This window comes from Colletotrichum spaethianum, assembly GCF_022836535.1.
Source record: "Colletotrichum spaethianum MAFF 239500 DNA, contig21, whole genome shotgun sequence".
Classification (NCBI taxonomy): Eukaryota; Fungi; Ascomycota; class Sordariomycetes; order Glomerellales; family Glomerellaceae; genus Colletotrichum; species Colletotrichum spaethianum.
Genome location: NW_026054791.1, coordinates 430,615 through 693,866, shown reverse-complemented (window position 1 = coordinate 693,866; position 263,252 = coordinate 430,615). Strand labels below are relative to the sequence as shown.

General features: G+C 55.8%; 69 protein-coding genes and 3 non-coding genes across 72 annotated transcripts; 36 read left to right on the top strand and 36 right to left on the bottom strand.

Annotated features, from left to right (window-relative positions):
• Positions 1–1,096: 1,096 nt before the first annotated feature.
• Positions 1,097–3,032, top strand: ColSpa_08149 (cryptochrome-1; the record flags this gene model as incomplete). Its single annotated transcript, XM_049274361.1, has 2 exons — positions 1,097–1,269; positions 1,319–3,032. The coding sequence occupies 2 exons, from the start codon at positions 1,097–1,099 to the stop codon at positions 3,030–3,032; spliced, it is 1,887 nt and encodes a 628-aa protein (XP_049130318.1).
• A 742-nt stretch (positions 3,033–3,774) lies between these two features.
• ColSpa_08148 (uncharacterized protein) lies at positions 3,775–4,020 on the top strand (the record flags this gene model as incomplete). The annotated part of the gene is made up of 1 exon (XM_049274360.1): positions 3,775–4,020. One exon carries the CDS (start codon positions 3,775–3,777, stop codon positions 4,018–4,020), a length of 246 nt encoding a protein of 81 aa, XP_049130317.1.
• An 847-nt stretch (positions 4,021–4,867) lies between these two features.
• ColSpa_08147 (uncharacterized protein) lies at positions 4,868–6,466 on the top strand (the record flags this gene model as incomplete). The annotated part of the gene is made up of 1 exon (XM_049274359.1): positions 4,868–6,466. The coding sequence occupies one exon, from the start codon at positions 4,868–4,870 to the stop codon at positions 6,464–6,466; it is 1,599 nt and encodes a 532-aa protein (XP_049130316.1).
• An 835-nt stretch (positions 6,467–7,301) lies between these two features.
• Positions 7,302–8,281, top strand: ColSpa_08146 (uncharacterized protein; the record flags this gene model as incomplete). The annotated part of the gene is made up of 2 exons (XM_049274358.1): positions 7,302–7,744; positions 7,846–8,281. The coding sequence occupies 2 exons, from the start codon at positions 7,302–7,304 to the stop codon at positions 8,279–8,281; spliced, it is 879 nt and encodes a 292-aa protein (XP_049130315.1).
• A 609-nt stretch (positions 8,282–8,890) lies between these two features.
• Positions 8,891–10,006, bottom strand: ColSpa_08145 (uncharacterized protein; the record flags this gene model as incomplete). The annotated part of the gene is made up of 2 exons (XM_049274357.1): positions 8,891–9,478; positions 9,527–10,006. 2 exons carry the CDS (start codon positions 10,004–10,006, stop codon positions 8,891–8,893), a joined length of 1,068 nt encoding a protein of 355 aa, XP_049130314.1.
• A 10,427-nt stretch (positions 10,007–20,433) lies between these two features.
• ColSpa_08144 (leptomycin B resistance protein pmd1) lies at positions 20,434–24,589 on the bottom strand (the record flags this gene model as incomplete). Its single annotated transcript, XM_049274356.1, has 3 exons — positions 20,434–22,670; positions 22,718–23,983; positions 24,043–24,589. The coding sequence occupies 3 exons, from the start codon at positions 24,587–24,589 to the stop codon at positions 20,434–20,436; spliced, it is 4,050 nt and encodes a 1,349-aa protein (XP_049130313.1).
• A 3,417-nt stretch (positions 24,590–28,006) lies between these two features.
• Positions 28,007–29,116, bottom strand: ColSpa_08143 (adenosine monophosphate-protein transferase Fic; the record flags this gene model as incomplete). The annotated part of the gene is made up of 1 exon (XM_049274355.1): positions 28,007–29,116. One exon carries the CDS (start codon positions 29,114–29,116, stop codon positions 28,007–28,009), a length of 1,110 nt encoding a protein of 369 aa, XP_049130312.1.
• A 1,661-nt stretch (positions 29,117–30,777) lies between these two features.
• ColSpa_08142 (streptogrisin-C) lies at positions 30,778–31,728 on the top strand (the record flags this gene model as incomplete). Its single annotated transcript, XM_049274354.1, has 1 exon — positions 30,778–31,728. One exon carries the CDS (start codon positions 30,778–30,780, stop codon positions 31,726–31,728), a length of 951 nt encoding a protein of 316 aa, XP_049130311.1.
• A 392-nt stretch (positions 31,729–32,120) lies between these two features.
• On the bottom strand, positions 32,121–34,758 carry ColSpa_08141 (E3 ubiquitin-protein ligase BRE1; the record flags this gene model as incomplete). Its single annotated transcript, XM_049274353.1, has 4 exons — positions 32,121–32,294; positions 32,347–34,068; positions 34,117–34,260; positions 34,570–34,758. 4 exons carry the CDS (start codon positions 34,756–34,758, stop codon positions 32,121–32,123), a joined length of 2,229 nt encoding a protein of 742 aa, XP_049130310.1.
• A 523-nt stretch (positions 34,759–35,281) lies between these two features.
• On the top strand, positions 35,282–37,195 carry ColSpa_08140 (transcription factor vib-1; the record flags this gene model as incomplete). Its single annotated transcript, XM_049274352.1, has 1 exon — positions 35,282–37,195. The coding sequence occupies one exon, from the start codon at positions 35,282–35,284 to the stop codon at positions 37,193–37,195; it is 1,914 nt and encodes a 637-aa protein (XP_049130309.1).
• A 1,245-nt stretch (positions 37,196–38,440) lies between these two features.
• Positions 38,441–40,022, bottom strand: ColSpa_08139 (UV radiation resistance associated protein; the record flags this gene model as incomplete). Its single annotated transcript, XM_049274351.1, has 7 exons — positions 38,441–38,566; positions 38,619–39,113; positions 39,164–39,493; positions 39,548–39,627; positions 39,679–39,751; positions 39,841–39,888; positions 40,005–40,022. The coding sequence occupies 7 exons, from the start codon at positions 40,020–40,022 to the stop codon at positions 38,441–38,443; spliced, it is 1,170 nt and encodes a 389-aa protein (XP_049130308.1).
• Positions 40,023–41,522: 1,500 nt separating this feature from the next.
• ColSpa_08138 (uncharacterized protein) lies at positions 41,523–43,007 on the bottom strand (the record flags this gene model as incomplete). Its single annotated transcript, XM_049274350.1, has 1 exon — positions 41,523–43,007. One exon carries the CDS (start codon positions 43,005–43,007, stop codon positions 41,523–41,525), a length of 1,485 nt encoding a protein of 494 aa, XP_049130307.1.
• A 6,870-nt stretch (positions 43,008–49,877) lies between these two features.
• Positions 49,878–50,099, bottom strand: ColSpa_08137 (uncharacterized protein; the record flags this gene model as incomplete). The annotated part of the gene is made up of 1 exon (XM_049274349.1): positions 49,878–50,099. One exon carries the CDS (start codon positions 50,097–50,099, stop codon positions 49,878–49,880), a length of 222 nt encoding a protein of 73 aa, XP_049130306.1.
• Positions 50,100–52,991: 2,892 nt separating this feature from the next.
• ColSpa_08136 (putative beta-glucosidase A) lies at positions 52,992–56,355 on the top strand (the record flags this gene model as incomplete). Its single annotated transcript, XM_049274348.1, has 9 exons — positions 52,992–53,128; positions 53,178–53,226; positions 53,276–53,319; positions 53,375–53,516; positions 53,570–53,722; positions 53,773–54,150; positions 54,206–54,382; positions 54,406–54,531; positions 54,577–56,355. 9 exons carry the CDS (start codon positions 52,992–52,994, stop codon positions 56,353–56,355), a joined length of 2,985 nt encoding a protein of 994 aa, XP_049130305.1.
• A 75-nt stretch (positions 56,356–56,430) lies between these two features.
• ColSpa_08135 (uncharacterized protein) lies at positions 56,431–57,573 on the bottom strand (the record flags this gene model as incomplete). Its single annotated transcript, XM_049274347.1, has 2 exons — positions 56,431–57,173; positions 57,225–57,573. 2 exons carry the CDS (start codon positions 57,571–57,573, stop codon positions 56,431–56,433), a joined length of 1,092 nt encoding a protein of 363 aa, XP_049130304.1.
• Positions 57,574–58,121: 548 nt separating this feature from the next.
• On the top strand, positions 58,122–59,135 carry ColSpa_08134 (uncharacterized protein; the record flags this gene model as incomplete). The annotated part of the gene is made up of 2 exons (XM_049274346.1): positions 58,122–58,603; positions 58,655–59,135. 2 exons carry the CDS (start codon positions 58,122–58,124, stop codon positions 59,133–59,135), a joined length of 963 nt encoding a protein of 320 aa, XP_049130303.1.
• Positions 59,136–59,819: 684 nt separating this feature from the next.
• On the top strand, positions 59,820–61,366 carry ColSpa_08133 (pantothenate transporter liz1; the record flags this gene model as incomplete). The annotated part of the gene is made up of 2 exons (XM_049274345.1): positions 59,820–60,070; positions 60,118–61,366. The coding sequence occupies 2 exons, from the start codon at positions 59,820–59,822 to the stop codon at positions 61,364–61,366; spliced, it is 1,500 nt and encodes a 499-aa protein (XP_049130302.1).
• Positions 61,367–61,997: 631 nt separating this feature from the next.
• On the bottom strand, positions 61,998–62,333 carry ColSpa_08132 (uncharacterized protein; the record flags this gene model as incomplete). Its single annotated transcript, XM_049274344.1, has 1 exon — positions 61,998–62,333. The coding sequence occupies one exon, from the start codon at positions 62,331–62,333 to the stop codon at positions 61,998–62,000; it is 336 nt and encodes a 111-aa protein (XP_049130301.1).
• A 2,854-nt stretch (positions 62,334–65,187) lies between these two features.
• Positions 65,188–65,278, bottom strand: ColSpa_tRNA_216. Its single transcript is given in 2 exon segments — positions 65,188–65,223; positions 65,243–65,278. It is a non-coding gene; the product is annotated as a tRNA-Trp (tRNA).
• An 11,260-nt stretch (positions 65,279–76,538) lies between these two features.
• ColSpa_08131 (cyclin-dependent kinase inhibitor FAR1) lies at positions 76,539–79,829 on the top strand (the record flags this gene model as incomplete). The annotated part of the gene is made up of 4 exons (XM_049274343.1): positions 76,539–76,782; positions 76,837–77,530; positions 77,586–77,818; positions 77,884–79,829. 4 exons carry the CDS (start codon positions 76,539–76,541, stop codon positions 79,827–79,829), a joined length of 3,117 nt encoding a protein of 1,038 aa, XP_049130300.1.
• Positions 79,830–81,798: 1,969 nt separating this feature from the next.
• ColSpa_rRNA_029 lies at positions 81,799–81,914 on the top strand. The gene has a single exon (XR_007414260.1). It is a non-coding gene; the product is annotated as a 5S ribosomal RNA (ribosomal RNA).
• A 1,953-nt stretch (positions 81,915–83,867) lies between these two features.
• On the bottom strand, positions 83,868–85,641 carry ColSpa_08130 (putative tartrate dehydrogenase/decarboxylase TtuC'; the record flags this gene model as incomplete). The annotated part of the gene is made up of 3 exons (XM_049274342.1): positions 83,868–84,059; positions 84,110–85,502; positions 85,583–85,641. The coding sequence occupies 3 exons, from the start codon at positions 85,639–85,641 to the stop codon at positions 83,868–83,870; spliced, it is 1,644 nt and encodes a 547-aa protein (XP_049130299.1).
• Positions 85,642–86,382: 741 nt separating this feature from the next.
• On the top strand, positions 86,383–87,306 carry ColSpa_08129 (uncharacterized protein; the record flags this gene model as incomplete). The annotated part of the gene is made up of 2 exons (XM_049274341.1): positions 86,383–86,673; positions 86,731–87,306. 2 exons carry the CDS (start codon positions 86,383–86,385, stop codon positions 87,304–87,306), a joined length of 867 nt encoding a protein of 288 aa, XP_049130298.1.
• A 320-nt stretch (positions 87,307–87,626) lies between these two features.
• On the bottom strand, positions 87,627–89,263 carry ColSpa_08128 (Sad1-interacting factor 3; the record flags this gene model as incomplete). Its single annotated transcript, XM_049274340.1, has 3 exons — positions 87,627–87,700; positions 87,753–88,110; positions 88,157–89,263. The coding sequence occupies 3 exons, from the start codon at positions 89,261–89,263 to the stop codon at positions 87,627–87,629; spliced, it is 1,539 nt and encodes a 512-aa protein (XP_049130297.1).
• A 768-nt stretch (positions 89,264–90,031) lies between these two features.
• On the bottom strand, positions 90,032–91,754 carry ColSpa_08127 (putative trans-sulfuration enzyme; the record flags this gene model as incomplete). The annotated part of the gene is made up of 5 exons (XM_049274339.1): positions 90,032–90,189; positions 90,243–90,808; positions 90,887–91,232; positions 91,492–91,635; positions 91,700–91,754. The coding sequence occupies 5 exons, from the start codon at positions 91,752–91,754 to the stop codon at positions 90,032–90,034; spliced, it is 1,269 nt and encodes a 422-aa protein (XP_049130296.1).
• Positions 91,755–93,177: 1,423 nt separating this feature from the next.
• On the top strand, positions 93,178–93,433 carry ColSpa_08126 (60S ribosomal protein L43; the record flags this gene model as incomplete). Its single annotated transcript, XM_049274338.1, has 2 exons — positions 93,178–93,308; positions 93,370–93,433. The coding sequence occupies 2 exons, from the start codon at positions 93,178–93,180 to the stop codon at positions 93,431–93,433; spliced, it is 195 nt and encodes a 64-aa protein (XP_049130295.1).
• Positions 93,434–96,574: 3,141 nt separating this feature from the next.
• On the top strand, positions 96,575–98,685 carry ColSpa_08125 (PHD and RING finger domain-containing protein; the record flags this gene model as incomplete). The annotated part of the gene is made up of 2 exons (XM_049274337.1): positions 96,575–96,872; positions 96,950–98,685. The coding sequence occupies 2 exons, from the start codon at positions 96,575–96,577 to the stop codon at positions 98,683–98,685; spliced, it is 2,034 nt and encodes a 677-aa protein (XP_049130294.1).
• A 936-nt stretch (positions 98,686–99,621) lies between these two features.
• ColSpa_08124 (54S ribosomal protein L17, mitochondrial) lies at positions 99,622–100,833 on the top strand (the record flags this gene model as incomplete). Its single annotated transcript, XM_049274336.1, has 3 exons — positions 99,622–99,670; positions 99,777–100,459; positions 100,549–100,833. The coding sequence occupies 3 exons, from the start codon at positions 99,622–99,624 to the stop codon at positions 100,831–100,833; spliced, it is 1,017 nt and encodes a 338-aa protein (XP_049130293.1).
• Positions 100,834–104,956: 4,123 nt separating this feature from the next.
• On the top strand, positions 104,957–106,436 carry ColSpa_08123 (uncharacterized protein; the record flags this gene model as incomplete). Its single annotated transcript, XM_049274335.1, has 2 exons — positions 104,957–105,477; positions 105,533–106,436. The coding sequence occupies 2 exons, from the start codon at positions 104,957–104,959 to the stop codon at positions 106,434–106,436; spliced, it is 1,425 nt and encodes a 474-aa protein (XP_049130292.1).
• Positions 106,437–106,725: 289 nt separating this feature from the next.
• ColSpa_08122 (PHD finger-like domain-containing protein 5B) lies at positions 106,726–107,113 on the bottom strand (the record flags this gene model as incomplete). Its single annotated transcript, XM_049274334.1, has 2 exons — positions 106,726–107,041; positions 107,097–107,113. 2 exons carry the CDS (start codon positions 107,111–107,113, stop codon positions 106,726–106,728), a joined length of 333 nt encoding a protein of 110 aa, XP_049130291.1.
• A 408-nt stretch (positions 107,114–107,521) lies between these two features.
• ColSpa_08121 (uncharacterized protein) lies at positions 107,522–108,545 on the top strand (the record flags this gene model as incomplete). Its single annotated transcript, XM_049274333.1, has 2 exons — positions 107,522–108,067; positions 108,219–108,545. The coding sequence occupies 2 exons, from the start codon at positions 107,522–107,524 to the stop codon at positions 108,543–108,545; spliced, it is 873 nt and encodes a 290-aa protein (XP_049130290.1).
• A 1,141-nt stretch (positions 108,546–109,686) lies between these two features.
• ColSpa_08120 (bifunctional epoxide hydrolase 2) lies at positions 109,687–110,715 on the top strand (the record flags this gene model as incomplete). The annotated part of the gene is made up of 1 exon (XM_049274332.1): positions 109,687–110,715. The coding sequence occupies one exon, from the start codon at positions 109,687–109,689 to the stop codon at positions 110,713–110,715; it is 1,029 nt and encodes a 342-aa protein (XP_049130289.1).
• Positions 110,716–111,271: 556 nt separating this feature from the next.
• Positions 111,272–111,628, bottom strand: ColSpa_08119 (cysteine-rich PDZ-binding protein; the record flags this gene model as incomplete). Its single annotated transcript, XM_049274331.1, has 1 exon — positions 111,272–111,628. One exon carries the CDS (start codon positions 111,626–111,628, stop codon positions 111,272–111,274), a length of 357 nt encoding a protein of 118 aa, XP_049130288.1.
• Positions 111,629–113,805: 2,177 nt separating this feature from the next.
• ColSpa_08118 (putative phospholipid-transporting ATPase NEO1) lies at positions 113,806–118,000 on the top strand (the record flags this gene model as incomplete). Its single annotated transcript, XM_049274330.1, has 4 exons — positions 113,806–116,308; positions 116,609–117,045; positions 117,096–117,763; positions 117,820–118,000. The coding sequence occupies 4 exons, from the start codon at positions 113,806–113,808 to the stop codon at positions 117,998–118,000; spliced, it is 3,789 nt and encodes a 1,262-aa protein (XP_049130287.1).
• Positions 118,001–125,820: 7,820 nt separating this feature from the next.
• Positions 125,821–126,443, bottom strand: ColSpa_08117 (40S ribosomal protein S22; the record flags this gene model as incomplete). Its single annotated transcript, XM_049274329.1, has 2 exons — positions 125,821–126,080; positions 126,311–126,443. 2 exons carry the CDS (start codon positions 126,441–126,443, stop codon positions 125,821–125,823), a joined length of 393 nt encoding a protein of 130 aa, XP_049130286.1.
• Positions 126,444–127,461: 1,018 nt separating this feature from the next.
• Positions 127,462–127,883, top strand: ColSpa_08116 (40S ribosomal protein S12; the record flags this gene model as incomplete). The annotated part of the gene is made up of 2 exons (XM_049274328.1): positions 127,462–127,702; positions 127,759–127,883. The coding sequence occupies 2 exons, from the start codon at positions 127,462–127,464 to the stop codon at positions 127,881–127,883; spliced, it is 366 nt and encodes a 121-aa protein (XP_049130285.1).
• Positions 127,884–128,198: 315 nt separating this feature from the next.
• Positions 128,199–128,720, bottom strand: ColSpa_08115 (peptidyl-prolyl cis-trans isomerase PIN4; the record flags this gene model as incomplete). Its single annotated transcript, XM_049274327.1, has 3 exons — positions 128,199–128,365; positions 128,437–128,539; positions 128,595–128,720. The coding sequence occupies 3 exons, from the start codon at positions 128,718–128,720 to the stop codon at positions 128,199–128,201; spliced, it is 396 nt and encodes a 131-aa protein (XP_049130284.1).
• Positions 128,721–129,975: 1,255 nt separating this feature from the next.
• Positions 129,976–130,899, bottom strand: ColSpa_08114 (uncharacterized protein; the record flags this gene model as incomplete). Its single annotated transcript, XM_049274326.1, has 1 exon — positions 129,976–130,899. One exon carries the CDS (start codon positions 130,897–130,899, stop codon positions 129,976–129,978), a length of 924 nt encoding a protein of 307 aa, XP_049130283.1.
• Positions 130,900–131,538: 639 nt separating this feature from the next.
• ColSpa_08113 (bifunctional pinoresinol-lariciresinol reductase 1) lies at positions 131,539–132,444 on the top strand (the record flags this gene model as incomplete). The annotated part of the gene is made up of 1 exon (XM_049274325.1): positions 131,539–132,444. The coding sequence occupies one exon, from the start codon at positions 131,539–131,541 to the stop codon at positions 132,442–132,444; it is 906 nt and encodes a 301-aa protein (XP_049130282.1).
• Positions 132,445–134,231: 1,787 nt separating this feature from the next.
• ColSpa_08112 (putative efflux pump mfs2) lies at positions 134,232–136,047 on the top strand (the record flags this gene model as incomplete). The annotated part of the gene is made up of 2 exons (XM_049274324.1): positions 134,232–134,784; positions 134,840–136,047. 2 exons carry the CDS (start codon positions 134,232–134,234, stop codon positions 136,045–136,047), a joined length of 1,761 nt encoding a protein of 586 aa, XP_049130281.1.
• Positions 136,048–143,779: 7,732 nt separating this feature from the next.
• Positions 143,780–144,583, top strand: ColSpa_08111 (uncharacterized protein; the record flags this gene model as incomplete). Its single annotated transcript, XM_049274323.1, has 1 exon — positions 143,780–144,583. The coding sequence occupies one exon, from the start codon at positions 143,780–143,782 to the stop codon at positions 144,581–144,583; it is 804 nt and encodes a 267-aa protein (XP_049130280.1).
• An 8,079-nt stretch (positions 144,584–152,662) lies between these two features.
• On the bottom strand, positions 152,663–154,558 carry ColSpa_08110 (Kelch repeat-containing protein; the record flags this gene model as incomplete). The annotated part of the gene is given in 5 exon segments (XM_049274322.1): positions 152,663–153,116; positions 153,168–153,509; positions 153,569–154,089; positions 154,107–154,366; positions 154,426–154,558. 5 exon segments carry the CDS (start codon positions 154,556–154,558, stop codon positions 152,663–152,665), a joined length of 1,710 nt encoding a protein of 569 aa, XP_049130279.1.
• A 1,807-nt stretch (positions 154,559–156,365) lies between these two features.
• ColSpa_08109 (putative translation initiation factor eIF-2B subunit 2-like) lies at positions 156,366–157,580 on the top strand (the record flags this gene model as incomplete). The annotated part of the gene is made up of 1 exon (XM_049274321.1): positions 156,366–157,580. One exon carries the CDS (start codon positions 156,366–156,368, stop codon positions 157,578–157,580), a length of 1,215 nt encoding a protein of 404 aa, XP_049130278.1.
• Positions 157,581–157,755: 175 nt separating this feature from the next.
• ColSpa_08108 (pre-mRNA-splicing factor CWF23) lies at positions 157,756–158,580 on the bottom strand (the record flags this gene model as incomplete). The annotated part of the gene is made up of 1 exon (XM_049274320.1): positions 157,756–158,580. One exon carries the CDS (start codon positions 158,578–158,580, stop codon positions 157,756–157,758), a length of 825 nt encoding a protein of 274 aa, XP_049130277.1.
• Positions 158,581–161,706: 3,126 nt separating this feature from the next.
• On the top strand, positions 161,707–163,062 carry ColSpa_08107 (uncharacterized protein; the record flags this gene model as incomplete). Its single annotated transcript, XM_049274319.1, has 4 exons — positions 161,707–161,800; positions 161,854–162,355; positions 162,409–162,684; positions 162,738–163,062. 4 exons carry the CDS (start codon positions 161,707–161,709, stop codon positions 163,060–163,062), a joined length of 1,197 nt encoding a protein of 398 aa, XP_049130276.1.
• A 425-nt stretch (positions 163,063–163,487) lies between these two features.
• ColSpa_08106 (uncharacterized protein) lies at positions 163,488–163,685 on the bottom strand (the record flags this gene model as incomplete). The annotated part of the gene is made up of 1 exon (XM_049274318.1): positions 163,488–163,685. One exon carries the CDS (start codon positions 163,683–163,685, stop codon positions 163,488–163,490), a length of 198 nt encoding a protein of 65 aa, XP_049130275.1.
• A 483-nt stretch (positions 163,686–164,168) lies between these two features.
• Positions 164,169–165,797, bottom strand: ColSpa_08105 (ATP-dependent RNA helicase DBP8; the record flags this gene model as incomplete). Its single annotated transcript, XM_049274317.1, has 1 exon — positions 164,169–165,797. The coding sequence occupies one exon, from the start codon at positions 165,795–165,797 to the stop codon at positions 164,169–164,171; it is 1,629 nt and encodes a 542-aa protein (XP_049130274.1).
• Positions 165,798–170,020: 4,223 nt separating this feature from the next.
• ColSpa_08104 (MAP kinase kinase MKK1/SSP32) lies at positions 170,021–171,774 on the top strand (the record flags this gene model as incomplete). Its single annotated transcript, XM_049274316.1, has 4 exons — positions 170,021–170,071; positions 170,150–170,878; positions 170,928–171,589; positions 171,642–171,774. 4 exons carry the CDS (start codon positions 170,021–170,023, stop codon positions 171,772–171,774), a joined length of 1,575 nt encoding a protein of 524 aa, XP_049130273.1.
• A 663-nt stretch (positions 171,775–172,437) lies between these two features.
• On the bottom strand, positions 172,438–174,708 carry ColSpa_08103 (multisubstrate pseudouridine synthase 7; the record flags this gene model as incomplete). Its single annotated transcript, XM_049274315.1, has 2 exons — positions 172,438–174,544; positions 174,599–174,708. 2 exons carry the CDS (start codon positions 174,706–174,708, stop codon positions 172,438–172,440), a joined length of 2,217 nt encoding a protein of 738 aa, XP_049130272.1.
• Positions 174,709–175,054: 346 nt separating this feature from the next.
• ColSpa_08102 (2-amino-3-carboxymuconate-6-semialdehyde decarboxylase) lies at positions 175,055–176,191 on the bottom strand (the record flags this gene model as incomplete). The annotated part of the gene is made up of 1 exon (XM_049274314.1): positions 175,055–176,191. The coding sequence occupies one exon, from the start codon at positions 176,189–176,191 to the stop codon at positions 175,055–175,057; it is 1,137 nt and encodes a 378-aa protein (XP_049130271.1).
• Positions 176,192–177,173: 982 nt separating this feature from the next.
• On the top strand, positions 177,174–178,292 carry ColSpa_08101 (2-oxoglutarate-dependent dioxygenase htyE; the record flags this gene model as incomplete). Its single annotated transcript, XM_049274313.1, has 3 exons — positions 177,174–177,215; positions 177,269–178,110; positions 178,160–178,292. The coding sequence occupies 3 exons, from the start codon at positions 177,174–177,176 to the stop codon at positions 178,290–178,292; spliced, it is 1,017 nt and encodes a 338-aa protein (XP_049130270.1).
• A 1,013-nt stretch (positions 178,293–179,305) lies between these two features.
• ColSpa_08100 (uncharacterized protein) lies at positions 179,306–180,692 on the top strand (the record flags this gene model as incomplete). The annotated part of the gene is made up of 4 exons (XM_049274312.1): positions 179,306–179,353; positions 179,403–179,560; positions 179,630–180,489; positions 180,541–180,692. The coding sequence occupies 4 exons, from the start codon at positions 179,306–179,308 to the stop codon at positions 180,690–180,692; spliced, it is 1,218 nt and encodes a 405-aa protein (XP_049130269.1).
• A 187-nt stretch (positions 180,693–180,879) lies between these two features.
• ColSpa_08099 (putative very-long-chain (3R)-3-hydroxyacyl-CoA dehydratase) lies at positions 180,880–181,699 on the bottom strand (the record flags this gene model as incomplete). Its single annotated transcript, XM_049274311.1, has 3 exons — positions 180,880–180,974; positions 181,036–181,386; positions 181,468–181,699. 3 exons carry the CDS (start codon positions 181,697–181,699, stop codon positions 180,880–180,882), a joined length of 678 nt encoding a protein of 225 aa, XP_049130268.1.
• A 566-nt stretch (positions 181,700–182,265) lies between these two features.
• Positions 182,266–183,450, bottom strand: ColSpa_08098 (uncharacterized protein; the record flags this gene model as incomplete). The annotated part of the gene is made up of 1 exon (XM_049274310.1): positions 182,266–183,450. The coding sequence occupies one exon, from the start codon at positions 183,448–183,450 to the stop codon at positions 182,266–182,268; it is 1,185 nt and encodes a 394-aa protein (XP_049130267.1).
• Positions 183,451–188,842: 5,392 nt separating this feature from the next.
• ColSpa_08097 (xanthine dehydrogenase) lies at positions 188,843–189,718 on the top strand (the record flags this gene model as incomplete). The annotated part of the gene is made up of 1 exon (XM_049274309.1): positions 188,843–189,718. One exon carries the CDS (start codon positions 188,843–188,845, stop codon positions 189,716–189,718), a length of 876 nt encoding a protein of 291 aa, XP_049130266.1.
• A 483-nt stretch (positions 189,719–190,201) lies between these two features.
• ColSpa_08096 (pre-rRNA-processing protein rix1) lies at positions 190,202–192,542 on the bottom strand (the record flags this gene model as incomplete). Its single annotated transcript, XM_049274308.1, has 2 exons — positions 190,202–192,154; positions 192,207–192,542. 2 exons carry the CDS (start codon positions 192,540–192,542, stop codon positions 190,202–190,204), a joined length of 2,289 nt encoding a protein of 762 aa, XP_049130265.1.
• Positions 192,543–193,293: 751 nt separating this feature from the next.
• Positions 193,294–194,962, top strand: ColSpa_08095 (uncharacterized protein; the record flags this gene model as incomplete). The annotated part of the gene is made up of 3 exons (XM_049274307.1): positions 193,294–193,299; positions 193,422–193,542; positions 193,611–194,962. 3 exons carry the CDS (start codon positions 193,294–193,296, stop codon positions 194,960–194,962), a joined length of 1,479 nt encoding a protein of 492 aa, XP_049130264.1.
• A 353-nt stretch (positions 194,963–195,315) lies between these two features.
• Positions 195,316–197,160, top strand: ColSpa_08094 (uncharacterized protein; the record flags this gene model as incomplete). Its single annotated transcript, XM_049274306.1, has 2 exons — positions 195,316–196,461; positions 196,516–197,160. 2 exons carry the CDS (start codon positions 195,316–195,318, stop codon positions 197,158–197,160), a joined length of 1,791 nt encoding a protein of 596 aa, XP_049130263.1.
• A 1,053-nt stretch (positions 197,161–198,213) lies between these two features.
• ColSpa_08093 (uncharacterized protein) lies at positions 198,214–199,516 on the bottom strand (the record flags this gene model as incomplete). Its single annotated transcript, XM_049274305.1, has 2 exons — positions 198,214–199,303; positions 199,377–199,516. 2 exons carry the CDS (start codon positions 199,514–199,516, stop codon positions 198,214–198,216), a joined length of 1,230 nt encoding a protein of 409 aa, XP_049130262.1.
• Positions 199,517–203,434: 3,918 nt separating this feature from the next.
• ColSpa_08092 (uncharacterized protein) lies at positions 203,435–204,947 on the top strand (the record flags this gene model as incomplete). Its single annotated transcript, XM_049274304.1, has 3 exons — positions 203,435–203,514; positions 203,580–204,101; positions 204,152–204,947. The coding sequence occupies 3 exons, from the start codon at positions 203,435–203,437 to the stop codon at positions 204,945–204,947; spliced, it is 1,398 nt and encodes a 465-aa protein (XP_049130261.1).
• Positions 204,948–207,302: 2,355 nt separating this feature from the next.
• On the top strand, positions 207,303–209,808 carry ColSpa_08091 (chitin deacetylase ARB_04768; the record flags this gene model as incomplete). The annotated part of the gene is made up of 3 exons (XM_049274303.1): positions 207,303–207,595; positions 207,647–207,974; positions 208,018–209,808. The coding sequence occupies 3 exons, from the start codon at positions 207,303–207,305 to the stop codon at positions 209,806–209,808; spliced, it is 2,412 nt and encodes an 803-aa protein (XP_049130260.1).
• Positions 209,809–210,913: 1,105 nt separating this feature from the next.
• On the bottom strand, positions 210,914–212,419 carry ColSpa_08090 (uncharacterized protein; the record flags this gene model as incomplete). Its single annotated transcript, XM_049274302.1, has 1 exon — positions 210,914–212,419. One exon carries the CDS (start codon positions 212,417–212,419, stop codon positions 210,914–210,916), a length of 1,506 nt encoding a protein of 501 aa, XP_049130259.1.
• A 1,540-nt stretch (positions 212,420–213,959) lies between these two features.
• Positions 213,960–215,662, bottom strand: ColSpa_08089 (aldehyde dehydrogenase; the record flags this gene model as incomplete). The annotated part of the gene is made up of 2 exons (XM_049274301.1): positions 213,960–215,334; positions 215,391–215,662. The coding sequence occupies 2 exons, from the start codon at positions 215,660–215,662 to the stop codon at positions 213,960–213,962; spliced, it is 1,647 nt and encodes a 548-aa protein (XP_049130258.1).
• Positions 215,663–219,735: 4,073 nt separating this feature from the next.
• ColSpa_08088 (uncharacterized protein) lies at positions 219,736–221,433 on the bottom strand (the record flags this gene model as incomplete). The annotated part of the gene is made up of 1 exon (XM_049274300.1): positions 219,736–221,433. The coding sequence occupies one exon, from the start codon at positions 221,431–221,433 to the stop codon at positions 219,736–219,738; it is 1,698 nt and encodes a 565-aa protein (XP_049130257.1).
• Positions 221,434–233,309: 11,876 nt separating this feature from the next.
• ColSpa_08087 (regulator of cytoskeleton and endocytosis RVS167) lies at positions 233,310–234,394 on the top strand (the record flags this gene model as incomplete). The annotated part of the gene is made up of 2 exons (XM_049274299.1): positions 233,310–233,730; positions 233,907–234,394. 2 exons carry the CDS (start codon positions 233,310–233,312, stop codon positions 234,392–234,394), a joined length of 909 nt encoding a protein of 302 aa, XP_049130256.1.
• A 1,352-nt stretch (positions 234,395–235,746) lies between these two features.
• ColSpa_08086 (alpha N-terminal protein methyltransferase 1) lies at positions 235,747–236,924 on the bottom strand (the record flags this gene model as incomplete). Its single annotated transcript, XM_049274298.1, has 3 exons — positions 235,747–235,864; positions 236,043–236,528; positions 236,797–236,924. The coding sequence occupies 3 exons, from the start codon at positions 236,922–236,924 to the stop codon at positions 235,747–235,749; spliced, it is 732 nt and encodes a 243-aa protein (XP_049130255.1).
• A 3,144-nt stretch (positions 236,925–240,068) lies between these two features.
• On the top strand, positions 240,069–240,963 carry ColSpa_08085 (uncharacterized protein; the record flags this gene model as incomplete). Its single annotated transcript, XM_049274297.1, has 3 exons — positions 240,069–240,157; positions 240,208–240,512; positions 240,950–240,963. The coding sequence occupies 3 exons, from the start codon at positions 240,069–240,071 to the stop codon at positions 240,961–240,963; spliced, it is 408 nt and encodes a 135-aa protein (XP_049130254.1).
• Positions 240,964–242,129: 1,166 nt separating this feature from the next.
• ColSpa_tRNA_219 lies at positions 242,130–242,221 on the top strand. The gene is made up of 2 exons: positions 242,130–242,165; positions 242,186–242,221. It is a non-coding gene; the product is annotated as a tRNA-Arg (tRNA).
• A 402-nt stretch (positions 242,222–242,623) lies between these two features.
• On the bottom strand, positions 242,624–242,914 carry ColSpa_08084 (uncharacterized protein; the record flags this gene model as incomplete). Its single annotated transcript, XM_049274296.1, has 1 exon — positions 242,624–242,914. One exon carries the CDS (start codon positions 242,912–242,914, stop codon positions 242,624–242,626), a length of 291 nt encoding a protein of 96 aa, XP_049130253.1.
• A 4,934-nt stretch (positions 242,915–247,848) lies between these two features.
• Positions 247,849–249,680, bottom strand: ColSpa_08083 (uncharacterized protein; the record flags this gene model as incomplete). Its single annotated transcript, XM_049274295.1, has 2 exons — positions 247,849–249,483; positions 249,543–249,680. The coding sequence occupies 2 exons, from the start codon at positions 249,678–249,680 to the stop codon at positions 247,849–247,851; spliced, it is 1,773 nt and encodes a 590-aa protein (XP_049130252.1).
• An 851-nt stretch (positions 249,681–250,531) lies between these two features.
• On the bottom strand, positions 250,532–251,050 carry ColSpa_08082 (uncharacterized protein; the record flags this gene model as incomplete). The annotated part of the gene is made up of 1 exon (XM_049274294.1): positions 250,532–251,050. One exon carries the CDS (start codon positions 251,048–251,050, stop codon positions 250,532–250,534), a length of 519 nt encoding a protein of 172 aa, XP_049130251.1.
• Positions 251,051–253,534: 2,484 nt separating this feature from the next.
• ColSpa_08081 (aspartyl aminopeptidase) lies at positions 253,535–255,069 on the bottom strand (the record flags this gene model as incomplete). The annotated part of the gene is made up of 2 exons (XM_049274293.1): positions 253,535–254,952; positions 255,012–255,069. 2 exons carry the CDS (start codon positions 255,067–255,069, stop codon positions 253,535–253,537), a joined length of 1,476 nt encoding a protein of 491 aa, XP_049130250.1.
• Positions 255,070–263,252: the final 8,183 nt, after the last annotated feature.

The window sequence follows — 263,252 nt, the reverse complement described above, 5'->3', positions numbered from 1 at the left end:
CTTTTCTTATTTCTTACAGTTTGCTCAACATTTCCTCGTATCTATATATACCCTTAGTGGAACTCTTTATGGGTTATGATCATGGAGAAAAACAAGAGTCTGGGAGATGGTCGGCTCTTGAGGGCCTGGCTGCATCATTGGCGGAAAGAGGCACAATATTTAGTTACAAGCGATTTGCCCTCCCCCGTACGTGTACAGAGTTTAGGTACTGCCACCTTGCTGGGCATACACATGAAGACAATCAAAGTCGGGGCGCCGCCTTATCTCTGGCATTCTTACACATGCTTGGTGCTGAGGCGAAGCTTGATGACACCGCTAACCCTAGCGAGCGGGCAAGGGATGCCTTGGTTCGCTTTGGGGTGTTGACTTAGACATGGCCCCATTAACACGCCTCGGGCGTCGTTGGCGCCGACGATCTCTATCCAGCTTCCGGGCCATTGTTACACAGCACGCATTCTTCGGCACGTGAGCGTACGCTCCTGGTCCACGGCCCGAGGTGTGGAAGTTGCCGGTCGGGGTTGGCGAGGGAGCCTCCGAAGGTACGCGCATGTCTTTGCAGACTGACTGCACGCATGCTCCATCACGTCACGCAAAGGGTTTTCCTGGAGGCTCCCTGGCCAGTCGGACGATCTGCAGCATGGCGAGTCAGGCGAGGGTGCATGGGGGTTTGCACCGTGGACCACCAAGCTTGGGGCGTATGGTGCGTCGCGATTCCGCAGCCACCCATCCGCTAAACTTTCGGGTAGGGCGGGTGGGCGGATCGTAAATCTCTCAATCTCGTTTTCATGATTTACGTCGCGGGACGACTCGCCGTTTGACGGCGGCGCGCGGGCCCGACCCCGGAGTGCTAAATTAAACCCGGCCTGGCGGCTCCCCGTGTCCCAATCGCGTGCGCCGAGTCATTGACATCATCGACTCGTACACATTGTTTTTCGCAGCCAAACTTCGTCCCCGGTTACGTGCGCCGCGTTGCACTCCCTGCCAAATCGTAGAATTCGCTCTGGCTGCCACATTGACGATCTTCAAGGCTCGTCAACTTGTCGTGGTTTGTGATCCTTGCGTTACACACCAGCCGCATCCCTCACATCTCATCACGATGACCGCCGGCCCGCGCGTCATTTACTGGTTCCGGACCGACCTCCGCTTGCACGACTCGCCCGCCCTTGCGGCCGCCCTCGCCCTCGATCCGGCCGTCCTCTGGCCCATCTTCACATGGGATCCGCACTATGTCTACCGCGCCCGTGGGGGCCTGAACCGGTGGCAGTTTCTGTACGTCCCCCGGCGGGCCCATGCCTCACAAGCTTACCAGAGCACGCAGACTAGATTGCCAGAACGACCTGTCAGAGAGCATCACCAAGCTGAACCCCCGGTCTAAGCTGTTCGTGCTGCGCGAGGGCCCGCAGACACTTTTCCCCAAGCTCTTCAGGGCGTGGAAGGTGACGCACCTAGTCTTTGAAAAGGACACGGACGTGTACGCGCGCGAGAGGGATGAGGTCGTTATGAAGGCCGCCAGGGAGGCGGATGTCGAGGTCATCGTCAGGAGCGGGCGGACGCTGTGGGATAGCGACGCCGTCGTCGCGAAGCATGGCGGCAAGCCGACCGTGTCTATATCGCAGCTGCAGGCGGCCGGCGCCAAGGTCGGGCCCATCACGAAGCCGATCCCCGCGCCGGAGAGGCTGCCGGATCCCGGCGAGGTGCCGGTGGACTTTGAGCAGACGCCGCCCGAGACGAGGCCCGACTTCAACGCGGGGCAGCGGACGGAAGGGGACGCGGCCTACAAGAAGATTGCGGGCCCGAACGGGGATTTTGCGGTTGAGACCATGGAAGAGCTGGGTTTCCCGTCAGCCACTACGCCGCACAGGGGCGGGGAGACGCGAGCACTCAGGTTGCTCGAGGGGATCTTGGCAGACAAGAAGTACACCGCCACGTTCGAGAAGCCAAAGACGAGCCCCGCGGCGTTCGAGCCGCAGTCGACGACCTTCATGTCACCCTTCTTGCACTTTGGGGCGCTGTCGGTGCGCGAGTTCTACTGGAGGGTGCAGGACGTCGTGTCCAAGTACGGGAAGGGGGCGTCAAAGGTACCGGAGAGCTTGATAGGGCAGCTGCTGTTCCGCGACATGTACTTCGCGGCGCACGCTGCGCTGGGCTACAATTTCACGCAGACAGCCAACAACCCCTACTGCCGCTTCATCCCGTGGCACCTACCGTCCAAGGTCAATGCGAAGACGGGTCTTGTCACCGGAGAGTACCACATCGACTCGGAGCAGGCGGACGAGTGGTTCCGGCGGTGGAAGTACGGGATGACGGGGTTTCCGTGGATCGACGCGCTGATGCGGCAGCTGCGAGAGGAAGGCTGGATTCACCACTTGGGCCGCCACGCGGTCGCCTGCTTCCTGACGCGAGGAGGGTGCTACATCGACTGGGAGCGTGGCTGCGAGGTGTTTGAGGAGTGGCTGCTCGACCACGAGCCTGCGTGCAACGCAGGAAACTGGCAGTGGCTCAGCTGCACGGCCTTCTTCTCGCAGTACTTCCGCTGCTACAGCCCCGTTTCGTTTGGCCAGAAGTGGGACAAGCATGGAGCCTTTGTGCGACGCTGGGTGCCGGAGCTCAAGAACCTGGATGCAAAGTACATCTACGAGCCGTGGAAGGCTCCGCTACCCGATCAGAAAAAGGCCGGGGTCAGGGTGACCGGCCGCGGGGAGAAGCAAGAAAAGGGGATCTACCCGAAGCCCATGTTCGACTTCAACGAAAGAAGGACGGCGTGTTTGGCGGCGATGAAGAAGGCGTACGAGGTCGGTCTGCACGGCAACGACGACAGGGTCCGGGACGGTAGCTGGCGCGAGCTGTTCGCGGGCCAGGATACCGAGATGATGGACGAGTTTGAGAGCGACGACGGCGAGCGCGCAGATCACACCGGGGACGACCGTCCGGGCGTCAAGGCGGAGCCCAAGGGAGACGAGATTACGCCGGCCAAGCGAAGCGCCGACGAGGGCAGCGCCGAGCAGCATGCCGACAAAAGGCAAAGGTCCTAGCCAGGCGTCGTGCCAAGCTAGGTCTCATGCATTGATCTGGCCCGCAGGGCGGAGATGCGGTCGGAGATGCGGCCGGAAACATTACAGGATGGTCTTGGCGACAGGCTGGCGGGCCCTATGAGAGGTGTTGAGTGACTGTAACCGATATTGAAGACTTCAGGTTGAAGTCAGTGGTCTCGTCAGAGTTTTAATTGGCCTGACGGGCGGCGGAGAACCGGCGTCGCAATACGGAATCTTGTCCGCGTTCACCGCCAATCAGAGCATGATGTGACAAGCTGGCCAAACCGGGGTCATTTGTTCTTGGAGAACATCTCTAAACGTCCGCGGCACGGTGATGACACCACCAAGCCCAGGCATGATGATCAGCCTCTTGGTCAGGTAGGCCGCAGAGGCGACAGGGTTGTGGAGGGCGGTCTCCGGGATGCTTCGTGCGGCAATAGGGTGCCCTTGACCGAAATATATTCCGTGACGGTGTTTCCTATCAGAAAATCTTGCGATCGGATGTGCTATTTATCAGGCCGCTCAAGGTGAAGTCGCGGAAACATGAAAGAGTACGTATCCCGAATGATGATGGGAACTGTCCTTGGGTATTCGTTTGTTGTTACGTTGCTGAGACAAGCTGTCGGCCTTTGGCGTTGGATGTCGCGCTGTCCAGCCGGCCGTCAACCCGGCAGCCCCAGCCAGACAACCCAGCCTCGGTCAAGAACCCTTCCAGCTTACGGGCATCATCGAATCTCCCGATATGGGCAGCCTCTTCATCTCACACTCGATGCAAAACTTAGGCCTAGACCAACACCTCGCGTCCGACACCTCCCACACCTTTGATATCTCGCCCGATGACGCTGGGCGCCAGACCAGCACCCTCTCGCAAGACGTCAAGATGGAAATGGAGCCTGTTCTATACCAGCTGCATAACACTGTTAGGGCAGCTGCATTGCCGCCCGTCTCCGTCATAATGGACGACTCAACCAGGGCTCTCCTCCGGTAGAAATGCTTAGAGGTCACCGCTATAGCATTGGCAGCTGGCCTTGGAGATTTATACACGAGCGTCTGGGACCAGTACCTCGTTGACGTTGTCAGAGCTGCCTCGTATGCGTTGGGTGTGGGATAAGACCTTTGATACTAAAACTACCGGCGTGCTGTGGAGGAGCTGCGGAGGAGGATAGTGCAGTTGTCGGTTGGGGCGCGCAGGAAGGTATGTATACCTAGTACCCGCCACGAGAGAGCCAACCAATGGTTGTCCGTGGGCTGCTGAGGCACAGGAGCTTGGACGACGTGGCGGGTCTCGAGAACCGCAAAGAGGAAGTCAAACGCAGAGTGCACTGGCTTCGTTGAATTGTTTACCTACTCAGTAGAGATTTACCTTGAAACTGCTGAAGAGTGATTTAGTCGCAATGTTCGCAATACTCTACCGAGCAATGCGCTGCTGCGTAAAACTCGCTGCATCTACCTGTCTGTACCGGTTCACTGACCTCGAAAAGCGGGGCATTGGGTTCCTAATCGGGAACGGCCGTCCAATCAGGATGTCCGGTCTGTGCAGGCAGTAAGCGTCCAGACGGAAGCCACTAATTGCGTCTCCTTCTCGCCTTACCGCCTCAAAGTCTCTGGTGTCACACGTTCCAGTTACGTTCCGTGGTGAGGCTGGATCAAAGCAAGAACTCAACCATAGCATTGATGCCTGCTTGGCATTGGCACGAACGGAAGGTAGAGAGCCATGACACAAGCTAACTATGAGGTTCCCTCCCGAGATATAAGGAGCTGCGAGCTCCAGTCCAGACGAGAGATCTCACCATCACGCACCACTAAACGACACACACCGGGATACAGAGTCCAACATGTCACAGGCAGTCGACCATGAGGCCGTGGAGGTCATGCCTGAAATCCGCGCCGAGCAGAAGCCCATTGCCAGCAACCGAAAGGTGAAGGTTCGCCTCGGTAACGACGGGCCATCCTTCTCAAACACAGACATATGCGTCTCCCATGGCGGCAAGGAGAACGCTCTGTCTATCCAGCTGAACCGCACAATCCGCGTACCCGATAACAGAGACACCAACGATCTTCCGCCTGGCATGGGAATCTTCCCCCTCTTCAAGGTCCGCGACTACGCAAACAAGATGCCCAAAGACATGGCCAAAAAGGGCGGTGTCTTCTTCCCCATGTACCAGCGCGAGGCCATGTGGATCAGCTTTAGTGCCAATGCACCGTTCGCCATCAAGATCTACATCGGCGGTGTCAACGCCGTCTCCGGATTTCCCATGACGGAGAACGACAAGACTAAGGAGAAGAGGCTGAAGATGCTCAACAGTGGCAAGCAGATCCAGGACTATGTCGTGGTACCCGAACAAAACTGGCTGGACGGCATCGTATCAGAGGATGGCAAGATACGGCAGTTCGTCGCACAGCCCAAGGGATCCGGCTTCTCTGTTGAAGCCCAGGTCACTGGGGACGAGAAGGTTGGCGGCATCCAGATCGAGCTCATCCCCGTCAAGAAGAACTTGCCCTCCGAGTTCGATGTTCGATATCAAAACAAAGATTTCGAGATCGTCACCCGCACCTTCAATCTCTCTAAAAAGAGCCTAACCGCCGAGAGCACATGGGGAGACGTCAAGAAGCTTATTCGCGACGAGTTCGACGTTGCCGTCCAGGAGCAGGTTCTCCGTCACTACGGAAGCTATGTAATCAATGGCCACAATGGGTCCGACTTCTTGGATTTCTCGGATCATTCCAAGCTTGGTGACACTTACTTCCCGCCTGGATTTTCCACAATCAGTGTTGTTGATCGGCTTTGGCAGCCTCGAGGTGGTGCCAAAAGGCGTAGGATCGTCAGTGGCAGCGACGGCGGGTATGAGCCCACTTCTCCGGTGGCTGCTGCAAGGGTGGGACTGGTGGCCAGTTCTGCTCTACAGGGGAACACTAAGACTAGCACGGAGAAGGCCATGGTGCTTGAAAACGCTGACGGAAAACACACCGAGAGCAAGTCCTCGAGTGCGGCACCGCCGCCGGAGGTCAAGGAGATGGGTCTCGCAGCTGGCGGCCTCATCAAGCAGTCGATAGAAGCCGATACACACCCTGCGGATATTTGGGACGTCGAGGCTTCGGTGATGATGAATCTCCAGATCCTAGACGTTGAGTCGTTCTGCGCCGTCACCGGCCAGCCGGCCCCTAACACGCCCGTCGATGCTCAGTCGTACGCTAATAGCGGGTATCCCTTTTCCGAGATCTGGGGAGAGGAGAAGAGCGGCATCAAGGGCGACTTCTCCGGGGTCAAGAGTGTGGCGCAGATCGAGGCCGAGCGAGCCAAGGCCAAGAGCAAGGACTTTAAGGAGGAAGAGAGCGTGCCGGTGCGGGTGGTGCAGCTGGGTCACTTCAGGAGCACTTTCCGCCCCGTGGATCTGCTTAGGATGGAACTTGAGGGACTGGGTCTGAATACATGAAGCTGGGTCATGATATCCGGACTGTCAAACGGCGGAAACAGCCTCCAAACACTGCACGTACTGCACGTTCTGGATTAAGAATATTCCTGGGCTAGGCCAATATGTCTCCAAGTCTCTTTGAAGCATTTCCGTGTGAACTGTCAGCTAGAATCCCTGCATTCAGACGTCTTGCTACGATGTCACCTAGATGTCCACGAAAGTCATTAGTGAAGCTTGGGTCATCCTTCAACCTCTACAATTGCTACGAAGGCCGGTCTTCAATGAGTTGTGCACGTGAAGCTTATATGCACTCAATCGTCATGCCATCACCTTGCGATTTCACATACTTTCTAACAGTCGTCAGGGAAGCGGGCGGACACCGTCTTGTCGCTCCAGAACTGCCGGACGACGGACATTTGTCATGTCCGGTCCATCACGCGGCCCAGGTCTCATCCAAGAGGACGACGTACGAACTGAAACTGCAAGCTGCCCTGTCAGCATCCCGTCCGTTCTAGACGTCAAGTCTCCGGATGCCACTGCGATGCGCATGCGGAGCCAAGCTGGACCTCGGCCCCCCCGCATCGCCATCCATGCCATCCCAACATTTATCCCACCAGGAGAAGCCCGTTCCCCATCGTCTCAACCTTTAGACTTACATGCCTTGATCGGACGGTGTCGAACTCGTACCTCGGCTGCACCACCGTCAGGGACGCCTATATCAAAGACGTCGATGGCCTGGGTGGCTTCGTTGACACGACATACCGTGCTTTCTTCCCGAGCTCCGAGAGTGACCCGACCACGCGCAACCCACATACAGCACCGAAGCCGAAGTCGAGACCGCCCCCGATTAACCACAATGACAGGCCGTTCGCACGACGTCATCGTGAAGCAGACCGGCGCCGGGACCCGCCTCGGCCGGTCCGCCACGGCATCCCCATCGGCCCCCAACATCGCTGCCCTTATCGCCCACGTCGAGGCTTACGGCTACGTCGTGATCCCCAACGCCTTCACAGCGGCCGAGGCGGACGAAGCCCACGACGAGGTCCTCCGTCTCGCGTCCTCGCCGACCACAGCCGGGCCCGCCGGAGCCTCCGGTGGCCGCAATGCGTTCGAGGGCCACAGGACCCGGCGCGTCTACGCGCTCCTCAACAAGTCGCCTGCCTTCTACAAGTTCCCTCTGCACCCGGCCCTGCTCGCTCTGAACGACCACTTCCTGGACCCCGGATTCCTGCTGAACGCGTTCCACAGCGTGTACATACAGCCGGGGGAGGCGCCGCAGCCGTTGCACCACGATGACGGGTACGTCGGTGTCCCACGACCACATCGCCCTTTCGGAACGGTAGAATTACCCCCCACCTTCCCCCCTTGGCGCATCGCTGAGCACGGCGGTTGACGAAAAGCCAGGGCGTCATGATCGCGCTCAACCGCTTTACTGCCACAAATAGCGCCACCGTCGTGATCCCTGCCTCCCACACCTGGGGTCCGGATACCGACCTCGCACAGGCCCGCCGCGAGAATACGACCCCCGTGGTCATGTCCAAGGGCAGCGCCGTCTTCTTCCTGGGGACCCTGTGGCACGGCGGCAGGGAGAACACGTCGGCCCACGAGAGGAGGGCGCTGACGGTACAGTACTGCCAGCCTTGGATGCGGCCGCCCGAGAACCAGGTCCTCGCCGTCGAGTGGGAGAAGCTGAGCGGGATGCCACGGCGGTTGGTGGATCTGCTGGGGTACGAGGTCGGGGCGCCGTTTGTCGGATACGCTCATGGGCTTCACCCGTGGAAAGTTGTGCAGAGGCGACTGAGGGAGCGGGAGGGAGGTGGAAACCAAAAGTTATAAACGAAAGCTGGGTTCGAGACTAATCTCTCACCCAAGAATGTCCAGGGAGACCACATGGATACACGTCACTCCAACTCGCTCATGAAAATCTGGCTAACTATTGTATTGAGATGACCGTGACAGGCCGTCGTCTTTCTTTACCCCAAAATAAAACCGCCTTCCCCGCAAACAGGATACATGTATCTACAAGAATAGGATTAATAGTCGCACCATACGAAGATTAAATGTGTGTCGCATCTCATCGGATGCCAATAGCTGTCGTTGATGTGACGGCGTGTCCCCAGCGAGTGCGCCATGTCTCATTCCTGCCTCGATGGCCATGTAAATGTCCCAAAATGACTAAACCGCCAACCGATGCCGTCCCTTGGGACCTGGCTCTTTTTTCTTCCCATCATATCCGATCGCGAACCGAAACAATAAGACTAATAAATAATATAATGACCGAGAGAGACTCGGACCATGTGACGAATAAAATTATAGGGTGTAAATGCTGGAGAAAGTTGAGGGTATCATGGCGCTTGCTACAAAATCAAATAACTCAAAACATGACTCGTAACCGTGGGCGCCGGCTGCTGCGCTGCCGTGCCGTCGACGGACGCCGACAACAGTCTACACAAAGTTATAGGCCACAGCCAGCGCTAGTGTCGTTGTCGTGAGAACCCACGAAGGCGCTGACAGCACCGCCGTGCTGACGGCGGCCAGGAGTGTGTCGTTGACGTACTCGGGGCCACATAATGTATTGACTTGCTTGGCGGCGTCCTCGTATGTTGACGCGATGGCGAGTTTGCGGTTCGTAGTGAAGGTCTGGTAGATCTCCATGGTCTGGCGGATACACGAACCGCAGGTGGGGTTCGCGCTGGCGGGCAGAGTCATGTTGAGCGGGAGGTAGTAAAAGTAGACGTTGGAGGGCGTGGTAAGGTTGGTGACGGCGTTGGCGAAGCAGTACATTGACGTGTCAGGGTCGGTAAGACAGGTAGCCTTATACAACATCTCATAAGCCTTCAAGCCGAGGTAGGTCTGCATCACGATAGGGTTGCCGCTCTCGTAGTCGGAGCCGCAGTTGGCGTCCAAAGTGAGGTTGCCGGCCACGCCGTTGAGGAACTCGGTGCAGTAGTCGATGTCGGCGCTGCAGGTGGCGTCCAGCACACGCACGATGCTCACAAGCTGCTTTTCCGCTTCAAAAAAGGAGTTCGAGCCCTGCGCAAGTTAGTCCACGTCGTACATCGCCCAGCGATTTCTACATACTTGAAGCAGCATCGAGAGCGGGTAGCATTTCTTGAAGTTCTGGTTGGTGAGGAGCGAGTTGATGAAGCGGGGGCATGAGGCGCCGTCGTTGCTGGTGAAGTTGAAGGCGAGACTGGTGTCGAAGGGCGAGGGCAGCGGCGATGAAACGTCCACCGTGGCAGCGGGAACCGTCACAGAGACGGTCAGCGTTGTGGGCTGGACGGTTGCCGTTCCGGTGGTGCTCGGCGTAAGTGTGATACCCTCCTCTTCTCGCTTCTTCAGCTCGTTGTACTCGGGCGGGACCATGGTCCAGCGGCCCTTGATCATGGTGGGTGTGCGGTCGTCCATGACGAGGGCATCCATAGGGGGCATGACTGCAGGAGCAGTGATTTGAGCCGGGAGCGCATCTATCAAGGGTGCCGAAGCCAGCACCGTGGAGGCGATGGCAAGGAAAAGAAAGAGCCATAGTGACCGTGGCGGGCGGGTGGATGGTCTAGACATGGTGAGATGTGTGGATGCCATCATGATGAAGCTGCGATGCGCAGGTGTAAGAGACAGAACATAATACTGTCCTCTGGTAGCCGAAAAGTCGAGTGAGATGTCCCTCGACAGGTGCGGGCAGAAGCCGACAGGTTGTTGATTTCTTGGAGGACCCCACGTTGATCGGCGTTGAACTGTCTCTGGGCGATGATCGACCAGATCACGCACGCGATGGTGGATAATAAAATGGCACCAAGGAGAAACAAGACCACCACTCCACTGGCTGCCGGCGGGTTGCGAGGTTGCTGTCTACCAACGAAGGCGACGGATAAACGAATGGACTCGGCCAAGATGACCGGAGAATATGAAGGCTCGTCTCGTGGTCGGCGGGTTCGGGTGGCTGGGATCGAGGGAATGCTTCAAAGCTCTTATGTGTTCGACGCGCTGGGTTGAAAAAGCATCGATTCAGGAAGCCGTACGAGTCGACAGCTGCTTGATAGTCCTTCGCCACGGTCGGTTCGACGGTCGACTTTTGGTGAGTTGACGAAGTAAGCAAGCTGAGGCTCTTGGAAAGCGGCGACGATCCCTGGCTCTCGCTGGGGGGGGGAAGGGAGGTGAAGAGGTTATGAAAGAGCGACAAGTGGACAAGTGGGTGAGATGAGATGATGGGATGGGAGGGTGGGGGAAGCTGGCAGCAATATCGGCTTGGCTTGGCTCGCCCGCGTGGTGAGAGGCGTGGTAGGCCAGCAGGGGAACAGGGGACCAGGGTGGTGAGCAGCTTCGCAGCTTGGTCCGGATCTGACTGGAAGCCCTTGGGAGCGCGAAAAGTAGGAACAAAACAGAGTAAACTGGACAACAGGTCCCGAATAGGGTAGCGTCGAGACCCGTCAGAGGACCGTGAACGGGCTTCTTCAGTGGAGCGCGAGCGATGATGCATGGACTGTGGCCGGGGTGAGTCGTATTTACAACCGACAGCTACATAGACACCGGAGCACCTTCCTTGCTTCCCTTCCTTCCCTTCTTTTGCGCTGTTTCTAGTGTACGTACTACATGGTAGGTACACTTGGACTGGTTCATGGCCGGTGGTTCTGGGTCCAGGTCTAGTGCTGGACCGGCCACCCTTGGCAAGGGACAGGGGAAGAAGGAGGGCGACAGGGGTAAGGCGGCCGGGAAGGGGAAGGAGGAGATTTGGCGTCAAGCCACTCAGCCAGCATGAGCCAATATTTGTACCTGCTACGGTGGTACATTAGGACAAACCCGCCAACTCGCGGCCTAAAGTTACGCCGACTACCCTACCCCCCAACATTCACATGCTTCTGCGATTTCAGCAATTATCACTACTTTAACTTAATAATAACCTCCTTTCTAATTGACTTTATATTATTGTTGGAGCTTAATAACTACCTGAAGATGCCTTGTGGCTAAAGAGTTGACCTTTTGTAGTATTGGCAGTTAATTACTAATGCCTATTGTGATAGTGTCAATTACGCTAATATCATACATATCCTTCTTTAAGAGACTGGCCTTGAGGTATCCCTTTGTACTCTTGAGAGGTAGCTCTAGGCTTAGGGCTTATTAAAGCGTATTTAGGTACAGTAAGTAAACAAATCTAGGATTATTTAGGCTATTAGCTTCTACTTTTATACTTATGGTTATAGCGATTAATTAATTGCTTATGACCTTTAATAGGATGGGTATACTATATTTATAAGGGCTATAAAAGCTTTATGCTTACAGTCTGGCATGAAACAACGATATAGAAATGATGATAAGCGAAATACTGTTATTGAGGTAGTAAAGTCCTTTATAGAGAATAACCTTAAATCTTTAAGTGTTATCAGAGGATTTGGTAAAGGATACCTTTACTAGTATATCTGCTATAAGGCTAGTATTATAGTTAGTAAATATTGTATATATGCTTATTATAAAGAAAGATTTCCTGGTTTTATATATTAATGGTAAATTAGTTATTGGCGGTATTGAATAGACTTTAAAGTACCAGGCCTTAACTTCCTTTAGTTACTTGATAGATATAAGAAGTTAAAGAAGTTTGGCTTTTAGATATACGCCTATATTAATGCTTATTTACGTAAGATTATCTGGGTCTATGTTGGGAGGTTAGTAACAGTAAGAATAACAAGGGGTTATTCATAAATAGTCACAAGGAAAAGTAGAGAAGAATAAGATAGACAGAAAAGGTATATATATATATTAACCGTTAAGGTATCGTTATATCTTCCGTTGTTTATATAAAACTGTCTAAGTAGAGGGGATATCTCTTAGTTATATAGAAAGTCCCTTAGATACGTATAGTATCTAAGTGTATATCTAAGCGTATATCTAAGCGCCGAGAGGTACTTATAGTTTCTCGTATATGTATATATATGCCCGTATATGCCCGTAGATAAGCATAAGCGCCGGCATATGTAATGCTTAGAAGTATATGCGTTTATATGCAGTAGACTGCATTAGTTTGCAGTAGTTTGCATTAGTATAGTTATATATAGTAATATATACTTTTATAGGTTATTTTTCAAGAAGAGTCTAGAAAAAATAACTATATATTTATAGGACTTTTAGTTATAGAGTTATAAAGAGATTTATATATAAGAATTATAAGAATTTTATTTCTTAATTCTTAGTGTAACTACTGTAATTAGTACGCTGAAGTAGTTTCTTTGTATAGTGTTAATAGCTGAGATAAGGCTATATTTAATAAGGTTAGACTATAGGGTAGAGACTCCTTTATAGGTAGGAGCCTAAGGAGTAATGGCAAAAGATGCCTAGATAACAGTTAGCTATACTAACTCAGAGGGTATTGTAACTACCTTTTGCTAAGGGGATAATATCTAGTCATGTTATATATGGGCCTTATTTATTGGCAATATGAGGATTGAGAGCTAGTGGAAGCTTCTTCGTATGGGCTAAAGTGATTGCTGGATTGTAGGTATACCTCTTATATTAGTATCATATTAGTATTTCTAATACGTCTAGTCCTACACTAATAAGCTGATTATAACAAGGCACTTTATACTAAAGGATATTATATGCCTTATTATTGTATATATAATATATAGTAATATGATTTAAGAAGAGATTATTGACTTTGTTAACCTTTGGAATGGTTATAAGATTTGCCTATAGAAGAATTGTCCTTATGTAGTCTATAGTATATTAACTGATTTTTATAAGTATGAACCTAACTGGGGGATTCCCTTGGAGTCGTTAACTATCTAGCTAGTTAAAGATATGTTTATGTTACTTGAGGAGGTTAAGATTAATGAATTTGTGATGAGGGAGATAGAGTAGTGGTGTATAGAGTAATTAGCTGATATAGGTATTTTGCTTAAGAATCTGAAGCTTTGTATAGAAGAGGATTATAAGTGACTTTATATGAAGGTATATTTGTAATTAAAGGTAAAGATAATAGTGTACTTTGAGGCTGGTAACTAGTAGCCTACTCTTATACTTATTCTATAGCTAAAAGGAGGTTAATAGAGATATGTAAGTGATCTAGATGTAATAGTGATAATAACTAATAGACTGATTAAATAATGTATAGCTAGACCTTTTTATAAAGAACTACCTTGCTGACCCTTGATATAATGACCTTATTGGAGAGTAGATACCTGAGGATGAGTTAGCTAGGATAAATACTGTATATGCTGAGATGGTATTACCTGATTAGGCTAAGACTGACGAGTCTGACTAAGGGGTAGTCTAGCGAGTAGCTTTGTGAGTATAATAAGTAGGGCTAGACTTACTGCTACTTTGAATATCTTTACTTTGTTGCTGTTAGTCTTCAAGTATATCTAAGTTATTATTTATATTGCTATTTTTATTGCTAACAATAATCTCTTTACTAACCTTTTTCTCTTTTTGTGTAATTGTCTCTGTAATTATATTAAGACGCTTACGCTTTTGTGGGCGCTAATCTTTATTATTAGAATAGTTAAATAAACTTAACTTTATGTTAGTCTTTTGCTTTTTTTTAATAGGTATAAATAAAGATATTAATAATGATCTCTTAATGTGTGATGTAGTAGATTCTTGTTAGCTATAAATAGAGCTTACTTTTTTGTTAATATTAAAAGAAAAGAAGTAGAGGTGTATAGTAATGCTTTTCTTGCTTTTCTTTACTCTTTATATTCTGAGATCTTGAAAGAGGTCCTTTATAGTCTTACCCTTATAAGGCAAAGGCAGACTAAAGCTACTATTGTAAGTAGTATAATTAGAGTATAATTTAAAGTCCTATTATTGATTAAATAGGAGCTGTGTAGCTGGTGTAATAATTAGGCGGATGTGTTGATTAACTTAGTCTAACTTAGTAGTATTAGTAATATTAGTTTAGATAAATAGAGTAATACTTAGCTTCTTTATTATATATAAGTAATAGGAAATAGAAAATATAATCTAATAATATAAGAGACTTATAGAATAACTTAGTAGTCTTATGGATATAAAGACCCTTATATAATTTGTGGCTGACTATTTAAATATTCACAGATATATTAATGAAACCTATATTGTTAGAATCATTAATTTGCTTCTTCTTCTTGCTTAGTGCTTCTTGTGATATCTTTAACCCTCTCTTAATCCTATCTTTATTACTGCTATTATTCTTAAGGTTAATCGTCTTATCTTGGACTTGAGTATGAGAGATGGCTTGGGTAGGGGTTGTATAGCTTGTATTGCTAAAAGCCTTATTATATAAGTAGGATGGTTGATAAGCAGAGATATTGACTAATTAGGCTGGTACTTTATGAGGTAAATCGTTGCTAGAGGAATCGTTAAGAGTAATTGATATAGGCTATAGCTTGTTACAAAGGGGACAGTGATCCCTTTTGAATTTGCCTTTAAGCTACTTGTGTTTGTAACCCTTGGTGTTTTTTACTGATAGGTAGATTAGCTGGTCTATAAAGTAAGCTATAATAGTAATAAGAAGGGTAAAAAAGAAAGAAATTAAAGTAATAACAAGGAGGTATTAAAGGGGATATTATTCTTTTTTTTATATATCTAAGCGTATATACTCTTTAATCTTTACTTTAGTTTGCTTAGCTATTATATATTTAATCTTTTATAAAGTAAAGGCTTATTTATTTATACTAAAAATATAAAAAACAAAATATATTTAGAAATAAAGCTTAATAAGCTAAATTTAATGTAGTTAACTATTTTTGAGAAATTAGTGTGGATTATATTGTGGTAGTTAATAACAAAAAATAATAAATATGGTAATAGTTTTTGGTGATGTTATTGTAGTTGCTTAATTAGTGTTGCTGTGAATTTCGTATTATTGCCTAGTATATAATACGCTAATAGCTGACAAATACTGGATTTTTTTTTTTTAGCTGCATTTGACGTTTATGCTAAGTCCTTTAAAATGCTTTAGTTCTTTGCGATAAGGGTATAAGCTAGCCTTATAAGGGCATTTATAACTCTATTAACCTGGATAGTGTATATTTATTGTTACTGTAACTGTCCTTCTCTGGCTACGTATACAGATATCTTTGGATGAAAGCATGGAGATGATGGACGTTGGTGGCCAGGGCCGCAGTATCCGTACTCCCATTCTCCTGGGCTGGCCCATATCTAGCCTGCCCATATCCAGCCTGCCCATATCCAGCCTGCCTATATCTAGCCTAGTTATACGTGACCCCAAGGGATTTGAGACATGGCAGCACTTGGCTGAAGAAAAAAACCCTACGATAGCAGATTTGTTGGCGTTATATAGGGGGGGGGCCTGAGCGAAAGAGAGTCGGCGCAACTTTAGGCCGCGGGTTGGCGGGTTTGTCCTAATGGTGCACCGTACCTGCCGCCTCTGCCAAACCAATGGAGGCATCCCCTCGGCCACCACCAGCGCCTGCACCTGCGTTGGGCGCACGTTGGATTGCTGGATTTTTCGCACCTGCCTTGCCATTAGACTTTGCACCTGCATCTCTGCGTCTGCACCCCACTTGTTTGCTTGATATAGTACCTTACTTAGTACCTAGTGGGTTTACCTGGCGTACGATGTACGGATAGACACATGGGAGCACGATATGTGCCCCGCAGAAGGGACCTGTTGCCCAGTTCGAAGCTTGAAAACCTTGGACCGTGGAAGCTTGACAGATGCGATGTCCATGGGCTGCGGGTTGACGTCGTACCGTCTCGTGGGGTCCGCTATGAAAAGCAACGGCATAATATGAATGCCGGGAACCACATCCGGCGTTGCACTCCCGAGGCGCTCGAGCAAGAAAACACGGACCTATGATACATGCACTGCATATAGGCAGGCATGCAGGCAGGCCGATTGCGTGGAAGATCAACAACCTGATCATCAAACAATTCCCAAGGTCGGCCAGCCGGGCGGCCTCGATAGCAGTGGCAGTGATGAACCAACCTGCCACGGCTGCTGTAGCACAAGCAAAGTACAGACGCAACGCGATGCATGGGTGAGCAGACAAGACAAGGCGAGGTGGTCGTGAGCATTCGTGTGGGCGGCTGACTGAACATGCCAGTGGACGGTCTAGAACGGCATCGGCATTGCAGGGTTGCAACGAGGGATGAGCGGCCATGGCCGTTGATTGGCACCGGCTTGGAATTGCCAGCCAGCACGCCAGGTTGGGATTATTGTCTCTGATGGAGGCCGATTTTGTGGTACGCTAGAATCACGACCCAAGAGCCTAAGGAAACAAACCCAAGACCCGACCACGAACGGGAGATGGCCACCATGGTATTCCGCATTGGGAGCCCCCGGGTCGTTGCCGTCGTTGTCGTCGTGGGTCGTGGCCGCTGGTGGCCCGGCCACTCTGGTAGTGCATTGCGTTCCAATGTCCGACTCACAGCTGCTGCGCCTGAAGTTGTGGGGGCGGGATTCCGGTCGTCTGTCTTCAGGTGAGAGTCCACAACGTTGGCCTCTTCGCCCACCTGGCACAACTGCCAACTTTCTCAGTCGTCACCCAACCTTGAAGCATCCGTGTTACTATTTCCAGTCAGCATCGTACGCGGAGATCGACCACCGCACTTTCTGCACCGGCATTGCGTCAGCTGCGTGACCCCGTCAGCAGTACCACAGCACTCGCATCGCGCCCTCGCGCGACCAGCGAATGACGGAACGCCTGTGGGCCCACAGGCTGGTACAATCCAGATGAGTGCATGCGCAGAGCGAGGCCGCTTGTGCGCGTGCATCTACACATCCCGCCAATGTGCACCGCCCTGGAGAGGGATTTTGCGAAATCAAGGCAAGAACACTTTAATTGACTTGGAAAGTGCCAGATGGACCAGGCCAATCATGGCTAGGTAAGATCGGGGGAAGTGTGGGCTCTTCAGATTGGCCCGGGTGCCCACCCGCCCCCACTTAACGGCTGCAACAGTGTCACTGATGAGGGATGGCAAGAGTCAGCAACGTCCAGGATGAACTCTGCGTAGTATCGCGTCTTTCTTTAGGTGGTTCGTCTCGACCGCAGCCTCTTCAGTGGTTCCTGACATGCCGGGAGACGGCGTGTCCAGTGATATCCTGGCGTGAATGTTGGCCGGCGCATATTGGATATGGGGGCCCCTTCCCAGTAAAGATTGTGAACTCCGGCTAGGTCATCCATGGTGCCGTGTCTTCATCCCTCGCAAGAGTCCATGATTCAGCGTCCGTCCCCTATTCGAACTTCCGTGCGTGATTCTCATCAATCTAGTACAAGGCTTGACACCCCAAATTAACGCCCGTCGCCCGAGTCGTTATCAGCCAACTTTTACGTGGCCGTAGCCGGGGCAGGAATATTTTCGACTCTGTCTGGGCTCAATGGAACCTTCAATAAACCGCCGATGGGGCCGTCGCTTCCATGCAGCTAACCGCGTCATTAACCCTCGCATACAATAAGACGGAATTGGGCGGCGGCATCCCGATCGCGAGCTACAAGCTGTCTCTCCTCTGGCTGTCGTCATATCCCCCCTCTCAGTCCAATTCACACCCAAAAACACTGGGCTGTCAATGAGACGTCGCCGTTACCATCAATCGACTTAAAAGGCCCACGAGAGTCGAGAGTGCCCAGAATCAGCCGGGCCTGCGAGGTATAGTTCTAGCTAGTGGGACATTGACTGCGTCTACCACGCGTAACCGGTTGCCTTCTACCGCGCCTCCCACAAGATTTTCTTGCCGCCATCCAATCTGCCCTGGACACCGCATCTAGACCTCAGTCGTGTGCAACGAAGAACCCTCCCCCACGCCAGCCCCGGTCGGGTACACACTTCCACAAGGGCCAGCCCAGCATACTGTAAACTCCATCTGCTATCAAAAAGTCAAATACATCAGAGGAAAACCTATTGGTTTTTCTTCTCGCTGCAACCGGATGCAGCGGCCCGGCAGGCGACCTTCATCGGTTTTAACTCAAATGATTACCGTCTTCGGCTCCTTGCAGGAAGGATGCTCCCTTCAGCCTTCGAGAAGTCTCGGTCGGTGCCCTCTTGGCTGCCAAGCATCGTTCATGAAAGTTTATCAATTCACCCAAAGTGGTGTCATTCGACGATGTGTCTCATTTCCCCCGAGCCCATACTCCGGTCAGCTTGTCAGGAGTGACATCTCACACCTTCGCGTCTCTGACCACCACACGGCCGTGAGAGAAACGGCCCATCTTGACATTGGATTGCAGCAATTTTGGCGGTCTCTGGCTCGCATTCCCAACCCGACTCTCTTTGAGTTTCCCGACGTGGTGGACTAGTGCCCCGACGGTACAAGGTCTATCGATTTGGCTTTCGCGGTGCCTCTCTTAGTCGGCGGGTACCTGCGCCTCCTTGCATGCCGTCACTGGAAACCGCTCCTAGTCCTCGCCGGTGTGGCAGTCTTGTACAACAGCGCCACCGATCGCACGCGACCGAGGCGTGAATTTGTGCAACCGGCGGGCTTTCTCGACTTGACTGGCCAACGGTTGAGTTGTGCCCCTATTCCAACTAGTGTGCGTCGAGGAGTCCCAGGGCTAGCTCTTCCTGACACCATGACCGATATGGCACTCAGCTACGCTCTCACACATGCGCTAGTGTCTGGCAGAACCCTCCCAGAGTCGCGTCTCCGTGCCGACATTTCCGCATGGGCACCTTTTGAGACCATTTGTTGCCTCGCCCGTCTATGCGACGACTAAAGGCGGCTTACGCGTCTGGACGAGCAAAGCGGCTTCCAGAGGCGATTCGTCGGCTCGCGCGCATCCGGGAGCCACTCGCAACTGTCCGCCAACCCGCATAGATGTTGCACGAACACGACATGATTTGACCAACGTTGCTCAGCGACCGCCCTCTTCGCCCGGCCTAGAAACATACTGGGCTTCTGTAGAACGTAGCTCAACTTTGTTCAGACTGGTTTCAAGGGCGACGGCATCGTGGGAGCGAACGTCTCGAAACAAATGCCACCGGTTCAGAACACGAAGTTGCTGAAACAATCGGTGCCTGGAAATCCCCGTCACATGCCGGCGGCGGACCGCAGACCCGAGTTGGCCGCTTCTACAGACGACCAAATTGCACAAGGTCAGTTTTCGTTCCGAGGACCCCAAGACAAGTCTCACTACCACACCCTGCTGCGAGGCATGTCTGACACCAGTTGGGGCAAGTGAGCCGAGGCGGTAATAATTATACGACATCGCCATTGACGTACGCCTCATCTCGTTTCCATCGCAGCTAAGCGAGCAAGGGCGAAAAAGCCCCAGAGTCAACAGCTTGGCTTCGGCTTGCTGCGTGGAACACGGCCGCCGCCCGCCGAGATACATAATCCTTCGTAAAGCGCCCTTGCCCTGGGACGGAGACTAGACTTCCAGCCAGGGAGGTCACAAAGCTCAGGGGCTCGTCTGTCGGCCCTTGAGGACGGAAAACCGAGCAAAACCTGACCGCGGTCCGTGAGGCGCCGAGATGGTACCCGCGCAGATCTCGGGCGTGGCCCCGATGAGATGCAAGCAGCCCCGCTCGGCTCCGTGTCACCATCAACGCGCCCGGTCCCGAGCGGGTCGTCCAGACAATGCTGCGGCAAGTCATTGGAAAAAGACCTTGGCACTTGCATATACGGATGCCTTGTTATCGCGTCTAACGGCATCTCCAGTTTTGGGTCTCGGCTATTCATGGCGGCTGATCTGATCACGTCACTGGGAAAGTAAAGTGGCCTTGAAAGTTGAATTACTTCTAAGTGAGTGGGTACGGCGAACTCGTACCGGTGGAGGGGAGTGCAAACTCTTAACCCTGCCCATTAAACCAAGGGCTACGGCAACCCAACATGCCTTCGTCTTGAAGACACCCTTTTTTTATAGTAGCCAGTCTAAGTCACGTGTCTACGCACCCATCCTTCGTGATGAATAAGAAAAAAAGAAAAAAAAACGCCCAACAATGCAAAATAGACATGGATCAGTGTGATGATCCGGATATCTCTGGAGACATTATAACAGAACCTCCACATGCAGATGCAGTTTCGCAGCAAATCTAACCTCCCTCCTTACACATACTCAGCCGCTCTTCTCCAGCGACTGCAGGTTGACCAGCTCGGCGTAGCGGCCATTCTTCTTCATCAACTCGGCGTGCGTGCCCTGCTCGACGATGCGTCCCTGGTCGAAGACGTAGATAATGTCGGCTTTCTGGATGGTGCTGAGACGATGCGCAACAGCAATGGTCGTGCGGCCCTTGGCGGCCTTGTCGAGGGCGGCCTGGACGACGTGCTCCGACTCGGAGTCCAGGGCTGACGTGGCCTCGTCCAGCAGCAAGATCTTGGGGTCGCGGATGAGGGCACGGGCGATGGCAATACGCTGCTTCTGTCCACCAGACAGCAGGGCGCCCTTGCTACCCACAATCGTGTTGAAGCCCTCGGGCATTGAGACGATAAAGTCGTAAATGTTGGCCTCGCGGCAGGCGAACTCAATGGCCTCGTCTGTGACCTCGCTGTTGGCGCCGAGGATGATGTTCTCCCTGATGGTACCCTGGTAGAGCGTGGGCTCCTGACTGACGAGGGCAATGAAGGAACGGTAATCGTTAACGTTAAGCGTGCTGATCTCCTTGCCGTCGACAAAGATGGCGCCGGAGAGGGGGTCGTAGAAGCGCTCGAGAAGGGCAATTGTCGTGGACTTGCCGCAGCCAGAGGCACCGACAAGGGCGACGTACTGTCCCGGGCGGATGACGAGGTCCAGTCCACGGAGGACGGGCTGCTCGGGTCTGGTCGGGTACCGGAAATGAACATCGCGGAACTCGAGGGTGCCGTCCACGGCGTCAAGCCTGGCTCCCTGTTCGGACCAGGTGTCGATGGTCGGCTTGCGGTCGAACAGCACCTTGAGCTCGTGGGCAGCCTGGTGAGCCTTGCCCATGTCCGGGGCGAACGAGAAGATGGATCCGGCGGACTGAGCACCGAAGATAACGGCCGAGAAGCACACGAAAAACTGGAACATGTTGTACTCGCCATTGGCAATGAGCGTACCACCGTACCAGAAGCCAAGAGCAAAAGCCAGGAACATGAAAGACTGGGACGCGGCGAACAGCAAGCTGGACTTGAGGATGGAGATCAAACTTGCGCGTTGTTGGATGGCCAGAGAGTTCTGGTACTGGAGGATAACGTCGTCCTCGCGTGTGAGCGAGGCGACGGTGCGGATCGCAGAGATGGCCTCGGACGCGTAACTCGCCGAGTTGGAGTAGGCCGTCTTGGACCGACGCTGGAAGTGCGCAAGCATCCAGAAACGGAAGAAACCGCAGCCGATGAGGATCGGGATGGTCGCGGTGCAGACGAGCGCGAGCTTCCAGCCGATGGCGATGGCGAGAGCGAGGGCCGCGATCAAGGTCGTCGACACCATGAGCAGGGTGCCGAGGGTGACACCGCTGAGTCCAGCCAAATGGGTCGTCTCAGTGGATAGGAACGACGTGAGCGCTCCGGCCGTGTTCTCGTCCTTGTCGAAAAAGGCGACGTCCTGGCGCAGCATGGTGCGGAAGGCCTGGTCACGGACACGGTGGATGAGCCTCTCAGAGCACTTGGCGAAGACGACTCCCTGGACGACAAAGGCAATGAACTGCACGCCGGCGAGCATGAGGTACATGGCGCTCCAGAAGTCGGAGTCCTTCTTCATCTGGTGGCGGAGGGCATCAGAGGCATTGTCAAGGGGGATCGATAGGGTCATGATCTGCTTGGCAAAGAAGACGGCCTGGGTCGGGTTGCCGCCACCACAGATGATGGAGAAGAAGAGACCGATGAGCATGAGCTTCCACTCCTTCTTGTTGAACGAGGCGATGAGCTTGATCAATGTCCACAGGCTGTACTTGACCTCGCCCTCTTCCGTCCGGTTCTGAAGGGCGATGCTCGACTGTGACTTGGTGGTAGTCGTGCGCTGCATCTTGGCCGCGATGTCGTCTTCGGGGTCAGCGACGAAGCCCTTCTCGGAGACGCGGGACTTTTTGCGGATAAGCTCGTCGTCCTCGGCATCGATGGCTTCCTCCTCCTCGGGGTCCATTTCATTGACGCGGGCGATATTCTGGGCGGTGACGAGGTTGTAGTAGGCGCCGTTCTTCGCGAGGAGCTCGTTGTGGGTGCCCTGCTCAACGATGCGGCCGTTGGACATGACTACGATGTTGTGGGCGTCCTTGATGGTGGAGAGGCGGTGGGCAATGGTGATGGTGGTGCGGCCTTCGGCGGCGACTTCGAGGGCTGCCTGCACGACTCCCTCTGACTTCGTGTCCAATGCGGAAGTGGCTTCGTCGAGAAGGAGAACTGGGAAGTTAGCCAGGATTCGTCGTCTTTTGACTGGACGGACTTACTCTTGGGGTCGGACACGACGGCCCGGGCGATGGCGATACGTTGCTTCTGACCACCGGAGAGGAGGAAACCACGCTCGCCGACATTCGTCATGTAGCCCTCGGGGAGACCGCTGATGAAGTCATGGGCGTTGGCCATCCTCGCGGCGTTCTCGATCAATTTCTTCTGCTCTTCCTCGGTCGCGTTCTCGTGCTGGGTGCCAATGAGGCCGTACCTGATGTTCTGGTAAATGGTAGTGGCGAAGAGCGTGGGCTCCTGACTGACGAGAGCCATCTGCTGGCGAAGCCAACGCAGGTTCAGGGTGCTGATGTCGTGGCCGTCGAGGTACACAGATCCGCGGACGGGGTCGTAGAAGCGCTCGACGAGACCCACGATCGTACTCTTGCCGGAGCCGGACGCACCGACCAAGGCCGTGGTCTTGCCGGCAGGGATGTTCAGGCTCACATCCTCCATGACCGTGACCTCGGGGCGGGACGGGTAGATGTGCTTGATGTTCTCAAGACGGATCGCGCCCTCGACCTTGTCAAGCTTGATGCCGTCCTCGGTGGACGGATCAAGGGGAGAAACGCGATCGATAGTGTTGTAGATCTTGGCGGCGGCGGCAATGGCGGTCGTAAAGGCCTGCACGTTGGGGGCGACGTTTCCCAGGTTGAAAGCACCGATCATGATGGACATCATAATGATGAGAATGTTGGATAGGGCAATGCCATCCTCGATGAGGAACTTGCTTCCCTGCCAGAAGGCGAGGCCATAGTTCAGGTACAGGATAGTCATCATGAGGGCGACCATGACGCCGATGGCCGACTTAACCTTATAGCCGTACAGTTCAGCCTTGGTCAGGTGCACGTCGTACTGCTTGGCCAGGCGGTCCTGGGTTCCGAAGGCGATGGCATTGCGGATAGAGCTGATGACCTCATCGGCGAGACTGCCTCCGTGGGCGTACGACTCGATCGACTGCTTGCTGTACTTGACAATGAAGGTCGAGCCGCCACCCATGCTCAGGAGCAGCGCAACGACGGTGGATAGCAGGATGAGGGTGAGCTTCCAGTAGTGGATGAAGCCAATGACAAAGGCCGAGATGAAGGTCGCGAGGGCGGCGAGCGTGAGGCCGACCTTTTCGGAAATGCCGTCTTGAATCAGATTGGTGTCGGCCGTGATCCGGGTTGTCACCTCGCCGGCGCCCAGCTTGTCAAAGAAGCCAATGTTTTGGCGCATGCAACTCTGAAGGTAGTGCTCACGGATCTTTGCGCTAATGTGCTCTCCCGTGTCTGGTTTCGTGTCAGATTTATGCTTAGGCTCGCAGGGTTCCGCCAGGGCGCAAACTTACAGATAAAGCCGACGGTGCTCAGGTATTGACAGACGAAGACGCCGATTGCGAGATAGACAAAATACAAAACCAAACTTGCCATCTCGTTGTTGAAGTCCTGTTTGGATATAACCCCGTTGAAGTAGTTCTGGAAAGTGCCCTGCAGGTTGCCGAAGATGACGGTCATGAGCGGCAGAGCGGCGCCAACGACGATGGACGTGAAGGCAGCCACTGCGAGGATGAGGATATCGTTGGTCGAGGAGTAGCGGTACAGGGTCGCCATGCCCGCTTTGACCTCAGGGGTGAAGACCTGACGCTTGAGGATGGCGGCCTCATCTTCGGGGAGGTGTTCGTAGGGGTCGTCGCTGGGGTCCTTGGGTGCAATGGCCTTGGAGTCGGCCTTTTCGAGGTTGCTGATCTCGGCGTTCTGGGTCTTGGGATGGCTCGAAGCGTCCACCTCGGTCGAGTCGCCATGCGACGACGCCCTGTCCGAGTGGCCGTTGCCAGGCTTCTCGGCCATCTCTGCCTTTTGGGTAGCCGCAGAGGGCTTTTCGTTTTCAAGCGTCATGTTGGTGGTCTCCCAGCAGAGCTGCGCTTCACAAGGGGGTGGCTAAAGTGGCGAGCTTGTTGCGCAGGTATGCGCAACGCGCAAGCTGGGTCGGAAGTGGAAATCTTCAAGCGCAAGCGACTCGATAACGAGGATGCGGGATGTCGTTGCTGGCGGTTGAAGTTGGTATGCCGAGCTCGAAAGTGGCGGTTTTTATCGCATGGAATGTTGCTGCACAGACGGTGTTCCTCGAGCTGCCAAGTCCTCGAGAGGGCAATGGAAAAGAAAGGCAGTGAAGAAGCAAAGCCGAAGACAGCGAAAGCCAAGAAATCTTTTTTGCAGGCGATCGGAGGGAGATCGTCCACGGGCGCAAACGAAAGAAAGGATCAGGGTAGGCAAAAGGTGGGAAGCAACAAGCGTAGCGGTAATCGATATCGACTGGCGTCCCTCGCTCGAGACTTTTAATGAAAGAGGACGGATCGAGAAGAAGAGGCGTTCCCACTCGGGTTGCAGGCCAGGATAGGGATTAGTGGTATCCGTCGTTGCGAGGATGAGAGGGGTGGAAAAAAAAAGTCCCTTGGCCTCGGCGACCTACGAACGGACTGGGGTGGGCACTTTTGATATAGATGGGGCCTAGGACCCGGACCTGGGGCGAACCAGGAGGGGCGGAGATGGAGCGAGCATTGGAAACGACACGACGACTGGGAACAGGAGCGGGAGAGGGATGATGGATGGCCAACCGGGACGAGAAGCCAACGGAATGCAACCGACCCGATGTGAGTCCTGACCTCGCTCTTCTCAACTTCCCGAACAGTCACTAGCCCGGTTCTTTTCTAGGCTCCTGCCCGACCCGCGCCGCAGACGTACGTACACATCTCGACACAAGAAGACGCGGCAGGATAGGGTGGTCCGTAGGTACTTCTGCCCATCCTACGGGCGTCGATCGTGGGGCGGGGCGCTCGCTGTGGCAGCTTGTCGCAGTTGGGGACGCCGCGAAGAGTCATCCAGGAGCGATGTACAAGGAGCTGGACTATGTATAACCTCCACCGTGGTTGTCACTGTTGTATGGAAAGGGGACTGTTAAAACTCGCAGAAGCCCAAAGTGCGAGGTGCGAGCTTGTGGGACTAGGTATGGTCGGAAACGCAACCAACGACGCACTAATGATTGCAGCTTCAGCCAGGGTGGGTTGCTGCTGTGCATAGTAGTAGTGTACATGCATTGTCCGTATTCTTTCTGCCTGATAAGCCATCGCAGAAAACGCCTGCAGGACCGGGGTTCGCCAGCGACGACTGCCCGGGATTCAACGGAATGGCAGGTCGCTGCCGCGCTCTCTTTATTGCCTGTATTGGCACTTTTATGCCCCAGATCCGATTCTGGGGAAGGAAAGCTCTGCGATGCGCAGGTGCTACCCTGTACATTTGCGTGTACCCTGACCACCTGACTAAGGCATACACGGTATAGTGTGCATATGCTAGCACTGCGGGCCATTTCTTTCTCGTAGCCGACGCTGACTGCGATCCATTCCTCGTGTACTATTTATCTCGCTTGCGCGAGCGCTGTACGACGAAACTCGGACCGTAACTGCGTCCCCTCTTAATATCCTTTAATGTTTGCTTTCGTTTGTTGGACGGCAGGAAACTCAAAAGCTTGCACCGTGGCTCGGGTGTTTGCTGTTGTTTGGTCTTGTCATTGTCGCATCAACCAGTACATAACAGAACACAGCGTGCACCAGTCTTGGAGAGCCCGTACTCAGGATGCCCTCTGCACGTCATGCTCGGGTCATCCGATAGCCAGCCCGACGCGGTTCTTGGATCAGACACGAATAAGTTCCCGTACCGCTCTTTCCCTGTCCTGTCTCGCCGACTGTAAGGGGGGGGCCCGTCATCCCAAAGGTCCCTAGGTCGGGTCCGTCCCCCGGGTCGAGTCAGCCGGCGACTGCTGAGCACTAGCGCCGCCGTGCCTCGCTTGACCACGCCCCCAGCGTCCTTTGCCCCTCCCTCGGGGTTCACTAGCAACCCGAATTCCGGTCCGTTCATTTCCTCGCCAAAGTTCCAGGGTGTTGGTTTCCAGAACATTTCAGCGCGCTTCAGGGCAGGGGCCAGCATCAGAGATTTGACAGCAAGCGAGATGTGCTAAGTGGCTCTCCTACTGCGGCGTGATTGCCCCCTCTGCGTATACCTGATAATGATGTTGGCGATGCCCATCTTGATCGACTTCACGCAGTGCAGTGTTCGGGCGAGATCCGCCGTGCCGGAGCCTGCCCTGCTTATGTCCGGCGGGCCACTCAGCCCCGGCGATACCCTCTCAGGCCCGGTCCTAAGAGCAAGATTGGCCGGGCGGATAAATCTCGAAGTGAGGCCCTACCGTGCGTGTTTCGTGCCGGAGCCTGCCCTGCTTATGTCCGGGTCATTCAGCCCCGGTGATAACCTCTTGGGGCTGATCCCAAGAGCAAGATTTGCTGGGCGGGTAAACCCCGACATTAGGCGCCGGCGTGGGTGTTTCGTGCCGGCTTGCTCGTTTCCGCCAAACGACTGATTACGACGTCTCGCTCAAGATGTGATTCGCCGGTGCGTTGCGATAGAGCTACTTGCAAGTGCTTACTACATAGTACGTACAATACTATCCAAAAGGTAAACAGTTTGGACTGTGATGCCTCCTAGTGATGGGCAGGAGCAACTCCACATCAATGCCTTGCGTTCTGCTTCTGTGGACGGGACGATCTAGGCCCCATCCGAGGGGCACTGATGCTGGGAAGCGGTGTGCCTACTGCCGTTCCAACAGCCAATGCGTCGTCTCAAAACTCAAACGGCAGTTGGTTTGGATGAGTTGCTTCAACTCAGAATTCTACGAGGGCTGCTGCATAGGTAAGCCTCCCTCAGCGCCCGAAGCAGGGATGAGCCTTGGGCGAGTTGGATACTGTCATCGATTGGAGCATCTTGCACCGCAGAGGAGGCAAATGACTAGGCAGGTCGGATATGGCGTTCTGAAAACCCCAGGCAGTATGGCAGCCAAGCCTGCTAAAGCATGCTGCGCGGTCAGACGTCAGGCCAGCGGTTCCCTGTCGGTCGCATCCTTCATGTTGACATGATAGGAGTAACTAGGACCCAACCGAGCAGGCGTAACACAAGTACTTTGTACGACGAGGGTCACTTTAACGGCGGAGCCTGTCGTCTGACCTGCCCGGAACCTAATCGGAATCGCTCGCATTCGCTTACCACATACGGATCATCCCTTGGCCTACCTAACCCTTCTCGTCCCAAGCGGTCAGCAAAGCTCGGTCTCCCGGGACGCCATGAGATGCCGTAGCCCGTAAAAATCCCTCCAAGTCACCAACCGGAGGCGGAGGTTAACTTACCACCCGCTACCGCACCGCTGGGACGAATCAATGGGTGACGACGGTGGTGAGGGTGGCATACGTACCCTGGCTCCAGATCGTACTACAAGTCGTCCGTCAGGAGGTAACGCCTGTATAATATCTGCAGCGCCGATAGCTGAGCCTCTAGGGCTGCCGTTACAAACTCGCCTGGTTTGCCTTCGCTGGCGTTGTCGATCATCCGCAAATAGTCCTTCCGCTGCAACCCCCGGATAACCACCGGTAAGTAGCCTTGACGAGCAAGGTAATCCTGCTCGATCATGCGGCTGGTACGCCCATTACCGTCGGGAAACGGATGAACGTGGACAAAGTAAGCCGTCATCTGACAGGCCAGAACCAGCGGATGGAGTGCCTTCTCGCGATGCTGCGTATCGCGCCACTCGAAGAATCTCTTGACGCAGGCGGGGAATTCCTGTGGGTAGGGAAAGATTCGGAGACGGTTGCTGCGAACCGTGATGGGCAGATTTCGGTACCCTCCGAGCGGAACGCCTGCCCCCCATACCAGGTTGCTGCTGGCTTCAGAGTCTTTGGTCTGGTCTTTTCCTCCCCATATGTCGTAAGCCGCCTCAGACTTTGTGTTTCTGACAGACACGACGGCGAGGTCTCGTACCTCGTCTTCGCAGAGCCCCGCGGTGCAAACCTTGCCTGCTGCGTTCTCGGCGATCCACTGCGATGCTATGATGTGAATCTTCAGCTCGTTGATTGAAGAGTCGTCGCCAGTTTCGCCCTCGGCCTCAGATGTGACAATTCTGACGAGCTCGCTGCTGGAAGTCGAAGCCAGGTCAACGCGTCTGAAAACATTCTTCTGCATCGATTCGAAGATGCGGTTCGCATCTCCGACTGTCAGGGGGTTGTTCTCGATCATGACGGACTGTTGCGCGTATTCGAAAACCATGGGTTTGCCCAGCTCCACCGTCGGAAGTTTTGCTTTCAGAACGTCGATATCGTCCAGCAAACGCTTATGCTTCTTCTGGAGCCCTACATATCCCTTTTCGAGACTGTTGCCGGGCTGGAAATATTCCTCCCATATCCGCCCCGAGGATGCAAGTTTGTTGTACTCGGGAGACCCTTTCCGCAGCCGTGAAGCCGGTTCGTAGATTTTGGTAAGCAAGGCTCGGCGTGCCTTACCCTGTTTGCTCCAGAGCGCCTTGCCAGACATCTCAAGGTTGTTCATGGCGCAATCAGCGATGAAAAGAACCCTTTAGGCTGTGGCTCCCAGCCTAGTCATGTCATTTATATGCCGAAAAGTCGATACCCCGCTTGCCAGACGAGAAACCTGGAAAGCTTAAATGAACTCTTCGATTCAAAGGTTGCAAGATTGTGCACTGGCTTGGAACCGATATCGCGTGGAGCCAACCAGTGGCAGACAAGCCGCTGTCTCGTTGCCGACATCAGTTCCAGCGCCATCCAAAGATTGTATCGCCAGAGTCGGATCTGGCTCACTATGAGTTACACGAGCCAAATAATAAGTTTCAGACTCCCGATTAGGCAAGAGAGCTCAGTGCACGATCTCCCCCGCATGCAGCTGCAGTGCATGAGCAAAGAGATACCTGATAAAAGCAAGGTTTGCATTATCCGATTCTTCCGATTCTTCCTCGAGGCAACATTTCGCAATAGACACCCCACCCCTCAATCGAATGCCTAAATCGTTGTCATGGAGATTGTGTAGATGCATCGCACTATCGAGAATTGCTGACGGCGATCGCCGTGGCTGACGTGAATGCACCCACATTGAAGAGAGGGAACAACAAAAGACGGGTTGAACCGTTGCGATCCCTACGAAAGCAAACCGAAAGCGAGTCGGGTCAGTACACCTGTTTCATGACATGCCAGCTTGTGGGGATTGTGGGTAGCGCAATTAAAACAGTCTCCAAGAGCAGATTCTGTGAACTACAACCCTTAGTGCTCATCGTCGGTGTCGACCAAATTAGAGAAAAGCAAATTGAAGCAGGGGCTTATCCTATACTTTGGGCCTCGCCTGATAGACTTCGTATTGATCGACTAGGCAGTTGCTGCTGCTTCACGGAGAAAGCAGACACCACCCGAACGCTGCGGTGCGAAGTCAGGGACATATAAGGCGTGTCTTACCGGCTGGATTTTGCCAATGACCGCTTAGACCTACTTGTGTAGGTATTTGAAACAGCTTTTGAATTCAAACAAGAATCTGGCGGTTGTTATGCAAGCTTTGGTTGTTGAAGGTCGTGCAGCGGACAGCACCAGGACATCGCTGTTGTTTGAGGAGTATTGACCTTCATAAGAACGGAACACTACTGCCAAACCCCGGACACAATGACGCACGCTTTGCCTGAAAACAGGCAAGTGCGACTGACCGCAGATAAAGTGCACCCGCCTTGGCGACCCGCCATATGGGCACCTGCCAAGCCTTCCTTGCCTTCTATTCTATTCAGGATGGAAGCTTCAACGTTGGTCTTGCTTAGATAAGCAGCAATGGTGAGCGCCACAGAGAACAGGTGGCTCGTTCCACTCGCCACGCTGCGCCACCTCTTAACCAAGAACCAATCCCGCATCACCAGCACGACTCCAGCCTCCCCCCTCCTCGACACGTATAATTCACTCGATCAGGCAACCAAGTAACCTTTTAATCTGTCCTCTGACCTTTCTGCCTTATTTTTGAAAGACACGTTACGTTTTCCTCGGCATAAATTTTTTCTTCGCCCCTAAAACAGGGTGCTAGGCTTGAAACTCTCATGCTCTGACGCGGAACACCTTCCTTACGTCTCCAGGCAAGCCTGGCCCCGCGGGACTTATCATATCCCGAAAGCGACACAGCGTCGCAGGAGGAAACACATCGGAAAACAACTAAACGCCGGCACCATGCACCTCTCGCTCACCATGAGCCTGGGAATAGCCCCCTTCTTGACAGGCCTGGCATCGGCCGCGAAGGCGCCCAAGAACGCAATCCTCCTCTCGGACGTCCAGTCCCTCACCCTTCGCGGCGGGGGTGCAAAGACGACCCACCGTCGCGTGGCAGCCGCGCCGCAGCTCAAATGTGTCTCCTCCAAGGCCATATGTAACTTGCACGAAATCGACGTCATGCGGTGTACGAACCAGGGCGCCGGCTACTCCTCCGAGGACATTCAGTGGTCCTGTGTTGCGTCGCTGCCCGAGGAGCTCAAGCTCGGGTCCACAGACGTCATTTGCGAGGGCTACGCCAACTCCGACGACCCGTACATTCTCCGCGGGAGCTGCGGCGTCGAGTATCGACTCGCTCTGACCGACAAGGGCGAGCGGCGCTACCCGAACCTGGGCAAGGGTCACGACCGCGGGAGCAAGGGGGATGGCGAGTCAGATTGGGGCGCGTATCTCTTTGGGATTATCTTCTTTGCCGTTCTAGCTTGGATTGTGTACTCGGCGTGTGTGGCCGGGACGCAGAATCGGAGACCTGGCGGGAATGGGCGCCGCCGCGGAGGAGGTGGCGGTGGTGGTCCTGGAGGAGGTGGCGGAGGCGGATGGGACCCCGGCTTCGGCCAAGACGACGACCCTCCCCCGCCGTACCCGGGCACGAAGCCCTCCAACCAAGGCGGGCAGCAAGGATGGCGCCCCGGGTTTTGGACCGGCGCAGGAGCTGGCGGCGCTGCAGGTTACGGGGCCGGCTACTTCCAAGGCAGGAACAGCGCGAGGAACCAGCAAGGGTATGGCACCGGCGGCTGGGGCAACGACAGCAGCTCAAGCTCATGGGGGGCCGGTCCGTCGAGGTCGACCAGTTCATCGTCAAGCTCGGCGCGTCACGAAAGCACCGGTTTCGGATCCACCAATCGGAGATAGGGAGGCATTTGTCTTGAAGTAGGCATATAGTAATCTGAACGTGTTGAGCCAGCTCGACTCTGGGTCTATCCTGTACTCCCCGCTCTCGTACACCGCTCTCGCCGCCATCCTCCAGCTATGGTGTGGTCAGCCCCCTTTATCGGGCGACATGACATTATGTACATTCCCGAAGTCCAAGCCGTCTTCCATACCAGTAAAAGTACAACAATCCATCATTTCCAATTGCGAGCGTCTTCTGGGCAAACCCCCAAGGTATCATACCATGAAATCCCCTGCTGCGAAAGCAAACTCCAAACTGCGCAAACATCTGTGATGCATATCAAAACAGCGGTTCTTTGTGACCCTTAAAACGGGCCGAGTAATTTAAGCGAAGCAAAACCTCATGCCAGAGGCTAGTGGTGAACAGACATAACGTCCAACCGGTCAAACGCCCTCGAGCAGTTGGGGCACTTGCGCATGCGATTGCTGATACGGTCGTCCACGCACTGGTGACAAAACAGGTGGCCGCACGTCTTCAGGGCCGTATCCTTGAAGTTGTTGCGGCATACCGTGCAAAGTGCAAAGGTCTAGGATTGCTGTTAGCCATCTGCTCAACCAGTGCGGGGCACATTGACTTACTCTGAGCATTTCCTCTTCTTCGGACGAGTTGCTCAACGCCTTGCGCTTCCACTCATCCTTGTCCTTCTGCATCATGTCCGCTCGCACCTTGAGACGCTCGACCTCGGCCTCTTGGGTGGTGGTGCGTTCTCGTGCCGCAGCAACGGCCGCGTCGCGCGACTTGACCAGGTTGGTGAGCTCACCGATCTGGTTCTTGTATGAATCGACACGGCGCGCCGCATCGGAGCTGGTGGACTCCATCTTCTTGTGTTCCGCCGCCATGGCCGCGTTGGCCTGCTTCAGATCCGACAGCTGCTTCTCGAGGTTGCTGATCAGAACTCGGTTTTGGGCCTCGACCTCCTTGAGCTGGGTCACGATCTCGGAGCTCTTGCGGTTCTGGCTCCGGAGCACACTGAGCTCGCGGTCTCTCATGTCCGCATCCTTCTTCACTGCGAAGTACTTCTGGTCGACCTTTTGCTTTTCGGCGAGGGCGGCCGAGGCGCGGTCCTCAAGCACCGCGTACTCCATGACCTTCTTCTGCGCCAGACCCATAGATCGCTTGTACGCTTGCTGCAGGGCAGGCAGCTCCTTGTTAATGGACTCAAAATCTTGCTGAAGTTTCTTGTACTTCGAGACCAGCTCGTCCACGGGCAAGCTCTCCAATTCGGGGTCCGGATCGGGCATTTGCTGGTCCTCGGCGGGCTTGAGCCGCTGCAGCTCCAGCTCCAAGGAAGCGATTCGGTCCTCCTGGGCGCCCGTTAGCTCCTTGAGATGCTGCAGCGCCTGCTTCTCCTCCTTCTCCCGCGTTTCTAGCATGTTGGCCTTGGCATACCACTCGTCCCGGGCTGCGCGGATCCGAGTCAGGTCGGCGTCGCGCTCCTCGACCTGGCGCTCCAAGTCCGAAGTAATCATTTGCGCCTCATCGTTGAGCTTGCTTCGAAACGCCGTCCGCTCAGACTGTAGCCTCTCGGCTTCCTCTCTCAACTGCTTGTTCGTAGCCTCCAAGTGGTTGACCCGCTTGATCAGGTCCTCGTTCTGGTTCTTGAACTGCTTGAACACGTCCGTCCGGATGAAATCTTCGTCGGTTAGACCCTCCCGTCGCGCCTTGAGCGCCGAGTTCTCCTCCTGCAGGGTCTTGATGTCTGCCTGCGCAGACTCCAATTGCTCCTTTTGCTTCTTGACGACCGCCGATGCCTCCTCGAACTTGATCAGCGCCTCGGCGGCGTTTCCGTTTGCTTCTGCTGCATCGCTTCCGTTCTCTCCGCCGGCAATTGTCGGCTTGGCACTGGCGATGAATTGTTGCTCGAGCTTTTGTACTTGTGCGCTCTTTAGTCTGTCCATGCGCTTTTCGGCTTTGAAGAATCTGAGGCTAGCCTTGTTCAGGTCTTCCGACAACTGCTCATTCTCTTGATGTGCACGGTCCAGCTTGACCAGATAGTCTTTTTGTTGAGCGAGTAAGGTGTTGACCCGGGTCTCCAGGTCGGCAATGTTTGGGGTTATCTCTCCCCTGGCACTTGCAATGCGATTGAGCACGGCCTCAGCCCGCTTCTTGATGTCAGAGGCGGTGTCATCCAGATGCCGTTGGAATTCGTCGTTGTCTTTAAAGTGGGTGCTAGTGATATACGGAGGATCTGGGTGCGTCAGTTTCGATCCGGATTCAATCGGACGGGGGGGGCATTTACTTGATGGACCCGAAGGAGGCGGTAGAGCCGGATCCACGAGCTGCTCCATCTCCTCCAGAACCTAGTGAGAGTCAGCCAAGCACCGAGACAAGGGAGCAGTCAAACTGACCTGTTTCCACCAGGCTTCGATGATGCGGATATGGTCTTCGCGGTATACGAGGTTTTTCTGCAGTTGTTCGACGCGCGACTCAAAGTCGGCCTTTTCCCTTTTTGTTTCTTGCAATTGCCGGTAAATGGCGCCCTTTTGATAATTCTGAACTCATCATCAGCTCGCGTCCCTTCCATATATTTCGCGCCAGGCGATCGTGTTCAAGGATGAAAGCGTGGAGGAAGATCGGATGCGTGGAGGGCAGGGAGACGCAGTGCCGTTAGGCAGCCTCGTCGGCGGATCGAAAGGCCATTCCAGGCCAGTCGACCGCGACCCGCCAGTGTTGGACGTGGCTTTGGGCATTCGATGGTCGTGATGTCGCGTCGCCATTGATGGCAGATGGGAATCGCGTGGGGGTCCATTGATTGTTGAGAAAACTTGACGTGTTGGGAAACCGTGTCTCGTGACACTTACCTCGATCCAGTGCTCCTCGGCGGTGTCGCCACCGTCGCCCTTGGACTTGCTTCCATTGACGGTTTGATGTCGCTTGCTGGGAGGAGCGAGATCCTCAGCGGTGCTGATGGGAGGTCTCTTCCTGTCCTCCATCTTGGATAAGGTGGACGGACGGGGGGAGGCAGTCGGGGCTGAAGTCGCTACAGGCATGAGAAAGGTAGGGATGCCGGGACAGCGTATGCATCCGGGTCGGCGAGGCGATGAAAGCGGCTGGATGGGATAGCTGAGGGTATTCAGAGGTTGATCCGAGCCATGCGTGTGTTGGGAGTGTCGGGCTAGTCTGATTCGGCGCGGAGAATGGGGAAGGAAGCCTTGGGCAAAGGAGGTTGAATTTTCGAGGTTGAACGCCGACGCTTCACGTTCAAATCAAGCCAGGCCGGTCCACCCCTCAAAAGGGACTAGCGGGACGCTAGTCCAAATGGGGCTTCGTCGCCTTATCGACCAGTCAGGCGCCCCGCGCAAAGTGCACGGTCCGGTTAATCGTCGGGGTCCCTCAATTACTTATCACTTTTTCTCTGCATCCCACCCAGTTCACCATCCCGCCGCGATTGACAAAAGTCTGGTTCGCAAGTAACAAGCCATCTCCGACTACTCGACCACCCCGTACGCCTCTACTCCGGCCATGAGGCTCTGTCAACGACGGTACTAGAACACACTCGATACCACCGTCATCATGAGCTCCATGTTCAAGAAAAAGGGCGGCATGGCTTTCAAGCCAAAAATGCCCCAGGCTCGTCCTCGAGCGCCTGGGGCTGCCGCACCTCACCCATCGAAGGCGCCGTCGTCGGTTGCGCCCGAACCCGCGGCCGCGACAGAGACTCCCGCCGTCTCCAAGGATAAAACAGTGCAGGAGACCGTCGGGACCAACGTTGGAGCGAAGGAGCCTCATGGAGATCAGCCTACCAATACCCCGCCATCGACCGAGCCGAACATAACACGGGCTGGTGTGCCCCAAATACAACCGCCAGCGGACGGGCATGTTGGCCCTGCTCCGACATTAGACAAGACCAACGAAAAGAGAGCCTTCGATTTTCCCACCAGCCAGCCAACAGCACAGGTGCCGACTACCTCTACGCAGAGTGCCCAACAGCCGGCAATTACAGCTGGTTCGGCAGTTGACCCAGCCAATGTGCTCGAGACGTCGACGCCTGTTCAGCTACAAACACCGCCCGCCACTGCCCCCTCCACAACCGACGTGGTGCCTACGACAGAAACCCAGGCCGACATTGGGCCCGAGCCGGTGAGCGCAGCGAGTGATGCACCGAACGCAATTACAAAAGCATCCGCCAAGCGACCCCGAAAACGAGCCCCTCAGACGGCTGAGAATGCTGAAACAGCCGAGGACGGCACCGCGACCCCGAAGCCCAAACGGCCGCGGAAACAGAAGGAGGTTACTACGGATGGCGAGGCAGCCCCAAAACGTCCGCCTCGACCGAGGAAGAAGAAGACGCCAGAGGACGGCGCCGCGACTGAGACAGACACCACAAAGACGTCGACGAGACCCCGACGAGCCCGGTCGGTGACCCCGGAGGACGCTGAGAACCAGGAGGCCGACCTCAGCACCCTCACGATGGGAGATCTGACGAGGGACCTCCGTATCGGCAAGAAGTTCAGCCGACACGATGAGCTCCTGCAGCGCCACCGCGAGAAGCAAGCGAAGGCTAGGGAAAGGCTCAAGGCCAAGAGGAATGGCTCGGAGGACGTTGCTTCTGAGAGCGGGACGCCAGCGCCCACGTCGAGCGGGCAGGCGACACCTGCGCCTCTTGCCCCACCGAAGCCGACCAGTATGGCCTCGACAGGGCCCCAGTTCCAGATCATCGACGGCCAGATCGTGGTGGACCAGAACTCCTTGAGCCTCGACAGGCACGCCATCGCCGCCGCGGCCGCCGAGGGCGAGGACATGCTCGAGATCGAGGAGAACGACTTTACCACGCTCACGACGCAGAACAGCTACCGCACGGGCTCGAAGCTCAAGGGGCCCAACGTGTGGACTGAGGAGGAGACGGAGCTCTTCTACCGTGGGCTGCGCATGTTCGGCACCGACTTCCAGATGATCAGCGGCATGTTCCCCGGCAAGAACCGGCGGCACGTCAAGATGAAGTTCAACCGCGAGGAGCGCCACGCGCCGGCGCGCATCGACGCCATCCTCGTCGGCAAGAAGGAGCTCCAGATCGACCTCGAGGAGTACAAGACGTGGACTAAGGCCGAGTACGAGCCCGTCGAGGCCATTATGGCGGCGCAGCGCGCGCAGCAGGCCGAGTTCGACGCCGAGCAGGCCAAGATCAAGGCGGCCAAGGACGCCATCAACGCCAGGAACTACGCCTCTCTGCAGGACAAGGGCGAAGGCGGGCCGACAGAGGAGTCGTCGGCGGCGGGTGGTGGTGGTGGGGCCGGCAGCAGCGGCAAATCCAAGCCGAAGCAGCAGGCCAACGTCGGTCCTCAAATAACGGTCGACGCCGACGGCATGATCACCATTGACGAGACCGACATGGACCCGGACGCCGGGCGGGGCAAGAAGAGGGGCGCGGGCAAGGCCAAGAAGAAGGCCGTCGAGTACAACATGCGCGGCGAGATTATCAACCGATGAAAGGGGGTGTTGCGTCGGGCCGATGAGAGCCGGCCGGGACAGACGGACTACGGAGGCAAGGCAGCGGGAAACGGGGACGGGGCTACCAGAGACAGATACCCTTTGCTTTTTCACGAGGAGAAAAAACACGGTCTTGGCGGGGCACCTATTTTTGCATCCAGGCGGCGTTTGGTATTGCTATTTGGCAGCGAGGGTTTAGGGAATCAGACCAGACACGGCGGGGGACGCCTGGGCTCACGGGCGCGGAACCCCCCCCCCCCCCAAATCGTTTTTGAGACAATCTTCAGGCTGCGTGTCTATTGGTACATGTTTGTGTGATGTTCTACCAGCGTCCCTCCCCCTCCCTCCCCACCTGCGCTCTACCTGATGCTCTCTACAAAGCGCCCCCCCCCCCCCCCCACAAACACCAAAAGTGTCGGGTCACAGATCCTCCAAACAAATACCTACGCGCTCCTTCTTCCTCGTACCACCGCACCAGGCGACAAGCACAACGAAAAAAGACTTTGCAAGAAAGACGACATCAAAAATTAGACCTTGTACGGTTCCCAACAGGGCACCCATACGGCGAGGGGCACGGCCGCGGAGTGTGCAATGCAGGTCCCCCTCCTCCACGGCCCCGGGGCTCTTGATCTCCGGGCCGTCAAGCAGGTAAGTATGAAGAGGAGAAGGAAAAACGACCAAGGGAACAGGAGGAAGCGTTCGAACCATATACCTGTTTGAAGTGAGGCCAAATCGTAGGCAGCAACGCCACTGAGGCCAAACGATCGAGGCCAAATCAATTTTGCCTCGGCCGTGGCTTGTAAGGACTGCTAAGCTGCCACTCATCCATGGAACACTGCAACGGGGAATGGCACTGAAAAGTTGAATTACCCGGTACTACCTGGCCTGGCTACCTAGGGTTGACGCCGCGCTCTTTTCCAAGCCAGAACAGGAGCACTCCTGGCCAACAGACAAGCATGTGCATTGCAACTGCGCGTGACATGCGACCTCCATATGTGTGCAAGTCAAACCCCGCATATCGTCCTCAGCCTACCTTCCTCCACGCCAGCTCTTTGGAAAAGAATCTACCTCCACGAATAACGAGGACGACGGCCTCGTGCCCCTGTTGATGCGGACCCTGTCGTCTGGACTAGGTATCCTAAAGTCTCCCTTGAGTCATTGTTACCAAGCCAACACCGTTCGGTAATCCCTGAGCCTTGCGTATCTGTCGTAGAATGTGTAATCATGCGGTCGTAGTGGGTCGGCTTAGTTCTGGGGCGCGTCGTCGTCGTCGGGCTGGTCGAACAAGAAGTTTGCCGCAAGCTCCTCGTTCTTGTCGCAGGCAAAGTAGGCCTGGATGGCAGCGTCTCGGTCGAAGCCAAGACGGCATAACTGAGTAGCTGTTAGTACTCCTGCATCAAGTCAAGGCCGCGGAATAACTCACCCGCTCAATGGCGTCGCGCTCCTCCTCGGTAACCTGGATGGCCTGGGCGCCGGGGGGCAGAGGAACGTCATCGTCAACCTCCTCGCCAAGGAGCTGCAGGAACTGGTCGGGGTTGTTGGCGATCAGCTGAGCGAGCTGGGGGTTACCAGCGCCGAGTTGCTGAAGAATGGGTTCCAGCATCTGGGGCTGTTGCTGGACGACCTGGCGCAGCTGCTGGAACTGAGCGTTATTTCTGAGGAAGTCCAGGTTGCCGAAACCGCCCTGAGCAGCAGCCGCGGCGGCGGCGGCGGCGGCGGCAGCCTGAGTGTTGCCACCGGCCGCGGCGCCACGTCCACCGCCGCTACCACCACGAGCCTGGGCAGCAAGGTCGAAGAGGTTGACGTTTCCGTCGTCGTCGGTGCCGGCGGCGGGCGCACCAGCGGGGGGCTGGGCAGGCTGGGCGGCGGCGGCAGCCTGTCGCTGCTGCTGCTCTTCCTGGACGTTGTCGGGGATGCCCTGCAAGGATGTCAGTCACGGACGTCCACTACTAGACCGTGGCAGCTTACGTTAAGCAGGTACTCGACGGCTCTGTCGGGGTTATAGAAGGCGGCACGCATAGCGGCGTCAATCTGAGCGCGCTCGAAACCCATGGCCTCCATGTTCGCAATCACCTCCTGGCGCTGGGCGCCCATGGCCATCGACGGGTCAGTGTTTCCGGCATCGCCGCCCGCGGTCCTGGCAGCGGGGGTAGGCGTGGCGGGAGCAGCGGCGGGGGCGGCAGCATGGGCGGCCGGAGCGGGAGGGGCGGCCGGGGTCGCGGCGACCGGCTGAGCGGGCGTCGCGGGGACGGCGGGCGCGGAGGACTCAGCGGCGGGGGCGGGCTTGGGTGCCTTGGGCTGTCAAGTCATCAGTACTCAAGCAAGTCGGGATGGAGTCGTCGTGCTACGGACCTTGTTGACCATGCATACGACGAAGCCCTTCTCTTCGATCTTGTAGGACTCGACAGTGTCGTCGTCCTTCAGGATCTTGCCTGGTTTCTGTCAGCTTGAGCCATCGCGATCCCCCAGTTAAAAGGACCTACCAGAGTAGATAAGCTTTTGATCCTTGGGATCCCATCCCTTCTCTCCGGCAATCTTCTGCTTGACGGCAGAGACCTATGTATCTCGTTAGCTTCGAGGCCGGGTTATCGCAAGGCAGCCGTGGACGAGCTCGGAGGCGGAGGCGGATGTGGGTGGGGACGCACAAGGTCGGTGGGCTCAACATCGAGCGTGAACTTTTGTTGCTTCAAGTCCTAAGGAAGAGGGAAAATATCATCAGCGGGAGCTCAGGTTTAGCGGCGTGGACGGAGAGAGGCGCAATACGAAACGGCCGTCGCCTTTGGGTGAGAGGGAGCTGAGCTGAGCATACCTTGAATGTGACCTTCATCTTGGCTAGCTTTGGTGCAGCGGAGGGCTGCGATCACAAGGGAAGAGGTTGAGGTATTGGTGAGGTTGGACAAAAGGATGGGGATGACTGTGATGGCGGAGTAGAGCGCTGGAAGGTAATGCGCAGGGAGCTGTGGGTGAAAGATGAGAAATCCGTCACCCAGTGGTTTTGTTGTGCGCGGGAAAGACTGGTACAGAATTAATGGAGATGACGAAGGTAAGTGGTGACCTGAAGTCAGTGTTTGGTTGCCGCGCAGTGGGGGAAGGCGGCGACGCAGGCGGTTCCAGTTGGTTGGCTGAGGTACCTCCTTCCACTTCCTTTCTTAAGGTGGTGCTGGTTCACCTCTTTCCGCCCGCTTCTCCACTAAAAATGAGAGGTCAAGTCACAACAACCAAGCAAGAAAGAGCACCGGTAACTGGCTAGCGCAGCGGTCGGGTGGCGCTTTCCTAGCCAAACTCTCTTTTCCTTGAGGAAAGTGGCGGTGCAAGAGGTCCTTCCCAGTCGCTCAGACGAGGTGAGGCGAGGCAGCGAGTCTGGACAACAGTGCTGCAATCGCTGGGCCAAGTGGAGGAAACCATAGGTAGTTCAGGGCTCTTTGCCATGACTTATGCTCGTTTCGTTCGTCCATCCAGCCACGTGCAGGGCATCATGCAAAAATTTTGTGGCGGCCACAGAAAGCGGGGTGTTGTACCTGCCAGCTTTGTAAACGCACGCCTGATGAACGCTGCCGTTGAAGGGTTGTAGGTACAAAGACACTGTTAGGCTTCCACGACAACGCATACAATTTGCATGATATCACAAGCCACACCCTGGCCAGCCCTGCTTCCCAGACAGGCCACTAGAGACCTCGCTGGACACTTGCAGGAACGCCTAAGCTGCAGCTGGAACCAGACCTGTCGCTGAGGTAAGAATGTGCCCGTGCCCGACCCGACCGGGTTGCCTAGAGATCCGCAACGGCAACACCATACGGGAACGAACGCTACGGAGAAGGATCATCCAAAACCCGAAGCTCGGATGCCGCCTAAGGCTGCTCATCCCACCGGTCGATCCGGCATCGACGCAACGGGGCCGAATTCCACCATTCTTTCTTGCCTCCAGGGGACGGCTCGAATTAAGCATTCGGGCCCCGGACTGCTACTTCATCCACTCTGGTGTTACTGCTCATATCGCACAGGCATTATTCTCTCAGAACAGATTCATGTGACTCGTTAATTTGTAGCTACTGGAGCTATTCTAAGTTTCCGGCGACCTCTCGGCCGCCAGGCTTGGGATCTTTGCCCTCTCTCTGCCTTCAAGACAACGCCACGCTTTACAAAGAAAATGAATCCCTCAAATATGGTATCTCCGCCCGAGTATATACTACCTTGTTGTCGTCCGAGAAAAATAGCAATTAGACATTCATGAGGACCTCGCCCGGTCAGTTTTTCTCGTCTTCCTTTTTGGTTTCCAAGGCGTAAGCATGCCTTCTTTAGCTGTTGGCAATGCTGTTCGCCGTCATCATCATGATTGCCCCTGCTCAACGTCCCCATCGACGCGAAGCTTCCGACTTTGATATCCAGTCAGGCTCGTCCGGGACCCGGCGGTCAGAATCCACTCGGGGATGGGAGGCGTCATCTGTCTTTCGCCAGGAGCCTCATCTTCCTCTTGAGGCGTCGGGAGCTCGTCCTTCTCCTTGACAGACGGCTGATTGTTGGGGAAGAAGTTGTCGTAACTACTGGAGTGGTTGAGAGGGCTAGGGCCCGAAGGCAGGCTGCCGCTTCTCATGCGGCGGACGCTCTGCCGGTCCGAAATGACGCGACCGGCGTCGGGAGCCGCCGTAACGACCGTGCCGGGCGTCACCATAGGAGGCGGGTCCGGGGAGTCGGACCGGAACAAGGGGTGAATGTGCGACTCACTCGCGGAGCCCTGCATGGTGAATGCGGGCTCGGGGCGTCGGAGAGAACACTCGCTGGCAGAAGCCTGCAACGTAAAGGTAGGCTCGGGGTTTCGGAGACTACCCTTGGGGCCGGGACTGTAGCTACGGCTACGCCGACGAGTGCGCGGAGCCTCCAAGTCCATGTCCAGCGGCATGCCGGGACTGGGACTGCGGCTAGTGGTGGGACTGGCAGGAATCGTCTCGAGGAACCTGCCGGGGACAGGAGACGACGTGCCGAGGACCGTCATGCGGCTTTGCAAGTCGACCGACGAGGTGTCCCAGGAATCGAACGAAGAGTCCTCATTGACACTGCTGGACCGTGACCGGTAGTGGTTCGAGTCGATCGACGGCGCCCGCATCTTCTCCCTCAGCGGAAGCAGGCGGGTTCTCGAGGAGATGGGTCGGACGACGTTGGACAGCGAGGAGCGGATGGAGCTCAGCGTCTCGGTCGCAGAGCGGCCACTGCTCGACTGCGGCGGGGTTTGCGAGCCCAAGGAGGTGGATCGACTCCTGGTGTCGAACGTCGGGGAAGTACGGTGGTAAGGAACCGACTTGATGTGGACGTTGGGAGACCTGCGGGACTCCTCGTCCGTGTGGAGGGAGCCCGTCTCTTCGCGGGCGAAAAGACGAGCCAGAACGAAGTGAATGACGATGAAGATAAGCTGACACGCAAAGCAGAGGCCGAGGGCGATAGACGAAGCGATGAGAAAGCTCATCTGCTTTGCACCCAGGACGGAATCCGCCAGATCCCTCGTGGCGTTGCTGAGGCAGATCATGGTGGCTACCGACGCAGCAGTGGCCAGGGTGCACGTCAGCACGCTGGCGCCGAACATGACGCTGATGAAGCGCTTTGAACAGTTCCGGAACTTGGGAACCAGATTCGACGACAGCATCCATCCCATAACAACCAAAAGGATGCTCTCCAAAATCGAGGACAGCATCGACGATGTCCGAACAGGTGAAACTTGGGCGATGTGAGCGGCGAGCACAACGTGGATGACGACAATGGTGATGGTGGCGATCAGCGCCAGTGCGCCGGACGCAACGGGAAGAGCTCGAGGCAAACCCATGGTGAGGTGGCTGTCAAAGCCTAGGAACCGAAGACGATCGAAGTGGATGCGGGAGCCGGGTCTGCCTCGTGGCAAACGCAGCTATTCGGGCGGAAAGGCAGAGACGGTGTCGTTTATTGGTCTGCCGGAGACCGGTGGGTCGGGGATCTGAGTGCTTCGCAACGATGGATGAACCCAAACACTACAAGACCCGTCCGAACCGTGACCGTCGAGGAGATCACAGACCGGCCGGCGACTTGATACGTACGCGAGTTGCCTTTTTGGAGAGGCAGACTGCGTCGGCTACTTGAATTGATGAGGACTGGGCCCCAGGCAGGCGAGACGGCCACGAGATGACAGCGGGTGTAAGTGGCGAGCCGACGAGGCGGTCCTAGCAAGGCGTTTATGGGAAGAACGGATGTATTCGAGACGCGGTTGACCAGCCGTGTACATGAGCACTGTCGAAGGTTCGATCCGCAAGAGAGCTCCGCGCAGAAACTCTCAACAGGACGAGTAAAGACCGGGGGATTGTCGTTGAATGAGACGAATGGGACGCCGAGCAATAGACGGCGAGGCTCTGAACTGGAACGGGGAGCTGGGATACTTGGAGTCTAGGCCGCGAGAATGGGCCGTTGGCGAGCCAGGTTGTCGGGAGCGAATGTTGGAAGGTGATGTTGAACGAGAGAATAATAGTTGGTGAAAACGAACAAAAGGGGGTTGAGGGAAGAGGTGTAGGTGTAAGTGGAGGAGGGGACGAAGAACAAAACATGGGAGCCAAACGGATAAAGTATGGCAGGCGGTCGTGGACGCGTTTTTGTGTGTGCGGTGCGGTGCGATGCCTGGGTTGGGGGGTTTGATGGCATTCCCTGTCGGGGTGGAGGGGAAGGACTAGGACTAGAGGTTCAGCATCGCGTGGGCAAACGGCAGACCGAGCGAGTTTATTCGTACCTTACGCACACGCCTCAGCCAGCCGGTGGACTCTCCTCTTTTTTTTTTTTTCCCTCTGTCTCTCGTCCTTCCCAGGTGCCAGCCCAAAAGATCAAGGGGCAGTGAGAAGCGAGTGGAGGAGCGACGGCGACGACAAGGATACTTGGGGGAAGCCGTGGTGGGGCGTTCGGAACGAAACACTGGCAGATACCCTTGTCCGTGTCGGGGGGCGTGTGCTCCTGGGACGCTGGACAAAAGCCCGGGCCTGGTGTGTGTGGTCTGGGATCCTGGCCAGGACTGGAGCCCGCGGCGGCAGGGGACTAAGGCCCGGTGACGAGATGGTTCGGGATCTGTGATGGGTCGCTGACGCTCTGCCGTGTGCTCTGCGCGTGCATCCAATGTACCGGAGCGCATAGTTTGGGTGGCATGTGTACGCGAACGAGACGGGGACGAGACGACACGACAAGAGAACGAGGATGCAGGGCTCTGTCGTCCCATTCAGTGATGCAGCTGCCGCTGCCTCTGTACGTGATGCTTCTGCCAGTGTGCACAGAGCCACTCAGAGAATTGGACGACGGGCGGACGATGCGACGGCTATGTGCTCTCTGACCTCGTCATTCCTTGTGTGCCTGCGGGACCCGGCAGGGGGAGCGCATGAGAGGCCGGATGATGTCGTACAGCCTGCGGTATTCAAGTCCGACTCTCCAATTGACCCATGCTGGTTCGAGGTCGCCTCGATGCCGTGCCCGGATCCGCCTTCATCGTGGCTCTCGAGTCCCTGTTGGGAAGGACAGTCTGTGTAGACGCAATTGCGTGACAATGGCATGGTCTCTGTTTGTGGCATGAGATGGCGACAAGATGGCGAGAGCTGACAGCAGGGCTGTGAGGGATGATTGGCCGCGCCGCCTAGGTTGGATGAGGACGAAGCCACAAGCGCGAGGTAAAACATGGGAAAAATGAAGGCCAAAGACATAGTGTGTGGGAAGGGAGGGGGATCACCCATCATCCCGCCCGGGGGCTTCGGGAAGAAGAAACGAGGGGTATCGCCAGCCACAATTGGGATTCGACAAAAAAAGCAACAGGCACGCACGCATTGGCCTAGCTGCTTAGATGGCTGACTGGCACACGGCATATGTTGTGCCAGGCACCGATGTGCGCTGTTGTTTTTTATTACGCATCATGTCCTCCGCCAAGCGCTCGTCTCTCATCTCTCTTCTGATATAGGTCGCTGTCGCTATTAAGTCTGGAACCTATCCTTTGCGTGGTTGTCCCTGCTCCGCCGCTTTTGTTTACTGGCACCGACAACGTTCTTTCTGGCTGCGTCGGTCATGTTTACTTTGGCCCGTCGCGACGCAGACCACCCCCCAGGAGCACCCAAGAACAGACAGAGTGGCGTTTCCACTAGCAGAAGCATCCGCCATGGCTGGCGGCGCGGATGTGAAATGACGGCGTCGAGCAGAAGAGCCCCGAGGTCCGGTAGCTTCGATCGCAGTGAGGCTCTGGGCCATTCTAGCTTTGTTTACATTGTATCGCTTTTGGCATGGTTGCAGCGTCGTGTCGCTGGAGAGGCACTACTCGCTCGGCGGCGCAGGGTAAGGCTGGACTCGAGAGCTGCAGTCGGCATCTCATGCGAGGGGGAGGTGCAGGCACAATCTCCGAGCCTCGCAGGAGTTGCTCGTCAAGCTGCCAATTGCGAGCGCTCCCTTACATCCGCGAATCAGACTGGCAGTCCATCAATCGTCTGCCAGCCTATTTTGATCTTGCTAGGTATGCCGCACCCCCTCGCCCAAAGCAGAGGCACCATGATCGACGGAGCTAGCGATGAGATGCGTGGCGTCTCTACTTTGATGCACGTTGTTTGTTTTTCTAGGTGAGACAGGACGTGAATCCTTGTCGGTTGGTCGCGAACAGAGGGAGAGAGATCGACTCACTCAAGACCATTGACGGCGGGAACCGTTCTCTCCGAGCCTGTGGCCGCCACACACAGCACACGATGACTTCGAGACAGGTGGAAGAGGTAAGAGGCTTCAGACGAGTCAACTGCTGAATCGCCCGGTAGTAAACAGAAGGAGAAGTGGTTTTTGGTTGGTGATGCCAAACCATCCACCCGTTGGCATGGCAATTGGCCAATGCAAAAGGCAAAAGCCAGTGCTCTCCTGTTTCGAGAGGGGTGTTCCCTCCTCCCGCCTCGGTGCCTTTCTCCACGAAGCGGCTTCCGGGGGTTCTTCCAGGTGGCCCGGTGGAGAGCGGACGGCGTACCTGAGGGGCCCTCTCTCCTGAGGGGACTCAGGGAGAGACAGGGCAGAGAGGGGGGCGACGGAATGACTCTGCGCATGGGTGGTCCATGTTCTGCAGAGGGTATGTTTGCATAACAAGAGCGCGCCCCTTTTGTGCCGTCCCCCCGGGGCACGCACGCTATGGGCTCCAGCTTATGCTGTGAGAAGCGGGCGGTCAGATAAATACTGGATAGGGTAGAGCAAAGCCGCCATGTGGTTGCGCGCGCGCGCACACAACGGCTGGTCGACGAAGACAGTCAGCTGCGGTCCTGCGGAGGCTGTCGCCAACATTGATGACGCAGCTTCTTGGTCTTGGTTCGCAGCAACGGAGGGGAGCGCATGCGAATTCCAAACTGGGCCCAAATAGCTCGGCCTCCCCCAACAAGCAAAAAAAACATACGAACAAAAAAACAAGAAAAAAAATTTAGTCCGGATTTGGCTGAGTTGGCTGGAGTTTCTTGGGGCAAGTGTAGTGAGATGTAACGTTCTAACCTTTCCTTGAGAGGGGGGGGGGACTAGGCAAGGTACTCGCGAAAGAAAAGACCATGCCTGGGACTGCCAGAGACAGGGAGCCCGATCTATCGGTGAAAATTTTCATGGGTGCCAAAGTGCGAAATGATGTAAAAGTCTAGGTACATGAAGATGCGCAGTGATGCGCAGTGATGCGCAGTGAGCAGAGGCGGGAAGTCGGTACCCTCGCCCAGAGGTACATTTGGTCCGTCTTAATTCCCGATGGACCCAATTGACTGGTTTGCCGTGAACCATGGATTTTGCAGAGTCCAGGACCATATTCAGGGAACTGTCTCATGTGCGAACGCTTCTGTTCTCGGTTGCTGGGAACGACTCGTGGCGGGTTGGGTTCCCTCTACGGTACCCATTCGTATTTTGTCGCAAAGGCTCCCTCCACGGTTGTTGCCAGGTCAGATGCTGATACCTACTGCTAAGCCGAAGCCAGTGCGAACCGACAGCCAGGCGTATACCAATGCTCAGGACCCGCGGCGCAACAAAGGCCCGTTTAATGGGACACGGAAGCTCTGATGAAAGGACGACCAGAGGGCTCGATACGATGGCAGATGTGACAATGCCATGCCGGGGTACGTCCCTCGCTTCTGTGTAGGTAGCGTACACTACCGGTACCTGGCCGCCCAGCGAATGAAAGCCCCCTTAGTCGCCGGGAAAGGCCTTCCATCCCAAGCCCAAGTACCTTCCGGCGTTCTTGTTTGTCGGCCTCCCGCACACGCCCACGGCCAAGCATCCGCCAGCCGTGGGCCCAGGCTCCCAGCTCCCTTCACGCTGTTACCATCCCGCTGCCTTGATTCGATGACTTTTCTCATTTCCCTCTTCCCCACTGCAAATCTCGCGGCCTTGATCAGTAACAAGGCCTACCACCGACCTCTCCACCACAGCTCCGACACAAGCTTGTCTCCTTGTCTCTCCACAGCACAACCACTTTTCCACGACACAGCCCTGGCCGAGAATGGGCCATTCTCTCACAGCCGGGCTGCAGCAGGCTTGCGATTCGCCAGTCCCCCGTCAAGCGAACGGCAGGGCTAACACCAGGGCAGGGCAGGGCAACAGACAGTCAGTCAGACAGACGACGACAGACAACATTGACAAGGCACGACAAGGCACGACAAGGCCCGACACGAGAGGGGGGGACCGGAGCGCCACCAGGATCCAACGTGCCTGACGGGGCTTGCGGGAATTAGATCCACGGCCAGAAGCCTGGAACTCCTGGGCCTTGGAAGAAGCGGCGCTGATGACGAAAGACTGCATCTAAGATTCATCTGGCCCTGACTTGGCTTTCTCTTCCGCCGGGAAGCAGGGCACTCGACAACCTTGTTGTCGCCTGCCCTCTCCTCATGATCGGCTTACCAGCAGCCCGGTCATCCACGGCGCGCCAGGAGTCCAGCTAGCCCAGCCGCAGCCATTCCTGTTGGGCGCACGCCAGCGCGGAGTTGGGGAGGCTTGCGGCGCATTTCCACATCTTCTATTGCTGCTTCCTTTTTCTCCGACGTTCCCCAATCAGAGACGCTGGTCCACGCCTCCCCCGCTGCTCGTCATCTCTCGAATCGATGGGCTCTCGATTAGACATGAGACAGGCCATGGGGTTGGCATGCCGGTGGCTTGTCATTGGGCTGACTGCCATGCGGGAGTCTCTCTTTTTACACATGTCTTGCACAGATGGAGGGACCCGTTGCAAAGGAGGGTCGGAAAACGATCAATTTGCTGACACAGGACGTAGGTAGTACCTACGGTGTTGTGTTTCTCCGAAGCACCAAATAGGCCTAGGTAGTCCACCTCGACGCACCCAACAGTACATACTACGTACCGCGGGTACCTGACCAAGCACCCTTGTCTGATGCGCTGCGATGCGATGCTGAGGCGACCGCTCGCCGTTCCGCGGCCCCATGGGTGGGAGCAAATCCGTCGCATATCATTCGTCACATCCCCCATCGGACGAAGAATGCCAGGTCCAGATGTGCCTGTTCCTGCGTTTAGGGCTCACGCTGATGCATCTCGCTGTGGGGAGTGGCCCACGACCATCTGCAAGCTGCTTTGTCATTTTTCAGTTTTGTATTTGAGTCTTTTTCTGCTCAGACCGAACTTTTCACCATGCGGCATCAAGAGGGAAATTCGGGAAGCAAAAGAGTCATAAACGCGCACGCCCTGTGGGGTCCGACCCGGTGTTCAACCTTTTCTGCAGCAATCAGCAGCGAGAGAAGCAACTTGGCAAGAACTACTGTTCCTCACCACCAAGCTGGGCCCCCTTCCCGTCGCATCCCATTCGCAGCCCACTCTAGGATCTTGCTTGGAATGGCGGTTGTCAAAAGAGGGGAGTTCATCTGTACAAACCAACAAACGCTGCCGTCACCGCCGAAGAGAAACGGCTATTTGCTACAACGATAATAATGACTCGGCGTTATTCTGGGGGTTCGAGGGAACATCCCCGCCATGACTGCCGCACCGACGAACATTAAACCCTCAGTGCAGATAGCTTCAAGGCGTCTGCAGTCTGCGAACCGCTCCTCCCCAGGTCCACCCGCAACGTGTCAGCCCGCACACATGTTTGACAGAGTTGAAACACACAATTTCTGCCTCTCTGTCGGTTTTCTTGTTTTTCTGTTGTTGTTTTTCTCTTATCGTCAAGCAACAGTTGTCATTGCTTAGCTCCTTGATGCTGCCATATTTGGAAAGCACGGACGGCGCAGTCAGCACCAGAGTTTCGCCTTAGTCGGCAAGCAAAGAGGGTCAAAGTCGGATTAGCCCGCCGGCCTCTTGCGCTCAGAACGGGCGAGCGTCACAACCTCGCGTCGCCCGCCGAACCATCACTGTCACCGTCATCTTCTCTGTCCAGGAACAGCTGAAACCGCGCGATGGCAGGCTGCGATGCGCTCGACACGTGTAGGCCTGTCACTGTCGTTGAGTATCGGGTCACTGTCTTGTTCCGTTTGTAACACATTCTCATCTCCCTAAACTATCTGTCTCTCTCTCTCTCTCCCTCGTCCACTTTAGCCAGTCAAACATTGCTTGGTACGTGGGCGAAGATGTCTCGGCGGCAGCGCACGCGGACTGCAATGCTGGCCATCTGATACATACATACCACTATAGGAACAACGGCCCTTGTTCAGTCAGGACGGCAGGTTGGGATTGACTTCATGACCACATCGCTGTTTTGCATTACGTATTAATAGGTGTCCATGCCGGTGTCAGTCGTGCAGCCGTCGTCAAGTGAAGTCGGGGCTGCACGTCGCGGATTGTAAGAGGCAGTCAAACGACGCGTCGTCTCGCCCTCGCTCGCGGCAACCTGCAGAACCGTCGGGTAGACCCACGATGGGCCTGAAGAAGCGGCAGATGCCATCCGCGCTGAGACGTTGTCAAAGTCTGTGCCGCTGCTCAGCCACGGCATGCTTATTCATGGCTGATGTCGGCGAGCCGGCAGCGGTGGTCATCACCAACACCCACGCGCCGGTGTGTATTGGTTCGGGTGCTCTCCGCCTTGGCCTCCCTCCTTGTAATTAGCCCGGCTCGTTGAGTTGAAGCCTCGCCGGTAGTCGCCGCACTCGGCCAACGACTTTAAGGTCGACGCACAACGATATCAATCATCTTCGAGGCCGGTTACGCACTGGCGCATCAATACATTAGCTACCGACTTCTCCCGCCACCTGACTTTGTTCCCCCTTCCGAATGTAGTGTAGAACTGGGCAGCTCCCGCATGGATGCGCAAGGGTAATTCTCCGGCACCCTCGCGGCATCCAGGGGCCTACGTGAGTGGTTGGGAATCCGGGGCGAAGCAAACCGCAAATTGACCACATGCAGCAAAATGACAACGGTTTCGGGGAGTTGATGTTAAATTTGATGAGAGGACCGCCCTGCCAAGGTGTCATCATTGTTCGAAAGGGGTCATTGCATTTCGCTTTCCCTTTCAATCTCGGCTACCCTGGTCGGTGGCCAGCGGCACGATTGCCCCCTGCTCCCCGAAGAAGAAAAGTATATCGTATCAAGTCTCTGCTTGGCTGCCTGCAAATCTTGGTAAGGAGGTCAATACCCTGGTGCAACCCGTTCTCAGGGGGCGCCGAAGCTTCGACGCTATCGATTCACCAGCAAAGTCAACCAGGGGGGGTTACAAGCAGGGCTGCGGTCGTCGAGATCTAAACAGGTGGTCGTATAGTAGCCTCGCGGACTCTATGTGGTCTTGCTATAGCATGAGGCCTTCTCAACAGTTATGAGCCGTCCGTGCTCCAGCAGAAGGCATCGCTCGGCTGCCGTGAGAATGGGGTTGAAAGTTCATCCCAAGTCCGGAAAGGGACGTCAAACGGCCCAGAAAGGGTATACCGCCGTTGGTGTAGTCTAGGGGAGGGGGAGGGGAGGATGCACGAGCACTGATTTATAGAGCGTCATGCATTGGAAGCAAGGCTGTTGATTCCCAAAGTTTTGATCATGATCTCGACGGCAGACGTCCTTGCACGGAAGGTTAAGGAAGAGTCCAACATCGCAAGGCCGGACAGTGTTGCAGCAGACGATCCACTTACAGCCCAGCTCTTGTCTCATGGGCCTCCTGTCGTGATCATGGGAGCGTCGGTCGTGCCGTTCTTCTGGACTGACTGGATGTCTAGGTATTGAACCTAGATATTTGGCGCAGCCGGTTCAGGACCATGGAGTAGTTGATGACCGGCAATCACTTGTCGAAGCTTCTCCTCGGGCCTGAACCTAACAGCACATGCTTGTTGAAGTCGGTAGAGCGCAAACGCCAGTGGTTGCGACATCCTTGACTCACAAACCTCGCCCTATAATCTACTGCACAAACATGTTCGCTGAATCGCCCGGTGCCTCGCAGTCAATGTTGGGGTTTGCAGAAAGTAATGATTGTAGCGCCCTCATATCGTTGGCCGTTGCTGTGTCAAACGCGGTAGAGTTCTCAAGGCGATTGTCACAACGTCGCTGGGTCGAAAGGTTGCTTGTGGACGTGGGCGCACAGTTTCGCGACTTTGCTTTTGGTGGGATCATCGTCGCTACCGTTATTACATGCGCCGTTTGTTCTCAGTAGACACCCTCTGGCAAAAGACGGGGTAAATGATGACTCGGCTCTTAGTCTTGCAGGGCTCTCAAGCGCTGATTTGACTCCCGTTGGAAACCTGTTGGCAACGCAAAGGCGGCCCCATGGTCACATCCGAGGTGAACGACATAGGAGTGTCAGTGGAGTTTGGCCTCTATGTGGGCGTACATCTCGAGAGATATTGGAACCATTTGGAAGCGAGAATAGGCATCCTCAATCGTCGATAAAGCAGACGGCTTAGACTAATTGGAATCAGCAGAAGCTTCGAAGGGCAGGCGTTTGATGATGGAACTCATCGTGCGAGAGGGCAGCTACGCTGGCGTCACAGTCGCGATGTCATCGTCGGCAATGGAGGTCAGGAATCGTTGTCACACTGCTGTCCTCGAATGTGGGTGAATGGCCGCCGAGACTAGCTTGTCATGATGCAGGAGGCCTATCTCATGGTGTGCTTGAAAACTACCCGACGGTCGAGACGTCAGAATGGTTGATATCGTCTCTTTGATGGCCGCGCGACCAAGACTCGTTCCAGAGTGGTTCTGCATCTTCGCTGGCAACCCGCCCAGTCTCTGTCGCTGTTTGTTGAAGGAAAGAAGTCAGGCTTGATCGAACGTGGCTCGCACTCGCCCGGAAACAACGGCAAACGGGCATCGGCACATTGCACCAAAAGCTTGTCTCCTTCCATCCCGGCGTTCCGACAGGTACGCTTCCACCAGTATCTGGGGAGAAGCTCGGTTCGCCCCTCCGATCTCCAGATGATCATGGGGCCCGACCCCGCATCTCAGCACCACTGCGTCCTTTCGGCCAACATAACGCCGAGTTGTCGCCTAATCTTGTGATCCAAACGGGCAACGGTCCTGCATCTGCTTTTTTACCGGTCCTCGTGTTTGATTAACACCGCAAGGCCCTGCGGAAGAATTCCACGGCGAAGCAGTTCAGAGACTGCGGCAAGGTTATGACGACTGGGATACCCCGCTATCAAGCTGTGTTGACCAACCCGGAACCAGCTGATTGCTGGAACGAGGAGCAGTTTGCATTTATTGGGGAACTGTCATGATGTTGCACTCGGCCTGCATTTTCGCGACTGGGAACGAGGAGGAATTGGGCCTCTGAGTGGTCCTTGTTTATGAATCGACTCGTTCCCAGCGTTCCATCCGAGGGTGCTGATCTGGAATGCCACGCATCTTCGCGATCCGCCTACCTGTGACCTGAATCCCGCCAAGGTTGTAATTCGTATCAATCGCCACAATGCGCCTGCTCTGGGCTCTGACATCCTTGATCTGGCTGTTCGTGTCTGGGTCTCTGGCGACTGACAATGGCCTCACTGATGTGGTGTCTTGGGACAAATACAGTGTCGTGATTAACGACAACCGGACTTACATCCTGTGGGTTTTTCCGTGGATTGGAAAACGACTGGAGACTGACGAACGCCAGATCGGCCGAGTTTCACTATCAACGGCTACCATGCCCTGAGTTGTGGCCCGTAGGTTGCACTTTCCCTGTCCTCTCTCGTCCGCTAATCATGAGGATAGGATGTCCTGCAAAAATTCAAGGCTAATGGCTTCAACACATTGAGGTAAGTGATGACGCTACCGCGCTGGCGTACTTCGCTCACCTCATCTACCCCGAAGCATCTACTTCTTCTGGTCCTACCACTCCGCCTCTGAAGGCGTATACGACTTTGAGACTGGAGGGAAAAATATTCAGCGGCTGCTCGACTATTGCAAGGAAGCCGGACTCTATGTCATCGCAAGAGCGGGCCCGTACTGCAACGTACGGCATAAACCCCTTCAACTGACTCCAATGCAAGGCGCTGACGCTCGCAGGCCGAGACCAACGGTGGTGGCCTGGCCCTCTGGGGGTCTAATGGCCGCTTCGGCAAGTTGAGAACCTCGGATGAACGGTACCACACTGGGTGGCTTCCTTTCATCACCCAGGTTGGCAAGATTATCGCTGCGAACCAGATTACCAACGGCGGCGTATGTCCCTCCCCTTCTGTTCCTAAACTCCCCGCTGACGACAGATACAGCCCGTGATCCTCAACCAGGTCGAAAATGAGTACCAGGAGACGGTCTACCAGGCGGACCATACCTCTGTCGTCTACATGGAGCAGCTGAAGAAGGCCTTCCGCGACGCCGGCATCGTTGTCCCTCTCACCCACAACGAGAAGGGCATGCGCTCGATCTCGTGGTCGACGGACTACAACAACGTTGGAGGCGCCGTCAACATGTACGGTCTCGACAGCTACCCTGGTGGCCTTTCCTGCACGAATCCCAAGGTCGGGTTCAATGTGAACCGGGCGTACTATCAGTGGTTCCAGAATGCCGCATTCACGCAGCCGGGATATCTGGCCGAGTTTGAGGGCGGGTGGTTTTCGAACTGGGGCAGCCCGACTTTCTACGATGAGGTACGTTGGGATACGTTGGGGACCGTCACGGCTTGGAGTTTTGCTGATTGAGCAGTGTACGTCCGAGCATGATCCTGCTTTCGCGGACGTCTACTACAAGAACAACATCGGCCAGCGAGTCACCCTGCTTAGCATCTACATGAGCTACGGAGGAACGAATTGGGGTCACTGTGAGTACGATATCCCTCGCTCTTCTGTTATGTCTCTAACCCAAGCAGCCGCCGCTCCTCAGGTCTACACCAGCTACGACTATAGCGCCCCCTCCGAGAGACCCGCGAGCAATCGACGAAGCTCTTCCAGACAAAGCTCATCGGTCTGTTTACCAGAGTCTCGTCCGATCTTCTCAAAACAGACATGGTTGGAAACGGAACCGGCTATAGTGTAAGTCGCTGACGGTCCTATTCAAGCCACGACTAACAACCACAGCTCTCCTCGACTTCGGCCTTCAGCTGGGTCCTTCGAAACCCAGACACCCAGGCCGGCTTCACCATTGTGCAGCAGAACAGCACCAACTCCATGAGCCCCATTCAATTTGATGTCAGACTAGAAACTACCGCCGGCTCTGTCACTGTCACGAACGTTGTGCTTAACGGACGCCAGAGCAAGATCCTTGTCACGGACTACGTCTTCGGCAAGCACACCCTGCTGTACGCCTCTGCCGACATCGCCACCTACGGCATCTTTGACAGAGAAGTACTCGTCTTTTACCTCGAGGAAGGTCAAACGGGGGAATTCGCCTTCAAAGACGAGACGGCCCTCACTTTCGAGGTTTTTGGCAACACCGACTTTAAGGAGATGACGAACGGTGACCACGCTGCATTTACCTGGAAGCAGGCTGCCGGCTCAACAGTGGTTAAGTTTTCCAACGGCGTTTTGGTGTACCTCCTGGAGCAGAAGACGGCATGGCGCTTCTGGGCCCCGTCGACGACGTCCAACCCGGCCGTCAAGCCCAGCGAGCAGCTTTTCGTCCTCGGCCCGTACTTGGTCAGGAGCGCCAGCATATCCCATGGCGTCCTTCATATCTCTGGCGACAGTGACAAGGCGACCACCCTGGAGGCTTACGTCGGCGATAAGCCCATCGAGACTATCGATTGGAACGGCAAGCGCCTGGCTGCCACTAAGACCCCGTACGGCTCTTTCACCGTGCAAATCCCTGGCGCCGAGGATCGCACCGTGATCCTACCCGAGCTGAAGAACTGGCGCGCCGCCGAGGCCCTCCCCGAAGTGGCGCCCGACTACGACGACTCTCGCTGGGCGGTCTGCAATAAGACAACCACGCCAAGCCCGTACGCCCCCGTCACTCTGCCGGTGCTTTACAGTTCCGACTATGGCTTCTACTCTGGCGCCAAGATCTACCGCGGCTACTTTGACGGCACCAACGCCACGTCCGTCAACATCACTGCCTCGGGCGGTCTGGCGTTTGGCTGGTCGGCGTGGATCAATGGGCAGTTTCTTGGTGGCGACGTCGGATCCGCGTCGGCGACCACCACCAATAAGACTCTCATTCTCCCGCGGGGGGCGCTCCGCAAGTCAGACAACGTCGTGACGGTCGTTGTCGACTACCACGGGCACGACCAGGCGAGCACCGCGCAAGGCATCAACAATCCGCGCGGTATCCTCGGCGCCCAGCTGCAACCCGGCAGCACACGCACCGACACGGGCTTCAAACTGTGGAAGCTTACGGGCGCTGCCGGCGGCGAGGCAAACATCGATCCCGTTCGCGGGCCGATGAACGAGGGCGGTTTCTACCCGGAGCGCCTGGGCTGGCATCTCCCTGGCTTCGTGCCCACTGGTAGCTCTTGGGAGTCGGAAACCCCCTTGGACGGTCTCTCTCGCGCGGGCATCCGTTTCTACGTAACCGACTTCACGCTCAACATCGACTCAGACCTCGACGCACCCCTCGGCCTCGAGTTTTCCGCACCCGCAGGCACCACCGCGCGTGTCATGTTCTGGATCAACGGGTATCAGTACGGCAAGTTTGTCCCGCACATCGGCCCGCAGACGCGGTTCCCCGTTCCGCCGGGCGTGCTCAACAACCGCGGACGCAACACCCTAGCCGTCAGCCTGTGGGCGCAGACCGACGCCGGCGCCAAGCTTGACGGGCTGAAGCTGGTACAATATGGCCAGTACCAGACGGATTTTAAGTTCAACCGCGACTGGAGCTACCTTCAGCCCGGGTGGAAAGATCGACAAGAGTATGCTTAAATCGGGTCTGCAAGGCAGTTAGCGCCCACGAGATCGGGTAGTATCTAGTAGTACATATTGTTACAGAAACAACTTTCAGTTTGATTTGGTGACCGCATCGAGCTCCTTGCCCCGCGTTGCCTTCGCCCTCATGATTAATGTCCACTCCGCAGCGTCTCGCTCGTGCCGCCGCGCCTCCTCCTCTCTGCCTTGGCTCATGCAAATGCTGCGCAGCCTCTCGTGCTCATCCACTAGCAACTCGTAAGTTTCGCTGAGCCCCGAAGCGGCGGCCTTGGTGAGCCAATCCAGGGTGGATTCGCTTCTGGGGAACATCTTGGCCAAACGGTAGAATCCCCTTGCACAATCGAGGTCGACGAGTCGTGTGAAGGCCTCCTCCGCCTTTTTCTTGTCTTTCAAGCGTAAGCAGGCCTCGCCCTGGCCCTCAAGGCACGCCGGCTCCCAATCAAATTGGTCTGCATCCTTTCCAAGCTTTTCGGCCTGGACGAAGGCCTCAAGGGCAAGGGAGTCGTCCTTTGAGGTCTTGCGACTCAGGTGGATCAGCCCCTTGAGGACGAGGGCGCTGGCATCGCGGCCCTCCTCGATAAGTACCCGACACCGCTCGCGCGTGTTTCGCCACCGCGGTTGATCCCATTGGAAGTAGTGCTTCGATTCCGTGTGCTGGAGCATGCGTCCGAGGCTGAGAGCGGCGGCGTCGTCGCCAAGGCCCGCGGCAGCATTCAACATGCCGCAGGAGATTTCAAACTCGCTGCTGTGAATTTGGGGGAAGGTCAAAATCAGTGTGGCCGTCTCATGGAGCTTGGCAGCTGAGGCGTTGCTGTCTGCAAACTGTTAGCAGATGGCACAGATAGGGAGGATGAGCGACGTGTCACCTTTGACGAGTCTCTCCTGCCAGTCGGCGGGCTTTTCCTCAACGGCCACGGCCTTCATATATTTCGTGTAGATACCATGTGCCTCTTGTGCCGTGACGTGCTTCATGTCCGACTCTTTGATTCGGATTTGGAAGTCGGACAACAAGCGGCGGGGTTCGACGGTGACTTCCGCAGGCGGCCTATCCGACCTCGAGGTCTTCTTGGCTTGCGGACTGGGTCGAAGTTTCACTTTCTGCTTGAATGTCCTTCGAGTCTCCATGAAATGTGCTGGAGCTTGGAAGGCTGGTGGCAGGAGGCCTGCCAAGAGCTGCCTCCCATGGAAGGCGGGAATTATCGCGAGGCGGAACATTCTTGGTTAGTTGATCCTCAGGGCCCCATAACGAGGCGAGTAGACAACTTGCCGCGGGCCGTGATAGACAACCAATGAGTCGCCGAAGTCTGCAATCTCTTACCAGTCTTCAGATGGAGCTTTCGATGAATTGAGTGGTGCTGGCCAGTAGTTGAGAAATGATTTTAGTGTCTTGATGCTTAATGTTGAGATGAAAGCACCAGCAAGCAGCTGTGAGCTAGCTCGACTGGGGCCCACGCGGTCAAGCGGGTCGATGATTCAGCCAATCAAACACCATTTATTCGACGGCGAGCCTGCCCCACCTCGAAAAAAAAGTGCGACTACACCTTCCCGCGACGACATTCAGTCTTCACTCACCAACTCACCGACAACTTTTTATTAAACAGCACTACCTGGCTTTTGGCCAATTCTTTCCAGGAACTTGTTACTCGAAGAAAGAGAACTCAAAATAACACCAGCTCCCTCATCGCTGCATCCGTTAGTGAAACCGCCACCAACGATTTGACCGTCCGCCCCAGGCAGGCCGTCATCACACATTCACATTCGAAATGGTAACCACACGGAACGGGAAGCGCACAGCCGCCGAGGCGCCCGCAACTGAGACCACCAAGAAGCAGAAGCTCCCTGTCAGATCAAGGGACGGCAAGGCTGCGCCCAGGAAGACCTCTAGCAAGCAGGACGAGAGCAGCCGCCCATCGTCAAAAAAGAGATCGTCCCTCGTCGTAGAGCTGAGATCGGAAGCGAACCCGGCCGATGCACAGGAGGTTCATGAGCAGCAGATCATCACAGGCGCCGAGCAGCCCGCCCTGGAGCCGGAAGCAGGGGAGGGGAAGGTCATCAACGACTCAGATGCGTCCGTGAGCGATGGCCAGGTAGCGGAGGAGGAGCCTGCCGCGGAAAAGACAACGGCGCTAGTCGCCGAAGGGGATGACGGTTCAGACTCAGATGAGGCGCCCGAAGCCGTGTCCACGTCTAAGGCTGCGGTACAGGCGAAGAAGTCCGCACAAGCCGCCAACAAGGCCATCGCAGAGTGAGTCCCGCTGCTTTTGTCACCTTGATGTTCGGAGCTAACAGGGTGCAGACAACAAGCCGCTCAAAAGCGCAAGCGCCAAGAGCGTAACGCCCGCCTCCAGGAACAGGCCGCAGCACGCAAGGTTCAGGAGGACGCGGCTCCGGCGGAGGACTCCAACGAGGAGGAGGCTGAGAAGGCCGACGCAGCCCCGGTACCGGAGACGACCGGTCGCCGGAGACTCAACAAGCTTGACCTCCCCTCTGAGCTCCCGGCCGAATACCTCGACTCCGACTCAGAGGACGAGGGCGGCGACGGTGAGACGGATCGGAAGCCCCGCAAGGCACGCAAGCTGCATACGGCGGAGGCGCAGATCGCGCGCGAGAGCCGTGGGCCCAAGGACGAGGTTGTCGGGTCGACGTTGTTCCGCGTCGTCAAGAAGGAGGATGAGAGGCTGGCGCCCAAGGCACAAAAGTACTCGGTCAACGCGAAGAAGGCGTTGCTGGCGCGCGGCAGGGCGCCCGTGAAGGCGCGCAAGGGGTTCCTGGTCTGAGTCTGTGTATGAAGAATCGGCGCTTAATCGACGGGGCGGCGCTGCAATATCGGTTAGGGAAAAGCAATGAATGATACAAAAGTTTGGGTTTGCGGAATCAAGCGGGGGCCAGTCGTCAAGATTCAATTAAAGTGAGAATTGTGCATTCACTACAGGTCATCGGATCCAGTTCCGAAAAACGGCGTTTCTAAGTAGATTCCGCCGTCCGAGTCTCCACTCCGGCATGCAGTCCCCGTTCAACAATTGCTGGGTCGAGTTCTCGGCCCAAACCATCGGATGGAGGCGCCTCAAAAAAGCTTGACGCTCACCAGCTGGTTCCTGTGCTTGTCAGGGTCCTTGTTGGATAGCTCGTGGCATCTTATCTCGACCCCACCCCGCAGCCCAGGACAGGCCGTCAAAAAAGCTGCGCAACGGCGACGTCCCATAGGAAGACGCAGATGGGGTTGCCATGTGCCATCATTGTGGGTTGGCATTGCGCCATTTGACGACCCAACCACCGTTGCGGATGTTGACCGAATCAGGAAACGAGTCGTTATTTGCCGACTGGCGCAAAGCGATCGGATGCATCGTGCTATAATGCTTTTTTCAACCTCCACGGCGAGTCAGGTTGGTTGATATAAGACGGGCGTCTTGGAAGCTTACGAAGATTCCGAGACGGCTCTTTCGACCGCTGCGACCATCGCGATGGCTTCACTCACAGAAAAGTCGCCTGCAGTGGCTGACAGCCCTGCTGACACCCGGGATGAGGCCCAGAGCACATCCCGTGAGGGCCCGTGGATTCGACTCATGACGGGCCTTCATTGGTACTCCCGCGACACGCCCAGCGAGGAGAAGAGGCTCGTCCTCCGCCTGGACCTGCTGATCCTCACCTTTGGTTGCTTGTGCTTCTTCACCAAGTACCTCGACCAGTCGTCCCTCACAAACGCCTACGTCAGGTAGGTTACAACCCCCCCACTCATCTCTTCGAGGCTGACCAGACCAGCGGCATGAAAGAGGACCTCAACCTCAACGGCAACGAGCTCAACTACATGACCATCGTCTTCTGGTCTTCCTACTGCACGTCCATGATCCCGGCCTGCTACTACCTGACCCGCTACCCCATCAACGTCGTCCTGCCCATCCTCGAGATCGGCTGGGGCCTGTCGACGTTTGGCCTCGCCTGGGCGCAGAACGTCCAGACCATCTACGCCATGCGCTTCTTCACGGGCCTCTTCGAGTCCTCCTCCTTCACCGGCATCATCTACGTCATCGGCTCCTGGTATAAGCCCTCGGAGATTGGCCGCCGTGTCGCCCTCTTCTACATTGCCGCCCCCCTGGGCACCATGTTCGCAGGCTATCTGCAATCCGCCGCGTACACCAACCTGCACCACGCCCACGGGCTCGCCGGTTGGCGCTGGCTCTTCATCGTAGACGCCATCATCACCATCCCCATAGCCTTTATCGGCTTCTTCGTGTTCCCTGACGTGCCCTCGCGCTCGAGGCCGAGGCTGCTGCCCGCGCACCTGCACGCCTTCGCGCAGAAGCGTCTCGAGGGGCTGACGGCGCCGCCGCAGCTCAAGATCTCGCGCGACATCTTCAAGCGCGTCTTCACCCGCTGGCACTGGTATCTCTTCGTCGCGCAGTGGACCATCATGAACGAGAACCTGCAGCCCAGCGGCTCCCCCTTTTCGCTGTACCTCAAGGCGTTCCCCGAGACGTACTCGGTCACGCGGATCAACACGCTGCCGACGGTTGCGACAGCCATCTCTATCGTCTCCGCCTTTGCGGCGGGCGCTCTTGCGGACCACACCGGCTGGTTCGCCGGGCTGTCTGTGGCCGCTACCGTCCCCTCGTTGGTCGGCGTGATCATGCTTGTGGCCTGGAACGTGGGCGAGGGCGGGCGCCTTGCGGCGTTCATGCTCAACGGCTTCGAGGGCGCAATACCCTCGCTGACGATGGCGTGGGCGACGGTGACGATGGCTGGCGATGCCGAGGAGCGCGCGGTCGTGACTGCGTCGATGAATGCCATCGGCCAGGCGATTGTTGCCTGGGCGCAGTTGCTGCAGTTCCCTGCCGTCGAGGCGCCGCGCTTCACTCGCGGGTTCAGGAGCGTCGTGGGGACGATGGTAGTGCAGTTCTTCATCACCGGCGCGATTTGGTTCCTGGTGAGGAGGGACCGGAGGGCGAAGCAGTGGTCGGAGGATGATAGAGGCGAGCAAACTCAGGTGGAGGGAAAACGAGAGAGTGTTTGATGAATGCCAGTCACGGTGCTGCAGTTCTGGATAGCTGAGGGCATGCTTGTAGAGGTTAGCAGTAGATATATGTTATCCCGTCTACTGGTCTCATCGTTGTCATTTGTAACGTTCACCACGTTGACCTTCTAGCTCCTATACTCAATCACACATCTCACTCTGTTCGTCTGAAGTAGAAACCTTGGCAGATGACCACCTAAGGCTCTGAAATTCCGTGAGGAGCACTTGTTGAAGGATGGGACATATCGTTAGGAGTATGGTGACAGAGAATACGAATGTACCTACATGTGAAAGGTATCTATTGGGGGAGATGACGAGGACCAGTCTACCAGACGTCAGGAGTAACCGACAGTGACCCACGTCCCATATAATTACGCCTCGATCATGGAATCGGGGACAGATTTACGAAGCTTTGAGACCCGATGTAGTGTCATAGAACGGAATCTTCCCTCGGCACATCGAGGTTTCGATGGGAGTCGGCATCAACGGAGTCATCCAGTAACGTCTTCGATTCTACAAAGGGTATCTCAGCCGATTGTCGGTCGTTCACCAACACCGCGGACAACGGCGTCAAAAAAGTACTTCAGCTCGGCTCTATACCGCACCAATCTATGAAGACGCAGCGATACCATCACGCTGCACAAAGTCTTGGCCTTTTTGTCGGTCGATCTCCGTCAATGCCATCATCTGTATTCGTATCCTTGATTCCCCGCTTGCTGTTCTTCCATTCCCTGGTCTTGGCTTCCGCCGCTTGCTGGCATGCTTTCTCAAGGACGATTTCATCCAAACATCCCAACTCGTCGTGCTTCTTCTTGCACCACTTGCGAAGTCGTCTATCCCGCTCCTCGGGAGAAGAGATAAGCTTGGCCTTGTGCTGCTCCATCCACTCAGAGATGCTCTCAACAGCGTGGGCAAACTGAGACCTATTAGGCGTGGGTCTTTGTAGCTGCTTCTCCAGCTCTGCCATTTCCCCTCGATGCGGTTTTCGCCGGCCACGATGTCCTCGGCGATTTTGTTGCAGCCGTCAAACGCGCTCTTCAAAGAGATGCTGACCCCATCCCTGTCGACCTTTGATGCCCAGCAGACAACCATGTCGTACGCTTGTAGCAGACCCAGGTGAGAGAATCGCAAGCTATGCGCTTGCTCGTCAAGGCCTAACACCAGCGCGTGAGCCATTCCGCCGTCGGGCAGTTTTTTCCGGATGACTCCAACTCTCACATGAGAATGGATGTAGTTCGCCAAGGTTTCTTCCTTCCGTTGGCGTCTGCGCCGGCTTTTGTTCAAACGGGCGCTCTCCTTGCTCTTTAAGTCATCAACGACGTGTTTCTGAAGCCTAGCGGCCGGAGGTATGGGAACCTCAAAAGGAAAGTCACTGATGTACTTTCTTTTTGGGCACAGCGCCGTCCACATTTCCTTGCGAATCTTCAAAGTTGTAACAGCAGTGGGATCTGAGCTCAATTTATCACGAGGTTCCGAAGCAGCGGCTGGCTTCTCCTCCTGTCTCGACAGAGAAGTCTGTTTCCCCTTTGCTCTACTCGACGCCCGATCTTTCAGTTCAATGAGAGAGGCAAAATCTGCCACTCTGCTGGGTTTGTCGTAAAGAAGGAAGTCCCCAACTGCTTTGGCAAAAGCCTTGCTTTCCTGCGCAAATTCGGGCACAGATATGGCACCTGCACGGTAAACCTTGGCCAGTATCTGCTTCACGGGCGTAGTTGCTTGTCTGAGCCTTTCTTTCTGGGCTTCAGATACGTTGTCTGCCCCAAACAACATCTCGTAGTACCCGTCTTTGAACATCCCTTGAGCTATAAGATTGTGCTTGACGTAATGACGGTCGGCCTTCTTTGGATACTGAAAACTGATATGGCGTTTAATATCAGCGAGAGACTTTGTTGACTGATCAACAATGCTGGTGTTGAATTTGGCATGCTTGTACTCCCGACCTTGGCAGATGATCTAGTTTCCCTTGGAAAGAAGATGCTTGGTAAAGGCTTCTGACCACGGGTAACCGCCATCGTAGTTTGGGAAGACTAGTACCAATGCCCATATGTCGACAGCACTGCTGATCATAGGTAGGTTTCGGCGACGCCAGACAAGCCACTCAAAATGGTGCTGAATCAGCTCAAGGCCACCCAAAGGCAAGAGCTCGCACTGGTCGTAGTCGTGGTCGATTTTGTTGCACATCGGACAGCCCGAAACAAGGAAGGGGTTCCCCAAGCTGAAAGACACACGAGCACAATCGGCAAGCTCATGGCCTCGCTCTTCGCAATTGGCGCAAATCGTTTCCATTTTGTCGCTGGCTTCGCCAACCATTCTGGGTAATACCTGAAGATGATGAGCAGGAGTCTCGGAGAGACAGAGATCGAGTTCAATTCTTCGCTTACTGCCACGGAGCACATTACGTCCTTGATTGCCCACAAGGAGGGCTAAAGGATGTGGGCGATTCGGGAGGAAAACGGTTTATGTCTTCAGGAATCGAAGCCTTGGCCAAACGCTCCTTCGTACACAACTTTCCAGTTGGTAGAGGAGACACATAACAGTCGTTCTCGTGGAGTGGCAAGAAGATGGTGAGGTGGGTTGGTGATAGAGGGCATCTAGGCAGGAAAGGGCAAGAAGGAGAAGGCGCCTTTCCGGCCGGTTTGTTGACGAGAGGGCGTAGGTGAAAATTTTGACCGAACCTCATTCCATATGGTCCAGTGGCCCACGGAGGTCTGTTTTCACCTTTGATCTGAATCTCATAATGGTGCGACATGCTCACTTTGCCTCCCCTTTTCACTGGCTCATCGAGACAAAAGGCTCTTTACTTCGCCTCCGGGTTTCCTTAGAGGAACATAGGTAGTCGAGCAGATTTCGTAAACCTCCCTTATCCAGGCAACTGTTACCCCCTCCGCCCCTCAGCTGCCGAGGATTCTTGTTGGTTTCACAGGTTCGGACCGCCGGTAGCTGCTTTGAGAAGCATTGAAAGCATCGATCAAAACTGAGCATCGAGGGTGAGAAGAGACACGGGCGGGAAGATTCCAGTATACAGGAAGCCTGGAGATTATTACGCGCAGGACTGTATACAGTGATGGGCAGTATCTGTTTGTCTGTCGAAATTCAATAAAAGAGCTCCATGGCCTTTTTTCGGCTGACTGCCAAATCGTCCTATAGGAATGACTTTGGAGTACCATACTACATGCGGAAGGGAGAACACATACATGCCGCGAGTAGTAGAGGACGTCACAATGTCCGGTGCAGTGTCCGGTACCTAAACTCATCATTTACGTTTCCCTGCCCATGTGCTAAATACCGACGAGCTGCTAATCTCGAGCGGGAGATGGCGAGCTAACCCACGTCTAGCAATACTTGAGAAATGGTATCGCCACTGTCAGGATTCAGAAAGAGACCATGGTTACAACAACTCGGCACATGAACGGCGGATCAATTGCCTGCCCATGCCATGGCTGTTTCACTCGTTGGAGATTTTAGGTACTCGATTGGATTGGACTGTCACCCGTTGTCGCCTGTGTCGGACCTCGTTCATACACACCATTGTCGGCAACACACAATCCGGCCAACAAAGGCAGCAATCGACGACAATGAAAATGCAGTTTCGGGTCGTTGTGATGGCAGCAACGTCCCTTCGGATGAAACACCACAAAGGTAATTCACACGTGGCCTGCCCAGCCTTCCTTCCTTCTTTCTTTCACCTTTGCCTTGGACCAGCTCACCCACCCGCCTCACTCACCACTCACTCAACTCACTCACCACCAAAACAACAAAACACACACAAAACTGATCAAAACCATCGCCGAACGCCCGCAAAAAAATCACACGCGAACCTGTGACCCCCACCCGATTTGAACGGATAACCTTTCGATGCCACCGTCAGAGATGGAACTGGAGTCGAACGCGCTACCGTTGCGCCAGAGGGCCTGGGATGTTGTCAGCTGGGCGGATGGCTCCGTTTATGAACGACTCATGGCTGTGCGGAGTTGTGCGCCGAAGCGAACGCTTCTTATTGGCTGCATGGGCAGCAACGCCCGCTCCTGGTTGCTTTAAGCATTACGGCAAGGGCCGATGCATCTTGTCTAAGTTGAGCGCCTTTGTTCCCAAGCCGCGCTCCCCTCCCGCATGGTCGAGTCGGCCGAGTCAGAGTCATGAATGCCGCAAGAAGCAGGAACAGCACCACCGCCAACATGACTTCCGGAGCGGATCAGTGTGGGACCGAAACAACCGGTCTCCAGTTGGGACCAGGGAGCCAGATGCAAACATGTCTCGTCATGCAAGCGAAGCGCGCTTCTCCCCGATGGAGGGCTCCATTGCTGGCGATTCAGCAGAGCGTTTCCCAGTGTCTAAAATCGGGGTGCCGCAACCCGACGGCCTGCGAGCCGCTCACGCGGATCCTAGCCATACGACCTCGCCCTGGTCGCCATGCTGGGTCACGGTGTCAACCCGATGGGGACCCTCGCTGTGGCTGGGCGGGGAGCTGATGCAACAGAGACTTGGGCCGGTGGGACTGCGTCTTACTGGCCCTCCGATAACACCCCATCCAAACGCTTTCGAGGGTCATCGGCCGCTCACCCCCCGTTTTCTCCTCTCTACTGTGATACTCGCATGCATACGGCATGGTGACATTGTCCTTGCAGCTGCCTACTTGGACGTCCAGGGAGCATAGAACTATGTATCAGAACGCGTATTCACCTTCTGTTTCCGTCCCGTGTGGGAAAGGAACTCGGCGCATGGTCACTGGCGATAAGAGGAATCGTCGCAAGTGAGGGTCGTTCACGTCTGTGAGTTCGATTTTGACAAGTTTGACAGAACGACCCAACGATCACACGGCCGTTCAAGAGCGATTGTCTGTGCGGGAAAGTTACCATGTCGTCTGATCCGAGAAGCGCCGACATGACCGATCTGAGACAGCGGATCTCTAATGTGGGCAAGAAGATGTATGCCTTCGTCAACGCGCGCCAATACCCCGCCCTTGGCCAAAAGAAAGATCGCCAAGGGCCAACGGAAGCGCATTGTGGTGGCACTCCGGCGCGGGACTAGACTGAGGACGGGTTTCCCGACACCAGGGTAGGCCGTCTTGGAGATGTTTGAAAATAAGTGTGAAACACTCCAATAGTGTGGGACGCGATCAAGATCCAACGCTGAGCTGCAAAAACCCTGGCATGCCCGTCGATTTGGAATGGCCAACACGCTTCCACAGGAGTTCAACCTTCGGCTCTTTCCTGGCTGGCCAACCTGGAAGCCATGGCAGAGACCGTTGCGCCCGCCTCTGCAGGCTCAAACGACGCTGTATCCCTACTGCCATCGGTTGTCTGACCCTTTGCAATTTCAAGTATGAGACCAACGGTGCCGAGCTGGGCTTGTTCGATCTGACTGAGTGATCTGACTCAAGACCGTTCTTGTTGAATGCTTCGGCGGTTGATTTTCCGCGCGGCTATCATGCTGTGTCCTCATCCGAGACTCAAGGTAGGGCACCCGGACCATTCCTCGCCCAAGGTTCGAAAAGACTGCGTCAGCGCCTTTCTCAAACGCTTATTGACCGTATACTCATCGGACTATTGCACTGCCATCCTTGAGCGGTTCCTGTACCTCGGCCGTTCCGAACGAGCTTGTACGAGGTGCGGAAGGCCGAGTCAGAAGGCATCTATTTTCCCATGGACAATCCTATAGCCTGCGTCACTCCCAACTCTGATTCCCAACTCTGAACGCAAACACCACTAGTAGATTCTACGGGCTGCACCATTTCGGAGCCGACCTGTGGACGGATAGACGCGGCATGATGACGGCCGATTGCCCGTTGGATCGACACCCGCACCGGTATGTGCAAGACTGACTCGACAGCGCGAGAGCACCAAGAGCCACGTGCATACAGAGCCAAATGCTTATCAGTTTGCGAAGGGCTTTTGAGCACGACTGACAAACGACTGCGCGTTGAAAGCACCAGACGGCCGACGACGATCTTGTACAGCCTCATCGGTTGATGCCCAGAGTTTGTTTTTACGGACGTCTTTGATGATGATCGTCACTGCTAACTTACGCCCCGTCGGCAATGGACTGGTTTTGACGGGCCGACGACAGCCTTACGAACCGCCTCGCAGGTGAGACACCACGAGCCTTCTAGCCACGCGAGCCTTGTCGCCTTGGGTCGGTGTTGCAGGTAGGCCCAGATTTGAAACCCCTTTTTTCCGCTTTCCCCCCCATGTCCTTAGTAAGGACAGACGGACAGGTCGCAGGCACAATGGCATCTCACATCTCCGATATGGTTTTGGCTTCTCGAACCCGACGTTGGCGCGTTCTGGATCGTCTGATTAGTCGGAGAAGCCAACTGGCGTTCGCGAAGCATGTTCGGGGCTTGCAGGAATGGTGAGACATTAAGATTCCTTGGCTCGGTCCCCAAAAACATGGCAACCTAAGCTCCAGTTTTCCCATTTCATGTTTTGCACGTCGGTTCGACAGGGCCAGGTGGCAATCCTGGTATATGTATAGCAAAACCTCTCTAGAAAACGTCTTGCGCATTGCCAATGTGCTGCTCGATGGTGATGAACGCAGAGATGCACAGGTTGATCCCATGAAAGGCAGTGTCGCCCATGCGTGGTGTTGTCGCCAGGGATCACTCTTACTTCTCGCAGCAACTTGAAGCTCATCCGCTTCCGACTTGAATTACATTCGTCGGAAGTTGGAGTGGTAGAGGGCGCATCGTCTCAGTCACCCATACACCCATCCAGAGTCTGTGCAGGGCGCACTTCACCCAGCACACCATCAAGGCTTGGGTATCTAAACTCTGCTGCCGTCAAATTAGGGGTCGCTCGTACAGGCACTGTGAAGAAGTAGTCAGTATCCCCCACTTGGGCAATTGCAGAATCTTTGTCCAAGTAAACAGCTTCAAGCGTTAGTAGTCAACGTCCATGCAGCGTCCCGGATGGCGGTGTCTAATGGCAAACACGAGAAAGTGCACTCTGGCCGGCATCTGCACGTGGCGGAAAGGATGAAAATGGAGATGGTCCGGCATCGTCATCAGCGTGTTGCCAATCGTTGCCCTGCTGAGCAAGCATGTCGCGAACCCTTGGGATATCTTCAACCTATCGCGGCACAGGCCGTGTATGGATCCGGCGGGAGGCACCGTCCACACAGGTTAAACCACGAGCGCTTTATCTTGACTCAAATCTTCATCAAGTTGCCTGTCATGCAATCGTACGACGTCGATCTCGTACGGTGGACAGATGGAAGGAAGATTCATGTACGTTTTGACGCAGGAAACCGGTCTTCCTGCCGGTCCTGAAGTAAGCGGCACATCCAGCCCGTACGGGTATATCAGGCTCCGGACTGTTAATTATGGTTATGGAGTCAGGGCACCGAAATTTGTTTGAACAACCGGCTTGGCAGGGATATGGACAGGCCCACCACCCAGTACAGTTGTCCGTTTGTGCGTGTACCTATGTTGAATCGCAGTCAATAGCTTACCAAGAGCCTTCACAGCTTTCCTTCTTACTGATCGGTTGTGCGTGCTGGATTGGGACTGGTGTACCACATCTTGAAGAGCTGAGGCGAACCATAGTCAAACCTTGATATAGATACGTACCCATTTTTTCTTTTTTGGGGGGGGGGGGGGTCGCTGCTCAACACCGCCTAATGATTGACATGATGAGCGCGCATCACGTCAAGCTTTGACCACCCGTCTGCAGGGCCGTCGGAGCTGGCCGTCATCAAACGTCGTTAGTATTGGCAATACACATAGTAAACGAGATATGCTGTGCGGCTGCGCCTAGCTGTGCTCCACTGGTTGTTTGCTCGAGAGGCCCGTACAGACTCGCGATTCAACCATCGAACAGGGTCGTGCCAGCAAGACTGAATGTTCAGAGGGGGCCCCGTCGTGAGCTAGTTCGAGGATCCGGCAGCGGTCGCGAGACTTCTCGTCTTTGGACAATTTCCGATTCGGCCCCCGTTTGTGTATTGGATCGGAGCGCAAGGATCACCCTCCTGTATATGCAAGGAAAACTCTTTCAGCAGAAAGCATCTACACTAGTGGAAGTGGTACAGGTAGTCTCTGTGTGCTGGATACTTTGTGCCCTTGTCCTTTCAATGATGTAACTCTAAAGAGGGACCCCCTGATAACTACCATGGAGAACGGGTCTCGCAGGGGATTAGCCTCCTCCGCTAGAGCCTGGGAGGCAGGCGAAGATGTGAGGCATCGGGAGACTGCGAGAAAAAAAAATTCCGATGGCGCATATATGTCAGTTCTAGCAGATATGACAGTTCAGAATGGCAAGCGTGCTACATGAGCGGTCAACTTTCGTAATAATACATATTTCAATCGACGGCCGAATGGGCATGCCTCGCGATTCGGGTCGGCTATGCTGGGCTCCATGTAGGCCCGCAAGCTGATCACAACAGAAATGCCTGGACAGGGCAGGGCGGTGACCCCTCGTCGACGGGGAATTTGATGCACATATCCGTCCCCACGAGCTAATTAAGCGTCCCCTTTACTGTGCGTCGGCGAACCGTCTCGTCCGACGGTCGCGTAGGGTTTGGTAACCGTATTGATCGTCCATATCCAGGAGTGCGGTTGGAGAACCATGAAACAAACGAGGCTATAATGGTGTTGAGAGAGAGCGCATCACGGCGGACTGGGCGACTCTATGCAAACAGGTCGTGACAATGACAATGTAGCAGCCCTTGCGAGTCGGTCTTTGTCGTGAGCCCGTTTGACGGCTGCCCGTTTCTGTTGGCCGGCACCGGCATGTACGGTCCGCCGATTGAGACGACGCCCGGTCTTGGCTTTGCCCCACTCTCACCAGGTGTGATTGGCGCATTGTCAAGTAGACGACTTGGGTGAAGGGAAGCTTGGAATCCAGAGACGTAACGACGCTGCAGGCCTAGCGCCACTCGTGCAACAACGGCGCCTTAGTTTCGAGTGCTCTGGGTACGCTAGCTTGGCTTCTGGAAACAGCCAGATCCCAGGCGAGGCGTCGTGATTGGGAAGACGGTGAAGCAATTGCCACTTGACCATGGGTATGGCTCACATTCGGCCATCCTATGTCCCATGTACCGGCCTACGAGGCGTTCTTCTTGTCGGCTGGCCCAACGCTTAGAAGTATGGGGCCTCTCAGTCCGAGTCGTCTGCATGGAGGTGATGGCAGGTGGCCTTGGGGGACGGAGAGATGTGCCGGATGGAGATGGTGTAGATAGCTGCTCCCGTCGTAAATAGGCACCTCACAAGCCGCATCGGGTGAGCATTGGCACCAGGTGTCCGGACGAGGTTATTTCGACCAGCACCGCGTCTGTCGCGGGTATCGAGATGGAGATGTTGGGGTAATCAGCGATCCCCCCGACCGAGTTGTCCCTGTGGCCCGCACTGTCTTGCAGGCAAACTCGACGGCAGGGTTTGCTCCGTCTATCCGCAAATAGCCCAGACTTCAAAGTAGGTAGAAAGGGCACTTCGTTCAGCCATTGCCCGCCCCTCCTGAGGCACCAACGGCAGATGAGACAAGGCCCCAGGCGGCACGTTGCGAGCGGACAAAGGTTTGCGCAAGGCCGCTAGGTAGGGTAGCCGTAGGGATCCTCGCTGGGCCATTGCTTTTGGATTCTTCAGTCAGATGTCGCTTCCAAGCCCTTCCTTGCCACGTGTTGTGACTCGTCGCACAAAGCCGGCGGCCAACCCCGGCGTTTTGCTAGTCTCTTGCCTGAAATGCCATCTGGACGGACTGTAAGGAGACCATAACGTGCTAGTCGCATGGGAAACGAGATGAGTCGGTTCGTCGTTATCTCAGGCGTAGACAAAAAGCCCCCTTGGTTGTCATAGGCTTGGGCATCTTGAGCTGCGAATGCGAGGTTGCAAGGGTGAGCAGCATACCTCGCAACGTGGATGCCGATAAGGGCTGGGGGCAAACGCAACAAAACATGTTGGCGCGGCTAATCTCACTACTGTATCATCACGCATGCTCACAGATGCGGCATGGCATCAGAGGCCGCTCAGTACGACCGTGGCAAGTTCGTCGTCGTCACTGTCGTTGCTAGGCTGTTTAGGATTTGACGTAGGCATATGCAAAGGACCTCCAACCGACGGTTATCGTATGCTGTGTGTGCTTGGGGCCGGCGCGGGAACCTTTAGGGATGACACCGAGAGGAGGGACGGGAAGATTCAATGAAATCTGAACCAAGCGATGACGACGGCGGCGGGTGGTGTGGTGGTTTGCACAGGCACAGTGCCGCAGCGGACAAAGTGGCTCCCGATTTGTGGCTGCCGGACTATCCATTGTGTACCTATACGCTGTATGTTGGGCTACACGTCGAGGGCTGTAAATGCAATCATGTCATATCCGCGTGGTCTTGTGGAGAGCAAGTGATAGGACTCATGGCAACCATAACGGGCGGTTACTTGCCGTGGAGCAGCGGGAAGAAGCAAACTTGTCAATAGCCTTTGCTGAGCTCAAGACCGCGAAGGACAAGAATAGCGTCGCACTACAGTGGGAACCCTTGTCTCGTGCAACAGAATAAGAGGAGGCGATCCATAGAGTTGAGGGGGAGGGAGGGGCTTTGGAGAGTCTGGAGAGTAAGACTTTATGAACGGTGTCCCTGCCCCCCCCCCGAGTCGACGTGACGCCCATCGACCCCAATCCAGGACTGGTCCATGGGAGATGGATGGCTAGATGGATGGATTGGGATTGGGAGATGATGGTGATGGGTGTAAAGGCCAGAAATATGCCGGCGTCCAAAAGGGAGAGAGAAAGACAGAGCACCAGGAGGAAACCCAGGCGGCCGTTTCCTTCCATTTGAGAGACCCACCAGGCTAGGTTCAAGGAAGGTCGTTTCGAATGGGGCCAAAGAGGACCGCATTGAGGCCAGAACAGGGGGGGATCAACGGCGGGGCAAAGTCGTCAGGGAGGGGTCGTGCAAGGACACCAGTTCGGGAAGGGGAGGGGGAGACTCCTGGTCCTACCGGAGCTGTGTGACTGGCTGAAAAACGCAGGCCATGGAAATTCGAACCTGCCATCCGGTGGCCCACAGCCCCGGCCAGTGGAGACAAATGAGTCGCAGGTACATAGTACATAATCACACGCAGAGCGAGGCTGGCAGAGGAAGGTACCTAGCGGGGGCCGAAGCGACTCTTGCAGGAACAAGAGGCAAAAAGCTGGTCGGGTCGGCTCATTCAGTCCGTGTGTGGTGTTTGTTCCATGGGAACGAGGAGCCTTGGGAGGCATGGGGGCGGGCACATGCGAGAATACAGTAGGGAGACAGACATGTCAATTCGATAGTCCAAACACAAAGCTGTAAACTTTGGTACGAGCACGAGGAACAAGCCGGGTAGTTCTCGTTGAGCCAAGACGAAAAGAAAGGAAAAATAAAGGTTCTGGAGACCACCGTCTCCCATTGGGTCAGTCAAGATATAAGGTCTGGTCGATATTGTTGCAAACCGCACCCACAAACACTGCCTGTCCGTATCCAGTATCATTGATTGTCCCCTCCCCCTCCCTCCCGGCCAACGCCACAAGTCATTACGGCATAGCCTGATTCGTTTGTAAAGACAGAGGGGCAAATCGATGGTAAGGAAAACTAGAAACAAGGTCTTTGCGTGCTTGTCCACACGGGTAGACGGGTAAGAGCCTGGGGTTTGGACTGAGGCTACGTGAGCTGTGATGATGAGCATCCATCAAGAGATGCAATGCACAAGCACTGATGGACATTGATGGACGGGGCAGCCGTAAAGGGGCGTGTACTTTGGTCTGGCGTCGAGGGGACTAGAGCAGTACCGCAGCTTGCGTGAGAAATGCCGTATCATTCGGGGCACTTGCATGTACACCCACGGTACCGGGGTCTGGTAGTGAAGCGCACGGTCCCCTCGCCGAACTCTCTGGTCCTGCTGCTGGGTTGGCAGGGGTCAAGCAATCAAGAACGATTTGACAGGATGGCAGCGTAGAAGAAAAACGAACAGCATGAGGCGAAGCGAGGCGAGGCGATGGCAAAGGCTGAAAGGCGAGAAATACTACGAGGGAGGCGAAACGAAAAGAGCCGAATAGAACGAAATAAAAAAAAAGAAGAAAAAAGAGGTGAAAAAAGAAAAGAAAAAACATCAATCCCATGCCCATGTAAAAGTGAACTTTTCTTGACATATCACATGGCAAAGTCGATCTGCGCTGTCTTGAGGTTGTCAATTAACTCTGCAATGCACGAGCACGAGCAGCAAGACACACAGGCCACCCGGACCAGGTCACCAAGATGATGATGGTGCAGGAGAGTCGAGCAAGACGAGGTTGGCGATCCGCCCAGGGGAAGACGTAATAAAAAAAAGAGGCATGGGCGAGGCCCGGTTTTCGCTTCAATTGCGTCTGTCTTCATCGAGTCTGTCATTGTTCCTCCTATTCACCTTGCAGGCACATTTGTTTGATTGGCACCAGAAAAGAGGGACACGGCCGGGCTAGCAGATGCTAACGAAATAAGATGCTAGCGTGCCTCGCCCGTTTGTCGTCCAATTCATCCAAGTTCGACCCTTCAGACTTGCGCCGTCCCATCTGCATTCGCTAGCCTCTCGACGCTCCCTACGCTCGGCCAACGCTTCCGTCTTATTCTCCGTGCGGAACACCACCTACTGGATAGTGTGTTGTGCGGGTTCGACTGGATCGATCATCTCCCCCTGGGACCACAAAGGCCGTCTCGGCGGATCTCTGGGCTTCCGTGTCTGATTCGTGGCTCGAGGGATTCGTACGGGCGCGCAGAGGGTCTCGTTGCAACTCGAGGTCCGTCTGAGGTTCATCTCCAAACTCTGGCAACGGCTCCACGACATCTCGGTCCTGCGAGTCTGTTCCGCGCAAAACCACCCAGACTCTCCTCTCGAGAGGCCGCGCACAACCATCCCACGCAGCGCAGCACAGCACAGCACAAGAAAACCAGCCAGACAGCGCCTTCACACGGTCTCAGCTGGCATCGCTCTCGTCTCCTTCTTCTAGGCAACGGCGGTATACCTCCCCACACCACATCTCCCACGCCGTCTGCCGGGGCTGCGTTGAACAAACAAAAACGTGGGCTTGGCCGTTCTGGAAGAGCACGTACCAAGCCGCACCAAAACCCTTCCCGCATCCCCCCATCTCTCTATACCAGTCCCTCACTTTCACGTCGGGGATAAGGAGTCAGAACCTAAGAGAGAAGAAAGGGCAGGGGGGCCTGGCCGAAGCAACCTAGGCCGACTAGCTATCTAGTTCAGGGACCCCAGCTCTCACTCCTTAAGGCGCAAACTATAGCCCTGGCCTTACTACGAGGAGTACGTACACTATTGTACATGACGGACCTTGTACCTGGCCGCCTCCCTTCCGTGGTGCCTACTTAGCAATCCACCAAGAAGCACCAGTGCACCACCAGGGCATGCATCTGCCAGTCCACCCACGCATCCTAGGTACCGTTGCTACATTGCATGGTTCAGTGCACGTCGCTGCGCTGTACCTGTGCTTGTGAGCTGCAACTCAGGGCACCTCTCCCCTCCCATCAGCGATCACACCAGCTCCCACCTCCCTCCGGCCCAGAGGCAGGTACTTACCTAGTCCAGGCCTAGGTCCTGGTCCTCGTCCAGGTCCAGGTTTTAGCCAAACAAAGAAAAGGGAAAACGTGCAGAGGTCCCCACCCACAGCACGCCTCTGCGCTGCTCCTTCTTTCCTTTCTACGTCCGTCCCTCCCTTCCTCCCCGTCACCCCGTCCACGTCTCACACTCTCTCGACTGCGGCAACGACGACGACGACGACTGCTGCGTCTGCGTATATACTTTGCCCATTCCCCGTTTTCCGCCCCTTCCTGCCCTTCGCAGTCTACCGTGCAGGCGGGCGCTCCCGACAAGAACAAAAACGCAATACCCAGTCTGCCGTCTTTTTGTCGACTATAACACTTGAGGACCGAAGCCCACCGATTGAGGCCTTGGATTCAAACGGCGCAGGCCAGATCGACACCGACGAGGAAATTAAAGCTACTTCGCTCTCGTCTTACCTAAGGGTGTTCCAGTTCTCCTACACCAATCGACTAATACCTCGCTACCACCGAGACAAGAAGCTGCATCATCCCATCCGCACACGACGCCATCAGGCGAGGAAAAATAAGAATAGGAGAGACGACAACCCATTTCTCCCGCCATCACCCCCCAAAACTATACCGGGACCTGTCGAACCTTGAACTTGCGACGACGCGCGAACCCTCTGCAAAACACACCCGCATCTGCTCTGACTTGCACACCCGCACCAGCGCAGCAACTCAATTCCTGCTGAACTCCTTGGAACTTTGTTTTTCGCTCTTTCCTCGACGGCCATTATCGTCACGACCACCTCGGTTACAGAGAACCGCCACTACCACCACCACCTTCGACAACACCCTGCAATCATGCATGTTGATCAGCTTGCCTTCCATCCGACCCAGCATTGTTGATACAACCATTTGAAACGTCCTGCCAGGCTTCCCAGGTCCTTGTGTGACAACCTTCCACAGCCACATACCCGGGACCGTCCTCTCTTATTGCTCGCTTTGCGGTTAGCATTACCATTGGTACGGGTGGATCCTAGATCCTCATCGCTTATACCGTCGCCCCTCTGATATCATCTTCCCATTCCCAAAACATACTTCCCGCCCAGTCCTCTCACACAACCAAGAGGTGCTCCGCGATTCGACGATTCGCGCGTTCCGACTCGAACGGACCGCCAACCACCCGCCCTCTCCACGGCAAATAGCCCTGCCTCAACCGCCGACCGTTGCCTGATCGCGCAGTTTCCGACTCGGCAACTTTCTAATGTTTGGTCGGTCTAGGAAGAGCTCGAAAGGGTTCGGCTTTGGATCTTCAAGCACCAAAGACAGCCAGGTTAACCACCTTCTCGATCTTGGTCTTGTAAGCCCCAAGGCTGTGCAGGACCCCTACCGTCCCGCTACTTCCGCCACTACCAGGTCGAACAACACTTGGACGGATGCGCCGTCTTTCCCCGAAAAGAGTATGTGTGGGCCCTTGACTGACGTGCGTTTGTCGTAGGCGCGAGCCGCCGTCCCAAAATAACAAGCTTGGGCGGTCGACGGATATTGGTTGAATGCGCAAGTTGCTGACTATTGCTTTTTTCTTCTTCTCGCAGACGTCTCAATAGCTCGCGGTACAGGCCAGCGCTCCAACTCGTCGGTACGATCCGGAGGCAGCACACATCGAAGGGGCGACAGCTACTCATCCAACAACATGGCGTCCGGCACCGGCCGCAACCGGAGGGAGCGCACTTTTGTAGGAAGTGAATGCGCCGTCTGCGAGGAGCCTTTGGAGCATACGTTGCAGGGAGAGCGCATTCTGCAATTCTCCTGCTCGCACGTCTCGCACGAGGCTTGTTTCTACGAGTTCATCCGCGAATTCGAAGCGCAGTACTGCCCATCATGCGATGCGCCGCTACATCTCGACACTAGCCGAGGCGGCAATGTCTTGGACATCGGTAAGCGCCATCTCATGTCTTTCTTAACTGAGACACTGCTAATCCAGCCCACAGAGAAGATCAGCAGCCTCGTCAAGTCTAGCCACTCTACTGACAATAGATCAAATCACACTCCTACGCCTACCGCCACGCCATGGGAAAACCCGACGCCGCGACCGACAAGCATCGAGTCGAACCAGAGGAACATGCCCAGTACCCACACGCGCGAAAGCGCGCCTCGGAGCACTGGGCGCGATAGGGAAAGCAGTCAACCGCCAACGTCGGATCGATACGGCCCTTCAAGGCATGCTCGCAGCGACAGCGAGGCCACGGGCGTCGCATCGTCTGGAGGCTACCCCGAGACGACACAGAGCGGACCCCCGCGCAGGCACGACTACGACGTCCAGGCGATGGAAACAACGCCGGGGAGCCCGCGCGGCATTACCAGAAATCCGATCCCGGCGCCGACTGTGACTGTTCGATCCGAGTTCCCCACCATCAACAGGTCTCGCCAGCAGCAGACCCTAACCTGTCTTATCACTGTGGAAGTGCCCGATAATAAATGGCGGCCCGACCCCGAAGATCTCGGGTCAGCCCCGCCTGGCCCGTCCGCCGTGAATGCCAGAATCGACGATGCGTTTGCGAGGCCGCCATCACCGGCCCGGAGCGCGCCGCGGTTCTATCCGTACGAGTCTCGGGAGGTGTTGGAGGAAATGACGGAGAACCTCCGAAACCGGGTGGACAACTGGCACGGGCTCGACTTCAGCAGGTGAGATTTGATGACTTGCATGCTGCTGGCCAATGGCAACGCTGACAATCCTCAGGTTTGGCAAATTGCGGCTGTACGGCACGCTCCGCGTCGGCAAGGACAAGCAATCGTGGCAGGAGCTGGAGTGCTTCCTGTTCGCCGAAATGTTGATCTGCGTGAAGGAGAAGAAGGTGCCCCTCGCAGGACAGTGGGATGAGAATGGCATGCCCAAGAAAGCCACACGTTGCACGCTGAAAGGATCGATTCTCATCAAGAAACACCTCAACGAGGTCTCGGAAACGGGCAGCAGTGAGTTTTCTTCCTCTCGTTTCGCGGAAAAATGAAATATTAGTTCGACGCTAACCAATAAACAGTCGATGAGAACGTCCTGACACTGAACCTTTCTGTGGCGGAGCTGCCCCAGTTCCACCTGCGATTTGAGAATCGTAATCAACTCAAGCTTTGGCATCAGGCCCTGCTTGACTTGAACGCCGTTGAAACGTCTCCTTTGCGCAGCCCGGAGTACGACCGGGGCGAGTTTTCGGAGACGGACGAGGAGGACTGGCAGCGGGGATCGCGACAACAGAGAGTGTCGTCGGTTGCCTCATCATGGGGCGGGCCCAAGTCCGTCACCACGGCGCCCACAGAGTACACCAACTTCCAGAGAAGCCCGACCATGCCCGCTTCGGTCCATGTACCGATCGATGTTGTTGTCGTGGTGCCCATATCGTCCTCAATGCAGGGCGTTAAGATCAACCTTGTCCGCGACGCTCTCAAGTTCATGGTCAACACCCTCGGCGAGAGGGACAGGATGGGTCTCGTCACCTTCGGGTCTGGCGGCGGCGGCGTGCCTATTGTAGGCATGACCACCAAAGCCTGGCCCGGCTGGAGCAACGTCCTATCCTCCATCAAGCCGGTCGGTCAGAAGAGCCACCGCGCCGATGTCGTCGAGGGCGCGAATGTCGCCATGGACTTGCTCATGCAGCGCAAGTACAACAACCCAATCGCTACTATTATGCTCATCAGCGACGCCTCGACCTCCGATGCCGACAGCGTCGACTTTGTGGTGTCTCGAGCCGAAGCAGCCAAAATCACCATCCACTCGTTCGGTCTCGGCATGACTCACAAGCCAGACACGATGATTGAGCTGTTCACCCGCACCAAGGCATCCTATACATACGTCAAGGACTGGATGATGCTCCGCGAATGTCTCGCTGGTTGTCTCGGCGCCATGCAGACGCTGTCTCACCAGAACGTCAAGCTCAAGCTAAAGCTGCCCGAAGGATCGCCGGCCAAGTTCCACAAGATTAGCGGTGCCTTGCAGATCACCAAGCGGGCGACCGGTCGCGATGCTGAGGCCTCGCTCGGCGATCTTAGATTCGGCGATAAGCGCGACGTTTTGGTGCAGCTTGTCATCGTGCCGGACAACACATCGCAGGAACAGCTGCCGCAGGATCCCTGGGACAACATCGTCTCCGGTCTGGAGGCGCTGGGCGGCGCCGTGGATGGCGACGACCAGCGAATTACGTCTGTAGAGGAGGTCCCTCTGATCCAGGCGGACCTCACGTGGGGAGACATACTGCGTGACGGCACGCTGTCGCATCTCCCCCGCCCTTCTCTGCTCGCCATTACCATGCTTCCCCCCGCGGCGAAGCAGAAGAACTCGTGGGCCAACTCGCCCCCGATCCCGCCTCACCCACACATTGTTCAGCGGCGCATGGAGCTGTTGACATCCGACATGCTAACCCGCGCCCTGACCCTCGTGTCGCGCGGGCAGCACGACCGAGCGCACACCCTACTCAACGAGACTCGATCTATCTTGAAGGGGCTTGGCAAGGGTGGCCTCCCTCCTATTCCTCCGCCGTCGGCGCCGCCAAACAGGTCTCTCCCATCTACCCCGCACCTAGGGAACGAGGGTTCCCCGTCCATCACACCCGACAGGAAGCAGACACCATCCCCTACCCAGTCCGCCAACTCATCGGCTGTTAATGGATACCCGGTGGCCGCAATCGGGCGCAGCCGGTCCAACGATGGCCTTGGCTTGGGCGCCGGCATCGACGCCAACACCGTTGCTGCTCTTGACGCCGAGCTCGAGAGCAGTCTCGAGTGGATCAGCCATCCTGCTGTTTTTGGCCGCGACAGTCGCAAGGCTGTTCTGCAAGCTATCGGAGTCATCAGCTCCCAGCGCGCCTTCACCTTCCGCACACCCATCGAGTCTCTTTGGGCGGGTCGTGTCGCGGGCGTGAAGAAGCTTACCAGCAAGAGCCGCGAGTGGCGCGACGAGGGCGGCGGGGAGGGCGGCATCATGGAGGAGGCTTAGACAAGCTCCTCCACCACGCCATGTCCGTCATATCACGGCTGGCTTTACTCAACACTTAGAACGCCTGGACAACCAAGCGGCGGCGTATCGGTTCCTTGGGAAAAACACATTCTTACTGTCGCTACTCAGCACGGCTCGACATTGCCAAACCTCATACCCTCAGTCCACAGCTGTTTTGTTTTTTGTTACCCACATAGCTGCTTTTGCTCATGTCTTTACCGCACCGCAGGATGCTTTGCCGGGAAGATACCACATCTGTTTTGCTTTTTGATTACTTTCTTGCCCATATGGCTGACCAAGAGTTCTGGTCTCACGAGACGCTTGCTATATTGTCATATGTCACAAAGCTGTCCCGAGGCGCGATGCCACCGGGGGCTTTTACACACCATGTAATTTTGCTTCTCATGCCACTGATGTCCGGAGAAAGGGAAGGGGTCAAAGTCATATATTGGATGACGAAGGGAGGGGAAATAGGTTGTGAAAAAGCATCCTTGTACATGTTTCGGGGTGAACGATGGAGCAGAGTATTAGCGCAATACTATTTGCCGTTGACATGTCATGTTACGTTTTGCAGTTGATGCGATTATCCGAGAAAGATTTAGCCGTCTCGCCGACATCCGGTCACAGTTGTAAGAGACCGGGCTGTATGCGAGTTTTTGCCTTACTCGCAATGATCTGCTTTCTCTACTCTTCCCTCTCGGATAGACATTCGCCAACCCGGTTGGTCTTTCGGCTATGAACTCGGATACGACGGGCGTCCTGCATCATTAGGAACCGGCCTTGACAGCCTATTCTCCTGCCCCCTTGTTTTACCGGGTGAGAGGGCGGGTCCCCCACATGCACCTTCGTTCGATGGTATTCTTGTGCTGATGGCAACCTTGGTCGGGGATGAATGATCGCTCAGCTCGCATAGACAGCAGGAGGTTGGGCGAACGGCCTGCCTGCCTGGCCTAGGCCCGCGCTGAGTCTGCGCTCAGCAAGGTCCTTGAGCTCCCAAGGGACCTACGGCCATCTTGTACGTCTCCAAACCAACGATGCCCCATTGCTCGGGATGGTTTCTACAGGCCCAAGGCGGCCTTGGGGTCGGGCCCAGGCCCAGCTCGCGGCACGCCGACGTGTCGCGCACCACCTTTGTCGGCGGGTTACGATGTGTTGACAGGCGAATATATTTGGGAACCCGGACGAGGAAAGGGAGACAGAGGCCGCCACTGGTTATACTGCAGTAGCATTGCCGCTTGCTGTCCTGGTGATGGGCCAGTGATCAAGGAAGGGGTCTCTTGTGGTGGACCTCACCGACACGTGTGATATCGTGGTAAAAGGAGGTCGAAAACTTGAGACTGTTCTTTTCGTAGATGTAGTTTGGACCGTAGTCGGGTAGGGTGCTCCGTGGCCTGTGCAAGAAGGAGAAACGGCGGTGCTGTTGACGGGAATTAGCTGCTACCATCCACTCAACATTGCTGGGCATCGATTCTTTGGTGTCGAATGTCAGGTGGTTCTGTTTTTTGCAGCAAACATGTTGAAGTTAGACTAATAATGATCAGACATTATGACAACTTCCGTCGGGGTCATATAGGGAAGCGTGGCAGGGTTCTACTTGCTCCAAGGCACATCAACTACCAGTATCCCCCTGGAAGAATGCGAAGACTTCTTACTCCACCTGGAGTATAGTAAAGCAGAATAACTAATAGTTCTCCCAACCTATGTAATTCAGTTTACATGTGAGGTTCGAAATGGTTTGGTTGGGCTGAACCTAGCTCCCTCCCCGTGATGCATTTGCAACCACAACAACACCGAAACCGACTCACTGTTCGACTCAAAACTACTCTGTAGAAGATTTTTAGCAGTGCTCGTATGGAGAAAGCGTTATTCTGGGAGGGGATCTCTGTAACGACGTGGCTGGTTGCAAGGACACCACACTTTGGGCGGCAATCTTCAGAATATAGGCATCATTGCCACCTCTTTCTATCACATACGACCATACCCATTGGAAAACTCGGGATCCCGTCCGCTCTCCCATAGATAAGCCAATGAGGGCCGGATTAGTAGTTGGGTCGGTGACGACCAGCGAATACCTGGTGTTGTATGTTTTTTTTTAAAGTTTTAGTGATGATGGCGAAGAGTTTTGTTCAGGCGTTATGTACGCGAAGCTCGACTACATCGACGCCGCTGATATAAAACCGAAAACGTCAGGCCAGAGCACTAATACTCATCTCTTCCTCTTTTCGTTTTCTTTCCATTGCCGTGTTCTTTCTTTTAGTTCCGTCCCCGTAGCCCCATAGACCTAACCGCACGTAGTCTCCACCATCGACTCCATGCCCTCATAGTACACTAGGCGTTTTCATAGCTTGGCTCTCTGTGCCTCAGTTGCCGCCGTCTCTCTCCAGAAAGAGGTTCGGCTTGGACATGTGTTCAAAAAAGTGTCGCGTTTTGTAAGAGTTCCAGATTCATCCCCCCCAGTGCGGGCGCTGCGATCAAGGAGCCCACACACTAAGAACAGGCTTCCGTTCGCAGTGGCTTCTACAACAGCAGAATGAGCCATGTTCTCCTGACCAGGACTTGCGGCGAGGCCAGACACTTCCGAGAGTATCTTGACAAATCAAGGGTTTCTGCCACGCAGCACGGCGTACAGGTGAGAGAGATTGGGCCCCTTGCGTTGGGTGTTACCCTTCTCATGGACACTTTCCGGCCAATGGGATGTATCTCATACACCTGCCAGGCTGAAGAGGTATATAGAATTGGGGTTATTGTCACATGCCGCAGCCAGTCTATTATACCGGTAGTGGGAAAAGCTGAGGCAGCTTTCAAGTACCGCAAATTCGCCTTTTGCGGTGCTGGTTCAAAGGACCGGCCGGTGTCGCGCTTTTTTCGACGCTGTTTCCAACCCGATGTCTCCATCATGTATACAGACATACTTACTCGAACATGCAGAATCGGCTCGCCCATGTTGGTCTTCAGCCACTTAATGACAACGAGGAGGCATTGATGCGGGAGAGTATCACGTAGTACGACCCCTTACTCAGACCCAAAGATCGCTTGCTTATACGCAGGTGGTGTGTTGCCAGGGCCCTGATGCCGCAATCCTAGGAGGCCGTTGTGTGGCTGGGAGATATACTGTAGCCATCCTCCATCCTCATCAATTCGCCGTACCGCATAAACGCGATAGCCCACTCGGTGAAGCCGGAAAGTCCATACTGACTGCTCAGCCTAGGTGTGCGTTGTTCTGGTTGCTGCCTGCCCAAGGAACCGAAAACGTCTCAGCCGAGGAAGGGCTGCTGACAACTCCTTTGAGCCTTAGTTGCCTCGGGGACGTTTGATTGTTAATACAGATTCAAATCGGGTTGGGGAAACACGCCGTCAACACGGTCATTGGAAGTCACTCGATCCTGCAACAGGGGCCCAAGAGAGAATGGAAAACTAGAGGATGGGCATTGCTATGCTAGGCCTATGTAGCCGCGAAGAAGCTCACAGGCCAAAACGTCCTCTCTTTAGGAATGGAGACGGTGCAAGCCCACTTGCGGACACTGGTGCCCAGAGTGCTACTTGCTGTTGCCCTTACCACCCTTGCCGCCCTTGCTGCCGCCGGTGCAGCCATTAGTAGAGTTAGGAGCCATTGTAGAACTTGAGGTTTCGTGGAAGTAGTAGTGCTAGGCGAGTGAAGTAAAAGTGTAGCTTGTATCGTGGCGTGTTTGCGTGTTCTGATTTCTGTTGATGCTGTTGGCGCAGAGAAGCCCTTTATATACAAATGCTGGTTAGTTCAGTGACAGCTAGAGTCGAGTGAGCCTCAGAGGTGAATTGACGGTCTCGAGGCTGTAAATCAAAAGAGTGACATCCGTTGTATGGATAAGCTAGGAACCCCACAGCTTCCAGACTCCTATCTTCGGGCCGGCCAAAACTTAGCAGGGTATCACTTCGGACGTGCTTGCGCACTTTGCGTTTGTCTTCAGGGCTCTATTCGGGATATCTCGACGTGACTTTTGGGGTGGTCTATGATCATAAAAACCGACACGAACTCCATTACCAGCCGCCTTATTTTCCCATTTAGTCCTCATCCCAGTTGGGGTTGGGACCAGGAGGCTTGGGGCCACCGGCCCGGCGAGCCACAATAATCTGATCGACTGACAATACAGTTCGGGCCGCCTCGGTAGCGAGCTTGATGGCCCAGGACTTGGAGACCAGCAGGTCCAGAATGCCCTCCTCGCGGGCGTCCAGGGTACCAGAGCCATCGTCGTTCTAACATTGTCAGCGTCGTAGCCTTGAAAATACGGATGCGCAACCCTTACCTCGATATCAACACCGGTGGCCCAGTCGTCTTTCTTGTGGTGGGCCATGTACAATCTGCTCAGAACCTCTGTGGCGTCGAGGCCGGCACTCTCGGCAATGGTTCTGGGGATGACCTCAAAGGCCTCGCCGTACTTTCGGATGGCATATTGCGACAGGCCGGGGGTCTTCTCGCCGAGGGCGTTCAGCCTCTCGACGAGCTGGATCTCAGTGGCACCCGCACCGGGCACAAGGCGAGGGTCTCTGGTGATGGCCTTGACGACGTTAACACCGTCGTCGACGGCGCGCTCGACGTCGTCCAGGTGGTTCTGGGTGGCTCCTCTCAGCACCAGAGTCGCTGTTCTTGTGGCCTCGTTCTCTTGTCTGAATACGGTAACACGGTCTCCGCCGATCTCGAGGGTCTCGACGACATCGATGGATCCCATCTCGTCCGGCATGGGTGCACCTAACCGAGCAAGGGGAGTAGCTCCGACAACTCTGCAGATTCTGCGCAGCTCGAACTTGCTGAGAATCTTGATGACAAGGATGCCGAATCTGTTGAGGTAGTGGAGAGCCAGCTCGCCCACCGTGGAGCCAGCAACAACCACTCTGATACCGACATCGTAGAGCTCCTTGATGGCAGCCTCGAGGTGCGACTCCTCGCCCTTGGTGAAGTCCATCATCTCCTTGGCGTTGTGCAGGAGGACGGTGCCCTTGGTCTCGGTCTGGCTGGTGTCGATGGGGCAGGAGAAGACTCCCACCTTGGCGCGCTGCGCCTTCTTGATCGAACCATCGGGCTCCTTGGGGAAGACCATACCCTTGACCACGCGGCTTTGCTCCAGAGCACCACCCATGATCTTGACTACTCTGATGTTATCGACGTTGAAACCGGCAGGGTTCTTGGGCAGCACCGCCAGGACAGCCTCGGCGACGAGGTCAGCCAGGAAGTCCTCGCTGCCGTTTTGCTTGCTGGCGACAACAGTGCGGATGGCCTTGCTGAGCTCCTCCTGAGAACGAATATCCTCCACCTTGTCGACGGAGAGCTCGTCGAGAGTCTCAAGAGCGAACTTCTGTGCCCGCTCGTAACCAGTAACGATATCTGACGTCTTCAAGCCCATACGCAGCAGGTCCTCAGCCTTCTTCAGCAGCTCACCGGCAAGAACGATGACCAGGTTGGTGGCGTCGCCCATCTCCGCCTCTTGCTGTTGACTGGCCATAACTAGGAGCTTGGCAGCCGGGTGGACGACATCGAGTTCTCTGAGGATGGTAGCAGCGTCTGAGGTAAGAATCATCTTCTGCAGGTGGTTGATGACAATCTTGTTGCGGCCGTAGGGACCCAGCGACGTCTGAACGGTCGAGGAGATGGCCCTGCAGGCGTCGATGTTGCGCAGAACGGCTCCATCTTCGGAATCGTAGCTGGTGCGAGGGGTCAGTCGGTGACCGACAGCAAGGCGGGGGGGGGGGGGGAGCTTCAGATAGGAGGGGGGGGGACTCACTTGTTGTACCCCTGCTTGAACAGGTTTGCGTTCGGCGCGTTGGGGATGTTGAGAGACATGATGAACCGACGACCTGGTATGCTTTGGATATCAGGGCGATTTCAGTCGTGAGGCTCAAAAACAACAGCGTAGAAGTACCCTGTGTGTTGATGATGTGGTTGCAAGAGCTCCTCTTCATCTAGGCCTCAAAAAAAAGTCTGGGTGCAGGTGCGGGAGCGTACTGCTGCAGCCTTGGTGGGTTGGCATCAAAGATGACCAATCACGACGCCGCAGGCGTGCCATTGTTCCGATCCGGCGCATCTGGTGCATTCTAAAAATTTGGGGGTGGTTCCAGCGCCTGTCTCCCAGACGGAACACTGGACCCCCTGCGATTCCAGGTTCCTTGCTGTCCCGGAGTGTGTGAGAGACAGCAGCTGCCAGCCTCGCATTTCCCAGCTGGCGCGGTCCAGGTTGCTTGTTGGTTTCCTGACGACAATCGCCCGTCTCTCTCGTTCTCGGCAGGCTCTCACCACCCAATTCCTTCCTCCAATTACCAGATCCACGTCGCAATCAAACCTCAACTTAATCTGCCTTCCTCGGGCGCGCCCTGCATCATCAGACTCCTCGCGATAGATACGTAATGGCTCCGCAATCCGGTACGTTTGTGACTCCCTTGAAATCAAACCACCTACCACCCTCCCAGAGCTCCGCTTGACATCCGCCGCGAACCCCATCTCGTCGCAACTCGTTCCCCTACCTTTTCCGAAAAAAGCCAATTCTTGTTCCCTCTCCCACACGAACTACCCCAGATCACCCGCACAATGCCTCCCAAGAAGATCATTCGAGCTAATCCCCCCGCGATCGACCTCTCAGCGATCCCGCCCTCCCTACCTCCCTCTGTCGAAGAGGCCTACCGGAGAAAATGCGTCCAGCTCAAGCAGCGCACCGGCGAGGTCGAGGAGGAAAACGACGCGACTCGCATCCGTCTCGCCCGGATCCGACGACAGATTGAGAAGCTGCGGATGGAGAGAGCCTTTTTGCTGGAGCAGCTGGCCAAGAGAACAAGCACCAACGTGGAGGATTCAGACGGCAGCCCGAGCCCGCCACCGACTGTAGGCCCTCCGCCAAGCCCACCTCGACGACAAAGCAGGTTGCTGACACCATCTCAGCCGCAAGAAAAGCCTCTGCGTACGAAGCGCGGTCACCGCAAGCCCTCGGTCCTCGCCGAGATCGACTCCGCCGCCAAGGCCAACTCCAGGCCGCTCAGCCAGACCGCCGCGACCATCTCGCCCAGCTCCGAAACCTTCTCCCATACCCAGGGCGGCGACACTCAGGCGTCGGGGCGCACCAACGGTGTCGCGAAACCGCCCAAGCGCCCCGGCAACGCGTTCGAGCTGTACTGCGCCGACACGCGGCCGGCTCTCGAGGAGAAGAGCAAGGACGACGCCGACGTCAACGTCGACGAAGAGCTCGCCCGCGGCTGGAAAGACCTGCCAGATGGCGAGAAGGCGGAGTTCCAGACGCGCTCCGAGGAGGAGATGGCCAAGTACCAGAAGGACAAGGATGCCTTCGCAGCCAAGAGCAAGAGCGCCGAGCCCAAGGATGAGGAGGAGCGTGAGAAGTCACCAGAGGCGGCGCCTGCGGCATCACAAGACGAAGATGTAGAAATGGCCAATTACGACACCGAGGAGCAACCGGAGGACACTCCGGCTGCCGACGACAAGGACGACAAGGCGGACGACTGATACGGCTCGGCGCATGCCGCGTGTTAGGACAGGTTCAGGCGTTGGGGCGGCTTTGCGATTAGAGACTTCCTTGTTTATTTGTACAATACGAGACACCATAATCGACGCCTGGGAATGGAGGCATTGTAGCCGATTGATTACACCCTTTTCTGCGTGGATACTCTGCGCCGTGAAGCTCGTTCTCTATTGCATCACATGATGGAACTCCCGGGTGTTCTGTGTGCCCTGATTTTGAATTACCTCCGATCGCTAAGCCTTTTCCCGCCCGTGATGAATCGCTGCCAAAAGACTACCCTAATCCATGCATACAGTACATGTTACTAATCCGATGCATACAAATCCACCACAATGTTGATGGCTGCGACGACAATCTCGGCCGCAATGAGTACAATTACTGCGCGTTTCGTTAGTCAAGCCTCGCGGCCATTTGTGAAGGAATAACTCACCAATCCACTCCAGCTTCTCTCCGTGTCCGTGGCTGAGCTGATCCTTGAGTACGGCCAGCAGGTCTGCAATGACGTCCAGACGTTCGTTCAGAAGACCGACACGCTGGTCCATCTCCAGGTAGCTCCGGACCGCCTGATACACCGGCTCCAGCTGAGGCTCGACCCAGAATAGCTCTGGGGTGTCAAGAACCGAACCGTTGAGATGGATATTGATGCGGAGGATGAAGAGCTCGCCGATCTGCATGTTAATTTGCGTCCGACTGAGGGCGATCTTGCCTGTCAGCGCGATCTGCGTAGGGATGTCTTTGCATGTGTCGACCGTTGAAGCAATCAATTCTTCGAATAGAGACGTCTGACACTGTTAGTAACTGTAGCGATGGCGGGCCACGTCCTCTGTTTCTTACCTTGACACTCTGTGCTAATGCATGAGAGATGGCCAGCTTGGTCATGTAGTTTCGCTTGTCTCGCAGCGTGATGAAGTCGTTGTAGATACGCGCTTGGTACTCCCGCGTGTAGTAGAAGTTAAAATGCTCTGTCTCGACATCGTCCGCCGACAACTTTTCCGTCTCGAACTTGGCAATCTCCTTCAGGAACCTCTGCTCCTGAGCCAGGGTCATGCCCCATATCACGACGACTCCGTAGTCGAAGAGGAACACTTCGGGGGTGTGGATCTTGGTGTCAAAGTCTGGATTGGTCTCGATGAGGGCGTGCTCCTCACTACCTCCGTCAAAGCCGTCAACAAAACCAGAATCGTGTCGGCCTTCTGACTGGAGGTCGATGAGGTTGTCCCGAGCGAAGCCGTTGTCTGAGACATCACCCGTCGAGTGCCGCCTCTCGTATGCCTGCACCGGGTCAGGCTGGGCGCCTACTCTACGATCGTGCCTGTTCTCGACGGTCTTGTTGTAGTCGTATGCCGAGTAGATGCACTCGTCGATCAGCTTGGGGCTGGCGCCCCTCGACTTTCCTCGGCCCTTGAGGAAACGCATCAGCCCCTCCATTTGGTACTTGTTCGCGGTGCAATACGCCGTCACCCTCGGCAACCGGTCGCGGTCCGCCTTGCCCAGGCGTGCGGCATCTCTACGCGCCGTGGGGTCCTTGATTCGCGTATACTGCGAGTAGACGTCCCTGCCGCTCTCCTCGTCGGGGCTCTCCTCGTTGAGCTCGGGGTTGGGCAACAGCTTGAGCTTCTGCGCGTTCTTCGTGCTTCGCTGCGGACCGATCTTGGGCACCATCTGGGGCGGTATGTGGCTGGGCACTGCTCCATGGCTGTTTCTCCTACGCAGCTTGTTGTTGATAGAGGCCAGCGCAGAGCTCTGTCCAGGACTGGTCGACAGACTGTTGCCGTGGCCCGTTTTGGGCCGCTGGAAGTCCGGCTCGGGCTCTATCGTCTTGGAGACAGGATTCGGGTTGAAAGTGACGGTGCGCGACGATTTCGGGCGGGCTTCCGTCGTTGGAAGCAGTGGCGTGTTTTCGGTGGCCGAGGCCGAGCCGGCTGTTGTTGTCTGATCCATTATGAAAGGCTTTCTTCTTTTTCTTCTCTTTCGGCTCAGGGGGTATCACAAAATAGGAAAGCAGCTCGGAAACTTCGTATGGCTCGGATGACGGAAGAAAATATCGTCGACCGTGTTATTGCATATCGCAACGGATTAGAATTTTGGTGGTCCTTTCCCTTAGCTTGACGGTGTCCGGAGAAGGGTCATTGCAGCGTGTGTGGACGTGGGAGCGACCGATGTTTGCTGGGTCCGGGACGTGTGCTGGATTTGCACCATGTCTGATGACGTCCTCAGTTTTCACGAATTGGGGGAGCCTCCCAGGGCTTGGCTCGCTGTGGGCTTCTAATTCTGCGGGGAAAGCTGCTTTCGGTGCGCTAATTACCCGGCTATAGCCAAACGCTGCTCGGTTGTGTCGGTCCAGCGCGCCGGCGACACTCCACTGTGGGAACATTGGGATGCATCTCACCTACCAACTGGGAATTATAGCTGCAAGTGCCATGCAATTAAGGACGCGAAAACCCCTGGATTATCGTCAAGCTCCCCCAGCTATATTCATGTTGCATTCTGCGCTCCCTAAGCGTGTTGCATTGACAGCTATGGCTTTTGCTTGTGCGACCTGGCAACTAACTCTGTTCGACTCACAGGAGTTCATGGCCAAAATCAACTCCCGCGTTCAGGTAGAGTTGGTGTCCATCTCTCATGACAAACTACAGAACACGAACTAAATACCGTTGTTTAAACCCAAGACGTTCTCATTACTACTATGCATTAGTCCAGGCCGCGTCGCTAATTCTCAATAATCTTTGACTCAAAATGGAAGCCGGCTCCCTGCAGCCGGTCGATGAAGGGTTGTCCCAGGCACGATGGAGTGAAGACGCCGCCAGGCAGGTCGACGTCCTCTTCCAAAAGCGTCGAAGCAGCTTGGGCCAACAGAACGGCCGTTACTTTCCCCCCAGTCAGCAGTTTGTCATAAAACACATCACGAGGACAAACTCACAGTAGTACATGCTGCCATTGTACCACGCACGGCAGAATGCCTTGGGATACCCGGTCTTGGACTCCTTGTCCGGAATGGCAATGCCACGATACTCAATCTCATCCCTCTTGGATGATTCCTTGTCTGGTCCTTCGCCAGGTTGGTAGACAAATTGCTTGACCAACTTTCGAAACGGCGCAAAAGTTGCAAGCAACAAGCCAAAGAACGCCAGACCCCAGTGAATGGCGATTCCTCGGAGGTACCCCTTGGCTCTCATGTACTCGTGGAACGAGAAGTTGGGTCCGTAGGACTGCTTCTCCCGCGAAGGCAGCGTTGCCAAGAGACCCCAGGTTCTTTGGACGATAGGCGTGTCCGTCATCCCAGCAATGGATGTGGTCATTAGTCCCAGATTCGGGACGTTTCGCAATCCCACCAACTTGGTGAGCAGGGACGTCTGCGGTTGAACCTTGTTGCGGTTCGGAACGGGCGAGAGAGCGTATGGCTTGTGCTGTGCCCTCACTTGTGAGATGGTGAATGACTCAAACAGGCCGAGAACCGTCGCCAGGGTACCGCCAGATGGAGCTGAACTATCGCAAGATTCGGCATTAGAGCGTCGTTCTCTCAATGTTTCACCAGCCAGGTGAACGGCGAATGTGATAACCTACTCCAGTTGATGGATGGAGACCGTCACGGCGCCCGTCTTGGCCGAAAGCTTTTCGCGGACCTGCTTTGCCAGCGCCCAAGTGACAAGGTCAGGCGGTGCCGACTCGATTCCAATCTGCGGAAACATCATCGCACCCGTCTCCTGCGCGACACCCTCGTATTTGTTGATCATCGTGCCGGTCCAGGGGGTCTCGCCGGTGACATCCAGGTAATGCGTGCCATTCTCGGCGCAAGCTCTGAATGCATGTTCGCCATACTGCGCATAAGGGCCGACGGTGGTGATGAGGATGTACGTTTTCTTGGCGAGTGCCTCAAGGTCCTTGTCGTTGACGCTGCATATTTCGATTGCTGCAAGTAGTGGTCAGCATTCTCGACGTTGAACTAGTCGGCCGCCAAGCCCGCATGAAGGATCCGACCCCTCATCCATCCGTCACCACTTCACGATCTGTACACGCAGGCTCTCGACCTTCTTTCGAGGTCCGTGCTGGCAGCTCCCATGAACAGCGGGAGCTGGAGCTGAAAAGCGGGAGGCGGCCATTTGGCCTGGGAACATCTGGTGGGAATCAGACACTTGTCTGGTCTTGATGCGCGAACTCCTGTTACTCACCCGGCTGCAATCTGTCTGGACCCAGCTTCTTGCACTCGGCAACAAGATGGCGAAGTTTCGACTCTGATCGGCCTGCAGCAGCCCATTTCAGGTTGGTCGGCAGGTGTGTCGTGATGTGTTCTGCTACGAACGTCCCCGTGTACCCTAAGAGTATCGTTAGCATTGAGGTCTGCCTCGTTCGACTGCAAACATGTCGACTTATACGCACCAGTAGCACCAAAGACGACCAAGTCGTACTGACGACCATGCTGTTTGAAAGACATGTTTTTCCTCACAGATTAAATAAAACAGAAGTAAAGTCGTTTTTTGAAAACTTAAGACCAGTTTTCAGTTTTTGGAGGATGAGGAGAAGAAACACGCAGGTGCAGTAGTCAAGTTGTAAAAGTCTCAGACAACTGCTTCGCATGCCAAACTCAGGCGCGGCCAGCCACCTTTTACATCTTCCAAGGCGCCGCGAAAAGTGGCACCCGATGTCCGGCCATTCTACAGATTGTTTGCGCGGAAAGGTCCACGTTTCGCGGTCCATTGGTGACACAATCCATGATGCGGCCGTTGAGAGCGCAAACTTTGTGATGCGACAAGCGGCGATATCAACGCTTCAAGGCATCTCGCCCGCGCTGTTTGGCGCCAGAGCGCTTTCGTGACGAGCACCCGGTCGCTGTGCTTTCCAATTACGGCCTAGAAGGGCCGAGCGGGCAGCTGTGACGCCGATCTCCCGGGCCTGACTTGACTCGGAGGCGTTACCTCTGTTTGAGCACTCGCTCCGATGCGACTTTGCTGGCAATGCAATTTTCAGTCAGGTGGAAGGTCACGTGGCGACCGCTCTTTCCTTTCCAAGACCTTCCAGTTGCGTCAGGACTCAGGGCAGGCGCGAACCCCACAAACAGCGGCTTTTTCAGCGAATGGTCCGTGCTTCTTTCCACACGCACACAGAGCCGGCCCTGAAATTCCACCACCATCACAAAAACTTTTATTGAGCAACCGCCCTGGGAGGAAACATCACCACTCGTCGCACTTCAAGTCAACGAACCCGTTCCCCCAACACATCGACAAAATGGCCAAGCGCACGAAGGTTCGTAATACTCTGCACCTGTTCCACGGAGGACTGGCTTCATCAACTTGCCCGTCATGGTTCGAAACTCCCCTACCCCGCGATCGACTCCTCGTCACGACTTCCCTCTCGTTGGCGACAATGGCAGGCGAAGTGTGACTTGCGTTGGGGTTGAGCGGTGAGGCAATGAGATAGGTCGCCCACGCAGTAGAGTCGACCTTCCAACGAGCTGAGAACAAGAGAGACGAGCGAACGAGTTCTGGCGCCGAGTTCAACGACCACATACGATTTCAGGGCACCACGGCCATGCTACCATACCTTCCTCAAGCCATGTAATGCATTAGGATTGTTGAGTTCCTCTGCAGACAAACTCGGCATCGGCAACCTGGTGCTCTTTGTAACTCGACACCGCTAGCCAACACCCGAACGCTCTTCTCTCTTCGCTCTCGGACACGTCGTTAAGACAATGGAGGCTCACCACTGCTGGGCGGTCGCTTGACCGGACTCTTGATGAAGCCAGGACTTATGCTCTTCCGCGTCCAGGCCACAGATGACTAACAACCTTATAGAAGGTCGGAGTGACCGGCAAGTACGGTACCAGATACGGTGCTTCCCTGCGTAAGCAGGTCAAGAAGATGGAAATCTCCCAGCACGCCACCTACACCTGCACGTTCTGCGGAAAGCCTACCGTCAAGCGCCACTCCACCGGTATCTGGAACTGCAAGGGCTGCAAGAAGACCGTTGCTGGCGGTGCCTACACTGTTTCGTACGTGCACACCCGATCATGACTTGAAGGAGCACGAACAACAAGGCTAACCAGAACACAGCACCCCCGCTGCCGCTGCCATGCGCTCTACTCTCCGTCGCCTGAGGGAGATTGCTGAGGTTTAAAGGATGGGTTACGGATTGGTGGACGACTTCTGATTTGCATTTCGGGCGGGTGTATGGGAAAACCGGATATCATGCCTACATCCTGACGACGGCCACAACGGAACGGGTCTTCGGTCAGCTGCCAGAGGGACCATTTGGTCAGCAATGAAAAGAACTTGACGTACAACAACGTCCCCTCCCGATCGCTTCGTTCTGAGATGTGCCACCTACATGCCCAGACAAGTCACTCCGTGAAGTGGTGAACCGAACAGCTTATTGAGGTCATTTGGAGGGACTGTGGAGTTGGCTAGCAGGGACAAGAGTCACCGGTCCCGTTATGTAACCGCGTGGCCGAAGCTCGAAGCAGCCCACCTAACAGAGAATTGCACTACTTGTCACAAGAGGCATCCACAAGGCTACACCCGTGAATTACGAAATCGATGCCGAGTCATCTCCAGTCAGACCAGGCCAGGGGAAGACCCACCGGGTGCCTGAGTTGACTTGCCTTCAATGGCGGATGTCCCAACAAGGTTCTCACGCGAGGCTTCCTATGACCTATCTCCTCGAGGGCTGGTTGAAACCACCGTACCTATAGAGTGTTCGTCGAAACAAGCGAATGTGTGCGCGGCAGGCGATGGGATGCCACGTTGGTTCAGAACTTGAGTCATCCAGGTACTCTAGGCTTGCAAGACGCGGATGCTGCTGGGGTCAGGCGGCCAATGAGGGGTCCCGGCCGTCACGGTGAAAAGGATGACGGATTCGTACCATGTAAGTCGGTGAGTTTTGTATTTCACCTCGTCCCTGTTCTTAATAGAGAGCACGGCGCGTTGAGACACAAAACGACGAACAGCTGAAATCCCCTAGTAAGCACATCTGGTTGGGGACCTTGCTCTGCCTGCGGGATTTCGCCGCCACAAAACGAATTGAAGAATACCGACTTCACATGGGTATAAGACGCTGCATCCGCCGAAATTACCAGCCATTTTTGCACCCTATCCTCCCCTAGTTAATTAACGGGGAAAGTAATTGCAGCCGGGACGAGCGGCCGTCGACCACATCAACTCGCTCGGGCACACCAAGGAAGAGACGGACTCTACCTAGCTTGGGTCGCAACCTGACGCAGGCCAGGCCCGTCAACCAGCCCGCCAACCAATCTTGTCGGCCTCGGAGAAACGAGGGGCGTGAAGGTCTCACGTGTACCTTGCTTTACCGATACAGCAGCCTTAGTCCCTTTTGCCCTTTCCTTTCCCTGGCACTGGCTGCTCGGCCAGACTCCCGTGATGCGAGCAACTCCATTTTTGGAATCGGAGACGGCACTGATTACACCGCCGACCTGACCCCATTCCAGCGGCCGAATCTTCGCACTCTGCGCCCCGGCTTCCCCTCTTCAGCCATCGGATTCCGCCCTCGAATGGGGTTTCCCGCCGTTGTGCATTCTCGTTCTCGTCCTCCTACATTCCCATCGCCCCTTATCGTCCACCGGGTTGACGTTACCGCCTTTGCGTGTCGACCCGGAACACCACCTCGCCTCAAAGCAGTTGTGGGTTCTAGCACCTGACAAGAGTGTCCGACGTAAACAGCTTCTTCCCACTTGGCTCTCAGTCAAAAGACGATTCGACACAAGACGCGCTACCAAATCTCACACGGCAACGACATCTTACGCTCGCTCACCTGGCCTAAAGGTACCTGACTGACTGACGTCGCACGAGCCAACACATTGATTGAGTGTTTGACTCGCCCACTTACCACCTTCCCCCTTCCCACCCTCTCCCCGCGACACGGCTCGCCCATCTCAGTCGCTCCGTACCTACCTACCTTGTTAGAGGGTGGCCGAGGGACAAGAGGGGCGCAAAACAGCTAGGAACCGTGAGGAGAAGGCCGGCAAACGCAAACTCGACGCAACGCAACCACGCAAGCTACCCAGTCGAGGTCTGGGCTCTATCGCCAAGTCAGGTACGTATCCCTTCGATTTCCCTACCACCTACCTTGTCCGAACGAGGAGCCGCCGAGGAGGACCAGCATCAACAGCAACATCCTTTAACGAGTGTATTGTCCCCAAAGAACCTTGGCTCTGTCTACTTGAGGAGGGGGGCGCTGAGATGCTCCTGCTGGGGGGGTTGACCTGCATCGATCCTTAAGGGTTTGTGCTCCTGCAGCGGCCCTAGTGGGCTAGTCTGGTCCGTCTCGGTGCCTCGACTTGCCTCCTCCGATCACAAATATGTGCCAGGCACTTTGGTGTTTGCTGGTTGGACTCTGAGACTGGAGGTGTGGTGCAGGTGTTGAATGTCCATGGGCCAGCAGGTCCCCTGTCACCCTGCCCAGCCCAGTGGGCCACGGTCTGCGAGGTGCAAGGAGCGTGGCGCACCGCTGCATCAGCTGGCCGTTGATTGGCCCCAGTTGAGACCAGCTGCAGGCGTGCGTCAAGCTCGCAAAAACCCGCTTCGGGGCTTGGGTTCCTCCAAACCTTCCCTCTTACAATTCCAGTCCCGTCGAGTTCCCTGACAGCCCTTAGCACTCTCTGCACTCTAGCACTCTAGCACCTGGCAGCAGCACCTAGCAGCCTGCACCCAGCACCCAGCACCCAGCAGCACCGACGAAGCGCTTTTCCCCTCAGGCTCTCTCTCTCTCTCTCGCCTCTCTCCCTCCTTCTCTCGCCTCACACAAGCACCACGAGCGGAAGTGCGAATTTCCTTCAAACCTCTCTCCACACTGGCCGTTTGTTTTGTCTGATTTTCCATTTGATTTTCTGCTCGTCTTGCCTCCGTTTGGCTTCTCTGCTCAGCAAGCGGCGAGATATCCCCGAATCGCCCCGGCTGACATCCGTTTCCCGCCAGAAACGCAGACCATACTGGACTCGCCTACCCACCTTCCACTTTTCTCCCCCTTCCTACTCTTCAGCAACTGCCCAGTTGTAGTGCGTTCGTGCACCCAACTCTCTTGCCGCCTTAGCACCACCACAGAAGGGCCCTCGACTTGACACCCTTTTTTTTACTACCGCCCACGACCAACAACAAGGCAGCAGACGCTGTAAACAAAAGCACGGCAATCACGAGAAGACGATTGTGAACCCTTGTGCACTCCAAGGGCCATCCTTTGGCTATCCTCCACGACCATTTTTTATGAATTCATCACTCCGGAAGCGATATTACCACTGTTGCCACAATGACTGAACCGGATCAGTGCATCATATGCCTGGAGTCGCTGCAGCACCCCTCGTCGCAGCCAGACAGTGCAAACGGGGCGGGACCAGCAGCAACCGCAACAAAACAGGCAGTCTACCGTACCATCGACTCAGACATCGAAATCCTTGAGGAGTCAGAGTCCAACTTCATTGCCACTCTCGTTGGCTGTAACCATGTTGTTCACGATCAGTGCATCAGGAGTTGGGCCAAGAACTCAAACACTTGCCCCATCTGCCGAACGCCTTTCAATGAGGTCAGTCTATCATCTGAGCTCAACGGTACGTATCGAAACATCCCTCCTCCCCCCCCACGACACTACAGCAACAGTAGAAACTAACACCTTTGGAAACACCAGGCCCTCCCGTCGATTCGTACGCTGTTCAGGACAAGAAGCAAGAGCAGGAGTTCGATATTCACAGGTGGCTTGAGGAGAACCCTGAAGACGAAGCCTCAGAGCCAAGTCCCGCCTGCCCCATTTGCGAGTCTTCAGACCACGAAGAGGTGCTGCTCCTCTGTGACGGTTGCAATGCCGCCTACCACACACACTGCATAGGCCTATCTGGCGTGCCACAAACCGAGTATTGGTACTGCTTCGAGTGTGCCGACAACAACAACAACAACAACGACACGGGTCGGTCCAGCTCGAGTGAGACTTCGGATGTCGAAGTGCAGCCGCAGCCTATTACACAGGCTGCTCGCTCAGCAGCCAACCGGCGAAATGTGGTTGCACGACGAGGCTTCTTGCGTACCCAGTTGCAAGCCAGGAACGCCAGGCGCGAGGCGAGATCTCTCGAGTGGCAAGGCGCATGGGACCGGATCGCGAGCCGCATCTACGACGCTACTGACATTGATCTCGACAATCACGAAGACGAAGATCTTTTCCAGGGTTTCCGCCGAGCCCAGGCGCAGAGAGAGCAGATCCGCGAGATCCAAGAGCAGGACGACTGGCAACAGCGCATGAACATCGCCAGCCGCCTAGGCGCCAGAGATATTTTTGCACAAAACATCCGCCCGACCGTGGGTCATCGCCTGGATGGCGCGCCGGTCGAGCCAGTCCCCCAGCCCGCTCCACCTCCTCCAGAAACGAGAGAGGAACAGCAGGCCTGGGGAGCCCTCGAGAGGGCTCGCGAGGCCGAGACAACCCCCAACACCCGCAAGCGAAAGGCGAGATCCGTCACGGCTTCCCCTCAGGAGCCTGCCCAAGAGCCCGAGCGCAAGCTCAAGCGACCTCGTACCCGCCGATTGCCTCTGCAGGGAGAAGCTTCTGGGTCCGCTTCTGCCTCAGCTTCTGGCTCTGCATCGGGCTCTGGGTCAGGAGCCGGCCCTGTCGCTGCGTCCGCCTCAGCTTCCACTTCTGCATCTGCGGTCACATCATCGCCAGCGCCCACAACCGTATTGGCCTCGAGGCCTCAGACGAACGGCGCGACCCAACGTGCCCAGTCTCCGACCAGTACCGAGCCTGGTCCATCGTTCCTGTCGTCGCTACTTAAGGAGGTGGAAATGAGCACTCCGTCGGACGACGAGACGGTGCGGAATTATTTCGGCACTCGTTCTGGTGTCGACCCCTCGTCACCGGTGACATCCCCCTCACCATCATCACGCAACTCTCCACGAGCGCTATCCCTCACACCGCCACCACACCCCCGCCCTAGTTCGCCTACTTTGTCTCTGAGCTCCTATGTGGAACCGAGGTTCCCCAAGGCCAACTACTCGCCCACTCGAAACACAGGAGACAGCAGCGACTCCGACAGTCGTTCGACTGGGGCCGAAATTCGCCAGCCTCGACCACAGCGGCCGAATCGTCAGCGCCCCAACTTTTCTAGGTCGCAGGATTCTTCTCCCACGCGACCGGCGGCCATCCCCTTCGAAACCAAGGAGAGAATCAGCGGCATCGTCCGGGCCGCCCTCAAGCCTCATTGGCGCGCACAAGAGCTCACCTCGGAACAGTACGCAACCATCAACCGAGATGTCTCTCGAAAGCTATACGAAGGCCTTCGCGATCCCCAAACCTTGGACGAAGACGCCAAGAAAGCATGGGAGAAGATCGCTTCCAAGGAGGTGGCCCGTGCAGTGGAGGAACTGAAGGCTTAATCGGCAGCACAAACGGTATGGCGTTTTTTTGGTGTTTGGCAGCGAACCAAGCGGTTTGATACCCGACACTCCAACTAGGGGAGGCTTCTTTGAATTTTTCGGCAATGGATTATCTCTCTGAATAGGGAAGACGCATTTGTAACTATGTGGGCTCGAGCGGCTCGAATAGCGAGTATTCTCTCGGCACCATATCGTGGAGAGGCTCGAAGTACAGCCGAAAACGAACCTTCTTCTGTAGATAGACGACGACACGACGAATGGACATAACGACTCTTCAAATCATACTGCGGAAACCGTGGCATCGAACAGTGACTGTTTCTGCAACGGCAATCAGTAGCATCAAGTTGCGCCCTAGAAAAGAACGCCGGGAGGCCTGGGATTATGATGTCACTGTGGAATGCTGGGCATTCTCTCGATCGTCGTGGCGCAGCAGAAGCCAGTCGACGATCAATCAGCGGTGAAATCGCTGAATGTGTTTGCAGTAACTATCTAACAGTATAACCCAGTAAGAAATGCAGGTGCTGCTAGCGAAAAAAGACTGCTGTTTACTCTGGGCACCGGATAAATGATCAGGACGTTCTGGAGGCGGAACAGGTCTTGACGATAAGGAAATGGTGCCGTAGTGAGAAAAAAGAAGAAGAAAACTAAACCAGGCTGGCCGTCCGAAAGATGATAAAGGCTCTGCTCCGAGTGCCCCGCTGCTTACATGATGTGATTCCACTGGCGCTTCTCAGGCGTCAAGTTGACCCGGCGCCTGTCGGATCCGCTTCGACTCTGTGCTTCTGCACGGTGCACCGCGCCAGCTGTGTTAGGTAAGCAACGCCAGACCATAACGGTACGTACCCCGGCCGAGCTTTGCAGCAAAAAAGTTCAATCCGTCCTGGAGATCTCGACTGAGGTGTCAATGAGGAGACCCAGTACACCTAGCTATTCAACATGACGGCCCCCAGCAGAGGCGCATTCGCCGCTCTCGGGCGCATACGACGTAAGATTCTCGTTTCTGCTGTGTCACCAAGCAATTGACTAACTGATGCGGACAGCTATCCCTAGAATCTGCCGACAATGCGCGAGGGTCCAGATCCGAGCTCCAGCTCCCTCGCGAGCGTACTCGGGCGCCGCCGCCGCCGCCTCGACGACGACTGACCCGACGAAGACGACGACCACGGTCCCTCCCCCGAACGTCAGCATCCCTCCCGAGCCCAAGCCGGCAGGCCAGACGGGTCCCAACTACCACATCAAAGCCGGCGTGATCCTGACGCGGGCGCCGCTCCTCACGCGGCCCCTGACGTCGTTCGAGCAGGCGTACTTCTTCTACCAGAAGCGGCTCAACGAGCGGCTGTCGCTGCCCTTCATCACCTCCGTCTACTTCAAGCCCGACACCCCGGCGCTCATCGACTGGAACATGAAGGTCAAGGACCGCCAGGGCACTGTGGCCAAGGAGCTGGGGGTCTACAACGGCAAGGCGTCGCGGGCGTGGGACGACGAGCTGACGGTCGGCGACGGGCTGAGCAGCCACGAAACGACAGTCGACCTGTTGTTGAAGGACTCTGTTATGCGCGTGAGCGACGACGCCGAGATCATCCCCGAGGAGGACCGGGCGCCGCCCGAAGCCCTCGCTCCGCGGGTGTCGGAGGCGGACCGCAAGCGCGACACGACGAGGCTGGACCGCGCCATGGACCGCACTCTGTACCTGGTCGTCAAGAAGCAGCTCAAGGACGGCGCCAAGTGGGAGTTCCCCTCGGCGGGAATGTCTACGGAGGAGAACCTTCACGAGGTGAGTGTGGTTGTTCCGCCCTGCTACGGCGCGGAGGGATACGGTTTAAACAGAAAAGGCGTACTGACTGGAGGACGTAGGCTGCGCAGAGAATCCTCGACGAGACGGCGGGCGTCAACATGAACACGTGGATGGTCGGCCGTGTGCCGGTTGCGGCCTACGTGAAGAAGCCGGCGACCACCCAGGCCGATGCGGCGGCGGCCAGGGGACAGAAGACGTTCTTCCTCAAGGGCCGCATCATGGCGGGCCAGGCGGATTTGTCGGCCAACAAGCACCAGTACAACGAGTTCAAGTGGCTGACGCGGGAGGAGCTCCAGGAGGTTCTGGAGCCCGATTATTACCGTAGTGTAAGAAACATGATGGCGGACCGGTAAAGGCGGGCGGGGACGGATTTCGTCCTTTGACTGTCCCGGCTACGTCCGATCAAGGGCGGGAGTGCGGGAGGACGAAAGCAAAAAAGGGTGTAACGCTGTTGTATCATAGATAAACTGTACAATCAAATCTTCACTGTATGCCGTTGGCCGGTCTGGGCTCGACGGTCTTGCTTTTGGCTCTGGTTGCTCTTGGTCCCATTGAGTATTGGAGGTGATCAAGGTCGTGGTCATTATGACCAACGTGTGCGGTAAACCAGGCACGCTGGCATCACGGCTCCGCTTGGGGTTCTCTTGTTCATCTGTCTCTGCTATCTGATCAAGCAGGACGGTGTCGGTCCAGCATTCACCCTACATCGGGTTCATGACAGCGGGTCGAGACTATACTACCGCCTATATGGATATAGAGACGAACAGTGACGTCGGAGACTCACATAGCGTCTTCTTCACCCCACTGGATGCTTATTTTCTTCAATTACCGGGCCTACTGGGCTCTCTCAGACACCCACCTAATATTTAACATCGACCTCGGGTTAACCGAAGCAGCGTCTGTAGAAGGTAATTTTTACGTCAATAAGGGAAGTTATCCTCGTCCGCCTCTCATACTACCTCCTCTCGCCTCGAAAACGACCTCACCCACACTTCTATCCCATCCTCTCACGACCACTTGTATGCCAAGGTCGACTCGTTCCTTTCACGACAGTCCGTGAAGCAACACCTGGGTCCGGCAAAAGTGTCCTTGGGTTTTCATTTGGGTGATGGTGGTAGATGCTCGCCCTGTGTTGTTCTGTGGACGTATAGCAAGTGGTTGTGCCCCATCGGTGTGAGCGTGGGCATGCTCCTGTAGGCGAGGTGTCGCAACCGCATTCCTCCCTGACGCGTCAATTGTGTTCTTATTTCTTTATTTTACTCGAGATGGTGTTTTGATAAACCCCTTGAGCTAAGAATGACACTTACGCCTCATATAGAGGCTGTTTGTAGTGTATGGATTCCCTCTACTCCTGTCTTCCTGTCCGTCCTCATTTGTCTCCATTCATCAATGACTGGCTGGAGAAGTCTGACATGATTGCAAGTGCTCCCTAGCCGAGTCTCGCATTGTCTTTGTTACAATGGTACCCGTTTATCGGTCTCCGACCTGAAGTCAGGCAACAACAACAACCGTTTTCAGAAACCCACGGATATTAATATACTCAACCCCCTTCAGGCAGCAAGAAGCGGACCAGTTTCTACCTTCGGGTCGTCTGCAGAAAGGCCCAAGTTCTCGTTCCGCACATGAGGTGACGCATTTGGAACCACAGTGCCACCGTGGTCATCTAACCAGCAGATAACGAAGAAGTGATGAATGTTGGTTTTCTGTCAGTAGGTGACTTAGGTAGAGCTGTAACAGCTAACAACTCTTAGAAACACAAGTCCCCACAGAATCGGCTTGCGACCTCGCTGGTCAAGTGTTCGGTTGAGTAGCCCATGTGAAGAACATTATCAGAGACTGATGACTGCATTGAGGGATCCGACTGGTCATTAAAGCGCTTGCGGTTGGGGACTTTGCGGAACTGATTGATGCGGATTGTGTCGTTGACGCAACGTCCGTCTGCCCAGACGATGCGCGAGAATTCTGCCGGAAAGTACGCCAGGCGCTCCAGTCAACGTCGCCAACACACTCTTGGGGTCATCAGCGGACGACAACTATGATACCGAGAACGAGATTTTAGATAGCGAGGGGCATAATGAAGCTGCTACGTTCCAAATACATGGCAACTGGTGTTCTGATCCTCGCCTCGCATCTAGCCTCACGGGGCAGGCTACTTCTATCGGTGACTGGCCTTTAAATGCACCAGAACCTCCAGGACTCCATAAACCTGGACAGAAGATCGAATTGTCTATTCAGTGGGGCTCTTTGTATAGTCAAAACGAAGACCACGCCAGTGACGGCTGCGAACATGATAAGTCAACTGACTGGGGAAGAGGTGTCTCCAAGCGAGGACAGGCTGTCTGCAGATAGCCTCAGTAAAAATGTGGCAGATGCCTTCAAGATGACCGAGGATCAACTGAAGAAATCACGGCCTGTCATTGTCGGGCATAACCACTTCATGGACTTGTTGTTTCTTCCTGTACAATCCTTTCACAGATAATCTACCTGACACATTGGACGACTTCTTAGCGAAGATTCGCGGGCTGTTTTCCGATATCATGAATATAAAACTGTTGGCAACAAAGAACCAAGCGATCGAAGGTGAAGACCTCTGACCGGGTCTTTACAGCAGATTCAGCGAATGAAATGCAATGCCGCAAATCAGTTGACACACGGCGTATGGCTATGGTCGCAATGGAACAGCTCATCAAGCCGGGGTCGAAGTGAGTTGCCGTTGGACTACAGGCCGGGTGGTCCCGACTAACACGCACAGATTACATGACCGCGACTGGCTTTCTTCGATTGGCCTGCAAGTTAGCCCATGAGAACCTAACCGGCGACAGCGATAAGAAAGCTGGCTGGGGGCTACTGAAGAAACTCTACAATAGAGAGTATTTGTCGGCCACCGGGCGCGATCCCAACCACTCCGGGGGCCCGAGAATCTCCAGCCCGAGTTGGTCGGAGGCGTCGGGTGCCGACGATACGAGAGTTAACCAACCCGAATGGGGCGATATCGCATTTGACTTGATCCGAAATACAATCCGGATTACACCACAAAAGACAATCTGCCTTGAGGATTGAGGCTCGGCGATTTGTGGAGCATGAGCTTTGCAGGACGCGGGAGCGCCCAAAAAAATTTGTGCTAGCATATGGAAAGGGACGCGTTAAGAGAAAGAAGTGTTGTATATGTGATGATGGTTTGTGCAATGTCGTTGAGGACGGATGACCCCTGGTGGATTTCAGGAGACGCCCCGCAAAGCCATGTCTCGATAGATGAACCGAGGATACAATCGAACCACTTGGTCGAAGTGACATATAGCAACTCCCGGTATGGCTGCCTCGCGATGAACCTCGTTCTGGGTTCTGGAACCGCCGATGAAATGTCGGCGACAAAGACATCCCTTCCTGGAAGATCCTTCTCCAGATCTAAAAACAAACGCGGACACTACATGGACATGGAAATAGCGAGGACCAGAACGGGAAAGGGGACGAGGAAGATGCAGGGGTGACGCGAGAAGGCGGCATCGAGAGTGACAAGTCTGCCAGCGATGACAGCCAGTCCCTTCAATGCTTGGTTGGGGTTTCTGTCAGTGACTGGCCACCCACGAGACGCCTCGGGATAATCTGGGGAAGCACAGGGGCGGAAAACTCTAAACGACGGACGCGTTCGCGCAAACTTGCGATTGACAGTCGAGAGGGGCAATTAAAATGGTGTCATAATAAGAGTAATTAGGAAGGCCAGCATTCGGGAGGGAACCCCGACTCGGAGGACGCAGGAAGAAGACAAAAATTTGAAATGACAGGCTGCGAGAGCATGAGACGATCATCTGGAAATGGGTGGTGATTTCCGGGAGGTGAGATGAAAGCTCGGCCGGTCGTCGAGGGCAACCCCTGTTGCTCCGACCAGGCACAGCGTCTTCCCCGAAGGAGAAGCTCCCCCCAATGGGAATGCAGGACGAAGGGAGGAGACCGTTGCTGGTGGAGGCTAAAGGGGTACTTCACATGTGAGGCACCCGACGCGACGTCACTGGTACTCGCTTATCTGGCCCCCCTCGTTTCTGGCGGTCAGCTGGGTAGACCGGCGGTGCAGAACAGAAGCTGGGGGGAGCCCACCAGAGAAACAAACCGAGGCTAAACTTGGGCCATGGCCGAAAGTGTAACCGTGCGGGTGCGTGCTGCGGTAGTCGGCATGTTGTCAGCAGACTCCGACTGGAATTCTCCAGCAGCCCAGCACCCAGCACCCAGCACCCAGCACACACCATCGACAACCACACACACACTCCGCAGCACCCAGGAACCCGAATCTAACCACATGTCGCGGCTCTTAACAATACTACCAGCAGGTGGCATTTGACCAGGAACGCGTATGATGGCCGCCATTCTCCGCACGCCGAATACATAACAATAAACCCCGTTCTTTTTCCCTCTCATTTCCCTCCGCCTGGGGCACTTCAATGCCGACGTATTGACGACCTGCCGCTGCCCGCAACTTCCTAAATGTCCGCCGCCGCAGATATGTCGTCCCTCAATGGCTCCTACACGGCGACCTTGAGTCCCACGGTCGCCTCCTCCGATACCACTGCCACGTTTCCTCCGCACATGCTCGCAAGCTCCATCTCGTCTCTCTCTTCCTCGACCTCATCACGCCACACTTCCCAGATCTCAAAGACCTATCGCCAGGCCTCGACTCTGTTCCTCACGCGTCGTCTACCCGAGGCCCTGTCGACCATCCTGCCATTGATCACCCCGCCGCCGGGACAGTCAGAAGACGGCACAACCGAACCAGCGCCTGTCGCGAGGGCGTCGCGATCCACGAGGATCAAGGTCTGGAGCTTGTATCTGACGACGCTCAACGCAATCGTCGAACTGGAGCCGGACGAGGGAAAGGATGCGTTCGGTAGCCAGGAGTGGCGGTCGCTCTGCTCCAAGGTTAGGGAGGGGGAGGTGTGGGAAGAGGTTGTACGCAACGGATACCACGGCGTCGAGAGCGACGTCGACTCGGACGTTGTCATCAACCTGTAAGTCACACCTCTAGCCATTGTTTTCGTCGAGCAGAAGCTAACAGATTCGCAGCGCCACACTCTTGTTAGCCCACGCCCGGACACAGGAATTAAATCAAAGGAAGCTGGAGAGCTATCTTGCAGCATCTACCTCACCAAATCTGGACCTCTCGAAGCGGTTCTCGGACTCGCCCTCGCCATCACCACGGCTGAACCGGCATAAGTCTCCGACCAAGGCCACGAGTGGAGCAGATACGCCGAGGGACCTCAATGCGCGGGTCAAGATTCTTGAGCTGTATACGCTGCACGTGCTGATCCGCAATAACGAATGGGATTATGCCCGTGAATTTATCAGCGTGAGCTCAGTATTAGACGATGAACGCCGTGAAGCGTTCTTGCAAGCTTTGCAAAGCCTGCAGGAGGAACAGCAGGAACAGGAGAGGCACGAGACAGAAGAGCGCCGCCGGCAGGAGGAGCAACTGCGGCGCGACATTGAAGAGGCTAAGAAACTGCGAGCCGAAAACGAAGAAAGAGAACGCCGAAGGCTAGAAGAAGAGAGGGTACGGCGAGAAGGGGCTGAAGGGGACTACGGCATCGAGAAGACAGCGAGCAGAGCAGGCTCGAGCAAGGCGGGGTCGAGCAAGGGACGTCATGCGAGGGCCGTTTCCAACGCCTCGGGGTCCAACTCAAATCCGAAAATGCCCGTCTCCCGGGCGAAAGGAAAATCGTCGGCCACGCCAACGTTTGGGACGAGGGCGTCAATGGTTTTGTCTCGCATGCGCGAGATGATAGACCAGCTGGGAGCATCATTTAAGACGAACCCCATGCTGCTAATGCGGCTTGTGGCCTTCATTTTGGGATTGGTCGTCATGTTTGGGCAGAAGAACGTCCGAGAACGGATACAGCGAGTGCTAGGTAATGGTTGGAACAAGGTCATGGCGACTGCGGGAATGGGAGTCAAGGTTAGCTACATATGATCACGACGGGTACCGGCTAGCTTTGACTTCACTGTACTATACGAATTTGGATGAACAATGGCCGTAATTGTCTGTGGCCTTTTTTATATTGACGCAAAACGAAGCATTTGTCGCAACTTTGAGACTATCATTTCTGACCATCGCCAACGAAGCCCCGATGTTTCCTCCACGATCTGTGACAACAGACGCCCAAACGCCAGACAATGCAAGATCCCATTTCCCGTAAAACTCGTAGCCGTATCCATCTTGCCAAAACCACACCGGTGCCCATACCCGGGCGACGCAGGGACTAGTACGTCGCCGTCCGATTGGTCTTTTTCTGGTAGAATAAGTCGGTCCTGGAACTGCCGAGGTTTATGATTTTGGGGCAGCCGTCGCGGTCCTTCTCGAGACGTGTGCACTCGAAGCAGTAGAAGGCGTCCGAGATGCCCTCGCCGCCGCAGACGACGCACTTGTTCTGGTAGTTGCCAAAGGAGCATTCGTCGCAGATGCGGACGAGGGTCGTCGGACGTACGTAGGAGTCGCAGACGGGGCATTTGCCGTCGCACTTGTCGCAGAGACGGCCGATAGCGATGCCGGCCTGCTTGCGGCACATGACGAGATCACTGGCAGTCGGGCGTTAGCTTGGTGTCTGTGGATAGGAGAAGTGAATCGACTTACGGATGATGGCGCGACATTTTGGGCGATTTCTGGGAAGAATACCTCGAAAAGGAGTGATTCGGCTGACGAGAGGTTCTTCAAGTAGCTAGAGTTGACGGTCGCAAGTTTTGGCACCGCGATGCTGGAAAGAAGTTCGCGCTGGTCAGCCTTGCCACAACTTCTCCGAGCTTCTCTTCCCATCATTGGTACGGACCCTTGTCTGATCCGGCCGAAGTGGGGTAGCCAACGGCACCCTGCCTCTGAGTGGCCGAACCCCGCTGACAAACCTCAGCCTTGGAGCTCGAACTGGAGCTCCTGAGCTTAAGGATACCACGGCTCAAGGGCGCATTCACTCTACCTGCCCACACTAAACTCTATAATCTCGCCGCTTCATTAGACACCGTCGTATCACTAAAATCAATTTTGCGGCTTTGCGCGACAAGAACATGGCGACGGTGACAGAGTACGGCGCCCATGGCTCCCTCGGGACGGACGAGAAGCTTACAGAATCCAGGGCGCCCGCCAACACAATCAACCCGGGACCAATGAGCCCCGAAGCCGAGGCCACACAGAAGCGAAAGGCGTCAATAGACTCGGTCGATGGCGACAGTTCGTCGAAACGACCGAAAATTGAGGAAGGCGACCACCGCGACCCGCCTACACAGGACTCGACAGTCTCACCGACGAGCTCGAGGCCGCGGGATGGAGATGCAGGTGCAAACACAACTCGACGAGCGCCGTTGTCAAGAGATGAGGAGAAGAAGCGGGGTAAACGGTTGTTTGGCGGTCTTCTCAGTACCTTGAGCCAGACCAACACCAGCTCCCAGCACAAGAAGCGCAGGGAAATAGAGCAGCGGCAGCATGAGAAGGCGCAAAAGCAAAGAGCGGAAGACGAAAAGCGAAGAACTGAGAAGCTCGCGCGGATTACCGAGGCAAGATGGCGGGAGCAAATCAAGTTCGACGAGAAGGCTGTTCGTGGTGGTTCCTCCCTCGTGAGCATGGTACAACGACTGACCCTTCTCTAGATGAAAAGCCGGCATGCGAGTATGCTCGCGATGGCACATTCTCTCAGAACTAAAGCAGCGCCACCGATTGTAAGCTCTTCTGACCGCGAAGACCAAAACGCATGCTAACAGCATTTAGTACTACCGGCCGTGGAAGCTCACGAAAGAGCAAGAGGACGAGGTCGACGACCAGATTCAGGATGCCAGGGCGGTTATAGCAAGAGAGACGGAAGCTTTCAGAGTCCGCAAGGAAGAGCACGAGCAGCGTTACGGCCAAAGCAGGCCGTCCACGAGAGATGAGGCGCCTACACACGCAGTTCCCGCAAACTCGACGAAGGCACCTTCAGAGCCCCCGGTGGAAGCTTCCCCGGAAGCCCCAACAGCCACAAACAATGTGCCTTCTCCACATCAGCATGATGAACCCGGCGATGTCGTTGAGGATGCTGAGGATATGGTTATTTACTGATGCTGACGGACCGGGTGGGCTTCGTCGTTTTTTGCTCTTTATTTTCCCTTTTCCCCGTACGGCTAACTCCATTGCCATTTCTATACTTTAATTATCGCCGTTCATTGGCGGCATGGGCGTGTGGTGTTCTTCACTTTTGCGAGGGATGATCAAAAAGTTGGGGACATGATACCAAACGGAGTTTAAAGCGGCATTTACTTAGGAAAGATATCCACGACAAACCAGATATTCGAAACCGAGACTAGGTTCAGAGCATTTCCTGCCGGTTGTGGACTCACTAAGTCGAGGCAGGTCTCTGTCTCCAGTATAGTAGTGACGTGCTGGTGCTCAAGCTGGTGGGACCATTGCTTGAAAGCCTCATCTCATGCTGATGGACTGACAAACCTACTCGGTCTTTCAAGGATTAAATCTATTCATTTACGGTTTTGCGATCTGCAACCTTCCCAACCTTTTTATGTGATACCTATAGTGGTGGTGTCGTTTGTGCCGTTAGACGTTGGGAGACGCGGGGCGAGTCCCATGTATCGCCTAGAGCTTCTGTTCCTGAGCCGAGGCATCTTAGGTGCGCAGACTGGGCGCTAAGACGATTCCATCCAAGGACTCCGAGAGACAGCAATGCAAGGCCCCGCGCGGGTGGGCTCCCCGGCCACGCCGTTCGCCAATGCCGCCGCTCGACTCGGTCCCCTCGGCCATGTGCTGCCCCGCTTCTCAATGGAAGTGGTCCATGATTGAACCATAGAACTGAGGACCTCGAAACCTCGCGCAGCTAGGCCGAGGCCCGATACACCATTCAGTGCTCGCATGGCTGCTAGATTATGTAGCTTTTAGTCTACTGCGGAGTTGAGTGGAATTTGACAGAGCTACCATGACTCAGGGTCGGACGAATTGCAGGTTCACGTAACCAATTGGGTTCACCAGTGATCTCCGTCATCGAGGTGCATCATGTCTCCGCAGCAACGTCTCCTTCAGATGCCCCCCATGGGTTTGAGTTGGCGCCTGCAACAAGGGTATCTCCTTGGCAGTCGTTGAAGTACTGAGCCCGCATATAAGTCCGTTGCTGCCCTCCTCGCTGAGCTAGCTGCCCGCCCTGCGTTGTTGTCTCTGACAGACACATCACGACACATACACACACATCTGCACTATGGCTGTCGACAAGATCGCCCCCAACGACCCGCGGGTCGAGCGCAAGCAGGCCGAGGTCAGGGGCAAGACCTACTCCTACCTCTACGGCAAGCCCGAGGGCACCCCGAAGGGCACCGTCGTCCTCATCCACGGCTGGCCCGACATCTCGCTCGGCTGGCGCTACCAGTTTCCTTTCTTCCTCTCGCAGGGCTACCAGGTAGTCGCGCCGGACTGCCTCGGCTACGGTCACACGTCGTCGCCCGAGAAGCTCGAGGAGTGGTCCCTCAAGAACATGTCGGACGACGTCAAGGCGCTGTGCGACCAGATCGCGCCCGGCGAGCAGATCATTCTCGGCGGCCACGACTGGGGCGGTGCGCTCGTCTGGCGCGTCGCCATGTGGCACCCGGACCTCATCAAGGGCGTCTTCAGCGTCTGCACGCCGTACAACGCGCCAACGACCGCCTGGTTTGACCTCGCCGACGTCATCGCCGCCGGGCGCCTCACCAACTTCAAGTACCAGCTGCAGCTGCGCAGCCCCGAGGTCGAGGAGAAGCTTACGAAGTCCGAGGACATCCGCCAGTTCCTGCAGGGCATGTACGGCGGCCGGGGTCCCAACGGCGAGCTCGCCTTCACCACGGAGCGGGGCGTCGTCTTTGAGAACCTTGGCAAGATCGGCCCCACGCCCCTGCTGTCGCAGGAGGAGGTCGACTACTACGTCGAGAACTACGAGAAGAGCGGCCTGCGCGGGCCGCTGAACTGGTACCGCACGCGCAAGATCAACTACGAGGACGAGCTGCCGCTGGCGGAGAAGGCGCAGAAGGAGGGCGAATACAAGGTCACGCCGCCGAGTCTGTTCATCTCCGCCAGCAAGGACGCGGCGCTGCCGCCGGCCATGGCGGCGGGCATGGACAAGCACTTTGTGGACCTGACGCGGGGCGAGGTAACGGCATCGCACTGGGCGCTGTGGGAGGCGCCCGAGGAGGTGAACAAGCAGATCAAGCAGTGGCTCGAGACCAAGGTCGAAAAGCAGCCGACGGCGTCGTTGTGAGTTCTGGATTTCGAGAGGAAGCGGCTCAAGGCACCGCGTTGGATTAACGTTAGCGTTTTCGATGACAGGCAGGGACAATTGAATCACACGGTCAGAACGATTAGTGAACAAATCATGAATAATGTTGCCAGCCACGGCTAGCTCTCTCTATCTTTCTCTGACCCTTTTCGTGAGCCATATCTCTTTATTACGAGCTACCTATAAGCAGCATGCAGTGAGCGTGTGGCATGCGACGCCATTGTCGGCGCGTGATCAACCAGCCTTGCGAGCATGATCCGCAGTCTCTGGCCATTTGTGGCCGTCGTAATCGGGCTTGCCTCTTGCTTCCTGTGCGTCGTGTTGGTACGTAACACTCGGGGTTTCTTACTCGCCTTCCTGCGTGCGAACTACCAGCTGACTGGCTGCTTGACAACCGGTTTGTACGTCTTCAAAGGTTCGCCATATCATCAACATCCGTAGTCTGGCCAAGCACGTTGGGCAAACCTCGTTGATCTCTCAACATCGGCGCGGCGCTGATTGCGAATTGTTTCTATAGTCCATGCATCGCTCGCAGTCCTCACTTCAGCGTAAACTTTTGCCCGGCAACGGAGGGCGCGGCGCCCTTTGCCTTCTTGTTGGGCTTCCCGCACGAGGCGCACGAGTCGGCCCTGTAGGCGCACGACTGGCAGAGGGCGTGGCCCTGGGAGACCTTTGTCTTGCACTTTGAGCAAGCGCTCGAGTACTGTGCGTAGGGATTCTTGGCGGCCTTGGAGAGGAGCTTGCTCTTGCCGATGCTTGTGGAGCCCAGCGTGGGTTTGGAGGAGGATGACGAAGAAGACGAGGAGCCGTGGTAGATCTCGGACTTCTTCTTGACGGAGGGCGTTGCGAGCGTCGTTGAGCCCTTGCCAAGCTTCTGGCACTTTGTGCAAACCATTGTGGACGGTTCAAGATGGTGCGTAAGGGAATCGTCGAGGATGCGTCGTCGTTCGTTGATGGTGGTGCAGGAGGATGTGCTGATGATGGCGGTTGGCGATTGAAGGGACGATTCGAGATGGATCGAGTCGCGTATGGTTGGTGGCGTCGGTGATAAGGCTGAGGCTGAGGTAAGATAGTTGTGGCTTGAAGGGGAGCTGAAGAGTGACGCAACATGGCAGGGCGGTGATCAAAGGTCGCCAAACCTTTGCTTCAGTCGGGGCCCTCTCTTCCGCTGAAGTTTCCCCGGTGGGTCCGACTAGACTTCAGGGCGGAGCTAGCGCCTCGTTCAGCGTTGACGTTGTGGACGACAATACCTAGGCTGTCACGCTGTTTGGATCGCTGGCGGTAGCCACAATAGGGGCCCCTACTTTTTTTTTTTTGTCTCTCTTTCCTTTTCCATGTTTCCTCGCCATGCTGGGCAAACCAGGGTCCCAGCCACTCCGGAATTGAAACTGGATCATCTTTTGTTCAAGTTGCTCTAATGTTACGGAGGACTGTCAGGGTAGAGGTTTAGACGCGGTACAATATGTCTGATCAATCCGACGACCGAGAGTGGTGTATCCACAGGTAATCACAGACGATCGGGGGCAGCAGCTGAGGTAAATTTGGTGCGGGAGATGATGCTTAATTCCTTCCCTGGTGATGACTGGAAGGGGGCCTGGTTCGATGGTTCCAGTATTGAAAAGTCTCCATATCGTCTTCCCCTCCAACGCAGGCGTCGGTCGGCAATTGGGAGCTACGTCTGAGCGGCCATGATGACAAGCGGAGGCGGACCTAAGGGTTGGCTCGTGTCAAGGTGACGGATCCCGAGATTCCGTGCGAATGTCCGTCCGCCATACTTGTTGATGGGCGATTGGCGATTGAGATTTGGGAGTGCCTAGCGGCCGCGGGTCATGGTAACCAGTCCAGGCAGGCATTCCAGCCACCGCCGTAGCAGATGTGGCTGGAGGACGACGCAACCCGTCGGCCTTGTCCCCCACAGCCAGCCGGTACGAGGAAAGAAGGAAAGACAGTACAGTACGTAGGGATACTTTGTAGGTAGAGGGGCGTGGAGTGAGGATGAGCTGCAGCCAGTCCAGGGCAGTCAGGCCGGGGCCATCGGCCACTAAAACACGAATAGTAACATGCCCCACGTGCCCCCTTTCGGTGGACCTGGCAAAGCCGCAAAAGCGAAGGTTCGCAAGATTGCACAGCAAAACGGCACATCCAAACAGTCCCGGAACCAAGCAGCAGCAGAGCCGTGCCAGCTGGGGCCAGACGTGGATGATGCCCCACACCCACCCACGTCCAGTGGCTACCTACCACCCCGACTTCAGACAGAGCCAGATTCTTTGGCTGCTGCCCTGCGCCTACCGACGCTTGCTGCGTACGCTACCATCTTAGCTCACAGTCGTCTCGTCTCATCGCTCCCTTGCGCTGTTCCCCCCGTTCAAGCACTACCAGCACCTCAAACACGACCTTCCGCAGATCCCACCCTTCCGCGGGACGACACCTCACATCATCTCAATTCTTGGCCTCTGGTGGTCTCAAAAGTCACCCTCACCTTCACCGTTTCTTTCGAGACCGCTGCACACCAATCATAGCCACAGCGTTGCTTCGCCGTTTGATTGCATTTGCTGCTCCTCCTGCTGCTGCTGCTCTGCCACTGGAGCCGCCTCGACTGTACAGATATCTGACTACTTCCCACCTTACAGTGTCAACCTCGCCGATCCGCTACGTCTGCGCAGCTCAGCCCGTTGACGTAGCGCAAAGCCAACCACTGTGTAATCCTAATCCTGCGCCAGAAGGAGGCTGTGCTGCAACGAATACGGATTGCCGGGCCACTTCTTTTTTTGCCCACCACCTAGCTCAGCTACCAAACGCCCAGCTGCGGCGCTGCTTCCACTGCCGATTGTCGTCGTCGTTGTCGTCGTCGCCATCCAGCTGCTGCCGCTACGAATCTCACACATCGACCGTGCCGGCTTCCGAAAACCACCTACGTCCGCATTTGCGCCCGCGCCCTTTCGATTCCATCGCTCCTTTATTCATGTGTCTGTCAACGTTACGACCCTGATCCGACCACCCCGACTTCGCATGCTGGCTATTTCGAGACCGATATATTGATCGTTGAGCAACATACACCCAGTCCCCCCTGGCATGGCTGGACGTCCAACGGGAGGATCTCCAGGAGGTCCTTCCAATAATGACCTACTGCTGGATCTGGAAAACGACCACCCCGTCTACAATGGAGGGCAGCGATCTGCCGTAACCGACGACGACCTATTGCGCTACGACCAAAACCAGCCCCAAGGCCGTCCTTCTGTCTCCTATGATGACTTCGTTGGCGGCGGAGGAGGAGGCAACCAATCCCAACAGCCTTCGGCGTTGAGGCCGTTACCCGGGGGTCCTACGTCGCCTGGCACCGGCGGCGGCGCATCCTCTGGCCCATACATGCAGAGGCACTACAGCCAAACGTCGGAACTGAACAACTACCAACGATACGCCGACGATTTCGACGACTACTCGGCCGAAGGCGAATCATATTACCAGCAGGGAGGTGCCGCGGCGAGTACGAACAATGTGGGAGACCCGTCTGCCAGGGCCAACGCCCGAAACCGTAATAGCGTTCTCAGCTTGGGCGGAGGCTTGTTTGGCCGCATGAAGAACAAGTTGGGTATGGGCCAAGGGTACTCGGAGATGGACTTGCCCTTGACCGAGGCAGGAGGCAACGGACGGGCAGACTCTGGCACCAACGCGCACGCAAGACAGGGCAAGAAGATGGATATGGGCAACTTCAAGTTTGGTTTTGGTCGAAGCAAGCCGGACCCCTCGACTCTGGGCCCGAGAATGATCCATCTTAACAACCCACCTGCGAACGCTGCGAACAAGTACGTCGACAACCATATCTCGACGGCCAAGTACAACGTTGCGACCTTCCTCCCGAAATTCCTCTTCGAACAGTTTTCAAAGTTCGCCAACATCTTCTTCTTATTCACGGCGGCGCTCCAACAAATCCCCAATCTTTCGCCTACCAACAGATATACCACAATTATTCCGCTCTTCATTGTGATGATGGTCTCCGCAGGAAAGGAGCTGGTGGAGGATTACCGCAGAAAGCAGGCCGACCACCAGCTGAACACATCCAAGGCCCGCGTCTTGCGCGGCACCGCGTTCCAGGAGACGAAATGGATCAACGTCTCGGTCGGAGACATCATCCGTGTCGAATCGGAGGAGCCTTTCCCTGCTGATCTGGTCCTGCTCGCGAGTTCCGAGCCCGAAGGCCTATGTTATATCGAAACAGCTAACCTCGACGGAGAGACCAACTTGAAGATCAAGCAGGCTTTGCCCGAGACTTGCACAATGGTCAGCTCCAGCGACCTCAGCAGGCTTGGCGGCAGAATCAAGTCAGAACAGCCCAACAGCAGTCTGTACACGTACGAGGCCACCTTGACGATGCAGGCAGGTGGAGGCGAGAAGGAATTGGCCCTGAACCCCGAGCAGCTCCTGCTCCGTGGTGCTACTCTGCGCAATACTCCCTGGATCCACGGTGCGGTCGTCTTCACTGGACATGAGACAAAGCTTATGCGAAACGCCACCGCTGCGCCAATCAAGCGCACAAAAGTCGAAAAGAAGCTGAACATCCTGGTTCTGGTTCTCGTCGGCATCCTCCTTGTCCTGAGCGTCATCTGTACGGTGGGTGATCTTGTTCAGCGCAAGGTTGAGGGTGACGCCATTTCGTACCTGATGCTCGACGCAACCGGTTCTGCCAACGACATCATCCGGACGTTCTTCAAGGATATGGTCACGTACTGGGTTCTCTTCTCGTCCCTTGTGCCCATCTCGCTCTTTGTCACCCTGGAAATGGTGAAGTACTGGCACGGCATTCTCATCAACGACGACCTCGACATCTACTACGACCGGACGGATACCCCCGCCAACTGCAGAACGTCTAGTTTGGTGGAGGAGCTCGGTATGGTTGAATATGTCTTTTCCGATAAGACTGGTACTTTGACCTGCAATATGATGGAGTTTAAGCAGGCCTCGATTGGCGGAATTCAGTATGCCGAAGACGTGCCCGAAGACCTCAGAGCGACCATCCAGGACGGCGTTGAAGTTGGAATCCACGATTACAAGCGACTGGCGGAGAACCTCAAGAGCCATGAGACGGCCCCTGTGATCGACCACTTTCTGGCTCTGTTGGCTACCTGCCACACTGTCATTCCCGAGAGAAGTGATGAAAAGGGCGGCAAGATCAAATACCAAGCTGCCTCGCCCGACGAGGGTGCTCTTGTTGAGGGTGCCGCTCAACTCGGATACGTCTTTACCGATCGCAAGCCAAGGTCTGTATTCATCGAGGCAGGAGGACGCGAGCTCGAGTATGAGCTCCTAGCCGTTTGCGAATTCAACTCCACCAGGAAGCGTATGTCGACCATCTACCGGTGCCCTGATGGAAAGGTCCGCGTCTACTGTAAGGGTGCCGATACCGTCATTCTCGAGCGCCTGAACGACCAGAACCCGCACGTCGAAGCCACTCTGCGCCATCTAGAAGAATATGCCTCTGAGGGTCTCCGAACGCTCTGCCTCGCGATGCGCGAAGTCCCCGAGCAAGAGTTCCAGGAATGGTTCCAGATATTCGAAAAGGCCGGCACCACCGTTGGCGGTAACCGTGCAGACGAGCTGGACAAGGCGGCCGAGATCATTGAGCGCGACTTTTACCTTCTGGGAGCGACCGCTATTGAGGATCGTCTTCAGGACGGTGTCCCCGAGACCATTCACACTCTCCAGCAAGCCAACATCAAGGTGTGGGTGTTGACGGGCGATCGCCAGGAGACCGCTATCAATATTGGCATGAGTTGCAAGTTGCTTAGTGAGGACATGATGCTTCTGATTGTCAACGAAGAGAGCGCGGAAGCAACGCGCGACAACATTCAAAAGAAGCTCGACGCCATCCGGACCCAAGGCGACGGCACGATTGAAACGGAAACCCTGGCTCTCATCATCGATGGCAAGTCTCTAACCTACGCCTTGGAGAAGGACCTCGAAAAGCAGTTCCTCGACCTGGCCATCATGTGTAAGGCCGTCATCTGCTGCCGTGTTTCTCCCCTGCAGAAGGCTCTTGTTGTCAAGCTGGTCAAGAAGTATCAGAAGGAATCCATCCTGCTCGCTATTGGCGACGGCGCGAACGATGTCTCCATGATCCAGGCCGCCCACATTGGTGTGGGTATCAGCGGTATGGAAGGCCTCCAGGCCGCCCGAAGTGCCGATGTATCCATTGGCCAGTTCCGGTACCTGAGGAAGCTGTTGTTGGTGCACGGCGCCTGGAGCTACCAACGCGTCGCCAAGACCATCCTCTTCTCCTTTTACAAGAACATTACCTTGTACATGACGCAGTTTTGGGTAAGTCCTTCTATATTCCCTCGCGTCGTCGATGTTGCTAACCTAGCCAGTACACCTTCCAAAACGTCTTCTCTGGTGCGGTCATTTACGAGTCCTGGACGCTCTCCTTCTACAACGTCTTCTACACCGTCTTGCCTCCGCTCGCCCTGGGTATCCTAGACCAGTTCATCTCGGCAAGACTCCTCGACCGCTACCCGCAGTTGTACACCATGGGCCAGCAGAATCAGTTCTTCAAGATCAAGATCTTCGCCGAATGGGTCGCCAACGCTGTCTACCATTCCATCATCCTCTACGTCTTTGGCGAGCTCATTTGGTACGGCGACCTGATCCAGGGCGACGGACAAATCGCTGGCCACTGGGTTTGGGGCACAGCGCTTTACGCTGCTGTTCTCCTTACTGTCCTTGGCAAGGCGGCCCTGATAACGAATAACTGGACCAAGTACCATGTCATCGCCATCCCCGGCAGTATGATCGTCTGGTGGGGCTTCATCGCTCTTTATGGCACCGTCGCGCCCATGATTCCCTTCTCGGCCGAGTACCACGGCGTCATTCCCAAGCTGTACAGCAGCCCCGTCTTCTGGTTGCAGACCTTCTCGCTAGCGATTATGTGTCTCCTGCGAGACTTTGCATGGAAGTTCGCCAAGCGCATGTACATGCCGCAGACGTACCACCACATCCAGGAGATCCAGAAGTACAACATTCAAGATTACAGACCAAGGTATGCAGATATTCATCTTGTCGTCGATTTTGGAGTAACTCGCTAACGCATTCCAGAATGGAGCAATTCCAAAAGGCGATTCGCAAGGTGCGCCAAGTCCAGCGCATGCGCAAGCAGCGCGGCTACGCATTCTCCCAGGCAGACGAGAGTCAGACGAGGGTGCTTCAGGCATACGACACTACCCAACACCGCGGACGGTATGGCGAAATGGCCAGCTCGAGACCTAACGGAAGGTAGCCGCCTGCTCTGCTTTACTCTCTTTTACCATGCTGCTGTCACCCACCGCCGTGTGCCGGGGTGGGGCAAAGGAGACGCGAAGCCTATGATGATTACGACTCGAAAGGGGGAGGGAGGGCCGGCTGCGTTGATTTTGATGCTCGGGGAAAGGCTTATCCCCCAAACGCAATGGTAATGCCAACAGTAGCGACGACAGCACGATGTAAAGTTTTGTGTCTTTTTTTTACTATTATTATATGCATGGTCGGGAACCTTCTCCGTCATCCGGGGATGGGATATTCCCAATGGGCTGGCGTTTGTAAAGCCATTCTCATGGTTGTTTTTTGTACTGCTCTATGTAGGCCTTCTTCGCTTTTTCACTTCCTCCGTGTTGTCGTTTTTTGCGATACGCTCACATACAAAACACATTGAAAGATCAGGCCGTAGGGGATTGCGTCATTTAGGTATGCGCCCCAGGGAAGAGAATGACTTGGTGCGATGGAAAAAGGCAGAGACGGTCGACGGAAAGAAGAGTTTGTCACAGCTGCGGCAGGTCCGAGGAGGGGAGGGGAGGAGATAGCCCGACGGATAACGCAGGTGGAATGAAACAAAGAATTTCCGTTTTCAAAATCAGCTTCCCCCCCCCCTCTCCCCAAAATACCTCTTTGCTTTTTTGTTTAGGAGGCGGCGGGCGTTTTTTGGTCCATGTACCTCGGATGATGAATTGGTCCACAACATTCTCCGCGCTTTATTTCTCGATCATTGCCTCGATGATGTATGTGGTGCATGCCTTGTCTGAGGACGTGTATCTCGGGACTCCAACCCGGCGGCTCAGATCAGACCCACATGATGCTTGACGACGCGATACAGCAAAGTTAAACCCTGTCATGTTGATATCTGAAATTCCTGTTTGGGCTTGGTGACCGACTAAGGAGGGGACATGAACTATAACCACGAAGAGAAACAACATCCACCGCTTACGCAACGCACCCCTAGTCCGTTGCGAAGCGGTCTGTGAATCTAAACGTCTTCAGACCCTCCTTGAAGTCATCCACCACCACGTTCACTTCGCTGGACGAGTAGACGCCCTCGCCAGCCTTGACACCGAGCGCGGCTGACTCGGTCAGAGCTTTGCCGACACCGCCAACGGGCTTACCCCATCTGTAGGAGTCGATGACCAGCTGCGCGGGTCGACCTGCCGGGTAGAGGGGAGAAGACTTGATGGTTCCGTCAAACAGACCCTGTGCACCGCTCGCCACGACGACGCCGTCGAAGGATGTAGCGTCTGCCTGTGCGTATGTCATGTCGACGCCGTCCACCAGCCTCTCGGCGATGACAGTCACCAAGACGCCATCGGCGGCGAATACGTCCTTCAACTCCTTGCCTTGGCTCACGGAACCGTCGGCCGACAGACTTGCGAGCACACCAATCTTCAAGGTGGCGATTGTGGGCAGCTTCTCGCCGAAGATGGAGAGGCCCTTGGTGGTGTTGTCGTGGTAGTACTGCGCATCAGGCTCCAGTTTATCCAGGCCCAAAGCATCAGCAACGCGGTTTGCAACATCGTTGGAGACCTTGTTGAGCTGCGCAAGCACGTTCTGCTTGACCTCGTCCGACTCGAGGTGGCTGGTCTCGAAGCGGATGGCATTGATGAGGAACTGTTGCTCAATGGGCGTCAGGGAGTTATAGAAGAGACGCGGCTGAGACCAGTGGTCCGAGAAGCTGTCAGAGATCTCGCGCACCAGATGGCCGTTGTTAGTGCGACCTGGTGCTGTGAAGAATCCGTTGCCCTGGGTCTGGTTTGCCTGTTTGGGCAGACCCTTGTTCAGCGTGTTTGGAGAGTCTGTTACGGTTAGTGTACTTCAGTATAAGCTCGGGCTGGTCACTTACAAGAGTTCCGGTTGCGGTGGATGAAATTCTGGGCGGCGCCATCCCGGTTGTTGTTGTGGATGGGAGTGATGGGGCGGTTGATCGGCAGCTGCTCGAAATTGGGTCCGCCGTGACGGTTGATCTGAGTATCCAGGTACGAGAAGATGCGGCCCTGCAGCAGAGGGTCTTCGGTGAAGTCAATGCCCCTGACGATGTGTCCGGGTTGGAACTGCCATGGGTTAGCTGCGCCTACACAACGAGGCTCGGGCACGCACCATAATCTGCTCAGTCTCAGCAAAGTAATTAACAGGGTTGGCGTCCAGCTTCATCTTGCCGAGCTTCTGGAGTGGCGCAATTTCCTCCGGGACAATCTTGGTCGGGTCCAAAAGGTCGAAGCCGTACTTGAGAGTATCCTCCTCCTCGAAGACCTGAACGCACAGCTCCCACTCGGGGCCGTTGCCCGACTCAATGGCATCCCAGAGATCCTGACGGTGATAGTCGGCATTTTTGCCAGAAACGATTTGGGCCTCTTCCCAGACCAAGCTGGCCTTGCCCTGCAATGTCTTCCAGTGCCACTTGATGAGCTTCGAATTGCCGTCATCCGTTACTGCGCGGAACGTATGCACACCAAAGCCGTCCTGGCAGTGTTAGCGAAAGCTTTTAATTAGGCGATGATTCCACTCACCATGTGTCGATAGCTTCTCGGGATGCCGTAACCAGCCATTGCCCAAAATAAGGTGTGGAGGGTGCTGGTCTGAGAGCTGAAGAAGTCCCACGCAGAATCATGGGCCGTGGCAGCTTGAGGGATCTCGTTGTCACCGCGAGGCTTCCTGTAGGGGTTGTATATAAGCAAAGGCCTCAGCTGACCGAAATGAACCTTGTGGGCTCTTACACTGCGTGGATCAAGTCCGGAAACTGAATAGCATCTTGAATGAAAAAGACAGGAATGTTGTTTCCCACAATGTCGAAATTACCCTCGTCAGTGAAGCTATTGTCGTCGTCAGCCTATGTCATAGTTTACCTCGAACGAATAGATACGCACAATCGGGTGGCGAAGCCGTGTACATCTCTCGCAGTATCGGCACTTCCTCTCGAACCAGCAACAGTAGAGAACCGCACAAATGTAGACGTCTGCTTGCCTGCCTCGCCCAAAAAAGAGGCGGCAGTGAGGTTGCTGTAGTCGCCGTAGCTCGTGAAAGTGCCATAAGCACCAGCACCTCGGGCGTGGACAGCTCGTTCGGGAACCTACAGACAAGAGGTTAACTAGAGCGATCAACAGAGCTAGTTTGCACAGCAACGTACTCTCTCGTGGTCGAAGTGGGTAATCTTCTGGCGGAAGATGAAGTCCTCGAGCAGAGTCGAACCTCGGACACCGGCCTTCAAGCTCACTTGGTCCTCAATGGGGCCGCCGACGTCGGATGTAAGGTACGGGTCGCCCGAAGAGTCATCGACCTCGTAGTCGGTGAGATGCTCGCGCGAGCCGCCGCCGTCGGTTCGTGTTCTGATGTTGGCCGGATCTGCAAAGGGGCAGCCTGCAGAAGAGAGGGTGGCCAGGCCAAGACCGGCCAGCAGGAGGGTTGTATGCATATTGGGGTGGGCAAACACAGTGATGCCGTTATGCTTGCTCAGGACGCACCTCTGGTGTAAGACTAGACAGAACAAGCTTATCCTTTTGTCTTCGATAGGGAAGGAGGGTGACCGGAAAGCCGCTGAGCAAGAGAAGAACCAAGGGATGGAAGGCTACTTATGGGCTCCAGAGGCTTGGTTGACAGGCGGAGCTCTGTCCGAGCTACGGACAGACAGCATGGCATGGAAGAGATCGCGATAGACCCATCAGAGGTCTGGATCGGGAAGAGAACGACTCTTGCCGGTGCACAAGCGCAAGGATTGTATTGCTCCTGCTCATAACCCTAGACATGGGAGGGGACCGGGTAGGAGAGCTGCACCAGGCCGAAGTACACTGGTACTGCTTGCCCATAACAAAACCACATCCACACATCCCGAGAAGACGAGTATAGCGCGCCGCCGCCGCCCTCTTACGAAGCAAGAGTGATAGCATCATAATCGTCCTATACCAGGTAAGTAGCTCCCCCCCACAGAGAGTGGGCTGGGGCAGGAGAAAAGAGGGTGGATACAACGTTGTCAGATTAGAAAACACGTTGTTGTGATTCATCCGGGAGGTGTCCGTGGCCCCGGAAGCTCTGATGTTTGTGTGCTGGTAGCTTGGCTTGGCTGCATTTGTGCCTCAAGGTCGAGGCCGACATAGACTTCTATGGTGCGACTAGATGTAAGCCAGCCACGCGAAGAGACTAAGGCAGTCTAAAGCAGCTTCCATCGCCTCTTTTTTCTTATAATCATGACAACCCAGCCTCTAGGAAATCGGATGAAACGTACAACGCTGACGGGAGCGGCGAAGAAGAAAGGGACAGTGTGGATGATATAAAGACTGAGATATCGAATGACGCCCCCCTACTCAGCCCATTTACTCCCTTTTTTCTTTCTTATTTCCGTTTCGCCCACGTGCTGGCACCTTGCGAAACAAGGTTGCATCTAGACAGCAATAATGGGCCTGAGCCCGGTCTGAGATGGTGTGGTGAAGCACCAAAGGGCAATGGAACGTGGTTGGCGAGGAGTTGGAGAGGGATTACGGGTGGTTAGCCTCAATAAGACAAGTCCGTGGTATGCAAAGCGAGCGGAAAGTAGATGTGGCTGCGTAGATCGCAGCCAGTGGGACGGGGAGAGGCAGATGATGCCATCATCTCAAGTCTGTGCGAGCCTGTGCCTCAATGAGAGGCTGGCGCCCCGTCGTAAGCTTTCTTTTTGTTGGCTTAGAAGCCCTGATGCGAGGCAAATGCAGAACGCGCAAGCGATCACGCTGTCTTGTGAGATTTATGCGACTCTGGGGGTGAGGCGAGGCCAAGCAACGGCCAGTCATCATCGCGACGTACGTAGAGTCGCATTTGGAAGCATTTGACCTTGAGAAGAGCCACGGCGAAATTGCGAACGTTGCCTACCCACTTGCTCTCGTCCATGACGACAGGTCAGGCACCGATGTGAATTGGGACTGATATGCCCGGTCCTTACGTATGGCCGGGATATTTGCTCAGATGAAAAGCCCTCCGGGGACCCTCGTCGAGACGAGGTCTAGCATGCGGTCTGGAAAGATATCACCCACTTGTGACAAGAAAAGGCTGGATATCATTGCCAAGCCGGACCGGGGATCAGAGGCGGACGAATGAGACAAAAAGTTACACTTCCGGATACAGACCCCAACCCGGCGCTTGGTGTGGAAGGGGACAAGAGCGAATGTGCGTGAGAGAGGTTGAGGTTGATGTTCAACAACGCCGAGCCATTATCGTCATCGTGCGGGGCCCTTCGTGTGGGGCCGTGCCATTGTTGGTCAGCCGGGCCCGGGGGGTGGGGGAGAAGAGAAACAGTGCCTCTGTAATACAAATCATTTCAGTCGAAGCGGCTTTCATGGCTGGGCCTGGGTAGGACAAGGGTGGTCGCGAATTGAGAGGGTTACAACGCAGCCTGCAACCAAAAAGTTTCTGTTGCTTGATGAGTGTCCCGGGGTTCGGGATCGTCTACCTAGGCCAGATGAACGGTCGCAGGCGGCAGGATTAATTTGCCGGGATGGCACTCTGAATGGATAAAGACAGTGCCGGTCGTTTCGTTTCCTCATCAATGAACATGAGATGGATAATCAGGGACCGCCTTTACTGACAAAGGAACGGGTCGGCACTTCTCCGGGCAGCGGGAACAGAGGGCGGGAAGATCAGACATGGGGGACGTTGAGTCACTTTGTGTAACAACGGCGCGCAAACAATGTCTTTGTGCTGGCGGACCTTGCTTGTTTTACCCATGCGAGGAACACAATACCGCTCCCGTTGCACCTCTTCTCCGGAGTAATTCCCAGCTTGACCCATTTTATACTTGAGGACCCAGTCGTCCAATAGATACGGATAACACAAGAACGGGACCCATCACAAGCTAGGTATGCTAACAGCTCGAAGTTTGGACGAAAGGGAACAAATACAAGGAAGCAGAAGGTAAGTTACAAGGGGGCCGCTGCAGCTCTCCGGAGGTGTGTCCGGCTTGGGGCCGTGAGGTTCGTTGAGGGCTGGAAGTGTAAGTAACTACAAACGTCCCGATTGGATCTAGTCGTACATCGCACAGGTCTTCTTTGCACTCTTTAGTGACGACACGCGGCCGCCCAATTACGGGCTGCTGATTGCCAGGAGAGCAAATGGCGGCATCGACGCGGGCATTTGGCCTTCCTGTCATCCCATCCTGCATCTATTAGCCGTCACATGTAAGTGACAACCGCAGCTGCGAGATGTGTGACTGTACCATAAATAACCATGAGGGCAGAGTTCTTCACCTTCTAGCCTCTTCACACCGCATATGTGTGTGCGTGTGTGTATTCCCTCGTCTAGTCTTATTATAGACTTGCCATGTCACTCTCAGGAGCACCTTTGTGAGCCAAGATACATATGATCTGCCCTGCTCGCTCAACTGGCTCCATCCAAACAACGCAGAAGCGATCGGGAAACAAAGTTCCGGCGCCTCTGGACTTTCTTCTTCTGCCTCGAATGAAGACCACACTGGGGTGACCACACTGGGGTGACCACACAGTGTGTCAAAAAGAGCAAATCCCGCAAAAGCAAACCCAGATCTGTCCCAAACTGAAAAGAGAAAACCGGTCGCCGCTTTGTTTGATCGATAGTTCGTTTGTCCAGTGTTGACATCGCGAATTATTATCCATAAGCGAGGCGCCAGCTCACCTGACCTTGTTGACGGCTATTGCTCCGAGTCTGTGCCGAGCCGAGGCCGGCACCCCAACATCCCCAGCCGTCTGTGGACCCTTCTATGAAAAGCCACGAGGTGATTTCAAATCATGGAGAATCGAGACCTTCCGATACAGTCTGTCGGGATCCAAGCAATCGAGATATCTCCATTGGCCGCATGAACCAAGATGTGGACGGAACTAGATGTGTAACGTTCAGGCCGAGCCGAGCTCGGAGACGCAACTCAAGCATCAGTGTCGATCAATTCAACGGCTTCAACGGCCGCGATATTGCCTGTACTCACCTCACGACCATGGTTTAGCGTCATTCGGTATATCGCCATGGAGATCTGGTTGGCTCTCTATGACAAACAACGCGCCATCATTCCAAGTGTATCTCGTTATGCTGAGATTTCTTTGTGTGGCTTGGAGACTGAGCCCTGATGACCCAAGACATGTTCCTCCGTTGAACTATCGGTTACATTAATCGGGCAGCATTGAGGCCCTTTCATAGTTAAGCTGGCTGCGCGGCTCATGGTACTTGACCCCTATTCAAGCCGCATCCACTACTTGTATCAAGTCGGCTTGAACAACCTCTTTTAAGGAGACCCTGTCGTTCTAGTAACACTTATTCTCCCAAGGTCACTGGCAGAAAGCCCATCGGTGCTTCTTTCGACAATTGCTGCGTGTTGGCTGCGGTAAGACAGACTAAGGTGCCCCCCTAAGAGCCTTCCGTGACGAGATAAAACCTTTCGTACACTACCAGACATCACCCCAGCTTACCATCTGTACCCAATCTCACTGGCAACAGCAACAGCAACAGCAACAGCGCGGATAATGGCGTAGAGTTGATGTTGTTAGGTATATCAAGGACTTGGTGTATTCGTCCACCATAGAGTCGCTGAGAGACTCCAGATTGATTGACTTGGACGACATCTCCATGAGAAGGGCACACCTGACGGTCACAACAGCACTCGGACACAGAAACATTGATGGCACATGAAAGACTGGCTCGTATTGGTGGGGTCTTGCTTGAAGTTCATTGCTTTTGGTGTAAATGAGATCCTAGCTCAATGGCATCCGCTAGTATCGGCCATGGCTAACCCAATTTGCCCCCTCAAACGCCAAATGTCCCATGCCCCTTTTTCATCAAATAACTTTTATTTTTTGGTTCCGATCTCCTCGCTTAGTAGAAGAAGCCGATGACCTTGCCGGCAACGTGCTTGCGGCGGGCCTCCTCGTGGTCCATGATACCAGCGGAGGTGGTGAGGATGACGTAGCCGAACTGACGGGCAGGGAGCAGCTTGACAACCCACTTCTCGAGGTCGGCGAGACGGACGTTGTAGCGGGGGGAGATGACACCGCACTTGTTGAGGCGGCCGTTGAGCTGGACAACGATCTTGCCGGAGCGGTGGTCGTCGACCTCCTCGAACTCGCCGATGTAGCCTGTGTGCTGGTCAGCAAATTGTTGCGGCGGTTTAAAGCTTAAACATCACGAGTTGAAATCCGAAAAAGTTGTAAGACCTCCGCAGTTTATCTATCGGCAATTTATAGGGGCTGAGTCGTGGGGAAGAGAGAGACGTTCGCCCTAGTTATCATGCCGAATGTACATTTCCAATTGTCCTCCAAAGAAAAGAAAGAAGCGAATGAGGGGTGTAGCAAATGGATTGACATACCGTGACGCTGCATGACCTGGAGGAACTTGACGATGACCTTGGAGCTAGGGCGGATGAGGACCTGGCGCTTGCCGGCCTTCTCGGCGTTGTTCATGCTCTTGAGAGCATCGTGGAGGACGGAGGTGCGGACCATTTTGACGGTTGGTGAATGCGGAGATTCTCAAGTCTCGGGAAATGAGGTATCTGCCAGCGGAAAAGAGTGCATGTTAGCCTTCCGAGGCCTATTGAGCGTGGAGAGTGCCCTCCCAGGCGAGCATCGACCGAGAGGAGGGTTCTGCCAGCTCATTGCTGAAGAGGAGAGCGTATCAGAGATCATCGTCGCCGGCGGCGTGGAGCAGAGCAGCCGCCTTTGCAAAAGGCGGCCGTCGCTTCGCATCGTCCGTCAGGAAAAATCGAGGTCGAAAAAATAATCGCATTCTCGGAGTTCGAACGACTCGTCTGATTGCTCTCCTCCGGCATCAAGGAAAAGGCAAGAGTTCCTGCTTGATCAAGTCGCCATCGTGGCGCGTATGTTTTTTTCCAACTTACCTCGTGGAATGAACGGTGCCGGTGAAGGGTGGATTGGCAAGCTTGTCGGTGTGAGAAGATCGTGCAACTGGGAGGAAACGAGACGCGAGCCATTTTTTTAGACGTCTCTGCAGAAAATGTGGCCGAAAATCAAATTCGGCCTTGTGGGTGGTCCGTGCACCTGCCGAAATTTGCCCTGTCGACCCCACCTTCCAGCCAATGATCTCTGGCACACAAACGAACGCACCTCTTGCCTTTCGCCTTACCGCGACAAAAAGTTCACTTATTCTACACTACCCATATAACAACAAAACACGACTCTTCGAGGATCGAACCGACAGGAACTTGACCGCAAAACTTTCAAGATGGTGAGTTTGCGCCGCACACCCTCCCAACATCCCCAACCGAGGCGGATTTTTCGGTTGCCCGCGTAAATTTCCAGTTTGGAGATGGCGGGCGCTGCGAAATTTCGCAGGCGCGCAAGGCCAATTGGGACCCCCCTGGGGGACGGGCACACGACACCTTCGCCTTCGAGAATAAGCCTCGCTAACCGCGCGCTTTAATAGTCGGACGTAGAAGAGAACAACGCCCCCGAGGTGGCCGAGGAGGTCGAGGTTTCTGCCGATGCCGGCTCCAAGGGCCAGATGTCCGTTCTTGACGCCCTCAAGGGTGTCCTGAAGCTCGCCCTCATGCACGACGGTCTCGCCCGCGGTCTCCGCGAAGCCTCCAAGGCTCTCGACCGCCGCCAGGCCCACATGTGCGTCCTCAACGAGGCTTGCGAGGAGGAGGCCTACAAGAAGCTCGTCATCGCTCTCTGCTCCGAGCACAAGATCCCCCTGATCAAGGTGCCCGACGGCAAGCAGCTCGGCGAGTGGGCCGGTCTCTGTGAGTACCAACTTGGGTGTGTTTGCGAACGGAGAATACGGGCTAACAGTAGACAGGCGTTCTTGACCGTGAGGGTAACGCCCGCAAGGTTGTCAACTGCTCTTGCGTCGTCGTCAAGGACTGGGGTGAAGAGTCCCAGGAGCGCTCCATCCTTCTCAACTACTTCCAGACCGAGCAGTAAATTCGGGAATGCTTCATGATTTGAATTTGGGCGTCACTACGGGGAGAAGGGAATAGAGGGTCGGCGGGGAATTTACTTGGAACCGTCGCTTACGAACGAATCTTTCGGTTGTACTCTAGCTTCTTCAGCTGGCATCTCGAAACAAAAAATGGAGGACTCCCTCTGGAAGTCGGGTCATATTGCATAAGGCAAATAAAGAGAAACGGCATTGGGCACTCTTGAACCACCTCAACATTGGCACGCGAACTGTGACTTGATGCTATAAACGTGGCTCTGGCTGCTGCTCTCATTTTCTTCCCTCGACCTAAGCTTGGATTAGTGTGTGCCGCGGAGCCCACGACAAATGCCGAGACTCACCATGATGATGTGGTATCCAAACTCTGTCTTGGCTTCGCCGTAAACCGGGCTTGCCGTCGTGCTTGTGGTCAGAGCAAAGGCAACGTCCTCGAACTTGGGGTCCAGGCTTCCCTTCGTCTTCCAGCCTAGGGAACCGCCTATGTGATCATCAGCATGCCATACCATCATACTCCTTACGTTTTCTTTTCACGCTCACCTTGCCTCGCCTTGTCTTCGGAGAATTCTCTGGCAACCTCATCGAACTTGGTTCCATCTCTCAGCTTGGCCAGAGCCTCCTCCTTCTTCGCATGCTTCTCACACTGGGAACGCTTGTCAGACTGGTCCCAGAAGACTTCATCAAGAGGCCGTCCTCACCAGGATGTGCCGAACGTTGATGGACTGCGCGCCCTTGGCCTTGCCCCCCTTGTCCTCACTCTCGCCCTTGCCTCCTTTCTTGCCGCCGGCAGACTTACCGGCGTCTTTCTTGTCGTTTTTGCCCATATTGGCTGCGCAGAATTGCCGTGGTGATGGTGATGAAAAATGAGCTTGTAGTTGATGGCGGGGGAATTGGCTCCCGCGCACACACACTCTCACAACACCCCACCAACGAAGACCCTGTCAACGGCGGAGGGGTGCGACCAATGAAGTGCGGGGACCCGACCTCAGCACCTCAGCCGCCGCCATTATCTAAATTCTGAACTTACACGAACCCGTAAACAGAAACAGGATCGTGAAGGGATCATTTCATATATGGTGGTACATGCATCAACATTCGCTTTATTCCCTACTTTTTGTTTCGTGCCACCGTGGCAAAAGCGACTACAGCTACCTCTTTTGACTACAATTGCTAATGCCTTTTATCGCGTCATCCGTGCCCTTTCTGGATAATACCACAATATCCATACGGAAATAGTTGTTGACGAGACTAGACTGCGGGCTGGCTGATTCCATGTCTCATTGGCGGATACTCACAAGACCGTCGAAGCCATTGAGAAAACGTGTCACGAAGCCGTAAGATTATGGGACGCCTAGAAAGTGGACAGGATACTCTCAAAGCAGAAAATCTAACGTCCAACATCAACATGAACTACGTTGCAGCGGTTTGCTAGATGGAGATTTCTATCCGGCCGCACTGTAGTATTTAACTTTTCTCGACTCGGAGCGTGAGGGCTTCAAACTACAACGCGCTGCTCAAGTCCCAGTGAAAGAGGCGATTGGGGTTCTTCAGGATTAGGATATCGCAAGAGAAAATACGAGTAAGTACTTCGGCCATGTCCAACAGCTTCGGGTCAAGACCAGGATATACATTGGAGCAGAAAATCATGGAATCCTACCGTGGGGTTACCGCAGCCTAGGTAGGCTCAGGGGCTGTTGAACGCAGGAGTTGGAGAGTTGCACCGAGGCTGCAGGTGCTTCCGGACAGTGGCGTGGATGACCATTACCCATATTCGGTAAGTTACGCTCGCTGTCTCATGGCATATACAATATGCTGCATGGGCACACGTTTCGCCTCCTTTTCACAGTGAGTACGTTAGACTGGGCATACAGCTAGATACAGCCTGGGATGCTACCGCTACAAGACAAGCTTTCATGAGTGTGTAGCCATGAATAAAGTCTGCTGGACAGGAAAGCTTGCCATCGTAACAGCGGTCATATTTCCTAAAGAACAAGATAGAGTCTTACTGCTTTCTCGTCACGCGAACGCCTTAATAAAAGGTCTGCAGACCTCGTGGTCAATAAGCTACCAACCGATCGACTACCCGCGCCCTGCACTACTTGTAGACCGCTGCTTGGATGCGATCCCAGCGCGGCATCCCGCACTTAAAATCCACAAGTTCCATCTCGAAAAACGACCCCTCATGGCATTGAACAATTCCTCTTCACTTTCCGCCTTCTCCAACTCCTCCTCGAAAGCCTTGATGTACTGCTTCGTACCATTCAGCATAGACATCGCAACCGCCTCATCAGGTTCCGACATGGGCTTGAACGTATGCCCGGGTACGACGATCCTCGGCTTCAGCGTCTCGATTTGCGTCAAAGCCTCTATCCACCCGTCCCGCTTCTCTTGGGTGTTCGCCTCGACGAGCCACTGGTGACAGTCACCGTTGTAGACAATGTCACTCGCGATAACGAGCCCAAGATCCGGCACATAGAGGAAGGAGTTGGCATGCATGTCCCCGTGCGGCACGTCATAGAATTTGACTAGATGGCCGTCGAGGTCGATCTCATTGGCCGGCGGCAGGGACACGAACTCGGCATTCGCCTCAGGCATGCCAGTGCCTGCTTCGCTCGGAGGGAAAGTTGACTCCCATACTTCCTTGTAAGTTTGAGGAGAGTATTGCTGCTCAATGCCCTCAACAACACTTTTGGTTCCGGCGGCTGTGACACTGGGAAACGCAGTCTTCAAGACAGGAAACCCGAAAAAGTGGTCTCCGTGTGCATGTGATGCAACGAAGTGCTTCAGGACACAGCCGGGTGGCAGCGTAGACTGAACCCACGTCGCCAACTCATTTGTCGCATCGACGCTCGGAGGGCAGTCTACGAGAATGGCTTCGGTGGGTGTATATATCAGTGTGCAGCAGAGCGGTGACCAATAGCCCGAGTCTTTGGACGATGGGTCGGGGGAGACCAAAGCGGTTGGGATCGGAGGACACAAGTACACTGCGAACTGAACGACCATGTTTGCGATTGTAGCTTTGAACTAATCCGAGTTGAAAAGGTAGATGATGAGACCATGAATAACTGCGAAATCACATTGGGATATCTGCATCTATTATTGTCAGAGGTTGCGTGATAAAGTAACTGCCGCATCGGTGGTGTTCTTGCATAATCGACCCATTACTGCAGGTAGCAATCGCCATGATTACCAAGCAGTGTAAGAGTTGAGAGATGCCATATGCAGTCCGTAGGATCTATTATTATGTCTTGGGTTGGTCATCCACCATCGGGGACATGGCGCGACGCAGTGACATTGAGTATTCCGTATTGAGCCAATGCGAGACGTGACCATGTAACGATATGGTTAGTGACATGACGCGAGAACGAAAACTGAATAGGATATTGCTGTAGCATCAGTAAGCAACATCTGCGCTGGCAAATGTTCACTAATCATCGAGGCTTCGGTTCCAAGCAACGCTGCTGACATATACCTGCGATGCCTTCGTTATCCTCTGATAGGATCTAGCTCCAATAACCGAGTATAAGTAGGAGATAGATGACGAGATTGGGTCTAATGTTGTTTCCGTAAACTACAGCCTCACAGATAATTCGAGCGTATTCCAAACTATCACTTCATCCGCCACCAAAGCCCGCCCTAGCCATGTCCACTATCAAGAACGTGTTAGTCGTTGGAGCCAGTGGAAACGTTGGCAGATCAACAATCAAGGGTCTGCTGGAAGAAAACTTCCAGGTCACTGGGTTGACCCGAGAGTCGTCTTCAGCTACCTTTCCAGAAGGCGTGAGACACCTGAAGACCGATTTCTCCGAGGCATCTCTTATTGAAGCTTTCGGAAATCAGGATGCCGTCATCAGCACTGTCTCCAGCATCCAATCCGACGGCGCTTTGGGACTTCAAAAAACCCTGATTGACGCAGCCATCGCGGCGGGAGTCAAGGTCTTCGTGCCCTCCGAGTACGGGATCGACACCGCGGACGTCACTGCGCCGCAGTACATTCCGTTTCTCTCCGAAAAGATCGAGACGGTCAGATACCTCAAGGAACGGCAAGACAAGATCTCGTGGACGGCACTAATCACGGGGTCCATGTTCGACTGGGGATTGAACATACCAGGCTTCGGGGGCTGGGACGTGGCCGCCCGGACTGTCACAATCTTTGACGGCGGCGACATCCCGTTTGAGGCCACGAACCTGGATCAGGCTGGCAGGGCCATCGCCAAGAGCTTAAGAAAATCCGATCTTACACGAAATCAATACGTCTACGTCAACAGCTTTACTGTCACGCAGAACGAGGTTCTGAGGGCACTAGAGAAGGCCACGGGCGATAAGTTTACGGTGTCACAGGGCTCTGTAGAAGAGCTGTGGCGGAGGGGAGCTATGGAATTGGAACGGGGCCAGCCATTCGGCACGCTGGCCATGATTGCCGGGGCCATATACGGCAAAGGGGGGTTGGCACATTTCTCGGCTAACAAGGGACTTTGGAATGAGAGGCTGGCTTTACAACAAGAGGACCTGAATGAGTTCATTGGCAACTATGTAGGAGAGAAGTAATGAGTTAGATCTCAAGCCGAACGGTGTTTGAGAACAAGGTTAGATTTGAATAAATGACTAATTCATTGTGTTACAGCTTGTTCTTTTCGACATGTGCCATTCATATTGCGGCCTGATTATAGTCCACCAGAAGCGGGTTAATCTCTTCAAATGCCCCCCAGGCAACGGTTGTGAGCTTTGCTGGAAGGGGAATATTTGGAGGCCCAGACGCCCGGCCCTATGTTCGCGGACAGCGTCGGCCGAGATCAGGTCCCTTACTCGCGAGACAGGCGTGTTGGGAATAATGTTTTGACATGCGGTTGAATTGGTTGTGAAATGAGCAATTATTCACTGTTGGAAACCCAATAGCAAGATCAGAATCTACCAAATTTTACCACCATTGCATTGCGTACTTTGGTACTCACGAGAACGGGATCTTCTGGCTAATCTTCCTCCGATTGAAGCTATAAATCTGAGAACGCTTCACAATCCTATAGATGAGGTTCGTCTGCCACTGTCAGAAGTTAGCAAAGGGCTGCTATACACATCCTTTTCTGGCTGGTCGACGATGCATCTTTGGTTCCCGGTCCACCTCTTTGTTCCTCCTTTCTTTCCTCTATTTTTATTCCTTGACGTTTTTGTTGTTTCAAATACCAAATACCCCAACGTGTGTTATGCTTATGTATTCAGTGGGCGCGTGAAGGACTTCAGCGGAGTTGTTAGAATGAACCGATATGCTTGGTGGTTGGTTGGTAGAGAGTAAGCGGCCGCTAAAGTTATCGACGACACTCGCAAGAACACAACAGAACCCGAAACACAAATCCGTCTTCCGATTGAATAGTGGGAAATTACTGTGCGGCTTCAGGGTTACCAGATGATTTGACAGGAACATTATTCACTCACAATGGCCTGGTTTCCCATTTTTACAGGTTCTCTTCGCAGGTGTCTATTCGGCCAATGACATGGTCTATATACAGTAGAGGGCTGAGTGTGAATTGCAATAAACCATCATCTTCGTGTGAAATCAACGGTCAGCCAGAATGAGGCACGGCGAGCGCACTGCTCTGCTGCAAGACGGTATCGCGCCTGTTATGACAAGACTGGGTCGTTCTTACTGGGCACTAAAACCACGTCTTCTTGTTGCTGGGTTTCTCATCTCCGTTTCCTTTGCCTTCACTTACGCTGGAAAACGAGACATGCCCGGCTGGTCTGGCTTGAAGAGACAATGGAGCAAAGGCAAAGGAACGAGTGAATAGAATGCTTACCGGAGACGGAACAGAGAAGGAGCATTTGACTGTTTATCTGGATGAGTGTGACGCTTGAGTCTTCTTTCCTTATTCTGCCCCAACAATCAGTATCTTTTCGTACCTGGTATTCACTCCAGACGTTATAAACTGCCTGGCGTCTCGCGTCTCGCGTCTTGCGTCTTAACGATGAGAAAAGGCCAAGGAAACAGGAGAAAAGAAATGGGGCGCTGACAAGACCCTAAGATGAGCCGAAATCCGAGATCGCCGATGGGCCGGATGACACTAGTCTCAGGGCTCACTCAGGGTTGACACCGTCATCGATGATGCCCCATTGATTTTGCTGATATTCCATGGGAATAAACCGGGTGCAACGATCAGGTAAGAAAAATGCGGCTGCAAGTACAGAGTATGAAGTCATGTATCAGTTTTCAATCCCAATGACTCGGTGTTCCCTCCGCGACGTGCTGAAACTATCGGTTCTAAAGGGACTTGGCACCCATTCCGCACGTATGGCGGAAATGCAACTTCTTGGTGCACCCATCAGGCAATCTCCCAGAGAAGATGCAGTCTTTTCTTCAATACCGGCGCGCGGGCGTTGAAGCCCAGGCGCAAATCGACCGAGACGTTGGAAAAATCCAGTCATCCAACTCACTAGGCCGGCCATACGATCAGGTGCACTCGGGTGGAGGAGCACAAGATTCCACGGCGCAGGGGGAGAAAAGACAAAGTCCCTTGTCGGGTTCGTCTGACACCATCGATTTGGAAGCCCGAGGACAACAACCCGAAGGAGTATCGGAGCCTATTAAGCGAAGCCAGACCGCGCGGACCGGGTACTCCGAAGGCACGGCCCTCGGTCGGGTGCTGACCGGCATCCATGTACGGGACCGCACGGGAGCTGAGGGGCACGGAGGCCGTGTCTTTGTCGTCGGCTGGGCGGGGCCGGACGACCCCCTAGACCCGCACAACTGGCCGACTGCCAAGCGCATTGGCGTCACGCTTCAAATATCCATGATTGCGCTCTTCGTTGGGGCCGCGTCGGGGATCGACGCGACGGTGCTCCCGCAAGCCGCGAGGGCGTTGGGGGTTAGTGAGGTTGCCGAGTCGCTGGCCACAGGTATGTTCGCTGATCGCTTACCAACAAAGCCATCCCACTGACGTCTGGATGCAAGGTCTGTATCTCGTGGGCATGGGCCTCGGATCCCTCGTCGCCGGCCCCTTTTCGGAAACCTTTGGCCGCAACGCCGTCTACGCCGGCTCCATGGCCATCTTCATGATCTGGATCATGGCATCCGGCCTCGCGCCCAACTTTGGCGCCCAGATCACTTTCCGTTTCCTGGCCGGGTGTTCCGCCTCGACGCCGCTGGTCTGCTCTGGTGGCTCTATCGCTGACATGTACAACCGCCTCGAGAAGACGTGGAGCTTCCCGCTCTACGCCATCACATGTTTCGGCGGACCGATGATTGGCGCCGTCATGGGTGCTTATATCGGCCCTTCAACCGCCGTGAGTTGGCGATGGACCGAGTGGACGGTGCTGATATCCTCGGGCCTCGTTCTGGTCCTAGTTCTGCTCTGCATGCCCGAGACCTACGGCCCGCTGCTTCTGCAGTGGAAGGCTGCCCACTACCGACGGATCACTGGCGATGACCGTTTCCGCTCTGAACACGAGATCGTTGATGCTACGCTGTTCAGCCGCCTCAAGACCAGCATGACGCGGCCCTTTCTCATGCTCACAGAGCCCATAATCATGGGCATGACGCTGTACATCACCGTCGTCTACATCGTCCTCTTCACGTTCCTCGTCGGATGGCCCTACATCTTCGAATACACCTATGGCCTCGACCAAGGCCTTGCGAACATCATCTTCATCGCCATGTTCGCTGGCACGCAAGTCAACTTTGCCTTTGTCCCGCTTATCTATTCGATGACGGTGAAGCGAGTTGGGAAGGGCGAGGAGGGCACAGGGTTCAAGCCGGAGATTCGTCTTTGGTACGCCATGTTTGGCGCTGCCGTCGCCGTCCCAGTCTCCCTCTTCTGGCTCGGCTGGACCAATTACGCCAGCATCAGCATCTGGTCCGCCATCTTCGCAGTCGTTGTCTTCGGTTACGGCGTGACGGGCATCTTCATCTGCGTATACATGTACATCATCGACTCGTACGAGATATACTCGGCGTCGGCGCTTACGTTCGTCGCCCTCATTAGATACATGGTCGCGGGAGGGATCACCGTGGTTGGCATACCCTTTTATGAGAATCTGGGCACTCATTACACACTGACAATCCTCGCTTGCATATCAGCCCTGCTTGCGCCGATACCGTACGTTCTTTACTACTACGGGCACTGGGTCCGAGCCAAGAGTCGGTTTGCTGTGTCGCTGTAGAACTATTCAGCGTCCAATGTACAGTAGATTAGACGGATTGAGAACAGCTCTTCCATTGTAGGACATACAAGCGCTACTGTCACCAATTTGGGTTGTTCTTTGGGTTGGGCGTCAGTGATCCTGTATTCAAGAGAAGTATTGGGCAAATCTAAAAGTTCATGACCCTATTTACCGGCTCTATCCAGTTACTTGATTATCCGGGTACTTAGCTTGTGTTATCGCTCTCATCCGAGCAGGAACGGTTTCTACCGACGCCTATTGAAACCATTACTTGGACTAACAGACTATCCACCAGAAGCGGTGAGCACACTATCTAGTCACTGAAAAGTAAGTTCGTCAACGAAGTAGAAGTGTCTTTATTCCAAGCATCGTCGCCCAAGTTTCCACAGACCTCCATATACTATCAGCCAATGGGGTGCTACGGCTCAAATTGCACCACACAACCACGTTGCCGTTGCCTTTCAGGGCGTGGTATCAACGTCCTTCAGATCACGACAGCAAATGAGCGTGGTCAGAAATGAGACGTCCCTGGAGTGCCGGCGTAAGTCGAGGAACATATCACATCCTCTACAGTCGGTGCGGCTGAGCAAGGATGTGGTTCACTGGCAAATATTACCCAAACGGCTGCAGAGTCAGCTTGTACCCGAATGGACGTGGCACAGCAGACTTAGCAAGTGGTCCCGAGAACCAGGAAACTCATATGACGGGAGACCCAGCCCCTGGGGAATAAGCAACGGCAACGCCGCAGTGAGACAGGGCAGCTCGCCGACCTGAACAGGGCATCTGACCTCTTCGCACAGAAAAGTCCCCGATGAAGGGAGGAATGCTTGCGATGCTGCAGTGTTGTTTTTTCTTTTCCATCTGCGTTTGGATTGTCCGCCGAGATGACGGCGCATCGTCGTATTTGCTTCCTCCCGGACACAGCTCCCGAACTACCCTGAAGACATGTTTGATTCAAGAAACGAGGCTTTTGAAGCTGAATGTCTCAGATGTCGACAGAAGCAAATCCGACATGGTCCTGATCCAGGTTCGCGGAGCAGACCGACCATTCCGCATGCGCCGGGCCCGGCTATCTGAGCTCAGCTGATTTGAGCCAAGCCAGAGTCAGAATTCACACAGCAGTGAGCATGCTGTCTCCTCGAGCCACACACGGGCCCGGGCGATGAAGCTGCAGCAATGAACGTAGCGGACGTTGTGAGACGTGCGGAGGTCTCTCATCCTTTATTTTTGTTCGTCCCCGGGCCTTTCGACAGCTCGAGCCGCGGTTGCAGCTTCAGCTTCAGCTCATGTGGGGTCCGGAGCTGCCAACCCTGCGGTGCAGAACCGATGGCATGCCAGCACAACTCACGGGCTCGGACTGTCTCGGGGTTGAAACGCGGTTCAGACGAGTCGAATACCGGGGTTCAGAACAGCCCCCGATCCACAAATAGACGACCTGTCAGGTCGCCGAACCATCACCGGGCTCCAACGTCAAGCTTGACAGTTCCAAAGCAGCCCAGCGTCTCGGAGCCGGGCCCCCGTGGAAGTTCATCACTAAGAAAAAACCCATCGTCATGGTTTCCGTGCCATCGCACCCGCATCTGTAATTCCATTCCACGACCGCCGAGATTCTTTCCTACGTCCACGCCCTCTGCAAGGGTTTTTGTCATCTCTGAATACCTCTCCACGTGGGTGTAGACAAAAGTCTTGCTACCTAGCTTCAGTCTAGACTCGCTGGCCGGCCCACAGTCCAGGCGAACATCGCGGGTCAACGAAAAACAGGTGCGCCGAAGAAAAAAAAAACACTGATTTTTTCCTTCGAGCTACCCACAATGACCAAGACGCCCCACACAATGAGTCCTTCGACGACGCGCCTGCGCGGCCCCCGACGCAAAGCGGCTCGTCTGCTGACGTCAAAAATGCGTGGGAAATCCCTGTGAAAATTTTCTCCATGGTGAAGGACAAAGAGAAAAAAGGACGAAAGCCCACTTGGCGTCCTTGGTTCGTTGCCCAAAACGACTTGGGAGTCCGGCCCAAAGGCCCGATGTATCCACAGGTTCACCCGCGCGTCCTCGCCAACAAGAGGCGAATGGTATGTGAGAGGATGGGAAAGGGAGGAAAAACTTCCTCGCGTGGCTCCGGGCCCCCTGGCCGGCTCTGGTTGGATGCGTGCCTGATCTCTGGCAGCCATCAGCCCTGTCGCACATTAGCCCTGACAGAGCGTCCCTCTTCCGCCCTCGTCCCATCACATCAGGCACAAGAACGCTGACCCACATATTTGAAAATCATGACCCCTGCCCAATGTAAATCACACTAGAAGCACGCTAGAAAGCCAGGAACTCCGCGCACTGGCCATCAAGGTGGATCCGAAAGGCGGGACTCCGCTAAATGGAAGCACGCTAGAAGGACGGGAGAACGCTCGAAATAGACAGGGATGTCGTGTCTGAAGAATTTGAGAGGCTCGCGGACCCCTGGCTTCGCATCTCTTTGGAGTCATTCTGCTTTTATTTCCGTGGAAATGCCCGTCCTGGTTGCATCCGAGGCCCTGGTCCCGCGAGTGTTGTGCATATCAAAGTTACTCAGCGTCAATAGCCAATTCCCAGAACAAGCCAAGGGACATGAAGGTGGCAGCAGCAAGCCCGACGGAAATCCGTAATGACTGCCTAAGCAAGCCAGCCAACTAGGGAACGAAACAACAACTCGAAGCACCCTCACCTCGAACCACAGACGACGGCGGAGCTTCCTCTTACATAACCCGCGGCGTGAGGCTTGCAGAAGGGCGCGTCTCGGTGCAACCCGAGATATGCCCAGCACCCTCGCAAGCCACACCATGCACCATGCCTCCAGTCGCGGCGACATTCCGGCCGCTCATCGCCGGCTGAACTCCATGCCGGGGGACAGGCTCGGATTCCACAGGGCGTAGCGCCGCTGCACCTCGGAGCAAAGTCCAGCGTGCAATGACAGAGCGCAGCAGAAGGCAGGCAAGGAAAGGAAAGCCACACTCGTCCCGTGCGTGCCAAAGCCGTGAACCCTTGCCAATGCACGTCGCACCCGGCACGCGCCACGGGCCAGTGATACGACGCGCGCACCGTGGCACAGCGCCCGGCGTAAGCCACGAGCGGTGAGGATAACACGCGGGTCAGCATGCACCGTCCCGCGTCTGATAGGGCGGTTTGTAAAGTAACGGATGGCCCTCCCCAGTTGGCCATGCCGTATGTGCGGCTGTACAGAAGAGGACGACATTCGGGATTGAGCTTACAGCATCCTACATAGCAGCATCGGCTATTCGGTTTGGCTCCTCGAGTTACCATTGGACCCCCACGATGCTCGAGATGCTCTCTACCCCTCAGCCACTTTCTCCGTCCCTAAATTGCGGGAGGTTATGGTCCTTCTCCACACCGACTACGAACAGTTTGAAGCAGCACTGCGTAGAATGTGACTTGGTGTTCTGTACAATACCGGTAAAGGGCGGAATGCGAGCGCACGCCATCCAGCCCGATTCTCTCAATCCTCGCCAGCCCTATTTACGAGACCTGCTGCAGCATCAGCGGACTCGCTGCTACGTTCCATTGTGTGCTGTGCTGCTGCTATGCCGTGCTTCATAAGGAGCTTATCAATGGCCTTGCATTGTAATCATCGTGCCTAGACACTCCCGCCCATCCCCCATTCGCCGGCGTGGGTTGCTGTGTAAGCTCACCACCCTCAAGCAGTGCGCGCCATGGGCGGTTTCCACCGAGGGGCCCGCTTGCAGGGCTGCATTCTTGCATCCCTCCCCATGCCTCCCTTTCGGCAATCCCACGATGCTGACATGAAAGGAAGGGTAGGGACGGAATTGCGATGCGTCTGATGATTATACAGCCCCCACGCACATCTCAATTTATTCCCAGGTGCGGGAATAAGTAGGCAAGGAGGAGGCCAGTGCGTGGTTGGTGATCACGAACGCAAAGGAGCATGGGCCAGCCGTTGTTACCGCTGGATTGGGAGCTGATTGTCTGGAGGAATAGAAGCTTTTAGGCTTTTCGGCAACAATCGTAATGACGCGAATGCGACGGCAGGAGAGTCGCTGACACTGGACGGATGACTGACTGATGTTGAGGTGCTCCACACAAAAGAGCGCGCATCCATACCTAGGTGTTGGTTTCGCGTACCGAGGGCTGTCCGTCTGCCCGTCGGGGCCACGGCTACATGTGAACCGTGCGGGTAGTTCGGAAGTAGGTATGTACGTACCTAGCTCAGAAGGAGAGGGGCCAGGGTCCGTTACCATCACCTGACAAGGCTCACGGCCGTGAAAGATGCCGAACTCCCATTCTCTTTTCTCCTTCTTAAACCCGGACCATCGTTGAGAACCGGGAAGCCTTTCGGACGACACGGGACCACAACGTGAGCCCCGTTTCCTTCCCTTCACTCCAACGTTTTTTTTGTTGCGGAGAGAGTCGGGCCAGGAGATGGCACGGGGTCTCGTCCCCATGCCCGGGACGAAAAGCTTCAGGAACCTATGGGAGAAGGAATGGATGCAAACGCCGTATTCCGCCGCATGTGCTGTGGATAACGGAAACATGTACCCTGCGGTCGCGGGTTTTCTTGCAAGAAAAAACGTGGGGTTTTTCCTGTCTGGGTTTCCGCCAGGCACAGCCGCCCCCAAATCCCGCGACTCTGGAAACGCAAATTCAAACAGTGGTCACGCGCGAAAACCGGGCGGCCTGATCCACCATCCCGGCCTCCGCTCGGCTGCCGCAGTAGAAACACCACCACGTACAGATACGACAGGAACAAAACACCCCTTGACGTGTAACCGTGGCTTGGAGGTTTCTCACGAGAGACGGGGACGGCGTGTCGGTTCGTTGCCAATGGGCATGGAATCCTTCTCGAACGGGCACGAGATTGGTTGAACCGCATTCGCGGTCAAAGCGAGAGAGAGGCAGAAAGGTACAGGTAACGGGGGCATTGGCATGCACGCAGCAGCAAGCCACGCTCGATGATGCCGTGGATTCTTACACGTCCACTCCAAAGTCGCAGTAGGCAGACAGGCCGGCAGATTGGCCTGATGGCTCATATTGACTCAATAGCTGTCCTGCATCTTTTGGCTGCTGCATGTCCGATACAATAGGTAGGCTGGTCGGCCAGATTGGGGATAGTGGAAGGGGGGTGTACGTTATGGCTTGAAACCGGCCACCCCTGGTCCATCCCGTCACCCAGATGACTGATGACTGATGAGCAATCTTGATTGATGATGAGTGCGTTTTCTTTCGAGAGCTGTCCGATTCCTCCGATGCCCAATCACGGTGCCGATGGGGCCTCGATGCCTCCCAGTCCCCAAGGTCGGACGGCCAAACCCATCATCCCAAGAGACTTTGTTTCGGCATGGGCAAAGTCGGAGACGGGTTGACGGCTCCTAGTTGGGCTTTTGTCATCACTAGACGACTTCCGTGCGACCAAGAACACGGGATCCCTGGTTTCGTTGTCGTCTCCAGGGGAACGGGACAAGTCGGCGGACGGTAATGACTGTTCCCAGCGCGAGCGACTGACGATCTGCCCATATCTCCGTGCCTGACAGCAATTGACGCAAAGAAACGTTAACAGGTATCAACAATTGGGCGACGGTCAGGCTTGCCAACGACGTGTCTCTGCTGCGGCGCCGCGTTGATGCTGCCCCGTCGCCCGGGGCAATCGTTCTGTGCGAAGGACTGGGGTGGGTACGAAAGCCGATTCATCATGACCCTGTGGCTGAGGGCCCCCGTCCAGGCACCAGCCGTAAAGACAGGAAAAAGTACGAGTGCGAGATACGACCAGACGTTATGCCCAACGCGGAGCGGAGAGTGTGTTCTGTAAGCAGTACCTGGGGGAGCGAGAGTGGACTGCTACGTTGCCTTCAGCCCTACATAGTACAAACAATATGGGCTCGGAGCCATTCGTAACTCCGTACGGCTCCAAGACACACCTACTTGTTGCTCGCAAGGGGTTGTGATTGGCGCGTGTCCGACGACTCTAACCATAGAGCCAGTAAGCTGGTTCCCCAGCTAATTACCACTCACCCCATCGCGTCCCAGGCTCGCACTCGCAGCCAGCCCCAGGGCATTTGGAGCGGAGCCGACGGGCGGCCAGGGCGGTGCAAGCTAATGCTGTTGCTGTGCTATGCTGTGTGTATGGCCCATTTGATTATGCTGCCCTGCAGCATTCGCGGCCGCAGTCGTGGCCTTCCACTCCGCGGCGCCGTGGATTGAGCCGGGGTTTCCAGGTAGCAACCGCGCTCGGTCTGCTCGCTTTCCTGTCCACGTACGGGGACAGTCTGGTAGTACTACTGGCATTATCCCAATTGGGAAAGGATAGCGACATCAAGACCCCTCGCAGCCTTGGCCCAGGGCGAGCGATTGGGTTGGCAACTGTATATGTTGGGACGGAACTGGCATTAAGGCCCGTCCCAGTTTTATTATTATTACTATTCGCTTGCTGGCGTCAGCTTGTCACAGATGCCTCGTGTGCGAATTACAATCTCAAGGGGGAACATGAAAACAATAGCCATCCCTTTCTGTGCGTGCATGCGAGTGTGACAACGGAAATGATGACGGGGGTGCGCCGGGGCCGGCAAAGAAGCATAAGTTGCGTAAGGCAGCGGCTTGGGTATTTGCAATGTTCGTCGGGCGTGTCAGACGAAATTGAGGGCAGCCGGGTTAGCATGAGACGATGCGCCTGACGACATGATGGGGGATTCGATTCGTAAGGTGAAGGCGCCAGGCCTCGGCGGTGGTGTTGATTAATCGACGGTTCGGTCGGTGGTGGGTGCGGAGTTATGCTATCCCCTATGTCCCGTCATGATGGACAATTTGGGGGGGTCGCTAGGGCGTAGAGTTTTGGACGGATTTGATTACAGAGAAAAAGCCAGCACTAGCTGACAAACGTCGACGATTATCCATCCAAGTGACTCGAAAAGGGTAGAAAGAGGTGGTGACGGGTTTCGGAGATACGTACCCATGCCTGCCCAGTCGTGCTTTCGTTCTTTCCGCCGTGTGCGTCAGACCCGACGCTTAGAATTCGAGGCTAGTCGCACCGCACCTGCGCACGGCGCACCGGGCAGCGTAGGTAAGCTGGAAAGTCCGAACACCACCCGCGCCAGCAACGCACGCTCGCTGGGCTGGGCGGAGGCTCGGGAAGCACCCTCGGCCTCGCTGATGACAAACGCCGCCCAAAGTCCACGACCCGCCGTCCACAATAATTGTGCGTGTGCGATGAGTCTTCCACCGTCCCGTCCTTCCACACCCCCCTCCCCACACCCTGATTCCCTGGGCAAGTCATCCACCCCCTGCACCTGCACCGCGCCGGGTGGGACTCGTACACACCCCTCCCCCCCTGGTCACCGCTCCTCCTTGTCTTTTCTTCTCTCCGAGCCCGACAAAGTCCAGGTCAGCGAGCAAGTGGATGAGACCCAAGTTAAAAGAAAAGTGTTTCCCTTTCCCAACCAGATCTAGAAATCCCATCACCATCCAGCCTCAGCTTCACAGACTCACAGACAGATCAAGATCGGTATCCCATTCCAAGAAGAAACTTGACCACTATACAACATCACCGACCTTGTCTATCCCTCTCCCTATTCGCCTCGCCTTGCCTCTCGAGACTATCAAAGCATCACAGACCAAGCAAGCTAGCCTAGGCATCCCTGCACCAACCATCTACCGCCAACCGACCCCCCGATCTCGCTTTGAGTCATAACTGCCAAAATCGCGACATATCAGTCACCGTTGGTGCACAGTCACACAAAATGTCGACAACAACCACTACTGTTACCTTTCCTCCTCACACACAACAACACCGCTCTTCTTCGTCACCTCTCCGCCTCGCCGTCCAGAAGAAGAAGATGAGCATCACCCAGACCTACTACCTCGCCCACAAGGCCCGGGCCAAGCTCTCCTCGGAGGCGGCCCGCGCCGACCACGACCTCCGCCTGCTCGTCGGCCACGCCAACCTCCTCGACTCGCTGATGCTTGAGCTCGCCGACGCCGAGCGGGAACAAGAAAGCTGGTTCAACCAGTCGGTCCGCGGTGCCACCAAGAGCGAGGAGCGCCACGTGCAATGGGCCGACTCCATCATCGAGGATCCCGAGGATGACTGGCACGCCGACGACGCCTCCGACTCGGACGACTCCTCTTCAGACTCCTCCGATGACGACTACGACGAGGAGGACATTGAGATGGCCGACACCGTCTCCCTCCGCCGCATGCCCTCCGCCGCCCCCGCATCACCGAGGACTACTACCGTCGAGGTGTCGGAAGACTACGACATGGAGGACGACCTCGAGGAGGACTACGCACAGCTCGAGCTTGTCCGCACACCATCCCACTCCAGCAGCAGCTCACCACCGGAGCTCGAGCACGACTCTGACGTCTCGGAAGACGAGTCGATGCCCCCATCACCGCCAAACGCCGTGCTCACCTTCTCCGAGAAGGAAGCCAAGGAAGAGATCTCACAACAACAACAAAACAGCGACGGCTCCTTCTACTCAGAAGGCTACTACCTGCCGCCTCGGAACCCAGCAAGGCTCGTGTCTGCCATCTCGGTGTACTAAAAAGTACGCACTCGGGCATGGTCTCGCACTTGTTCGTCTACGGTTTTACATGATCTCTTCTTTGGTTTATACAGCGAGCGTTTTGCATATTACGGCGTTTCTCCTACCGATACCAACAAAACGGCATGGGTCAACGATTATGGGGTTTACATCATGACAGCAATGTCGCCAATCGGGAATTTCATCTCTTCTCTTTTCTTATGTTGCAACGAAAAGCAAGGCACTAATGTGGATCACATATTGAGGGCCTTGATGGATAATGGGCGATTATTGGGAATTTCATTTTTTCTCTTCTGCTGCCGCTCCCCGGCTCCCAATCGTGGAGACTTTGTGGTTGAGTGGTCCAGCCTTGTGTTACAGACAGATAGATACCAGCGCCGCTAGGGGGTTGACACCAGTTCCCCTCTGAAAAAGCGAGCCCAGAACCAGATATCAATTGAAACAAGCTTCAATCTGAACCCCCTCTTCCCAACTTTTTATTTTGCGAATGTTTACGCGTGAGGAGGTCGAGATTGCATCATTGCTTTTCATTCGCCTCATCTTGCGGTACGAAACTGACTGTCGAGTCATTTAGGCAGCCCACATGATTCAGCATCGAGCCGACAAAGCGCTTGGCTGCACCAAAGGACAAGAACCAATACACCTTCAGGTACCAGATGCGCGCCGTGCGATCTCGGCAGATCGGCCTCGCTCAACATCCGTCCTCCCATCCCTCGCTTACCTCATCCGAGAGAGACTCAAAGTCCCAAGACTCCCTCAGCTGGACCAGTTCCGCCCGACATTCTATCGGCACGCCCCTCCCGTCTGCCCCTTGGCACCACGCCCTAGCGCTGCCGCAGCCGTATCGCAGGCGAATCACCAAGGGAATTTCGTCGTGGCATTTACGGACTTTGGCGGTGTGTTTTAACTCCCTTTTCCCTTTCCCGAGGGCTGTCGGATTTAACACGCCAAAAAGGGCTGCCTGGAGACGAGGAAGCGAAAAAAAAAAGTCCGACTAGTGGACCAGGCACCCGAACCAATTGCGCCAAAGAATGTCACCGACAATAGTCACCGGCAAACAGGACATGGGTTTAGGGATGCGACGCTGGGTCGCGACCGACAATTGGAGCCGGTCCTGTAGTAGACGGTGAGGGACTGAGGCAGTGAGCGAGGCGACGACTAGGTCTACGACTACGACGACAACGACGACGACGACGTCAACTTTTCGAAATGGTCTGATATGATTGAATCTGGCCAGGTCAGTTGCCTCTGGTCCGGCCAAGACAAGCGAGTGCGAATCAAGCATGGCGGAGTTGGAGTTTACCCTCGAATAAGGCGATACGAGGACGACCTGCGAAGGAATTAAAAAGGCGTGCATCCGTATACGGTGGGCGCGGGGATGCGCGGCCTTGACAGCGAATGCGAGTTGCCGAGAGTGCCAGTCATCACCTTTCCCCCCCTTCGCTGGTTCGGGCTCCCGCTACCACAGGGCGTGCGAGCGAGCGGACGGACGAATCCCGCCCGACTGGAGACGGCGAGCCAAAAGAAGCTAAACCAAGGCCAACGCCAAAGTGCTACCCGACTCCCAAGAACAACCAAAGGGCGAGCTTGCGCAAGGCATGTCAATAGCACCCGAGAGACGATAATCGCAACGATTGGAACCCGCTCGACACGTCTCCTCCACCCCTCGGGGGCCGGCTGTTGCGGCGCTGCGGGTTTTGCGGCGCCCGCTTGGGCCTCCGGGCACCACGTGTGCTCCGCCTCTCTCAATCAGGCCCCCCCTTCCCTTGCCATCTTCTCCAGGGCGGTAGCGACCCTCACCCCGGCTGACATACAGGGCGCAGCACGCAGCGAGATCTCGCTTCAGATTGGAAAACTGGCAGATTAAAGGGCGGATAATGGGAGATGGGCATGGCATGATGGTTGGGCTTGACCTGGCCCTCCTTGTCTGTGTCGCGACTGACGAGTGTCCCGGGGCCCTGGTCATTCGTCCGTCGTGGACGGCTGAAGACAGGATTCACGGTTTTGGGGGCCGGTTGTCAGATTGTCAGATTTGTGTTGCCCACGAGCCAGCGTTTGCTGGACAGCGCATTGTCCCCGCGATGCTGACGCCGGGACGACCTGCCCAACGCCAAATCTCTCGCCGTGAGCCGGTTCTGAATGGCCTGGCTTATCCGCGATAAGCACGGCTGAAAGTTGGAGGTTAGAGTTTCCCTATTGGAAATGATTAATCCGGTCTGCAAGACCGCATACCACATGCCAACGGAGAGATTCCAGCGCCGACTTCGCTCTGCAACGGGCGGCGCAAATGTCATTGAGCCGAACGGCCGTCGACAGCGAAGGATGAACGGGGTGGGTGGGAGGAGATGTCGATCTAGTGCCGCCCGCCCGCCGCCGTCGGACGCCTCAGCCGATCCGGCCTCGTCGGTTCAGGGCATCACAGCGAGCAATTAGACTCGCCAACGTCGCAATCAACGAAGCCATCGGACCATTGGCACACAAACACCCCCGCCTTTTGTCGCTCGCCAGTCTCGGCAAAGAACTTTAAACCAAAAGCAACCGAAAAAACAAAACAAAAAACTCGGGACGAGTAGTGGTTCGTCGGGAAGGGGCAGTAACACCTGACATGCCAGCGCGGTTTGTTTCACCTGATGTGCTTTTCCCGATCGAGGCCTCTCGATGTCCCGCCGAGGGGTTGGAAAAGACGTCAACTTCTGTTTCTGCGCACGTAATCGTACCGGAACCGAACTCGATCAGTCCTCCGGGCACGGGTAAGTGTGCTTGACAGAAGGACAAATGTGCGTTAGGAGCGAGGCTAGGCCGGTGCACTAATCAACAAGCTCGCGGCAACTGTGTCACCCGCGCGGTGCGTTTCTTTGCTTCGCTTGACCGCCCCCCGTTTCGCCAGCCAGCCCTGCCTTTTGGAATAAACAAGCAGAGAAGAGATTTTTTTCGTCCCTGGCATGTTTATCGTGGAGCGTGATCAACTGCGGTTGAGCGCCTCAACATGGTGAAAAGCAGGGCGGTGAAGACAGGATCCCTTGGGGGGTCCTTTGGACGGCTAGACAAGCATAATGGGAAATTGGCCCAACCTCGTTGCCCTAGTCGCTTGCTTCGTGGCCCTGTGAAAGTGCGTGCAGGTGACACGTCCACGGCCTCTTGTGTTTTCCTTCTCCTTATCACCCCCGGATGAGACACAGATGGGACCTGACCTCTTTTTTTTTGGGGGGCGTGGGGTGCCCATCTGGACCCTATCTACCTTGCTTGGTCGTCGATCATTTGAGGCTGCACTGGGCGGGAGAGGGGAGGGGGAGCTGCATGGGATTTTGTGCAAAGGGGGCACGGGCCAGGTTGGTCCAGGTCCATTGGCGGATGATGAACGAGTGTCGTCGTGCACGCAACCCCGGTCGTGAATAGCGAGGGAGGGTTAAATGCCTGCTTTGACAGGCCTCGTTCTCCGTGCTTTTTTGACGGGAATCCGGCAAGGGGATGGATGAGAGGGACGGGCATGATGTAGCGTTGGCGTAAGTAGAGGTCATGATGGCGATTTCCTTCGACATGAACCCCCGCCATGGGACGGAGTGCTTCCTCCTTATCGATAAGGGGGGAGGGAGGCGATTGCGGCTGCCGGGCCATGATCTTCAGACGTGCATCCATCATGTCATGTGCTCCACGGGTGTCGTCGTGGTTTATGCCATCGCGCTTGGTCATCGCTGATGATCTGTCGATAAGAGGACGGCTCATGGATCTGGACCTGGTGAGGGGGGGTTTCGAGGCCTCGACGCCTCAAGGTCTCGACTTGCTGATGGCGGACGCTGCTTGGTTCATCCGCCTTGCACTGACCCATCGTTCTCTAACACGCTCCATCCACATTCCACGTACTCTACGCCTCCTCCTTTCTCCGCCGTACCAGAGCGGGAGGGGTTGAGGGAGGGGGCGTCGGGGTGCGGCGGTGCGGAAAGGGCTGGGCTGCTGCTTTGTGCGAGGAGAGAGTCTCGATGAGTCGACGTGAACCTCTCTCTCTCCCTCTCTCTCAGCACGGCGGAGACGAGGTGTGTGGAAATTCTGCGGGGGTGGGCTGTCACCGCTGTCCAAGCGACGATTCGCAGTAGATTCGCAAGGGGCTGAGATATTGGAGGATCGTGGGTTACACCGTTCGACGCCAAATGCTGTCAGAAAACGGTCAGGAGAAGCGAGCGCCCGGACGAGATGCCCCGCTGCCCCGGACATTTTTGATTCACGGTTAGATGGTGTGCCTGAAATCAATCTCACGATAGTGTCTTCTTTTTTTTTTGTGCTGCGCGCAGATTCTGTTGCTTTGCTTGCCTTGCCTTGTCCTGTTTGCGGGCTCCACCGCTGCAAAAAAGTGTGGCTTGGCATTGGAGTTAATCTCATATCCTTAAGTCCAGAACTTACGGTTCGCTTCCCCTTCCTCGATGACTGTAAAGCCCGGGGCCGAAAGTGGATTTGCTGCTGCTGATGCTGTAAGCGTAGGTGTGGATGTGGGTGTGGTTATAGCGCGGCCCCGCAGGGAGTGTGTGGATTGAAATTTGTGCAAAGTCGACTGGGCTTGATTTCGTAAGCCGGAGACTTGATGGGTACAATTATTCATCACTGTCCCACACTTTTCCGCGGCGGGTCTCGGGCCCATCTTGGTTGGAAATCAATGCCACACACCCCCCTAAAACGTGCAAATGCAAGCAACACCTGCGGGCCGCGTCTGTACAGAGTACCTTAGTAGGTTGGTTGTTTGATCCACAGGCCCTCGCAGTAGAACGTGCTGGACCTTCGAGACCGAGTCACCGAGTACCCTGTGGCTTTCCGCGGCCGTCGTGGCAGGTTGGTCAGGTCTCGGCTTGCCAGTGATTGAGGCCGTTGCTCGGTGAAGCCATCGTCGGCTGTCTGCAGTCTGCATGCAGTATACGATCGCGCTTGGGGGGGGGCTGGGTGGTCTCAACGGCCGCGATCGCGAGATTCGTGCACCCGCCGACGATGGCGAGACGAGGGCTCATCGCTCCCAGATGACTCTCAAACAAGTTACACGTCGAAACGGGACGCGGATTCTTCTGAAGCAAAACAGCAGGCGCTTCCTAAACGCTGCTGCGCCAGCTCACGTCCGAAGCATCACTAGGGTTTCCCACCTTCGTCTCACCGCCGCGCCGAAGGGACTCCACACCGAGCCGTCCGGGTGTACGAGGAATCCCAAGCAGCGGTTTGCTCGCTCACCTGCCTACCCACCCACCCATCCATTCACACGGCGACACGGGAGGAAACAAGAGTTGGCCCGTGGCCGTCCGGGTTCCTGGCATGGCTGCTGGTTGGTGCGGTCTGCATGTCTCTCACGGCAACGTTTTTTTGGTGGAGGGGGGGCTCGAGGAAACACCGTCCGACGAAACCTTCCGACGGGTGTCATCCGAGCAAAGACGGTGTGTTCCAAAGGAGACGGGATGATGGATGGTCCGGACGCGCGTCTGACGGATGAACGTGATGTCGACGTTGACGACCTGACACGCATCCCATGACGGATAGCTCGCGGCCTCGTCAACCTCCTCGACGGCTCCTAACCGCAGCCAGGGGCTTTAATTACAAGTCTAAAAGCTAAGTGCGCGTCGCTCTCTCGCACTCGTTCTGCATCCCGCGGACGACTGCGCCCAGCGTTCGGGTGGGGGTGTGACAAGAACTGAGAACACGCGGAACGAACAAGCGCGGCGCGGGTGCGGACTTCGCAGCTCCCTCCAACTCCGACGAACGCGCAGTGTGAGAGAGAGCCTGAACCCCGTCATCGACTTTCTGTTCGCGCCGCTTACCTCAGCTCACCCTTGGCCTCGTCTACCTACTCTAACCTTAAAAGTCGCTAGCCTGCGGGAGCGACAGAGCTAAACGCAAGAGTCGTAAAGGACACGCGCGGGTTTAACATCGGGCGTTGCGCAGGAAATCCGGTGCTTCGGGGAGATGCCAAAGTCCGGGCTCGACCTTTTCGCACACCAGCGGTCTCCATAATTTAGACGTTCGCTCCCTCTTTGACAGTGCCAGTTCCGCGGGTGCCGTTCTGGACCCTTAAAATGATGAAGTCATTCAAACTGCTGATCTCTCGAACGGGACGAGACAGATTAGCTCGTTCGGACGGCGGGACTTCCCTGGTGCAAGGCCCCGGCGCTCTCCTCTCCAAAGATGATGCCGTCATGGTTTTGCGCCGATGGGCTTGGGTGATCGGCAAGGGAGGTTGCTGATGGGCAGGGGGCGACTCGGCGGGCTTGGCTTGTCGTTGGGATCGGGGTCGCGGATCGGTGTGGTTCTTTGGTTGCCGTGATGGCTGGGTCTAGTGTTCTTCTGCTGTAGTTCCCCGTCCCGTCAGAGCCGTCCAACCGTACAATTGGGAGTCACCACCTGTTCGTGGAGGCATTGGCGTCTCGGCTGTTCGACCGATTATTGTGTGCGACCGGTTTGATTATTACGGCCTCGGTCTCAGTGCGTGATAGTTTGGCCCTTCTGTCGTTGCCCGATGTGAGCGCGGAGGCCCGGACTCCCCGGTCTTGTAGGCGGCGGGTCCGAGCCGACATCAGCTCAGCTTATCGGAGGAGTGGAGACGCCAGCGGCATATGGGGCCGCCGCTCGAGGCGGGTTTGGTCCATTGCGTTTCTTACCTTTTGAATTGAACACTTGAAACAGGTCCATGGCTTCTTCTACCTGACCATATCTTCTGAGATGCGAGTGCCTCTTTCCGCTCGATCTCGGAGTCCTCAAGTGATGCTCCGGTCTTGCATAATCGTTCAAGAGCTTTCTTGATGCTGTCAACATCGTCATGCAGACCGAAGACCTCGTCCACGGCAAATATCTCAACATGGCCCAAAAGATGTTTCATCTAGGGTCGGAATTTGGGCACGCACGCAGATGGGCCAAGGAGTATGGGTTACCCCGTGCATATAGGTACTCTAGTTATCTAAAGGACCCATGCTCAGTTATCTAGATTCATGACTACCTGAAGAGCCCATGTGTAGTTCCTCAAAATTTGCTAGTTGTTATGGGTAAGCTAGACGAAAACCTAGCAAGCGACACGGAAGGGTGGAGATAAAAAGAACTTGAGCCTATCCGTTAAGTTGTATTTTATGCTGTTGTTTTTATTGAACATATCAATATTTACTGCAATACGCTTCCTCTATAAGTGATTTATTTGTAGCTAAAAACCTATGGGTATTGCTTGCAGCTATTGACTAAACTAAAACTTATCCCCAGGTAGTATGGGCAAACCCATGGGTGCTTCCAGGCCTGCTTTCATCAGGCTCGTGACTTTGAGTGCCATTGTGCCTCGAAGCGTCCCTCGGTATCAGGCGCGGGCTCTGGTCCGAGTTTATACTACATCTCAATCCTCAGTGTACTTCCTTTCGAGCTCGTCAAAAACCCTCTTCAGCACATTGACCTTCTCTTTGCAATGCTGCACAGTCTCGGGCATCGACTGGGCCCTAGGGGCGTCGATGGGAGGTGACTGGAGTTTTCGTTGCGCATGCTCAAGGATACACTGCGCAAGAGGTAGACACCTCTTGACCTAGTCGAACGCTCTTGGTCGTCTTGGATCTTGTCGATGGGTTTGCAAGACTAAGTGATGTGTCAATGATTGTGATCACGGAGTCGGCGATGCTGGCAAGGGCGATAGTCATTAGCTGCTGCAGCAATTGCCTGCAGCCTGCCAACCTCAGAATGAAGTCCAAGTGGCATCCAGTATATTCGGGAAAGATGTGCCAGCCAAGCGACAGAGTCAGTATGCAGCAGGATCGTCAAACTTGTAATCTCCCGCAACGGCATTAATGATTCATTTTGTGTTGCTCCCCTAGTGCTAGATACCGACTTTTGGCTCAGGAGAGAGGGTACCCTTTCAATGGCTATACGGTGGTCAATGAATGAGAACGGACAGGTGTTTAGTTTTCTTCTTTCAACGATGGGTATCAAGCCCGTGTTATGTTTTGGACCACAAGCAGACGTCTCAACAAGGAGAGTCTCGGGGAAGAAAATAGTTGTCAAGTTATTCTACAGCCTCTTCATATATGACATAAGAACTGAACATCTATATGTTGTCATCATGTAGCTATTGTGACCGAGAGCAAATCACTTTCGCGCCTCGGATCCGTCTAGCTCTGCAGCGTAGACATGTCGTGGATCCTGCGCCTCCATTTCGGGCGGTTGCATCGTCTTGGGCACCTCCCCGATCGAATACGGCGAGTGGCCGCGGTACTCCCCCTGGAGTTCGGACGGTGCCGTAGTCGTCGACGGCGGCGGATTTGAAGAACACGTCTGTTCCATGTCGTAGGGACGGGCTGGCGCTTCAACGGCGTCGCCGGTCTCATTGGTTGTGACCTGCTTGTGCTTTCGCCGTCTCATGAGAAAAAACGCGGCCAGACCGATCAAGGCGGCGCCCGCGACGCCTCCTACTACGCCGCCGACAATGGCTCCGGTGTTTGTTGAGCTGGATCCGGAGTCTCCAGATGAGGAGCCGGAACCTGAGGTGCCGGACTTCATGAGCCCTTCGACGCCTTCTGAATATTCGACACTCGCGAGGTTGCTGTGACTCATTAGCGATACGAAATTGACCACCGACAAAAGCATTGCCTACCCTTCATTATACCAGGTCTTTATCACGTCCGGCGAGTCGTAACTAGAAGCGTCGGCGTTGTACTCGTCTTTCCACTTCAAATCCGTCAAGTCGAATACACCCACGCCCTGAGGGAAGGGGTCTTGATCACGGAAATAGTTTGCCTCGTCGTCGTCCCACTTCCACCGGTTAATCCCTCCGAAGGTGACCATCTGCCGTTGACCAGCGACGATGCACGACATGGAATCTCGCGGCGAACTGGGTGTGTAGTCCGCCTTCCTCCAGATGAAGCCGGGGAGCGAGAGAATATGAACCTCGTCGTAGCCCTCCTTGTTTGCCTCGTTGGTGCCGCCGAACACAAAACTAGAACCGGATTAGTGTGCTGCGACCAAGACCATCTGGCAACGTCCTTGTCTACCTACATCTCATAAGTGTTGTTCTGACTCAACGCGCCGACTGTGCAGTGCCACATGCGCGCGCCGGGAGCGTTCCCGCTGGTCTTCTGAGAATACCACTTCTTTGTCAAAGGGTCCATGAAGTAAATCTTCCCGAAATCGAGCCACCCCCTGTTTTTGCTCTGCGCTCTCCCGGGGACGTCAGACCCCCCACCAAAGATCATGAGAAGGCCGTTGGGCCCGTAATTGGGGACGTAATGAGCACTGGCCCCAACTACAGTGCCGTAGATAGAGTAAGGGGCCTCGGTGTGATTCGTCCACTCCTGGTCCGTTGCCGTATAGTTGAACTGCAAATACCCAGGCACGGGGCCTTCGGGGTTCTGAGAGGTATACCTGCTTGCATAACCACCAAAGTAGAAGCCCGAGTCGGGAGTGCTGACGTAGGCGCCGCCCTGTGAGCGGGTGAGCCGGGTGAAAGAGTTGAGGTCGTCGGTGTGTTTGGGGCTCCACGAGCCTCCTCCGCTGCCGTCGGCGTCGAACTTCCAGAGCTGCGCAGGAGGCGGACTAGCGTTGCGCGACGTGTGCCCCCCCAGATGTAGAACGAGTTCGACGAGTTATCGGTGAATATTGCCTGTCTCATCATCATCGGAGCGCCTCTCTTCTGGGTCTGCTTGATCTCCACATTGGCGGGCTTCCAGGACTTGGAGAGATCGATGGACAAGGTGCTTGACAGTGGCGAGGATGCGTTTGAAGTGTTCTTCCCATTGTCGATGTATTGGGACACTTCTCCTCCATCAAAGTAAGCCCAGCTGCCGAGAACCGAAGCTACATTTTGTCAGTCACCTCCCTTTATTGAGCTCTCGTGCAGGCCAGTGGCGACTCACCCTGAGCATAGACCCGTCTCAGGAAGTTGTTAGTCGAAGGGACATCTGATGCGCCGGCATCTTCGGCGCTATAAACGGGTTGAATATGAGCCACGGCAAACAGTGCCGCCAGCCATGATCGCGACACTATCATAGTGATCGGTAGTGGGATGGAACTCCCAGACGAGGTCCGGCGTTGCTTCGAGACGAATAACCGCGATGCACTTCAGTAAACTAAGACGATGCGGTGGGTATCGAGTGTGCCGTACTAAAGAATGTCCTTCGACTGAACCATCCAAAACTGCCAAAGAGCCTTCAAAAAGAGAGTCTGGTCATCCTTCAAGGCGATGACGGAAGGGATTGAGAGGAAGTTGGAGATGTAAAATGCAGGGCAGATGGAAAGAAGTGTGAGCGAGAAAAAGCCCGAGTCTGCCACGGCTAGGCAGACTTGGCAAAAGAATAAAGACATGGTTTCTGTAGGATTCGCGTATCCGCTTGAGTCGAACGACAGACGAACAGCCCAACAAACCCCTGATCCGACATTTCACTCTCAAAATGGACGGGAGTATACATATGAGCTGATAGTCTGTACCCCTGTTGGCCTTGGAGTACCGTGCACGACTGGCCTGTGTCATAACTTGATCCTGACCTGATCCTAACTGATCCTACGTGACTATTGTATGTTTTTAGTGCAAAGTTTTATTTCATGTGTGTTTTGCTTCATCCTTCTTGCCGTTTTTCTCCTGTCTTTTCGATTGGCTGGCAAAAGCTTCACTGTCAGGTTAATCAAGCACAGATCAGTCGTGCAAGTTACTCCCAGGTCAATAAGGAGGCAGACTATCAGGTTGTCTGATCACTCTTTGGACGGGGTGTCGATCCGCGCCACCGATTGATGACTGCCGACACGAGTAGAACGACTGAAATGGCATTTGCTTCCCTTGGCAGTCACTGCTACGGGGCGTCGAGCATTAGCGCTGACAGGGCAGCACTGCCCAAAGTGTCTCCCATTGGCGGTGCGTTGCTGGGGGTTGATATCCAGGGAAATTCGGTGCCACCAAGCCCGCATTGTAGGCCTTTAACCTTGCCGGCGGGAGCGGGAGCTGCATGTCATCCGCCCGACCAGACTGTATTTGCGTCATTGTTTGGGGGAATGGTACATAAAGAGTTACTGGAACTCGAAGCACAGCGAAGCTTGATGGAGGGTGGATGCACTAAAGCCTAGCTGTTTCGGTCGAAAACAAGGCAAGATACTATGTACCTGAAAATTTCGCAATCAGGCAATTCCATGCCGGTGAGGGAGACTTTCTCTACCAGCCAACCAAACAGTATAGTCGAGATCAGTGATGTGTGCATGGTCTTCCTCCATTAAGGCACCCTCGACTATGTTCTTCTATACGACGTTGAACATCAGGCAGCCAATCAGACATTGTGGTCGTTTACTCGCCTCGCTGTTTGACTGACCATTGAGAAACTTCCACTTGATTGAGTCGGTAATCAGCCAAACAACACACCCGTGACATAGCCACTTCATAATCATGTTACTCTTGAGGATGCAGGTTGCGAAAAGCTCTAAGTGTCTAACGTGTCGTCGTTCTAGGCAGCACTTTAGCTTCAGGAAGGCACGTGCCATCAATGGGGTCCAAATGGAAGGGCGAACCTAAGGTATCCCAAGCTTGCGGGAATAGATCGGAGCTAGCACCCCCGACTCTCTGTGCCTGGCATTAGCAAAATCCCAGCCAGAGTCCCGAGGTGTCCCGTGCATCCCAGAGCTAGGACGTCATTACAAACCAGTGGGAACAATTTTCTTACTGCAATCCTCAACCCACCCCATCGCGGGCGTTCGAATGCCGCAAAGCTAGCTCAGTCACCGATTGCACCGACAATCCCTCTTCCTCAACCGATCGCTTTTCCGAAGCAACCAACTCCTTGCACTTGTTTGAAGAAAGACTCACGAACCAACGATGAACGGCGTTGCCCGTAACGCGACGCTCGCGGCGCGCAAGCAGCTATCTGCTCCAAGCTTCGTCTGCCGCACCTGTCGCCAACAGCGACAGCGCCGGCAATACTCGAGCAACATCACCCCACTGCCGCCCGCCCCGCCTGCAGCCGGCTACGCGGCCCTCCCGTCTCGACGTCTCATCTCCGTCGCCGGTCCCGACGCCGCAAAGTTCCTGCAAGGCGTCATCACGGGCAACATCGCGTCCAAGGAGGCCCGCGCGCGGCAGACAGGCTTCTACGCCGCGTTCCTCAACGCCACCGGCCGCGTGCTGCACGACGTCTTCATCTACCCGGATATCGCTGGCCTCGGAGGCGGCGTCGCGGCGGAGTCGGAGCAGGCCGGCACCAGATTCCTGATTGAAGTCGACGCCAACGAGGCCGAAAGACTGGCGAAGCATATCAAGCGGTACAAGCTGCGGGCCAAGCTCAATGTGCGACTACTCGCGATGGATGAGGCGACGGTGTGGCATGCCTGGGACGACAGCGGGAAGCCGATCACGACGGACGCTGCGTTGCTGAGCACGATCACCCGGGATCCGAGAACGCCGGGATTGGGGTACCGCTTGGTGCAGGGCAAGGACACGCCGCCGCCGCTGGATCTCGACGCGACGACAGAGGACAGCTACACGATCAGGCGATACATGCAGGGCGTCGCCGAGGGCCAGGACGAGATCATTCGGGAACATGCGCTGCCGCAGGAGACGAACATGGACTACATGAATGGAATCGACTATCATAAGGGCTGCTACGTGGGGCAGGAGCTCACGATCAGGACGAAGCATCGTGGAGTGGTGCGCAAGAGGATACTGCCGTGCATGATTTACGACGTGGACAGGGCCATTCCCCAAACGCTCCAGTACCGGCCGGAGCAGGATGCGAATCACGGCCCCGAGGGCTTGCCCGCAGAGACAATTCCGCGAGAGACGAGCATCGGCAGGTCAGGCAAGAGGGGGAGAAGCGCTGGCAAGTGGCTCAAGGGCATTGGAAACGTCGGCCTAGGACTCTGCCGTCTAGAGATCATGACGGACGTTGTCCTCCCTGGTGAGACGGCCGCTTCGTCCTTTGACCCTGCCGATGAATTCCTTTTACAGTGGGGTGAGGAGGATAAGAACAATGCAGTGAAGATCAAGGCGTTCGTGCCAGAGTGGTTGAGAGAAGGGTTGGCATCTGCACAGTAGAAAGTCAGTGCCCATCTTATTGTAGAACAGAGAAAAGGGGTATAATTGTATAACAGAGCCGTGGCTGCCTCTTCCATCGCCACCACCACCAGCCGTCGCTTCTTTGCCGCTTTATAGCATCGTCTATCCTGACAGCCACTTTGTCAATTCAACGTGTGCCGTCTCCTTTGGTATCTCAGTCTGTACGATTCGGGTCCAGAGCCCTGAGTGCCTCGTATCTCTGCTGTACCTCTTCCTCTGTCGCCAGCCCAGCCTCGGCGGCTTTCTTGGCCTCTTTGAGTCTCTGTGCTGCGCTCATCCGCGCCTTGAGATCCTCCCATTTGACCGGTGCCTTTGGTACTGGTGCCGGTGCTGGAGCAGGGGTATTCGATGTGTTCGGTGCCGCGGCGGAGTCAGCGCCGTTGGTGACACCACCCTTCTTCTTCGCCTTCTTCTCAGCCTTGAGACGTTTCTTCTCATCGAGCCGCCTTTGTAACTCGGCCAGCTTCTCGTCATATTCGTCGGGCTCTCTCTCCCTCTCCAAACGCTCGAGGTTTTCCCTCTTGAACCGCTCCGCCTCCTCTGCCATGCGCCGGCGTCCCTCTTCAACGAGTCGCGCCCGTTCACGTTCGAGTTCGCGTGCGCGCTCCTCCTCGGCAAGCTTCTGTCTTTTCCCCTCCTGCTCCGCAGCCTCGAGCTCGTCGATCAGGCGCTTTCGCTGTCCCTGAACGCGGTCGCGCTCGGCCTTGCGCAGGAGGACTGCCTTGCGGGCGTTGTCGTAGGCGGCGCGGGCGGCGGCGTCGAGGAGGATGTCGCGCGCCGTCTCGATGAGCTCCCATTTCTCGGGGTCGAATGCGTCCTTGAGCTTGTCCGGGTGGTAATTAAGCGACTGTTTGCGCCACGCACGCCGAATCTCCTTCTCTTCGGTTATTGTAGTGTGGATCTGCAGCAGCTCGTAGAGGTCGACATTGCTAGACGAGTACTCCTGTGCTTTCGCGAGGAGGTCTTTGTTGCTGTCCATTTCCGGCGCTCGTGTATTCGCGAATGGTGGTCTTTGGTGTTTGGGAGGATGATGGATGAGAAGTTGAAGATTGCATGTGGAAAGGCTGTCGCCAAGATGGTGGAGATGGGATCGATTAGCAGGTGGCACCGGGCGGACTACGGGAAAAGTGGAGACGCAGCTTTACGTCCGTACGTTACCTACCACAATACATTCCCAACGGCAGGCAATCACAAGATCGGCTTCCTCCCCTGCGCTCAAAGCTGTTTACCCTTTTGATGCCCTCAATTCGTCGGTTGTGTCATCTTCCAAGCCACTTTCCAAGGCAAGCAGATTTAGTAAAAGGAGAAGCAACGACCCCGAGAAGGGTACCAGAAATACGGGAGACGACATTCCCCGTTCGCATGGAGTTGGTACCTTACTCACTTGTGTTCCTAGTCACGCAAGTCTCTCTTTTCTCCAAGGTACGTCGTCACGGCGAGTGGAGGGAGACAAGCTGATAAAATTTGGCTTGCACCGTCTCTGTCCCTCTTTCCATCTCCTGCTTAGCTTGCTAGATCTTACGTCCGTACAACCCGCACCTCAGCTCAACTCGCCCACTGACCGTTTGCCTAGCGACGAGTCAGATGTCGGTTCCACATGGCATCTTCAACCGTTCTGCATTGGTTCGAGATAAACGGTTGGATCCATCTCTGATCTTACATGTTTGCCTTTTCTCTGGTGACATTTGTTCCTCTCGTTGCTTATTGCCGCTTCTGACGGCAATTTCTCCACCTGCTAAATGCTTATGTTAGTTAGACATGATCCAGCATATGAGAATAACGTTCGGATAACGACTCGTTACAGATCGAAAGATTTTCAGTGGGAGTGTTGCCTTTCGTATGGTACCTCAGAACTCTCACTGGATAAATCGATTCGCTTCAGTCAGGAGAAGAGAACGCTATGTTACCTAGCAAAGATCCGCATGGCTTTCCCACGGGCGTTGCTGAAATGCCTGCTGCCTTTGTTGGCTCCACGAGTTCAACCTCCATGGCTTGTCTTGGAGAAACCGCGCCTCTTTCTTCCCTCACATTGTGGCTATTGGAGGAGTCGCAACTAACTCGAATCGTCTCCAAAAAACAACAACTAGTGCCAAAGATACGCGGTTCACCATACACATCAGCTCATCCATACCTTCTGGGTCTCCTTGTCCAGGCTGTGAAGTCGTACTTTCTTAAGGGCTGTATTCGCGAATATCGAAGGGCTTTTGTTCAGCATCTGGCTTTTTGTGGACGATTTTGACGCTCTCAACTAATTCCCCGCTCTCAATGGTTTCAGCCAGAGTGAGAACGTTAGGTTCGACCATCTGTTGGTAGAATGCCTCTTTATCGAGGTATCTGGGAGGATGTTCAGTCGATCCCCCACTCACACCAATGTGATGGAGCCCACTTGCGTCTCTTACTCCACGAACTCTTCGAGATCGCCGTTCTCGTCTATGAACCCACGATGGACCTCATACTGCAAAGGGCCTACGCAGCGTTCCAGGAACTCGAAACCCTGGTTTCAAACCTTCTGTCCAGCTTGGTGCGTCTCGAAGTGAGACAGGAGCTGACGCCGACACGTCTGCCTGGCGAGGCAGTGGATGCGAGCAGTAGGTCAGCCAGATGTACTCACCTTAACTGCTTTGCCCGGTTTGGGTGCGATGACAGCCGTTAGGTAGATGGGTTTGGTCGACATGGTTAAGCGCACCCCTTTGTCCCGAGACTTTGGATGGGCTACACAAGATCAAATAAGTGCTTGACTCTGTGGCGTGCAAATCTTCCCAGATGGTGTCCGCTACTGATGGAGGTTGTTGGAGCAGAACTTCGAGGTCTCGACCAAAACGTTACTGCACGCTATAGACAAGAAACGCCGCCTGCCCTTGCATTCGGGGCTACTAGAGCCTTTGGAACTGGACGTCAAAGACATTTGTAGGGCGCTAGGGCTTCGGGAGGAGCAGCGCTCCGAGCAAAGGCCGGAAAAGGTTAACCGCTACCGAGGCGGACGCCGGCCGGAGACAACTACAACCTTTCCGGACGGATGCCACATGGTTCAGCGAGACGTCGGCGGTTTGGTCAGTGGTCTACCTTTGGTTGTTCTAGTCTACTACGCATGTCCTCGGGTTCCGTGCCGGCACTGTGCCTTGCGATTGCCCACAGACTATTATGCTTCTGTAACAAGACTCGCAGCATCGCCGGAATTGGTATAGTCGCTGAAGAGACTGATCCTAACGTGTTCTCTGTAGCCGACGGAGTTTTCACTTCCCCGACAACATGAGAGAATGCAGATGTTTCAGCGTTCCAAGCGAGCTTGCTTCTGCCACCGGTCTCGGGAGGCCCTCCGCATGTCTGGACTTTCCCGTTCACCGCCCCAAGTCTGGAACAGTCCCCAGCAAACAAACTGCCTTCTTCGGTGTCCTCCCTTCACCGGCGACCCAGCACAATGGTTCCTCCCCAACTAGGGCGAGAGCTGATAGATGCTTCAGGTAGGTACCTTACCTTAGCTCACCTCCCCACTCGAGTGGTTTGACGGTTCCCTCCAGTGAGTTGGTAGTCTTGGCTCGGTCTCGCTTTCCAGCGCCACAAGCCGCCATGGCCGATTGTCAATCCAAACCAAATCCTCAGTAGCGTACGCCTTCGCTGGCTGATACTTGCAATGAGCTCATCAGTGCTGCTCCCCGATCCCGACCGTCTTCCCAGCTAGCCGGTTCCAACGGACAGTGCTTTTCCCTTCTGGACGTTTTGTCTCATCGTGAGTGCCATCAGGAACACGCACCATGTCTACTTCCGGCCATTTCGTATCGCCGCGGGCACCTAAGTTCAGGGGTGCACATCTTGTTAGCTTCAACATCATGCTGTTCTTCAAGCCACTGCTCCGATCCCCTAGTTTTCATATAAGCCGTTGCCCATTCCTCGTCAATCTTAAGCCTCCCATTTTCAAACCACGCTTAAGTGAGAGAGAGAGAGAAAAGACCATACACACACATCCAGGCCCAACTACTAGCACCTGATACATCTACATCGCAAACCTGGCGCTCTCGACCTTAGATGCGAGACTTTCACCCTGAGAATATTCACCATACGACTTCGGTTCCGTAGACTTTTGGCCACCTTCACACGTTGAACCGCCATGTCGCCCACCCAAGTCATGTCAAGGCCCTGCCGCTCGCCGTTCCAGATGGACGGAACACCAGAGACATACTTTATGAGATACCCCGGAGCAGGTCAGCACTACCAACCACTATCCGACTCCCAGCACCGTCTAATGTCTTTCTAGCCGTGCTCCCCTCTCCACCAACTGAACCCCTGCGAACCAAAGCGGAACTTCTCGAGCTCTGCGACTCGGTGCGGACGTCCCTTCGTCATGAGAAGAGCCTCGGACCGCACGCAGACAGGATCCAAGGACTCCTGGAGAGAGCCTTGAAGGAGGAGCTTCGACACACTCCCTCCCTAGACTTCGAGACACTTCAACACGCTCGCCTGGACAAGCTAGTTGCCGACGTTCTTGATCCCGCTCACCGCCCATCCCCGCTGCCCCTCCGCTTCCGTGCCGACATGGCTGTAGCCGAGAGCCTTCAAAAGATGTGGAGGGCCCGATTCCGCGAGCAGTACTTCGCCCTCGACCAGGTGCGCCAGCGCAGCATGTCTGCCGGCGGTGAGATGCGCGACATCCACTTCACCACTGCCGGCAAGGATCCCCTCGAGTCTTGGACCGTCCGCAACAGCTGCTGTGATCCCATTTCGGAGCTTGAAGGAAACCAGCAGTTCGAGCCTGGCCAGTGAGTCACCTGGCTCATCACAGTCCTGTACGAAGGATACTAACTCTCTATAGCTGGTGGCTGAACCTGGCCTGCGCCCACCGTGACGGCATTCTCGGCACTGCTGTCGAGAAGCCCACCAAGGGAAAATACGGAGTCACTGCCCTCCCCCTCTTGACCGGCCGCGAGGAGCACGTCTGTGGCAACCTCTACCGATATGTCCGTGAGGGCCGTCTCTCTGACATGCACGTCTCTCTCCTTACCCAAGTCGGCACTCAAATCCGCATCCTCAGGGGCTACCGCCTCAAAAGCACGCTGGCTCCCCAGGCTGGTGTGCGCTATGATGGACTGTAAGCAACACCTCACTTGCTGTTGTACGCGATCTCCTCTGACAGGGCTTTAGTTACACCATCCGCCAATACGGCAACAAGCTGGACGCCACCACGGACAAGTACCGCCTCGAGCTCCTGCTGGAGCACGTCGAAGGCCAGAAGAGCCTCGAGCAGGTGCAGCAGGTGCCCTGGCCGTCCCAGATGGACGACTGGCATGCATTTAAGAAGGTCGAGGCCGAGATGGTTCGTCAGCGCAAGGGCGATGACGGCTTGCTCGACTTCAAGATGCGCAAGGAGGAGGAGCGCATCGACCGCGAGCACTGGAGGCGCGCGAGCGATTTCCGGGCCTCGTTAGGCCAGGAGGGCTGCGGACTGGGGCTGATCGTGTCTGCCTGATGTAACAAGGGAGATTGGAGTGGAATGGCAGCCTTGGGCACGGTGCGGCGCGGCGCGGCGCGTTTGGATGGCTTCCAGAGATACCCTGTATTACTTACCTACCACACCTGTATCACCACCTTACGAATTTAACGATGACGAATCACGACGCATACAGATGTTTGCAGACGAGCTCGGTCATGTGATGTTCTGCCCTTTCATTAGTTCACTACTCGCGGTAACAGCAGAGGAATGACCGTTTTCCTAAATATCGGGCTGGTTCCGGACGTTGGAGCTACGCTCAATGCAAGTTGTCAACTTGTCCTGCATCAGCTCCCTTCTCCGCTCTCATAGGAAACTTGATGCGGTTTCTTCTGCGCTAGCCCTTGCGCGTGTTTACGCATGTATACGCTAAAGGCAGCACAACAAAATGGCCAGACCGCCGGCTACCACTTATCGTTGTTGGCACGCATCTCCATGGCCCGGGATCGCAGGCCGACAGACGTGCTACTCTTCTTCATCTTCTCTTGGCCCAAGCCGTTGCTTCTGCTTGCGCCTGTGTCAGTCGGCAGAGAACCGGGGTTCTTGTCTCGCAGGGTAAAGGCTGCTCGAGAAACCGTCCTTTCGCAGCTGAGCTGTCGCATGGCTTGCCACGATCAAGTTTAAGGAAGGCCCGGGTCTCGGTACGCCGATCTCGCGGGCGCACCGCCCTCCAACTTAAAGTAGGCTGGTGACTAAGTTTTAGACGCATGGCTGCTAGTGATCGAGTCTCCCTCTGCCAGGCTTTGTTGCAGAAATATCCCCCATAGGACCCTTGGCTAGGCTATGCATCATATCAGAGCTGGAGTAGGGGTTCTTCCGAAAGAGGGCCTCAACCGTATTGCAGCCTACAATGTTCGTCCAAATACAAGCCTTGCTGTGTGCACAACATGAAGGGGGTTGCCATATACCCATCTCTACCGCTGTGTTATTCTCGAGAACCTCACGCCTTCGACCCGGCTAGAATTTTGGACTTTTGTCTATTGGGTATTGTTTTGTCTATCCCATCTAAACCGATCAAACCATGACTACGCCAGGATCCAGTTTTCTCGACAACAACTTTTGACAACATGATACATCCTCCCCGCTCAAGCATTGAGCTTCTGCTTCGTCCTCTTCCTCTTTCCGCCAACTTCTCTCCCCTCCTCGAGCTCCAACAGCGCCTCCCTCTTCTTCTCGCTCACAACCTTGAGCGAGTCCCGCAAGACGCGCGTCTCGAGGTTGACGCCCTCCTCCTGCCACGCCTCCATCTGCCGTCCCACACGAGCCTCGATCGCCAGCACCAGCTCGACATCCCTCTGTCCTACAAACGTCACGGCCTCTCCCTTGCGTCCCGCACGCGCCGTACGACCGACCCTGTGAATGTAGTCGTCCGGGTTGCGCGGGATGTCGTAGTTGACGACGAGCGCGACCTCGGGGATATCGAGACCACGCGACGCAACGTCCGTGGCGACCAGGATCCGCGCCGCCGCGGCGCGGAAGCGGCCTAGATTGTCCACTCGCTGGCGCTGCGGTAGACCCGAGTGAAGCGAGGTGACGCGGTGGTCGAGCAGGCGCAGCAGGTGGTGGAGGTAGTCGGCCGTCGAGGTGCGGTTGCAGAAGATGATGACCGACTTTTCAGCGTTGCCGTCGGTGAGGAGAAAGGTGTGAAGGTAGTGCTCGCGGTGAGTAACGGGGACCTGGAGGTGCATCTGCGAGAGGGTGGCGGGGATGGCAAGGGCCTGGGTATCGACCTCGCAGACGAAGACGGGCTGCTTGCCGGGCTTGAGCGGCATGTCTTTGAGGGCGCGGACCTCGGGGGTGATTGTGGCGGTGAAAAGGAGCGTCTGGCGTTGCGACGAGGGCGGCAGCACGGAGAGGCACTCCTCGACGTCGGGGATCATGCTGCCGGGCCCCGTGGCGTCGAGAAGGCGGTCGGCTTCGTCGAGCACGACGTACTTTACGCGCCGCAGCCCACAGATGGTGTCCTCTCCCGACGTGCGGATGTGGTCGGCGAGACGGCCGGGCGTGGCGATGACGACGTGAGGGCGCTGCGCGAGGGCAATGGCCTGCGGGCGCATGTCGGAGCCTCCGGTGACGAGGATGGCCTTGAGGCTCTGCGGGGAGGAGATGGCCTTGAACTGCTCAAAGATCTGCAGGGCGAGCTCGCGGGTGGGTGTCAAGACGAGAGCAAAGATGGCGGTAGGGTCCTCGGCCCATTTCTGGAGGATGGGCACGGCGAAGGCGACCGTTTTACCGGAACCCGTTCTGCTGCCGCCGATGCAGTCCCTCCCCTTTAGGATCTCGGGTATGCAGCCCTTCTGAATGCCAGTCGGTCGCTTGATGGCCATGTTGGCCAGCGACTGCACGAGCCATGGCCGCACGTTGATGGCGGAGAAGGTGGTGTTGGGATCCGTCGGCGCAGAGATTGCGGTTTGCGACGGCGTGGGACGGACAGTCTGTGGTGCTTGTTCGGCGGCGGCGCGCTTGATTCGTGACGGGGCCTTGATGGTCGAGACGACAGCCTTGAGCTCCTCGTCGTCGTCATCGTCGTCGTCGTTGAGACCTGAGAGGTCTGGATTGGCAGGGGGCTCGGTCCTCCGTCTCTTGCGCGAGGCGGGACTGTCGAGGTAGTCGGATTCGGACTCGGCGCCGGAAGAGTTGGCGGAGGAAGAGGATGCCGGGTCCTCGTCGTCGGCGGCGGGACCTGGGCGTCTGGGGGCTGCAGAGGACGGCATTGAGGGCGATCAAGCACAGAACCAAGGTGTGTATGTGTCTCTCTCTCTCTTCGGATGCGGTCGATCAGGGGACCTGAGACGAAAGTAACAAGCCTTCTGGTTCAAGGTTTGATGAAGGGCGGGCGAACGGCAGCTGCTCTGGCGTATGAGAATTTTCGGTCAAGGGTCCTCCAAAAATTTGGGATGCAAAAAAAGCTCCGGCGGATTGAGAATGTTTGTCGGCGGCCAGGATTGGGCGGGCAGGCGGGGTGAAGCAGGGGTCTAGCGTGGGGCAGTCCAATTGGATTGGAGGGCGGTACCATTGTAAAAAGGTGCCAAGATGCCGCATTGAATGGGTAAACGCGCGCTTGGGGAAACGAAGCCAGTGGACGGGAAGCGAGGGGAGGGGTCGAGCAGCCAGTCAGAGCCTTGCCACAGAGAGGAGAGGCCTCTGCATGGCTCTCTGAGATGAGGTGGTGCGTGGTTCAAACTCACGTCTGTCATCTGTTGGCTGCATGCTCCATCTGTTACGACAATGCCTTTTGCCCACGTCGCACACCTGTGCGTCCAGGAAGGGGGGAGGGGGTAAACATGGTCCAACCTGCCCGAGATGAGTCGACTCGGTCTTGCTGTTGGAGACAGCTGGCCAGGACTTGCTCGGGGCTGAATAGCAGAGAACCAGAAAACTCCCAGGGCTGAAGGTCGATGACAGCATAACGTTGCTTCCCGCACCCAAGGATGGGGCCGGGCCTGACTGCAATTCCGGCCCTATGCCCTTGGCGCGTTCTGGGTGCCTGTCCCCGGACGTGTGTGCTTATGCCTAGAGTGCATGAGCCTCGGACATGGCAAACACGTCTTGGTCTGAATCCGCCCGTGATTGCATTGACGTCTGTATGTAAGCTGGGATGTTCCGTGACCTCGTGTTGGCGGGCGATGATGGAGGAGGGACGCGAAGCAAAGAGGAAATCGAAACTGCCGATCATAGACGTTGAGGGACGTCCAAACCTAGTGTACTATGTAGGTACGCCCGCACTGGGGCCTTTGATAATTACATAGGGTCGGTCAAAGTATCAATTTTGTTTCCTCGGGTGTACCGTCTGACATGCTGGCATGAGTTGACCTCGCAGACGGGACCCGATGGCGCGGTTCGACAGACAAAGGGTCGCAGCAGAGTCAGCAGAAGCAACGCCGTGAGCCTGCGTCTGTTCCTCGCTTTGCCTCATTCTGTAGGCGACCACAACAAGTCGGGCACTTCTTCCGAGCATGGTGAACCGGCCATCGGGACTTCCCCGACCACACAAGACGCAACAACGGTGCACCACGTAGGCGTTTTGGGGCAGGGCCTTGAAAGATCGGGCCTTTCGTGCGATCAGGGTCCAGTACAGGTCCAGTTGTACGTACAATGCGGTGAAGGATGGATGCATCGCCCCTCAAACAGCGATGCCGCTGCATGTTCGTAAGAGGGAAATGAAAGGGCAGAAGAAGAAACGACCACGGGCTTTTGGACCCCGAGAGGCACTCTACTCTAGTCTTGTCCTTCCGCTCCTCTTCGGGAGCCATCCTATTCGTGCCGCATCACCGGTGGAGAGGAGCGGCAGGAGGGCTGCAGCCACCATCCTCTCAACCGAGTCTCTGCAATCAGCTGACGGGAAAGGCTCAAACGGCCTGCTGTGCCGGTTGTTGTTGGGTCGTAATGCTAAATGACTTGGAACCTGCGGCAGGTGTATCGTGGACGGAGCCACCTCCAACAGCATCTGCCGAAAAAGGCACCGTGGGACGCCCCGGTTTCTTTCCCTCTCTTCCTTGTCTGCTCTTCCCTCTCCATTTGTTGCCGCCTCCGGAATGGCCCCATTTCCAGACCAGACGCTGCCTGTCAAATGGCTTGTGCGAGTTTCATCGCTACACCTCTCTTGGGCCACATTGGGAACTGTGCCAATGGGGATTAGTTGCCGACAGTCCGCATTACAGCTATTATGTGATGTTGCAGCCATGTATGTGATGTCGCGGATTGTGCGTGTGCAAATGTGACGAGAGTGAAATGCCGGCTCGCTGCTTGCGCCAGCTGCTGGCTCACAACCAGGACGAGCTGATCGCTCAGGGGGGCGGCCGAGGAAGATGACAACCAATCCTGTGGAGGATGCTACCAGAGAGGTATGCTCATCGCCCAACAGAGTTTTCTGTCATCAAACGGGCATCCTTTTCCCCCAGTCATTGCGAAGCCTCGCCTTCATCCATCCGAAGACCTTGGACCAAACAGTCAGGCTGCATTGGGGACGTCTTTCAGATTGTACATCGAGAGATCAAGGAGAGAGGTGTGAAGAGATGCAGAAGATGGCCGGGATGCAGCGCAGGGCCAGCTTGGTGCGCCCCTCCCCCCCTCTCTGCGGCGATGCTTGGCCCAAGGGGACAAGAGGCGGGCGACTTGCAAGTTGCAGTTGCAGGGCAGGGCATCGAATGGCAGCCCAAGACACGGACGACACACCACTACCAACGGCAGCGCCAACCCCTGTCAGTGCCTCATGCCCCCATGTCTCCAGACGCCCTCTCACGTCTCGTTCTGCGGCTGGCCGCATGTAACTGGTCTGGCGTGGGGCCATTGTGAGTGAGTGTGTGTGTGTGCAGGGCAGCCGAAGGAGAAGTGCACTGAGGGACTGGCAGAGTTGTTGGTGGGCATCGTCTGGAACGGAGCTCACTCATCACACCGTGTCTTGCGCTTGAAAGACTGACTGTCCAGTACTCGAGGGGGGTGGGTGTGTCAGTGTTTGGTGATGAGGTACTTTCTTTCGGGCCAAGTACGCGTCCTGATGACTGGGCCCTCGTGCCGGTCGAATCGGACCGGCGGCATTGGCTTTGTTGCCTCGTTTCCGCGCGTCTTCGTCAACGAGGAGCATTGTGTTTTCTCCCATACAGCAAGAGGTTATGCGAAAGCACCCATCATACACCCGCAACCGCATCCGGAGTTGATGTTGACTGACTCTCGCTTATCCCTCCAAAGCTCCGCTCCCCCCTCCAGTGGGCTCCGGTCCGGTTCAGGGTTCAAAGTTCAGAGTCCAGGCCCGAGGTTACTTGATCGTGTGCTTGAAAATACCACAATCGGAAGGCCAACGAAACCTCAGACGACGCAAGGACTGACTGCGGGACGAGCACGTTTTTTTCTCTCCTTTTCCGCACAAATGACTCCTAAAAGTAAACAGAAACGACCGAGCGTATTCTTCGTTTCTGTTGGTGATTGATCCCATTGACTTTTTTTTTTCTCGGTTATTTGTTTGCGTAATCCGTGTAGGTGAAGTGTGAGGCAGGACGATGGTACATATGTATTGTTTTTGAGGGATCAGGAAGGTACAGACGAGACGGGGAACTCCCAGATGATGTTGCTGGATGTACCTCTCCCCCCAATCTCCTCCTGCGACATCGTGCAGCAGCTGGAAAAGGTACCTTGGCCCGACGCAGCACACAAAATAGCCTCGCCCAGTGCATCCATCAGGCCCCGAGAGGCCACCCCCGTTTTCCATTGGAACTTGGCCTTGGAATTAGCGCCCAAGCTCGTCCCCGTCCCGCTGGCTCCCCGCCTTTTTTGCCCACTCGAATCCCACTTGAGCATCTCTTCTCTTTCAAAAGGACCAAGGTCCTATGGGCTCGCCAGTCGCCACTATTCTGTTGTACTGTACTCGCGTTGCTCCCCTCTCTGGCCTGGCCAACTTTGATACTGTACCCTTCGCACTGAGAGAGAGAAGGGAAGAAACCCCCTCCTCAACCCCCCCGGCCCTGATACCGATCAGGAACTGCTCGACCGAGACCGCGTACCACAACCTCCCCCGGAACGTCACATCCACCCAAAACCGCCCTCCAACCCCGATATCGACCTCCTGACTCCTGCGGGGAAAGCTGCTCTTCGACGACCTTTTCCTTTCGTGTCTCTCGCTTTCACCCATTCCGATCCCCAAGGAATCTCTTCAACGGCCCATCTCGACGCTTCCAGCGCACCTTACTTTCGATCCACGAGGATCCAACTCTTGATAACGCCCGTTGTCCATCTCCAACCACTACGTCAGCTCGCACAAATCCCCTACCGTACCGCGCTAGTTCCTGTTTTCCGCTCGTGCCCTGTGCCGCAGCCATCACATCTCGACCTACGTCGTCAGGTAGCTTGGCTTCGGCCCTATTGCGACCTTGCGGGATCCCATCTCTCCCTACTCTCTAGCTTAACTGCATAGCTCTGGTCCGCCCAACTTACCATTGCTGTCATGGCCGACCATAATTCTTCACAGCCTCAAGCGATGGAGCCTCCTCAGCAGGTAAGCAAGCATGCCCGCGCGATGCATCTTCGAATGACGCGTGGTTGTGAGCGTTTGCTAACACTTGTTTTCACACAGGCACCACCAAGCGTCCCGTCTCCCGCCTTATCCACGCCCGGTTCCGTTCCCATGATGAACTCGCCAGTCCCCCTACTCCGCCCTGCCATTCCTGGTGGCAGATCCGGCGGTGGCGCCCGAACACCTAGGCTTGGCCTCGCGATTCCTCCTTCACCAAATGCAAAGCCTGTCGGTGGACAGGCGCCTCAGCCCGTAAACTCGCGACCTCCCCTCCCAACTCTGCACCTGGCCACTCCCATGGGCAGCCAAACGACGCCTTACGAACAACCCCCAAGAGCGGTAGGCGTGGGACAGTCAGCAAGCGGTGGCAGCGAGAGCAGCGCGGCTCATTCAAGATCGGGAAGCTTCGGCCCTCTGGATGGCCGAGCTAGCAACCCCACATCAGCCGGCTCTCAGTACTCGGCGTTATCGTTTGCTTCACAATATGGCTTCCCAGCGAGACCTCAAGGAACTCCCGATCCGTCATCCGCTGTCGGCTCTATATACTCTGAGCGTAGCGAAGGCGGCGTTGGAATGGAGCGAGATAACAGCCTGCAAGGGCTCGAGGCTTTCGACAAGCTGTCTTTGGAGCGGGGCAGAACGCTGGATGTGGAGGAGCTTGATTCTGACGGGTGGAGGGTTGCGAGCATGGAAAACCGAATCGAGGAGCTCGGCAGCCTCGGCGAAGGTGCCGGTGGAGCTGTTACAAAAGCCAAACTGAAGGGTGGAAAGACGACCTTCGCCCTCAAGGTACGTACTGTTTAACTACACCGTTGAAAACGAAGGCTAACAATTCCAGGTTATCACTACAAACCCCGATCCCGACGTCAAGAAGCAGATTGTACGTGAACTGGGGTTCAACAAGGAGTGTGCGTCGGAACATATCTGCCGCTACTATGGTGCATTCGAGGACTCGACGACGGGCACCATCTCGATCGCCATGGAATTCTGTGAGGGTGGTTCTCTGGACAGCATCTACAAGGAGGTGAAGAAGCTCGGCGGCCGTACCGGCGAGAAGGTCCTCGGCAAGATCTCGGAGGGTGTGCTCCGCGGATTGACATACCTGCACGGCATGCGCATCATTCATCGAGATATCAAGCCCTCCAACATCCTGCTTTGCAGAAACGGAGACGTCAAGCTGTGCGACTTTGGTGTTTCCGGAGACTTTGGCACAAAGGGAGAAGCAAACACCTTCATCGGTACTAGCTACTACATGGCCCCTGAGCGTATCACAGGCCAATCGTACACCATCACTTCCGACGTCTGGTCAACGGGCGTCACCTTGCTGGAAGTGGCGCAACATCGATTCCCCTTCCCTGCCGATGGAACTGAAATGCAACCTCGAGCCGGACTAATTGATCTCCTTACTTACATCGTGCGGCAACCGATACCGAAGCTCAAGGACGAGCCCGACGCCAACATTTTCTGGAGTGATAACTTCAAATACTTTATCGAGTGCTGGTAAGTGATTTCTTTTGCGAGGTGCGAGGCCGTACGCTGACAGACATTAAAGCCTCGAGAAGGAGTCTACTCGAAGAGCAAGCCCTTGGAGAATGCTCGAGCACCCATGGATGGTGGAGATGCGGTCGAAGCGTGTCAACATGGCGAAGTATCTTGCGCAGGTCTGGGGCTGGGACACCAAATGATTGGTAGCTGACAAAGACAATGCCATTGCGACGCATTTGACCATGACGCTGTCTCACAGCACCAGCTTGGTGGAGGATCGGCCACAGGGAGTAGAACCACAATGCGTGCTTTTCCTGCGAGAAAGTCCCACAACAGTGGTCGAACTTTCTAGAGCGAAATCGTTAAAACTCGGCAACTCGAACGAAGAACCATATTTAAACCCAAGCCAGCGGCAAGAGCGACCAAGCGGGACAAAGGCAATATTTCATGATTTAATACGACGGGCATACGGGCACAGGATTGCCGATGTCTCGCTTTGGGGAAAGGGGTTGGATTCTCTTTCTGGATATGAGGAGCAGTAGCAGACCTGTACTGGGATGAGCGAGTGGCGGTCGGTATAGTTGGAAAGGCCACCGGGCATTGCTTGTGAAGCAAGCAATCGCGTGCTGAGGTCTACAGCAATTCAAACAAAAGAGTACCGTATCCACGGGGTTTCGTTTTGCGGGCCAATGTGTTGGGTTGGGTCGGGTTTCAGGGAGGCATTGTACATATTCTTTTTCTTTTATCAAGGATTCTCTCCGAAGAGGGGGTATCTAGGTCTACACCATTTACATGCCAAGTAGATGTCATCAACGTCCGTCGAGGGCCTCTTTGCCCCTTTTTGCGAAACCTTTTGAAACAAATCATGCCTCGGCTGCTGCCGGGGCCGCGGCGACTTCGGACTCGTCGACGCCCATCAGCTCCCGCAACGCGACGGTCGCGTAGGCGCTCTTGGGGAGCTGGAACCTGACCACGACGGCCGTCTTGGTCTTTTCCGCGGTCGGAATTGACTCCGCGGCCGCATCCTCGGTCTTTGCCTCTGCTTCCGCCCCGGGCTTGTCTTCGGCCTGCGGCGTATCCTCCATCTTCTCGTCACCGTTGGCCCCGTCCTCTGGGGCCGTCTCGGTCTTGGCCTTCTTGCTCTCGCCGTCCGCCTCCTCACCCTCGTCACGGCCGCGCTTCTTCCCTGCGCCGTTCCGTGCGGCGCGGATGCGGTCCATGTCGGTGGGGTGCATCTGCTCATTGTCGTCCTCGTACGCGCGCACCTCGAACCCGGGCTCGGCGAGGAACCGCACGACGACCTTGCGGTAGTCGCCGCGGAGGCTGAACTCGCGGTGGCGGCGGATCATCTTGGCCGGGTCGAGGCCGCCGTTGTCGCGCATGAAGGTCGTGTAGAATTCGCCCACGGCGTTGGTGGGGTAGACGACGGCGTGGCCGGGCGAGGGGAGGACGATGTCGTGGATTGTGTACTTGCCCGAGGCGGCCTCTTCCGCGGTCAGGGGGCGGGCGTCGGAGAACTCGGCGTCGTCATCGTCGTGCGTCGTCTCCGCGTCATCGGTCTGTGGCTTCGAGTCATCGACGAGGACAAGGTCGCCCTCAACGACCTTCTCGCCGTAAAGCCGCCAGCGGTGGCTCGCCGCGTGGTTCCAGACGTAGGACTGGTAGGCATGCAAATACATGCTGCGCAGACCACGGGTGATGCTCGTGAGGGCGCCGATGAAGTCGCGGCGAGAGGGGCCGCTCGACCTGCCGAGGTGGCGGATGAGACTCGACTCGGCGGAGAAGCGGCGCGGGAGATGCTGGAGCGCGTCGTCCATGGACCCACCCTCGCGGAAGAGCATGCACGCACGGTGGCGGCTGAAGTCATCCCGCGCGTGCGCCTGCTCGGGGACCTCGCCCCCGGCGGCGCGCTTGGCGATGGCCTCGTCGTATGCGAGGATGGCGTTGACGGCACCCTCAAAGTCCTCCTGTAGGATCAGGCGGCCGACCTCGTGCGTGCCGACGGCATGCGTGCCGAAGCGCTGGTGGCCGAAGTAGTTGATCCAGCCGAGGCTGTGCATGCTCGCCATAGCGGCCTTGACGGAGGCGTGAATCTGGGCGTGGCGGTCCGCAGGAGACAGGTCGGGAGCGCCAGCGACGAGGCAGTCCTTGAGGGCGATGACGAATTCGTTGCCGGCGTGGGCGCCGAGGTGGATCGGGGTCGGGGCGTAGAGGTAGTCGCCGACAGTGACGCCGTTAAGACGCGCGCGGACGAGGCCATCGGCTCGCTGGCCGCGGACGGAGCACCGCTGGGTGGTGGCGGCGCGGCGGTCCTTGGTGCCCGCAGTGCCGATGGCCTGGGGCTTGATGCGCAGCGCCTTGGAGATCTGGTGCAGGGCGTCCATGGTGTCGCGGTTCTCCTTGTACATTGTGAAGTGGAGGTACTCTCCTTCCCCGGGAGCACGAGCCTTGGGCTTCTTCTGCTTGTTGTTATTGTTGTCACGACCACCACGCACGCCCTTTCCTTTGCCACGAGGGGGCACCACCCGGGCGACAATGGCGCCCGTCGGGTCGGTAGTCGTATCGATTGTTGAGTTAAAGATGCGGCGGACGCTCTGGTGGAGCTGGGAGCGCTGGTCCTTGTCGTCCATGACGGGGGAGGTCGCTGGCTCGGTCTTGGCGTTCCTGTCGGCGGATACTGTCTGGTACATTGCCAGCAGTTGGCCCGCAAAGTCTTCGTTTGTGAGGGAGGCAATTGCGGCCAGATCGTCGGCTGGGATTTCGGGAACGACGGGCTTCTCGGCCGCGGCAGCGTCTCCGATTTGTGTCAAATCTTCATACTTGGGCTCTTCCTCCTTCTTCTCCTCGACTACGGGAGGAGGAGCAGGAGGAGGAGGGGTAGGCTCTTTAGGGGGTGGCGGCAGACGGGTTTCCTTGAGGTGGAGGACGGAGCCATCTTTGTTAATCTCGTAGACTTGGAAGTCGGTATATCTGAGGGTGTTGGTGAGTATGAATTCCCAATGAGATTGAAATTGGCAAGCTTACCTTTTGCGCATATCTCCGGTCCAAGCTGTCATGCTCGGTGCAATGCGCTCAGTGATGCCAAGGGACGCATCAAGGCGCGTGCCGTTCGAGCGGCGGACTTCAGCCGCCATTGTGAGATGATATGATATGATATAGACTCCTTTATGAACTTCGTCTGTTCTGAGAGCTGTATGTCGAGTAAATTGATGAGTCTGGTCGAGCTGGTTAAGATGTGGGACGGAAGTACATCGCGGGGCCAGCAGCCATATTTTCAGCTACTGCCGGCAGAAACTGAGCACTGGAAATGGAAGGGGAAGGCGGTATGCTGCAAATTCACGACGTTTTACCCAAAACGGAAAGCGGTGAGAAACCGTTCACTTCGCCCAGCCATATTCTCAGATGAGATTCTAGGCATCTTCATTGTAACGAGATTCATCGATGAGTGATGTCAGTTTCATTTTTTTCAAACTAGTTCTATCAATCCACCTTCAGATTCAAAACTTCGATCGCATTGCCGCCCATGATGGCCTTCGCCTGGTCACTCCCCTCGCCCACCGCCGCAGCCACCGCATCGGCGTTCATGCTCACACTCTCCCACTCACCCTGTTCATCGGTGGTCAATGGCGGGAAGAAGGGGTGATCCGTGCCGAACATGAGCCTGTCCGCTCCACTCGCATCAATGGCCGCCTTCAACCCGACTTCAGAGTAGATGACGGCGTCGAGGTAGATCTGCTCCTTGAGCACATCCCACACCGTTCTGCGGCCCTTGCCTACCTTGCCCTCGCGCACCAACTGTCCGTCGTGCATAATGCAGCTTTCGATGCGTCCGGCAAGGAAGGGCAGCGTGCCACCGCTGTGTGCTAGAAGCATGCGCAGTTCAGGCACCGCATCGAAGACGCCGGCCAAGTACATGCGTGCGACGGCAATAGTGGTCTCCATCGGGAAACCCAGCGCTAGAGGCAGCACGTGGCCGTACTCCTTGCTCGCTCTGGGCCCCCAGACATCGTTGGGCAATCCATAATGCGGGTGCAGGAAGACGGTCAGGTGGGCAGCGGCAATGGCCTTGAAAATGGGCAGCAGATCCGGGTCGTCGAGACCCTTGCCCAGGCCCGACGTGCCGAGAATGATGCCGCGACAGTACTTGAGTGCCTTGACGTGGTTGATGGCGTCGAGGATGGTCTCGAGCGGCGCAGTCAGCGGCAGAGCGGCGAAGAAGAAGAGACGGCCCGGGTGTGCGGCGCACATGCCGTCGAACTCCTCGTTGACGCCCTTGGCCATGGCGCCGGACTCGGAAGCATCGATGAAGTCGAGCCACGGGTTCGCCAGGGAGACGACCGAGATGTCGATCTTGTGCGTGTCCATGAAGTGCACCTTTTGGTTAAGGGAGGCATAGTGCGAGGTCAGAGGCCGGCCGGGAGGCTTCGCCGAGGGGTCTTTGGTGGCTTCATCGAGAGCCTGCTCCTCCGAGGCAAGGAGGATGAGGCGCGGATCCGGAGTTTGCGGGAAGCTTCGCACGACGGGAATGGTGGTTCGAGATTCGAGAATCTTGATGTATGACGGGGGGTACATGTGGGTGTGGATGTCCACCACCTTCATGGGCGTTGATGAGGCCATTTTGTCTCTGGCTAACGGGTGTTCTCTTTTTTTCGCGTCCTTATGCCGCCGAAGTGAGCCGAAGTGAGGGGTGGTGGTCACTAGGATGTGTGTCTGTCGTGTGAGTTTCTGCTTTAACAACAACGACCTCGGAGTGGCTGCTCGCCAACTTACAAAATATCAAAGCTCAATGGCGAGTCGTGCAGCTTACCTACAACTCCAGGAACAGAAAAACGAGCTTCTGGCCTTTTTCGGGACGGATCCTTCCCAGGGCAACAAAAACTGGTCTCTCGTCTTCCTAAAGTAAGTACCAGTTACCCGACGTACTACGTCTTTCCAGGAAGGTGACGAGGTCGCCATGACCCGCATGCCCGATCCATGTTCCCCTCATGTGCACCAATACGCCCTCCTCAGAACCCCACACGCGGGCGTCTCCAACTGCTGTGCGGCGGTGGCTGCAACCCAATCCTCCATTTCCCACTATCTCTTACCCCGCCGTTATCTCAAACTCTTGTCTCTACTCGCTTCGACTCTTATCATCGCACATTTTCCTCGCTCTTTTGGCGGGGTAACGCCACCTATTCGTCTTACAAGTAGGTATAACGTGTAGGAGGTCTCCGGTCCCTCTCGTGTGACCACGGCCCTAGCCGGCCCATTGCCCCAGAACCTTCAAGGGTCTCTGTTCCATCGCCCGTATGGCCGGGATAGGAAGGGAACTTTGGCCGGTCCGGCTTGGTTACACGGCACCAGTGGTTGGCTGGTATGATACGAACTTAATGCTCGGCTTGTGGTTGGCCGGATGCGCCGCAGTCACAGGTGTTGCTCGAGAACTAGTCAGATATAAGTGCTCGGATCCCATCCCACAGAACTAGTCATGAACCTTATCACGACTTCTTGCCCAATATCAGTTCCTCCCTCTGATTCAAGTGATGCCAATCTGCCACAATCAATTTGGAGTTTTTAAAACCACGTTCCAGCCTAAGAGTAAAGCATTTAGATCACCATGGCGGCCACAGCAGTAGACAAGGAGGGCCTCTTCATCCCCGTGAGTGACACTCATCTGCCATATACCAAGTGCCTTATCTCACCCATTTCCAGCTCATCGACTTCTCAGCCTTCCTCAACGGCGACGCTGCCAAGCGCACCGCGACAGCCAAGCAGATCCTCAGCGGCTTTCAGAACGCCGGCTTCATCTACCTCAAGAATGTGCCCATAAGCGAGGAACTCCGCACTGCTACCTTCGCCAAGTCGGCCGACTTCTTCGCCCAGGATGACGAGGCGAAGCTCGCCCTCGGCTGGACCACCCCCGAGGCGAACCGCGGGTACTCGGCGCCCGGTCGCGAGAAGGTCAGCACCCTGAAGACCAACGCCGAAATCGAAAAGGTGCGTGCGGGGAACCCCGATCTGAAGGAGAGTTATGAGATCGGCCGCGAGGGCGAGCCCGGTCACCCGAACCAGTGGCCTGTCGAGAAGGAGGGCACGCGCGTCGCCGGGTTCAAGTCGCAGATGCTTGAGTTCCATGACCAATGCAAGGCGTTGCACGTTGAGGTCATGCGCGCTATTGCCGTCGGTATGGGTCTCGACGAGCACTTCTTCGACAGCTTCACAGATGCCGGCGACAACACGCTGCGTCTGCTGCATTACCCCTCTGTCGACCCCAATGTCTTCAAGATCAACCCGGGCCAGGTCCGCGCCGGTGAGCATAGCGACTACGGTTCTATCACACTGCTGTTCCAGGATGATCGTGGTGGGCTGCAGGTCAAGAGCCCCAACGGACAGTTCGTGGACGCCACGCCCATTCCCGGAACGGTTGTCGTCAACGCGGGTGACTTGTTGGCACGATGGAGCAACGATACCATCAAAAGCACCATCCACCGCGTTGTGGAACCTCCGAGGAAGTCAGAGGACGGCGCTGAGTACCCTCCGCGGTACAGCATTGCGTGAGTTCTTTTTCCTTGTTCGCGTTGCGGAGAAACTAACGTTGAGCAGTTACTTCTGCAACCCCAACTTCAAGAGTCATATTGAGGCCATCCCCGGCACATACGCCACGGAAGCGGAGAAGAAGTACGAAGGCATTGACAGCGGAACATATCTTGTACAGAGATTGGCGGCCACGTACTGATTGGTTCGGCGGGTATGGGGGATTAAGACACTTCGGGTACGGACCGGCTCGATCTAAGAACGTAAAAGCAGGCAACTATCAGTCAAAGAAACATTTCACTTTTCATACATTCCTTGTAACAACTTTGTGAACCTAAAGGGACGTCCAAAGACCTTGGGCAGAACCTAGGCTGGGCCAGCGAGAGTGTTCTAAGATAGTAAAGAGCATTCTCCCAGAATAACCATCCGCTGCAGCAGAAACCTACGTGACGAGGAGCAATAAGCTTCTGCATAGTCCATCCTACTGTCACCAAAATAATCTCTGAAACGGAGCCTCCAGAAGTGAGAGGCTGAAGACGTTGCTACAGTCATCTTCAGGTACGTCGTCAGGCTAAGCGTGGCAAAAATCAGCGTCAGTATACCACTTCAAAATGGAGTTCATGGCCTCAAGAGGTCCTGCGCCGCTCAACTTGTCGACACAGCAAGTAAACATTCACACGAGTTCGTCGCCGTCCTTCGCTATAAAGCGTGTGTCTCGGGGGGTGTCGTGCAACCTCTCCATCCTCCTAGTCTTGAACGTCGAGGAGCTCCATGTTGAAATCTTTCTATGAATGACCGAGTGAACCTACTGCAAACACCACTTTCATTGGTCGAATAGGTATTGGAAAATCCCTAATTGGGATGAGGTGGTTGATTTATGGATTGGACTGATCACAATTCAAAGATGAATCGAGATGAAGAAAGCTAAGGCAGCAAGCTGACAACGATGCTTAGAAGGGGTTTGTAGCGCCAATGCCATATTCTGACTGGGTACATTGTCCGAACTTGTCAGTTTCCTATGGGTCAAGTTGGTTGAAGTTGCTGCTGCTGTCCGGAGATCCAGGCGAGACAGTCACATGGGTGGCGAGGCGGGGCACTTCATGTACATCCGCACTGTGACGGCACTGGGAGACGTCAAGCTCCGAGCTCAAGCTTCCAGGCTAAGCCAGATGTCCCGAACGTTCATCCCACACTCAACTCAGACGTAGATGCAAGATGAAGAAGACGTTACTCTTAGTTTTCATCCACGGATTCAAGGGATGGGTTTCTTACGCTCATGATCCGGCGCGCTCATTCACTAACATTCCCACAGGGGGGTGACGACACCTTTGGCGACAAGGACGGCTTCACGGAGCAGCTCCGCGCAGACCTCGCCGCTGCGCTGCCCAAGATCAATGTGAATGTCATCGTGTACCCGAAATATGAGACGCGCGGCGACTTGGGAGACTGCGTGAGCCGGTTCCGCGACTGGTAAAACTCTTCGTCCCTTTGCATCTGATGAAACCCCCTCTCACTCAGACGGCTGACGCTCACCCGCAGGCTGCTGGAAAAGGTCATCGATCTGGAAGTCGCCAACGGCACTCCTTCGCCTACCGTCGACCCCTCGGTCCGCGTCGTCCTGGCCGGCCACTCTATGGGCGGAATCGTCGCCGCCGAGACCGTCATCGGGCTCACCTCGGACAAGCCCATCTACTCGGAAGACGGCATCGAAAAGAAGGCCGCCGACGACCCCTCGATGCCGTCCTTCAACACCCTCATGTTCCCCTACATCCAGGGCGTCATCGCCTTCGACACGCCCTACCTCGGCATCTCACCGGGCGTCGTCGCCCACGGCGCAGAGGGCCACTACAACGCCGCCAACGCCGCCATGACGCAGCTCAGCGGGTTGGGGACGGCCCTCTGGGGCGCGAAGCAGGCCACCACGTCCCCTTCCCCGTCGCGGAACAAAGCTCCCGTCGCGGCGCTCCCCGCCCCGCCTTCGAACAACGCCTCCCAGCAGCAGCAGAGCGCGTGGGGGAAATGGGGCAAGATCGCAATGGTGGCCGGCAGCGCGGCCGCCGTGGCGGCGAGCGCGGGCGCTGCGTACTACAACCGCGAGCAAATCACCCAGGGCCTGTCGTGGGCGACGTCGCACCTCGAGTTCGTCGGATGCCTGGCCAAGGGCGCCGAGCTGCAGAAGCGGGTGCAGTACATGGCGCGGCTCAACAAGGAGCTCGACGTCGGGTTCGCGAACCTGTACACGCGGCTGGGCAAGGCCGCCGGGTCCAAGGAGGTGAGCGTCGTCGGGACGGTGCTGGGGAAGGACCGGACGTTTTGCAACCTGCCCAAAAGGGGCGCCGCGGGGGTGTGGGAGGCTGCTGTGAACGATGCTGCCACGGAGGAGACGCAGGCGCATATGAGTGAGTGAGCCTGGGACTGCGTTAAGGTTTGCACGGCTAACTGGGTCACAGACATGTTTGAGGCAAAGATGAACCCGGGATACGACAAGCTCAAGCAGGACGCGGCGAACCTGATTGCACAGTGGACGCGGAATGAGTGGTACGAGACGAGCGAAGAGGACAAGCTTGCGATCACGGAGGCGGGCGAGAGCGCAACGGCTTGATGACCAATGTCCCTTCTTTTTTCTCTATTCGTAACGGATGAACTGTTGCTGCCCCCGAGCAACGACGCGATGCGCCCTAGATAAACATTCTCTTTTTTGTCTATATCCATACCCATCCTTAGTATAGTCTCAGAATACCCTCCTAACCTGTTTCTTTTGGATCCCCTCCTCTTTCCTTTTTGAGCATTTACTGGGTCTTTGAGCGGCCCGCCTCCTCGGCCTTCAAGTTGCGCATGACCTTGCTCCTCTGCTTCATCATGTAGGTGTACAGAATGTACGAACCTGTCCGTGTTAGCCTCTGCTCCCCGCCGCCACCAAGGGCCGTGGGCATGGAAAAACCTACCAGGAACGTAAATGGCGAGGATGGCGTACGAAACGTACGGGAACACCTCGCCAAACTGCTTGGCGGGCTCGGCGGCGTAGTAGATGAGCACGCACTCGCTCGTGATGCCAATGGGGTACAGCACGAAGAAGGTATTGTAGCGCAGCCAGGTCAGGGGCTTGGGCTGGAGGCCGCTGAGGTTGAGCGCGAAGTACGAGTAGCGAATGACCTCGGTGACGCTCCAGGCGAGCAGCATCGACGAGTACCAGGTGCTGCGCGCGAGCCAGGGGAAGGGGTAGACGACGCCCCAGACGAGGACGAAGCGGCTGAGGACCTGCATAACGGTCGTGAAGACGGGGGCGCGGACGACGCCTGGGAGAAGGAGTCTGGTTAGCTGTGCGTTCTCAAGGCCGCTACGGAGAGACTGGGGCAAGAAGGGGGAGTGTTTCTCACCGAGGAGCGCGTGCAGAACCTCCATGGCGGCCATGGTCTGCGTCCAGCGCGTCCAGTCGCCGACGCCGAGGTGCACAAATTGCGGGCCGCGGAGGGCGAAGAGGGCGATGGTACGGCCGAGGACGGTGGCCCAGGCGACGGCGGAGACGAAGTTGTAGAGGATCAGGTAGCCGTTCTTGAGCGGCGAGGACCGGCGTTGCGGCCGCGTCGGGCCGGCTGCGGTGTCGGCCATTGTTCGCTTGCTTTCGTTTGATCCGATTGCGTGGTCTGGCTGGGCGGGCTGGCGAATTATCGAAAGTTAGTTTTAGTTTCGACAGAGGCTCGTCGTTGGCAAGTGTTGATCCCAAGGTTTTGGGGGAGGATGCAAGGCGCGCAGAGGGACGGGAAGTTTGTTGAGGAGTGGAGGGTTGAGCTGCAGCCAGGGTTTTTGGAGCTTCTGCCCAGTCGAGGCCGCTGTCCGTCCCCCACCATAGGTCAATCGCCTCCGAGGTTCCTCGGCCTGTGGATGGCAGCGGGGGGAGAGGACAGCTGGGTTTGCCCACTGCAAAAGGTACGTCACAGTGCGTTCGCGCTGGAGTTGCAGGGGTCGAGCTCTGTCTAGTTTACAGTTTCTGACAACCGAAGCTCTTAAGCTTGGGTTATCTCTGAAGCCGTAGTAGCGTGTAGGTTGGTAAGCGAACGACAATCCTATGTATTATTTTCCGCATCATATTGTTAATGAATGGACAGGCTTTAAAGATATATGCTACGTTTTAACCCCCTGCTATGCCTAGTAATCACATGTGGAAAAGTCGTCCACTACGCCCAGAGATGGAAGAACATGGCGGACATGAGCACCATAGGCAGCCAGAAAGCCATGGCGCTGGACTGTCCCAACAGGTGGCCCGGTGCCGTCCCGTTGTGCAGCATTACAGCCTGGCCGACGGTGTCGGACGAGTCGATGCTGCAGACAACCTGACACTTCCCGTGGCCATCGCGGCGCGCCAGCCGACCCTCGGGCCCATGACCATGCCGCTGAAACCCAATGTCACGCCTCGAGGAGGACGACTGTTCGGTGTTGTTGAAGACCATCTCGATCCACTGGATCTGCATGACGGCCGAGCCGCCCACCTGCATGATTCCGGACCACGACCCACCGTCGCTCCAGGAGTTGAGCATGACGCGGCTGGGATCGCGGGGCACCTGGAACGAGATGCTAGAGACCTCTGAGCCGTCGACGAGCCACGTGCTGTCCTTCTTGTCCCAATCGAGGCGGTGGACAGCCCAGTCGCGCCACGAGGTGCCGCTGGGCATTGTGCCGTTCTGCGTCGACTTGTCGATGGTGTTGCCCTGCGAGTCGAAGGATGGTTGGTTCGTATACTGGATGCGGTCGTCGGGGTCCTTGGTCAGGACCTCAATGTCGGCCTCTTGAACGTCGGCGTACTTATCGGCTTCACGGTAGGTGAACAGCGCCGTGCACGCGCCGGGGTCGCCGAGAGTGCGGGCGAGCATGCGGACAGAGACGAAGTGGTAGCCCATCGAAATGGACTCCATCTCAGCAGAGCTCTGGAAGTCCTGGAAACGCACGGTACGCATGCTCATAAAGGTATCCGACGATGCATCCTGGTCGTTGTTTTTCTCGATGTAGATGTTGCTGGCCGAGTTGACCATGTTAATCGTAGCATCGTTGCCATCTTTCCCCTTCATGTCGGTGTTGTTCCAGTTCTGAATGCCCCATATCGACGTCCACTCGTCCGAGTTGAAGTAGTCGGATGTCACTGACGCGTTGGCACTGGCATCCCAGTCGGTGACAACGTCGGGGACCCCCGCATACTGCCCGAGGTTGCGGAAGTCGAAGAACAAGTGGTTGGTGAAGTAGCTCTCTGACGAGTTGGTCAAGTAACAATTGCACACCGAGTCGGCGACGTAAGGGTGGTCATTGGCCACGGCCAATGGAACCAGCACAAGAGCGAGGCTAAATAGAGGCGTCCGTCTGAAAGACATGATTCCTGCTTGTCTGTGGGCTTGGCGCCGAAGATGCGGCTTTGTCAGGGATGAGGTCGGGAGCTTGAATGAAGGCGGGCATGGGACGACTTAATAAGAAGGAATCGACATTTCATCCGAGAAAATGTGCAAACCTACTCTCAAAGGGCACGTTGCTTTGGAGCTTCCCTTTCACGGCGCACCGGAATGTGAGACGAGATCGAGCGTGCGCAGTGTTTCCCTCCTCCAGGGTGTTATCGAGCCACTAGCCGGCCAGGCCCTCGCCTCACCCGAGGGGGGATTCAGCCTAGACTGAGACGATGGAAGAGGTGGAGGGAGGGACCCTACCCAAGCCGACCCGGGTTGCGCGAACAGAGCCATCGAAACCGGCGACGAGTACTCCTTGTGCTAGCGGCCACTTGGTCACCATGATTTGGAAATCGCCGCCAAAGTTCAAGCCCGCATCTGCGGGGACAGCGACGTCTCCGTAGGGACCAACGTGACCCCGTCCGCTCAGTGTGTTAGTGTGGCCGGGCGAAGGCGATCCCGCCAACCCGCCCAGGAACGAGCGGGAAGGCTAGGCAGACAGTGAAGAAGGACGAAGGGACTTGACCAGAAATAGCCGTGGGATGAGCGATGTCACTCAAATATCCGCATGCGGTGGTCTGTTCTGTTAGCGTCGTAGTGATGGAGCTTCCCGTGCCGATTTTGGTGGTTTAGACTTCTAGGCGCGACGACGGGTAGATAGATACTAGCGACAAGCACGGCGGCCGATGTTGAGCTATTTGTGCTCCACAGGGAGGCCTCCTGGTTGCATTGGAACGGCTGGGGGGACTGAGCGATCAGAGGACCGAGGAAATACGACGTTTCTTCAGCGACGTGACGGGCCGATGTCGTGTTGCAAAGGTAGATGAAATGAGAGGATCTAGCGCTGTATCTTGCGGGTGAGGTCAGTGCGCAGCAGAGAACTTACATCTTGGTTTACTATGTAGGTACGGATAAACAAGAACAATGCGGAGGCGGGTCACATTGTCCAATCACATGCCTGTTCTCGTCGCCCCTGTCAACCCCAACGTCAACGACTTACACCAACTGCCGACCTACCTACAGGGCTGAATATGCACCTTGGTCCATTCCATTACTGCAGCGAAGTGAAGCTTGATTCAAAGAAGAATCTTGGCGCTAAAGGAGATGTTCCACGGAATCCCACTCCTTCACACGTTGTTCAGTATGGGGCTAGTCGAGGAAGACCTGTCCATCCTATCGACAGCAACTTACGGCCCAGTAACCCAGGAAACTCTGCCAAGGGTTGATCGGCGAAATACCACAAAACCCCCGTGAAACTCGCCACCCGAAATTCGCACCCGGAGATCTAACTTGAAGGGGGGTTGTTTGTTGGTCTCTGCATCAAATAAACATGTTTGGTATATCTTTTTGAGCGGAAGGGATAACAATAGATATAAACAGGACGAATGTTGGCTCGTTGCCTGGTCCAAAACAAAACACTCTGGGGATATTTGCTGTTCCAAAGGGAAGAATATAAGGTCCGCCGCTCTTTGCTATCATGAGTTTCATGAGGGTATCTGACTCGTTAAAACTGATCGGGCTCCTTCATCAAATCCGTCATCAAAAGTTGCGTGACCCGGACATAAATCCAAGGGCAAACATGCGCCCTGTCACATCAGATGATACCCTGGGTGAATTCATCCAAGACCGTCATCTCCTCAAACTTCTCCATCAATCGATCCACTCTGGCCGCCTCGCGATCTGTCACAGCCAGATCGAGATCGGTCACAAACATTCCCGTGGCCCGGCCAAAGAGCTTCTGGTTCTTCTTTGTCCTCATCTCCTGTAACAGGCCAAATGCCTCTGCCATGCCCATAGCACCTTTCCTGACCACCATGGATAACAGACCCCCGCAATCACCTCGGCGACGGTGAAAGAGCTGTAAAGGGCTTGGTAAGCGCGAATGCAGCTCAGAAAGTAGAGCCGCCATTCTGGGTTGCTCGTGTCGTTGGCCACGGCGTTGGCCACATGGAGGAGCGCCGAGTGGCCGAAGATGCTGAACGTTGACTGTGGATATGACGCATACACCTCGACCAGCTCTTTCAATTGCTCGACGGAAGCTGCGAAGAAGGCATGCATCTGGTTGGCCGACGGTGACCATGACTTGAAACCGTGTTGATCATCGCTGGGTATAAATGGCCGCAGGAGGTAAAGGATTGTGCCGTGAAACCACATGCTGTGCGTATCATGAGCATCGCGGCACTTGTCACCCGGGATGATGGGTATACTTACTGGCACACGAGGACTTGAGGTGGAGTGTACTCGCCACGCTCCATACCTCCTGACAGGTTGTCGGCCCAAGCCAAAAGCTTGCTATACTTTTCGAGAGCGAAAGCCTGTGACGAATACCCAGGACTGCCATCGTGTTGATACATCCATGTTATTTGAGACGATATTACCCACAACTCGCAAAAGGCCGCAAAAACCTCTGAGACAGGGGATGCCGATGATGACGATGATCGACCCCTCTTCAATTGGGCACGTGGTCGCGACCCCATATCCGAGTCTGATGAAGATGTTGCGCTGCTTTCTCTGCTGCTTTGCTCCTGTTCGACTTTGGTTTTTGGGTTTGTAAGGCTGCCCTTACCCGGAATCGGGAGTGTCGGTGGGTATTGAGTGTTCGCTGGCAGATAGAACTGGGATGTCATGCTGTGCCGCCGTTAGGCAGATTCCCACGCAAAAGAAATTTGTCTCCCATATGCGCACCTTAGAACGTTGAAAACCCCCCAGGCGGTCTGAGCTGTTGCTCGGGCCTTCATTTCCGACAGATGGCTCAAATCCATGAACGTGTATGCGTCAGGGCAACCAAAGAGCTTCAGTCGTTTGGCCATGGCTGCTGCCTCCTTGATATATAGAACGTCCAGCTCGCCTTTGCCGTTGCATCCGCAGGATTGAATCATGAGGGCCAAGGCAGTGATGGTAGGCAGAGTGTCGTCGTTTTGTGCAAGCCAGAGCTTGCTTGCCTCTTCTTCAAACTCCTGACTCCAGCGAGACGCCGCTGGCTGCTTTGCTGCATATGCTTGCTGTACGGGGGAATTAGCCATATAAACTCGTGCATACTCTAGGGGAGACTTACGCAGGCAAATGCAAGCAGGGCATTGACGAGGAGAGACGAGCAATAACGCACTTGTCCACCAATCAAGTCATCGAGAAACAGATCAGCATCAAACAGCCCCAAGATTGGATGATCTGTTTCCATGTATAGTGAGATGATATCTGCTGCGTTTTGGTTGGTGATGGACACCACGGTCCAAAATCCAATGTTGAGATTCTTCAGCCGGGGGTCTCTGCGAATGGGTGAAGGGGGAAGAACAGGACCCATTGGCGGTACGAAGAAAGCCGTGTTGTATTTCCGAGGAGGTACTTTTGATGTGCCAGAAGAGCTGTGTTTCGCTGCTTCATTTGTGACGGAGTAGTTGCTGTCCCTTGAGGCTGGAGGTTCCTCCTCAGATGAGTATGCGACTCGCGCTATCTTGGGTGGCCTAGATCCCATACTCTCCGACATCTCGATATGCGAGAACCTCCGAGTTTGGGGGTACGCGGAAGGATGCCGCCTTGTGAGTTCAAACTCAATGTTGGAATGGACATGAGGCAGAACTTCCCGGGGATCCTTTGGTCCAGATGGTCTGATGGAGCGAAGGGTGGCGAACGGGTCGACAGCGAATTTGAGCTTCTTAAGGGTCTGCTGAGCCATATCTTCTGGCATCGTCGCGAGCTGACTCAACATGTCCCGAAGCATCTGGTTCTCTCGTTTCAGAGCCATTGCTGACGTCTCTGTTTCGTTGGCACTGATGTAGACGCATTGCACCTTGAGCTCTGTGCATGGTGAGCAAGCGGGCCTTTTGCCATCGCACTATGTTCCAGCCTGTCAGTTTCCTGTTATCGCAAAGCTAGTATCACTAGGCACATGGCACAGAAACATGACATTGGTATACTTACCGCCTTCTTCTTAGACCGGCAAGCGTTACATGCAACTTTGGTGCTTGGCAGTCGTTTCCTTGATGAGGCCGGGAGGGAACGTGGAGGGACGGGTTGTGTAGCTTTGGGGGCCGGGAGCAAAGGCCGCAACGGCTGCAACGGCTTGTTCTGATCAGACATGATGGTCAAATGGGGCGCATCTAGGGCGCCCAGTACTTCTCACTTGGAAGAACCACTAAGCTCGAAGTTTTCTTCTCAAAGACGGCCCCTTCCGGATCGTGGGGAGACGAGTGTCACGAGAGGGCTGTTCCGTCGAGGAGGCTATCTCAAGCCCCGCCGTTCGCGATGGTGGGAAACTGAGGGGTGATGGGCACAAAGATGGGAGGAGAAGGGGGGGCATAATAATCAATCGACGAGCTGGTGAAGCAGACAAAGACCGAACAACGCCCCGAACGGAGAGTCGAGGTAGCGGTTGAGGGCGGAGGCTTGCTGCAGGCGCCGAGATTAGCTGGCGATTCTAATGGCGGTTGACGAGGCGTTCCGTGACAGATGAGAGGGCGGTGGGTAAGAGAGAACAAGGCGATGAGACGCTGATAGGCACTCAAGGGCGGCCCGGACGGCGGCAAGAAGGGCTGGAACAGTGTTGCGGCCGAGTTGCAGAGAGACAACATGTGGGCAGAAAGGAAAGTAGGGTGAGAGAGAGGGAGGGAAAGAGAGACAGAAAAGGCATGGGGTCGTATTTTGGAAACAGCTAGAGCTACAGGTCTTCATCGTCCAGAACCAGTCGTGCGCGCCGACTCCCGTGCTCCGGATCTGCCTCCGTTGCTCACAAAAGGCCTTCCAGTGATATGGTCTGGAAGGGCCCAAAAGACTGGAGCCCCTCAACGCGACATTGTGACCACAGCTCCCTGACTTTAACAAGTTTCTGGAAGCGCCTCCAGTTCGAGCCACTTTGGGATTAGGCCCTGATGGACGGCCCCGCCCCTGGGGCTCAATGACTAAGCTCCATCGACGATTTGCACAGCGTACCGCAGCGGTGCAAACCAGTCTCCAAGTCTCCCACCCACCCACCACTCACCTGTCTCTTACCTGTCTGTCAATCGCCGTCATTTTTCCCACCTCGACGGTATCTTCCTTGTATTCAATTTTCAGGCCAATACTGCACTCATCCGAGCACCACGGACAAGACAACACGGTAACCCTATTTTGCTCCTTCTCTGCGCATAGTCTGCCCGTTCACCACAGCGCGCTTCAAGTTCACCAATCTTCTTTCAAGCAATGAAGCTCCTGCTAGGCCGGCAGACTATTGTTACCCGGTGACAGGCATTCGACTTTCAAAAATTCACCACGCGACTTCTCCTTCTCACGCACACACACACACACACACACACACCACTCCATTTATCCCTGCATTCCCGTCTTTGAAACCATGGCGCCAGGCTCTCCGCGACCCGCCTCTTCCCCGCTGGAGGCTGAGCCCGAACAGAGCCGACCGGCCGATGGCGAGCAACCGACCGAGCGAGACTCCGTCACTCCTCCCGAGGGTGACGACAACAACTCCAAGAGAGACTCCAGCTCTCCGGAGTCTGGCGAGGCCAGCTCAACCGCATCTCCCACACCTGCCGACGCCAACGGCGAGAAACCCGCCTCTTCCTTCGATGCGCCGCCCCTACCGAACGAGGCACCGCCTCTCCCCTCTGAACCTGCCCCCGCGACCGAAGACGATGGCTGGGACTTTCAGTGGGACTCGACCTCTCAGGCATACTTCTTCTACAACCGCTTCACCGGCGCGACGCAGTGGGAGAACCCTCGCGTTCCTGTAGCCGCCGTCTCGACCAGCGCAGCCCCAGGCACGACTCCCGCCGCGGCGTCGACCACAACAGCCGGCCCTCCTCCCCTCCCGACGAATGACCGACCCCCCGCGGGCGGCTACAACCCCGCCATCCACGGCGACTACGACCCGGACGCGTGGTACGCCAAGGGCAACACGGCCGAGGAGAACGAGGCGAACCAGGCGTCTTCCGCGGCTTACGCAGCCGAGTACGGCGCCGTCGCACAATTCAACCGCTTCACCGGCCAGTTCCAGACGCTCGGCGACGGCCCCGACCGCCACTCGGACGAGGCCAAGAGCAGGCGCCAGATGAACGCCTTCTTCGACGTCGACGCGGCGGCCAACTCCCACGACGGGCGCAGCCTCAAGGCCGAGCGCAGCGGCAAGAAGCCCAGCAAGGCGGAGCTCAAGCAGTTCAAGGAGAAGCGCCGGGCGCGGAAGGAGGAGAAACGCAGGGCGTGGTTGAGGGATTGAGATGAGCTGGGTAGAGGGACGGCATCCTATTTTGATTTTTGAGATCGTTTGGGCTTTGCGATTTACAACACGCCAAAGATGGGCCCCCGTTGGATCGCGGGAGGGTGGAGAGGACAATTCTTCATACGGCGGCGTTGAGAGAGGGCTAATGTTCGGCTTTTGGGGGGACGGCACGGCTTGGAATTCGCGGTACAAAAACCTGCGCGTCGCATCGCGGGGACATACACTTTACAGAGACTTGTCAGACTAGGTCGGCCGCAATGGCCTTGAATACTGGGCATCACAGTATTGTGTATACAACATGGCCATGACCAGAGACGGTCATGAGCTCCATAACAAACAAACAGAATCAAGACTTATTTAACACATCACTTATTTTGAAGGCCAGAGGGCTCTTTTTCTCCCATGGGGTATCATTTGCGTCCATCTGTAACTACACGGCACGAGATAGATATCCTGCGGTTTTTTTTTTTTTTTCGTGCTCTACTCTTCGTCCTCGTCCTCGTCGTCGTCGAGGTCCATGTTCAGATGAATGCTCTCGTCGTCGCTGTCATCATCCCTTTCTTCCGCCGGCCCGGCGGCTGGCGCTGGGGCCGCAGCGGCTGCCCGTTCAACCTTTCTCTCTACGCTCTGCCTCTTGGGCGGGCTCGCGCCCTCGTCGTCGAGCTTACGCTTCTGCGCAGACGTCACGGCGAAGGGGTTCGCGACCTCGATCGACCCCCCCTCGGCGCCCTTGGATGGACGGAACGGGTTGCTGCTGTCCTCGGCATCGTCATTGGCGACAACGATTGTCCCGCCAGCCGATGCCTGCGCCTTGGCCTCGGCCTCCTCCATTTCCTGGTCCTCGGCGTCCCCCTTGACCTCGATCTCAGAGACAATCTCTTCGTCGCCATCCCCGGCGTCCTCCTCGGCCTCCAGCTCCTCGAGGGTGGCGTTGACGCCCTCGAGGACATCGGAAGACCCCTGCGTCGAGGTGCGGATGTTGGAGCGCAGGATCTCGACGCCGCGGTCGTGCGGGAACTGCTGCGCGAGGTAGGGTAGGATGCTGGGGAACATGGCGCCGCCCTGGTTGACGTAGGGGTTCAGCACGCTGGCGAGCATGGCGTCGCGGTTGCGCGATAGGATGGCCGTCTGGTCCAGGAGGCCGCGCAGACCCGGCTTGAGGTGCTGCTGAGGCAGGTGAGTGAGGAGGCTGGCGAGGAGGGACTTGGCGGCGGCGAGGTGAGCGGGGTCTAGGGTAGGCCTGGATGCGGACGCGGATTCCGCGGTAGTCTGCGAGGGGAGGAAGAGGTCTGCGTTAGCGGCGATGTTGTTCTTCTTGGTCTCGGCGGCGGTCTTGGTGGCGGGTTTCGCTTCCTTGACGTAGCCAAACTCTTGTTGGATGTCGCGGCAGCAAGCGAGCGAGACGATGCCAAGCGTCTCGACGGTGAGCTTCTGCAGGCCAGGGCCGGCGATCGGGAGGGTCTCGTCGAGGAGCCTGTAGGTGGCGGCGCGGACCGTGGGGATGTTGATGCCGGAGCGGAAAATGAGGATCATGTTGTCGTAGATCTCTGGGATGGTTGACAGCGCGTTGCGCTCCAGCCTCTGCACGAGGATCAGGAGGAGATCCAGAGCGGCAACGTGGATGTCGGGCATCGCGGCCCAGAGCTCCTCCTTTTCTTCTCTGCCCACAGCAGCTTGGGTCTCGAGCGCCTGGTCCCATGACTGGGACTTGGAATTGCGGCTGATGAGCGAGACGCGAGAGATGACATCCATGATGGCAGCAACGGGGATCGTGACAGGCGTCTTCGTCGAGTAGCGGAGTGCGTCGGCGAGGAAATGGAGTAGACCGACGAGTCTGTCACGCCCAGCAGAGATCCCGGCCCATTGGGGGAGCTGGTCAGGCGTCTCGAGACCCTGCGGCTGCGTGTCGAAGTCGACCTTGGAGCGGGTGTAGGGTGCTGAGGCCTCCCATGACTCCTGGACGGCACGGAAGACCTGGTCAGCAGTCGAGTGGAAGTCTTTCCTCAACTCGTCAACCAGCTTGGCCCAGTCGTCACTTGGCCCCGTCTTGCCCGCCGTGGTAAGGGGCAGCGAGATGGCCAGGTGTCTGCTAGCCCGACGAAGAGATAGTGGTACCATTGTGCCGTCAGAAGAGGTGGGTGCCAGGTAGGGGCGGATAGCTGTCCTGATCTGGCCATTGAAGGGGCGACAGGTGGTCGGGTACGCGGGGATTAGGGTGGAGAATGCGTCGAGGACGGTCTCAACGACGGTCAGTGGCGTCTTGAGGCGCTGCCCCGATGCTGGGAGCTTGATCATCTGCAGGCATGCATTGAAGAATGTTGGGATGGTGGGCGTCGCGATCTCTCTGGTCAGAGTCTGATAGCCGTGGATGAGAGTGTAAATCCGGACGAGAGTGACAATGGCAATCTCCTTAACCGGGAAGGGATCGTTTTTCTAGAAACATGTCAACAAAAGGGGCTCCATATGAGAGGTCAGACTGCCTTACCTGGAGCATGGCCAAGAGCCCACGAACCCAGTTGCCCGACTCCTTGAGGCATTCCCAGCCGCCCACGTCGATGATGGCTTTGACGAGGGTTGCGCCAGTAAAGCGCCCCATGGCACTCTTGCCGTTCAACAGGGTCATGACGATGGTTCTCAGCTTATGAACCAGGGTCGAAGCTTCAGATGAGTTGGATGTCGCCTTTGGGTCCTGAGGCGCAGACAGGACATCTTTGCAGCGGAGGACATGGTTGATGAAGGCCGGGATTGAGTGAGGGAGCTGAGCCGGCGGTGTTGAAGTCAATCGGCGACAAAGCACCTTCAGATCCGGAGGAAGAGACATTTTGCTCGAGAGTCGAGAACGGCCGATTCTGAAAAGTCAATTGAGACTCCAGATGAATGGTTGGAGCCCGGAAATGAGAGGAAGCGGGCAATATCTCGGGTCACAGCCAGAGTCTTCCAAGCTGTTGATGCTGAATGAAACTTTTTTTCCTGTAAGTGAAAGGTACATTTCGCATGTACCACCGATTGACCGGGGCATCGAGACATGATTGGCTGTGCAGATCCCACCTTGCCGGTTATGTAAGGTGGTCCAGAAACACTGCACAAAGGCATCGCAAACGCCGGTTCAATCTATCCCTGATCATATACTATTGTCTGGCCCGTGCTCCCCGTAAGGGACCTGATTGATGGCTAGGTAGGTAGGTATTGCAATTCACAAGCTTGTGCTTCCCCGAATTCCCATCCTTTTCACAAGTCTGCTCCACCTAGCGCAGCCCACCTACACCCGCCTACGCCAACCAGACCAGACCAGACCAGACCGTCGCTTTTCTGCCAGCTCAGCGCACTTGGTACTTGGTGGCGGTAACACTGCCAACCGAGCGCATGTCAACCGTGTCGATCCAATCGGTTACGCAACGTGCCTTCTCCCCTAATTAAGTCATTCTTGGGTGACATAAACATCGCCAACCTCCCTCCACCTCCTCTTCCCCAAAGGTATCTTCAGCAATACCATGCCGTGGATCCAGATGCGCTGCTAGTAGGATTGGTTTGCATTTCTGTTCCATCATCGGCACAGGCTCAAGCATCGCGAAATGGCTGTGAGTTGTTTCCATTTTCCACGGCCCTTTTTGCCAGACCGCCCCATGGCTCTTGAACCCTCATGACGTCGAGCTGAACACTGAACACTGACCAATGTGTTTTTTCTGTTTGTTCCTTGCAGCCCGACCCGAACAAGGCCGCCCACTACATCAAGGCCCTCGACGATGCGAGATGCGAGGGCAATTGGAACGCCGTCCCCGAATTCGTCCGCAAAATCAGGAAACATGCGCCTGATCGAACCTGTCGGTGACCTCGAAACGAGCACGCAAACGCGGCGATGCCCCCGTTACTGACTCCGAACCCCTCTTAGGCCTGACCCTAGCTGCCGAAACGGAATGCGCAATCGCCAAAGCCACCGACTCCTCTGGTGCCGGCCGACCCTCGACTGCCGTCTCCGCCAAGGACCTCGATGCCGCAAACGTGCAGACCAAGTTGCGGGCCGCCATCGACGCGGAGACAAACTTTCCGGAGGACAGATTCCAGGCTCAGGTCTGCGCAGCCTTGTTGCATTGGGTGGCAGAGGAGTTCGATCAGGCCGTCGCTTGTTTGCCCCAGGACATCGAACAGGAGCTTGCGCAACTCGGTACGACCGACAAGGTATCGGAATGGACCAACATCAGCGCCCTGAAAGCTGCCTTCATCAAGGCGGACTGTCTGGCGCGCAACAACAAGACGGCTGAAGCCCTCGCCGTATTCGACTCCGCACTTCCCTCAGTATCCATGGCCTGGACCGGCCGCAGCGCTCACAGGCAGTTCAAGGTCTGGTCCGAACTCTTCCTGACTGAGTACTGCATGCTTCATAGTGAAGCCCTTCGAGCGAACGAGCGGTCGCTCGCGGATCCTAATTCGCTTGCCTGCTTCCGAACCTGGGCTAGGTACTGGGAGTCGATGTCAGGGCCGGTCACGGGAGGACACGGATATAGGGGCTCTGTGCCAAGGCGACAAGTCTGGCTGGAGTACTATTTGGCATTGGCGACCATCCTTGAACTGGACATACCGTTCCCCGCGGGTTACCTCGGCAAAGCCATAAATGAGGCCTCTGCGAGAAACCAGCTAAGAGTTGAGCTCAAGAAGACGGAGGCCGCATACGAGGCCCTTCTCATCAGTGAGACTAGTTTCCCACGGGCAGATGAGACGAGAGAAGAGGTCGAGTCCTTTGTCAAGGCGGTCGTGAGGAACTGGTCTATTCTGTGTGGCCGCGGATGGAGGGAGCAGGATCTTGGTCAGGGGGGCCGCGAGAGTCTGAGCAGAGGTGTCCTCGACACTCTGTATGCTGCGGCGACAAAGACGTACCATTCCACGGCAATTCTTCGCTGTCTCTTCACCGTTCATCTGGCTGTGGCGGAGTTCGACTTGGCCTTCAAAGCTTTCGACTCGTACCTCGACCTCGTCAGACACGGCAAGGCTAGGGTCGACAAGACAGGTCATCTGGAGGCCAACCTCGACGATGATGGTACCGTCCTGGAGACAATGTCTCAGTGCATTCTCGCGCTATGCCGGTATGGCGGTACAGAAGCCATCGAAAAGGCCCGCATTATTGGAAATGAGCTTGAGGATTGGCTGGCAAGGCTTCCACAGTTGAGGAACGGCATTGATAATGAGAACACTGTGCCAGAAGAGGATGACGCGACCACTCTTCACCCCAAGATCCCCCCCATCTGATTGCCCTGTCTTGGCAGGCAATCGGCCTATCTCAGGCCCACTGGTCGAGAACCACATACGACGCGGCATCGCGGACTGAGATTCAGACCAAGGCTATCAGATGTCTGAGAAAATCCCTGTCCCAAGAGTTGGGTCGTACTCGGGATGTCCGCAGTCTGTTTGCACTCGGCCTGCTCCTCGCCGAGAGGCGAGACCTGGCCCCAGCAATCGAGATAGTCAAAACGGCGCTCATCTCCAACAAATCGGCAGACGACGAGCAAGATCTTTACCACGGTCCCTACTGGCAGCAACGCTCATTGATACCTCTCTGGCACCTTCTGGCTCTGTTGCTGAGCGCGAGGCAGGACTACAGCATGGCGGCCAAGACTTGTGATGGCGCTTTCGAGCAATTTGGCGACCCCTCTGTTTTGTTCGGAAGACAGGATCTCCACTTCAAGAGCGAACACCTCAACGAGGCTGAAGCTCAGGATGAGAAGATCGCCAACGAGCGAAAGGGGGTCGTAGATGACATGGACGATACCGAAAGAGAGAGCATTCTCGAAGTGAAGATGACGCAGCTTGCACTTGTCGAGCTATTGGAAGGGCCAGATGTCGCTGTCAATGCAAGCTCTGAGTTGATGTCGCTCTTTATGCGGCTGTTCGGCAACCTTGAAACTAAACCAACCATGCAACCGCCCAAGACGGCCGACACAATGGTGCCAAAGAGCTCAGCTGGCACACTGAGAAGCATAAAGGGAAGCTTCTTCGGATCTACGCGAACGCGGCAAACCAGCATCGCCGACAGTGAGAAAACGACAACCCCTTCCCGCCCGCAAACCAGTGCAACGAGCACCGCGCCAACAATACAGGTTACACAAGAGAATGGGTCGCCCACAGAGAAGAAGTCACGCCGACTTTCCAGCGTGACACGCCGGGCCAGGAGCGAGTCGGGCAAGAGGCACAGCCTTCGCAAGCGAGACAGCAGCGGCGGTCGCAAGAGGACGGCCAGTGTGAGCAGCGTTGGCACCAACCCCCATGCGCCGACCGTCGTCGATGGCGAAGTCTTCTTCACTCCTGGGGACGAATTGCAGCAGTCCGATTTCTTCCCTCTTTCAGGCAACCGGCAAGCGTCAGCAGCATCTTCTGTTTCCCGAGGTCGTTCCCTCCACCACCTAGAGTCATACGCGTCCCAGAAGTCGAGATCAACGAATTTCTCAGAAATCTCTGCCAGTGGCACTTACACCATTTCTAACCCGTTGCCCCTGATTCATTTCCCCTTGGATACAGTGCGGAGACAGAGGGCAGTTCTTCTCACCAAAGTGTGGCTGATGATTGCGGGATTCTACCGACGTGCCAACATGTTTGAGGATGCCAAAGGCGCGATTTCGGAGGCTCAGAAGCTCGTGGGTCTACTCGAGGCCGAGGTCGCAAAGGACGCGACGGGCTCCTTGTCCATGAGAGGCAATAACTGGGCGGAAAAAAAGGGTGTCGACGAACTATTGGGAGATGTGTGGGCGGAGGTGAGTTTCACTCCTGCAGCGATTGTGGTTTCTGGTGACTGACAGCTTGAACAGCTTGGTAATCTCTCTCTGGCCAAGGGGTCACCGTATTTGGCCCGGTCAGACTTTGAGATGGCTCTAACTCATTACCCCGACCACCCGGCAGCTATCGTCGGGTTATCCGATATTCTGCTCGACATCTACAGCGAGAAGATCCTCCCACCTCCGGCGATCCCCACCCTCAGCGTGCCGGAGAACGTCTCCAGCCTTTCTCTTCCGCCCCCAGAACTGCCCAAGTTGGCGGTTCCTCAAAACGGCCTCCCGTCGGAGCCCCTCGGCCTAGGCTCCAGTGCATCAGGCTCCGGATTCAGCAAAGCCAACGCCCAGCAATCCGCCACATCCGCCACAACCGCATCGTCGGTCAAATCGTTCGAAAGGTCGGAATCGGAAGAGAAGCTGCCGGCCCCGTACAAGGCGACCTCGGTCCCCAAGATCGACCGCCTCGCCGCGCGTGACCGTGCCTACGGGCTGCTGTCTTCGCTGACGAAGCTCGGCAGCGCGTGGAACAGCGCAGAGGCGTGGTTCGCGCTGGCCCGGGCCCACGAGGAGAGCGGCCAGATCGACAAGGCCAAGGAGGTGCTCTGGTGGTGCGTCGAGCTGGAGGAGGGCACCGGTGTGAGGGAGTGGCAGTGTCTTGGAAGCGGCGGCTACGTGCTTTGAGAGTATTCTTGTAATTATTATTTTTTTCCGGCCTTTGGTCAAGAGGGGGTCCTGTTGTCTCCTTGGGCTTGCTGTCATCTCGTCAACCTCGCCGGGGTTGTTCCGAGGTGGCCAGGGTTTTGTAGCAATATGCGATATCCGAACGTAGTCTTTCAAGTATCCAATGGATGTGTTGCTTCTTCACCCGGAGGGAGGGGTTCCCAGAGGGGAAGAAAGGCTTGTAATCGTGCTCGAGGTCTGGCGTGTGTGTGTAGAGCTGCGGTGCATGCCCGTGAGAACCGGGCGGTCCTGCCGGCCGTGCCTACGGACTTTGCCGCAGGGGCCGGGCCGCGTAGTATCCCGCCCACCACCACCCAGGCTCTTTTCGGGTCGGCGTCGGGAGGCACGGCACGGCACGGCCTCTGCCGTGTGGCTCGACGAGGCCTGCCGGGCGTTGGGTGGTCGGATCACAAAGGGCCCGTCCATGCACGTCTTCTCGGGTGCATCGTGCCTTTTGGTCTTTCACCTGACTCTGCTTTCCCCTTGTGGCCACGTTGGGAGCAGCGGCCAGCAGGGAAGATGTTTTGCTTCCCCTGGCTTTTTCTGGTCTGGCTGGAGCCATCTACGAAAAAGCAACAGGCAGTCGGATGGTGCCGGCCGGACTGTCGTATGAGAGGAAGTCTGCACAGAGGGCGGCGTTTACACTATAAGTGGCGCTTCGCATTGTCCCCGTCAACTTTGGCGTCAACATGTGCGTGAGGTGGGGGGTGTCACTGGATCCTTCTGATAGAGCTTCGATGCGAGCAGGAAACACGTCCACCCGTACTGATGGTCATCCTCTGAGCTTGCCTTGCACTTTCAAAACATCTGCCCTCTGCAGGGTCGCAGTTATATCAACGACAATCAAAGTAATAATCCATGCCCTACATGACTCGTTATTTGAGCTATCCGAATCTGCCGCAGGACCAAGATAACCTCCGAACGCCAAGCCGAATCCTATGCCGCCAAAAGCCCGCAATACATCAAACTCCGCCTTCGCTCGCAAGGAACGGGTTTCTGACAGATGGTCGGGCATCACCACGCCACCAGACCGGGTGGCAGTTTTGGGTACTCTCTCCCTTCAATGACCTCTGTCCCAAACGGGTATTCTGAATCCGCCGCTTCCCCATCCACTTCCGCCGGGCCGTCGCCTTCCGTCCCAGGCTCGCCCTCGAGGTCTCTCTTCCAGTTTGCGTTGCAATGGCCAGGCACATACTTGGCCGCGTCCATGGCCAGTGTGAGCTTGACCTCGGGACAGTACTCCCAGATATGCTTACGCAGCGCCGGGGTACCCCATATGGGACTGTGAAGCCAGATACCACTGCCACCCGTGTGGTAGCCCATGGGCTCGTAGAAGCCTTCACGGTAGTCGTCTATACCCTCAACGAATTCTCCGTCGGCGGCGGCCTCGAGTGTCGCATTCTCCCCACCCTTGTTCACCTTGGTGCCTTCACCCGAGTGCATCTCGCCACTAAAGTACAACGACACGGTACCATTGGCCACCTTGCTTCCTGGCCGGTGAGCAAGGCGTTCGGCGAGCCAAACGTCTTCTGGGTCGGATCCGTCAACGCGCTGCTGGTACCTCAGAATGTCGATCATGGCGCTGACGCGACGCATGGACAAGCCGCCATTGCCACCCCAGCGGCCGCCGGGGTTCCAGGGGGCTCCGATCCAGTCATACTCGAGGTAGTCGTTGATGTTCCTCTGGCTGTTGGCGCAGAGGATGCTGTCAGTCTGAAAGACGAGGAGCCACTCAGCAGGTTGCAGGACCGTCTCGTAGAGCCAGAGATTTGTCAAGAACCGACTGATCATCTCCTGGCCAGCCGTGCTCATGTTGGAGGGGATGTAGGTCAGGTCCAATTTGCCGGCGGCGACTTGTTCGCGAATAGCGACAGACTGGTTAATGGACCTAACGGACTCGAGAGAGCCCATGAAGCGGAAGCGCCAATCGGGAGGCACTACGGAGATGAAGTGCAGCATCAAGGGCGCAAGAATGGGATTGGGACGGTTCTCCACGAGGAGGGCGACCTTGGAATGGTTGTATGGCGAATGTGCGTATTCGAGAGATATTTGTGGCACCGTCATTGTCTTGATCGTAGGCAGCGAGAGCCATACCGAGACGCCACTAACACGGCATCGTCAGTACTCGACAGATCCACGGCGAGTTCAGTCCGGGAGGGAGTGGAACATCAGCTTACAGAAAGAGGAAAAAAGCACCGGTTACTCTCATGCGGCGGCTCGTCCGGCGCCATAGCTTGAACATGACGAGCTTGAGTTTTTCCCACACGTCTGACATTGTTGGCTCGCCTTTGACGGCAGGCCCCGAGGACGAGGCCATGTTGACAAGAGGGCTCAAAGAGCAGGCGGTCTCTCAAAGGCGGAAGAAATGGATGCGCGGTCTAAGCAAGATGCAACCTCTGGGAAGTTTCAGTCGCAGATGCGACTCGAGCCCAGAGCAGCCTCTCTAAGGGCGGGCGAACTCGCGATTCGCAGATCGGTCCGGTCCACAGCGAGATTACGCAAGGTCGATGGCGTGGATGGGTCGGATAGCGTTACAGCGGAATTAATGCATGTTCGATCCAGCGGCTGATGACGACGACGACGACAACAGCTCACTGCGAATAGACGAGCTACTTGCGCAGACAACCCGCTTACAGCCCGGATGGTGATATGAGGGTCTGTTGTATTGAGCGAGAGGTGAGGTGATGGGGAGAAGCAAGAAGAGTGAAGAAAAATAGAAGAGCGACAGAGAATGATGGAGAAGCCGGGAAAGCACGACTTGCACATGCACTAGCAGGTTACGACAGGCGCACCTTTCCTATGGCAGCTCCTCCCTTGACACCACCTCTGGTTCAGCGAGGGGCCGAAAGGAACGATCCGATGATAAGACAGGACGCCCCTTGCTTTGCCTTGCCTCACCTCACCTAGGTACAAAGTACTAACTACTACTGCGTACAGGTTGTAGTACCCTTCCCCCCTCCCTCATGCCGGCCCCCTTTTCCTTGGCAGGTGTCCACGCCAGCCTGGGGCGAACATGGGCCAGAGAGACAGAGAGACTTGTGGCGGCAGGTTCCAATCGACAGGCGTGGCCCTGGCTCGTGGAAGTTTCACGCAAATGCGATTCCGATGAGGTGTTTTAGTGGGTTTTTTAGTGAGCGAATCAGCCCGATACACTAGAAAGACCGCTGCGCTGACTGTCCTTTCCCGGCGGTGCCGCCGCCGCCCTTGCTGTCCACGCTGTCGTCGTGGCCCCGAGCCCCTGTCAAACCGCGCAATGCAAGCCGACGCAGCTGTGTCTAATTTGGGCGAGTACCGGCCGAGTACCTGCATGTACCTTTTCCGTCCTGTCCGTCGTTCGATCATGGATGTGCGACGGCGATTTCGATGATGAAGGGCAGGCCTGACTTCAGGCCACCATCACTCATTTCCCGCCTGCTCCCCATATGTCCTGTGCAAACCGAAAGAGCAAGTACCTAAGTCAGTGTGCCGACCAGGGATGCATTCGGAACATAATGCCACTACCATATTGGCTGGCTTCTCTTCGAAGTCGACACGTTGAGCACGACACGCCTGGGATCAAAGAGAAGCGCCCCAGCACCTCGCAAGCCATCCGTATGCATGAGGCTGCAGCGACAGAGCGACGAGCGCTGCGCGCAGCCGAAGATTCGTCCCATGATTCCGACCCGGTTCAACAGGTGAGGTTGAGGCTTGTCCAGCCGCATCCCAGCAAAGCTTTCTCCGCCAACAGCCAACCCCGACCTCACGGCGCCTTGCCAGGCCATTTCGTACGTGTAGGTAGTGCAGCGCAACCAACAACCACCAACCCTGAGCCGCTCTCTCGGTATTGCTGGCCGTGCCGCCCCATTAATTCGACTGCATTAAAGTGCAGGGGGTTCGGCCAAGGCCCCCGATAACCTGGTACGCCCGTACTGTGCACATACGGTTGACGGGTTCCCAATGGCGATGACAGCTTGCTCGGAATGATTCGCGGCACAAGCCTCATGAACCCCTACTCGATCCCACCGTCGAATTACTACACCACCTACAGACATACACTGCAGGGCACACAAGGGAGACCGTGTCTAATTATGTCTCATGTCGGGCCAAGACAACTCTCAACTTAGACTTTCGAGACGAAAAGCACTTTCCATGAGGAAACGGTGTACTTGTACGGACGCACCGTGACACCGGTGATATGTGGTCAGCTCCCTACCACACCGGTCGGTTCAGTCACCGTGTGCTCTGCGTAACCAGAAGACTATAATTGATTGTATTCCTTGGCGCAACTGGCAGCTGTGTAGTGCATGCACTGCTTCGCCGCACGCTTGCATGTAAGGGCCACATGCCGACATGGATAGACGACCAACATGAAGATTCTCCCGGAAACCCCAAGTCTTCTATAGCCCGAATGCAAGGCTCGGGCCATGGCCCATGCCAAACAGTGCACGCAATCGTCGTCGCCTGGGGTTTGCTTCGCCACAGAACGCAGCCTTTCTTCGTGGTGACTTGACCCCTTGGGTTGGTTGGTTCCTCCGACACAGCTGTCTCGTGTGGCGACGTTGTTGTTCTTATCGCGTGGAAGGAGTGCGACCAGCAGGACGGGCGCAAGCAAGCCTACATGGCGTCAAGTCATCAAAAAGGGACTCAGCTCTGGACAAGAGAAGAAAAGTCGTCTTTGATTCCGTCTTCAGTGTTCCTTTTCAGTAGCGCGTAGGCAGTCCTGCGCAATCTGCCACCGATGCAGGGCGGCGGGCAAGGCGGGGCAGCGCCACGGCCGCCCGTCGCTGCGCGAGTCGGACGCTCCCACGGCTTCGTAGGGAGTCTGCCACATGCAAGTCTTGTCGTCGACGAGCCGTGCCAATGTCATCCGGACTTGGCGTGTCACATAGCCGTGCGTACATAGTTCCGGGCTCCCCGAAATCGAGCGACGATGGTTCCTGGCACGGCAGAAGTTGGGGTGAAGAAGACGTGATTGACAAACCGCTGCGACTCGAGATGGAAGAAACACGCCCTGGACTGCGAAAGTGAATGCCGGGATCCGGTCGGGTGCATGATGGGGAGGGACGTTGGGTTCGTGGCGTTGATACCCTAACGCTTTGCGAACTCTGCGAATGGTCGAGACAACGATTGAGCTCGGTCCGAAAGATGGAACCGCTGTCCAGGGAAGCCCTTGGAGAGCCCCAAGGGCAACCACCACAGAAGACGACACAGAGTGAGGTTGAAAGCAATGGAGAGAGGAACCAGCGTGGGTGGGGCAAGCGGGAGGGGCCCTTTTCCCTGCATGCCACGCCAGCAGCAGAGCTGAGGGTAGAAGTACCGGAGAGTACTTCCCCGTCACCCGTGCCTTCTTCTCTCCCGCGTCGTCGTCGTCGTCGTCGTCGTCGTCTTCATCTTCGTCGTTTACCCGCCTCCCTGCGCCAAGGTACTCCACGTTCCAGTGTGGGCGCCGTTCCAGCTCTAGGTCTAAACCGGGCGCGACCGCGACTTCAGTACATACGACCCCAGTCGGCTCGACCTTCCTATCCCCCCACTTTCCTTTCCTCCATCATTTTCCTGCCTTGTCGCCTACCTACTCTGCACACGTCCATTTCACTCTGCTCCGGCGAACGGTCTCTGGACATTAGGATCGCTTGATTAATGCTACAAGGCGGTACGCAGTATCCTTACTCGGCACTGCCAGGCCCCTCCGCTCTCTCGGATTCCTGCTCAAGACCCTGCAACGCAGCAGAGCGAGCGAGTGGGATCTCCGTGGCATTCGATCTCAGCTTCTGGCCGTGCAACCGCGGTTCGTCATCCAACAGGCTTCGCCGTCTTCTACCCATACTCGGGACTATCGAACGGCGCGCGAACCCCCCTGGATTCATTTCTCTCCCTCCGCTCCCTCCCTTGAACGACAATTGTCTCTCACCTGTCGGCTACACCAGAGCATACCAATACCTTACAGTCTCGCTCGCTACCCTCGATAACCCTGCGCGTCGGGTCCCTTGGAAAGCTGAAATCTCCCAGAGATTCAACTGCCCACAACACGAAACCAAGTCCACATTGGCATTCGTTCTCGGCGGTTTCAACACGTGGCCGACATGATACGCCTTTGACTTTTGCCGACTTCGAGAGTTCCGTTTTCTCTGTGCCCCGACTTATCTCGAGATCTTCCTCAGCGACTTTACCAGCAACACCGACAACGCTCCCGTCGCCGTTCAAACTCCTCGTTTGCGCTGCGGCTTTCCCGCGCCGTTCCTGGACGTAAATCTCCAGCATGGCTGCTACGAACGCTTCCGCGGGCGGCATCGCCATCACCAAAACCCGGCTTCTGCTTTTTGCGTCGCTGGCCATCACGTTAGTCTCCTCGTCGCATATGCATCATGCGGTTTCTGGGAGAGATCCGTTAACATTAGGCGCAGGTGGTGGTTTGCTCATCTCCTCCCAAACTACAAACCCATGCTCCAGGCCCAGTTCAAATCACGGTTAGACGAGGCAAGAATAAAAATCCCCAAGATCAAGGTTGACTGGAAGCCCACCAACGACCCGCGAGCCAATTACAACGCCTCCAAGTTGGCATTGATCATCGAGCCGCGCCCCATCCCGCATCTTGTGCCTCAGCTGCTGCACATGACATCCGTTGTACCTCCAGACTGGAGGTTCTTGTTCATCGGCTCCAACAAGAGCGTGGTCAGCGTCGCTCGAAGTTACGGCATCAAGCACCAGCAAGTCATTGGAAGGCTTGACCTGATGGTTCTTCCCGAACCCTGGGAGATCGACACCAAAGAACACGTCTTCCGTCTGCTGACCGATCTGCGGTTCTATGATGAGTTCCTCCCTGGCGTAGAATGGATTTTGAAGTTCGAGTCGGACAGCATTCTGTGCTCCAACTCGCCCAAGAGCCTCAACGAGTGGCTTGATTGGAGCTGGGCCGGCGCACCCAAGTATGTCATGTCATGTCGGTATTGGCCTCTCTTACTGACCCTGGACTCAGAACCCCTGACGATCGCTTCTCGGGCAACGGTGGCCTTTCTCTCCGACGGGTATCCTCCATCAAGAGGGTGTTGCAATTCCAGGAGCGATACAACGACACCGAAGCTGAAGATGAATGGTTTGGCAAGCGGCTTTGGGTCATGCAAGGCGAGAAAGTCGCACACGGCAAGAAGGGCGTCCTGGCCGTGGAAGACGTCTATATGGAAAAGCCCATGGGTTACCATGTCAAAGATGGCGGCCAAAGCCTTTCCGACAAGGTCTGGAAGGACCCGAAACAACGAAAGAAGATTTTTGACTACTGTCCAGAGCTCAGCATGATCATGGACATGAAGTTGGAGCGCGAACGCTGCGATGGTGACAACAAAGAGGGCGGCATCGGCCCAACGGACGCCGAAAAGGAAAAGGCTGAGGAAGAGGCTAAGAAGGCGGCTGAGGAAGAGGCCAAGAAGAAGGAGGAGGAAGAGAAGAAGAAGAAGGAGGAGGAAGAGAAGAAGACGGAAGAGGAGAAGAAGAAGTCGGAAGAGGAGGAGAAGAAGAAGACGGAAGAGGAGAAGAAGAAGTCGGAAGAGGAAGAAAAGAAGAAGCAGGAAGGACAAGAGCAAACAAAGAAGGCAGAATCAGACGATGCGTCGTCAGTCACTCGCGAAGATATCGCCGAGCTCATGGACGAAGATGGTACGCTGAAGTCTGACAGCTTGGATCCTTACGCCGACGATGCCGATGCTAAGGCGAAGGCAATGGGCGTCGAGGCACAACTAAAGGCCAAGGCGAAGGCTACCTCTGTTAACCATATCTGATCGCCAACAGATAACAAGGGTCGGGTTCGCAATCAAGCACAGTTCAACGAGATGGCCATCAGAGGGCTCAGCAAGGCGATCGGGTTAGGTTTTCAGTACAGGACCTAATCAGATTCTAGCGTGCCGACCTTCAGGGTCCAAAGACGTTGAGCACCCGGCCGTCGGTAACAACAGCACCACCGAGACGACAATAATCAAGAAGACGTGGCGACGAGGATCCTATGATTTTACGAGGCTTGTGGTGTTGAAGGACTGGCGGCGACAAGATCAGAAAGATGGGGCCAGTGGCGCTGGCTATGAATTCCGCAAACGGCTCTATGGGGGACCTCCGAAGGCCTCACAAGCGGCGTCACCTGGAAGGGTGACGGATGACACGATAATTGATAGTATACCAGTTCGGGCTAGGGACGCGCATCGGGCGTCATGGAGTTATAAACCGTATTTTCTTTACTCAACAGTTGTGATGGGAGTATAGGTACATATCGGAAAGACGTGTGGAATGCTGTTTGTTTCGAGGACAGAAACAAAACGGCAACGATCCAATAAGACGAGTTTGTTTTTCGAGTCGTCGGCATGGTTTCCAAGGCCAATTGACATGTCACATCTCCACCAGACACCAATCGCGCGCTCGGGTTTGGAGCCGGCGCGTTCCCGGTTCCATGGGTTACATTGTACTAGATGCGAGAAATCTGCCGCTCATCAGACCAAGCGAGGGGCTGCAGCGGGACGTGCACCGTCGACTTGACATCCCTACGTGGTGCAGATGCCGCTGCAGGGCCTCGTTCGCTCCCGGGCAAGGTTCGGATGATGGTCAGAGTTTCCCACCTTGGAGTGGTCGGAGCAGGGACGTGATGTGCAAAGCCAGACCAGACTGTCGGATCAGCTACGTCTGTTCTGACCCGACCTGAACTGTATGCTTGATCCATCTCGATTGCAAAGACAGCTACAGCCTGATGGACGGATGATTTGAGAAGGCATTGTCCATGCCAAGCATAAATGGCATCGGCGCGAGAGTAGTGGCCACGGATCCAAATTACAGGAGAAACACCAAAACACAACCCTCAGAATGGACGTGTATCAGGGGACCGGCCTCACCTGCATGGTGCAGCAATGCCAAGACCCAAGGGCTTCCTCCAGCTTCACACGCCACTGCAGTCCCACGGTGGGAAAAGTTCTCCAAGCGCTGCGGGTAGGTGATCGAGCCTAGAGACAAAGGCAGGGCAGCAGGAATGGGGCGAGGCATGGGACGAGATCGGTCGGCTCTGACCCAGTCTGTTCCATTCTTATTTTATTGTATTCTTCTCGCCGCCATCGACCCAACCATACGGGGGCACTACTGCCAGGCACCGCCGGCTTTGGCTAGTGCTACCGGCTGAGGCCTCGATCTCGACCCTTTGCCTCCGTGAACTTTGAGTAAACAACCATAGTGAGAAGCACGGAGCGGTTGCCTCGCCTCGCCTCGCTTCGACTGTTGCAACCTTTCGTTTGGCACCAGAAAGGGCCCGACGATGCGCCCTCGGCGTGGCCTCGTTCATCACTCGAGCCTCCTGGAACCCGTCAGTGCGTCTCCGAAGACACCGGTGTTGCCGTGGCTTCTCCACGCGGCGGACGGTCCGTCACAGTCGTAACTCGTGGCTTGTAGCCTAGCTCGCATAGCCCGCCTTGACCATTGTTGCCCTCGTGTTCGCCTTCGCGCTCTCTCTCTCTCTCCCTCCTTGTTCTTCTCCATCGTCGGTTCATTGTGTTGTTATTCAGTGCCCACCATTTGCCTTGTGTATGGTCCGTTTCAAGTCTGCCATCGGATCAAAGACTCGACGGGGCCTTCTTGACGATGACGGTGGATTTTTCTGTGCCAGTGGAAAAATTTGCCGGCAGACAAGGCCAAGCGCGCCATACCGACTCCATTCCATGATGGACTCGCCCTACTCAGGCCTTCCTAAACCCCGCGAGCCTGCGATCCCAAAGCCGTGCTAACTTTACCGACCCGGGACGTCTGCGCGAGCTAGGCTCTCGATCCTTCAATTTCCATTGTGCACACAGCTCGGTCCTCCCAACTCGGGGAGGGGGGGGTGGCTCTTTGCCGCCATTACCAAGTTTCGTGTGGGGGAACGTCGTGGTCGTTTTCTGGTGCGACATCACCATTGCTCTCATATATAACATGGCAATCCACATGGGTTCACGAAGGAATTTTAATTTCGGCCTCCTCCATCAACCTGATTCAGCATCATAATAAGAAGCCTAGGAGTCACAACTTTCATCCACTGAGCTGCTGCTTAGCCTTTTCTGGGACCCTCTTTTCGTCCGGAGCCTCGCCCACCCAATCGACTTACACTGCACAGTCTCCACACAATCGCGATGCGTTGGACCCCGGTGCTGCTCGCCGCCCTCGCTGGGCTGGAGGCAGCTCATGCTCACGGAAACGAGCCGCACATGAACATGGTGCTGCCGCGCCTCAGGAACAAGGAGGAGTTGCGGCAGAGGCGCGCGGCATTCGAGCCCTGGAACCCTCCGACTGCAGCTAACAAGCCTCGCGATGACCGCAAGAACCGCTTGACGCCTCGTCAAACTGCTATCCTCGAAGGAGATAACGATCAGTGTGGAGGCACCTTTGGAAAGTGTGCCGCGGGCTTCTGCTGTTCGGCTGCCGGGTATGTGGTTCAACTCATCTTCACAGGAAGCAAATGACTAACACCCAGCAGATGGTGCGGACAGGGAGCGGAGTATTGCAGTTCGCCTGACTGTCAGATCAACTACGGCCCAGCCTGTGATGGTAACCAGAAGCCCAGCGGCACGGATACGTCCAACGACGCGAGACCTAAAAAGGGCAGCATACCCTACGGTGGCGTTGGCATCTATAGTTGCGAGAAGGACGGTGATGTTGCCATCACCTACGATGATGGGCCTTATCTCTACACTGCGGCTATGCTGGACGCCTTCAAGGCGCATAGCGCTGTCGCTACCTTTTTCATTACCGGCAACAATCTCGGCAAGGGTATGATTAATGTGGCGTACCGCGATGTTATCAAGGTTAGTCCTCTTGTAATGCTCACCAGTAAAGCATGTCTAACAGTCCCAGCGCATGGTTGCCGAGGGCCACCAAGTTGCCAGCCACACGTGGTCGCACGAGAACCTCGACCAGATGACTTTGGCGCAGCGCAAGAACCAGATGGTCTACAACGAGATTGCCTTCAAGGACATTCTCGGCTTCTACCCTACTTACATGCGTCCGCCATACTCCATTTGCGGGGCTGAGTGCCAGCAGCAGATGGCAGACCTTGGATACCACATCACCTACTTCGACCTCGACACCCAGGGCTACCTTCACACCGACCCCAGCCAGATCCAGGTCAGCTTGAATCTTTGGGATGCGGCCATGATCGCCCGCACGCCTTGCAACGGCAGCTACCTGCACATTGAGCACGACATCCACCAGCAGGTCGCCACGACCTTCACCAACCACATGCTCGACTCCGTCGTTGCCAACGGCTGGAAGGCCGTCACCGTCGGCGAGTGCTTGGGCGACCCTCCCGAGAACTGGTACCGCGGCAGCGTCCCGAGCTACACCTACAAAGCAAGTGCCGTCAGCCCCAGGGCCTGCACCAGCACGCGCACGACGTCCTCCAAGACCTCGGCCGCTTCCACTTCCGCAGCGCCCACATCCACCGCCCTGTCCATCTCCCTCGACGCAAAGTGTGGCGCCGCCGCCGGCAAGACGTGCCAGGGCTCGACCTTTGGCAACTGTTGTTCCAAGAACGGGTGGTGTGGCAGCGGTGCCACCTACTGCGGTACGGGCTGCCAGTCCACGTACGGCTCATGTGGGAGCCAGTCTTCGTCGAGCGGAGTGAGCTCAGGTAGGACCTCTTCATCTTCGTCGTCTAGCCGTAGCGGCACTTCCTCCTCTCCCATCTCGCAGACCAGCGCTTTTTCGTCTTCCATACGATCAAGCACTGGCTCCAGCGCCAATTCGCGTAGCAGCACCAGCTCGCGCAACAGTGTCACTATCGACTCCAACAGCTCCTCCACACGCTCTTCTTCTTCTTCGTCGTCGTCTAACACGGGCTCCTCAGGCACTTCTTCTTCTCGAACTAGTACGAGGTCGTCGTCCACTTCTGGTACTAGCTCGAGGTCCTCATCCGCTTCTCTGACTGGTGCGGGGTCCTCTTCCACTGTTGGTACTAGTACGAGGTCTACATCCAGCTCGGCTGCAGTTTCCGCTGCCGGCTCTAGCACGGGGTCTGCTGCCAGCTCTGCTGCGTCTTCCTCCTCTACTCTGCCCGTCTCCACTGATGGCACATGCGGTGCTAGCAACGGAAGACAGTGTTTCGGTTCTTCCGCTGGCAACTGCTGCTCCCAGTACGGTTGGTGTGGTAGCACAACTGAGCACTGCGGCACCGGATGCCAGTCTGCCTACGGTACCTGCAACTCCGGGTCCAACCCCAGCTCTTCCGCAGCCCCCGCCTCTTCCGGAACCCCCGCCTCCTCCGGCGGTGCAACCCGCGCCAGCTCCACCAACCCCGCGGCCGCTACCAACACCAAGATCTCGACCAACGGACAGTGCGGCGGCACGGGTGGCTTGAACTGCCTGGGCTCCACCTTTGGCGACTGCTGCTCGCCCTACAACTACTGCGGTAACACTACCGACCACTGCGGCACGGGCTGCCAGAGCAACTTTGGCAGCTGCTCCGGCACCGGCGCCAACGTCAAGGTCTCGCTCAACGGAGCCTGCGGCGCCGCGAACGGCGGAACCACCTGCGCCGGCTCGGCCTTTGGGAACTGCTGCTCCCAGTACAACTACTGTGGCAGCACCACTGCCCACTGCGGTACTGGTTGCCAGTCCAGCTTTGGTACTTGCTGTGAGTAATCCATCCAGGACAACGCCGTTACATGGCGGGCCCCCTTGTCTTCCTCTTTCGTCTCTCCTTGCTGACCCTGAATTCTGATTAGAATCTTGAATTGCCAATATTCCGGCTCCCGGGTCAACTGCTGATGCTGTCCGTCTGCTGAGCCGACGCGCCCGGCTGCCACTGCTGCGCCGATTGCTACCCCTGTCGGCGCTCTCTGCGGTGCGTCGGTCAGCAGCAAGTGCGGCGATGGCCTCTACTCTGATCTCCGTCTCATCAGTAACTCAAGTCGGATACCCGGCCATGGGATGCCAAGCAAACCAGAGTAGCGGGTCGTGACTGAGCTTGGGCAGTATGCCGCCAAGCAAAAGCAGCACATAGTCGAGCCGCGAGTGGTAGGGGGAGGTGGGACGTGATAAACATCAACATAAAAAGTATGGTATGGTTGTCGACTGAATATCTTGTAATCTTAATGTCTTATCTTATTGTCTTATACTTGTCTTGGAGCTGGTCGGTTCGTTGGGGGTGGAGGGGGGGGGGGGAGGGGGGGGGGGGGGGGAGGTCCAAGACATTGGCATAGTGGCCGGTACATATTTTCATCAAACTCTAAAAGAAGAGCAATGTGAAATGACACACTGTCATCTTTGGCGACACATCGCGGGAACCTCGTTCATTGATCGGGTTTGATGAGGCCAATCTGGCATGTTCCTGGTTTCCTAGTTCTTTCGACCGAGGGTCTGACTGAACCTGCTTGTGGACCATCACTGACCGCCCCGATCCTCATGCAAGCCGCCATCAGAACGATGCTTCTTATTGGCCTCTCGTTCTTATTGGTGTAGTCACTCTCACTTTGGTTCCTCCTGTTTTGGAAAAAGTATTTGCTATAGAAGCAAGCCTGGTTGAAATGGGTATCATGCCCTCCTAGCCTCCTGGTGTCCCCTGAAAAGCAAATCATCTCTCCCCATCCTCCGTTGCAGAGCGTTGGTATGTCGGCCAAGCTGAGCGATTAGGTAGCTTCGCCGCTGATGAGCGAGCCGGTTCTCACAGACCCCTTTCCAGGGGGCGGCAAACCGCCGAAGCAATATCGTGATGTAACAATGAATCAACCCAACCATTCCCTCTAATCTAGCCCTGTTCCTGCAGTCTCTTCTCCTTCTGGGTCTTCGAGGCATTCATATGGGCAACCTGCTGCGCGGCAAGTGCCGCGTACGCCGCCTTCTCCCTCTTGAGGATGCCGGCCGTGCCGACGGCAACGCTCTGGACGCGGTCGATGCGTCGGCTGATCCTCTCAAACATCTCCTCGGCGCGCTCGCTCTCGAGGCGGCCCGCCTCGACGACGGCGGCCACGGCCTCCTCCTGGTACCTGAGGGAGCGGCCCGCGAGGCCGTGGGACTCGTTGATGTAGATGGCAAGGTCCTTCGGGCTGGCGCCGTCCTCGAGCGGCTGCCGCTCGGTCATCCTGGCGTGCTCGTTGCGCAGGGCGGCGGCGTGCTGCAGCTTGTCGCGGGCGCGCCGGTGGTGCTGGGCGATCTGCGCGGCGAGGGAGGACAGGCGCGTCTCGGCGGCCGTCTCGGCGACGACCCAGGGGTTCTCGGCCGTGTCACCGGGGGTGTCGTTGGTTTTGGAACCCGCGGCGGCGGCGATGGCCGCGGCTGCTGCTTCCTTGGTGTCTTGGCTCTCCGAGTCACCGCCGGGGAGGGGTGAGCCCTGGTGGATCGGGATAGGGGACGCAGAAGACCAGCCGGCGGCGGCAGTGCCGCTGGGGTCGCCGAAAATGGAAACGGAGTTCCTGAGGCTGTCCGTACGGTTTGAGGGAGGGAGCGTGTTCCGTTTCTCGCCGGCGTCCAAGTTCCTGAGCTGCTTGAGCTGCGCGAAGCCGCCGATGCCTGGATCCATGAAGGAAGGGGGTAGGCGGTCCAGGACGGCCTGAGGAATCACGGGACCCTTGGGCGCGACGGCTCGCTTGGGCTTGGCGCCGCTGCTTTTGACGAGGGAGTTGAGGCGTGGAGTGTATTTGCTCTCGTGGTAGACGGTGGACGGGTCGACCATCGGATCAGGGTGACGGCCGGTCGGGCCCGGGGTGAGATCCTCGACGGCGGAGGCCGGGCGTTTCTGACGTCGAGCGGCGGTAAGGGCCTTGTCGGTGTGAGTAGAACCGCTGCCACCGGCGGCATTGCCGTCGCCAGAGATGACCAAGGTGGCGTTGATACCGCCGGCGCGGACCTTGGCGTCGTGCTTGTCGATGAGGCCCCGGAGGGACCAATGGCGCATGTGGTGTGCGAGGTCTAGGTGCTTGGCGTAGAAGTCGCACTGGGCGCGGCGGCTGTCGTCCTCGAGGGCGCCCGAGTCGAAGCACAGGGAGAGGGCAACGACCTCGTGGGACTTGGGCTCTGTGTTGTTGTGGTAAGCGGCTTCGACAGTCCAGCGGAGCTTGCAGTCGAGGCTCGGGACGTCGACCTCCGCCTCGATGGTGTCGAGAAGGGTGTTGCGGTAGCCGACCGAGACGGTATTGGGGATGCGCTCGACGAGCTTTTGTTTGTACGCGAGGAGCGCCGCGGACATGGAGTCGGGGAGCGTTGGGGTGGGAGACATGGTGCTGGGGGACGCTGGGGCGATCGTGGTGTTCTCCATGTTTGTGGGTTGGTGTGATTAATAACCTGAGGTGAAGTTGGTCGTTTAGTGTTGGTGTCTGTGAGAAGATGAGATGAGTGATCTAGGGTGAGTTGTTTGACCTGGCGATGAGGCTAGAAAATGGAAGGCCAACTTGCCACGTGCCTGCTGTCGGGTTTATCGGTCAGTCTTACATGTGTAGGTTGTAAACCATGTGAAGGTGTGAGCGTGAAGAAGAAATTCAAGGTGAAGCGAGTGAGAGATGATATTGTGGGAGTAGAACCTTTCGCGGATCCATCGGAGCTCCCTTAGGAAGGTGTGCTGAGGAGTCGGGATGTCTGCGTGTAGTTACCCAGCCTGACGCTGTGGTCGATGCCGATATTGGATGAAGCGGTATGGGGTGATTAGACAGAGGTCTCGGCTGCTTGGTCAGGTTGTGTGTCAGGTTAGGCTGTGGTAAGTGGTTTTGTGTTGTAGGGGGCAGATGTCGTCTGTAGGTGAGGTGGTGAGGTGAGTATGAATGCGGCTTAGGAGATGAATGTCTGTGAAGGCATCAACTTAGCTGGATACCGCGGACGAGGTGTGTTCGATCACTACCCTATTCTTATCGCACTTTGTTGGATATTCAGAACCTTCGACTCCGGATTTTGCTTGTTCGTATTCCTGCTTCGGGCGTTGAGTGCTGTCATGAAAACACAACAAGAAGCAGGCTGGTTGTATATCTGGAGAGGCTGTTAGTTCGATGGACAGGAATCGGAGAAAAAAGAGGCTGAGGAATATTCAACATAGGAAGCCGTCTCATGGGAGAGGGAAAAGCCATAGCCTGGGTTCCAGAGACGGCTTCCACCTTCTCGTTGAATATTGCTACATCCGTCGTGTTCCAGAAAACACAAGTTACATCTCAATGCTTACCAACTGTCGTAGCCACTTTCTCCATAGCGTCTCCCCGATCATTGTTCCATTTCGCCTTGATATCACACCACAGAACGAGGCCATCATACCGCCCCTTTGGTGATTAAAAGACACGCTGGACGATCTGGTCTTGATGTCTCTTACAAGGTTGTATTCAGCAAAGCCTCTTGCCAGTGTTTTAGACCTGCTCCTCTTAGATATAATCAAGTATTCAACAAACAGGTTTCAATGGATATTTACAGCGACACACGCGGTATCCAGCATACAGCGCTCGGCATGTTCTGTTACATCGCCTCCTGCGGCTCGCAGCATGTAAACCAATCTCGAGGCCCACCGGACGTCGCTGGTGTTGGCGCCTATTCACTTGGCAGTGGGGAAGAATGCTTGTGTCTTCTTCGATTTTGTGACCGCCTCGGACGGATTATAGAAGAGGCGAGGGTGTGAGGGGGAGCCAGTTGAAGGCTGAATGAAAACAGCACCGAGCACAAAACAACAGCGCGTCGTCACTTTAGACAGGCCTTGTGCCTTGTCGTAGTTGCAGATCCAAATCAAACTCGGAGCACGGTACCAAGGTCTTGAGCTCCGCGGCACATAGGACGTCGGCGCTTGGTTGCAAGTGGTTGTAACTGCAGAACAGCAGACGGAGGAGCTACCCACTAGTCAAGTTGACATGCACCGCTTTCACATTACAGTATCCCGACAGCCCGGCCTCCCCCAGTTCTCTCCCAATGCCACTCTGCTTCACTCCGCCAAACGGCACCCTAAAGTCGGAGTCGTTGCTGCTGTTTACCCACACCATGCCGGCCTCGATCTCTCTCGCAACGCGGTGCGCCCTCGCCAGGTCCGTGGTGAACACCGCGGCGCCCAGCCCGTACACCGAGTCGTTGGCCATTTCCAGCGCCTCCTCCTCGGTGCGGAACTTCACGACGGTGGCACACGGTCCGAATATCTCCTCGCGGTAGACCCGCATCGACGTCTTCACGTCCGTAAACACAGTCGGCTGCACGAAGAAGCCCTTTCCCGATGCCTGCGGGGCCGGAGCACCGCCCATGGCGATCGTCGCGCCTTCGTCCTTTGCTGACTGGACATACTCCAAGACACGGTCGTACTGTGCACGAGTGATCTGCGGCCCTTGGTAGGTAGCTTCGTCGAAGGGGTCACCGACGACAGAAATGTCGCGGACTTTTGCGGTGAACTTTGCGATAAACGCGTCGTAGACATCTTCATGGACAAGGATGCGCGAGGTCGCCGTGCAGACTTGTCCCTGGTTGCTCATGATACCCTCATGCGACCACTTGGCCGCCTGGTCGAGGTCGGCGTCGTGGAAGACGATCAGTGGCGACTTGCCACCGGTCTCGAGCGTGATGTTCTTCAGAGTGCCGGCGGCGAGCTTCATAATCTCCCTACCCGTGGTCGTACTACCAGTGAAGGCAAGCTTGTCGACCCCCGGGTGTCTAGCAAGGGCAGCGCCAGCGTCGTGGCCGTATCCATTCAGCACATTAATCACACCAGGAGGAAATCCGGCCTCCTTGATCAGCCGGGCAACATACAACATGGAAAGCGGCGTCTGCTCAGCCAGCTTCAACACAACTGTATTGCCACAGCTCAGCGCGGGCCCCAACTTCCAGGCACTCATACACAAGGGGTAGTTCCAGGGAATGATTTGACCACACACCCCGAGCGGCTCCTTAATCGTGTACGCCAGCTTGTCCGGACCGAGGTCCATCGTCTGGCCGTGAATCTTGTCGGCATACCCGGCATAGTAGCGAATGACCTCTGAAAAATGCGGCACGTCGTAATCGCGACACACCGAGTAGGGTTTGCCGTTGTCGAGGGTCTCAATGGTGGCCAGAGTTTCCAGGTTGGCGTCGACAAGGTCCGCAAGTTTCATCATCAGGTACCCGCGGTCGGTGCCGGAGATACGCTTCCACGAGGGATGCTGGAAAGCGGCACGCGCGGCGGCGACGGCGCTATCGACATCTTCGGGTGTGGCGGCAGAGACGGAGCAAATGTCCTCCTCGTCGCTACGCCGAGTCAGCACAGAAAGCCGCGCGAAAACAACAGACGATGACAGCCTCACAATGGGTTGGTGGTGGTCAGTGTTTGGCCGCTGGAACTCTGGACAAAGGCATTGTTGATAAAGAGGCCGAGGGGCTGGGACCATGTCCTGCCGTTCGGGGCCGTCAGCTCGGCGGTGGTCCAGCGGCAGGGCGACGTCGCGAAGGCACGATTGGCAGACGCAACGAGGACTCTCGGCCGCGTCCGGCAAGATAGTCGGGTCACCCCGGCCACAGCACGCAGGGCCAGGTGGCGGACCTGGTCGGATGCAACGGGGCGGGAAAAGGTGGACATGGTTGGCGAGAACGAGAGGGGACGACGGGGTGAGGTCGTCGGCGAATGCGCGCAAGGCGCCGATTTGGGCAAGACACGGTGCGGGGTAGAATGGGCCAAGATCCCGATCGTACCTGGTAATTAAGGTGTCCCCTCTTTTTCTTTTCTTTTCTTTTTCTTTCTCTTATTTTTCCCGCTCTCTCAGGTCCCTTGGTGTTCTCACACCCCCCTCCCCCGCCGCGGTTTCGGGGCTTGCCTTTCGATTCGCGATTGTGGGAGCCGGCACCAACGACGCAGCGAATCTCGGGAAGAGTGAAAATGTAAGGCAAGCTAAGGCAGCCCCGTAGCTTATCGGGGGCGGTCGGTAGGTTGGTGGGTGCGGGTTGGGTGTCAAAGGTGTGCCACCCTCACACACCCTCTTGCTACCCTACCTGAATTGCCAAAAGCAAAAAAAAAAAAAAAAAAAAAAAAACCAGAGGGAAAAGGGACGGCCCAGGGACGGGCGGCTTTGGACCGGTACATGGCAAGGGACGTGCCACAGTCAGGACGATGTACCTCTACTTGGGGAACCCTCGAAGGAGTTAGAAGAACAGTGATCGGAGAAGACGGCCGGGCCCGTGTGAGCCTCTCTCGTCGTCCGAGCAAAGGGGAGGAGGAGAAGAAGGAGGAGAAGACGAAGAAGAAGAGTGGTGGAAGCAATAAACATAATCAGCGCATCCCTTGAGCAACCTCCTCCGCAACCTTGGAAGTCGCAAGCAGGCGCCAGAAGTGCCTGACGGAAACGTCTGGGCCCAACATGACCCTCCCATTACGAGGTAAGCTCAAGCTTGACGCAATAACCTGCCAGGCGGGCCGACGGGGGGCTGCGACGGCGAAACGCCTTGCCAAGCCATGCGGCTGTGATGTGATGTCCAACAGGACTCCCGGGGTGTCCCGAACGGGCGTGTCTCGCGGTTGTCGCTTCGTTTGTGGCAGCGTCGGATTCGTAACTTACATAGTATATCTCGTCGGCCCAGCCGCCATGTCCGTCAACCTCCCACGATGGCACCGAGTCAAGGGGCCACCCACCCCCTAAACCTCAAGAAGCCCTGCCAAAGATCAATGCAGACGGGGCGCTGTAGAAGAAGGCCAAGAAATAGATTCAAAGGCAAATATCCAGGAATAGTAGCAGAGGGGAGAAAACACAAACTCAAGGTTTTGCAAATGGGCAGTGCCGTCAGCTCGGAGCAGTCCGTTCATTCAATTGCGCAAAACGAGGGAGAGGGGGGGCAGGGGAGGCTAGGGCCGCCGCGGCGATGGGCAGGCAGACAAAGCTACCAGAAGTTCGTCGTCGTTGCCCAAGTGAGGACATTCCGTGTTGGAGGAGGGGGGGGAGAGGGACAGAGTAAGCTTGTTAGGGGCCGAGAGGTGCAGTGTGGCACGAATCGACATTTCCGTGGTGTGTAGGTGGACGTAGGTGTACGGGAAGCGCAAGAGAAGGAAAGAAGAAGAAAAGACGAAGGTGTCAACGTCGTCGGGGACGCAGGGGAGATGCTCGGAGCCTTTGCACTCGAGCGCCCCCTTCCCATTCTGCCAACCATCGGGAAGGAGTACCGAGGGAGACAGACCACATCCCGTCTTCTCCTCCCCCCCCCCTCTAATCTCACCCGTCAACCTGTGCCGGTTTGGGTTGTGGCTCTCGGAAGGGCGCTCCCTCAATTGGTGGGTAGACACACGGCCTGCTGAAAAAGAAAGACGAGCCAACAATCGACCTCCCCGATTCAGCGACACACTCCGATCGGCCGCGCCTCGATACCGAACGGGCAGAGGCTAAGGCAACCTGCAAGCCGCAAATCTGAGCAGCCATCTTGCAGCTCGAACGTCGAACATCCAACATTGAACTTTGACTGCGCTTACTCGCCCGTTGCAGCAGCAGAAGCAGAAGCAGAAGCAGTAGAAGCAGCAATGCATCAGCAAATGCAGAGTGCTGCTGGCTGCAAGTGTAAATGACGGGGGGACGCGGTAGTTTAGACTGTGAGGTGCACGGAGTTTTGTCCACCCTGGATAGTGGGGGGAGTGCCATGACCAACCCGTACCCGCACTCCACCTGCCGTTTCCCCGTTTTCCCGTTCCCCGTTTCCCGTTTCCCGTCTCTCGTCTCCCCCCCCCTTCCCGTCTCCCAGGCGCTCCTTCCGGCTCTTTTCGTCAGACCCTGAACCGTGTCAGGTCACCACAAAACACCAAAGCGCCCTTTCCCTCACCTTTGCCAAAGTACGTACCTCGGCTCGGTGAAGCCAGTTACCCGATTGGGTAACAGAGTCTCTCTCCACCAATTTTGCGCACCAATGCCCGCCAAAGACGACCACGCAGGATTTTTAGTATGAACGCCCGACAGGAAAAAACAGAACCACCCGGCCTCACGCCGCTTGGGCCGCAGTTTGACTCGTCGAATAAGCAAGAGGTGCGCACTTGGCAGAGGCAGGCGAACTCGCATGCGCCCCATCCCCCACCCCTGCTTGACCTTTCCGCTGTCGTAGTGAACCAAACACGCGGTTTGGGGGCCACATCGAATAAAGCTGTCGGCTAGCGCGACAAGTCCGACGCCGTCGTTGGGGGCGCTGAGTCGGTTACAAACGACTACTTCTTTCCCGTCCAGCAAAAAAAGGGGGAGGGGGGAGCTGTGCGAGTTATGGGTGTGCGTGTGTGTGCGTGTGTGTGTGTGACGTGGCGGACGCTCTGCCAAGTTGCAAACTTCGCAAACTGGACCTTAGTCAAGGCGTGAGACACGTTGCCGGCAACTTCCCAGATTCCCTTTGGCAATTTGTCGAGAGGAGTCGGCAGTGTCACTTTGAGGATGCCCTCTCTGGGCGGGTTGAGCAATCGCCGCGGCCGCGTGTGGTGGGGGATGGGACCGGCCACGGTCGTCGTCGATCATGGGCACGACACCGACGGTGATGTGATGGATGGATGGATGGATGGACGGATGACTTGCATTTGTGGCATAAGCTGACTTGCCCCGGCGGCAGCTCGCAAACGAGGCACATCCTCGTCGTCCGGCATTGGCTCGCAATCGTCCAGTCTCTCTCTTTCTCTCCCTCTGCCCCCCCCCCCCCCCCCGTTGACGCACCTCGTAGCAACACGCCCCTCCGCCTCACTTCAGGTCCCCCCACGCCATGGGCTCTGCGCCATGTTCTCGTCATCGCCGCTGGCCCCCAAAGACCAAAGCCAAGGTTGTGCCCCGAGGAGCCCGCCATGTCATGTCAGCTCGAACATCGAACCCGCTATTGCTTTTTTCGCGTCCAACGCACGTCTGTCAAGTTGATGTCTGTAGCTAGCAAATACGAGTACGTAGCCTGCCATCTTGTCTCTACTTTTGCTGTCCACAAGGGCAGTCTCTTCGGGGAGGGGTAGAGTGGCTACAATACAAACGGCTTGTTGAAAAAAAAGAGGGAAAACCCCGGGAAAAAAAGACACACACTAGACTAAGACGTTTTGTACAAGCTCGACACAACCCAAAACACCTAGCTCAAAGCATATCGGTGGCGGCCAAACGGTCCTATTCCGACTCGCTCCCGCTTCCTCATCTCCGTCTTCATAGTCATGAACCAAGAATCAAAATGAAAAAATAAAGAACCAAAAAATAGATCAAGACATAAATCCAACGCTGTGGAAAAGTTGATTTGGTCGGACCGAGTCCGAGAGGAGTCGGCTAGACGACCGCCCCCCCCCCCCCCCCCCCCCCCCCCCCCCCCTCTCTGTTGTAGCTGTTTACTGTTTCTTTTCAGACTCCCCATCTGTGCCCATGCAGCCAACTCCTGTGACAACCCATGAGATGAAATAAATGGACAAGAAAAAAGCACGTGCGTCGGTCGCCCAACTATGCGATTCTTTGAAGTAGCCGAGCCCCAAAGTCCCATTTTGAAAAACCGCTTCTCCCCTCCCCGTTTCCCTGTCTTCTTTCCTATTATAATCTGTATTTGTATAGTCGCCAACGAGTTCGAACGGTGAAACGAAGTGGGTATAAACTTGGTAGCGAGTGTCGATGTAGATAAAACGCGTCGAATTCCAAAAACAAGAAAACCCCCCAAACAATGAACACCTTTCTGTCGTGCTTTCTACCGCGGCCCGCCGTCGTGACCATGATGGCCGTGATGACCCGGCGGGCCTGCGATCCTGCTCGCAAACCCCGTCTCGTGGGGAACGCGGGTGTAACTGGGGTACAAGGGACCCCCGGCACTCGCACCCGGCCCTGCATCCGGTCCAGAGTACGAGCCTTCCATTACTCGAAGAGGGGGCAACCTCTCTCCCCCCGGTGTCGTCGATGGGGGCCGCTGCTGCATCATACCGTATGCCGGAGCCTGCAAGGGCGGCAGGTTACCCGCCTGTGGAACAGGAGTGCCGTACGACGGCATCGAAAACTCGGGCGTCTGGGCCGATTCGGTTCGTCGCCGTCGGGTCGGTCGTTCCACCGAGGACGCCTCGCTCGATGCGTAACCATGCTGCTGAGACTGATGGGGTAGCATGGGAGCTTGCGTTAGCGGACTAGTCTCCGCCATGGACCCTCCGCTCCTCGAGAACGTTGGGCTCGGAGGCCCGTTCGCCATATCGCTAAGCGGCGTCCGCAGAACCACGTCTCGCAGCCGGTTCCGTTCGTCCCTGTAAAAGTCCCTCTCCTGGGTCATGTCCCGGAGTCTGACCTCCAGGTCGCGACTCCTCTGCTCCAGCTTTTGCAAGTTGGCAATCTGTTCCTGATCCCTCTCTTTCTTCCTCTGCCTGAACCGTGCCGAGGCCCCGGCGTTTCGTTGCCGCTTCTCGTCGGCCTGTTTCGAGGCCTGGTGAACGTCCACTGGTATGAGAATGCCGCCCTCCTCTCCCGGAAGTCTGACTACCATTCCACCTTCCGCCTTCGTCACGTCAGACCGCAGGCTTTGGTATAGAGACGTTCCGGCGCCAGGGGTGGACCAGACGGGAACGCCGGGCGATTGTGGGGGAGGGAAACCTTGGCCGGGAGGCAACATCGGCTGACCTGGATACTCGGGTCCCCTGCCGTGAGGGTCTCGTGCCATGGGAGGCAGCTGGGGTCGTTCGGGATTTCCGGACGGCATGTGTCCAATCATGGGCTGGGACATGGTCCGTGATGGCGTTGTCAGCGGCCCCATTCCTGCTGATGGAGGACCATGGGCCGGTGGACCAGAGAACGGGTGGCCGGCAGCTGTACGAAGAGGCTCCGAGGGTCCGTCGTCGCCCGGGTAGGGCCGCTTTGCCCGCGGAGGCATAAAATGGGTTTGGTGTGGCTCGTGGCCCCTCATGCTCGCCTGGCTCATACTCGCAGCGCGGGTCTCTCTTGGGCTCAGAATCTGCCTTGGAGCACCCATGGAGGGAAAGGGGAAACCGGTCTTGGGCGAGTTGTGTTCCGACGGTGTGTAGCCGAGAGGCGTCGTTGCCGGATGGCCGGCTGGTGTGACGGGCTGGGACCCCAAAGGACCGTGGCTCTGGTATGTGTACTGACGATCGCCAGGTGTGCCGTACTGCCTCGGAGGCATACCAAAAGGCGAGGTTTGAGCATCGGATCCTCGGGGTTGTGATGATTCGCCAGCGGAGCCCTCCGATTGCGCTTCGTTGATCAGTCCCTTGATGCCCAATGATCGTGGGCCATAAAGATGTCTCTCGCTAGCTGCGGGGGTCGTGACAGCATCTTGAGACCCCGGGCTGTCTCGGGCTTGAGGACTCCGCTGGGAGCTGAAAGGAGCTCGAGGCGGTGACTGCGTTGGTGCTTGCGTGGTAGTGTGAGGTGCAGGTCCCCTCTGTGACATCGAGACCTGATCCCCTACACTCTCCCAGCCTTGAGGGCCCGGGCATTGGCCGTCCTGGCCAGTACTCGAAGCCGAACGGTAGTCCGGATCTGGAACTGAGGTCGGCTGCTCGGATGCTTGCGTGTTGTCGGGCCCAGATTGTCGGGGTGCAGTCAGGAAGCTCGTCTGTGCGTTGTCGCCCTCCCTAGCCTCGCGGCTACGTTGAGGATGTTGCCCAGAAAACCGGACTGCTGCTGAGACCGCCAGGTTGCCGGCTTGGGTGGGACTATTTGGGTCGAAGCCAACAGTCCCGAGCTCTAGACGTGAAAATGGGTTAGGTTTTCAGGTTGAAAGCTTCGCCGACGGCCACAAATGAAGCCGCTCGATGAAGGTCTCGAGAAGCCCGGTGCTGGATGGATTTGACTTGATCAGACTAGCACCTGGGGTGGACTCGGAGACTGCTCCAGAGAGGGAGAGAGACTGGTTGCTTTTTGTCGATGGAGACGAGATGGCGTCCCTGATGTCGACGTCCTCAAAAGAAGATGGCGATGGAATGTTGTTGCAGGGAGAAGTTCTTGGATGGCCACAGGAAGACCGTGTGGGAGGTGGGAAGTTGGTGGAGGCTGGCTGTGCTGATCAGGATTAGATGCGGTGACAGGGTGTGTGAAATAAGATGCAGCCGAAACGGACCACTCAAGACATCCGAACCGCCTTCCAGGCAATGAATGGCGGAGGGGAACCTCAGGCACTAGATGACGACTGGATCTACTTACTGGAAATAGCCAGGGCAGACGTGCTGGCCTTACGATAATTTCCACCACAAGTTGCTTTAGCCAAGAGGCTGTCGTATCGAAACCAGTTTGGTCAGTCAGCGTACTCGATATGACCGTTGTAGAGCGAGGACCAAGCAGCGTCGAGATGAGATAAGTCGTCGGGCTCTGTTGTTGAAGTAGCAGATTTGGTTGCAGTCCTCTCTCGAGTGTCGACGAAACGTTGGCAGGGTATGGTGACCAAAGAAGGGATTGGACTGGGTGAGAAGGCAGAATAGAAAGGATTGATGAGGACTCTCGTAGGTTTGGTATGCTCAGATGTAACCGTTCTTCATCACACGACAGAGACTATCAGACAAGGTCGGGAGGAGCCAGGTCTATTTGATTTTTTTCTCAGAGCTGCCCTAGCGTAGTTGTCCCATGGCGGCATAGCGTTCTTATCGAACCCTGGCAACTGGCCGGGGAGCGAACGAGCTTAAGATGCATGGGGGTGTGCTGGTGGAGGAGAAGGAGGAGGAAGAGGAGGAAGAGGAGGATGAACGGTGACATGGATATGGATACAGGTTGAAGCTGTTGGGTTGTGGTGGAAGTTTGGCTGGCCGGGGTGCATGGGAAGATGAGAAACACCCAGGGGGGTATCCCCAGTCTCGGCGCCAGAAGGTGCTCAGACAATGACAGGGCTTAGTCGACCGGTGGCTCTCGTTCGGGTCCAAAGACAAGTCACGGTACAAGACCCTTGCTGACACCACGGTACCGACGGTCTCGCTGTCTTGTTTGCGTGCCTTGGCTTTGACTTGGGAAGTTTGCCTTTTGTTTTTTTGCTTCTTGTGACATGCCATGCAGAAATACCTTTTTCGAGGAGGGTTAGCCGTGCCTAACGCACAGAGCTAAAAGCTCTCGACTGATGAGCCATTCCGGAACGGCAGCGAAGGCACTGTGATGGTGCTTGCTCGTGGTGCCTCGGTCTTCCCAGCAATGACGGGACGCAAACACACCAAGTATGCTCGGCCGAGACGATGCGGGTGCGGTCTGTCATGAACAAAGGTACAGCGAGATGACGATGCGCTCCGCAACCGTTATTGCGTTAGGGAATCTCCGTGGATGGCAGGGATGGTGGCACTTGTGGCACTCCGCGATGCTCATTACGTGCGTGCCTCGCCATCTCACACGGATGGGTTCGCGTGTGGGTGTATGAGGCACTGACGACCGTTGTCAGCAACAGTCAGATATGCCTAAATAGAGACGAGGGATTGCTCTTACGCCCCAGGAAGGGGTCCTAGTGCATGATGCAGGAATCGGGGAGCTCCCCTCCAACATCACCCTTCTGACCGACTTTGGCAGGCTGAGGAGGAGACAGACGCGGGACGCTGCTGGGCGTTTCCCTCATCTCAATCAGTGGAGCGTGGGAGGGACGAAAATCCAAACCGGCCGGGTTTCGGGGGTCCCTACGCTCGTCCCCGGAGAACAAGGGAAAGGTGTTGTATGTATGGGTGGTGAAGACGGCGTCCTTGGACCAGGCTCATGGAAGCTACTTAGCCACTAGGCCACTTGCCGGCTAGCGTGGTTCGTGGAGACCAAGGTGAGGTGGGCGAGTCGACAAGGTACAGAGCAGCGCGTGTTGTATCCATGGCTGTATCCGGAGTGCGGTGTGGGCGAGGAACGTGGAACGTCCAGGTCCACGGATCCCAGCCAAAGACTTTTTTTTCGTCCCAAAGCCGCCTGCCCGCTGCGGGTAGGATCCAAGGCGGCGTTGTAGAGGATGGGCAGATCGCCGTTGCTGTGCAAATCCATTTATCTCGGCGGTAGCCTATCACACTGTATACAGTATTCATGAGAAGGTTGACAACGGCGGCCCCCAGTCGCATCCGTATCTTTCCCAAAAGCCCAGCTGGGTCATCAGCCTTGGTGAACACTGGCGCACTGGGAGCTGGCTGGCTGGCTGGGCTGGAAACCCCAAGGCTGTCGCGGTGGCTAGTAGTATTAGCGCACAAGTCTTCATGGTGCTTTAAGCATCGAGGATGTCGATTGACAAGTTCCTGGACTAATATCGAATCGGAAAGCCAGAGAAGCAACAGTTGGGGCCAGGAGCGTTCGGCGTAACGGTAGGGCCATGTCGATTCAATTTCCATCTGAACAACGGTGACGTTTGGAATGCCCGTCTGAAGCGGAACTAAAAGCTGCCCTGGTTCGCATGGGTGGCCGAGTGAGGAGGGGTGGAAACTTTGAGCAACGAACTTGTGCAGGCTGGCTTAATGAACGAACCAGCAAGTGTTGGTTGCATCATAGTGTACACATGTGCCTGGCCAAGGTGACGGAGGTCAAGAACAAGGGCCAGAAGCCGTCTCGTTGGACCGACGAAAGACTCGGGTGCTTGACATGCGAGGCCCGATCTCTGTTGCACGCAACGAGTGTGCAGATAATTTGGGCCGCATGTTGTCAAGCACAAGTACCCGTTGACTCGATGGCGAGAGGTCGAAAGAAGTTATGTTCTGAGTCAGATGTTTCACGTCGTGAGGATCGCTCGTCGTCGACAGAGCCGGTGGCTGCCGGGCGGTTGTGTGCAGGTGGGAAACAGGACAAGAGGGACGGTACTCTGTCGTGACTGACATGGCTTGGTAATTAACCCATATGGGGATAGAGAAAAGGGAGCTGGAGGAACCAAGCAGCAGGTAAGTATGAAGAAACAATAGCGGAGCTTGACATGAAGCGGGATGCCGTAGCAGGCGGTACGTCAGACCCCCATGCTGTCTAAGTACTGAGACCCGCGGTTTGGGCTTTGCGGTACATGCAGCTTCGGCGCTGCGGAGTACCTCTACCTAGCGCACCCATCAGCATGTATGTAGTTTATGTATGTATGTATGTTTCTGGTGCCACACCGTGCAGAAGAAAGAGGAGCGCTGCCAGGCACTTGGTATCTGGAATGTGCATTCGTTGCTTCCTGCCATGGGGTCCAGAGTAATCGCTGCCCTTTTCTCAATTTGCTCTCACTCACCTGAGGTGGGCTACGGATACATTGACCTCATCGTCGCGACATGTATCCGCACCTCGAAGCCCAGGGCACTCGCTCATCTCACTTGGCTTGAGCTCCCCGGCACAGAAGCTGAACAGGGCCCGAAGCGAGATTCGGCCCAACGCCATTGGCGGCAGCCATCTTTCTCTCTCTGCCTGTCTCTTGCTCGAAAAGGGTTGGGGAACAACGCTGTATCGCCCGAGGTCTGGGGGCAATGGGCGGAAACCAATGCCGATAGTGTGTGTCCGGAACTGGACCAAAGCCTAAGCAGTCTAACAATCCGAAACTCAAGTCATTGGCGACACCAAAAGAGCTGGCTTCAGCTCTGGTTGGGTGCCGTGCGTCCTTGGACCCTTCCCTTCCGAGGGCTTGGGCGGGCGTGACGTTCTCCGCACCAGTATCCGTTCTCGAGTCGAGAGGGGACGACTTAGGGGGTGTTTTGTTCTTTAGATGGGTAGGAAGCAGTGCCGTGGATTAAGGAAGTTTATTTGATGACGGAATTTCCTTGGAGGGGGCCACCGGCAAAGCTTGCAAGCATCACGGCGTAGGGCAAAACTAGGATGAAGCGAATTGGAGTTGGGGGCGGGAGGGAAATGAACGGACGAAAGAGGATAAGAAGGCTAACTGAGTAATGGCAGTGGTGGCGGCGGAGTGCTGTGCTGTGCCGCCTTCATTCATCGCCAACGCCATACCTCTCTCTGTACATGAATGGCTTCCTGGTCCTTTGATCAACGCCGTGTTCTCTCATCTCCCCGTCCGCGCCCATACTACACACACACACACACACACACACACACTCTCTCTCTCTCTCTCTCTCTCTCTCTCTCTCTCTCTCTCTCTCTCTCTCTCTCTTTTCCACCTCACCCCCCTCATTGCTACCAACCTGCCGTTGGACCGGGCGTGACCTCGACTCATATTTCGCCTACTGTGTCCATATGTGCCCCCTCCCTCATCCCATGGTCGACGCCATGAACCTTCAGCTCCTTCGCCTCACCTCCAACGGCCAAGCCAGACCACGCCATTGCCTGACTTTCTACTGCCGCGGCTTGCCATGTCTTAGAACGGCATCCCATGCTCGCTTCACTAGCAGAAGCAAGACGGGAGGTCAAGGCAGAGCCTAACCCGCCCATCCTTACTCGGAAGGAACGAACACCACTACCGTTGCAAGACGGCCCAAGCCAGCCCGGTCATGCACTACGCGATGCGATGCGATGCGATGCACAGCACAGCACAATAAAGCAAGCAAACCACATCGCATCCATCCATCCCCTCTCGTACCTTACGAGCGAGTGGCACTTGCACATGGACCATCTGGACGTTGGGCACCCATGACGCATCCACCGTTCTTTTGTTCCCCTGTCCCTGACACATCACCCTTCGCCAACCCTCTTTCCCTCTTCTGGGCCCCTCGGTCCACTTGTGTGCTAGAGGTATCCTCAACGGAAACTTCTCCCTCTTCTCGAACTTGCGTTCTTCTGGGCTCCCTGCCTTCCTCTCCACCGCTGGCTGCGACGAGCTTGCCGGGCCCATGAGCAGCTGGGCTAAGAAGCACCTACATACACTACACACTACGTACAGGTATAGCTGAATCCCTGCCGTCTTAGCCCATGCCACCCCGGCCGCACCTCCAACACACGTTTTTGGCTCCTCATTCTCCTCTCGCGGAACACGGGAACTGCCCCTGGCCTGCTCTAACGTCACCGTCACCGTCTTTTCGAGAAGACGACCGGGACTTGTCAAAGTCGATCGCGTCTCATCCATCCCTTCCGCAGCAGGTGTACAACATACCAAACACTACGGATACAGTGGCTCCTGTCCGCGGCGACGATCTGGATCCGGATGGCCAGCGTGCTTCAGACTCATCGGAAATCGACTTGTCACATATCCCCCGTCCGCCTCGGAGTTTGGGGGCACTAAGTTTGATGCCACGCACGCACGCAGCTCGACGAAAGACCATGACAGGTCTCATGCACCAACGACTCCTTGACAGCACAGCGGTGCAGTTGGCGCTCAACGGGCACAAACATGCTTCTGGTCCGCCTCAATTTGTCCAACACTCCCCCGCCTCGCTGACATGCCCGCCTTCTCTTGTTCCCGCAGTCCCTCGCCGGGATCCCCTCAAAGTCCGCGGGCGCAACAGTCACCTGAGTCGCCGTCCATCGTCTTTTCAGAGTCGAGCAGTCCAACCTTACCCTCTACCATGAGTCGCTCCATGTTAGCCCTACAGATACAGGCATTTCCGTTCCGTGACCGTCAAAGGCGGTCAGTTGACGTGCAAAGTTTAACCCCCCAAACCGTGCAAGCTAGCAGACCGATGGTCTGTTGAGATCCACACTAAGACGCACGCCGCATCCACACATGCGCTTCATGGAAACTTATTGCACGCATCACATCGAAGCGGGTGGGTTTGGTCTGCCTGAGCGGGCTGGCCATGCCATGGGTGCTCACCACCTTCTTCTGATCCCTCCCGCTGCATCATCTCAAGATCCTCGTCCAGACCATGCCATGCCATGCCATGCAAGCCCTGCCTCCCGACCTCCTGGAACACCATTCCCGCGCAGCCACGGTCGCTCCTACTGGATCGATGTCGGACAAAAGGACTCGTTGGGACGTGGCAGCGAAGACACGCCCCCATCGGTGGGCCACCAGCAGAGATGGCCACATCTTGCGTGCATCTCAGCCCACTGTGGACGGGATGCTTACTTCGGTAACGCATCGCCGAGTACCTCATCAACCGCTGTCAGACCTCGAGAGTCCCCGAGAGTGTGCGCTGGGCCATGGCTGAGAAGCTCCAACAACAACACCCGCTCGTGGTTGGACACGACATTGCCGCAAAAAGCAGACAATCGACGCTCTGCCTACTATACCCCAGCATGCTAATGTGCATTCATAACATAGAGTACAAGGTCGCTGGCTCATTGTTTCGTTTTGCTTCATCTCTACCGCTTTCCCCACACCACTATCGATTTCGATGTAATATTCCCTGCCACCAACCTTACGAACTGAAATAACCACCCATGGCAACCAGGCCCCCCTTCCCTTGCCTGCCCGATGGGCTCCAGTGAGCCGACGCCAACTACGGTGTACTACATGCACCATGAGTCCATGACCGGCCAGCGGGCACTGGTTCTAGCTCCAGCTGCCCGTCGCACGGTCACTCTTCACGGCATGGGGGCGGCCGGCGGAGGGACATTGGCATTCTGAAAAGGATTGAGATTCACTTGAAAGACCCTCCTCACTTCCCCTCCATTCGCACCATCTCCACCCTCAATGGTCTCCCATCCACGCCTTTTCACGCTGCCTCATTTCTTCTTCGTATTGTCGTCTATCGTTGCCTCTGAGGAGATCATTCTTCACATTTGGCCTTTGCTTCTTCTTTCCGTTCTGGTCGCGGCCCACTCCCGCTGCGGCTGCTTGGCCGACTGCCCAAACACCGGGCTTGCAACTCATCAAATAGGGAACGCAGACCCCTCCAACCCGTCTCGAAACCGGACGAGGTCAGTCTTTGATTGTTGTTCAGAGTAGGCTGGCGCTGGTCGTCATGATATCACTCCCTGCCTACCATCATTATAGATGATATCAGATTCCTGGTGACCCCAGTCAACGGCGCACAGCACCACTCGCGGGACGTGTCGTTGTACATGCACCATGCCGCCTGCATGAGCTGTATGCAAGGCCCCAGAAGAAAGGAAATGCCATCTGCGGCCCAATACGCGGCCCCTGACTACCTGTGTCCATCACTTGCGGTAGTGTATTCAAGGACAGGGCCAGTACAATGTACATCCCCTCCGTTCCAGACGAAACAAGACGGCACCGCGCTACAGAGTAAGCTAGTTGACGAAAGCACTAGTCCGTTGGCCTGCGAGAACAGTAGGTAAACAGGGCGTTTTGCGTGAATCTTCCCAAGGCACTTGTGGCTTCCAGCGGTCAACAGGCTCACTAACCCGCCTCGCTAAATGAATCGTTCCAATAGAGTGGATAGCCGCAATCATTCCATCGACGTAGCTCTCCGGGACTTTTTGCGCTTCCGCGAAAGAACAGCACGACCATACGCAATTGAGCAGGGGGGTGTCCTTCGGCTTTGTCCTGTCTCGACCTGGCTCCTGGAATCTGGCACGCGATCCACGGCCTCCCATTGGGCTGATTCTGGGTTATGGACGCGCTGGCCCATGTCGCCAGACGAAACTCTGTTCGCCAGGGACGGGACCTTGCCCTAGGCTGACCAAAGCATGTGTTGCGCACGTCTGATGAACAGGTGCCGCCGGCGCGACAAAGAGGGGGACGCAGCAGCCTCCAGCCTCACCTCGAACCACGGACGCCTGACGCACCGAGAGCTCCCCGATCGTTCCGCGTCTTGAGTGAGAAGAAGCCGAACCTCCGGGGTCAACGACATATGTGGTGCGTTACACGCGCGCCGGCGATGTTCTGGCAGCCGCTGCGCCAGACTTGAGAGCGAGACGGCGCTGCGCGCACGGCAAGGCGCAAAGCCCCGGCTAAAGGGGACCCTGCCAGGTCGCAAGATTACCTTCACACCTGTCGCGAGGCTCAAATTTAATCAACTTCCGCAATGTTACACCATGATACCGCGGAGTCTGCATGGATGCTCCTCGAAGAACCCGCAGGGCCAAGGCAAACACCATAAGGGCTGGGATAGCGTGCCTCCTGAAATCAAGACGAACGGGCACACTCATCTCATCGCACCTTGTTGCAACACTCCCATGCACATAAATGGATGCAACGTCGGTTCGGCCACGAGGCCACGCTCCGGGGTAGTTTTCGTTTGACACTCATCGCTCCAGACTCCGGCGGCAAAGTTTGCGGCATAATAGCAAACTCGATATGAGGAGACAGGAGAGAGTCTGCTATTATGCCCTATAGGTGATACGTCTTACATCACGATCCTTGACACAGAGTCAAACTTGGCCGTTTGGGAACTAGACCCAAGAGAGTGTGCGAGGAGCTTACATCACCGACCACCATCATGGGTATCGCTACGGACCCCAAGCAACTGCAGAGTCTATCGTGGCCTGTCTCGGTCAACCTTGGGGACCAAACTTTTGCGGTCTCTGACGGCGTCATGCAGGTCACTATCAGCTTGTCGGAATCACTCAGCGTCTCGCACTGTTCATGACCTCAAGGCCACGACAGAGTTTGACCGGTTATGTGATGCATGGCTTGAGAGCGCGGGACGAATGTGGGAACCCCAGCATCAATTACGCGCTGATATTGGATCATGAAGTTGCGAGATGAACCCCACCGAAGGGCCGAGTTCACAATTAATAAGACAACTGAGACATCTGCAACGACAAGAGTAAGCCGATATTATGACGATCGGCCCCAAAACAGCTGGCCAGGACACGAAGAACATTTCGTGACCGGGCAAATGCATCGCATACTACCTACAGCTGAGAGCTGCGGAGTGCATTGCGCGATTCCGTGCAAGGGTTGTGAGCGGCACGCGGATGTCCAGCTAACGAAGAAATTTAAGACACCCTATGTTTGGCGGTTGATGGCCAGAGGGCAGCTTGCCATTCTGTTTTCTTTCCGGAGCTGTCGCTCAAGCGCCATCACTACTTACTCCTCGCCCACGACTGGTCACATCAGCTCGATGCAGAGAGAACCAGGCCTGTTCCCTGCCTGTGTTCGCTGTCCGGCCCGTCCCTAACAGTTTGGTCTTCCAATTAGCTAGCCAAGACGCGTCCAATAACCACCGTCACTCGAGCCAGCCGGTGTCGTTAGTGTCGCACACGAGAAACTTCACAATAAGAAACTTGGGGTGAAGTTTGAGCAGGCTGCACCGCCGATCACTGCACCTGGGGGCAGTGCCCACAAAGAGATGCGTCGAATCTCGCGAAACGGCAAATGAGCAGCTCCCTCTAGCAAGGGAGACGGATGCTACCTTGACGAGCGACGCGGGTGATGACGGCGGCCAGGGAAGCCCGTGACCATACCCATATGGCGGGCGGGTAGTATCCGTAACGACCAGAAGGATACCTGATGTGAGAATGGCATGCATCTGCAGCTGCAACTAACAACGGTGCTGACACGGGCCGCACAGTTCATGCGCCCAGCCCACCTCTCTCCCTCCCTCCCTCTCTGCCCCTCCCTCCCCGAGCAAAGCCTCGGAAACAGAAGTCGTCGATGGGCAACGGGAGCCGCCTGGTGATCAGCACGCCGCCAGCGGGTGACCCGTGCAGGTCCTATGCAGCCAGCCGTTTGGGGCGGGAAAAGAGGAAGCCTTGGGGTGTGTATGTGGTGAATGGTTTTTTTTTTGTTCTTTGGGCTGACGATGTCCGTACATAGGCGCCCAACATGAACAGGCCTGCATTTGGCATTCCAACGTCACTGGTGAAGCTTGCGACAGCAGGACAACGGAGCTCCCATCACATCACATCCAATCCAATGCAACCCGGTGAGCAATGCACACACCTACCCTTTGGGGGAGTCTTTCATCCCCTCGGCGCGCCACTCGTTCCCACTCCATCTCAGAAACTACGGTACGTGGACAGAATTGCTATACCGTTTCCCGTCTGACCCGCAACGCCGCCCAAAATGCGCAGCTCATGAGCGAACTACAGGATGGGCCCCTCGTTGCGATCGCTCGTTCGGGAAATCTGCAGAGGCGACCTGCCCCGGGTTGTGGGCGATCATGTGTCTGATCCCCTTGGTGATGGAACATCTCGATCGAGGGCGACCGCTGCACAGCCTTGAACTGGCTTGGGCTGGGCCACGAATTCCTGGTTCCCGTGCACGATAGTGTGTACCGAGACCACTTCGGATTAGGAGACGAGCCTCTCGCAACCTCAACCCCCTAGCGCTTTCGTGTTCGAAAAGAGAAACCTCCCGCCGTTCGAAGCCAGCCGACACTCGCTTGTTTTGAGATTGGCCACTCGCAACGGAGCCGAGGTGAGGTAAGAGTCTCGGAGGTCCTCCCTTCCCCCTCCCCCTCCCCCGAAGACGACAAAACATTACTCGCAGGGGCGTCTCGGCACGTGAAATGAACGGTTCAGACGTGGGACCGTTCAGATGAGAGCCGTTGGCTTGACCGCCTAACCCTAGCAAGGACGAAAGGGTTCGTCGCCCCCAGTGTCGACTGATTTGTCTGGTCTCGTCTCATCCCATTCGGGCGGACGCTGGCCGATGCAGAAGAGTCCACGGCGATCTGGCATCTCAGTTCCGCGCCGCCGCCCCCGGGACATGCACCAACGTTCCCCGGAGGCCCGAAATGGCGCTGAGTTGACACAAATATGGCGCTTCCAACCCACTCCCCCTAAAGCCCGCAACACGCGTGGGTGCGAGAGTTTGCGATTCTGTTGGTTCGCTCGAAGGGGGGTTTACAACCTGTCAAGGGTTCCTACCGGCCATTTTTCTCAGCAAGGCAGGCGAGTTGTGTCCTGCCGAACAAACAAGGGTAAGCACCGCAGTCGTTTGCTGCACGCTTGGCAATCAAGCGTCAGGAAATTTTGGCCAGGAATTGGCTTGTCGTCGATTGAACCGGATACCCCCTTTCTCGCAATCTTGTCGTTGTCCAAAGAACCGATTCACTGCATGCAAGGCAAAACACTGCCGTCGCTTTACCACAAGCAGCCCATGTGAAGCACGCTTATGATTCTCTCGACTTGAAGTCCTATTTCATGTAAGAACCGATATCTGGCGCGCGGGATCGAGGCTAGGCGGCCCGTGTTCCGTGGACATTGCTTGACAGTTTAGGATGCGAATGCAGAAGCTCCGTCAATCTCGGAGCGACACGACAGCCAGATAGCGTCCCAAGTGGAGTGAGCGACCACATGCAAACCATCGCCGAGTTGTTGAGACTGAACGTATATCCTGCATCGCCCAATGTTTTCTTGACTGACGCTGCCCTGGCGTCTACTTCCTCCAGGAAGCCACATTTTTCCGGACCGCCTACTGACGAACCGAGCCGAGAAAGTGGTTTTGTCGGGGTTCCTTCGGTTAATTGCTGAGCGAGACGCAAGGCAACAGAGGCATCCCGGGCAATTCTGGGCCATCTCTCATCGCGAAATCCCCTCATTGACCATAACTCTAGAAGAGGTACATCTCAACGACCCGAACGTTTCCAGGATCCGAATTGCGCAAGACAAAAGGAAACTCAAACAATGGCACCCCTACAAACGTGGACGGCTGAGAGGCCCTACCTCAACCTGCACTGCGGGCTGGGCGAGGGCCCCTACTACGAAAAGGCGGCCAACGTCTTGCGCTTCGTCGACATCAAGAAGAAGCAGGTCCACTTCGTCAACCTGGACCGAGGCCCGAAGTCGCTGCGGACGGTGCAGCTCGACGTCCCTGTCGGTGTGACGGCCGACATTGCGGGTGTCGACCCCAAGGACAAGATCCTGGTCGGTCTCAAGTACGGCGTCGCCGTGCTCGACGTCCAGTCGGGCAAGTACGAGTACATCTCCAAGCTGCACGATAAGGACAACGAGAGGCTCAGAACCAACGACGGCGCCGTCGACCCTCATGGACGGTTCTGGCTCGGTACCATGACGGACTTCGGACAGGGCGCATTCCAGGTTGAAGGTACGGCTCCTTGCCTCTGGGTTTGTCGGTCAATGACGACCCTTGTCGCTCGCTCACGATCTCACCAACCCCTTCACCGCATCACATGCACATCCCGTTCCCAAACCAACACGGTCCCGAAGAGAACCTCCCCCCGCCGCCCCCTGCAGAAACATGCTAACTCCCGCAAACCGCAGGCGCCCTGCACCGCTTCGACGGTACATCGGGCAAGGAAGAGGTGCTCAAGGACCTCCTGATCCCCAACTCTGTCGGCTGGTCCCCGGACAACAAGACCATGTACTTCACGCACTCGACGGACCGCAAGGTGTACGCGTGGGACTATAGCCCCACGGACGGCGCGCTCTCCAACAGGCGCGTCTTCTACACGCATGACGGCGCCGGCGAGCCCGACGGCTTCCGTGTCGACACCGAGGGCAACCTCTGGCATGCCGTCTACAACGAGGGCCGGGTCCTCAAGATCTCGCCCGCCGGCGAGCTCGTCGGCGAGGTCAAGGTCCCGACGCTGGCCACCTCGTGCGTGCAGTTCGTCGGGACGGAGCTCTTCATCACGACGGCGCAGCTCGGCGAGGGCGAGGGCACCGAGGAGCAGCGGGAGCTTGGTGGCGCGCTGTTCCGCGTCGATGTCGGGGCCAGGGGCCTGGAGCCGTTTGAGTTCAAGCTCTAAGTGGTCTCTGACGGGGTCACGATGAGGGAAAGGGGGGAGGGGGAAGGGGAGGGGTGTTACGCGGGAAGGGTCTGATACGAAGGTTCGTTCTCACAATGCCACCCTGTGACGGAGACGTGTTCGTGAAGAAGAGGGGGTGTTGACGAGGAGGTTGATGGCGTCGCCCCCCTTCGGGCGTGGGCAATGGACGAGGACGAGGACGAGGACGATCACGACGATAGTGAGATGCGTTGATGACGATGAATGAAGCACATGACACCGCTCTTTTTCCCTTCACCGTGTTTGCCGCGCTCCATGGTGGCGTGTGTTTGCTGGAAGTGCTGGGCTGCTCCGTATCGTGACGGGCCCCCGAGGCTCGACTTCGCGAGGCGGTCCCCCCCCCTCCGTTTGAAGATCCTAGCAAACGCGCATCAATGGCTTGGCCGAAGCACACAATCACCGTGTTTGGGTTGCGCTTCCTGCGGTTCACGATAATTTTCTTCTTCTTCTCCTTCCTTCCGCGCACTCTTGTTGTCTCGATGAAGAACGTTGACTCATGTCCCGACTCCTATTCGAGTTTTGGTCATATGCACCCCGTACTGTACATGGAACTGCTGCATGCACGAGGTTCGCCTCACTTTACACTGATTCAGGTGGCGATTGGGAGGGGGAGGAGAGAGGCTGCCAATTCTTCTGGTTTTGGGCACCAATGCCTTCAACGTCTCAGCTCTGGGTTGCGCTTGCGCTGCAGAGTGCCCGCAACCCCCTTTTTTGCAATCATCGTGGGACATGCGAGAGCAGGTACGAGAGGGGGGAGTTGGAGACGCAGCTAGTGATGTCCGACATCGCTAGGATGCGCAGTAGTAGCAGCAGACGGCAGAGTAGGAACAAAGCAGGCGAACCCAACGAACCCAGAGTCCTGCACACGCCCATCCGGCCACCTGTCGTCCGTCGTCGCCTATCGTCTGCATCTGCACAACCGACGTGGCAACCCGCTCGTGTGTCATGTACATATACATACAGAGCATATGCGACCCTGTACCACCTCCCCTTTCCCCTCCCTCTCTTTTCCTTCTCTTCTCTTTGCCTTCGGTCCCGGTTTTCCCAGATCGGAGAATTAAAGTGGTTCCTACAAACGAACGACCGGGGGCCTGCCGCATCGTGCAGTAGATCGGAGCCCACGCCATGTCATCCCATGCCATGCTGGAAGGCTAGGGGGGAAGAAAGGGCAGATGCGGGATACCTTTTTGGCGCTCGGGAGCCTAGTCTAACCCATCCGGCCGGCCCCCTCCCCCCGGCCGTAGGCCCCGGATCCATGGTTTGCCGCCGTCACCGCCGCCGCTGTGCCGCACCACCACTGCTGTTTCAGTCGACTACTTGAGCGCGTACATGCGGACCGGGAACAGTTCCTTGGGAAAGCCACGCTGCAGCTCCGTCTTGATGAGACGGAGACCCGCTTGCTCGAAGAGGGCGCGAAACTTCTCATCCACCCTGTTGTGCGTCAGTATCCGTACATGCAGGTGTCTTGCATGCATTCAAGGTGTCCAGCCACGCGGGCCGTTGGGGGGGTGAGTGAGAAAACAGGGCCGTCAGAACGGCAGAACCATTTCAGCGCGACGGTGGTTGGGAACAAGGTCGGGAGGGATGCGGGTTCTGGTGAGTCACTCACCTCGTCACGCTGCTGTCGACGTCGTCGAATAGGTCGACGCCGCTAGTGCTCAGGTTTTCCTTGACGACGATGAGACCATCGTTGGGGGCGACTACCTGCTTGCAACGACGCATGTAGTCAACGAGCTGGTCATCTGTAAGATGACCCAGGCACCACTGGTTCCAGACAAGGTCGTAGGTAGTGCCTTCAAGGGGTTGCCACTCCTCGAGGCCAATGTTGAAGACAGACCCGACGCCGGGTTTTTCCAGGAGAGCAGCGGTGAACTTTGCAATGGGCTCGACGATGTCAACTTGTTCAGCTACATCGAGTAGGAAACCCTCTGTGATCCGACCGATGCTAGGGGCTAGTGTTAGCATGGGTACATGGGACGGAGACTTGGGCCGGGGAGGCAGGGGTGTTGCGCCGATGTACAGGACGGTGAGAGGCCCCGGCTTGAGAGGCAAAAAGAGAGACCAGGGGGTAAAGAAATGGGTCAGGAGAGGCGAACTGTTAGTTCGGCCCGCTCGTGCATTGTTGCGGTTGTGGTGATGGGTTAGGGGAGAGTGTGGGGAGTGAGACGAAAAAGAGGATAGGGAGTCAAGGTTGAAGAAACATGAGAGGCGGTGAGATGGTTGATGTGGCGGTGAGAAAAGACGGGGGCGTGTATCGTGTTTGCGATGCCAGGTCGATATGGAAAACCCCGACGAAAAACTTGTTGCGTCGTACGGGTACATCGGACACGACGAGGACAAGAAGAGATGGGAGAGAAACTTACCCGGCCCCGCCTTCCAGAGCGCGGCTCACCGTCCGCAGACCGCTCTTCGAGCCAATGCCTAGTTTGGCGAGAAAGTTGCGCGAACCCTGCAGGTCGACCTTGCTGATGTAGGGGAAGCCGCCCAGCATGCCGTTCACGTTGGCATCAACGCCCTGCCAGTAGGAGCGGCCATCGGCAGCGCTGATCTTGGCGTCTGGCGGCGGTGTGGGTGCCTGTTCTGATGCTGGCGCTGCCGTCGATTTTGCTGTCGTTGTTGTCGTCGTTGTTGCTGCGGCCGCGGCTGCGGCTGCTGCTCGGTTACTGGGGGGCATTGTTGACGACACGCGCACACGTACACGCAATCTCACTCTCTTCCCTTTCGGAAGTGTGTGCGGCTATGTGATAGGACGGCGTGGTGGTTGAAGAGAAAGATCGGAGGAAGGTTGTGTCACATTGTTAAAGAATAGGTGCATTGCATCACACCGTGTTGGACGAGGTCGTGTACGGAGATGGAGAACCCTCGCTTTCGTGCATTCCGCGGGTGTTGGTGGGCTGAAGGTGGGGTTAGATGAATATCCGGATAGCCTTGTCGCCTAAAGGAAATAATTCATCTAAGCGGTCCAGGCCCGGTCAAGCCCGGATAAGGAGAATCCTCGCTGCCGTAACGGAAAGAAGCGCTGAAGCTAAGGTTAAACTCGCAACTCTATCCTAACCGCCGGCACTGGGCCCTTGATCGCCCATTGCGCGCGATAGAGTTACTATCAAGAACGCTTGCTGAAATGTTCTTTGTGCATGGAGGTTTCTTTTGGCTTTTGTCATGAACACCATCTGATCGTTTTACCAACTTAACATCAGCTCCTGCAGGTGTCAAGCCCTTGCCGCAACCCACAACTCGATTCACGAAGCATGTTTTACTTCAAGTTCTCGACGTGTGTGAACGACGGCCCATCTCATGAATGCAATATCGGCAAATGATTTTAGGGCCATACGTCCCTTCTCACGTTGGTTTTGTATTGTGGCAATGTTTGGGCCCCAACACCTGGTTGTTCACAACGACTCTTCTCTGCAGGACTCAGGCGTCGTGCGTATCAGGGTCGAGATGTTGGGACGTTGGTGTGCACAACATGATGACGAAATCACTCAACCCGGGTCATTGCATCTTCCCAGTTTTCGGAATCGGTCAGGTGACTTTGCCTTGCTCTTGGGAAACTTTTGTAATACGACAGAAACTGTTTGATAGCCACAATGGACGAAAGTCGCCGCCTGTGGACGCGTCTCACAATCCTTTATCGGCAGCAATTTCTTTGGAAGTTGTCAAATTGGGCCCATTTACCAGACGAATTGGTCTCCCCAAGAGGGACATCCACGAGAACAACTATTCGTATCCTTGGAGGTCATGGAAGATCATCTCGTGGGGACACAACTGCAACACCCTCCACGTCACCTCTCGCAACTCCGGCTAAACCTGTCTCTGAAGCAAAGAGCCAAGGACTAAAACTTACAGAATTTGTCTGAAGGACCGCATCATGGTCTGTGTCTCAGTTTGCAACCGGTCTTCCAAACACCAACCGATCATCGATGGGGACCAAGAATCCGGGGATGCCAAGAGCCGTAACCAACGTGCAACCAATACATGGCGCGAAGCACCTGGAACATGAGGTCTACAGAATCCATGGATGACATCGTTTCCTTCTTTGCAGGGCCGCACCCTGGATGACTCGGCCATTGCCGGTGCATCCTGGATCTCTCGACCTGGCTTCATGTGACGCTCGAGGCAACACAGCCCACTTTTGAGGTTCGGCGCAGTACAGCCCAGGCCTCTGCAAGGCGAGGGCCTCGCGGCTGGAGCCAAAGCTGTTACTGTCTGTCCCTCTCCTACATACTACCACGTTTCTGATGCTAGCCGAGGGTCCGAACGTCAAAGCCAAGGACCCCTTCTCTTCCCCGCGGGGACGGAGCCTGCGTCTCGCGTAGGGATGCCTCAACTTACTAGAGACTCAGTCTTTCGGTTTCCCGGCGGACGTTATGGCTATGCATCCACTCATCAAGCTTGATAGGACTTCGCTTTCTACGCGCCATGTCAGAAAAGTTTGGCCGACAACGGTGACCGACAACGGTGACCGACGACGGCATAGTTCAGCCGCGCCGCGTGAGCCGATTCTTTTCGTACTGCAGAACATCTACAAAACCCCTCGGCGACTAAAGTAACCGGTGCTGGTTCGCCTCCACGGACACAGCCTGCAAAACCTGCGGTCATGTGCTTCTAGCGTCCGTTTCTTTGCCCCAGGCATTTTTCAGTCGCGCATATCAGCAGTCCATGAAAGCATCGACAAAGGCTATGATTGTCCCAGGATGTGTTCGTCCGTCTATCGATTGAACTTCGCCATTTTCGGGTTGAGTTGCGGACAATCATGAAATGGATAACGTTGAGAAGATGATGAACAAGGCGAGACGACTTGAGGCGGTTTGAGGTGGTTTGACCTCCTTCGCCTCTCCTGCTGTGTTTTGCAGCTCTGGCCCAGCCTGCAGGCAAGTCAAAAAGTTTATAGTTCTCCAATGAAAACGCAACAAGGGATGGTTGGGTACGAGCCAAGCCGATCATCCGTGTCCGTGGCACGCGTGGCTAATTCTGCGGCTTTTCCTCCAGATTCTCAATGCTTATTTTGAGACTGGTACGCCTGGCCAGGGGCGATGACCTGGCTGTTCCGAATCAAGCATGAACAACCTTACAAAGTTTGTGGTGGGAGGGACCTTGTACGCACGGCATCTTACGAAAGGGGGGGCAGGACTTACAACATCAGACGACGGAACAGAGTTTCGCTTCCCTTGAGCGCCTCGCCCCTTTGAAGGTCAGGATGTAAGGGACTTGGGACGACAATGGACCGGGTCCCGAAATGACTCTCGGTTGTTGGCCTGACTCAATGTTGCTATTTTGACGCTGGCGAAGATGGCAATATCTACAGCCGCCTCTTGATGCTTGGGTGGCTCAGCGCACGGCTCATTGACGTCTGCCTCGCTAGGTTGGTTTCAGGCCCCTTTGGTTACGCTGCCTCGACATGTTCCGCCTTGGGCCACTCACAGTCGCATTACGGTCCATGTTCAGTACGAGAGGAGAGCGAGTACATAAAGAGCCTGCTGCTTCTTCCCCCAAGACGTCGTTTGGTTTGGTTCGACGGCAGGCCTCACAGTATCAAATTTAACGCAGACATTCCCTTAGATACGCTTACTTCGGTTCAACTCGGACAACTTTTTATCCCATAATCTTCAATTTCGGTTCACTTCAGTCCATCAAAATGAAGTTCCTTACCTTTGGTTTCCTCCTGGCCTCAACGATCGTGAGCGTCAGCAGTCTTCCCGCCGATGTTGACAGCAGGGCTGTCAGGTATGTTGACCATAAGTTTGCACGAGGAACGGTTCATTAACCCTTCAAAGCTTCCAAACCAACTATGACCAGCACTTGGAAGATCGCGAAGAGCGCAAGGAGGCTCGCGATATCGCTGTCCCTTCGTTCGCTGGAGTCGAGACTACCAGCGGCGTAATCGACATTGAGGACGAGGAGGATGGAGTGCCCCTCCGCGCCCGCCAGCTCCTGAAGAAGAAGAAGGGCAAGAAGGGCAAGAAGGCCAAGGGCAAGGGCAAGGCTGCCAAGGGCAAGGGCAAGGCCGCCAAGGGCAAGGCCGCCAAAGGCAAGGCAGCCGCTCCCGCAAAGGCCAAGGGCAAGGCCGCCGCTCCAGCTGGTGCTGCTAAGAAGAAGGCCGCCGCCCCCGCCACCCCCGCTGCCGGCAAGGGCAAAGCCGGTGCTGCTCCTCCTGCTGGTGCTGCTCCTCCTGCCGCTGGCAAGGGCAAGGCCGGTGCTGCTCCTCCTGCTGGCGCTGCTCCTCCTGCCGCTGGCAAGGGCAAGGCCGGTGCTGCTCCTCCTGCTGGCGCTGCTCCTCCTGCCGCTGGCAAGGGCAAGGCCGGTGCTGCTCCTCCTCCTGCTGCTGCCCCCCCAGCCGCCGCTCCCCCAGCCGCCGCTCCTCCTGCTGCTGCTCCCCCTGCTGCCGCTCCCCCAGCCGCCGCTCCCCCTGTCGCTGCTCCAGCTGCCGCTCCTAAGCCTCTCAAGCCCGCACAGCCGGCCGCTGTTGCCCCTGCCCCCGTTGCTCCTGCAATTCCCGCCAACTGAGGTGTTGTTCAGGAGAGGATGGATAGAGAGATCAGCACTGGTGCTGGTTGGCTGAGTCGGTTCACGATGTTTACGACAATGCGCATTAATGGCGGCTTACAGGACTAAGAGGCGAGGTGACCAAAAGGGTTAGCTGCTCGTCGACCTCTAATGGGGGTGACAACGGGACACCGGCACTCCTCAAACAGCTTCGGGCTGTCATTGGGGCATCCGGAAAGAATAACATGTTAAGACCCGGAGTGCGGATGTACATACATAGCCGCCAATGATAAAAGTTTAGCGTCAGACGAACATTCGCATGGTGCAGTTCACTCGCAAAACTGGTCCAATGTGGAAGAGGGTGGTTGCTCTCGAGTGATTTCGGATTTCTGAATGCGATTGTGATACAGATGTCTTGGTGCTATGATGTCTTGGCTCCGCGGACACCAGCAGTAAGGGTCTCCCTCATTCGAGAGTCTCCCGTTTCATGGGTTGGCCCATGGAAACATGTTTCACTCCTGTCCCTGCTTCACACCACCATCACACACGGACATGCAAGTCACACACCACATGCAATCTACCCTCGTCTCAACTTTGTTCATGCTCCTCTGTCATTGATGGCCCGGTCTACTGTGGCGGGGCCGATCTCTCCGAGTGCTGATCGACAACCAGGATGCAATCCCCTCTGGTGGGATATCCCACAATGGTCCGACTGCCACCTAACTATTTGAGTAAAGTCCGCTGACTTAACCGAATGAAACTTGTACTCGACAGTATCGTCCATACTTTTGTGTATTCGCCTTCGTTCCTCGTAACCATCCACCTCGAGGCAACTTACAGACCCCCACCTGACCGACCCCCTGGTTCAGTGTCCGAGGGTTCCGGTCGACCCACTCCGCTGCACCGGACATTAACGAACCAGTGAAAACCTCGAAAATAAACGATTCGAGCTTCGTCGAATAAAGTCTCCCCTGTCTAAGCGCAGAAGCCAATATCCACTTTTTTTTCGTCTCTGGTGTTTGCTTTCTTCTCCCAATTCGCCCTGCCCGACCCCACCAAAGAAGTGCAGCTCTCTATCCTTCTCCATTATCTATCGCGCATGAAGAAAATTTCATTTCCAGCCCCCCATGTCTCTATGGAATAACAGCAAATCTTGTCGGCCAATTCCACAAGCAACGGATTACCATCCCATCAGCTCGACAAGCTGGTTAATGGCCGGTTGGCCCAATGGCAAGGCGTCTGACTACGATTCCTCAACAAGATCGTGTAATCAGGAGATTCTGGGTTCGACCCCCAGGCTGGTCAGTTCTTTTGGTTTTGCCTTGCTCACTCACCCTCCTAGGCAATTGAGGATGTGACGCTGCTGCCACCTTATTTCTTGTTTGGTCCTCCCCTCCTTCTTTTTCTTTTTACCTTTGTATATCATACCCTGCTATTGGCAGGCATAATAAGGCTGTTTTTCCATTAACAACTGACGTTTCTTTTAAGCTATCTCGCGACGAAGCCATCGGCCCAATTCTCTGGCACAGAGTGAAACAGGGCACAGGAGCTCAAAATCTATACAAATGGCTCTCTCCATTGAAACCACCGTCGACGTCGACCGGTATCATTGGTTTCAACCAAAGTAACAATGCAACAACAGCCTTGAAGGCCGGTATATGCGGAAGTTGCTTGCTGGCCACAGATAAGCTTAATCGATGACAGAACTCAGCTGTCGGGATACTCCTCGGCACCCATGGACGGCTCCTCGTACAGGCTCAGGCTTTCATGCCGACTAGAAGTTTGTTCGAGGCACGTCTTGAGTTCCTGGAGTGCCCGGCGTGGCTGCGCCACAGTCAACCCTGTCGCCCGCGAGGTAGTATCCCGACTGCTTGTCGATGGCTGCGGCGATTGCTGGATGACTTCCAAGACACTGAATCCAAATGGCCGCATCTGCTGAGAAGTTTCTTTTGAGAAGTTGAGCTTTGAGCTCAAGCGGAAGACTATGATCACTTGCATTCTCTCGGGCCACGTTCGAGAAATTCCTTTTTGCCCCCCGTCTCAGCAAGGATCCCTCACCAACGACCAAAGGTCAAATTGGCACAAAGTCAAGTATTCTGTGTGTAGCTAATGCGGATGTCTTGGTGGGCATAAACAGCACTAATGAGTGTGGATGGTTGTATAACATGAGAATTGTCCATTTCAATTCGAAGCTCGCGTATTGCTTTCACTCTCGTCTGTTGAAGTAAGCTTTCGTTCCTGATCCTAAAGGCATTGAGATTGAATTGTCAGTGTGTTAGTTAGCCTCTTCCCCTTACACCTGGAGAGAAGCGTCTGCACGGCCAATCATCGCAACAAGATGGCGAACAGAATCCCTGAAACGCTCGGTTACTCTGGTCTATGCCTATGCAATATACTTTCATGTCGTATTCCGGGTTTAACACTAACATTGGTTAGGTGTGTATATTCTTAAAGGGGAGTCGGGGCCGCGAAAATGTGATTGAAGTTAATTGGATAGGCTTGGAATCGTCTGCTCGATGCGTCTGCTTTGAGAACCCTTAAAACAAGGCTGCATCGGCCCACCAACCTGCCCTTCGTGTTTTCTCGGCTTTATTTCTTACATGTTCTCAAGACACGCTTTTACAACGACACACGGGTAGCAAATTATAGACCAGCTGACGGTGCCAGGCCGCTTTGATCTCTGCTCGAGGTGTATTTGGTTCAGCCTCGGCTTCATGCTCGCGAGTTCTAAAATCTCTCAACTTTCGGTCTCAGGCAGTTCCTCTCAATTGGCACCAGCCTGAAGAAAAGGTGGCAAAGAAAATTCGTGGTGTCCTTGGCGTAAGGTGCAGTCTATATCCGTGGTTCCATAGAAGAGATGTGCGGAAACGTATATCAGGTTGCTGATGAAAGCCTCAAAAGCCGGTGTCGCTTGTAAATCGCCAATGCATGTACAACGTAAACCAGTCGAATATACCTGAGCACTTGCTGCTTAGGTAGTCGTAGGAAAGGACAATTTGGTTTCTTTTTTCGAACTAGTACAAGATGAATATGATGTATAAACATAACAGTTGAAAACTTCAGTCCAAAAGATTCGTTGCCCTATTAATATTCTAAATCTTTTTCCTCTACCAAGCATTAAAACCAGTTATAATCACAAGTAGCGTCATTTGCATGACTATTATAAGCTTACAAAGTTCGACATAGCGAGAATGGTCCGCAACACCAGCTGCGTTCTCTTCCAGGGGGCCGTAGTCGACGTTCAATGTCGCCGAGAGCGCAGGCTCTACGTTCGGGATGGTAAAGACACATAAGCTCTCTATACACTGGTTAGAATCACAGCTGATGAAGATCAAATTCATAGCACCGTCCAGGGAGCCGTGTTGCCTGAGATCGCCCGTGCATATTTGAGAGGGAGCAGCCGTGGACGACAAAAAGCCATGGCAGTGGGCCTCGTCGAGGCAGTGGTGAGAGATACCGTCGAGACGGCCAACGCAACCGGCTATGATGTCGGTATGCCCGGCTCGGCGCAGCCTTGCAATTGACAACTTGCCTGGGCCGCTGAGTACGGGGGAGTTGGCAGTGGACAGAGGCGTTGTGGCCAGCTTCTCCTTTCAAACCTTTGCGCCATTGCATTCAAGTCATTGAAAGACAAGACATTCCAAGATCAAGAAGACAATACGTCATCTATACAACTATCCTCCCTGACCTCCAACGATCAGTCACATCTCACTATATGACCCTACGTCGATGCGTAGGGAGCTCATCTTCGAATAGGGATTCTTACGCTACGCGCCACAGAGGACGAGGAAGGGGCAGGCACTTTATTAATCTCTCTTCAAAGAAAGAGTGGTACCTGGGTGCGTCCCAGGCCACATGGTCGAGTAGTTGGCAAGGTGCCACAATCCCCTCATGGGTTTCCGTAAGGGCCTGCTGGTTCGACTTGGGGTGATCTAGCGAGGTTTGAGCTTTTTGCAATTTTGTTCTCATCCTTCTGTGACATGGGGTTTTACAAGACTGCCACTTGGGACAACGTTTTCTCCAATCTCATTAGGAGGGACTGAATTGCGTCGATAACCAAATTTCATGTTACAGGAAAGCAGCGGTTAACTGTCAACGGAGGTAAAGTTTTATCAGTGGTTTCCCACCACAAAAACAGATGTGCTGTTTCCTGAGCGGAATCCGAGAGGAGTTCCTGGATAAGCGTTCCGAGAATGACAGGGGAATATTCAGGTAGACTTTGAGGATTCCATCTCGTCTCATCTCTTCTGTCATCTCGACTCCGCGCTTCCTCGCTGCCTTTGTCCACTCCCGTCCATGCTTCGTTTTTTCTATAAGTATTTTCAATTAGAATGCTTACAGTAGAGATAGCGGAGGAGATAGAATCATACTCACCAGTCTACCTGGACAACGAAGCTTCGAGGCACGCTTGAGAGACGAGGAGCAGGCACGCTCAGCCATCGAGTTGGACCCCGCAAGGCGCTAAGACTTAGGCGAGCTGTCCCGGAGCCAGAGCCCTGGATCGCGAAAGAATCTTCCGATTGGCTGACATTATGTCGACATCCAACATCCACCCCCGGGGCAACTTTCCATCAGCAGGATCTTCGTTCTCTTTCTCCTCGAGTGAACATTTGCGTCATCACCGACGCTCTACACTCATCTTTCAGTCTTTCTCTCCATATTCTTTATTTTTAAATACAGTCTTGGGTTTCCTTTTCTTTCCCCTTCAAGGTCCTATCGCCAGTTATTCCAAAGTGCATGTGGCCTTGTGTGCTTGGAACCCTTTCTGACACGGTTCAATCCAATGTCCATTCTCCTGTACAATCTCTTGCGTCATTTGATAATCCCGCCACTGTGAACCGACTGGTCAAATGTAAACTTGTATCCTTCTAATCTCGTGAGAGACATCGATCATCGCTATGGCAGCAGACCCACAGCCGTCTCCAGTCGTTTCCAGCTCAGGAGTGTGGGCAGAGGCTCAAAACAGCTTACCACCCTCAGAAAAGGGGGCATGGATTTATCGTGCCACACATGCGCCCGAAATGGAGAGCCCAAAATGTAGAGCTTCATGACAATCCTTCGCCAGGCGGTTATGGTAACCAATTGAGGAAAGCTTCAGCACCGACTCGTTGCGCCGTTACCACTACCCTCATGCGAACTGCCCGAGTCTACAAAGCGGTTTGTCATATACGAAAAACCAGTGGTTATCGCATCGAAAGGATAAGCCTCATCAAAGCGGTAGTTTCCCAGAGTGTCCTTGCTAACATGGCAATCGGACTTTGAGACAGTGTTGCGCTCACCTGAATTGATCACGTCTTGGCGGATCGCCGTCGATCATCCGGGACCCGTTGACCCCATCAAGGGCACAACCGGGTTAGACCGTCCCGATCAAGAGCTGGTTGCTTCCAAAGTTGCTAATACCAGTGCTGTAGTGACTTGGACTCCTGTTCCCCCTTCTGTTGGTAGATATGGCAAAGCAGGAGTTTGACGGCGGCAATCATTCCGGCAGTGGTAGAGAGGCTCACAAGTGGAATGACAGATTGACTTTCAGGATGACATTCTTTGAACTTTCTCTAGTGCCAGACGTGACGAGGCTCATCCATACAGACTGACGACCTGCCATAGGATGTACCATAAACGAACTGGTAGACTTGTTTGTCGCATTGTGTGGCCGCTGAACACCCTTTGACGACTTCAGCATTGCTGCTCAAGCTACCAACACGGCCCTACCGTAGGTCAACAAGGTGTCAACTAAACACTGATGGTTCTGATCGACTATAAGATGTCGCGTGCAGCAGTAGCAGCATCCAAAGCCAACACAATTAGGGAGTGGACACTGCGAGTCCCGCTGGCGAATGGCCCTTGAGGAAGCAGAAGACCCTCTCTGCTGATGAGCAACCAGACCATAGTAGGTTGAGGATGGAGCGGGCCAAATCACCCAAATCAGAAGTATGCGAACATGACAATTCTTCTTCTTTCCTCTAGGCATCATACGCCATCCATCGTCATGGCCGACGTTCGCGATTATCACAATACAGGTAGAACCTTCATATATATATCAGCTGCTCCGTCTCATTCGAGCTCGCCCTGCTGCTTACTCTCACTGTGTTTGTCGAGTCCACATCTCGACTTTGAGTGAAGTTGCAGCTAGCAGCGAGATACTAGGACTGATGTGAACACAGTCATGGCCGAGAGGAATACTAAGCGCATGCCCCTCCTTGCTTCACAGCAGAGGCAATGACGCTGTTGCTATGTGCAACAGCTTCACGTGGTTGTCCAGACTCTACTTCAAAAGCCGAATTGGCTTGTCGAAGGGTGAAGAACAAGCAGCACGAACGTGCCATTCAGAACTGACTCGTCCGGGGCGGTCCGACTGACGAGTATGGTTCTCGCCCCGGCGCCGTCACCGCGAACTGCTTCAAACACGGCATGATGCCCGAAAAGCCGCATTCCCCTATCTCGCCTGACTTCCACGGGGTGTTTCGGGGCAAATACAACGAAACCGGCAACGATGCACAAGATTCGGTCGTCGACCGATGGTGAGCCTTAAGAGTATTGATCGTACTGTATATGTGCCTCCTCACTTGCAATTTTCAGGATACTTCGCTACATGGCTTGCCGGGGTCCGCCGGACCGTGGAAGAGCGTGCAGTTGTTGTCTTCGGAGACTAGCCGTCACGCTCGGAAAAGCCTGGTATATAGCTAAGCGAAGACCGGTACGAACCTTCTGCCGTGACATTGCACCCTCTAAGGACAGTCAAGCAGTGGCAGCACATCTTTTTCCTCGCAGCTTTGCTTTCCAATCATACATGATCAAAGTGCTCTTCACAATGCACCAGTGAATCGTACAAGGTCGTGATTAAAAACGTACATGCCCGTCCCCGGGCACCTCTATCAACGACATATCCGTGAACACGTTTAAGCCATACACCCGCCACACACCCCAAGCGTCTCCTAACCGCCCACCGCGCGGCCCACTGCGCCGGCAATCTCCCCAAACAGGATGCCCTTGAAAACGCTCTCGCCCATGTTCTGCGTCCAGTGCCCGGCCTTGGATAGCTTCTCCTTCCACAGCTTCTTCTGCTGCGGCGCGAGGTCCTCCCAGCTGACTGCAGGGCCGTACACCTCCTCGTCGTGGACGGCGGCCTGGAACCGCGGCACAGGGTCCTCCTCGATGTGCGTGGGGCTGACGACGTCCTCGCGGATGACGATGGGGTCACCCTGGAGGGCGTGGACGTCGCCGATGAGCGACGTGAGGAATTCGTTGGGTATGTTGGCAACGGTGTGGCGGCTGGGGAGGATGCGAGGTTCTACGGCGCCCGTGCTTTCCAGAGTGAGCTGGAGGAGGACGGCGAACAGTAAGACGAGGAAGGTGACAACCGAGATTCGTGACTTTGTGAACTTGCTTGGCTGCAGGGCGACGGCATACCGCTGCGGGCGGGGCGGGCCTCCCTTGCGGATGGGGGCGTCCCTGTCGGTGAACTTCTTGAGGAGGATCGAGTGCACGACGACGGTGTTCTTCATCGAGATGCTCGCCAGCTTGACGTACTGAGGGCGCGCAGTGGTCTTGGGCGGGATGTAGACGGACAGGGCGAGGTTGGTGATCTGCAGCGGGTGGACCTCTTTCAAAGCCGTGAGGAAATCAAAGTCGACCAGCAGGTCAATGCTCGAATGCGCCTTATGCTCGAGCGTGTAAAGCGATATCGACCGGTCCTGGCCGGCCGCGGCGACAAGGAACTGCGCATTCCCAATCTTGCCACCGGGGGTCGAGGGCGGGCTGAGATTCCGCACGGCGATGGTCGTGATCTGGTTGACTGCGCGAGGCAGCTTTGCCGACGCTGATAGCCGTCCTTCCTCGCCCGCCTTCGTGGGCAGTCGGATGCCCACCAAGAGAGAGCCGGCCCGCTTGGGGATGTTGGTGCCCGCCAAGATAAAGTCTGGCGAGAGAAAGCGGATCGACCGGAACGTGGGCCAGGCGCCGGTGCCGTCCTCCTTGATCGTGTAAGCGAGATGGGGGCCGTCGACCTCGGACTTGGTGACCTTGATAATGAATAGTTCGCGCTCGTCGCAGTACGCAATTTTGAACTCGTCCTCCCCAGTCTGGACGACGTCGATGTCCATGGGCTCCCTTGTGATATCCAGTCTGCCCCTGACCTTGGGCGCAGCAGCGCTCGCAGGCGAGACCTCGAACACCACAATCTGCGACTCCTTGGCCAGACCAGTCGCCACGGCGCCGAGCTGAGGCTTCTCGCCGTAGGGCGCAGAGAGCCGCAGGACCCGCTGGTAGGCGTCCTTGTCGATCTCGTTGTGCTCGAAGAGGGCGGTGCGCGCAAGCTCGGCGACGGTCACGCCGGGGGTATTAGCGCCGGAGGAGACGCGCGCCTTACTCTGCTCTACGCCGAAGACACGGAAGTGCTCGTTCTTGCCCTTCTCAACGTCGGCGGGGCTCGAGTTGATGCCGGCGTAGACGTAGCTTGTCCGGCCCTTTTTGGGGCCGACAACAAGGGTCATGACGCTGTCCTCGTCGCGGCTGAGGTCGGCCTCGCCACTGACGCGCAGCTCGTCCTTGGTCGAGGCGTCGATTACTGTCTGTCGGGCGGAAGGTCAGTCGCATGTCGCGTAGGAGATGGGGGAAGATGTTGACGTACAATCTTGTTGGCGACGCCGCTTCTATTGGCGCCGCCGCCTCCGCCGACAAGGAGGCGGTTCGCATCGTGAGGGTCGAACTCGCAGGCGTAGGGGAGGTAGTCGAGGGTGATCTTCGCAGTCTCAAAGGGGGGGGCCATGTTGGCGAAGCTGAGGAGGGTCTTGGCGGGGAATTGTCCCTGCGATTGACTGGGGGTCGGTCGTTTTTCTGAGAAGAGGGTTCGTTTTTTTTGAGCACGCGTGTGTAGTTTGTCAAAGAACCATGGCCGACGGTAGTTTGGTTGCGCAACGTGGACAAAGGAGCCGTGATGCTGTAGAATGATGACGTTGGGGCGCGGTAGAAAAAACGAGTTGGCCAGATATGGCCTTGCGGAGTTTAGGGGGGCAACGTCAGTTGCTTCAGCTCCCATCGGGGATTGGCACCTCTCCACGTGTTAGCGTGGGTGCTAGTGCTAGTGTGAGGAAGCTCAGCTGGAGCACGGAGCAAGCAGTGCTGTCAGCTCTGTTGAGAGGTTCATCGGGCTGCGCGCATCCCTGTCCGTCTTGATCACCGCATTGTCAATCCTACCCATCTTTCCAGCCTTTGTTACCTTTTCCCCAGAAACAGTTGATCGGATCGCCAATCATGTCGTCCTTAACCCAGCATGTGTGTTAAGCATATCACATCAGTCCCTCGTCCCGCTGTCAACGGCAGCATTCAATGGGCATTAGAGACAATGTACCACAAATAAAACAGCTTTTCCCTTTCATCATCCAAGCTTCACACCGGACATCGAAATCTATTTGTGAATGTCATTGATTAAAGCAAACGCTGGTGGCCTCCCCTAAAAACACCTACTAATTTCGAAAATGATGTCTCAATTTCCATACCGTAATGCCATCTGCCCTTACCGGCACGATGCGTCGGTGTCATGAGCTCGTCCCCATTCGAAATTCCTATTTTGGTCAAGACTTTCTGGTCTCATTGCGCTGGTCGATCCCCTTCTCGCCCTTACTGACCTGTGTAGAACTGGTACAGGCCGTGGGGCGGCAAGCCCAGCGCAGCTCCCTCGTCATGGAACTTCATGTTGCCCAGCTTGTTTGATTCGAGTGGACGTATAGTCTTGCCGTCAGGAGAAGTTGACTCTGGATCCTGGCGAGTCTGTGACTGCTGAGCTTGTTGAGCCCGCTGGTTTTGCTGAGACTCGAGGTACTGATGTTGAGAATCGAAGAATTCCTGCTCATATACAGAGATCTGGGCCTCAGATAGATGGCCTCGAGCCTGAACTTCAGCCTGAAGCTGAGCCTCGGTCTGTTCCTGCAGGTACTGCTCTTGCCGAGCTCGGGCACGCTGGCGACACTTTTTGCTCATCTCGTTGCAGTCGTGACACACCTGGTCCTTGAGGGTCGTGTACTGGGGCTCTTGTCGATGCATGCAGATGGACTTGGAGGCATCCTTGCACTTGAGACAGCGGTAGGTGACGCACTCGATATGGCCGCACGAGTAGGTGTAGAAGACGTTCTGGCACATCTTTGTTCTGATATCTGCTTCGTGTAAGCCGTGAGTATGGGAGAACCATTTGTACGTGGAAAATCGGAAAGAAAGGGAATTTACCTGATGTTCTTGAAGTATGGTGCTGTAGATCCTGGGTGAATTTGATAGACAACCCTTGGTTGATTGTCACCGGTGACTTCTCAGTCAAGGCTAGTTGTTGAAGTCGGTCAGGTGGGGTGATAAGGAGCACCGTGTTGAATGGCAGGGAAATACTTGCCTTGTCTTGGGTAATACTGCGGAAGATGGCTGAGGGGTTTAGCCATATAGGTGAAGATGCCAAATCAAAAGAGAAGGGTGATCATTGTCAGATCTTGACGAAGGAAGCCTTGTGGTGATGGATGTTGCCTGCAAAGGTGCCAAGGGATCGATGTTGTCTGTGGTTAAGCTTGAGGACCTGAAATGTCTGTATCCCTCAAGACAAATCTTGCTCTATATCCAGCCAGAACCTCCGGTTCTGACAATTCCGGGTATGCTTCTAGGAAAAGGTTTGGTTCTGTAGAAGGTCAGCCCAACATGCTTAACGAGTGTCAAGACGGAATTTGCGGGAATTGGGCAACGGCCTTTAGACGACGAAAGCAATGAGAAACGAAGTATCGAGATGCATGGGCTAAGAGACGCCACCCCTAAAACTGAGATTGAAGTAGAACAATGAGAAAGAATCCATTGATTGGAATGAGGGGCAACTTTTTGTAGGAATACACTTCTTTGGCTCAAGCGCAAAGAAGCTGAAAGCAAGGAGGAAGGGCGGGTGCGAAGGCTACTCACCAGATGGTTTCTTCTGCGCGACTTCCTGCACTGTCAAGTACGAGCGTGACTGAAGAAGGCAGACGTCGAAAGTAAGACGTGTTATTGTCCCGATAGATATGTCTCTTGGCAAGGATGGGACCTTTTCTGTCACAAAAACGTTAGCAGGGGACATTGAGTTACGAAGATGGTTGTGTCTTGTTCGCGAAGGGGTCGATGACGCAGGAGAAGATGTGGGACTTTGTACCTGCCAACGGAGAGTTAACAAGAACTAAAGGAGACGCTTGATCGGGTTTTCCTGCGAAGTTGCATGTGTGTGGTCTCGTGCTGTAAGTGAGGTCAGGATGTTCGAGAAATCGAATTCTGTGTTCTCTGTGTGGGCAATGTGAAGTGTTATGGTGTTGGGATTGTTGTAATGGAGCCTAGGAGCTCGAATGTAGGCACTGGGACGTGAGTTGAGTGTGAGTGGTGCCAGAGAAAAAAGGACCGGAGACAAGGAGGCGGAGGGTGTAGACGAGAGAAAAGGGTATTGTGAGGCAGTGGGTAGGAAATATGGCTGCGCGAGAAGGGAAGGGAGTAGGTACATGATATCTGCCCAATGAACTTGAAGCAGAAGGCACGGCTTGGTTGGTTGAAATGGGTATACTCACATACCGACGTAAAGGGAAAGATGCGGAGCTCGAAGTGAGAAAAAGACGCTTTTCGGTTCTTGAGGTAATAAAATCGTAGTAGTAAGAGACGTGCGCTCTCAGATGGAAGATATGTCTGCCTGAGAACGGAGAGACAAAGACTCCGTGCCGTGGTTCAAGGAGATATGAATCTCAGTGCCGAGTGAGCTGGATCGAGATCGAAGTCGAGGTGACGAACGTAGTGGAGGGGAGGTCGAGAAGATGGTTCGAGGTAGAGGTCGAAATAAATAGCCTGGAGTGGTAGAGGCGAGCCCAAACGGAAAGGGTAGCGGAATCGGGCGAGGGACTGGCGACGTACCTTCTTCCTACGGCAGAGACGGTTTTCTGAAACCTAGGGGAAAGCCGGAGACGGAGAGCCACAAATGAACAGTCCCGGCGGCGGTCGACGCAGCACTCAGACGGATGGAGTCGCGAAACCGGGGGAAGAGCTAGTCGGCGGGTGTGGACTCTGTTCTCCGGAACGGAAGGGTAGCAGGTTTAGCTTCTGAAGGTCTACGCCTTGAGTTAGGGTCTGAGATGAACCAGAACGGTACGAATGATCCGAAAGTTTTCTTTGACTGAGCTGGTCAAGTAGGAGAAAGGGCTAATGAGATGCTTTCTCTGTGAACACTCGACGTTGAAGTTGATATAGAGTTGGCGGAGCGCAAGGCGGCGGGACGGCCCCGGACGAGAGGACGGGGGAAGGAACGGACAGACGGCACTCTGCGGTTTAGAGCAGTTGGTGTCCTCGAACGATATCACCTGCTGGCCAAGACGTCAACTAGCGACATTGACTTGCAGTATTACTGGGAGTGCGCACTGAGGCATCTCATCTACGACAAGCACGTCCTGCTGGAGACAGCAAATCTACAGCGGATCAAAAGAACCAAGCGCATGGTACACAACAAACCGTCATCACCGCGATGGAGTATCAAACAGAGGTCGTAGAATGAACGCTCTCAGATCGTATTCCCGTCACCTTGCTGCTACAACGCCGCTACACCTATGCAATACGCTTGGAATACAAATTCCTCTCACCCCCGGTCCCCTAATCCACCAGGATCTTCTCCTCCAACTCGCCAAACCGTTCGTAAAAGCTCTCAAACAGCTTAATCGCGTGCTCGACGTCCGCGCTGCCGCCCGTCTCGCGGATCGAGTGCATGCTCAGCTGGGGGTTGCCCAGGTCCAGCGTCCGCACGCCAAGCTTGGCGCTGAGCATGGGGCCGATGGTGCTGCCGCAGGGCGAGTCGTTGCGCACGACGAACAGCTGCAGCGGCACGCCCGCGAGGCGCGCGCACTCCTGCAGCAGCACGATGCCCGGCGAGTTGGTCGCGTAGCGCTGGTTCGCGTTGACCTTGATGACGGTGCCGCCGTTCATGGCCGGCTGGTGGCTCGACTCGTACTTGCCGGCGTAGTTGGGGTGCACCGAGTGCGCCATGTCGGCGGACACGAGGAAGGAGCGCGAGAGCGTCTGCTCGTAGGCCGTCGACTCGTAGTCGCCGTCGTGGGACACGGCCACGTACGACCCGTCTGACGCCGTGTCGCGGCTGCCCGGCAGCGAGGCGAGGCGACGGAGGACGGCGGGGAGGAGGTTCGAGTTGGCGCCGTGGGCCGACGTGGAGCCGATCTCCTCGTGGTCGAAGCAGGTGACGAGACGGATCGTGGTCTCGTTGTCCAGGACGTCGGGCTCGCGCACCGAGGCAATGAGGCCCTCGATGGAACAGTACGTCATGTTGAGGTTGTCGAGGCGGGCCGAGAAGATGAACTCGTCGTTGAGGCCGCCCAGGCACGACTTTTGCACGTCGTACAGTACCAGCTCAAAGTCGATAACGGCCTCGGGCTCAACCTCGGCGTGGGACGCGATGACGTTGAGGATGTGAGGGTGGTGGCGCTCCGTCATGGCCTTGAGCGGCTTGAAGTCCTCCTCGGCCTCGTCGCCCTCGGGCTGGGCTGCGGCGCCCTTGTTCAGCTCGGCTGTGGCCAGACCTGCGATGGGGAACAGCTCGTTCTCCTTGTTGGGGTCGAACGTGGAGCTCCGGTCGAGGTGGATGGCCAGGGTCGGGATGCGCAGCAGCGGCTTGTCGACCTTGATCAGCTTCTGGACAAAGTTGCCGTCGGCGTCCTTGACGAGCACGCGGCCGGCAATGCTGAGGTCGCGGTCGAACCAGCTGTGCCAGATGCCGCCGCCGTAAGTCTCGACGCCGACCTGCAGGAAGCCGACGTTGTTCTTCTTGGACACGGGCTTGATGCGCAGGGTCGGGGAGTCGGTGTGGGCGCCGATCATGGCGACCGGGTTACCGGGCTTCCACTTCCTGCCGATGGCGAAGGCGACGATGGACGAGCCATTACGGGTGAGGTAGTACTTCCCGCCGGGGTGCAGCGCCGAGTTCCAGGAATCGCGCTCCTTGATCTTTGTGAAGCCGGCCTTCTCGAGGCGGGCGGCGGCGGTCGCGCAGGCGTGGTAGGCTGGCGGGGAGGGCACGTTAGCTGGGGAACCGTCTCTTGGGCTGGCAACGAATGCTCACGAGTAGGAGAGGCGTTGACAAAGTCGACAAAGTCGAGGGCAGCTGCTGGGGGAGCCATTGTGCGGGTGGCCGTCGAGAGGTGAGCTTGGGGATGGAGGGGTCGAAGGAACGTGACAGAAGCAATGGCGGGGTTCTTGTTTGGTCGGGCGATGTTTCGGCACAAGAATGTTGTGGCCGATAGCATTTAGGGGGTGCAGAGCTCTTGTTGACAGCAGCGGCCCTGATTCGGAGAGGCAGGCCAATGGGTCTGTAACTTTGTTTGCCTTGGATTCTTGGATATCTTTTCGCTGTGTTCCACGTTGTCACGAGGACAGCGTTCGTCGGCGGGTATCGTTATCGCATGTCGTCAAAGGCAACCCGACGTTGATCCGGCGCCGAAGCTGGGATTGTCTCCCTCACCTGCCGGAAAGGAATACAGGGTGGAGTGTGCGCCGGCTCTGCTGGCTCTGGCGTCGTGGGAATGGATCGAGTGCCCCCCCAACGCACTATCCGTCGCAGAGCCAGAGCCGGGGTACCTGTACGTACCTGGATGCATCAGATGGCCCTAGTCCAGCGCTGCCCTTAAGTACTGGTACATCGTACTCTGAGTCCGTCTGTACGTGATGGAGGGAGGGTTAAGCTAAGGCACATTAATGCGAGGCAAGGCAAGGCGAGGTAGGGTCAGCAGCATCCCTCACTACCATTGTACTGCCTGCGCCTTCGGTACTCTCTCTGTATGTACTGGATGACTGACCACGCCACAAGAAACCATCTACGTAGCATTTTGCATCCGCCCGGATACCTATGTTGACGAACCAATGCCGATGCTGGTGGTCATCGGCGCGGCTCTCTCCCTCTCCCTTCTCCCTCAACCGCCGCTGCCCCCCAGTATGTGGATTACCCGACCCAAACGCACACTCGTCCTCAGCTCGGCTGTTGTGCCTTCATCAGGTCGCCCATCGAGTATTCGTGGGGCTCACTCACACCCCATTGGATTATTGGACCTCCCCGCCCCCCTGGCTGACAGGACAAGAATTAGCAGAAGGAAGAGAGGACCAAGAAAGACAAGCCAAGGCAAGGCACCCGTACAAGTGGCGGCAAAGTCAACGAGACCCATGTCGACCTGGCGTTGCAGCACGACAGATACGGAATGAACCCCCTCCCCGGCTCTGCAGATCCCAGGGGGTTCCTGGACGCACCCACTTTGTAGGCACGGCCAAACCACCGCCCAGCGCCTCGCATGACCGACGATGGGCAGCGGCACTCATCAACGACTGTCACGCTTCTTCTCCTTCTCCTCGTCTCGTCCCTAGGAAAGAGTGTTCGATTCGATAGAGGCAAGCAGACGCGGCAGCTTGGCAAGAGGGAGAGGGGCAGTACACTAGAGACCAGCAAGCAAACTTCAGATGCTCAGAGCACATGGTGAAACTGTCGCCCGCCCCCTCCACCTTCCACCATTTCCCACGAAGCAGACTTGGGCCACTCTGAGCTCCGTACCGGTCGGGAGAGCCAAGCTCATTGGCGTGACCCCAAAGGCATCTTCGCCCTAGGGATGCCCTGCAGGCCTTTGTCTGTGCACTCCCCACCTCACCTCCCATTTCCAGTCTTTGCTCAGGACTCTTCTCCTTCATAGCGACACGCTGAGGCGAGAAAGCTCTTGTGGGTTCCAAGGGTCGCTGGATCTCATCTCGCAAAAAGAGACGACATCTCTCTAGCTTTGCTGTGTTGCGCTGGATGACGGGGGTGCTGTTGGTCTTGGTCCCAAGGCCTCCCTCTCTAACCGTCAGCGCAGGCTGCAAGCCCTCTTGTCAAGACGCGGCCCGGAGCCTGATGCTCTTCCTGAGTCGAGAACAGCGTTTGGACATCTCGACCCTGTCAACAGACGACTGGTAGTCGCAGCCACGGGACCTCAGTTGGCTCTGTCCTTTCTGCCCGTGTGCCTTGTTGGTTGTCGATCAGCACAGCAGCCACGTCCTCCAGCATTTCCGCCGACCGCCGCTTTAGCTGCCCGCTTACCCTTGTCAATGACAAAACTAACGAGCAGGGGTGTTCCATGACTGACACGACCCCATTTGACACGCTGCCCTTTTCCCCTTCTTGTTCCCATCATGATGCCAGGTCCCCTCGCAGCGAACGAGTAAACCACTGGCCCTCAGACTCGACTTACGGCAGCGTCGATTCGGCCATGGGGGAAAGGCTCGTTGCGGTCCCGAGAAGGCCTTGAAGAGGAACCGACCGCCACCCGTGTGTTTTGCAATCCAGATGGAGGCTCAATACGAACAGCTATTCCCTACTGTTGCATATTGCCGCATAATCGTGCTGCGTACGCATAGGAATGAGCCGCGCCCAAGGTCTCTGTCCCACTCTTACCGGCTTCCAGAAAGCATCGGACTTTGTAACCCGTCAACGGGTAGTCCCTCCGCAGGACCCAGGCTTCCAATCAATCGTATTCCATAATTTACTCTTCCCCAACGCCAGATCTCCGACTGGTAGCCTTCCGACCATCGATCGCGGTCCCTATAGCCCGTCGAACGCAATCAAGCACTAGCCGTTTGCGACATGCTGTCAGCTGTGCCGCTACGAGCTGGGCCCGACCTGAACGGACTGCAGAACGCTGGCGATGACTACTTGGTTCTTTCAAGCCACCACTGTCGCTTTTCTGAGCAGAAAAGAGGGAAGGAGGGAGAGACTGGCAAAATGAGACGAAGACACAGGTGCCATCTACCGAGATTTGAGCCAATCCACGCCCTTCGTCGAGCCACTCGGCCAGGGTTGGGCCTTGCCCGTGGATGGGCATCGTTCCAGCGACACGCAGACGCTTCCGTCACCTTTCAGTGAGATCCTCAGGGGCACATTGCTCAGTCGCCGCTGTACCCTGAGGAGACAATCAAGAGTCGTTGAGACGTAACCCTCGGCAGATGTCTGAAGTGGTTTGCGCCCTGATGTGCTTGGTGTGCTTGGTGGTATAGATGACATGAGCAACCACTCTCACTCAGCCATGCAGCTTACCAGAGTTATGTCGAGGACAAAATGGAACTTTGCATATGCCTACCGTACTTTGAGATGGGGCACTTGTCCCGGAACTGGAGCATGGCCTTGGCCCACCCACGTTGGGGAGTCTGGCCCCCTGCTCTTTTCGGTTCGGCCATTTGGGCGCGACGATCAGACATCATTGACTGTATCAACAGAGCTGCCGTCTGTACCGCACTTGTTTCTTTGTTCGTGTCTTTAACAATTACAAGCAAAGACTGGCGGCTCTTCCAGCTGGCTTATGCAGTCTGTTGCACGCGCCAGACTGAGTGAGGCGAAAGTAACTAGCCGTCTCCGTCGCGATCGGGAGTTCAGTTGGGGCACATCGATACACATCTCTTTTCGTGTACGCCATTCCTTGATCGACCTCTGCCAGGTATGACAAAGTCCACGCTCAGGCCATGATGTTCCCCGTTGAGGCCAGCGGCTGGCCATGTCTCCCGTAAACACTGGTTAATCGTTTTTTTGGTCATTGTTTTTCTTTCTTCTTCTTTTCTCGCTCCAGCATTGTGAGGAGTCTCGATTGTTATATCAACCGGTTTCTGTGCACGCCTAGCTCCCGCACTGGCAGTTCGAAACTTTGGAGGGACCCGCAGATCGTCAAAGGGAAGTGGGCTGTTGGCATGCTGCCAGCATGCTTCAGGTGCCTTCTAGTTGCCAGGTTGGAGTGTCGTTTCGACCTCGAGAAAAGAGGAAAATGCGACCGCATAGGCGCTCTCGAGTGTGTTAGCTGCATGGCCATCATCCGTGCCGTTCAAGCGGGACGAAGGCGCAAAATCTAAGAACAGCCAGGTCCTGCTTTCGTCCATATCATGGTGTATCTCAAGTCAAAGACCCTGCCACTAGAGTCCACATTTGCAGATGTGGAGGGGGGAGCACAGAGGCCATACAACGACACCGAGCGCACAGCGGCCATGTCAGCATTGACAAGGGCACAACGTCTGGATCATCAGCAAGCAGAAAGGGGGACTCGTTCCAGTCATGAATTCCCAAGCGGAAGCACAACGGCTAGCAGAAGGCTGGATGTGTGTGGCTGGCTGCTCTGCACGGCACTGCGTTGACCTTGTTCGAACCCGTTTCGCCTGCGCTCTCCAGGTGGCCGTTCACCCATGAAGCCATCCATGGAGAAACACCGTCTCACAGTCGAACGTTCGTCGCAATGTAGGTACCTGTTGACCCACTGGGCATGGGGTGAACGAGGACAACAAGGCGATCCCCGCGCAGTCGCTGGATACGTCTTTGAGCAGAGGTGTTCGGGTGTTTTTATCTGGCCCCCCGGCGCATTGTAAGAAGCTGGTATAACCATGCCCAGTCGAGTTTCCTGTTGTTTGCTATGCCCCCCCATTTTTGTCGGCGGCGCTACTTGGATCCCGTGGCCCTGGCAGCCACTCGAGGTGGGTGGCGGGGTCCGGTGCATGTGCTTTCTGCACTGGTGTAGACGGGAGGACCACGCAGATGTTCTCTGTCCGATCTGCTTTGGTGTTTCTTTTGCTGGCCAAGTCTTCGCATGCCGGCTCAGGGCGGCCATGATGAACAGTCCTTCAATGAAGCCCAGACTGAGCAGTGTGTATTCGTGCGACAAGACCCCATTACTGGTTGACAATCCTGCCCAACTGAGGTGACTAGAGTCGGACCCTGGCGTTGATCGCTCGAGACATGGGCCAATGAAGCCCAAGCACCGACCGACACCTGCACGACCGTCGACGGGAGAGAGCAACGGCTAAGTCTCCCAAGCTGGCCAGCTTGTCCCTGGCAAGAAGTTTCCAATCTAGCTTTGCCTTGGCGAGTTGACTTTACAGGCTTCGTAATACTACGCGAAGTGCGCTCAGCTGTAATCAGCTCGCCTTTCCGACATCGTGGGGGCTGTTCGTCGGACCAAGGATTTGATTGATGGTGTTGTTGGCCCTTGTTGGGCTGAGGAGATCCCGACAATGTAGTGCCAATGGACGGGTGATGTGCTAGTGAGGCGATCAACTTGACCGAGACTGGCTGTCAGCCACATGCACGCATCAAGTTTGCGGCCCCCTTCGGTTTGGCCGCCCCCCCTCGGCGTGTACGTAAGGTAACCAACGCCACCAGTTAGTTAGGTAGGTAGGATGAGAGCCGGCCAGCTGATGAAGGCGTTGGGCAGCTGGCAAGGGCACGGATTTGGCCATGTGCCCACGTGCCGTAGGCCTCTGGCCATGTCCCCGTAACCGTGATGGTGATAGCCACAGAGGAAAGATGATGATGGCCCTCCAAAGTGGGCGAGGACTGTATGAACCGGCGCAGGAACACAGTGAACCACTCAGTTCAGTTGGAATTGAGAATCGGGACCGCGGAACTGGTGCACAGCAAACGTAATCAGGGCCGAGGCAGCCTGACTAGTCAGGGTCCCCCAAGCACCATGCTGGGCTGTCCGCATTTGAAACGAAGGTGCTATTTTGGCTGGCGAAGGTACGCGGCGCGCAGTGGAGCAGACTGGGAACACTCCGATGAAGCCTTCTTCGTGTCTGCGTGTACCTGATGTATGCCGCTGCTGTCTTGTCGGCCGTCTCTCTCAGTCTGCGTGCCACCAACTTGCCATTCGGTGCAGGACGTTTTGGGCGTGCAGCGCCGCCAGCTGGTGCATGGTGCGGGGCGTCTGCTACACATATGGGCGTCTGCCCTGCACTTATATGTGGGATGGATTCAGGAAGACGACGCAGAAGCCAGGCGTAACGGAAGATCCTCGTCTTCCTGGGCTTTCGCGACATGGCTGGACAATGTTTCAACAGAAGGAGGCCCCAAGGCTGGCCTGGTCGTTGTCACATCGCCCTGCAGCCCTGGTGCTGACTTGTCGGCCGCCGGCGCGGACGATTTGACACGGCCCAGTTCAGGAATCCTTCATCATCGGTAATGTCCGTTGCTGATAAGATGAGAGCCGCCATCCGTCCAGATGGCAGAAGCCAGAAGCAGGTGGCGGTGGCTTATCCTCGACTTACCCGGAAGTGCATGGGCGGACGATATTTGCGAGTAGGGTTTTGTGGGTGCCGGGTACTGAACCTGCTATCTCAGTTGAGAGGTCGACTGGGCTAGATTGGATCCGGCATGATGGTGGTCGAGGACGCGCAACGTGCATCTGGACGCGGCTGGAACGAGACGAGTCTGGGACGTAACCTTATTGCGAGAGGTTCAGCCAGTCATGGCTGTTGCTCAACGGCTTGACAAGACCGGACGCTCGTAATGGGAACGAGGTGAAGCTTGAATACACGGCCGAGAGACGCAATTGCTTGCTTAAGGAAAAAATAATCTAAAACCTTACTCTCCAGAAGTAAGAATCCAGGATCCGAACTCTTCCTCCGGTGACCCGAGGCTGCACGGCTGCTCCTGTTGCCGCCGCCGCCGCTGCCACTCCTGTTCGTCGAGAGGCTCTGACCAGGAGGATGCACCCGCACTTACATACGAGCTGAGCAAATCAGAATAAGAAAGAAACATAGACAGCCCTAAGGGCAGATGTGTGGACGAGAGAGTGATGTGAGTGTGTGTAACAAGATGCTGTGCTGCCACCACGTACTACGGCGCAGAGTGATGTAATGAGAGAGGCGAGAATGCTTCCTTTCCCTTACGGAACACTTGGATTGAGGTAGGCAGCTGAGCGGGCCCCTCTTGACTATCCAGGAGCGCAACTGCCAGTCACTAGCAAGGTTAAATAAGCACCGACTGGGTCCAAAGTACGACGTGATTGGGCCGGGCCATTGGGGGGAGGGGGGGGAGGGGGCGTGATCGAGTAGAAAGAAGGGAGGGTGTAGCGAGTTTGAAGGGGCCTGACTTGGTGTCTTGTTGGAGATCCTCTGTAGTGACTGAGTACGCTTCCTTTTTCTTGCCAGGTACCTTGGGCAAGACGAGGTATCTTTGCGAGACGGGTGATGGCAAAGTGCACAATAGCATCGCAGAACTAGGTTTCGACGTTGTCACCAGCTCGTTCCGGCTATAGCTTTGAACGAGAGAAGCGCCGAAGGGACAAACCCCTCCATAGCACCCAACAGGTAACGTGAATTAAAAAAAAAAAAGAAAACACCTGCTGCTGCTGCTGCTTTTCCCCCCTTATCTTTCCCAGTGGGTGAGAGATGTACAGGCATCTGCGAAACAGACCCTTCGGTCAGCTAGCCACAACAAGATGGGTGGAAAATATCCTCAAAACCACACAGTTGAGAAATGCGACCGAGAGGAGAAGGCCAAGACAGACATAGTCCCGTTTGATGTTCAAAACTGCCAACACCTTGTTTCCTTTAAGGTTGAGGACAACCTGGGGTGTACTTGTTGACCTGACTGGTGTGCTCAGTAACGAAACCTTCCCTCGAACAACCGCCACCCGGTTACTGTCAGGTAGACAGACAGCCCCCAAAGACAAAGCCAACCAAGATAGCGAGGGGCTGCTTTCCTGCCGTTGTAGACACCAACCGCCGAATTTAGATGTCAGACAAAAAGGTTGAGTGGAAAAATTGAAAAAGTTCGCCCTGGGAGGTTCGTTTCCCTTTTTCATCCGTTGCATTGAGAGGTACGAAGCACCTTATTCTGGGTAGAGTTTTGTAGCATGCGTGTGCGCAAGACCAAGGCCAATGACCGGCCCGAGTTCAGATGATGCTCAGGGCGCCCTTTGGGGGTTCTTCCTGTCCCCTCGCTTTCCCGGAAACGTCAAACGCTGAACATGCGCCATTTTCGGCTGGCTTGTTGCGTTTTGTAGATCGAGTTGAGAGCAACGTGCAGTAGACAGACAAGAGGGTCTGTAGAGGCCAGCACCATACCAATGTCCCCTGGTCGAAGCACATAGAAAAATCACGAACAGACCCCCCACCCCAACGGTGGTGGTGATGATGGGTCTAAAGGCCTGGTCGGATCTGGTCCAGAAGGGGTCTAAGGGCACAAAGTGCCAAGCACACAACACTGAGTGACAACACTACGCCTAGCCACGGGCGAGCAAATGGTCAAATGCATAGTTTAGTAGAAGAACGGACTGTCACCTTGATGTAAGCAAAGTTACTCGGGGATGCGTAAGGCAGAGTATCTGCCTGCACCCTGCAATCAATTACTCGGTGAGCAGGGCCAAAAAAATAAAAGTAAAAAAGGCGGTCGCTGGTCGAGCCTGGAGCATGTACAGAGTACATAAACATCGCATATCGAAACAGGCTCCGTCGCCGGCCCCGGTCGCCTTACCATGCCGCCCAAACACCTGCCACAACAGCACGCAATGTTGGCGATGTGACAAGCCTC